General features: G+C 31.0%; 14 protein-coding genes, 1 long non-coding RNA gene and 3 other non-coding genes across 28 annotated transcripts in view; 7 read left to right on the top strand and 11 right to left on the bottom strand.

Moving 5' to 3' along the window:
• Positions 1–57,120, bottom strand: part of LOC114928593 (Kinesin heavy chain 73) — a 66,253-nt gene extending 9,133 nt beyond the window's left edge. The window contains exons 1-29 of one of the 6 annotated variants that reach the window (XM_029299844.2): positions 56,767–57,120; positions 51,293–51,380; positions 20,857–21,020; positions 20,153–20,421; positions 19,262–19,509; positions 19,046–19,166; positions 18,761–18,973; positions 18,385–18,648; positions 18,048–18,297; positions 17,794–17,936; positions 17,375–17,722; positions 16,732–16,908; positions 15,859–16,387; positions 15,487–15,711; positions 15,127–15,393; positions 14,844–15,026; positions 14,555–14,746; positions 14,177–14,470; positions 13,941–14,083; positions 12,369–12,540; positions 8,683–8,700; positions 4,099–4,173; positions 3,048–3,199; positions 2,222–2,555; positions 1,900–2,144; positions 1,393–1,576; positions 1,034–1,234; positions 754–930; positions 1–471 (exon numbers count right to left, since the gene is read on the bottom strand). The exon at positions 1–471 is cut by the window's left edge and continues 9,133 nt beyond it. In XM_029299844.2, the coding sequence (XP_029155677.2) occupies positions 380–471; positions 754–930; positions 1,034–1,234; positions 1,393–1,576; positions 1,900–2,144; positions 2,222–2,555; positions 3,048–3,199; positions 4,099–4,173; positions 8,683–8,700; positions 12,369–12,540; positions 13,941–14,083; positions 14,177–14,470; positions 14,555–14,746; positions 14,844–15,026; positions 15,127–15,393; positions 15,487–15,711; positions 15,859–16,387; positions 16,732–16,908; positions 17,375–17,722; positions 17,794–17,936; positions 18,048–18,297; positions 18,385–18,648; positions 18,761–18,973; positions 19,046–19,166; positions 19,262–19,509; positions 20,153–20,421; positions 20,857–21,020; positions 51,293–51,380; positions 56,767–56,821 (5,823 nt within the window). In that variant the 5' untranslated portion in view covers positions 56,822–57,120 and the 3' untranslated portion in view covers positions 1–379. The remainder of the gene's footprint in view (positions 472–753; positions 931–1,033; positions 1,235–1,392; positions 1,577–1,899; positions 2,145–2,221; positions 2,556–3,047; positions 3,200–4,098; positions 4,174–8,682; positions 8,701–12,368; positions 12,541–13,940; positions 14,084–14,176; positions 14,471–14,554; positions 14,747–14,843; positions 15,027–15,126; positions 15,394–15,486; positions 15,712–15,858; positions 16,388–16,731; positions 16,909–17,374; positions 17,723–17,793; positions 17,937–18,047; positions 18,298–18,384; positions 18,649–18,760; positions 18,974–19,045; positions 19,167–19,261; positions 19,510–20,152; positions 20,422–20,856; positions 21,021–51,292; positions 51,381–56,766) is intronic. The other 5 variants (XM_029299845.2, XM_029299846.2, XM_029299848.2 and 2 more) reach the window with 5 other exon arrangements.
• Positions 57,121–59,583: 2,463 nt separating this feature from the next.
• XRCC1 (DNA repair protein XRCC1) lies at positions 59,584–61,599 on the top strand. The gene is made up of 3 exons (XM_029299829.2): positions 59,584–59,797; positions 59,962–61,297; positions 61,380–61,599. Exons 2-3 carry the CDS (start codon positions 59,976–59,978, stop codon positions 61,504–61,506), a joined length of 1,449 nt encoding a protein of 482 aa, XP_029155662.1. The 5' UTR covers positions 59,584–59,797; positions 59,962–59,975; the 3' UTR covers positions 61,507–61,599.
• Positions 61,600–63,208: 1,609 nt separating this feature from the next.
• On the top strand, positions 63,209–65,113 carry PI31 (Proteasome inhibitor 31 kDa). The gene is made up of 5 exons (XM_029299816.2): positions 63,209–63,437; positions 63,775–63,924; positions 64,031–64,278; positions 64,642–64,788; positions 64,867–65,113. The coding sequence occupies exons 1-5, from the start codon at positions 63,291–63,293 to the stop codon at positions 64,991–64,993; spliced, it is 819 nt and encodes a 272-aa protein (XP_029155649.1). The 5' UTR covers positions 63,209–63,290; the 3' UTR covers positions 64,994–65,113.
• A 776-nt stretch (positions 65,114–65,889) lies between these two features.
• Positions 65,890–94,078, bottom strand: LOC114928569 (PRL-1 phosphatase). Of its 3 annotated transcripts, XM_029299821.2 has the most exons (7): positions 93,928–94,078; positions 71,712–72,049; positions 71,362–71,632; positions 71,140–71,262; positions 70,796–70,927; positions 70,547–70,713; positions 65,890–69,010 (listed from the first exon to the last, which is right to left on the bottom strand). In XM_029299821.2, the coding sequence occupies exons 4-7, from the start codon at positions 71,254–71,256 to the stop codon at positions 68,899–68,901; spliced, it is 528 nt and encodes a 175-aa protein (XP_029155654.1). In that variant the 5' UTR covers positions 71,257–71,262; positions 71,362–71,632; positions 71,712–72,049; positions 93,928–94,078; the 3' UTR covers positions 65,890–68,898. The 3 variants fall into 3 exon arrangements, with proteins under 3 accessions (XP_029155654.1, XP_029155652.1, XP_029155653.1); XM_029299819.2 differs by lacking the exon at positions 93,928–94,078 and adding an exon at positions 76,671–77,235 and having other exon boundaries at positions 71,140–71,632; XM_029299820.2 differs by lacking the exon at positions 93,928–94,078 and adding an exon at positions 76,676–77,235 and having other exon boundaries at positions 71,140–71,632.
• On the top strand, positions 74,559–75,443 carry LOC114928571 (uncharacterized). Its single transcript, XR_003819084.1, has 3 exons — positions 74,559–74,597; positions 74,929–74,962; positions 75,285–75,443. It is a non-coding gene; the product is annotated as an uncharacterized LOC114928571 (long non-coding RNA).
• A 1,912-nt stretch (positions 94,079–95,990) lies between the features above and the next one.
• On the bottom strand, positions 95,991–121,081 carry LOC114928567 (Organic anion transporting polypeptide 30B). Its single transcript, XM_029299817.2, has 14 exons — positions 120,761–121,081; positions 108,565–109,051; positions 105,825–105,878; positions 105,193–105,298; positions 104,636–104,852; positions 104,369–104,515; positions 104,030–104,245; positions 103,844–103,951; positions 103,530–103,763; positions 102,529–103,071; positions 102,262–102,451; positions 102,005–102,193; positions 101,778–101,929; positions 95,991–101,013 (listed from the first exon to the last, which is right to left on the bottom strand). The coding sequence occupies exons 1-14, from the start codon at positions 121,038–121,040 to the stop codon at positions 100,718–100,720; spliced, it is 3,219 nt and encodes a 1,072-aa protein (XP_029155650.1). The 5' UTR covers positions 121,041–121,081; the 3' UTR covers positions 95,991–100,717.
• Positions 121,082–135,041: 13,960 nt separating this feature from the next.
• TRNAP-UGG (transfer RNA proline (anticodon UGG)) lies at positions 135,042–135,113 on the bottom strand. Its single transcript has one exon. It is a non-coding gene; the product is annotated as a tRNA-Pro (tRNA).
• A 2,132-nt stretch (positions 135,114–137,245) lies between these two features.
• Positions 137,246–139,065, top strand: LOC114928580 (MRG/MORF4L binding protein). Its single transcript, XM_029299831.2, is given in 5 exon segments — positions 137,246–137,714; positions 137,813–137,934; positions 138,204–138,558; positions 138,722–138,766; positions 138,769–139,065. Coding segments are annotated over 5 exon segments (747 nt in total). The 5' UTR covers positions 137,246–137,596; the 3' UTR covers positions 138,876–139,065.
• Positions 139,066–139,718: 653 nt separating this feature from the next.
• On the bottom strand, positions 139,719–140,432 carry LOC114928583 (small ribosomal subunit protein eS28). The gene has a single exon (XM_029299832.2). It carries the CDS (start codon positions 140,364–140,366, stop codon positions 140,169–140,171), a length of 198 nt encoding a protein of 65 aa, XP_029155665.1. The 5' UTR covers positions 140,367–140,432; the 3' UTR covers positions 139,719–140,168.
• A 952-nt stretch (positions 140,433–141,384) lies between these two features.
• Positions 141,385–146,026, bottom strand: LOC114928568 (stromal membrane-associated protein 1). The gene is made up of 8 exons (XM_029299818.2): positions 145,784–146,026; positions 144,965–145,098; positions 144,297–144,464; positions 143,798–143,999; positions 143,443–143,703; positions 143,098–143,363; positions 142,746–142,889; positions 141,385–142,391 (listed from the first exon to the last, which is right to left on the bottom strand). The coding sequence occupies exons 1-8, from the start codon at positions 145,899–145,901 to the stop codon at positions 142,272–142,274; spliced, it is 1,413 nt and encodes a 470-aa protein (XP_029155651.1). The 5' UTR covers positions 145,902–146,026; the 3' UTR covers positions 141,385–142,271.
• A 10,133-nt stretch (positions 146,027–156,159) lies between these two features.
• On the bottom strand, positions 156,160–156,278 carry LOC114928597 (5S ribosomal RNA). Its single transcript, XR_003819088.2, has one exon. It is a non-coding gene; the product is annotated as a 5S ribosomal RNA (ribosomal RNA).
• Positions 156,279–157,106: 828 nt separating this feature from the next.
• LOC114928598 (5S ribosomal RNA) lies at positions 157,107–157,225 on the top strand. The gene has a single exon (XR_003819089.1). It is a non-coding gene; the product is annotated as a 5S ribosomal RNA (ribosomal RNA).
• Positions 157,226–157,633: 408 nt separating this feature from the next.
• LOC114928574 (uncharacterized) lies at positions 157,634–159,968 on the top strand. Its single transcript, XM_029299826.2, has 3 exons — positions 157,634–158,012; positions 158,215–158,763; positions 158,849–159,968. Exons 1-3 carry the CDS (start codon positions 157,898–157,900, stop codon positions 159,052–159,054), a joined length of 870 nt encoding a protein of 289 aa, XP_029155659.2. The 5' UTR covers positions 157,634–157,897; the 3' UTR covers positions 159,055–159,968.
• Positions 159,969–161,770: 1,802 nt separating this feature from the next.
• Arpc5 (Actin-related protein 2/3 complex, subunit 5) lies at positions 161,771–163,735 on the top strand. Its single transcript, XM_029299828.2, has 3 exons — positions 161,771–162,036; positions 162,128–162,200; positions 163,317–163,735. The coding sequence occupies exons 1-3, from the start codon at positions 161,876–161,878 to the stop codon at positions 163,554–163,556; spliced, it is 474 nt and encodes a 157-aa protein (XP_029155661.1). The 5' UTR covers positions 161,771–161,875; the 3' UTR covers positions 163,557–163,735.
• Positions 163,736–164,161: 426 nt separating this feature from the next.
• On the bottom strand, positions 164,162–166,765 carry Ccm3 (programmed cell death protein 10 Ccm3). Its single transcript, XM_029299827.2, has 5 exons — positions 166,483–166,765; positions 165,839–166,016; positions 165,587–165,719; positions 165,345–165,509; positions 164,162–164,484 (listed from the first exon to the last, which is right to left on the bottom strand). The coding sequence occupies exons 1-5, from the start codon at positions 166,552–166,554 to the stop codon at positions 164,400–164,402; spliced, it is 633 nt and encodes a 210-aa protein (XP_029155660.1). The 5' UTR covers positions 166,555–166,765; the 3' UTR covers positions 164,162–164,399.
• A 2,969-nt stretch (positions 166,766–169,734) lies between these two features.
• On the bottom strand, positions 169,735–170,061 carry LOC146719816 (histone-lysine N-methyltransferase SETMAR-like). The gene has a single exon (XM_085489475.1). It carries the CDS (start codon positions 170,059–170,061, stop codon positions 169,735–169,737), a length of 327 nt encoding a protein of 108 aa, XP_085345601.1.
• A 1,603-nt stretch (positions 170,062–171,664) lies between these two features.
• Positions 171,665–207,202, bottom strand: LOC114928585 (uncharacterized). Of its 2 annotated transcripts, none has more exons than XM_085489479.1 (3): positions 206,655–207,202; positions 179,631–179,828; positions 171,665–175,357 (listed from the first exon to the last, which is right to left on the bottom strand). In XM_085489479.1, the coding sequence occupies exons 1-3, from the start codon at positions 206,740–206,742 to the stop codon at positions 175,002–175,004; spliced, it is 642 nt and encodes a 213-aa protein (XP_085345605.1). In that variant the 5' UTR covers positions 206,743–207,202; the 3' UTR covers positions 171,665–175,001. The 2 variants fall into 2 exon arrangements, with proteins under 2 accessions (XP_085345605.1, XP_085345606.1); XM_085489480.1 differs by having other exon boundaries at positions 171,665–175,339.
• A 33,323-nt stretch (positions 207,203–240,525) lies between these two features.
• Positions 240,526–280,015, bottom strand: Tsp26A (Tetraspanin 26A). Of its 3 annotated transcripts, none has more exons than XM_085489478.1 (8): positions 279,682–280,004; positions 266,890–266,963; positions 266,425–266,499; positions 263,921–264,019; positions 256,198–256,326; positions 256,033–256,083; positions 253,397–253,507; positions 240,526–241,821 (listed from the first exon to the last, which is right to left on the bottom strand). In XM_085489478.1, the coding sequence occupies exons 1-8, from the start codon at positions 279,782–279,784 to the stop codon at positions 241,753–241,755; spliced, it is 711 nt and encodes a 236-aa protein (XP_085345604.1). In that variant the 5' UTR covers positions 279,785–280,004; the 3' UTR covers positions 240,526–241,752. The 3 variants fall into 3 exon arrangements, with proteins under 3 accessions (XP_085345604.1, XP_029173434.2, XP_085345603.1); XM_029317601.2 differs by lacking the exon at positions 253,397–253,507 and adding an exon at positions 244,230–244,346 and having other exon boundaries at positions 279,682–280,002; XM_085489477.1 differs by lacking the exon at positions 240,526–241,821 and having other exon boundaries at positions 252,140–253,507; positions 279,682–280,015.
• Positions 280,016–288,358: the final 8,343 nt, after the last annotated feature.

The raw sequence follows: 288,358 nt of genomic DNA, 5'->3' as shown, positions 1-288,358 counted from the left end.
AAGAAAAATGCTCGTGGAATGCTCGTCAAATCAATCAAAATCATTTTTTGCTGACTTTCGATACATTGCGACGATTATGTATCGGACCCACTATCTTCGAAAGTAGATATAGATACATATTATTTACGCAGCATGAATTCTGAGTAGAACAACGACCCACACGTTTCGTGTGTGTGTGTGTGAGATGATCATATAACACATTAATGATCTAATATTTTCAAGTATATTACTTTGAGAATAATCAATAGAGCTGCCCCCTAAATGTCTAAAGGACTGAAACATTGCTGCTACACATATCATAGGCATGCAGCAATTAGGATACTTATGTAGTGGCTGTTTTTACCAACACGAAGTAATGTTGAAGCTATGTACGATTCGTTTACTTGCCGCGTGAAAAAGGACGTAGTGTACCTGCTGTAGAGAGGCCTTCACCTCGGCTGCGACTTCGGTGCAAGGAATGTAAGCCTTCTCCTATTTAACAATAAACAATATTTTTCCAATAAACATCGCGATGAATATGCATATTAGAGGACTCACCTCCAATAGTCTTGACCTTGACGTATGTTGTCAAGATTATAACTTTGTCAAGATTATGATCTTGTAAAAATCATAACCTCTTGATATAATCCTAATTAATATCTTAGAGATTTTATGTGACAACATATGTCAAGCTCAAGATGTGATCAAGAATATCAATATCATTTTAACAGTAATGTATATTAATGCAATAAAATAATCAAAGCTAAACCTTACCCTTGCTAACGCTTCTACGCATTAACGAGGATGGTGCTGGTGCAGATTCTTGCTTGCTATAACTTCTAAGCGCTCGTCCCCGTCTATCTTGAATTAGTTTATCCACTTTAACAAATATACCGCATTTTGGTCTACAGGTAAAATATTTATGACCATTAACAGCACCATCATTCTTGCCTGGAACATTATAGGAGACATAGTTTGTTATGATCAATAATTATTAAACCAATAAAATTAATTAATAAAATTATTGTAAGAAAATAGTATTTCGTATTCGCACCAGTTGGAGCATCAAGCTCAACTCCTATCCAAGTTCCAGATGCAAACTCTGTAAAGCCAACATATGCTATGACTCCAGAATAACTGTATGGGCGAACCAAAACTGATTCACCAACGACGACCCAATCTGGTAAAAGAGGTTCCATTCGAGTTAAATCGTGTCTTGAACCAAAAGCTGAACTTTTGTCGCTGATATCATCTGCTGTAAAAAGAATCTTTTTAAATATATGAAATTTTTCATATATATATATATATATACATAAATTACAAGGAGAAAAAGAAATAAGAAGAAACCCACGTGCAATAATGCACAATTTAAAAATTAAAACAACGAAGATAAATTGTTTGAATTAGTAGTACCATCGATTCTCTCTGAAGAACTATTGTCGCCATTTTCATATGGCATATTAGGTTGTAGTGTTTGTTCCAAGCGTGCTGCAGCCTTACTCTCGGAAAGTTGTGGACGGACCATAGGAAACGAAGCTCTATGTTGTGAACTTGTAGGCCTTCCTGTACCGCTAGAAGTCTTTTTTCTTCGCACAACCTAGACGAAATTAAGAAATTATTAAACCCCTTTTTAAGTGGCTATTTAGGTTTCTATTAAGTTTGCCTCTATACTTGTTAATCACTCTCTCTTTCTTTCTTAGGATCATTAATATCATAATATAATACAAGATACAGAGTGCTTTCCAACAACGAAATACAGTCGTGCATAGACATGTTACACAGAGTCCACTTTTAGTTAGAACACTACTTAGCTTATTAATTTCGTTGCTAGAGTGGACACTTCATATAGCTTTCTCACAGTTTAAATTTCTTTAAAAGTTTATCTTTTACCATTAGAATTGAACAGCATAATTTATTCACCTTGCCGGGTAGCAGTTTGGTATGTACGACCGAGGTTCCCTCCGTGGAACTATCATCTCCCGAATTAAATGTCTGACTGATTTCCATCGTGCTTTTCCTCCTATCATCGAAAATCTGATCATGTGTACTTTTTTTTCGAGTCTTGTTGCTATTAGTTTCACCTTCGCTCTTTGTAGAAGAAACTGGACTATCGATGTCAGTATCCACATATGCTCCTGTCTCTTCCAGATCTTTTCTAGTATATTCTAAAAGATAAAATAGAAAAGTTAAAATACATTTATAATGTAGAAAACAATTTGGATGTCTGAAATAAACAACTGACCTTCTGTGCGAGAGCTCTGGGAGATATCAAAATTATCCAATGCAGAGTTTATCTCGCCTAAGTATTCCTCGGGCGTTTCTTCAACGAGGGAACTATCCATTTTCTCGGGTTTCTTGCTATCAACAGGATTACGATACTCGAGATCCGGAGTCTCGTCCACGCTGATAGATTTGATGGAAATGGAATCTTCTGACGTTAGGTTTGTCGTGGAGACAGCCTGAGAACCATAACCGCTACTACTCATACTTGGCGTGTTGATCTTGGTCGATTGTAGCTCGACTAGAGAGTCCAGTGTGCGTGAAGAAGTTAACGGCTTTGTCGGTTTTGGTGGAGCCTGAGCATAATTATACAATTTTGATTGGATAGTATTGTTAGTAGTATTGGATCGTATATTATACCGCAAAATAGCTGATAATCTGCTGGTATATCAACGAATAATAAGTATTATATAACATAATATATGTATATATAATATATGCTACTTAAATGCTATATAAGTATATATTATATATAATATAATATATACAGGATGTAACTAAGAAAGGGTACACGAAGCACATCAGGTGCAGAACAACAAACTAAATCAAAAAGTCAGCCATTTGGCAAAAGTCTGAGCCATTTTTTAATCTAAGCTTTATTTTTGACGCTATAAATTGTTCAAGTTTGCCAATTAGCGCATGGTTACAATGGAAAATAGCGTAGACCCCGTCTTAGTAAACCTTAGTACCGCCTACTTGGCAAATTTTAACAATTTTAGTTTAAGATTTACACTTTATTAATTGTTTTATATTTTAATATTTGATTTATTAGGATATGTATACGTTACCTGATATGCCTCATATTCGGAGTAATCGGCATCGCTTTTCTCCTCGTCATCGTCATTGATAGGAGTAAATGCCTGGTTTCCAATATTTGACGTTTCCTCATGCAACGTGGTCATACGGGGACCCAGTTTGCTACTGACTATATTTGGAGATGCTATAAAACAACACAATTAAAATCGATAAGACATGATTGACAGTAAGAAATATATATGTATAAATTTTTTTAGTACAAGCATGTATTGCTAAACATCAGGGCCGATCTGGCCACTGTATATAACTTTTTAATTTTAATTATATTATTTCTACAAAATAATTAATTTCATATTTACAATACATACGTATATGTTGTATTCTTATTTTTACAAATATTGACGGATACTGATGGGTTTATGAATTACGAAAAAAACGTTATACTAAAGAAGGTGCCAGGTCGGTTCTGATATACATATATAAATACAAAAAATCGTCCATGCACTTCCAAAACATAACAGAAAAACAATCTTACATATTCTACGCTTTTTTATGTTCTTTGACATTAATAATTTATTTATATCAATTACCTAGATACTTTTTTTAAGTTTTGCAGATTTGTTAACTTTTGTTTTAAATAATTTATATTAAGCAATTAAAAAAACGTAGAATATGTAATCTAAAATAAAGAAATAAACCACAAAAGGTAATTCTGTAAACAATAAAAGTTCAAAATATAATACTACACTTTTAGTGCAGTAATAAACGATGATTTAATGGTGACTTCACACAAACCATCTAAAATAAAACACCTAAAATAAACGAAAATTCCAATCATTACTCTTTCTAATGTATTATACTAATATTCAATGATTAAACTCAAAAAATCGACTACACTATAAATACCGACTACACTAAAAATGACCGAGTTCATCCTTTCAAACTTCTATTGCTAGAATATTTTTTTGAGAGAATTGATATTATTTTAATTCAACTTTCTCTCTCAATAAGTACGTTTCTACAATAGAGATCAGTTGTGAAGACATGAGTTTGAAAGGATGATCGACAACGAGTGTCACCTACACTTGGCAGAGGTAGACTGTTGAAGACGTGTCAATGAGTTGAGATTCAGGTTCAGATTCAGGAAAGTTGGTCTCGCTGAAAGGAGACAGATATATACTGATTATCCTCGTTTTTCCTTTCTACCTGAAGTTAGTTAATACTACGTTCCTCTTTAATTCATAATGGCGAGCTTTCATAGACTTTCTTACATGATTTTTTATAGAACATTTTTACAAACTTATATATATATATATATATATATATATATATATATATCACAAATCATGCCTGCAAGACATTGGATAGAGAACCAAGTAGACAGATATAACGTATACATTATCTATATACGGAAGTTCCAGGAAATGGATGCTCATCACAATCCTATTAATTTAATAAACATCAATTTTTATAACGCAACATCTTTCATACCCATTTTTCATTTTTTCCATTTGTGATATGTTCTATTTTAGTAAAAATTTCAACAACTCGCCATTGCATTTGCAAATTCAAGATGCACGTGTTCGAAATATGTCTACATGTATGTATACATACGCTATTTTTATAATAGTAGATAAATAATAAATAAATAAAAAAATATATAAACATCTTACATATACACATACACACATAATTCAATGACGTGCATAATGAATTTAAGATCTAGTTTTCAGAGATGATTAGTTTAAAGTCGAAGAAAATGATGTACTTCTGTTTTTAGTGTTACTGTAACAAATTATATTATTATTTAGAATTTTAATATATTATATATATATATGTACTTTATACTATTTTACATTAGATATAAACTAATTATATATATATACAAAATAACTATATGATTCAATAACACAAACATGCTGCACTATATTTGAATTGTGATACCATGCATAACTAAGGTTTAATCTTTCAGCTTTTTCATTTATTTTTAACTATATACAGTTTATTTCACATTTATAAAAATATATTCCTGACTTTAAACTGAATCTCTTTTCATAAATCAGACAAGAAGGAGATATTTGTCATGTTTGTTATTATATAATATAATATTTCGAAAATAATGAAAATAACTTTTAGACAAATTTTCAATCTCCATATCTTGCTTACATATAAAAGATTTATTCTATCACTTTATTCCGTTCGATCTTTTTGTTTCTATTTTCATATTAAATTAAACTATAAAAATAAACAATACAAAGTGTCGCATTTTAATCAATCACCCCAAAAACTATTTTTTATTGTACAACAAAATTAGTTTCAAATAAGTAAAGGTTGTTTAATTTAAAGGGGTATGGAAGACGGCGCTGCTGATTTCTTTCTAAATGGTGCTTTTCAAGGTAATTTGAAGATTATTTGTTTTTTTAAATGAAACCACTACATTTTTGTAAAATAAATCGATTCTGTATAATTTCCAGCATAAAAATTATGCAGGTAAAAGCCAAAAATAAACAGTTTACAAGATATTTTATATGTATACATTTTGATACTAATTTTACGTAAACTGTAATATATCTCAAAATATTTAATGTTTGACGATCTTACTTCAATATTTTTATTAAAAAAACTTTTTTTTTAAACAACAATGTATTTTCTTTGCATTAATTCCTTTCATTATTTTATGCATAAAAGTTTTATTAAGATAAGATAAAAAAATAAATATTGTGCAACCGACGCGCGGAAAGTCGCCCTTTACGCACATGATGGGATTTTAGAAAGGGCTCCCTTTCCACGCACCGGTCACACAAAATATCGTAGCCAACATGTGCGGGTCGTAAATCAGCCGATCGTGCGAATTGTCACACTCGGCTTCGCCTCGTCCGCCAAACTTCCGGCCGATTTACGATCCCCCGCATTTGTTAGCTAATATACTATTTTACTAGATGTTTCATAGTTTATGTAAGATTATGTTAAACTAAAGTATAATATATCTCGTAAATTATTTACTTTTTGGTCTTCTTACAACTTTTTGTAGTAAATATTGCAAAAAATCGATTTATTTTATAAAAAAATGGTAATTTCCGGTAAATTTTTTTTATATATAATCATATATAATATAAAATTATATAAAAATATATAAAATTATGCATAAGCTATTATATAATTATATATAATTTGATTACTTTGTATATAATTTCATATAATGCTGATTGACACTAATATACAAGGTGTCCGGTAACTAACGGACCAATGATTAAGGGCGGATTCTCTGGCCAATTTGGAGACGATTTTTCCTTAGCAAAAATGTTGAAAAGTCAATAATTTTCGAGTTATAAGCGATTGAAAAAAATGGGTTTTTTTAAAACTAAACGTTTTGGAGTTAAAAGTCTAACATAATTACATTCTTCAGTTAATTTCAGGTAGAGTTTACTATAATAAAATTTTAATTTGAGGCTTAGTTATAAAGATACATAATGACAAATATTGGAAAGTTGTAAACAATGATGACCTTTTTCGACATTTTTGCTGAGAAAAAATCGTTTCCAAATTGACCAAAGAATCCACTTGTAATCGTTGGTCCGTTAGTTACCGGACACCCTGTATATGTATATAATTATGCATATAACGAATAGATATTTCTTTATGTAGTGTTTTATATACAATCTAACATGATTATATATAAACTCTCATAATTTATATCTAAATTTATATAAGTATATATAAAAAGCATTTATGCTAGTTTGTTCGCTTACCGCTATATGACGCATATACATGCCCTATCTCGTATTTAAATTTTATTTTGAATATTATATATATATATATATATATATATATATATATATGTATATATAATATATATGTAGTTTACAAAAAGTGACTAATATTAGCTAACAAGTGCGGGGGATCGTAAATCGTGCGGATTGTCACACTCGGCTTCGCCTCGTGCGCCAAACTTCCGCACTCTCAATCGATTTATGACCCGCACATGTTGGCTACGATATTTTGTGTGACCGGTGCGTGGAAAGGAAGCCCTTTCTAAAATTCCATCATGTGCGGGAAGGGCGACTTTTCGCGCGCTGGTTGCACAAAATATATTAAAGATTTAATTATACCTATTAGTTTGATTTTAATATGAGAAATCAAACTGATAGAAGTTCAAACATTAATAAATATATTCAAATAAGTACAAAAAATGCATAATTAAAATGTTACAGTAATATGCATATGGGATATAATTATATCTAATTATATACAATTGTAACTAATTATATATAGACATATTTCATATATAGTTATGTATAGTTATATATTATATCATTTACATATGATCATATATAAAAAATTTTGTACCGGGTTTCATTTAAAAAAACATAAATGACTGAAATCGAAAGCGCCCTTTAGAAAAAAATCAGCAGCGCCATCTTCTATCTCCTTTTTTAAATCAAAACTTTTATTCTATTTATTTTAAGTTAGAAACATTTTGTGCTACAATCAAAAATAAAAAAGTTTTTGAGGGTGATCGATTAAAATGGGACATCCTGTATATTAATTACATTATAAAAATAAAATGCAAATGATATTGAACAGCATCAATTTGCGTTTAGACACAGAATAATCCTCATTTTTAATATGTATACTAATTATAGAAAATATTTACTTATATATTATATTTTACAATAAACTTTCTTTTCTGTCTAGAGCATTTATTGCTCATATAACAGCATATTCACAAGTTTGTATATATTTTAGATGTATGATATAAAGATTGATACATTGCAGATTTCTTCATACATCTAATGCAACATTTCAATCGTGTTGATTATTTTGAACGTTTTATATAATAAATTAATTTGTTAAATGCAACCAAATTTTGTTCTCAACTAGTACATTTAACAAATTATCAGGGATATCATTATAGAAATCATCTTGATTCATCAAAATGTTTGTAAAAGACAAGAGATTTTCCAGAATCATATCGAATTGTAAATTATGATAATAGATATATATGAAAATATGAAAATGATTTCTATGTGATGACTTTTGATCACAAACGGTGTGATGCATGTGCATATATATATGCGTATACACATATACACACACACATACAGAGCTTGCTTGCTAATATAATTTTACATTTTAACAAACAAAAATGAACAATAGCGTATAAAAAGTGTATCAATAATTCAATCAACCATATAAAATGTAAGAAAAGCAAAAAAAAAAATTCAATAAACAAATTATGTTGATATATGCTGGACTGCACACAAGAAATGCCATTCGCATGCAAACTATAAGCAGGGGAGAAAAGAGCTGAAACAATAATATATCGACGCAATAAAATTGCATTTAATTAAAACAAAAACAAACGTCAAAAGACAATCTCCTCGGTTTACGGTAAAACGCTAAACTCCTTCTTGAGTCAACTAAACAATCGAACAAATGACACTTACGGAAACATGTATACTCAACGTCATAAAAAAATGCATTCTTATTCTGAACATTACTAAATATAGTACAAATATAATGTCTCTGATATATATATTACTATAAAGGCGAACTTTGAAATAAAAATAAGACAGACAGACTCAACCACTCACGAGACATATGTACTAATTGTCATTGCCAATAAATGGCAATCAATTAAATATCAAAATCAAGACTCCATTTTACCTGAGTTGAGAATGGAGCCTTGCGTGGGCCGAAATAGTTGTAGAAGTAGTAGACGTAGAGTTAAACAGAGGAACAGATTAGTTGCATACATTATAAATCAGTTAACATTCATTAATTTTGTTTTGTAGAATTCATTAATCGAAGTTTGTTGGTGTTTTATTTATTGTAATAAGTGGTGGAGCACGCTTAAATGTATAGCTGCTAAAACACTAGGCAAATTTTGGGAGAGTAAATTTTACCAAGCTCAACTATATTTTTGTTATCAAGTAAATATTCTTAAAATTATTTTGATTTTGATACTAATATACAAGATATCCTATTTTAATCGATTACTCCTTAAAACTTTTCATTTTTGACTGTACAATAAAATGTTTTAGACAAAAGTTGTTTAATTTAAAGGAAGATAAAAGATGACGCTACTAATATTTTTCTGAAGGGCGCTTTTCAAGGTCGTTTTCTTAAATGGAACCATTATATTGATGTAATATAAATCGATTTCTCGTAATTTTCGGCATAGAAAGTTATAAGGATAAGATGACCAAAAAATAAATAGTTTACGAGATATTTTATACTTAAGTTTGACATAATTTTACATACACTATGAAATATCTCGTAAAATATTTATTGTTCGACGATCGTACCTCAATACTTTTATGCCTAAAATAATGAAAGAAATATATTGATGAAAAGAAAACACATAATTATGTGTAAGAAAATGTATATGTATATAGCTGCTAGTTACAAATTACATACTTTTTCTTATAAATAACTATATAAAAATCTATATAATTATTTATTTTTTGACCATCTTACTCTTTTATAACTTTATGCCGAAAAAAACGAGGAATCGATTTATATTACAAAAATATGGTGGTTCCATGTAAGTAAACATAAATGACCTTCAAATGATCTTGAAAAGCGTCCACCAGAAAAGAGTTCACCAGCATAAGTAACGCCATCTTCTCCCCCTTCAAATCAAATAACTTTCACTTAAAACATTTTGTTATACAAAAAGTTTTTGGAATAATGATTAAAAAAGGGGACACCCTGTTATATAGTATAATATATATATATATATATAATATAATATAATATAACATTATACATATGTATATATATATATGGGACGTTTCTCGTCAAGTGGGACAAGTGTCTGAGCAACATTTATTAAGTCGAAATAAAATGTTCGAGAGTTTAAAATTTTCACTAAGAAAGATATGATTCGCTGTACGAATCTACCGCAGATGTACGTGCGCAAAGACGACGAAAATTTAATTTTTCGCCGTCATATGCTTATTGAGGGACAATCTCGTATTCGAGATCTGAATATCTGAATTCTTCGGTTTCCTTTACTCCCCTAGAGTGATGTAGACGAGAAAAATTTTTTTGAACCGATATATTTTTCTCGTCTACATCACTCTAGGGGGATAAAGGAAATCGAAAAATTCAGATCTCGAATACGAGATTGTTCCTCAATAAGCATATGACGGCGAAAAATTAAATTTTTGTCCATCTCCGGTAGGCTCAGAAATTTTCTCATTGGATCATCGGTTACATTCCTACATCCGACTGCGACATACGACTTATTGTAGACCAGACTTTATCGCCGTTCTACAATGTAGTGTCGTAGACCGTAATCGTAAGAAATTGACAAACCACAATCGATTATTTCAAAATCAATTGTGATAAGTCAATTTCCTACGACTACCACCTACGATACTCCATTTAGAACGGCCTTTAAAGGCGGTAGTCGTAAGAAATTGACCTATTACAATTGATTATTTTTGAAATAATCGACTGTGGTTTGTCAATTTCTTACGACTATGGCCTACGACACTACATTGTGGAACGGCCATTAAAGGGCCTTCTACAATGGAGTGTCGTAGGCTGTAGTCGTAAGAAATTGACAAACCACAGTCGATTATTTCAAAAATAATCGATTGTGATAGGTCAATTTCTTACGACTACGGCCTACGACACTACATTGTAGAATGGCTATATAAGACAATCTTAAATATAAGATCGAATTATTAATACCGGCCTACGAATTTATAAGCGACATGAAAAACCCCCAAGTACCGATTTTCATGAAAATTGAATGAATTTTGGACCACCTGATCAATAAATTTTCGATCAGTTCTTCATTTAAAAAAAAACTTTAGCCGTTATATTATAGCGATTATTTTCAATTTTTCAAAAGGCCACGTGTTTTCGAACATCTTATTTTGACTTAATAAATTTTACCCAGAAACTTGTCCCATTTAACGTGGAACATCACATATACATATACGTATATAGTATTAAAACTACACTATACATATATATATAGTATATTCTATAATAAAATCGTAAATTACCAAGTTGAGCATAGCAATATGACATAACAATACGACAGAAGCTAGAATTATAATAAAAAAATTCAGCATAGTGTGGTTATATTAATAATGAAATTGAAGTTATATACCAAATATTTTCAAGTGAGCTTAATCAATTATCTTAGATGATAGCAGTAAGCCCTTTAAAGTGTGTCATTAATACTTCATACAATATTTATATTTTGTTTTATATTTTTTTATAAATTACGTTAAAAAACAATTGTTTTTTTTAATTTGTACAAATTTTATAGAATAATTGATAAAAAAAAATTATGCCTTTACAAGCAATTCTTCTATTTAACCAATAGAATAGAAATTCGCAGACACACATATAAAGAGTACACTAATGGTGAATGATATGAATTTCAAAAAAGTAGAATGCTCTTTTTATGATCATGAAATTAACATCCCGAGTGGAGCTTGAGACAATCGAAACTAGTAGTAGGGAAAATATAAACCGTCATAGCCAAAGTGAAATATCGAAAACACTGCATAAGCCACATTTCAGAAACAAATTATTGATTTTTGATTGAATATATCTCATAAAAGCAAATTAATGCAATGGAAAGTGATTTCAACATAAAAAGAAATTTAATCTAAAACTAAAGTTCTTATATAAAAAAAAGGACACGATGCTATTGTAAATTTATTTAAGCATTAAATTAAAAATTTTAATAGTAACTTAAGCGAACTAAATATTGCATTCAATATACGATGAATTTGCATAAATACTTGTGATCTATAGTAAAATTATATGTTGAAACTTATCGATTCTTTGTGTCAGAAGTAATCCATCTCTAAGTTCAACAACATTTTTACCTTAATTAAGAGCATTTTTTTATAAAAATTAATTTTTTTTAATGTTATACTTATATGGATACCCTGAAAATATCTATATCTATATCTTAACATGAAATGGATTACTACGGATGATTATGAATGATGATGCATGAATGAATAAACACATGGATGAACAGAGCTTGTATGTTACGATATCTATATATATGATCTTTCTCTTTCTATGATTTCATAAACGATCCTGCTTTACAAGCACAACATATTATAAAAGCTGTATAAAAAAATACTTTTAATATTTTGCACTTAATAATGACAGCATAAATCTAATAATTCAAGATATAATATATATATATATAATATATATATATATATATATATATATATATATATATATATATAGAAAGAGATATGCATACACAAAATTAAGAAATCATAGAATATGTATCTATCTCTCTAGTCGTTTATGTGACTCTGACAGTAATAATATTGAATGAATAAAAAATATATGCTTACCAATTCCAAACGTCTTTGGTGGTGCAGATATGAAATTATTTTCGTCATTTCTCACGTGACCTATGGACGCGCGTCGCGGATGTGGGAGACCATTTATTTCCGAATTAAGATCTGTTACGCTTTCTGAACGAGTAACATTCAACGAGTCCATCGATGTATCGAATCTCATAATCTGGAAAATCCATGAAAATCTCTCTTTATTAAATAAATATGCTCAATCGTAGCGACTTAAAATTTTAAGGGTGTGTTTGTTATGAAAAGACCTGTCAAATGAGCCCCCAATTTTAAATTAGACCCTTAGTCCAATTTAAAATTTTCAACCCCCCTTTTATCCCTGCGTACCAGGGAGATGATCGGTATCCATGTTAGGATAGCTTTTTTGAAAAATCAAAATACATGTTTTACCGCGTTTTTTGATATTTTCATTTTTACAAAAATTATTTAGGGGTTTCCACACTTTTCACAAACCCTGTGTGTGCATATATATATATATATATATCGCGAATCACCTTTCATGGGCACACTGTAAAAAAATATGTAATATATTACACAAAAATATGTAAAATTACATAAATAATAAGTGTAAAATTACACGATAAATAATAGAAATGATTACCTTTTCATTATTTATCATGTAATTTTACATTTATTATTTATGTAATTTTACATATTTTTAATGTAATTTTACAAAATTTTTTACAGTGCAGATAGAGCGTGTTAAACTGAATAGAAAAGTCCTGTATCATTTTGCGATATTCGCAATAATTATTGAGTTATTAACTAAAATATCTAAACAAATGAGCGGGTAGAAAGCGGTAGGCCGGACTCGGTGTGCACTTATTTGTTATATGCCACTTAGTATCAAAAATATCATCTTACTTTTCGGCGCCACTACATTGGTCGCCGCTCGCTGCATGACGCCGCCTCTCGATCAAATAATGCTTTCTACCTGCTTATTCGTTTAGATATTTTAATAAATAACTCAATAATTATTGCAAATATCGCAAAATGATACATGAATTTTCTATTCAGTTTAACACGCTCTATCTGCCCATAAAAGGTGATTCGCGAATTATGGGACACCCTGTATATGTATATATATATACAGGGTTTGTGAAAAGTGTGGAAACCCCTAAATAATTTTTGTAAAAATATGTATATATATATATGTATATACACATATATATATACATATTTTCACAAAAATTATTTAGGGGTTATATATATATATATATATAGGTTATGTAATTATTTCACATTAAAGAACAAAATATCTCGTAAACTACGTAACTTTTTGACTATCCTACCCATAACTTTTTTTGCCAAATATTGTAAGGAATCGGTTTAAAATTAAGATGATTCCATTTTAAAAATGGTTGACCTTCAAATAACCTTGAAAAATAATCTTAGTTAAAACTCAAGATTGTCAACTTTTTTCCCTCTCAAAACCTTTTTATATATGAAATATTTTCTCGTTACAGATATAGTTCAGCAATATTCGAGTATATTAATTAAAATAAAAAATCCTTGAATGATATAATTTCAACATTCAAGATGTCTAAAAGATAGTACCTGCGAGAAGTTTGGAACACTTGCAGTTTTACGCATCAATGGTTGCCCTTGTGCTTGTAACAGTTCCTTTACAGCGACACTTTGTCGTAATCGGTCCAACGTTAATATACTTTCGACAGCTGAGACACCGCGAGTATATTTTTCTATAGAGGTGCAAGTAATAAATAAAGACAATGATTAATATCTTTAGAATCTTCAAAACACTTGGAATAATTTTGCGAATTTTTAATTCTCACCTATGTAAGTTTCTCCGTCGCATAAACTATTATCTTCTCCGCTAGCCGCGATTTGCGCCAAGCTCTCACGATCTTCTAGCTCTTCGCTCGCTTTTGGTATGTTCGAAACTACCTCATAAGTGACGCCGGTTTGCATTAAGAAGTCAGTTCGTACGATTCTCTTGAAAATTCTATCCGTGATGCTCTGCCTCTTGTATATGTTTAAAGCTAACCTTTTGCGCAGCACAAGGTCCATCGGTGCTGGATGCGACAAGCGAACGGTGGTCTTCAGGATTAGAAACACCCTTTCATTAGCTGAAAAAAGCGAGAAATCGTTGCAAATAGATCGCTAGTTTAATCGCTATAGAATGAAGAATGTGGCAAAAAACTAATAAGTACCATCAGTCACTCTGTTAAGATGCACGTTGTCGTGTATACTAGAATCCCAAGCGGCGATGGCACATACGTCTTTCTCTAAATGTCGAATTATCGGTAAATTATAAAATTTATTTCCGTGTTCTTTAGGTAGAATCGAATTCAATCCTGTCACCGACACTTCCTCTCCCGATTGATGCGTTGAGAGATCATCAGCTGTTTTTTTTTTTTTTTTTTTTTTTTTTTCGAAACAAACATTAGTAAATCAAACAAAGAACATTATATGCTAATGTATAATTTGTTTTTGCAATACCGTTGAGATCGAGGAATAATACGGGGATATGAGGTTCCATTCCTGCAGGAGCAATCCAGTCGGCAGGAGCACCGGGAATACCTGAGCCAGCCGCAGGAACTAGAACGGCATTCCGCTCCTCTGTAAGACTAACCCATTGATCGACTAGACTTTGTTCTCGCTCCATGTCTTGTTCCGTTTTGTCTAGAAAATCGAAAAAAGTGTGTATCAGAAAATAAATAAATGATTAAGTGAAATAAAATATTTGTATCTTAGGTACAATACATTTTGCATATTTCCATACCTTGTTTATTGATGAGTTTCTGAATCTGTTGATCAAGATACTGCCGTCTTCTCATTAAAGCGTCGCTCCATTTCTCTCTCAATATACTCAGATCCTCGTCCTGGTAACTATCTAACGGAATTTGCAATCGGTTTCGTACGGATACACTGCCAACGGCTATATTCAATATCGTTTGACAGATAATTGGCAGGGTTCCGGAATTCTGTACCGGTTTGACTCGAACTTGTATCCGACGTTGTTGACCTTGTCGAAGTTGATAAATGCCACCTAGGAAGAAAAAGGAATAAATATTCAATCATAAATAAGTAGAATGATATTCTCTATATATAACATAAAAATGAATTGTGAACATTTCTTCACCTGTACATGTATCTTGCTTTACTGCGACTTCGACGGGGCAATATTCTCCCTGCTCATTCAGTTCCTGTATTTCCACCCATAATTCGATCTTCCTCGTTAATTCTGACCATCGGTCAGCGAGCGATCTGGCTTTCGCCAATTGTTGCTGTTCCACTTCCCATCCAGGCTTACTACGTGAGAAACCTGCACTGCGATGACCCCATACCTCTATACTCAACGCACCCTCTATAAGCATAATAGAGCAAAACAAGTGTCAATAACTATGAAGCAATCGTCTCTATTTCTGTATTAAAAGAATAACAACGCAAAATTTTGTAAATGCAAGACAAAAAAGAATAACGACAAACACAAGAACTGATGATGAATCTCTACCTGCTGCATGTTCCATAAACTCCTCCGTGATTGGTATAGTGAAATCCTTGGTGTGATCAAATTTAAATGCCAACGAGTCTCTCTGTCCAGTGATGCAGTTCGAATTGGGTAGCTCCGCGTTCACCATCGGTGGTACTACTATCGGTTCCGGGTGACCCCAAAACATATATTGGCAAAATACAAAGTGGCTTAACGAGAGTGGTAGACCGGTGGCCTGTTTTATCGTAACGCGACAGGTGATGTGACTGGATCCCCCGGAATAATCCTCAGTTTCGGAAGACGTCGAGTCCGCGGAGGAAGATTCCGAAGCGGCCTCGCAAATCCGATCCTGAGGAAATTGTCCGGATATGCGACTTATCTCGACCTGCAGTCGACCAGCGACTTCCCCTTGCTGACTAATAATCGGAGTGTGATAATCTAATCGTACATCGTGGAACAGCACTTCTAAGAAAATATTCGCGACGCCAATTAGATTGTGATTCTCCTGAGATTCGTAAAACGGATCTTGCGTTTTTCCCGGCAATTCGTCCTGTAGGGAAGAAAAAGAAAGAGGGAGAGAGAAAGAGAAATTTGTACAAGAACAATTTCAAAAATTCAAGGGTCATTCAATAAGTAAAGAGATAAACGTGACTGCAGTTCGAAATAAGAATACCTTGAAAATCACAAGTTGGCATTTCTGTTCATCAATTTAAAACAACTGTTTGACAACTATTTCAGTCATATATTAATTCTAACATTCATTCAACAATAATATGTCACCCTCAAAAAAAATATACTTTTGAAGAATTGTTTGTCTCTTTACTTTTATTGAATGACCATCGTATTTGAAAGAAAATACTTTAAATAATTTCCATTTTAAACGCATGTAATTACCTTAATCGCTGGTAATCGTTGACAATTGTGAGGATCTTTTCGTTCCTCGTACATATCTCGCATATCGACCAGCTTATTTTCCAGTTTTTCCATAGACCATACTTGACTACCTGTATTCGTTCTTTTCACTAAAATTGCAGGCTCACTGACAAACGCGCCCCGCTGAAAGAATACACTCTACATATCGAAGAGTGTGAAAAAGAAAACAAAAAGAAAATAAATTAACAAAAAAAAATAAAAATAGAGAAATAAAAAGGAAAAGAAAAATCGAAATAAAACAAAGGAAAAGTAACCGTATACAATTAAATAAATCGATAAAAATAGAAACTTATAAAAATAAATAAGTAGTTGTAATTATATAGGATAAATTCTAAATAAATGCGCAAATAGAACTTATTCAAAATTTGAGAAAAGAAATGGAAACCTAATTTTCAGTTTCTTCTTTAGTATAACTCCTCTAAGAGGGATATACGTTTATATGAAAAACCTTTCTTAAATTTCGACAAGAAATCTAAAATTTTCACTTATTTAGAATCATCCTGTATACATTAAAGTAAATATGTTTGTAAATCAGAAAAAATAGCACACGAATGATGAAAAGAAAAGAGGCAAAACATAATTTATTGTTCTCATTATTTTATACCTTTCTATTTGGACTTAGATTATTCGGGGGAATCTGCAGGGTAACGCTGAATTTTGTCTGTTTGCCCATCTCTTCCGCGAGAAAGTTCGCCTCCTGCACCAACGCATTGGCCTTCAAAATGTCTGTCTTCAGTTGACCTAAACTTCGCTTGAACATCTCGTCCCGCTCCTGCGCCCACTTCTCGACACGCATTTGCGTGGTTGGAGTGCAAGCCGGGAGCTTTCCGCTTTGACTACCTCTCAGAGGATCGTACGGCACATAAGGCGAGTACGGCGTGGAGGGAGACAGTATGTTGCGCAGCTGTTGAAACTGCCTTTCGTATTCCAACCGCTGCTTTTCAAGTGCGACCTTCAACGCAGATACAAATATGCTTTGTTAGCCCGATGCTTATTAAAAGCGACGCGATATAAAATATGTACCTGCTTATCTTCCTCGTGTTGCTTCTCCAGCCTCGCGATCGCCCGCTGAATCGGATCGTTCGACAGTTCATTAAGCATAAGTTCCTCTCTGGCGAAGTTATAATCGATATTCTGAGCGGGAGTTTGCGGTTCGCTATTGATTGCTGTAGAATAAAAGATACAGAAATGTACGTGTTATTTGTTTTCGTTTCGTGAACTCGATACTTTTTATCATGAAATTAATATATATGTATATATATAAAGTCGAATCGCACCTGTAGCGCTTCTCGGACAGTTTACTCTGAAGAAGTGATGGTTTCCCCAAACAATTCTATCGCCGTGTTGTAACAGAGTCTTATCTACGACTTGCGTGCCGTTAACAAAGCATCGAGCACCATTCAATGGCGTCATGTACAAAGCTGGTTCTTCTATCGTGATAACGCAATGTTCCGGTAGTATACCCAAACCGTGCAATTGAATATCCTGTTCTGTCTTGGCTGAACGACCGCCTACAAGAGTCCTTTCCTGGAAATTCAAACATATGCGACATGAATCTATTGAAACATAACAAACAACTAGAACACTATGCAATTGATAACATGTCCTACATACCTTGAGGTAATAAACCAATAACTCATTTAAACTTGGATCATCGTTTAAATTAACCAAGTAGTATTTATTCTTCTCTACTTGAATACCAGACGCTTGTACGCTTATTCCCATCTTTTCGAGAGCTTGCTGCCTCTCGTGTTGCAATCTTTCGGTCTTCACTAGTTTCTCCTCCCATGTCTGTGACATTTCCTTCATCAATTTTTCCGATTCCGATAGCTTTTCCGTAATATCTGTGCGCTGTTGACCGACGATTGATCCCTGAGCCTAATTAATCAAGTGCGTACATTATAATTATTTTTAAATTTAGGTAAGAGTTTATATGTACATACAGATGTTAACACCCTGTATATATAATCAAATACAAAAGTTCTCTTACTGTGGCGTGCAACAACATTTCCTTCAAGGTTTCAACTTCTTGTCTGAGTTCACGAATAATTCTGGCATTAGGATCCTCGTTAACCACGGCATGATTGACTATCCTCTTCGCTCTATCGGCATATCGAAGAGTTGATAACGTTTCTTCGTAATTGTCCGCAGCCGGCGATATAGTGGCTACCATAACAGTTTTGCTATTACCACCAAGATTATCCTAAAAAAAATAGTGAGATGTATCCAAGAATCGAAAAGAGACGCAGACAGATAAGGAAAGAGAAAGATATACCTTCAAGAGCCAAGTAAGAACCGAATCTCTGTACGGTACAAAATTATCCTTCTTCTTGTTGTTGTTGATGGAGTTCTGATCCGCCAATTTTGAAATGACTAGACCCAACGTCGTTAGGGACCTATTAATAAATTAATCCCAGTTATACTTTTCACACGTTCTCATGCTGAGGGTGAAAAAATGTTCTCTCCACAAGATTCGAAAAAATGTATTTACTTGTTAATATTGCTTCCTTCTTTAAGCCTATCGCCCACTGCTCCAGTTTTCACAGCCCTTTCGCTCCCAGCTAAATCCACCAAGCTCATCCGCGAGACCTTTTCTCCGCTGACCCCGCTTTTCGAATCCGTTAGAGTCTGCGTAAGGATTACCGAGAATACGGCATGCGAACGAGAGCTCTCAGAATTCATATTCGTCGCAGCCACCGTCCGCGACTTGTTGCCCTCCGCCATGAGATTGTCGATATCCTATTCGCGATTGAACACGGAACGAATGAATAATATATATATATATATATATATATATATATACAGAGTGTTCCAAAATTAGACCGATTTCAAGTAGGTTATAAAGGATCAAACAAGCCAATTTAGTCAATAAACCCATTACTGCAAATAAGCCGTTGGCATTAATGATTTTTTAAGTAAGGTATACTTTCTTCTTTTCCATTATATCTAGCTTCCATATAAATCGAATACATATTATCGGCCATCTCTTCATAAGGAAACTTATCCATTTCGAATATAAATTTCGACTAAATAATAATTAATACTAAGTGTAATGTTGAATGAATACTCAATGCTGTAATACTGAGCTTAGTTAGTCAACAATATCTTATTTAAACAATGATAAATAATGTTAAACAATGCTAAACAATGCTAATCAATGCTCTACATGTTATATCAAACAATATTTTAGTCTCTAGTTCTCTAGTGCCAAAATGGCTCATTTGCAGACATTTATTGACTGGTTTATTTTGATATAACTGGTTTATTTTGATATCCTTTATAACTTCAAAGTTTGTCTGTCTAATTTTACAACATTGTATATATTATTTAAATTTGAAAGACATAATCCAAAAGTGATAATGGTTCAGGACGAGACAGTCACCTGAAAAGAAGTGACCGCCAATTGACTGAGTCCATCCACATAGGGTCCTAGAACATTGTGCTCTCTGACTTTGAGCGATTGCTTATTCGGCTTTGGATCCAAGAGATCATGCACCTTCTCATTGTAGATCTCCATATATGAGACCTCGACCTTGTACGTGAGCTCGGAACTTTGCTGTTTTGCTATCATATCAAAGAGATTGTCGCACAAGCGTGGTATTATCCCTTTGTTGTCGCCACTGCCCATCATCGTATAAGACTTTCCGGAGCCTATAAGGATGTGCGAAATACGAATTAAATCCGATTTGTTGGTTGGGAGTGAGCCTCCAAATGTTCATAAAAAATATAATAATGTTTCAAACGTGCAAAATCCTATATTTTTTGTTATCCTTTCGTGTCTCGCTTACTATAGAGTGCTATATAAAGAACTTATATTATTGTTGTTTGTGACACTTTGTTTTGCCTCATCGTAGGTCAATGCCTCGTCCCAGGGAAAATCAACTGTTTATCGATGAGACGACCCGCTCAATCGGCTAATTGCATTATTTGCCGCATTACTCTCTGCTCATATTTTGTTTCGACTGTCGCACCATTTTTAACGCGCCACAGTTTTTTTTTTTTTTTAATATTTTTAATTTAAAACCCCTAAATTACCGCAAAAGTAACAGCTAAAGTATTGTAATATTTCAACTAGAATATACGTACCGGTTTGTCCATAGGCAAATATACAGGCGTTGTAACCCTGAAATGCATTGTCCAAAATATCACGACCCAGGGCATCGAAAACGACATCTTGACTTGCAAAATTTTCCGTTCCAGGTTCCAAGGAGTAAAAACAGTGGTCGAAAGCGAAAGTTTTCGGCTTGTTTCTGCAATATAAAATAATAAAATAAATATCGTTATATAAAATCTCTCTCGACAAGAATAGATTATACGTCGAAACACGCGGTCATGTGTCATGTCAAGAATGTCATGTTTCATAAAAATCAAAATAGTTTTCCTATGTCAAATATCATTTCCCCTCTGTGCTATCAGCAAAAATAATCGCATAGCAATGGCACATTGTTATTGATTTTCAGTCACATCTCAACTTCAATTAGCTCAGAAAAAAAGAGAAGAAAAAATAAAACTCTACTTTCCCTACATATATATATATATATATATATATATATATATATATATATAAATTGATTGAGAAATGAAAGAAATATATCTTAAGCTTTAATAATATAATATAAGTATATTATATTGTAATAAAATGTTACATTTATAAAATATATTTTATATTTAATTTATATATATATATATATATGTATATATATATGTGTATATATATATATATATATATATATATATATAGAGTGTCCTATTTTTTATCTTAGCCACTTCCCTCTAAAACTTTCATTTTTAAGGGGATCCCGGATGATCTTTTTACCGACCGAATGCGAGAATATTTATTTTTTTCATATAACTTTTTATTGACTATACTGATCAATAAATCCTTTTCCACAATTAAAGTACTTATAAAAACGGACCGCGCTAGCTATGTTTGCATATATAAATCATATAAAAATCAAAAATTACAATTTTGTTATCGGCTGCTTTGTGTCAGTTCGTAATAATACTTACTTAATAAAAAAAGTTCTGCAGTTTGTCTGTGCATGAAATATAGTATGCGCAGTAAGAATAATATGAAGAATTATTAGTAAACGATTAAAAGTGAGATTGCAAGTCTAATAAAAAAGTTATATATTAAAAACATTTTTACGCGTATGTGTTGTATACGTGCATATGTTTAGATATGTGTGGTGCTAACCTATCATGTGTATATGTGTATACGTGCATATGTTTAGATATGTGTGGTGCTAACCCGTCGGAGTTCGGCCAACGCTCCGGCATCACCTTAATTGTAAAACAAAATGCTTCAAACAAAAATTGTTTGATTTGCAGCAGGAAAGATAATGGCGCTACTGACGTTCTTCTGAAGAGCGCTTTTCAAGGTCATTTAAAAATCTTTTTTTTTTAGATGTAACTACCATAATTTTTTATATAAATAAATTTTTCGCAATTTTCGGTATAAAAAATTATAACAGTAAGATGACCAAAAAGTGAATAGTCTATAAGATATTTTATATTTAAATTTAACATAAGTTTACATAAACTATAAAATATTTATTTTTCGATAATCTTTAATATTTTTATGCATAATAATGAAAAAAATCAATTGGTGTAAAAAAACAGTTATTTGAAGAAAAAATATATAGTTGCAAATTACATACTTTTTTCTTCTAAGTATCCGTCTTTTGATCTCCTTCAATCAAATAACTTTTGTCTGAAGCATTTTGTTCTACAATCAAAAATAAAATTTTTTTGGGAGAGGGGAAAGCGGGGGTAAATTAAAACAGGACATACTTTTTGGATTATACATACTTTTTATAATTTATTTACACGAAATATTAAAAAAATCATTTAAGAGTCATTTTTATTGAAAAAGTTATAAAAAAACATCGAAGATTTGATTAGTGGCGTCGTAGTATGCATATTTAAGGATAACTTGGATAATAAATGTCATTTAATAAAAATGTGTGTAGTAATTTATGTATGTGAATAAATAAAACTTTGCATGAAAGCGACACGACCGACAAATAGTGATTCGCATATCGATCGAATTCGCAGTATCGTGTCCGAGTATGAGTCACGCACAGTAAATGTGCGAAGGATTCAAAGTAGGTTGGACACCATTGTACCATGTACAGAATAAGATCTTTGACATAATGCACACACACACACACATACACACATCTGATGTATAACTTATTACACAATTTACACATACATATATTATCTATTAACTATATATTTTAATTATTTATTATATTTTATTATATTCTTCCTTGAATATACTTTAGCATTTTATTTTCGCGCGAATATCGCACAAACTGTCGCAGCAATATGATAAATAATAGAAGATTAATAATGAAAGAAATTAATAATAGAAAAAATAATAATGAATAATAATTGATTAGAGAAGCAATTATGAGACATTCTGTGTAATTGAACGATTTCGCGATTACCAAGAACAACTTTGTTCAGCTTCAGATGCAGTGTATATTGCGATGCGGAAACTTGTGCAAAGAAAATAATGTGGTTGTTGTGGCAATGGCCGGTCTTTCTTAAATGAAGGAAGAAGCAACCGACTGGTCATCCCGTAATGCGACGGTATCCCCTCTTCACCTATTCAAATTACTTCTAGTATACATATATATAATAAATACGGGCACCTTATTTTTAAGTGTGACCTTCGACACGCAAGGCTCTGCGGAGCTCGAATATTAAAAACAGCGTCTGCAGCTGATGTTCGTATCTTGCTTAAACACTGCAAGTGCAAATAAAACCTTAATCATCGCGACCGCAATCTCCGATTTTTAAAGTTGTTTCAGTCTACTTGATCAACTGATAATAATAAACCGAGCAATCTGTTGGAATATCATCCTCCAGCTTTGTATACTCCGATATTGATTTGAAATACTCTTTTTAAGATGCATCTTGTAACATTTTCATATTGCGACAACGTTTATAAGGATTAATTTTGCAATATATCACATAAAATGACCGCTATCAGGTATTGTATGTTAGACGTTCAATAATGTTAGAACCATGAGAACGCAGTTTTAGTGAAATGAAAAAACTCGCTTTTTCATATGCGAAGAGATATAATCTCTTGAAACACTTTTCATTTTAGGAAAAATGCTATTTCCGGGATCTCTCAATTTAATAGGTATTTGAAATTTTTTGCCGAGAAAGAGAATGTCGCAAAAAAACTACAATGCTCTATATAATCAATAGTTTTCGAAATATTGACGTTTCAAAATTTTAATTGTTTTTTAAATATATTAAGATTTCAAAATGTTTAATAAAAGGTTATTTTCACAGAGATTTTTCGTCAAATCCTAACCTTTTAATCTAATCAGAAAGGTTAGAATTTTTTCAAGGTGGAGGAACCTTTATTTCTCCCCCGCTCACACTTCTGTTTCATATGCACACCTAACTAAATTCTTATTATTCTTAATACAGTAAAATATACATATATATATTAGAAATAAACGGGCTATAGGAAAATATACATATATTATCATCAATTGTTATGGCGATAGTATTGCCGTTATTACGACTAAAAATTACGGTTTTATTAAAAATCGATAACTCGACAAATATAGGAATGATAGCACATTGTAATTTACGGTATTTTTTGATAAAAGATTCTATAAAAATGACCTATCAAATATTGAAAAGTTCCAAAGACAACATTCTTGCCGTCATTTTCCTTGCATTTTTATATCATAATTTAATATTAAATAGTGTAGCAATCATTGCAATGTAGTAAACTTAAACAAAGAAAATTTTCTGGATAGCAACCTACATGTATTCGTTCTTGGAAATGTGCAGAAGTTAACCCGTGTAATAGCTGGTGACCTCGTGTTTAAATTCAGTTAAATAAATTTCTCGCAAAAGGTACGCTACGTAAGCTTGTTTCGTATCTTATCGCGAACGATTTATCCTTCATAGTACACACAATCGAGACTTTCCATCAATAGTGGTTCAATGGTACAAAAGTGTCTAGTTATACCTTTTAAAGTATCGTAGTAGTTCTCGCTTAAAATACTCGGAACGATTGTATTTTTAATGATAAAGAAATTTAGTCGAGAAGCTATTTTTAGGTCACAGTAAGTTACATGTTTCGGAAAAAAATGTCAAAAATAATAGCGATAAATTCTATTTAATAGCATGCGGGCTGCAATCTGAGACTTTGACTTTCTTCGATCGCATTCGACTCCGTTTTCACTGAACGGCGATCGATAATAGACGACAAAGTCCACGCACCCAAGTCTACCTGATTATTATAAGGAAAGTATAGTAGGGCAACTGTATGCCCGCATAATATCTAGATTATTGCACGTTACTAAACAATGCAGAAGAATGACGGCGAATGCGCTATTGCGCATCTCTCTCGCGAAACAATTCAAAAATAATATTTCCATATATATTTTTATTGCATTTTGCGGTCATGTTCTTTTTTCTACATCCTTTTGTTAATCTTCTAAAATCCATGAATATTATTATTATTATTATTTACGGAATTATCTATATATGTAATTTCTATCATTTTATCTGTAGCTGTTCAGATCGCAAAGTTTTATGTGAAAAATTGTACAAAATTTTACGATTCCGAGTCCTATAATTCCTAAACTTAAAATTATTTTTAGACGTTCTAAGTTTGACTAAAAAATTTTGGAAGTCCTTCTACCGATATATATGATTTTAAGAAATTTAACTTTAGTCTTTAATCAAGATTCTTTTCATAACACAGTTAATAAATTGTTGACAAATTCTACGAGAATAGAAAAAATTGAAATTTCTTATTGCTTGAACCTCACATATAAACTAGGTCTCGATTATAAATTTCAAAAGTCCATTATTAAATGGACCTGCGCGCACAGTGAGAAAGACAAAATTGTGTAAAAATGTATGAATAAATAAAAGTAATACGTAGAAAAATTCTGTTTCTCTCGTGAATTATTCTACACACATATATTAGAAGGTATCTTTTATCTTTCATTTAATTAAAATCTTTGAGATGCGATTCGTGAATCAGAAGGATTAGATTTAGAAGGATTTCTCTTTATTCAAGCTCAAGCCACGCCCTCAATCTCTTGATAATAAAAGATTATCATAGAAGGATTACCGATAAAAAAAGATACTTGCATTATCGTTTCTCTTCTTCTCTTTCTTTCTCATTTAATTTTAAGCAAATTGTAGAGTCACTGAAAATTAAAATATTTGATTTCCCGTTTATATATTCATGGCAAAAGGATAATCTAAAAAAATGCAATTTATGCATATTAAGATTCGTAGATGATTCTATCACTTTTACCTTAGAACGACATTCATTTTATTTGTGTACTGCATATAGACTCGCTATAAATGTTATAAAATTGTTATATGTAAATATTATATATATATATATAACAATTTGGAAATAATGTTCAATATTTTAAAAACTATTGCAAACACTTGAAAAACTATCAAATAACTTGATGCTAAATATGTTAGGTTACTGTCTGAGAAATAATTTTTGGGGATTAATAATTTTAAAAAGTTATTTTTTCAAAATTTTATTAATATGATTAAATGGAGGTCTTTTTACTATAAAACTTTTGTCTAAAATATTTGTTAATATCTTGAATAGTTTTTGAGATATATCGAAAACAAAAAAGCCATTTTTCTTATGAGGAATGGTTTAATCCCCTTAGATCGTAATTCATCACAAACAAAAAATAGTTTTGTGTTACGGATAAATTACTACTTGTACATAAAATTTCAGAATTTTTTAAATTTTCGGGTTACCTAATTTCCCTTGTCAGTCGTGGTCGGCCAAGACAGTAACATATTCAGTATCAAAAGTTATTCGATACTTTACCAAGCGTTTGCAGTAGTCTTTTAAATACTAAAAATTATTTCCAAATTGTCATCAGATCACAATTTTGAGAAATTTACAATTAAAGTAATAAAAAAAATTTATATCATGGAAAAATTGCAACTCACGGGTTCTATTAAATAATTTTTAATTATATTGCTGCGTGAAAGACTTTCTCTTAGCTTGAGAAAATAAAAATTAACCCAATAGACAAAAATTCATTTAAATAGTTAACATTATCGAAACTGCAACGTATTCAATTCAATATCAAAACTGGGATATGTATTATAATTAGAGTAACATAACACAATCCTAGAGACACGTTACGTATTGATCTGCAGCGAACAATGACTTTTATCTAGACGATTCATAAACGTACATAGATTTCCAATATACGAATTGTAATCATTTTGTTTTGTGTGAATACCTATACCTATATATACATACATACATACATCGGAACAAATCGATTTCAATTATGTCAGTCCTTGATACAAAAGCTGTCGAATCGACTAGTATAAAATTAGACAAGGACATGTTCTTTTTTTTTGCTCCGTCTCATTGGTTAATGTATGAAAGTAGATTGAGCGTAATCGGTCCAATGAAAAGCTCGCACGACGATTTCCACTTTGCGCTCGCGATAATTAGCACACACACACATACGCACACACATACACACGTACACGACACAGCTCGCGTGTGATCGGCCAGCCATTGCGCAATAACCAGGTAACGTATACAAGTTTCCTGACCCATATTCCCACCACGCCGTTTCATCATTCAGTGTCGAGTCTTCACGGTCACTAAAAATCAAGCTTTAATTCCATTTGGGGGTAGATTTCTGAAAAATTACATCGGCATTTACGCGCAATAAAAATGTCTTTTAAATTGCTGAATTTCAGAGCAAAAAAAAAGAGAAGCCAACTTTTTTCCTTGTCATATAACCATTTTACATTTTTTTTATGATTTGCAGCAACGCAACGACGATACGATATAATTATTATCAATGTTACGCATACATGTACACGTGTTCATGGATATCATCTGGCAATCGGATTACACAATCAGGGAGGGGGTGCGAAATCGATCGTGAAACGTATAATTATTCACTACACGCATCTGCGAATTTCCATATATCCACGTTTCATTCAAATCCATTTACCAAAATTTACAGCCATATGGCTCTAAAATACAAAAGTGGCCTGCCTCGATTTCAAGTTAATTTTATCAAGAGGAAAAACAATAGAACCATGCGTAATGTGATATGTCATCATCATCATACATGATATATCACTGTTTTCAAATAAATTAATTAAATACACAGTTAAGGGGATCCTAATTAGCTAACTAAGAATTCATAATTCTGCAACCTAGATATGAGACTATACAGATTGAAAAATATTTTTCTTGTACAAATTATAAAGTATTAATATTAACAAATGTGGAAGCGCTTTAATTTCAGACAAAAAACAATCCGTATAGCTAATAAATAGATTTATAGTTTATCTAACCTAATATTTTGTCGATAAAATAGGACTGAAACTCAAGAACGTTTAGGATCCTCTTAAAAAAACAAAGACTAACCGTTTGCAGTAGTCTTTTAAATATTGAATATTATTTCCAAATTGTTAAATCACGTCACAATTTTGAGAAAGGACTATATATGTCCGGTTTGGGCATTTCCCAAATGAAGTTATATATTAATCGATAGGGGGGCACTCACAAAGTACGAAACAGATCTTAATTGCCTAATTGAAGTTTCATATTCCCCCTCAGAGGCATCGCCGTCACGAGAACAAAATCCGAGTTTCTCTGACATGACAGCATAAATCATGTCCAGGGACTTAATCGGAATAATGAACTGTATCAAATACATTATTCTAGACATTATTATTTCTGTCTTGGTACAATCTGACGCAGAAAATTCGGATAAGCCCTCGGACAAGATAATGGTACATGTAGGTATATGGTTATAATAGCGAATGTCAATGTAATAAACAATATTAATCTTACATCTAAAAAAATTATTTGAGATTATTATTAGTAATTTTATAATAGCGAACTTTTTAGATAGCTCTAGCACTCAAGGGACTTATTACAAGGTTCTGCCCATGGAACTTTTTAATCTTCTTTTGATGCCCTAAAATTCTAGCCATGTCTCATTGCTATTCACCAGGGACCCAATTTTCTCCTATAAAACTGGACATAATCCTTTGCAATTAAAATTGTAACGAAATGAATTTGTAGCATGGAAAAATTACAAGATAGAGGATCTAGCAAACAGTTTTCAATTATATTGTTGCGTGAATGAATCAATCTCGATCGATCTGTCATTCACTAATTAGCACTCGCGTCGGAAATAACAACACTGCTTCAAAAAAGGAATTCATATCAATAACTTTAATAACTTAGGAATACAGAACAGGAAAATATAGCAATAAATAATTGTAATCATCGTAAAATTTTACAAGATGGCGACTTTCCATAAGAGTTCACCCTTGTTGATCAACAACGCAAAAAACGTTCAAGTATAAAGAGGATATCAAATACAAACAAATACAAATACAATGTCAAAACACTTAATCGTTTGCGTATATAGCTATAATGATTTCGCTAACGACATTGATTTTTTTCATGGATCGCTTAACTCTGTCAGACAGCTGTTGTTAATTGATTGTTTAAATCGAGCTCCGTAATATAAAATGTTGTATTTTTTGTTTGTATTATCTGTTTGATTTATTTTTTACTGTATACGTAATTTTATTATTATTTGTTTTGTAAGTACTAAAGGGTTTTTTTACTCGTTAAATAAATAAAAACAAAGGCCTCAGAATTTAAAGAAAAGTAATTCAAACTTGATGAAGTCGTCAGTAGATCAAATCAAAACACAAAGGTTATTTTAAAATCCGACCACACTATGGCAATGCTTTATTCAAATAATCTTTAACACGACGTTTCGACCATGGGTTTTGGTCCTTATCAAGTATACTACATAAACACAATATCGACAATAATTAGTACAATCAATTAAAAATTTTTATAGAAATTAATAAATTAATACAATATAAACAATAGTTAACGCAATCAATTAATATAAAAAAACTGTTAATCTCGGCTCAAATTATTGTGTTAGAATAAAAATAAAATCTCGACGGCAATCGGAGCCTGTGCGGATGACATGCACAAAATTAATAAATTAAAATGAGATCTCAAGTCAAACTCATTTATTAAATTCTAAACGTTTCGACCCACTTCGGGTCTTCTTCAGTAGCTGCAAAATACAAAGAAACAAAAAAAAAATAAAAGATAATCGGTACAATCAGAAAATTATAAAACTCGTATACATACAATCCGCAAATAAATTAAATATCATTCTCCTCCCTATTCGAACCGTCCGGCCGTCGGAGTGTCTCCCTAACGGTGACCATCGTCAGGAAGGAAGCAGAGCAGTGACTCCCTTACCAACACTAATCAACATAGTATAAATTAAACATGTAAGATCCCCAAGAATTATAAATTAAAAACAGGGAAGAACACTCACCCCGACAGCAAAAACAGAGAGAAGACGATGCTACACGTGACACATCACTCTAACGACTGTGCGGTATTCTACCTCGACACAGTCGATACATATATACGCAAAAAAAAAAAAACAAATATAAAAATAAAATATGAAAATAAAAATAAAAACAACTAATACTTATCGGCACTCATGTCAAAGGTCTAACGAAAAAATCCGGTTATGTATAATCACAAAGCTAGATTTTGGTAAATTTTTCAATTAACAGATCAAAATTCTCGTTTAATTTGTCGGTGTCGCTATGTAAATTTAAACTATTCTTCTGACGCTTTATGTGGATCATTTCGGATATCAAACGTTTACCTAAAAAAGGCTCCTCGTCCAAGACTTTTACATCCTCCCAATTAAATTCATGGTTCAATAATCTATGTTCCGATATGACTGATAATTGTGACGCGTTTCTTTTTATGTTGCTGCGATGTTCTTTCATCCTAGTTTTCAACAATCTACCCGTCTGCCCTACATACGACGCATCACAATCCATACAATCAATTTTATAAACTACATTATTATGGAGTTCCCTTGGTAACTTCTCCTTGTGTACTTTGATGAATTTACGGAGACTGTTAATTGCTGTATAGGATGGAATGACATCCAAATCACGTGTAATGTCCTCGATTCTCTTTGATACATTATTAATATACGGAATATTAAAGTACGAAACTTTTTTCTGCGTTGGAATCTTGTCATTGCATATATTTGTTCTATTGTTATGCAACTTATTATTGTACCGGAAGAACAACTTTTTTAACCGCGCTTGTAATGTTTGAAATATCAATTTGAGAGGATAATTATTAGACAAAAGAACTCCAATCATAGACTCAAAATTATCTTTATGGAATTTCGGATGAGATAGCCAAAAAACTCTATCTATGAGGCTGATAATGGTGCCCTTTTTATGGCAGAGAGGATGCTGCGACTCAAAATTTAAATATCTACCTGAATACGTCGGCTTATGAAATAAATCAAACTCAATGCTCCCATTATTTATAATAATAGTGACGTCTAAAAAATTCAATCGGTTGTCAACCCCCTCCTCCATGGTGAACTGCAATCTAGGATGGAAAGAATTGAAAGTGTTTAAAACAATTTTGAGCATGGAGGGAGGGGCCGCCAACGCGATATCGTCAACATATCTAAAATAAAATGGAAATGACATTGGAATCGCAGCAATCGCTCTATTCTCCAAATCTTGCAACGTGATATCCGCAATGATCGGTGAGAGGGGGGAACCCATAGGCGTGCCAAAGGTCTGTTGATAACATACATTATTAAACATAAAATAAGTCGAATTCATAATAAAACGAATTGCCAATAAAAATTCATCCCGTGGAATAATACACTCTTTTTCAATATACCCCCATCTGTTAATTAAACTATCGATAGCCATATCCAATGGTACGTTGGTGAACAATGATGCAACATCTAGTGAAACTAACTTTACATCACTATCCACACATAAACCATTTAATTTGTTCATCATTGTTGTCATCGTGTCATCTAGGAATACACCCCTTTATTACTTGGCAAAATTTTTACATAAGATAATATATAAGGCAATTCCGAAACCTGATTCGGCTATTTCTGATAGTTTCCAATTAGTGAACAAATTAAATGGTTTATGTGTGGATAGTGATGTAAAGTTAGTTTCACTAGATGTTGCATCATTGTTCACCAACGTACCATTGGATATGGCTATCGATAGTTTAATTAACAGATGGGGGTATATTGAAAAAGAGTGTATTATTCCACGGGATGAATTTTTATTGGCAATTCGTTTTATTATGAATTCGACTTATTTTATGTTTAATAATGTATGTTATCAACAGACCTTTGGCACGCCTATGGGTTTCCCCCTCTCACCGATCATTGCGGATATCACGTTGCAAGATTTGGAGAATAGAGCGATTGCTGCGATTCCAATGTCATTTCCATTTTATTTTAGATATGTTGACGATATCGCGTTGGCGGCCCCACCCTCCATGCTTAAAATTGTTTTAAACACTTTCAATTCTTTCCATCCTAGATTGCAGTTCACCATGGAGGAGGGGGTTGACAACCGATTGAATTTTTTAGACGTCACTATTATTATAAATAATGGGAGCATTGAGTTTGATTTATTTCATAAGCCGACGTATTCAGGTAGATATTTAAATTTTGAGTCGCAGCATCCTCTCTGCCATAAAAAGGGCACCATTATCAGCCTCATAGATAGAGTTTTTTGGCTATCTCATCCGAAATTCCATAAAGATAATTTTGAGTCTATGATTGGAGTTCTTTTGTCTAATAATTATCCTCTCAAATTGATATTTCAAACATTACAAGCGCGGTTAAAAAAGTTGTTCTTCCGGTACAATAATAAGTTGCATAACAATAGAACAAATATATGCAATGACAAGATTCCAACGCAGAAAAAAGTTTCGTACTTTAATATTCCGTATATTAATAATGTATCAAAGAGAATCGAGGACATTACACGTGATTTGGATGTCATTCCATCCTATACAGCAATTAACAGTCTCCGTAAATTCATCAAAGTACACAAGGATAAGTTACCAAGGGAACTCCATAATAATGTAGTTTATAAAATTGATTGTATGGATTGTGATGCGTCGTATGTAGGGCAGACGGGTAGATTGTTGAAATCTAGGATGAAAGAACATCGCAGCAACATAAAAAGAAACGCGTCACAATTATCAGTCATATCGGAACATAGATTATTGAACCATGAATTTAATTGGGAGGATGTAAAAGTCTTGGACGAGGAGCCTTTTTTAGGTAAACGTTTGATATCCGAAATGATCCACATAAAGCGTCAGAAGAATAGTTTAAATTTACATAGCGACACCGACAAATTAAACGAGAATTTTGATCTGTTAATTGAAAAATTTACCAAAATCTAGCTTTGTGATTATACATAACCGGATTTTTTCGTTAGACCTTTGACATGAGTGCCGATAAGTATTAGTTGTTTTTATTTTTATTTTCATATTTTATTTTTATATTTGTTTTTTTTTTTTGCGTATATATGTATCGACTGTGTCGAGGTAGAATACCGCACAGTCGTTAGAGTGATGTGTCACGTGTAGCATCGTCTTCTCTCTGTTTTTGCTGTCGGGGTAAGTGTTCTTCCCGGTTTTTAATTTATAATTCTTGGGGATCTTACATGTTTAATTTATACTATGTTGATTAGTGTTGGTAAGGGAGTCACTGCTCTGCTTCCTTCCTGACGATGGTCACCGTTAGGGAGACACTCCGACGGCCGGACGGTTCGAATAGGGAGGAGAATGATATTTAATTTATTTGCGGATTGTATGTATACGAGTTTTATAATTTTCTGATTGTACCGATTATCTTTTATTTTTTTTTTTTGTTTCTTTGTATTTTGCAGCTACTGAAGAAGACCCGAAGTGGGTCGAAACGTTTAGAATTTAATAAATGAGTTTGACTTGAGATCTCATTTTAATTTATTAATTTTGTGCATGTCATCCGCACAGGCTCCGATTGCCGTCGAGATTTTATTTTTATTGTAGCAATCAATTAAGTTTTTCAGAAACAATAATTTATCACTTCTAAAATAAATTACAAAAATTATTAACATTTTACTAAATTTACGGTAATCAATAATTTATCGACTCTACATATACAAAATTATTAACTATTTACCTAAATTCCGTTAGTTGTCAAAAAACGGCTAATACTTTGTAAAACAAGATAAACCAAAAAAACTTTTCTGTTAAACACATCATCATTATACATATAAGAGACTGAGAACAGACTAAGCGACCTTTATTATTTTGTCATAATTATTATTCAAATTTGCAGTGTCCTTATGTAAATTCAGCGTGTTGTCAAACTTTTTAATAAAGAACATTTCAGCAATTTCTCTTTTCCTAACGTTCTTTTCTTTATGTAATACTTGAGGAGCAGACCATTTAAAATCATGTCCGCAATCAAGTTTACATTTGCTAATTATTGAAAGATTGCTGGTATGCATTTTTATATTGTTAAAATGTTCTTTCACGCGGATGCCTAAATGTTTTTTGTCTGACCTATACATATATGAAGCATTACGATTACTGCAATCAATTTTGTACACCACTTCTATTTTGTCATTTATAGGAATTCTATCCTTATTACGCTTAACATAATTAATAAATCCATTTTTTTCGGAATACTATGTACCACATTCAAGCCGATTCTATTAAATTCACGTTGAATATCGTCACTTAGATCAACAACATAAGGCAATGTGATAACATTAGATAAGTCGAAACAATTATTTATAACATTATCTTTATTCACATCAAATTTATTAATCTTTCGTTGTTTTAAAATATTTAATCTTTTTTTAACGTAACGTCTAATGTGTGGTGGAAAACAATTCTTATGAACAATTTCAATGTTAATCTGATGGAACCGGTATCAGATAACAAAATAGCATGATCAACAAGGTTGTAAATAGTATTCATTTTATAATTCATAGGTTGATTAAAGTGATAATTAATATATCTATCAAAACTTGTGGTTTTACGAAATCAATTTGTTACAAGTTTGCCGTCACATCTAATGACTGTGGTGTTCAAAAAATTGAGTACACTTGATAAGGACCAAAACCCACGGTCGAAACGTCGTGTTATGAATTATTTGAATAAAGCATTGCCAGTGTGGTCGGATTTCAAAATAACCTTTGTGTTTAAAAAAAAGCTTTTCCCCTAAAAAAAAAATAAATTCTAGTAGGCTATCTCGCAAAAAATTTAACGGTAGCCTCAAATCTCGAGCAAAATATAGCTCTGAATAAGGTCGCATCAAGGTTGAAGATATGGCAATAAGTATAATAAGCCAATAAGTTGAAATCCATCAAACCTAATCGTAATTTTCCGTAACAAATTTGCTAAATAGTTAATTATTGTCTGATGCTGTCTTTCAATCTATCCTTGGATTGAAACTGTCATTGGATTGAAAATGAAGAGCAGTCGTCCTTGATTTCCTAATTCCGAAAAAACTTCTTAATTCATAAAAAAAATTTATTTCGAAATTTTTTTTATCCGTATATACAATTCGAAAGAAACTTCGTATCTAAAAATCATCTAAAAACACTTCCACTATTTGTTTTCCCTGATATTCTTCAATGAAATAGCCTCTACCCCGTTGTAAAACAACATGTGACGATTAACAAATATTTATTCCCAGATATTGTCTTTGATAAAAACATATATCCTCGATCCTTTCAAAAACAGCTCCAACGTTAAAAATTTGAAAATTTTTTTCTTTTCCTGAAGGATCTTTCTTCATAACACAAATCTTACATATCCTACGTCAATCTTCAATGTTGAATACTAGTGATCCAATAAAATTGTTTGTGAATTTTGCTTAACTTTTTATTAATTCCGAAATGTCTTTTTGAACGAGAATCGTGAGCCTTTTCTATTATTCGTTTTTGAGAAACAATGATCTGAAAGATGGACGACTTTAAATTGAGAACTTCCCATTTCTTGTAACATTATCTTTCAACACGAAGGCATCCCAATACGACCAATACACTTTGGTGTTTTCTTCTTGGCAGCTACTTCTTGCCAAAGAGGTCATCTCCCCTTTTCTTTTCCTTTTAAGAAAATTGTAATATTTGAATCCTGCTCCATTTGATCTTTCTGCTACTTTTTTCAAATTTAACTTTTAAACCTCTTCCAATGTAATTCGTGCGGTTCTTCTTTCTTTTTCTGTCACATCAATCTCACTTTAGTGCAATATTTGCAACCAATTTCTACACAAAGACATTTAAACAATCTATCAGCATTTTTGTAAAATTTGTTTTTTTTTATAGTGAGTCGTAGTTGAGTTCAAAATCATATTGTTAAAACCTTTTTAATCAACATACTAGTTCTAAATTCTTAAAAAAATAAGGTTTTATGTAAAATATGATCGGTTTGAATAAAAAAACTTTCTCCATATAAATGATGAAAAAAATCTCGTTAAAGAAAAAAAACCATTACTACAAGCAATTTCCAATGAATAACAATATAATTATTTCGATATTATTATAATAAATGTGCGACTAATACAATGACTTTTTAAATTTTGTTCGTGAGATAACACTGTATCAATTCCCAAATTAGCATTCATATCGAGAATAAACATTCCATGTTCTTTTGAGAAAGAAACTATACAGATGAATATCAAAGCTTGTTTTAAAATATTAAATGCTTCTTTACATGTACCTTCCATTCAAATTTGAATAAATTTTTAATTAAACTGTGGACAAAGATTTTGCAATTAAAGAAAATCCTTTAACAAATTTCTGAATAGAAACAAAAACCAAGAAACCTGCGAATTTGCTTCTTATTATTGGAAAAAGAAATTGGCTAATTTCATATTGTATCCGTTTTTCACATTCACAATGTTATCTCTTTTTTCGTCACAATATGTTCCAAATATTTTATTTTCCTCCTGAATAAAATACATTTGTATGCTGCCTTCTAAGCCGGGCAATATAGCCAAGGAAACGAAATTAATTTATATGTGGAACTTTGAGATCTCAAATTGAGATACAGTTCCGTTTAATTAATTTTTCGTTTCGTTTCCTTGGCTCTATTGCCCGGCTTAGAAGGCAGCATACTTATATTCTTTATATTGAGAGCCGATAAAAATATTTATTTCTGAAAATACATTTGTATTACACGTGCAGGCAATGTGGCACTTTCGGTGCATGTTTTCTGTGCCGAAAGCGGCCGATTTCCCCCGCCGCCATCTAGCGGCGACACAGTGAGTGAATAAGTCGGTTTCAAAGCCATTATCTACGGCTGAGCCGCGTTAAAAGTCATTGTATACGGCTCAAGCCGTAGGAAATGTATTGAAACCGGCTATTCCCCCACCGTGCCGCGGCAAGATGGCGGCGTGCGATCGGCCGCCTCGCGCACAGAAAACGCGCCGAAACAGCCACTTTGCCTGCACTTGCAATACAAAATAGTATGTGTATCAAGTGCGGATTGACAATTGTTCACTCGTGTGGGGTGGTCGCACTCGCCTTCGGCTCGTGCGTCCATCCCCCGCACTCGTGACCAATTGTCAACTTTCCACACTTGATACACAATATGCTATTCTTTAAATTTATCTTTAAATCAATAGGACATAAACGAAGAGAAACACCTCTCTTTCAATCATGACTTTGAAACTTTTACTGAAGATAATTACATCATCCAAATAGAAGAGGCAAATTCTAGATAATAATTTTTGTAAAATTCGTTCCGTTAATCTTTCAAAAGTGGCAAGAGTTATATTACATAAACCAAATGAAATAACAGTAAATTATAATCCGACTGATAACTAATGAAGAATGTCTAATCTAGATAACGAAAAAGAATCTTTAATAACTGCGTTTAATTTTCGATAATTGACATAAAATTTAATCATTTTCCTCTTTTTTTTTTTACTACCGGAAAATCCAAGAACTTTATTATTCCTCTATGATGCCTTGTAAATTTTATTTCTTCAATAATTTTATTAACTTTCTCTCGAGTGGAAATAGCAACATGTCTGGGCTTATTTAATAGGAGGAAAATCACTCAAATTAATATTAATCCATTCCACTAATCCACAATTTTTTGCAACATATCTTCAGAGAAAACATCTTGAAATTCAGACAGAAAATTGATAAAAATTTCTTTCTGCGAAGTATTCAAATTTATAATTTTCTTTAATAAGTTCGAGTTATATAAGTTTAATAAGTTTAAGAATATGAAGAACTTTATCTTCAAAGTTCGTGATAAGAAACAAAAAATTGCAAAATATAAAATGCTTTAAAATTCCTAGAATATATTTAAAAATATTTTCCGAATTTGTAATTGAGAGAAAGATATATATATATTTTAAAGAAATATCTGTCTTTAATATATATATATATATATATATATATATATATATATATATATATAAATTTCATCATTAATATCCGCGCCATTTTTGAAAAATCTAACAAATATTTATCTAAAATATTTATCAATTATCTTAATTTCATATTCTTCCCCTATAGGATAGTTTAAGTAACAATTTTTAATTGAAATTTGTTGGTTAGATAAAAAAATTAACCTTTTTAATTTAAATTAAAATATGATTAAATTTCAAATAGACATATCAAAAACCCGCATCCAGTTTGAAAATATACTTATTATTAATTGTACATCAAAAAAATTCGTATTTGTTCTATTAATTCTACACTCTTGAATATTTTTAACAACTTTCGAAACTTTTATTTTGCAAATCGAGTTTGCCCCAGTAAATTCGACCTCGCATCTTTTCACTTCGGATGTTTCTAAAAGATATTCCGACCGGAAATGCCTCAAAATCTCGCATTTCCTTCTCCTCCCATATTCTTCTTTGGCTGTTTTAAATCCATTCTTATCATTTTTTTCGAATTCTTTTCAAAGGTCTTTTCTCGTTACACTTATTTTCTATTTTTTCAATATCTTTTAATTCGTCATTATTCTGAATTTTTTTCTTATTAAATTTTAAATTATCTCGTTTTTTCTCATCCTTGAAAAATTATTTTAATACTCATAACTCTTTCGATATAGCAGACTTTAAAAAGAAATATTTTCCGATTTCGTGTTATAAAACTATTCGACAGAGCAGCAATGAATTGAACGAAGTAATCTTATCTAGCACTTCATGAGAACATTCCAGATAATCTAAACGAGACAACCGTTCAATATCAGAATCACTTTTGTCTACGATTCGTAAATTTAGTATAATAGTTTGCGTCTGATGCGTCTTTTTTAAATCGCAATTTCGACTTTAAGGAAACCTAAACGAACTCCTACGAATGCTTTGAGAAGTCTTTTATTTTTTCCTTTTTTGTCGACAAAATATGAAGATAAACTATAAATCTATTTATTGGATCTATATATACGGATTGTTTTGTACCTGAAATTAGAACGCTTCGCCCTTTGTTAATATTATTACTTTAATTTGTACAGGAAAAAGATTTATCAATCTGTATAGTCTCATATTTCTTGATTATAAATTCTTATTCTGTAATCAAGAAATATGAGACTACACAGATTGATAAATTTTTTTCCTGTACAAATTAAAGTATTAATTAATATTAACAAAGGGCGAAGCGTTCTAATCTTAGGTAAAAAAACAATCCGTATAGTCAATAAATAGATTTATAGTTTATCTAACCTCTATTTTATCGATAAAAAAGAAAAAAACAAAAGACTTTTCAAAGCATCCGTCGAAGTTCGGCCAACCGTTTAGGATCCCCTTAACCTTACATCTTTAAAACTAAAATTTTCAGTTTCGATTATTCTGTCTAATACGGAGCGCGCTTTTCCTCTACACAGTAATTTTTAACCGGTGTTCCGCAAAATTATGAAAGCGCGGCGTACCTATGTAGAAAAAAACAACTATAATTTTTTTTAATTTTATGAATATTATTTTTTTTTTATTTAAATTTAAATAAAAATTTTTTTACTGATATATGTATAATCAGTAAAATTTTTCAATTTTTAATAATAAATACGTTCATGCATCTTTTTGTTATTAGTTTTATAAACTTATAAAGATTTTAGTGTTTCGCAAATTTTTCTTATAATCAAAAGTGTTTCATAACTTTAAAAAGAAAAAACCGCTGCTCTAACACAAGACTAACCGCTAAAGGTGCCTTTCACGAGCCGCTGAAACCGATTGTTTGAGCGACAAAATGATCACGTAACAACTTTTGTCGCTGAATTAAACAGCGATCATTTTTGTACATGAAAAGGATAGGCAGCGCGACAGAATTGAAAGTTAAGCGTTTAAGCAGTAAATGCTTTGTAGTTGAACTGATTCAAACTACAAAATTGTTGATGCTGGATTACGAGCGACAAATCTGTCTTCAATCACTTGTTTTAGCGGCACGTGAAATTGCACCTTAATGCTAGTCTTTGACGAATCGCCCCGTCCATTAGCACGCGCTGTTAAATTAAATTACGTTCTAAACTCGCGCAGAGGAACATCATCGAATCATTATCGAACTTATATCCAACTTATATAATTCACTTCTAATAAAATTTTCAACATTTTGATCCCTGTTATTAGGATTTAGCTGTCTAGACGGATCCTCTTCCAGCTAATTCACCTTTTGACGTACTTTCGTCTTGAATTCGGTGTAGCTGCTCCTCACGTAACACCTTGATTTCACACAAGGCCGCTTGACATGACATCGCTTTCGAGAAAATTTCTGCTTCGAAAATAATCCTTCTTGTAGAAGTCATTTCATTATTCGTTGCCGTGAAATCCCCAAAATGTCGCATCCACGAGTCGATCTCAATCGATCTCGTACCGTTCTCACTCACACATAACATTCACGCCGGGAATAATAACAAAATACTATTTTAGAAAAAGAATTCAATAACTTTAATAAGAACTAAGAACACGCAGAACACAAAGTATAGAACAGAGAAATATATATAGCAATAATAATAGTCGTTGGAAAAATGCGTCCGCACAGTATCCAAGCCGTCGCGAGACTCCATAAAATGGTGACTTTCTACAAGATGTCTGCTCTTGTTGATTAACAACCCTCTTAGCAACGTGCTCGAAGATGATTTCTAAAGAAGCAAGTACATCAAATATCAAATGCAATCGCTAAAGACACTTTCATGCAGGGACGAAATATAAGGGGCGCAACAATATTTATCCAAATTTAAGTGTTTTTGGATTGCGGAATTTTATGTCAAAATTGACAAAAAATTGATACAATTGATATAGATATATCTATTACTAAAAAATTAATATAATACCAAAATTGAAAATGTTTGTAAAAATTTACACATATACATATATATGTATACAGTACAAAATGTTACCTACTTTGGCGACTTTGACTAAATCTTAAATATTTTGTATGAATATTTATTCTAACAAAAGTTGCACGTATAGTATCAAGAGGAACATATATATTTTGCAATTTTGCTCTTTTATCGAGATATGAAGATCACTTCGCATTTTTCAAATAAAATCCTGTTTTAAATATATAAATTGATTCCTGACAATATTCGATATATTATTCTTCAATTTGAAAATTTCATAAACTATGAAATATCTGGTGAAATATTCATTTTTTGACGATATTACCATTTATGCTGCACAAATAAATAATGGAAAGAATCATTTAGTGTAAAGAAAATATATAGTTATTTTAAAAAATATATGTAGCTGCAAATTACATATTTTTTAAGAACAATATGTATTTTATATCACTTGATTTCTTTTATTATTTTGTGTATAAAAGTATTAAGGGAGATCATTGAAAAATAAATATTTTATAGTTTATATCTCATAAAGATATTCATAGTTTATGTAAAATTGTAAAAGTATAAAATAAATATGTCGTAAATTATTTAGCCATCCTATCCTTATAACTTTTTATACCGAAAATATTGCAAGAAATCGATTTATAAAAATAGTGTTCCAATTAAAAAATTCAAGGTGACCTAACATATCTCGATAAAAAAGGTAAGTAACAAAAATGACTATTATACTATATGTGCTCCTTTATATTATACTTTTGTTTAAACAATTTTTTCATATAAATTTATAATCAAGTTATTTAAAAATACCACATTCAATAACACTTTACATGTATATATAGAAAATGTATATATTTGATTAATTTCTCATTTTTTACATTAGATTCGTATTCAACAACCTGAAATTTAAATAAATTTAATTGAAAACTATTTGATCCTCAATAATCTAATTTGCAACCTTTCGACATAGAACTTATTGTTAGCATCATATAAATATATTATCACCATAGTCGACACGAAAAAAATTATTTTCAAAGGTTGAAAGTTTTAACAACATATTTAAATTTTTGATTGCAATAAAACTTCTCTAATACGTCGGAACTATAATATCCTAAAATACTATAATATCTTAAAATAATTTTTTTGCAACTTTATTCGCAAATTTCTAGAAATTGACATAATAAAGCAATTCGAAAATAAGATCATATTATAAAACAAATTATGGAAAATAATCTTTTTGTTGCGTTCAAGAAAATATTTTTTTATTAAATTGTAATTAACTGTAAGAATAAAAATTATAGTTGCACAATATTATACTAATTACAGTTGCACGATATTAAACAGCTATAATTTATTTCGAAAAGAATTATTGACAAAAAAGAAAAAAAATCCCGTTAAATATATATAAAAAATTTGAATATTAGATTGCGATATTAAGGACATTTTATACATAATTAACGTCAATGTTGCGATCTAGAAAGCCTATCTTAATTTATTTATGATTAATATATATCAAGTGTTTAATAAATTATGGATATTATACATAAGAATGAAGAAGACAAAACAAAGGCTTTGGCACAATAACGATTCACTGTTCATACATACTAATATGTACTAATAGCTCATATACATGCTGTTACTATAATGCTCATATACATGCTGTTACTATAATGTTCATATAAAGAAGCTTTTAACATTGTTAAACGACTTATTTCTGGAAATGAGATATATTACGAATGTGTATATGATGATCTCGTCGCCTCATCATTAATGATTAATCAATAATTTAATTTAATTTAAAAAAAATTTTTTTTTAAATACGTCATCCATGATATTTAACAAAAGTTGAATATACTTCAATTAGCAAAAAAGAAAATTGTTAAAGATCGTATTTTACATAACTAAATATTCCTAGTCTCTCGAATTATATGTAGAGAGATCCGTTATAAAAAAGGCGATGGTCATTTATTATTCTTCCTATTAAAGTAAAAAAATGTATAGAATAAAGATAAGATCAAGAAGACAATAGTAAAGTATATAAGGACAGGAAAAAAAGAGAAGAGTGACAATGAAGCTGCACGTCGAGATATAGTAGGTATTCCTTTTCTAACTACTATCAAACAGCTTGTTCTACTTTTCAAGTTTCTCTCTCTCTCTCTCTCTCACTCACTCTTCCCCTCCTCCTTTTTCTCTTTCTTGTTACACTTGACACGTGTGCTAAGCGTGCGGCAAACCTGCTGTGGTCTTCTCATGGGCACGAGTCTGTCTTCGGCCCTCGGGATAGAGACTGATCGATCGTGTCTCTCACCTCGTGTCTCTCTCATCACATAAATGAGTCATCGCGCGTCTTATCGACACGACGATCGGAATGGCGGAGATTCAAGTAACAACTAGTAACAAGTATAAAACATGTGATAGACATCGGCGGACATTTCACAGCTGGCGAAAACTTCCCGAAAGAGTGTAGCAATAACAGAACATTATTAGAGATCTTAATAAGAATTTAGCCATAAGACAATCTGAATAATTATCCTTGATTTGTTTTAAATAAATTTACTTATATTAATCTGGATGTGTTCGTTTTATATTTATATTTATTTTTATTTATTTTATCTTTACTTTATAAAATTTAATATATTTACTGTTTTAACCTTCCATAAAAATGTTTATAAGGCCGTTTTGTTTATATACTGTTTCTGTATTATAATTTATGAGATGACTTTCAAATTTCTATATTTTATAATTTTGACTTATTTACGAAAGACTGTCGATGTTATTGTTCAGTGTAAAATTACATGTCTAAATGAACTGTGTGGTTCCTATTTTTACCTTTCAAGATTGTCATTTTTGCTAAGTTACAAATGACAGTTACTTGATTACTTCATTATTTCAACATGTAATTTAATTCAACAGGTATTTATGTATATCTTATATTTTTGAGTTCTTTAGTGTATCGATTATTCACTGATATTTTTATTGTTTTTATTTTATTACCGAAATGTATAACGTAAATTTTGTAGCCTGAAGAGGACCAAATTGATGGTCGAAACGTCGTTTCTTTTTTGAATAAAACAATTCTAACTTTGCCGGTGTTGGTCAATTAATTCTTGCCTAATTTGGTTTTTAAAAATTCAACTGGCGATCAGATCACGTTTTCCGTTAATCTGAATAAAATTCTGCGAGAGAGAAAGATATATATTCAATATTCACTTATCCAGTTATTCTTCTCTTTAATTCCTACCTACCTAATCTCTTCTAACATGCTATTGACACATTCATCGTCCATAATTACGGCAACAAATAATTTTCGTCTTTGTGAGGTAAGATGTTTAACATAAAAAAATTGTAATATTTAAGCTGTTTGCACACACTTTCCGTAAGACGTAACAGTAAGGTTCCGACCAATCGAAATTTCAACATGTTGGAATTCTAATGCTACTGTTACGTTTTACGGAACGTGATTGGTCGAAACCTTACTGTTATGTCTTACGGAAAGTGTGTGCTACTAGCTTTAGTTCTCCTAAACACACTCATTTTTTATTTATGTTATTAAAATGTTATGTATTTATGCTAATAGTAAAAGGTTAATGTGATTCAAATATGAGCGAGAATTGTCCAGATCTAGAGGACGAATCAAAACTGGATAGCATATGGCTTGACTCTTATTATAGGGTCTCTAGACATTATTGGCATATGGTACAATATGTTACGATTATTGCGTTATCTTCAGATCCAGTCACATATGTATATGACGCATGTACATACATGACTTTTTGATGTACATAACCTAAAGAAAGTTATTGGCTTACAGCCAATTAAAAACTCGAGCTCCGCGAATATTATTTGATGTAAATCAGTATTTGTTCAATATTTTGTCTTAAGACCATTACATTTTTTGATCAGCAAGTTAAAAAGCTACAATATATAAAAAAATCAGTTGATTTTACTAGGATTCAATTTCATATAGAATTAGTACGGGATTGTTTGAGAATGGAAAAAACCTTTTTCTCTTAAGAAATTTATCTTTATATGAGAAATAGTTCCCCATTTCCCAATTTCAATGTTTTATAACACGGCTAAAAAGTAAGATATGTTTTTAATGCATTTTATAGAGAATCAAATATATTCATGATATTTGATCCGATTTTTCATAACATTAATCTTTTTTACAAAAAAAATTATTAAATATTGCAAAAAAGCTATTTTTTACATATTAAACATCAATTATGTTAGAAATCTGACGTGTTAGTGAAATTTGATTTATGACATCATTTTTAATACTCAAAAATCTATGAAACACTTTGTCTAGTTTAATATAATTTTTGGTTGTAAACTAGTGTAATTTTTCAACGCAAATAAAAATATTATTTTTTTTAATATCCTAAATAATTCAGTTTCGCAAATAATTCTCTGAATAATTTAATTTTTAACTTCTTAACGTCATTTACTTAGTCAGGGTGTGTTGAAAATAAAAAAAAAAAAAGAAAAATAAATAAATAATTATCTGCATCAAAAATTACTGACGTTATTTAACAATCCAACAAATATCGACATTATTGGACGCTGAATTTTTCGAGGATGATGTGCTCGTACATTGATGTGAGAGAGACAAAGCAGTCTCGTCGCGCAAAAACAAGCGACGTTCGTGCTTTCGGTATCAAGGGATGCACGGTGCAATGACTCACAAAGAGAGTATATATTCGAGAAGTTATCCGTAAAAAGACACTCTCCCCCTCCTCCTCTCTCTCACCCCTCCTCCTCTTCCCCCCTTCTCTCTCTCTCTCTCAAATACGTTGTATAGAAGGCTCTGTGCACTTTAAAATTTAGTTCAATAGTATGCGAGATGCGCAACTTATAAAAGAAAATTATTTTTAAAACGCGGGCTTATTCTAATGCAATTACACACATTAGCAATTAGTATTAGCGATGTAAATTTCAAGATAAATGTCTTATGAAATACAGTTCTGTGAAAACGATGACAACATTTTTGTTAATTTTCCCGCATTTTAAAATGTGATCTTATAATAAAAAAAAACTTAACATACATTACATAACTAACATATACATAGTTTTTCATGTATTTATGTCAACAAAACAATTACGAAAATGATATGCACGTCCATATTTTTATATATTGATATACAATATACATTACCATTCAAAAATATTTGCCCACCTAGGATAACTTGTGTTTAAATAACTATAAATAAATAAAAAAAAAACATTTAAGATAATTAAAAATTTTAACATAAAAATATATGAAAAAATTAAATTTTAATTTATCTATGTGTTCATTTTTGTATTTTATGACGATTTTACAGAAATTCGACAGTCTTATTAATTTTTCTAAAATTTCTATTAATATTTTCTGCCACTATTGTTGTAATATATAGAACAAAACATTTTCGAACCTCTTATCTAATTCATTCTATAACTCTAGAGGATCGATATTTCAGATCGGACGATTGAGAGAGAGTTATAACTATAACTTTCAATAAATGTGTTGATTTTCCATTGTTTCAAAAATATTAAACACAGCTTTGATGTATATTTGGAATTTGGGATCATTGTCATGTTGGAAAATACACTTTTTTCCCCAATTAACCAGGTGTTAGAAAAAACTACATGATTTTCTCGTTAATCTTTTTAAAGAATCCCCTCTATTCTTATCACACATAGTATTTGCTGTTATCTAAATAAAATTATTAATAATTATATGTATTATCTATATCTGCATCTTAGATGAGTCATCGTTATCTTTATTAAATTATCTAGAATATGAAAATAATTTGGTTTAAAGTCATAGCACATAAAAATATTTAAATATTTTAGCAGTAAGCAATAAAAATTTACAAATAAAAATATAAATGTGTTTATATCCTTTATATAATTTACATTTTTTTATAACTGTGTTTACATAACCGGTCTTAAAAATAATATTATCTGAAGTTCATCTAAGCACAACACTGTAATAAAAAAATACTTTGAGAGCTAGGTTTAATCTCATTTTAAAGCTTAAAAGTTAGGATTTCAACCATATACAACATTTTTCATAAAATTTAATATAGTGAATTGCAAACTCTCCAAAATTAGTTTTGATATTACCAACTTATTAGTATGATAATTTCTTTGGGAAAAAATATCAACCTGTTTTACCAGTTCTATATGGTAAAAAACATGGAAAAATTAAAATTTTACCAACTTTAAAATTAAAAATTTTAATTGGAATTGAATTTAAAAATCTGAAAAAATATACATCTTTATTAAGTTGCTTTTTAAATTCTTTTGCAGGAGAAATTTTCAAAATTTATGAAAAAGAGTTCTAAGCATTATGTTTATGAATGGATAAAACTGAAATAATACTTTTTAATGCTCCATATTCTTAATCATAGATATAAATGGAAATAATGGACGTTGTAGATTTAGTAGAAATATTTTCATTAAATCTCTTAAAATCAAAACAAAAGTAAAATTATTAAACAAAAATATTCACATGTATGATTATTGTACTGATAAGTATTGTCTATTAAATTACAAAACCCTTTTAATTTGTTAATTTAATTTATGTATATTTGAGTTAAGTGTTTTTGAATGAGCAGCTTACTTCCCTGTAGAGTGAAACATGAAGAGAGCGGCAGAGACATGTGTCAATATGTTTCAACTGATGAAGGTAAAGACTGACTACCCCTACTACCCATACAATTAAGCTCATGCTTAGGGTCTGAGCAGAATGATTGACTTATAAGATTTGAGACAAAAGACAGTTATTGTGCGTTACTACAAAACAAAGATTTAAAACATAAAACATTGTCTTAAAGTTATAAGTGAGGTATTCGGCTCAAGCCCTTAATCTTCACAAAACAATTAATAAATACAGTGTTTTTAAAAAAAGAGCTCTTATATTTAATATTTACAATTTTATATTATATACAAAATTATTAAAGTAATATCCAAAAAGAACTTGATTTTTATTAGTTTACGAAAATACTGTACTACAAATTTTTCCAATTTTTAAAATTTTTAATTTCAAAATCGGAAGATTTTTAACTTTTTTAAAGTTTGGACAATTTTTTCATTATAAAAAAACTTAAAAAAATAGATTAATATTTTTTCCCTAAAAATACTCATACTAATTGTAAGATATAAAAAAATCAAGTTTATTATTCTTATTTTTCCTAATAAAAAAAATCCCTAATTATGAAAAAAATATACAATTGCCAATTTTTGATAGTTATGCAATTCATTATACATTTTATTTTTAAAAATCATACTCAAAATTTCAATTTTTAAGCTTTAAAATGAGATTAATCATTAGTTCTCCATCTTATTATATAAGTTACAGACATTTAAAAAATAAAAAAAAATTGATACTTTATTACCGCAATACATAAAATTGGCTATAACTAAAAAAACAATTTTTTTTTAATAAAAAATAATCTTTATGTCCTAGAAAGTATATGTTACAAGTACGTAAAAAATTATCAAAATTAAAAATCATGCAATAACTTCCTCTTGTTGATTTGTAAGAAATGACTAATCGGTGTAATTATACAGATATAATTATATGAAAATAATTATATACATGACAAATTGTTTGAATAAAATCTAATAAAACTAGACAATATTCCTTATTGCGTACGTTCTTTTAGTGTATGTACACGATAGGACGATAATTTGTATATCGAAAGAGTTCGTAATGGTCGTATCATTGTAAAAGTTTGCATATAAAAAATGTTTAAAATAATGTGCATATATGCATATTACAAATAATAAGTCCAAAACCACAAATAAATTCTTATTCATTCATCACATCTTACAAGTTCCACTTACACTTCCACATTTAATCTGCGCGCGCGAAATTGACTTGTAGTTGATACATATGTAACATATGTAGAAAAAAATGGAAAAAGAGGAAGTTTTTTATCGATACACGCATTCATGATTACGACTGTGTGTCATAAATATATCGCGGCCTTTCATCGATTTGGTACGCGCATAATTCGCATATATAACATCGTTACATCATCTGCGGTGAATGAATAAAAATCTACGTAGAGAGAATAAAAAAAGTCGCGAGTTTTTCCCTGTATAAGACGATATACATATACAGTCGGCTATCGGCATCGCGAGTCATCGTATCGTAAAAATAGCGTGACATTTCATTGATCGTGTAACGTATTCGTAAAAATATTCGCGGCTGTGTCGCGAGATTACACGTGCAATACATAACGCGAAAAAAACAAATTCACAAAGTCCGAGATATAAATTTCGGATTTTTTATTTTTTTTTTATTTTTATTTTTTTTTTTTATATTTTTTTATATTTTTTATTTATTTTTTTTTTTTAGTCTAATCTCCAGATCAACTGAGCACTGAGGTGGTAACCCTGTCCCTGGATTAATTTCTATTGAACGACGTTTTATTATGTCGCTTATACTCATACTCATTAGTAGTCTCAGTGTTTGTGAGTCCACGTGTTACGTGTTTAAATAATTCTGCGAAAATATTTAACGATAAATGAAAGAATTTTTATGGCGTTTAAAAACGTTATTCGAATTCACACTTTACACCACACCTATCAAGTCGCTGTAGAAGTGACAATATTATCTGAAATATGATAAGAGTAAGGTACTCTAATTATCTGATAAATGGCACAAATATATTTCTGACATCATCAATTGGTATGTGGATATTTAGCATCTCTCAGCGTAATATGATGATACTGTGGAGAATTCAAAACTTATATCCTTCAAAATATTAGTAGTATACTATGGGAAAAAAATTTTAGGTTACTTTGGTTTTTTAGCTATCATTAACATAACATTTAGGCATAACTAACTAAATTTCAAGTATATAATATAACTAAAAGGCTACATAGTAGCTAATACTTTTTTCAGTGATATATATATACAGAATAAGATTTTGATGACTCATCCTAGAAATATTTCTTTTTCTATGTCTTTTACAAAAAATGTATGTCTTTTACACAAAAATTGTTTGACTTTATAGGAAACACAAAAGAGCAATATAAATTTATTTACAGATAGCGTCACTTTCGAAAAATTCATTAATCATTATTTTTCTCAAATAGTTAGACTAAAACTAGAAACCTAAAGAGAAACTCGCCAAAATTCGTCACGTGACCATTAGTAAACTCTGATTGGGGTATGGATCGCACATCTGTGCTCTGTGAAGCATAATATCCGATGGATAAGTGGTTAGTATAAATAATAAAATAATATTTTGAACATCTGTTTGGCCTATTCTGTAACTTTTTAACGCAAGCGTTATAATTATAACGCATGATTACATAGATGTGTGATCCATACTTCAGTCAATCAGAGTTCAACGATCACGTGACGAATTGGCGAGTCTCTCTTTATAGAGCCTCTAACGGGAACAACATAAGCGCGCGCTACGCCAATGTTCAATTTTATATTTACAAAAATATAATTTTAAAAAATAATATAAAATTTGTCAATTTTTGTTAAAGATGTCAAACTGTTAACCCTGCTCGCATTGGCAGTCACCGATGGTAAGGCTCCTTGATTCTTGCCGCGACCATGTTGGATTGTGACGTCAGAAGCGAGAAAATACACGCTGAAAATTTTTGCGTGCCATTTTAGATAAAAAGATATTTCAATGAAACGAAAACATTACAAAATCCTTTGGCACACTTGTAAAATTGTCCGAAAACTTTCCTTTTCCCTTGACAGTTAATCAACAGCCGTAAAATAATTGAAACATCAGACTTTGTCATGCGGAATGATTGCGCATGGGCAAAGACCAAACGGACTAGACCTCATATTACAGTTATTTTACAACTGTTGATTGATTATAAAGAAAAAAGGTTAGTTTTCGGACAATTTTACAAGTGTGCCAAAAAATTTTGTAATATTGTTTCATTGAAATATCTTTTCATCTAAAAATGGCACGCAAAAATTTTCAGCGTGTATTTTCTCACTTCTGACGTTACGATTTTGACATGTCTTGTGTTTCCCTTAAAGTAAAAAAAAAACTTTTATATGAAATATTGTTTATAAAAAGCGTAGGAAAAAAGAGAGGTATAGGATGTTAAAATGCCCACCCTGTATATGCTTCGTTACTTGTTCAAACTACATTCTGTTACCGCATGACAGTTGTTAGCGCATCCGTCGTCTGACAAAGATAAAATGACACACAGAGATCAAAATCTGTAATATACAGACTAATAGATTATTCTATCGTCATATCGCGATAAAAAAAAGTGAGCGAGACAAATAACTAACAATAAGAAGAAAGATTGAAAATTACTCACCGATCGATTTTGTCCATCGTGATAGGATGCTGCAAGATGGTTTGCTGCCCTGTCATTTCGACGACGCATTGTGTACCGAGTTCCAGCTCTGTAACGAAAAGACAATCAGTCAAGATAGTTCAAATCATATTTAGTCTGAGAGTGAATTTTTTCAATCATATTCAAACTGTATATATCGTGAATTGAATTTAAAAACATATAATTCAGATATTAAAATAATTAAAAACAATAAATTGCGCCACACAAGTCAATACATGAGTCAATACAATTTGATTATCGTACGTCATAATCAAGTGTGATAATTAAAGGTGATCGTAAAATGCATGTGTGTGCAAGGTGTTTTATTTTTATTTCCTTAAATTAATATCTAGAAAAATATGGAAGAGAAAAAAATTTTATACAAAAATTGTAAGATTTCGAGAGGAGCGTCTTATTGTACGCATAGTTTTATTTCAAGTGGAGGCATTTTTGAGATTTCAAAATTATCATTACTTTATCAAACGGAACTACCATAATTTTCTTACATAAATTAATTTCTAGTATTTGGTATAAAAATTTGTTAAAATGGAACAATAAAAAAACGAATAATTAAAAAATTTGTTATGCTTTATTCTGACATATTTTGACAAAAAATATAAAATACCTCGTATACTCATTTTACGATTATATATGCACCAATTAACAATAGTTTATACATATAATAAATGACTTATCTTATTTGCAAATATTGCAATTAAAATTTATTTATATTTTTATTCAAAAAGTTACCGTTCTAATTAATTAAAAAAAAATAAATAAAAAAGTACATGCATATATAAAATATATGAATCTAAAAAATTTTTTTTTCACAAAGATGAACATTAATCTGAGAATCCGTCAAATCATTTTGATTAAAAATTGTACATGCAACCGATAATATAAATCTAATGTAGCTAAAAATTGAGATTGAATTTGTAGAGTTCGAAAATTGAGCAATAAAAGCGAAAATTTTCATATAATTATTTTAATGAGACAGGCGAGATTTTCACATAAACTAAGACGTAGAAAAATTTTACTAAAATAATTTTTATATTCATTTCAAACCCATTTTAAACTCTGGATGCTTTATTCAATAAATTTTGCTAATTATGCTTTTGGTTATTGTTACAATGAGATTAATGATACATCATACTTAATCTTCATTATACACAAGAAATAATATCATTTCACAGAAATATCCTGGTATGTAATATTTATTTAAAAAAACTTATTACAATTAAATAAATAATTTTAAACTAAAAAAAGTTTTAAACCAGAAAAGATATATGCGAGAATAGAAATGAATTACACGCTTTGTAATTTCTCTCTTGAAATAATTTAACGGGGTCAGCTTATATTCTAGAAACTGTTTCTATTTCTGCACTTTCTCCAACAAATTTTTTTATGATTGTCATTTTCTGTTCATATGTCATTATCTCGTGTAAAATAAATTATATCGACGATACAGAGAATGGCTTGAATTCTGTTGATCTAAAAAATTTAAAGAATTTTTTTAATTAAAAGAATTAAAAGTGAGAGCAATGTCTTTATGTAACACGCTAATATAAAACTGTTGAAACCACAATAGAAAGGCAAGAATGTAGAGTAACTTTACTCGCATAATAATTCTATGACTCTTGAGAAAGAGATGATTTCTTTCTTTTATCATACATATACATATACATATATATAGATATATATGTACATAAAAAATTATGAAAAGTTATGAACTCAACTACTATATCACTTTGTGACTATATCATCTATTATCAGAGAAAGGAAAGTATAATTGAAAGTGCAATGTATATGTCCTACTTTCTAGAAATAGTGTTATTATATTTTTCACGTATCATATAAACAGAGTTTCTTCAACATTACTATTACTGTCAACATATCAATGTTGTACATTGAAAATTGCAAGTTTTTTAAAATTCGAGAGTTTGTTTTTGTTACACCGATTGATTTATCTCATTAATCTATGTAGAAAATTATTAAGATAAAATATTCGGAAAATGAGTATATTGCGAAATATTTTATATTTTTTGTGAAAATGTGTTAGAATGAAGCCTAAAAATATCGCGTAAACCATTTATTTTTAAACTATTTTACTTTAAGAATTTTTTACGCCAAATATTACGAGGAATCGATTTATGTAATTAAAGTAGTTCCGTTTAATAAAATAATAACAACCTTGAAATTTCAAAAATGTCTACTTGAATTATAACTATGCGGTTATAATCCCTTGAATATGTAAGAGCCCTTCGAAATCCTACTATTTTTGTATAAAACATTTTTTGATAGAAGCTTTAGTTTTCTAAAAATGGCAATTAAAAAAATGCATTATTTCAAATAGAACTCTAATATATAGTACTACAGTACAAGTATATCATATACAATATATATATATATATATATATATATATATATATATATAAAATATACTATATACTGTAAAATAATTATATATATTTATATATCTATAATGATACATCATCATACAATATCATATGCTACAAAGCAAAGACTTTGTGAAAAGTTGAGACATGGCAAATTAAATATAGTAATTTCTACTTAATTTGTTAGATGACGAAAAAGAAAGTATTGGGTAACGAGCTGTTAAATAACGAATACTATGCTAGACAATGTCGCATCGTGTAAATTAAATCTTACAAGTATGAAAGTTTGATGATTAATACGCTAGAAGGAAAGAGAGGGAAAATTACACAATTTTATCATAAGTAGAATCCATTATCCGGTCCCTTCTTTCTCTTCCTTCCTTCTCCTCATGCTGCTGCACCTTGCGGTACGCGTTCATATGCGTTCTAAGTTAAAATCAACGCTAAAAAACTTAACGCGCACGTACACGCAACTGTAATACATATACATACACATAAATATATTCCGAACAGTGTTAATTTAATACAGTTTTATTTTTGTTTTTAGATGTTGGCAGCTATTTAACTAAAGTGAGAAGTGTTCTGAATCCGTCATAACCTATAAAACTACAATGTATAATATAAAACTTAAACAGAAATAAAGCAATATGATATTAAATACATGGTTTTTCTTAATTTGAACATTTTCCAATATTTTTTATTACTAACACATTAATATAATAGTTATATGTATTTACAGGACTTTTTGAATTTTTCGCTAAAAATTTTTATTATATAAATTTATTCTTCTAGAACAATTAGAACGAGTGTAGAACAACCTGGAACGACTATTAGAATTTTTAAATTCCAAAAATGGGGTGCTAACTTTATGCAAGTAAGAATTTATAGATTTGATGATGGTCTCTAATAATAAGTTCAGAACATTTCTCAATTTAGTTAAGTAGTTAACATCTAGAAAAAAATATAAGCCAAAAACTAACACTGTTCGGAATAACCTAATGTATGTCCAATACTAGATATGCTTATTAGCGTATGAGGTTGCGCGATATCTGTGATATATTTTATTATTATTCTGAATTATAAATTCCCAAATGCGGAAAAACGAGCACACACATTTTAATGCATGATGTAAGTAATTTATATTTATTAATAGCATTTATATTTATAATTAAATAGCATATTCTATTCAATATGCTGAAAAGAGAGATATTAGGATATATAGAGAATAGCGAAGGAGGGGATAGTTTGACGACAAAATTCGCATTATCTTTCCACCGATATGTATATATATCGTCAAAGCAGACAATGCACATATCTCAATTTTTTAGCCTTGCGATCGAAGAAAGAAACCTCGATCGAAGATACTCTGCCGATTCATTCGTTTTCCTCGATTGGATCGATATTCCAAGGTCATCGGACTAATGTCATCGAAGCGTGGCGTTTTATGCGTTTACACTCTCTCTCTCCCCCGCGCTACATCACTTTAATCAAATCAAATTTTGCGATGTTATTATTACGTTTTTATTCTATTAAGATAATAGTTTCGCGAATCAAAATTAACAAGAAAAATTTAAAGATTTAGCTATATGTCAATAAATGTGGTGACTACGTATTTATATAATTGATCGTCCCGAACGCGAGATAATCTCTGTCAAAAATTGCGACACTTTTTCTATATATTGCATACACGAAGCGTAAAAAATTCTCGTATTTTGAAGTTTAATTAGAATGAACAAGAAAGTAATGAAAAACAGTTATTGTATAATAAAAAAACACTTTAAGAATATTAAAGAAAAAGAAAACAAAATTATATTGAAAGAACGATGACAGAACTCTCTCTCTCTCTCCCTCTTCCTTTCTCTTTCTCTCTCTTTCTCTCTCTCTCTCTCTCTCTCTCTCTATCCCAAAGCTTTCAGCCTTTAATAATTTCAGGTAGTCAGTGTTTTAACGTTGATTTGGAAAATTTCGTAAACGCGAAACAAGAAAAAAAGACAGAAAATTATAAAATTTTTGATTGTATTGTCGCGAGACAACTACTTTAAATTCGATCACACGGAAAATTGCATTGTATATATATCATGCTGATAAGATTTATATGTACATTGACAATTTTGCACTTGAGAAAGCTTTGAGATAGGAATTGGACTCGGCTAAAATTCCACGAAAGTCATCCCATTCAGTTCGATTTCATGCGAACGTATTGCGCATTCCAAGTCTGTCATTTCAAAATAAAAAGAAAACGTTATTAAACGCGCAAACAGAATCAGATGGTTTGGATTCGCCAAGAAATATCATTCCGTGTATTCAGATATAAAAGTAGTATTTTTTTTACATGTATACATTAGCGCGATAAATAGCGAATTGATTCCAAGTCTTGTCTTTTCATTGTCTAGCTACTGTGAAACAGTAGGGCGGTGTAAAACAGCTATGTTTAGAGACGAAAGTGCAGCTGGGACGCAGACCAAGTGTGAGAGCAACTAGCCTCGATCTAAATTTCATAAATCTTCACTAAGATCATTCGACGACTCGTCAAAAAATGATCATCGATCTCGCCTGACATGACACTGTTAGAACGTATGTCATCGTAATCACGACTGTTTGACACTTAGCGAAACTTGATAAGTGAGGCAACGAGGCGTCTACAGACCAATAAGATCGCGTTACTGTCGCCAGTCATAGCCTATAGTATTCGCGATACAAAAACAATCGAAGGTCAATCCTATATTTTCTCGTGAAGTACTTTTGGGTCTCTTTGATTCCCGAGATGCCACACGTGGCGCAAGGAGGCGAAGAGACAAGAAGACGAGCAAAAGCAAAGAAACGAAGTGGCGATACGAGGGAATGAAGTGAGGCGAGGCTGTGGTGAAGAGAAATGAGGTGAGATAAGATGAGGTGAGGTATGAGATAGATAAGGCGAGGTAAAGAGAAGCGAGATAGACGAGGAGGTGAGGTGAGGTGTATGAAATGAAGTGACGTGAGATGAAGCAAGGCGCGTTGTATGACTGTGTATGACGTAGCCCGCGGCATCATCAGATGATTCAAACGGAAGGATATGCGTACCTCTGCGATTGAATGGCCGAACCCGTACGGCAACCTTTATTTTATCCGTAGCCATGACTTTTGCACACCGGTAACGCGCGCACTTTTGTATCACACAATCACACGAGGAGAAACCGTTAGGCGCAGTTTTACGTGCACGTGATTACGTCGACCCTCGCACGATTCGCACGTATCGCTACATTATTATTATTATCAACCCATATCGTGAACTTGTCATTTTTCGAACGACACACTGCGTTTATACCGAACCCTCCGTGACACACTTCGCCATATTGCTTCAAGCCCGTCGTGCTCCAAACAACATCGGTCGTCTTATCGAAGCTATCGAATGAACATGTTTTCGGGAAACGCCGTTAGGAACGCTCGCGGTTCGATAAATACGTGACGTCATGAATGACATTTGATATATGTATATAGAGGGCGTAACACAAAAATCCATGTACGCCATTCGTCTCAACGAATTGTCCAGTTGAAACCAGGATATATATAATAGCGAATTTGGTTGGATGCACTAGTGCACACTGAATGCATATAAAGGTTTATCACATACAAGTTCACAATTACACAAGTAATTAAAAAAGGGAAATAATAGTAAAAGCTATTATTATCATTATTCATATTGAGCAACAATAATAATAGCTCTTACTATTATTAATTATTTTTCTTTTTTAATTACTTGTGTCATTGACCTAGTTTACACCCGGTCATCCCGAAGTGAACTGGATTTAGGGATCGTTTACACTTGGATTGGTATTCATAGTCCGACCTTAGGCCAAATTCACACCTTAACAAAAAAGCAGAAGCCAATCAAAACTTGCGATGGTTAGTAAATTTGGGTGCTTTCCAGCAACGACAAAATACGACGCAGTGTATCATTCTATCTTCTTTCAATACCTGTGAATGACAAAGAATGATATACTGTGTCGTATTGTGTCGTTGTTGAAAATCACCCTTTATTACTATCAAGTTTACTATCTAGTAAGCTTACTATCAACCCGATTCTAATTGGTTTCTGCTTTTCTGCTTTCTACTTTTCTGTCAAAATGTGAATTCGGCCTTATATTTAAGATTCTCTTAAGCAGGATCTACAATAGGTGTAGTAAACTCTAAGCCTTAAGAAATTCACCAATCACAGTCAAGAATGGGGGGAATAATCGACTGTTATTAATGAATTTTTTGTTAGAGCTTACTACATCTATTGTAGACCCAGCCTTAAGTTTGAGCATAAACAGCCACGTAACCATTTGATTGGTTGACCCGGATCTTAAGTAAATCTCCGACCAGACTGAAGACGATCTTAAATATAAGATCGGCTATGAATATCAGTCTTGGATTCAATTAAGATTATCTTACTAAAGATAATTAGGATTATTTTAATATATTCACTTAAAAAAGTGCGGTTAGGTCTTCTTGCAGTTAATACATATTATATGTTGGTAACACTCGCTATATTTAGATCCAAAGCGTTTATACTACACTTATTTCAATCTTAGTTCGTGCTACTTCGCTGAGAAAAAAGGATTGAAGTAAATCGAAAATCGAAATTAATCCGTTTACACCCTAGAAATTTCACTTCGCTCCAGAGTGAATCAGGATTGGACGGCTGGATGTAAACTAGGTCATAGACTGCGTTCTCTTTGACGCTTTCAGCGCTATAAGGGCGAGTTTCCATTGAGCGTGTATGCGTCGCGTCAACGAATTAACCAATCAATACATCCCATTGTCAGCCATTTTATTATAATGGCTGACGAGACGTGTGACGCGCTCAGTGGAAACTCGCCCTAAGGCGCGTTCTACAATACGTCGTATGTCGCAGTCGGATGTTAGAACGTAAACGATTGTCCAATGCAGAAATTTTGTTTTCGAAAAAGAAATTTCCTCATTGGACATTTGCTTACATTTCGACTGCGACATACGACGTATTGTAGAATCGGCCTAAGCATTTTCTGTCTTCGTTGCACATCAAATATCAAACGAAGGCCTGGTCTACAATAAGTCGTATGTCGCAGTCAAGCACGTACTTTATCATACTTTACAACTTGTAAATTAATATCATTTTATAAATAAATAATACCTATCTAATATATCCTTGTGGTATTCTTGTTATTATATAATTCCTTAAATAATTCTTGTTTGTTAATTTCTTTTATCTTCACTCCTACAATTCACTTTTACAATACACTTCACAACTACAATTAAAAAAACTTGTTAATTAAATTTTGTCAGTTGACGTCATGATGAATAATATATTAAATATATATATTATACTTATTACAAATAAATTAACCGGTCATAAATGTAGAAAATATATTCACATCGCAAACAATTTACAAGAAATATAATTTTTCAATAATAATATGACAGCTGCTTCAACAAATTAATAGAATTTTTGCGATTTTTGCCCATAGAACATAAAACATAGAACACAGAATGCTTCCCGCTAGTGTTCATCAGAAAAGCGAAAGATGATTGGCTGCCGTGTCGACTTCCGTCGCGCGTAATGCGTCGACGCACTTTGATTAAAGCCCTAATACTTTGCGCATGCGCACTAATTATAAAATTATTTATTGCAAATAATAAAGAAATTATTAACTCACAAACAATTATATTGATATATTTGTAAATCACAAACGATTTCCTATCATTTATAATTGTTAATTATTACAAAATCTGTTTATTATATATGATAATAAACAATAATAATAATAAATATAATTATATATATATAATTATAATTATATATATATAAATATATATAATATATTATATTATATACATAACTATAATTATATATTTCTATGCAAAACTGTGTGCTTCCCGCTTTAGTATAGAAAATGCATATGCGTAAAACGGAACGCACCTTAGCTTTACTAGAGAAAACTATGAAAACGAACGTAGCCATATTTTAACTTGTGATACGGGTTATGTTAGATGTGTACGCTATGTAAATTTGGCGGTATCTTAAAACTTCAAGAGTTACAAAACTTATAAATTTATTTATTACTTTTCGATTAGTCGATTAGTATAATGTGTAAGTAGAAAAATGAGTACTATAAAATATAAAGGAATACTATATAGACTGGTTTTGAAAAAAAGAAATATTAACTTCATGTGTATTTATGTGGTTTTATTTATGAAATTAAACAGTGAAATTGGAAATGGTCATGATTTATTTATTTTTCTTTGATATTACAGGAATTTAATAAAAAATGATTGTCAAATTTGAAAAGATAATAAGCTGTTCCTCGGAACATGCTATGTATCCTGCTGCCAATCTTCTACAATGTAATTCAGAAAATTGGAAGGCCACATGGCGGTGCGCCAAACCAGGAGAAATGTTGGCCCATGTGATATTTCAACTTGTTGAACCCTCTTACATCACAGGAGTTGATATTGGCAATTTTCAGAGTTGCGTGGTAATTGTCACTGGATCTACATCATCTGAACCTGACAATTGGATACTTATAGTGAATCACAAGTTTATGACAAATGATGAAGCTGCAAACAATAAGTTTAAGGATCAAGTACAATTATTTACGAAAAGAGAATTGAATCCAGATACTTTGAAAATTAAATTTGATCGAATCAAAGTCACTTGTATGCAATCGGCAAATTTAAAAGTTTTATTTGGACTATCATATATCATTTTAAGATCAGATCCAACAGTTGATTTAGGTTTAGATGTATTTGGCAAATTCAAATTGAAACAACCACATGTCATTAAGACACCGATGGAAATGATGAAAGAGAGAATTCTCAACAAAATGGAAAATAAAAAGACAGATTATAAGGAAGAGATACAAGAACAAATAAAAAAGAACTCGATGGACAATTTTGCTAAATGTCAAGAAAAGCAAAAACCTATGAAGAGACCATTATTAGAAAAGTTAGAGACTGGAAAAGCTGATGAAGTTTTTGGAAAAAATGATAAGACTCAGTTACAAGATTTTAAAACGAATAAAACGCCTATTAAAAATATCAAAAATGTATCAAATGATAAAACAGTTGTTACAACTCCTTTTGGAGACGTTGTACCTATGACGACCATTAATACTGACAAAAATGATACAAAAGATGCTTCTCAGGATTCTCATAAGAAACGTCCTTTAAATAAATTAGAGGACTTATTAAACACACAATATTGCGAAAAGAAAAAACAGAAATGCTCCAATTGTTGCAAGAATTCTCAAGATCAGCTGTGTAAAACTTGTCAACGATTACCTCAGTGTACAACTATTGAAAATACTAATTTGAAACCAACTGTTTTTATAAAACCAAAAAAACGATTTAAAGAATTGTTCAGTGGTACAACATTCTCCCTCAGTGGATATGTTAATCCACAGAGAGATGAAATTAGAAGAAAAGCTCTTAGTATGGGTGCCAGATACATACCTGATCCAAATACAACTAATAAAAAATGTACTTATTTGATCTGTGCTTTTAAAAATACACCAAAATATCAGCAATTCAAAGATCATACAAAAATTGTCTCTCATGTCTTTATCGAGGAGTGTTTTGATAAAAAGATAAGGTATAATATCATCATATTCGTGCATTTTTATTATGATTTTTGTAAAAGTATAAAAAAATTTGATGTATTTTATGCTTTATAGGTTTCCTTGGAGGCGATATGCTTTAGATCAAAAGAATAAATTGCAAGCTGAAAGTGAAGAAGAAATCGATGGTAATCAATCGGAATCTATATATGATATGGATACTGATGCTGATTCCGATTATTAATTTTTTAATTCTACTATATTTGACTTCTTTTTCAACATAGTTATATTTCGATAATTGTTACTAAAGTATTTAATTAAATATATTTTATGTATACATATCTGTATTTTTTATTATTCTCTGTCTTCTTTTCGATATATATAAGTAAAATTTTGTAAATACACTAATCAAATACAAAAATAATTTTATAATTTTATAAAAATTTGATATAACATCAAAACTAATTTAGAATTATATCCAATACTGGTGAGAAACAATTGCCATAAATTTTAATCAACAGTTCAGTTTATTGTGAGATTTTTATCATTGAATTTTTTGTTTTTTTCAACATTGAAAATGTGTTTTTATACTTCAGAAAGTTATGTTAAAAATATGTTCAAAGATGCATGAAATCGAAGAAAAAAATAAGAAATTTTTTTGTCATTAACATTTATGAAAAAAATATATTTGAGATATAGCCTATAATCCATGATGTTAACTATATCTGTTCAAATCAAGTTGTAGTTAACTTTACAATTTAACAATTAAAGACTATATAATCTTCGTAACTTGAAATGCATGTTATAAAAATTGATATAAATATAAAAAAACTTGTTTTATTAGATTTTTACGCAATATTCTTGGTGAGAAGAAATTATCATAAATTATCTTTTAATTCTTATTATTGGACCTTTCGGATGGCGTCAAAATTTGAAAATTTGAACAATGCGATCACATGGCTACATTTTCTTCTATATATAAATATTTAATAAGGAAAAAAAATTTACTTTTTTCTTCGATTTTATATGAACCTTCAGATATATCTTTAACATAATTTCTGAAGTATAAGAAGACATTTCGGGTTGCGTCCGCCATCTTATTGACAGTTTAGCGATATTTGACACCTATATACAGAGTGTCACTTAATTGGCGCTCAATATTTATATAGCGATATTCCTCGTGGAAAACTGAGTCGAAAAGTCGTGTACCATTTTTTTTCTGTAAGGCATAATAAAGTAGTAATTATTCAGTAACGTTAATACGTTACTAATAATAAAGTAGTAATTATTATGCCTTGCAGAAAAAAATGATACAGGACTTTTCGACTCAGTTTTCCACGAGGAATATATCGCTATAAATATTGAGCGCCAATTAACTGACACCCTGTATAGCTATATCTATTGCAGTTAACTTCATGCGTAAAAGTTAAAAAAAAAATTAAAACTATATATAACTGACGGAAAAGTTTTTAATGGCAGATTCCTGATATTATTTGGAGATGATTTTTCCTTATTAGTGAAAAAATGTTGAGGGAGGCCATCATATCTCTGGGACACCAGTAACTATACATATTATAAAATTTAGTATATAAAAAAACTAATTGTTTTAAAATGATATGCGCAATATTCTTAGTAAGAAGAATAAAATTTATATTGTGACAATTTCTTCTTACCAAGAATATTATTGCATATAATTCTAAAATAAATTTTTTTATATTCAATTTTTGTTAACTTTTAATCGCGCGAAGTTAGCTGCAACTTGATTATATATATTGAATCAGTAATTTTCTTCTTACCAAGAATATTATATGTATATAATTCTAAAATAAGTTTTTTATATTATATCAAATTTTATAATATGTACTTAAATAAAGTTACAAAAAATATATATATAATCTTCAATTTTTGTTAACTTTCAATCGCGCGAAGTTATAGCTGCAACTTGAATAGGTGGTTAATAACATCAGTAATGGCGTGTGCTCGTCAAAAATTTGCAAGCTAATGCAATCAATTCGCTGAATTGTCAGGATGGCGGACGCAGCCAACACATTTGGCTTCGAACTTTTGCAAAAAGTGCATCACGATGAAATTCTTAAAAAGGAAGACGTAATAATCTTATTTATACATTGGTATTTAGCAAAGTGTGGATTTCGGTGCATTGGCATCGGAGATGAAGTAAGCCCCATTTAAATAATTTGCAACGTATTGCGTCACGTTTTGCAATAATATAGCGAAACTTTACATACATTTTATGTTTTTTCGTCATCCTTTGTAATATTTCATATTGCGATGTTGTTACAAATTCTAACCTGTAATGAACTCGTATAATATATTTTTTCAATTTGTTTTATATATTTTAATCAAATAAAAAGGAAAAATATATATATGTATACACTATATATCGGAATGTTTCTGTGTATTTATATTTATTAATATTTATTACTTTACAATTAATATTCATTTTTATTAAAATTATTTTAAATATAACATTCACAGATTTATATTTTTTTAGAAAACTTTTAATGCATCAGAGAAAGGATCTGAATTACTCCCAAAAGATTGGAACTCCAGTTTTAATTATACATTACGTTATATTAAGCATGAAAAATTATATATACTACTTGGAATCAAATCGGATATGGATTTACTATTAAATTTGCTGGTAATTTATGCTATTTAAGTTAAATTTCAAAGATAATTAATTATTACAAAAAATGCAACAATTGTAAGAAATTTACCATATTATATTTGATATTATATTTTCATAGAGATATCATGATGATGCTATTTCCAACATTCAGTTTCCTATTGAGGAAACTGTGTCTGCATTACATGGACCTTTAGAAACTGTGATACCATCATATCGCACCATTTTATATAGCGTACAAAAGGATTTTGTAGGCACGCTATATGGAAATACTAAAGAAGAAACAACTCAAACAACTGAAACAAATGAAGCTTCAACACGTAGAGATCCTGATCCACTGCGAGTAGAATCTAATCGACCAGTGCATCGGTAATTAGACATCAATTCAATTGTGTGTGCATATTTGTGCAATTTTTTTTATATCAATATAAAATTCTTAAATTTAAAAAAAAATTGATTATGTTATGCTTAAAGTAGATTTAATATGATTACATTCAGTAATATATTGTACAATATACATATTATCCTTTCTTATGTTTTGCATAGATTTTATTTGATATTAAAGTGTAACTGAAAATAGTTTAAGTATTGAATTTTACATAAGATAATTGTAGCCTCTTTATTTTTTCTATTTATGTATTCTATTTTAATGAGTCTATAATTTTTTTTCTATATGTTTATTGATTATTATATGTAACATTTAACGTGATTTATTTGTCTGTAAATATACAGTTTGCCTGAGCATGATCCTGCAAGAGTAGGAATCCGAGACCTTGATCCGTTTGGACAAGGTGGTGGAATGATATTCGATCCGTTTAGTAGTCGTCCCCCAATTGGACGCTTACCAAGTGGTCTAGGAGTACCTGGAAGATTGCCACCGTATGTCGCATATATTGTATAATACTACGCATTTTCCAGTCGTAAGAATCAATTGTTAATTTAGATATTATATTGCAGAGGTGCGATACCACCCGGCGCAAGATTCGATCCCTTTGGTCCACCTGATTTGGATCCACTGAGACCTCTTCGTCGTAGACCCGATGACGATCACTTTCCCCCTCCAGGATTCGACATGTTTAATTAATTTTACATTTAAACGTGTATATGTATTGTTAAGGAAAACTTTGAACTTGGAAAAAAAAATTAAAAGAGAAACAAGAGAGTACTTCTGTATAATAGAACTAATATAACGTTTGCAATATAATGTTTTTTTTATATTTTTATTTAAGGGGCCTGTGCATCATAGAGAAAATATTAGAAATAGGGATTATTTTAAAATAAAATCGAAGACTTTAATATAAAAAAAATTTAGGTATAGGGACTAGTAAGGACTAATAAATTAGTAGTAAGAGCTCTTTACATTTGTATTTGTATATCAGTTTTTTCGATTTTATTATTTTAAAGTAATTCCTATTCCTAATATTTAATATTTATTCCTCTATTGTGCGCAGGGCTTAAGGCACTTCGCCGCGGCTATCTCAGATTCTGACGTCAGAGGCGAGAAAGCACACGTTGAAAATTCTTAAATGCCATTTTTAAATGAAGATATTTCGAAATTGCATCTAAGAATTTTTAGCGTATTTTTTCTCGCCCCTGACGTCACAATTCCAATATGGTCGGGGTCAGAAGCCTTAAAAACAACACTAAACTTAGGAAACAAAAATTAAAAGATAAATAAGAGAGTTAAACACTTCTCTATGATAGAACTAATACATCGTATTATATTATAATATTACGTCTTTTTTACGATAAATAATATTCTTTTGTATATTGAAAAAGATAGAATCATTTGCCTAGAATAAAGTTAGATCAGAGTTTAAGAGAAATGTGTTCTCTTTCTTTTCACAAAACAATTTTCTTTTTTTTTATTTTATTATTATTGATATTGTTTACAACTTGTAACTTAAACAAAATAATTTTGCTTTGTTTAATTTCATTGAAGGCAACTGTATATAATATGATGGGTAGAGGAAATTGCAATTAGAAATTAAATAGTAATCTTTATTTAAATTGCGCTAACTCGTTATTTTTTATTTTGTTGCTTAATCAATTTGTAGAGGGAGTGATTGTTCTTATTTTATTATGCCGGTTCAAAATAGAGGATTTCTTTCCTATCTAAATTGTTCTTGCTTCAAATATATTCACATTAGACAAATTGTTAAACGCAAGAGGTCTTTATCGATACATAAAATTATTGTATCAATTAGATATTCACATAAAGCTATTTAAAAAAAGTTATTTTAACTATGTAATTGCATTTGTTTCTTCGAATAATATTAATTTTCGCAGCAGGTCGATTCATTTCTTCGAGAAATTTTAAAACATTCCATATTTTATATGTAAGTACGCAGTTATTGCACAGTGGAACGATTTTACATGTAATTGACATGTTACATGTAATTGAACATTTAATTTTAAGCAAAACAACAATATAAGTGACCTTTTACATAGAACTGTAAACTTGTAAAGAGAAAAATCATATCACAGTATACATAAAAAAAACATTTTGTACTATAATAGCAATTTATTTATACATCTGAAGAAGTGAATCGATGTGCAAAAATAAGTAACTAAACAATGAAAATCATATATATTGGTAACTTTTTTCAAGATCATATCTATTTTGTCACAAAGGTTGACGTGTCTTTAGAAAAAAATTTTTTTAAATATATATATATATATGTATGTGTATATATATATATATATATATATATATATATATATATATATATATATATATATATATGTATGTATGTATATGTATATATATATGTGTGTATATATATATGTCCAATTATCTTAATTATTATAATTGAACTAGGATTAAATTATATATAAAAGTAATATACTTTTGCATCTAGGGTTGGATCATTTACTTTTATGAATAAACCCTCGTCCCATCCTCTGATAAAAAATATTGCAGTTTTCAATATTACAAAAAAAGATGCACCAGGTTCAAATTTCAATCCGAGTCTGCGTGAAGTCGTAGTGAATGTATCCTATTGTCGCTCGTTAAATAATTGCGTTTGAGAAATGAAATTATTCTCTCTAGCTAGTTAAATAATAGATTCATCATTAATCGATTGTTGTGTCAACCGTACCTTGTCTTTGGAATAAGAGATACAGCATATATATATGTGGGATCGTCCAAGTATAGCAATTAAGCTTGGATGGATGAAGGTATTTGATACACATTAATCGGACTCGATTCATTGTTCAAAGCAAGTCGGTTTAGAAACAAAGACGGCATAACAAGAAGACAATGAATAAAGACAAGAAAAAAGAAACAGCGTATATACATTGAAAAAACGTACATTCACATGAAATCAGCAGACGCGCGTGAAATGTGTTCTAAGTATATTGTATTTGTTATTATTTTACGAACGAATTTTTTTTCTTCTATCCTTTGAACACAGTTTAGTGTGGCGACGTAGCATCACCGACAATTTTACCAAAATATATATAGAAGACGACAATGACACACTTACATAAAATGCTCGTATCAGATTGAAAAATCTATTTTTCTAACTAAAAAGTTAGATATGCAAGGATGCTTTTGGTGAAATTGCCGTTTGAGCTACGATAAATGTGATATACAGCTCTGAAAAGTGTGATTTACTTCACATTAGTTTTTTTCATTATTCATCTTTCAAGTTAACGCAGATTCCAAGTCCAATAAGAGTTAAGAACATCCATCAGCAAATACGGCATGCCATTGGAAATGCAACGCAATATGTTTTTTCTTTTTATGTTAAAAATGTTCAAATGTTATGTAATTCATGTTTCATATTAAACATTTGTGCGGCAAGTGTATATCAAAATATTCTAATAGTAATTGCAGGCATTAACCGCTTTTATTAATTAGAATTAATATTAGTTATAATTAATATAATTTCGCAATGAGAAAAAAAATGTATATATATCTAAATTCAATACATCGTAATATTATATTTTATAACTGCAATGTTAAAATAGTTTACTCTTTTATCATCGTTATCTTTTACTTTAGTGTTTCCTTCCGATTCATCGCAGAAATTATTCTTATATTTAATATTTCATAATCTTATATATTGCAGAGTTGTGACTAATATATTGTATAAAAAACATCTTTTTATTCTATTTTTGCATTTTGCAGAAAATGTATATAAAATCTTGTTAAAGAACAGTACATTTGCACATAAGGCAGATAGCTTTTTTTAAATATATATTTAGTTTAAAAAGAAATGAAAATTCTAATTTATACACATCTTTAGACTTTATAAAGAAAAGTTTTTACTTTTTTTATAGCACTCTTATTATTTTTATTCTGCAGCTTACAATCACTCAGTGTAGAAATTTTCTAAGTTACATCTGATAAAAATCCAATAAATTGTAAAAGTATTCTATATATTCTCTCGCTCTATATATTTCAGAAACGTAATATAATTTGTCATCTCGATGAAATGCTAACAAATTGATAATGTATTACTATAAATGTTATATTTTTTATCTTTTGTTATATCAAGAAAGTAAGTAAAGACGTATCACACAATAAAATTTCCACACATATATGACTAATAGCTTATAATTTAGAAATCACTAAGGCTGAATGACAATAATGTAGTCGATTTTCAAACGTTTTAAAAAAGTTATTACGATTCGAAGGCTTAATTTTTGTCCCCATTATGTATTTAATATCGATCAAGTATCAAAAATAAGTATACGATTTTTATAAAAGGAACCAGCAACAATTTGAAGCTATATTCACATGTTAATTACTTGCCTCAGGAATTTAAAATTAGAGATTAGTGCGAAAAAAGTGCCTCAAAGTTTATTGACATTTATCACGTTTGCATTTCCATTGATAGGCCATTCAGAACAGATTTGCTACAATATGCCACTTGTCTTCAGGCGCAAAAGCCTATACATTTATATCAATCGGTATGTGAATTAGTGACTTTTTTCTTCCCATCTTTTCTTGTTTTTGTTTTTCTTGAAAAATTCTTTGATCTATTGGATGCAACAGGAATTTTTTTGTCCATTCTTGAGCTTCAATCGAGACTTGGGACGATACTTTTCAAGAAAAGTCAACTGCTTTGCGTTTATGGCGCCTCGTCTTTTCCTAAAACAGAGAAAAGAGAATTACAAATCACAGTTCAATTATTAGGTGGTAAACTTAATTCTTGCCGCTTTTTTTTCGTCTCAAAAATTGATTTGTTTCGAAGGGAATATGAATAAACCTTCAAAGTAATTTCTTCCATTTTCTACTACTTTTTCCCATCTCTCCAGCAACAAGGCAATCCCACGACGGTAGAATGCGATGTTTTTCGAGGCGATCCATTCCTCCACCCATTCTTGGACTTCTTCGTAACTGGAGAAGTGTGTCCGTAAGTGCGTGTTGCATCGATTGGAAGAGATGGTTATCCAACGGTGCCAAGTCTGGAGAGTACGCTGGATGCGGGAGGATTTTCCATTCAAACTCTAGAAGTATCTGGCTCTCGCTTTTCGCAACACGCGGTCGAGCGTTACACGCAAAAGAATGACTTTGCGTCGATTGCTGGCCATGGATAGTCTTTTTTGCATTATCTCGTCATTCAATCGACATAATTGCTGTTGGTTAGCGATCAGTTGTAACGATTTCATTTGGACGCAAGAGCTCGTAATACAGTACACCCTCCTGGTCCTAGCAGATGCAGAGCAAGGTCTTATTGCTTTTCGGCGTTAAAGTGGATGGTTGATCGGGGTCCACCGATGATTTTCTCCGCTTGGGATTATCAAAATAAATCCATTTCTCATCGCCAGTTACGATACGCCGCAAAAATACGCTTTTTCTTTCTTCTTTGTTTGGTGAGCAAAGAAATCGCGATAGACAAACAATTCAAAATGGCATTTTTTGACAACTCACGATGGTAGTCATCCCTTCCTTATGAATTTTTTCCATGGCATGAGACGGCCATCGGAATAACATTTAACGCTTTCGATAACTATAAAAGCGTTTGTGCTGGATTCTTATCGAGCAATTCTTGCATCACATCTTCAAATTTTTCGGCTGTCCGGGACGTTCTTTGTCTCTCACGTTAAAATCATTTTTTCGAAAGCGTTCAAATCAAACTCTATGTTCTTTCTGATGAAGTTTCATCACCATACACTTCGGATAATAAGCGATGCGTTTGAGTTACAATTTTCTTAAGGTCAAAATAGTGAAGAAGCACATGTCGGAAAAACAACTTATCGCGGTTCATTTTCGATCAACTGAAAAATTTCTTTGGCGTTGAGAAATTTAACTTGCAAGGACCGAATCACTTTTAGCAATATTTAAACTACAAAAGACATGCGACTTCACCGTCAAAACTCGCTAGCGTTGAAACCGGCACCCTCTAATAGCGAGCGGCAAGAATTAAGTTTACTACCAATATATATATATATATATATCCTGAAGCCGTCTTATTTTACCGACAAAATGATCATTTTTGTGCACGGTTTTTAACATAAAATCGATAGGTTTCCGCTTGTGTTTATATGTACTTTAATCGTGGAAAAGCATTTATTATTCTATTTAACTAATAAAAAGAAAAGCGTGTACAAAAATGATCGTTTTGTCGGTAAAATAAGACAACTTCGTCTTAAACAAACGAAGACTTATGAAGATCAGACTTACTCTCTAATAAGGGCAACAGCATCTTCAAACTTGAGCCCGAGTTCAATGAGAGCTATTGCAACCAAAACCGGTGCTCTACCGAGACCTGCGACGCAATGTACCGCCACACATGCGTCAGGCGACTCTCGGAATCGGTATTTTAGCAGTTCGAACCATTCATCCACTACCTAGAAATTGTTATAGAGAGAATAGATTTACATTTTTTGTCTCTTCGTTTATAACGTCTAAAGGATGTGAGAGATTCCTTACCTCATTTGGTGGAAATGTACCGTCATCGAATACCAAATCTATCACATTGATCCCTTCCGATTTGAGTTCCTCGACTTTGTACGTTGGTTCGCAAACTCTGACCACCTCCTTTACATTATGCTTTTTCAGTTCCTATTGAAGACATGCACAACAGTTCGCATTAAATAACTAATTGTAAGAGAATAAAATATAAATAAATTGAAAAAATGAAGTATACATACAAATTCAGGTATAAAAAAAATTAAAAAAAAGCGAAACATCTTTTTTTACACTTGAATAAGAGAATGAAGTTAAGAATTCTAAGAGGATCTATTTTTAGGGGAGAGTTTTGCATATATACTAACTTGAATAAAGGTATGGATGGTTTGATCATTGGGCCGATCAGTAATGAGGAACTTCATATTTTTGTATTCAATCTCGGCGGGCGCCGGTCTGATATCCTTCACCCTCATGTTGCTCATTTCCTCCTTAAGATGGAGAGATGGTTGTATTATCTTCTTTCTTTTATTGTTTTTAACTCTCTTAAAAGATCTTATATAACTTGTCTTGTAAAGTCTCTCACATACGTGTGCCACACTATACGAAGCGACAAAGGCTGGATTTGACAACTTAGCCCATTAAATGTCAGTCTTATAAAGTTGTTTCTCATTTAACTAATAGAATATCTTATTTTTTTACAGAGGACAGAACCACGGGTTTACATGTAGATCTTAGGAAGGGTTGTCGGGGTGCGAACTTCGCCGAAAGAGTAAGGGCTACGTTACATTAGGCGGTGTTGATATGCGCTTGATCCTTCCTACTCTTGAGACTTTTCAACTAGAATTCGCGGAAGATTACCTGAAATTTTAGTATGTAAGTTCAAATTTATTTCCGTCATAATGCAAGCGTTGCAGTTCATATTAAAAATTAAGGTTACCTATTTGGCACTGGGTACTCCAGTTGCGCTCAGTATCTACGATGCATCTACTAATGTAAATTAATAATTTCTATTAAATTCTTCTATGTCTTGCGTGATGACTAGTCGATGATTTTTTTTCTGGCTTCCCCGGTGCGTAATTAATTCTTCTACTTTTAATATCCACTCTTTTCCACCCTCCTCAAGATGTTTCTACCCTTCTTTCTTCTCTTTGCTCTAAGAATATCTAATAATTGTCAGGGAGTATGGGGCGTGTCTCTCTATTTGTGTTGAGCCTGGCAATACTCTGCGCTATCCAACTGAAACTCCATGTATGTGAGGATGCACTCACCAGGAAACTGCAACAAAAGAGAGAAAAAGAGATGATCAATTATTTGATTAAATAATATAAAATTACTATCCTTAATGTAACTCATACTCTTGTCGTTCTTGCGCAAATTGACAATTGCACAAACTGTCACGATAATAGCCAAACTACGCCTGGTATATCAACTTTCGAGTATGTTACTTTGACTTAAGAATATTTACTTTGTGCAATGTAGTGTAAAGCGTATGTAGAATGTCCCGTTCCATTTTGACTTTTGCAATTGATATTTCTCGAAAACTAAGGCTTCCATCGAAAAATTTCATACAAAAGTTATAGGATTTCGAAAAGGACGTAAGCATAGTTTTGTTCCAAGTGGAGGCATTTTTTAGATCAGTATTGTTATTTTTGTAAACAAAACCATTATTTCTTACATATATCCTAGATTTCTAGTAATATTTGGCGTAAAAAAATGTTAAAGTGGAATAGTTGAAAAATGAATGGTTTACGAGATTTATCTCAATATTTTATTTATTTATCTCATAATGTGTCCCATTATTTAATGCAGAAAATTATTAAGGTAAGACTATCGAGAAATAATATTATAAGATATTTTTTATCAAAATAGTCAAAATAAAGCATATCTCATAATTCTGTTTAAAAAAGTAAATCTCGTAAAAATCTCAAAAATACCTCCATCTAAAATAAAACTATGCTTACAAGATGTCTCCCTCAAAATTCTACAACTTTTGTATAAAACATTTTTCGACAGAAACCTTATTTTTCGAGAAATCTCAATGCAAAAGTTAAAATGGAACACCCTGTATACAATTTATTAATTTCTCTTTTTATTTCGATAATTATTCGTAAAAAAAAAAATAATTTAGTTTTGTTTCTTGATAAATCGAAGGTTATCGCAATTGAAGAAATCATAGTTGAAGAAATCGAAATTAAAGCGATAAATAATATAATCGACGCACGCACATGTATTATGACAAAAAAGATACCAAAATAGTTTTTAATGGAAAATGCATCGCCACACATACACACACACAACATGCGCACGTGCACATGACATAGATCGCAATTCCTAGTCGTTCTATGCCAAGCTTGCGTGTAAATTGACCTCTCGGTCTTTCGCCGCGATTGATTTGCGAAAGCTCCCCTTTTGCGTAACAAACGGTTGCCATTATGACGTGAGCAACAACTGATTGACGGGAAGAAGAAGCATGATGACCGATCGACATTCAGACATATGCACGAGAATAACCGAAATAATTGGCAGGTGAAAAGAAGGGCGAGGAAAAGGAAGAGAGGGCAGCGAGCTTCGTGAAACGTCGCCAAGGCCAAATCTCTATATCTCTATAATGATGTCGTTACAGACCTGATTTTATTTCTTTAGCATGATATGCCATTTGATTATACCTTATATGTATACTGTGAGAATAGCTGCTTTAATTTCTAAATAATAGGTTGCTTAGAAACGTGTAATTCCATATCAGGTCAGTCAAGTTGAAAGATGCTACAAATGTAGGTTAAAAAAATTAGGATCTCATTAAAAAGCTTCTTTATTTCACCTTGATATCTCCATTCGAAGATCTAACCAATAGCAAATCAATAGCACCATTATTAAGTTTTCAAAATTTTATTAATAAGGTTAATTGGAGATTTCTTATTTTCATTTTGTACTCAATTGATTAGATCATTACGAAATATGACTCAATATGCGATTATTTGCAAATAAAAGTACAAGCAATAGAGAATAAAAGATATTCATTAATAGAAACAATATTTATTGTTATCCATATCTATCTGCTTCTGTTGATGCATGCATATTTTTATTCTCTGTTCTTATTATCTATACTTTTGTATTGTGCATTTTGTATAGGCCTAATATTTAATATTTGTTCCTATTCCCAATATTTTTTCTATTGTGCGCAGAGCCTTAAAAATCCTTAACCAGAGATTAGACAAAGCGTTTTGACTCTCTTCGCCTGGGATATAACCGAAAATGTGAAAAAGGTACATAGCTAACAAAAAGACGTCCTAATCTAAACAGTCTGTCAAAATGACCTTAGTCAAACCAGAGATTAGACAAAGCGTTTTGGCTCTCTTCGCCTGGGATATAACTGGAAATGTGAAAAAGGTACATAGCTAACAAAAAGACGTCCTAATCTAAACAGTCTGTCAAAATGACCTCAGTCAACAATTAAAATAAATCGTTACCAAAAAACATCCGGTTTTATCCTATGAAGGCATATTATCCGATATTTGATTAAGGATCTCTAAAGAATTTGACTGACCTGACAGAGGAATAGGAATATAAAAGGACTATATCGTTAATAATAGTATAGTATTTCCATGTTGTTTTATGTGCTCTCGAATATGCGCTTACGATACGATTGTCATCACAGAAATCTGCTCTTTCTCCTTTCAGCAAATGAAATACAATAGAGACTTTACTTTTTGAAAATTATCGCATAAATCTTTCACCTGACTTGGCAAAAAGTGAGACAACAATAACTGAGAGAGAAAAGAAAACAATCAGCAAAAGTGTTGCCAGATGTTGACCAGATGATCAGGTGAGGCTTTCGAGGCTTTATTCGATCAAGAAATGAAGATGACTCACTGTCATAAAATAAAGCAAAGAAATATTTCAATATTTACGAACGAGATCTCAAAACTCATTCGGCAAACCTACTTAAGCTGTATTATCGTACAGACTTGTTAGGATAGCATTAAAATGTCTAGAAACCCAATTTGTGTGTCTAGAAACGCAATATATGTTTCTACTTTATTAATTATAGACAACATTAATGATCTTTTGAGAATCCATTTTTCGATATGTTTTAATATAATCTAGATGTAAAAATTAGTGTTTCATTAAAAATATGAAATTTATTTTTATTTCAGCTTGACATCCCCACTTGAAGGTCAAATACCAATAGTAAGTATCACTGTACACATCTCCGTTGAAACTTATAACTTTTGTCAGAAATGTTTATTTTGTTTTATTTTTATATATTAATTTTAAATATATTTATTTATTTTTACATTATTTAAACATTTCAATTTAAATGCTGCATCATTTCATATACTTTTTTCCTCCTCTCCTAAGAAAAAAATATAGAGTATTAACACGCAATAAGAGGCGAATGTTCAGATTCTCCACGAATATCATTAAAAGCACATACATTTTAACATTTATATTATTATAATTATAAACGTTAACATTGATATAATTATATCACCAAATGTTTTCGCAATAGATTCACAGCAACACAGGGGATTGCAGAACTATATTTCACTGTAAGATGGCAAGTGTCTTGCGTAATGTTACTGCAATTATTATTATTGCATGATTGCACTACGCGATGTTGTCAAATGTCTCTTCTGAAGGATCGTAATGAAACATCAATTAACTATTGAATGCAAAGTACTTGTACTAATTGTAGAATTGTTGTATAAATATGTAATATAGGAGAAGGGCATATTTCTAATTCTAAGATTTGATGATAAAAAAAAATAAATAAAACAAGATCTATATAACAGTCTAGTTTTTTATGTATGTTTCTTGTATAGCAATGACTAAAGATTTATTGGGATTAATAAAAAAGTAGATACGCGCAATTGGGATTAAATACAATCAATTACTTTTCCATTCTTGTCAATGACCATTATTTTCTTATATATGTATACTATATAAATTATATAAGCACACATGTGTATAAAGATTTTACATATAAAAAGTCAGACCAATATCTTAATATTGAAACATTGTCGCAATCCTATTGGAATTTTGCACTTCCATGTTTATACGTACAATGTTTCTTGTATAGTATAATTTGCAAGATTGTAAGCAAATAACCAATCAATAATATTCTAATGAAGGTGAAAGATTTCTGCACTATATTCAAGAAAATTCACGTGATCGGAACTAATAACTTGAAATACTTGGAACATCCATCATTGCAGAATCATCAGAGTGTCACAAGACTGACGACGCGTGTGGGTTAATGCAGTAAACAAAATTCTATTTACGTTGTAGTTACGTCGCGGACATTTGAGGAACGATCTTCGCGAAGACACGAGGCGACAAAAATCGCTCGCGCCGATCATTCATCTATTAATAGAACGCAATGGAAATTTTCGCGGAGAAGAAAATGAATATACGTTATCTATACATGCTAAGCATGTATTTTTCTTTAATATCTGATTCAATAATTGAATGCGATGTAAAATGTTTGCGGATGATCTATTCTTTAACGTGTGTGTGTGTGTCTCCAGTTACACTATAAAAATATATATATATATATGTGTGTATATGCGGGACAAAGCGAAAAAAATCACGAGTTAGAAATCAGAGCAGATATACAATATGCGAATGATGAGTGTACGACATAAGAATTTGCGCATCCGCTAAAAACAGTTATTTTTGCGCAGAAAAAAGTTTCAAACAATCGACGCTTTTTATCAGTAGTAAAAATTAAATTACGAGTGTCAAATTTTGTATAGACAAGCGAAAACATACAGTGCGTGTTGTGTGATCAGTTTTTTTTTTTTTTAGAATTTTAAATATCATTTTTTATTTATTAAAGAACGGCTATATAAGTGCGCGCATTCGATATTTCTTCGCATTGCTTGATTCACTTTACCTTACATTCATTTGACGAGAAAAGAAATCTGCAAGGTCACGGAAGCGTTCTTCGAGATAATTATAATCTTAAATGTGAAACAATGTCGTCACGCGATCAGAAATTGGTAGCAACGTGACGATATCACCGCACCACATCACCAAGAAAAAGTCACATTTTAATGTTGCGCGTACACTTTTGCGAAAGTTACCACCTCAAAGTTCGCGGTTCAGAATGCAACAAGATGGTTGCGTACACATTCTTCTCTCCGCACCGATGTTCGTCAAAATGCCGCGTGTTTTAAGCTTTCAATAAGTGCGGTTTATAAAGCGCTACAATTGGTCCTTTCGTATCCGGTAAAATTACAAAGCGCATCGATTAATGTCAATATTTCGATATTTCACATAATTGATTAACGCGGACCGTTTCCTCGCTACAGAAATAAAGTCTATCTTTAACTTGCGAAGATTTTCTCGTCCGTTTGTCTCGTAGTAAAGCTATTCGAAATGTGCGCGGGTGTGGGGCCCTGGAGCGCGAGGATGATATCGTGCACTCATCGCGACGGTTGTGTCGAATCTGGGCCAGCCACAGCGTGGCGATCAAAATAGCACGGCGTCGAGACAACTTCCACCCTTCCCATCAGCGTGTAGCGCTCTCGTCATCTGACCTCCTCTCCCCCTCCCCCCTCCAAATACACGCGCACACACACATATTACACATATGCAATGTCATCCGACTCTCTTACGCATTTTCGCAACCAGTGACGTTTCTGCCTTTTGCGGCGTATGGCTGAGAAAAATTGGTTCAAACACGTATAACGTCATGTAACGTGTAAATTTTTTCCACGGGTCGAGACACCTTTGCGAATTTTTATTTTCCTTCGGGAATTATTACTGATTCTTATAAGGCTCTCTGAGCCCAGAAACATGTACGAAATTGTAGGACACATAATGAGAGAATTGAAAATTTATAGGTGCCAATACATCCAAAACATCTGCCGGTCAATATTAGGATGTCATCAATGTTGGTGTATAAAATGTATTCATTTTATTATATCTATATCTACGTTTTCAAAACTGATATTTTTTATTTTATAGTTAAACATGACTATCCAGAATTCGTTTTTCATCCTTTCCTAAAATTTCCTTTTGCGTTTAAGACAACTTCTAGTGGGCGTAAAAATGATGTTCGTACCATAGGCTTATTATTGCCGGTTATTTGGTATCTAGGATATGCTAAATACCTTTTAAAAGATATTCAGGTATCTTCCCAGTACAATAATGACGTTATCTACGACGTTTATCATCTAGGGCAGCTCTGATGGTGAATTATCAAACAAATGAATGACATCATAAGGTCAGAATTACTATTTAAAGATACAAAACTATTTTTTAACACTAGTATTATTATCTACAAAATTATATCTATTTGATGACTGGCCTAAAGGGGCCCAAACTGGCGGGCCACTTGTAGACGTAAAAAAGATGTTCGTACCGTAGGCTTGTTATTGCCGGTTATTTGGTATCTAGGATATGCTAAATACCTTTTAAAAGATATTCAGGTATCTTCCCAGTACAATAATGACGTTATCTACGACGTTTATCATCTAGGACAGCTCTGATGGTGAATTATCAAACAAATATGAATGACATCATAAGATCAGAATTACTATTTAAAGATACAAAACTATTTTTTAATACTAGTATTATTATCTACAAAATTATATCTATTTGATGACTAACTGGACTAAATTCTTTGGTACGAAAGGATATTTTCATATACGATTAGCACAGGATTTTTGAGTCTACCAAGATTCAATTTCATACAGGGGGATTCTTTATTGCGTTTGCTTGTTCATCAACTGGCGCCGGATTTAATTAATCGAATCTCGATATCGATATCGATCACTGTTGTATGCTGTAACGCATGCCGGATTTTTCTAATCTATAATATCTAAAATCAAAGAAACAACAAATTACCGCAATTGACCGATACGATATCAATTTTTCTCACGCCAGAGTGTCTACGCAAATATTTAAAAAAAATTTCTTGAGATTTTCTTAATCTTCCAGGTTTTTTGTTTTAAATTTCGAATAAAATAAGAAAATTTGTAGATACAGCTTTTTAAAATAATTTTCTTATTGTATACGCTTTCGAATATTTTCTATTCATACGATTACAAAGAAAGCGATTATACGATTGCTAATTTAACCAATCAGCGGATTATGAATCGCTTGCAATATAAGAATAAAATTATCAAAGATAATTTTTAAAAAATTTTCTAATTTGCTAATTTGACCAATCAGCGGATTATCAATCGCTTGCAATAGATGCAAAAATAAAATTATCAAAGATAATTTTTTAAAAAATTTTCTAATTCTCAATAAAATTCTTGGATTTCCTTTTGTTTTAGGGCGTAGACAGGCAGGCATATCAATTAATGATTTAATAAAATAATGTACAACTATAATCACGATATAATCACGAATAGCTGAGACGAATCAGGGAAGATGGCCCAGATTGCATATTATTGCACAAGCTTACATGAGTTTTTTATTGTGTTCTATTGCGCAAAATCAAAATCTCTTGATATCAATGTGTTCAAATTTTCTCAACGATATTTTCTTCTTTTACACTACTAGATATAAATTTATAATTTATGCATCTATACCACGATTATCGAAAATACCGATCGACTGATATATAAAAGCGCAATGTTCACAGCCATTTTCGCTAATATGAGAAAAAGAAAACGAAACTTGTTTAAATTGTCAGAATTCATCGACAATTAGGCCGCTTTATAGTAAAATTTTTCCTTTCATACATTTGACTTATAAACTTTAACGTAAGTTGTCGAAGAATTCGCGGATTTCAATAAAAGCATGAAAATTCTTCGAAAAGTCTTCTTGATATATGATGTTGGTACCGCTGTCAATATCATGTCTTCATATACACTGTAATGGTAAAATTATCTATTCTTCGAATATTCGAAATATTTTCTGAGAAACATAATAAAAAATTATCAAATACACAATATAAAGCAAATAATACAATAATACGTATTGTATCATTAAAAAATTTTTAAATCAAATCAATTTTCTGAGAAACATAATACAAAATTATAAAATACACGATATAAAGCAAATAATACAATAATACGTATTACGTATCATTAAAAAATTTTAAAATCAAATAATAATCAAATGGTAGCTAACAGATTGTTAACATGACAGTGAAAATTTCACGTCTCCATTTTTGATTAATGTAATTGCGGAATAAAAATAACACTTGAAAAGGACCACAACGTTGGTCAAAACATAATGTTCATTTACTTTTAATAAAAGAATTAGCCAGTTTTTGGTCGAAGTAATTTGTCTCAGTATTATTTTTCAAATGATAATGTTCAATTACAAATGCGCGTTCGAAAGAAGTATTTTACAAATGAACCAGTGACGTCACCAAAAATCAATACGGTGGATACAGCCAGTAGGAGGCGTTATGACGTCGAACTGTGATGTCACTACTCGTCACACTCTCATGTGGGGATGGACGTATATACATATACAGATATAACAAATAGAGAGCGATCATTACGCATGTTCCGAACTATAGAAATAGAGTATACGTATAGATAGCCATTAATTTTCATTTAATTATTATAAAATTTAACAATAGTGATAAATTTAGACGCACAGATATGTTGCATATTGTGCTCAAACAAGTCTCCACATATAACTCCACATTATATATTATATATCTATATCACCCTCGACATTCGTACGCCCTTTCTCTTCGTTCCCTACTTCCCTGCTATCCAGACTTTCCCAGACAACAATGGGGCGGGATTGAGTGAGCCGTGGGGCGACGAACCGCACATTATTAAGCAACGTTCATAACGGCATTATGTTCGGCACAAATATATTCATCCATTAGATTAAATTTTTTTCATAAAACATTTCTGTTAGAAAAACTAGAAATATAAATAATACTGTTATTGCCTTTAAATTGTACGATTAATTTTTACAGCATGCCATCCATTACATTATCTAAAAACATCCGTTCGGTTTTTGGCAACCACCTCAGATGTATGTAATTTTAGAATTAAATTCGTTCATTCAATTAATGTTAATTTGGTACTAATTATGTTATTGTTTGTAGTGTTTATAACACATTGCTAAAAATGGCTTAATATAGACCGAAATGTCCAATTAATTTAATCAATAAACTTAAAATTATTCGCACGTCCTCCTTGGCTCTTATAGTTAGTCTTTTATTTATCCTTAATAAATAATACATATATATGCTAATAACTTAATACTAATTACTATAATAACTTTACGAAATATGAGAACGATTTAACGAACAAAATATCTTTTCATCACTTCATTCATTTTGGATATTCCTTTAGGTAATATCCGTGAATTTGCAGGTCCATATTATTAAAGCCTTAGGTCATAAACCTCTAGCCAAACCTTCAAGTCAAGCACTCTTGTGAATTTAAATTTTAATCGTGAACATTCCTGTGAATCGTGTTGCTTATTGATTAAGTAATGCTTCTGATATTTATTGATATTCTAAGTGATCACTCATATTTGTTTGCTTATGTTAATATTAATAATTATGTTTGGACTAGCTTAACATATATTTTTTTTTTCGATGCGACAGTAAAATTTCAACTTTTTGATACTCGCGATTCGAGGTTTGATCGATATAATAATTGGTTCATTGGTTCAATTCAATACAATAAACAAACTCAATGGATAAACAAGTGCAAAGGCTATTCAATCTACGCCGATAGCAATAATTTGTGGACACGAATTCGTTATATAGAATATTAGTTGCGGTATGCTGTTGCTATGTTATAAATAAAAAGTCTATAAATAATTTTACGCTGAAGAGATGGTCCAAAAAAGAGATCATATACAGAACATATGCTATTTATATCGATGTAAAGCATATTTTATATTTACAATAATGTTATATAGCCTCATTTTATAATATATGCGTTTTACTTACTGTAAGTTTGCTCTCATTGCCATTTTTTACTCGATTGAATAATTTTAATTTAAATTTAAAGATATAAGATAGGCAATAAGAGCCAACTCGCGGATGACAGTGCGTTATCCTAACGAAACTAAATTTTTCGTTAGGATTAAGTATCTGTGCACAAGGCACCAAATTTTTACTTGGTCACGGCCAAGATTTAAAATATGAAATAATCTCATATATTTGAGATTTAATTTCAATAACCCTTTCACCCTCCTGCGGAAATAAGTAAATACAAGAGAAAAATATAGATCCGAAAATCGCTGAATTTTAATTTAAATTTGACTCTATAAGAGCATTCGCGTTTAATATAGTATCCGCGAGTATTTGTTTAGTATAGTATCTGCGGAATAATAATCTTCTGGCTTATGCAGACGCACTTTTATTAGCTGCGGAAGGCGCGGCGTGGATAATGAAAGCGGTCGCGGCACGAGCACACGTCTCAGGTGCACGTTAAAATCGATATTTCAAGTAGGTCAGTAGGTTACCAGGCAAAGGATGATAAGAGATCACATCGGACGAAGGATCGCTATCGTTAATAATACGAAATAATGTTTTATGAGTTATTCTTCAATATTAATTTACGTATGATATTCATTAAATTTTCAACATGTGATCCTAAATATTTTTTTAATTTTCATTATTACAACAATTAGAAAATAATAAAAAATTGGTGTGTGTATGTGTGTAATAAAACACGCATAAATCTAGAATATGTGCAATGTATAAAGGTCTCCCTTTTTTCTAAAAAAAAAAAAAGGCATGTTATTGATATGTTGTCGCTTTTCTGCGATGCTGATTGGCTGTCTCGATTCGCGTTGTTGTGCGTTATACTCATAGCATGTAACTGTCGCGAGGGTTAACAATTTGGCAATTGTCAAAATAAAATTAAATAAATTACACACACACACACACAATTATTAAAAAGTTAAATCATACACATATCCATTATATAAAATCGGATAATGGCGCGCGCTTGTGCTGTCCAGTACAAGTATAAGAAGGAGAAGTATTCTTTTTTTGCACATCCACACATATGTGAACACAAATGTATGCGTGCAATGTACAATTCTTCTAAAATGACAGCTGGCCCTACCGACAGCGGCCCTACAGACATTGGTGATCGTTATCCAAGGTCAGTGACATCGGTCGTCCACCCTAGCGTCTCGTCTGGAGCGTCGAATTTCTTTTTTTTCCCTCACCAAACGACGTCTATCCTACTACTACATATATAGCATAAGATATAACATTCATCGTCCTTTGAAAACCGGCTCGAGGAACGAGATATTCGATCCATTTAAAACCTCGCCGAAACTCGTCTCCCTTGCGAGATACTATTTTTGAACAGACAATCGACAGACGTCATTCGCGCAACGTTGCTTCGTCTGGCCGCTTACTGCTGAAAATTACCTAAACTTCAAGTTTTGCCATTTCTTATGTTATGATATTAGAAGCTTCCTTTCTCTTTTTCTCTATTATATTTTAAAAATAAACGTAAATGCGTATTTATAGAAACTTGAGATTGTGACTCATCCTTTTTTGCATGAAATTAGTTAATACAATTGGTGAAAAAATTTTCGAGCTTTGATAATGATTGCGTTAGAGCAAAGCACAAAAAATGCATGTATATTGTTCATTTACGAAGCAAAATATTGGTACATTTTGGCATTAAATTTTCGAAAATTTATGAGTTTAAGAACCAATCTTTTGAAATTTATAAATCCTTTTACACAATTACAGTATTAATATTAACAAACGGGGGGCTCAAAGGATTTTTCAATCTGTATAGCCAATAAAAAATTCATGGTCGAATTCAACTTTGCGCTGCTATCGGTATGACAGAGCTTTAGGATCCCTTTAATGTCTAATTTTGTTTTGCAAAATAATGCACCAATTAATTATTAATTATTAACAATTTACTTGAGTTCTTCGTTATGTAAATGTTCTTGTAAGTATACGAAAGCATATAATTTAAAGCTGCAAAATGTACATGCGAATAAAAACGCGGTATTGAACGCCAGACAACTTCTATAAAAATTACTCGACGATGGTGGTCTATTTTCGATGACGACGTTCCTTGTTTTTCTCTTCAAGTGTGTGTTTTGTCTCGTATTCCGAGACGAGTAGCGCGGCGGGGTGAGGAAGCATATATGTACTCTCATAATGCATTCGTGTGCCGAAGGCAATTTAATCTGAGCTCGGTAAGAAGCCCCCCTATCGTCCGCCTGTATCCAAATGCGTAACACAATTTTACATAAATTCCTCCCGGTGCTGTTTTGTATACCGTTGAAGTCATAAAATACAAATTTTTCGCTCCTTATCCTTCGTCTTGCCTTTGCTTTAAGGATTTATCAAAGAGAATGCGAATCAAGATACATTTTGTTAATCTGTTGAAGAGGCTCTAAAAGAACCAAAACGTTCGAATTAAATATAGATTTTCAAACATTTGTTGCCTCCTATTTGAAATTTGTACATAAATTGACTTCACAATTATATAGATGCATTCGTTCGCTTGTATTAGTACGCGACAATTGCAATCATTCAACGTGTGTGGATATATGTTATTTTGTATTACATGTGCAGGCAAAGTGGCACTTTCGGTGTGTGTTTTCTGTGCGGGAAGCGGTCGATTTCCCCCGCCGCCATCTAGCGGCGACGCGGTGAGTGAATAAGCCGCATTCAAAGCCATTATCTACGGCTCAGCCGCGTTAAAAGTCATTGTATACGGCTGAAACCGTAGGCAATGTATTGAACACGGCTATTTTCCCACCGTGCCGCGGCAAGATGGCGGCGTGCGATGGGCCGCCTCGCGCACAGAAAACGTGCAGAAAAAGCCACTTTGCCTGCACTTGTAATACAAAATAGTATGTGTATCACGTGCGGATTGACAATTGTTCACTCGTGTGGGGTGGTCCATCCCCCGCACTCGTGACCAATTGTCAACTTTCTGCACTTGATACACAATATACTATTTAATTCTTTGATATGATGCCATTTTTTCGTCTTTTCGAATTTAAAATGCAAGAGACAAGACGAATATTTTTGCGACAATAAGGGATACTTCGAATCAGCCAAGATGACGAACGCTTTTTTTCTTTCCACTTAATAAGCAATTAGTTAGGCTTAATAATCCGCCATGCGGTTAAATCTGCCAAATAACCAAAAGAGATTAGGCTCCAGGCTTAAAAAAATATTAGCTCAGGCAACAATAACTGGCATCCAGCAAACAAAGAAGCAAAGCCATGTATAGCAGCAGAACACAACAAAGAATAACATTCATAATTTATACTTTAAGACCATGTTTCTTTAGAAAGGCCGTGACCAATGAGATTATATAGGTACCTACATTAAATCGGCGAAAAAAAGGTAGCTTTCTAGGAAGAAGATTTCAGAGTCTTTTACAGAGGACAAAAGCAAGGCTCTCCTAGAACGATAAAAACGACACAACCAAAAAATATGATCGAAGATGGCACTAAGTTACATTTAAAGCGACTAGCATTAAAGCTACAATGATCGTTCCTCTAATTCTACAAACCATGACAATCTCATCCTGATCAAACTTCAATATAAAGCGAGGTATCGTGTAGTAAGTCAAAAAAGGCCAGCTTAAGCTCCTCATCCGGTAAAGTTAAAAAATCCAAATGAGAAAGGGGATTGTCAATTCTTTTTCCACGGACAATAGTTTTTTTAATCAAAAAAATCCGCAGTTTTATTCGCCAGAATCCTGACATGGGATTCATACAATTTTGATTTTATAGTCATTCTCTAGTGCGAATCTCAATTTATCTTTCAATGCTAAAATAACAGAATTCCTAGTACCATATAACTCGGACAAAGGAGTCAACAACGCTTTTCTTTCACTGCATTAAAGAGAGAAACCACGACGAGAAGGCTACTTGAGCCTACATGTTCTTTGAAGATAAAATGTGCTTTTTGTTATATTTCACCAGTTTGATAAATAATTTGCGCGTAAATGTTTCCGATAAATATTAAAAGATAAAAAAGCTATTAAAATCACGGATATTCTTTTTCAGAAAATAAAAAATCGCAAAAATTCGCAAATTTTTTATAAAATCCGCAATATAAAAATATTGAATAAATATGAATAAAACAAAATTTTTTTCAAATGAATTTTTACAAAATCTACTTCTGAGTAATTTATCTCAAGTGTAAAATTGAAGTGTAAAATTGAAATGAGATATTTTACATTAAGCATTTACACTCTTAATGTTAAGAGTAAAAAGAAAAAATATATAAATAACCTTAACTTTAGATGAGTAATGATATAATTTGAGATTTGCATTATTAACGCTGACAGATCTGTCACTCTCAAAAATTTAAAAAATAAAAATTAAAAATCAGATTTTGAAAATCTGAAGATAAACTTTTATTTTGGAGACTATATCTATAAAAAGAAATACTTATATATTGATATAATGTTTGAGAAGAAATTTTGTGCTACATTCTTGTTGAAAGAAAAAAAAAGATTAAACATGTTTTACTGACAATGAGATCATATGTTTGTAGATAGAACAAGAGATGTTTTCCAGCAACGTACACAGACGACAGTGTAACACATGACAATAACACATTTGGTATCATTTTTCTTTTCTATGAAGTGATATTCTGATAAGAGGAAAATTTTTAAAAAAACTTAAAACTTTGAAAAAGTTATGTAAAGTGACTACTCCATCTTGGCGATGAAGTAAAAAAACTAAGCAGCATTCCAGCTATAAGTCAACACTGTGTAATACTATGTCACACTATATGACTGTGTTTTGTTGCTGAAAAGCGCCTTGTAATTTAGAATTTATCAGAATTTATGGCGTTGCGTTATACATATACCATATAACATATTGCGTTGTATATTATATAAGAAAATTATATTTTATTGCCTATTTATACCGAAAAGAATGTGGAAAATATTTGAAAGTTTATAATTTATAATCTTATAAAAATAAAATAAGATATTATTAAATAAAATAATAAAAATAAAATAAGATATTATAAATCATATAATATCAATATATGTATTATTACAAAAAATTAAAATTTTTATAAATTTTTATTAATTACAAATATATTTAGTTAAAATAGTGCAAAAAATTAGAATTTCTGTATTCTAATTAATTGTAAGATATAACAAGTTATGTTCCCGCGATTATAAAAATGTTTTATTTTAAACTTCGTGATTTAAAAATTCAGACATTTTTAAAAGTCAACTTAAAAAAAAAAAAAAAAAAAATTTTTAATAAAAATTTATTTCTTTTAAACTTTAACAGAACTAGTACAGATCTGAACAAAATATCAAATATTAACGATTTTATAATATGTAAACATAAAAAAAAAACAAATACATCATGAAATATTTTTATTTTTAAAGGCGTTTTAATCTTATTTGGGTTATTATTTTGTACTATAGACTACACTTGTAAATCAATATGAAGTAATGCAAAATAATAGGATGTAATACGAAGTTCCAGAAAAAATGTACATGTGTATTGCGAGAGTGAAACACCCTTCGGAATCGTCCTTTACCTTATTAAACCATACCTATCGCTCGCAACAACCGGTCTAGTCAAGATAGTAACTCTATCCAACACGTGGCAAGGCGACAGTGCGGCGAGAAGAAAGACGAACGTCTCGGAATAATCTTGCGGGGAAACGCCTTGGTCGCGACCGCCTAAGGACAGTCGGGGCCTCTGAAAAGATGACACTGACAGAAAAGAGCTGACTAGCGTTGCTAAATGCTTGCTCTTTCGTCGTCGAATTACTGCGTTTGACTCTGCGCGCACGTGCTCCTAGTATCCGGTTCAGACGAAACAAAACATATCTATCATCAATATTTTGACCGCTCAGCTAATATTAAGCAAAATTCTATAACGCTAAGTAAAGAATAATAGTTTTAATCGGAAGAAATTCTTATACGTATATATTATATATATGTATAGTGTACGTAAGGAGTACGTTTGATTTTTAATAATATATATAACTCCTCTGTTTTTTTATGCATCCCTGTTTTTATTTTAATTAAATAATAGCATATGCGAAGTATGTGAAAGAAGAAAATATTAATTAGTTAATTAGTTGATATTCTCGCAATAATATTCTTACGCGCAGTATGCTATTTTTCCCGCCACTCCTATAACTAACTCTTCTTATACACAATGTTCACCGTTATATAATGTAGTGCAATTTACATAACAGGAAATGGAATGCTAGATCTGACTTTATGAATCGTCGTTGTTGTTTATCCATTTTGATGTGTATAAATTTTACTCGCGAGCGATTTTTGTTTTCGAAAACATATTTGTTAAATTTATATATATATATATATATATATATATATATATATTTATTTATTTAACAAATATGTTCTTAGAATATATAATATAAATTGGATGGAAATTATATTTGGAAGAAAAAATTTCATTATTACGATTATTCACGACAATAATTGCAGTAAAGTTGAAATCTTATGCGTAATATGTAAAAACATATTGCAAGCATCATTGTGCACTATATTTGTGCGCGAATTTCAGTTATATCGAACGTTTGAAAATTTACCGATAACAGGTCAACTATGGGATAGATTGAGAGTTAACACACGAGGGATATATACACTTGAATAGCGAGTGTAAGGGAGCAGGACGACTATTTGGAAAATACTCAATTGTACACTGAAAAAAAATTTATTGAATTCGAATAAGTATTTATTTCAATACTGCCAAAGGAATCGTTTATTTGCAACTAATAATATTGATTCAAAAATATGAAAAATATTTATTTGATATAAGAAAATCCTTTTCCAAACAAATAAATATTTATTTATTTCAAATAAATGATTTATTTGGCAGTATTCAAATAAATATTTATTAATTTAGTCATTTTTTTCAGTGTAGAACAATCAATCAATTCTATCGATCGATCGTCGATATTCTAGAATCTATTGGTTTGAAGAGTGACGAGAGATATCATCATAAAATGAAATCAAAATATCAGACATTATCGCGACGTTTCGTTGAAAAGTACCATCTTGGAACAAAGACGCGAATTTTTTAGAAGATCGCTTTAAAAAACCCACCGAACGAGTTATAATGATTTTACGAGTTACAGTCAAATTTTATGTATTACACAGTTGAAATATCATCATTCGTAATTCGATGATCTACGCAAACTAAACACGCACGTGGTCATGTAAGACGAGATGACTCGAAGATAACGATTCTTTTATTCGGAAAAGCTGAGCCAGACAGTTCTTTGAATGCTATATCTATACAACAACAATATTCTAGGTGACAAAGCGGATATATTTATCCGAAATTCTATGCAATATCTATATCAATTCTGTTAATGGTGCATATCTATAATATATACTTATATTAACATATATACTCATGTATGATTTGTGCTTCAATATACTGTAAGAAAAAATATCATTTAACTTGTATTTCAATATACTGTAAGAAAAAATATCGAAGCTTTACTTTGTGATCTGAGATTTTTTTCTCAGATCAATCATTCTTCTATCGACTATGAGCCACTCAACACGCCCTATATTATTATATGTATATAATACTTTCGCTATAACAACTTCTAACATGTTTAATCAACAGACGAGTGTCTCATCCTGATTGTCTACGGACCACTCTAATTGGTTGCTTGATAAAAAATCCTAATCACCGGTTATTATGTTTGTGGACAATAGAGATAACGTAGGCAAACGAGACATTTTCATAACATTTGTATTATTTTATAATTAAATAAAAAATAAAAAATGGAGGAACATTATTAAAACTTTCGTCTTCACTGCAGTCATATTAAATTATGACATTAGAAACTAGAAATCATATTTGTTCTTTGTAGTTGAACTTTCTGCACTAGTGTACACTAAAAATGAGATATATTTAGAAATTGGGCAGAAAGAAAGGAAAGAAATAAAAAGTGCAAAAGGTTTAGCTCAACAAAGAACAAACCTGAGTGTTATGTTCCTGGAAAATATATTGAAATAAATAAGTTTTAAATGCGATCATTCATCGTTTGGTAATACAGATTAGTAAAATTATATTGAAAAAAATTTTTTATTCGCATGAATTAATAACTAAATAACTAAATTTTAATCAATTGTCGCAAGATTCATTCTCGCTGAAAAGTAAATGAATAAATTAGTGCAAAATAGATGCTAAATAATGTGTCCCGTTTGATTTTGCTAATTTGGTTCTGTCAGCTTAATAAAGGTAGTAAATAATCATATTTAAGAAACTTATTTATGTACATGTATTTCGCAAATCATTGAATAAAGTGATTTTTCGCCTTTGACGTTATAATTCAATATAATTTAAGAAGAAACCATTTTAAGAACAAAATTTTAAGAATGAAGAATAAATAAAGAAGAATGCATTTTATAGGGGATAAACACGCACACACAAATACATTCATGACACCTAATCAGAATTTCCAGATAACATTAACTTTTCATTCAAATATCGAAAAAAGCCATTTTTTGCATATTAAACTTCAATTATTTCGAAAACCTAACAGTTGACGAAAATTGACTTGTGACATCGTTTTCAGCATCCAAAAATTTATAAGAAACACCTTGTTTTGCTTAAAATAATGAAAAAAATTTGTGAACTAATGTTTCATACAGGCACAGGTTAAATTAAACTAGGCGCAATACAGTTGCTTGTGATACATTACAATATTTATTTGCGGCAAGATTTTAATATGTATTTAATTTTTGTTAATAAACACATGCTATCAAATAAAAGAAAGGTGAGAAATAATAATTTTTTTAATGTTAATTCTTTGCCGAAAAAAATACAGATGGAATGTTGTTGCAACCCCGAATCAAACACGATCGAAAGACACTCTCTCGCTCACGAATGTCGATAAGGCGTCACGATAATGACTACACGATTTGCACCTATCGGACCGGTTGACGCAAAACGCAGTAATAAAACATGGCCGAAGTTCACAAACGATAATCAACTCGCTCGCAGCGTGCACGCGCGTGCTCGCCCGTTCCACGCCTCTGCGTATGCTTCGCTTCGGGACGGGATGGGACGAGACGGGTACGTCGTAACGTCGGAGAGAGATGACGTCAACTCCGTTTTTCCATTTTTTCAAGAAATCCAGTTAAATAATCGAACAATCGAGCAAAAATATAGTAAAGCAAGAGAAATTAAATTTATCAAACGGCGAAGAGCATTCCCAGTACATAATCCGCCCAACTGCCAATCTGTCTCTTCGAGTTATGAGTTATATAATAATTTTGAATCTGATTATTTTTTTATAAAAATATTTTCTTATACCTATTATATTGTTTTTAGCGTTAAAAGTATTAAATGATTTACAAAATATAAACAAATATTATTTTATTGAAATAACAATTTTAACAGATTTTTAATAAATGACTAAACAATTGTTAAATTAATACTTAGTACTTTTAATTGTAAAACTTTAGTAAAGTTTTTAATGTGAAATATATATGTATTTAAATTTCAACGATTAAGAGTCAAACGCGGATGGCAATGATAATTTCAAGAAAGAATTAATTTTTCGACGAATCTGGTTGTGCACAGGGCACTAATTTTTCTTGATATCAATCTTGGGATCGATCTCAAGAAATGAAATAAAACTAATAATTCGAGATTTTGTTTTTAATAATCTTTCTCGTACCCCCTGAAAAAGCATAGGCGAGAAAAATAGTATGCTTTCCAATTCGAGCATTCTTTTATACTATTTTCGATACAAACTCGATTTATCTACACCATTCCTTATTTTACGCATTTGTATATAAGCACAGAATATGAAACTGGAATATAGAAGAGCAGGATTTTATGTGTGCAATATTCTAAAGTTAGGCCCTGCGCACAATAAAGAAAATATAGGAATAAATATTAAGCATTAGGCCTGTACAATACAAAAGTGCAAGCAAGAAACAGGGAATAGAGGGGTAGAAAATATTCATCAATAAAAGCAGGGAATATTTATTGTTCAGGGTGCTGTTATTTAAATAAAATTATATAGATGATCATCTAGATAAAATGTTGGCGTCATCTTATCTTTATATGTATAAATAGTAAAAATATGTATTATCTATATCTGTATCTTGAACGAAAAAAAATTATTATTTTTATTAAATTATCTAGAATAATGTTCAGATAATTTGCTTAGTCATAGTTAATTAGTTAACTCATTAACTAATTTAATACTTAAGAATTTTTATGAAGTAGCAGAACTTAAGCAGTAAGCGATAAAAACTTACAAATAAGAATATAAATATATTTTTATATCCTTTTTATAATTTACACTTTTATAACTGTGTTTACATAAGTGGTCTTAAAAATAATATTATCTGAAAGTTATCCAGATGAATCGCCATATAATTTTATTTTATCTAGATATATTTAAAACAAAATCATCTTCATCTTATGTAAGATAAATTTACATATTTTTACATCATCTTTATCTAGCTAACTTTCAAATCATCATAAGCACTGAGTTTTTTTCTCTGTTCTTCTTGCTAATAATTTTATATTGTACATAAGGCCTAATGCTTAATATTTATTTCTAATGTTTTCTATTATGTACAGAGCCTTATAAGAATTTCTTTAGTCATAGATGTTTCAACATACTTGGAAAGCTTCCCTTTTAAGATAGATTGTGATGGTCTAATCGGGATCAAACATAAGGCATAGATGATTGTGCTTTTGCTGAACTTTGACCTAACTTACTTTCTTCTCTCATTTTAATACTTCTAATTAAATATATTTTAATTTTATTTTCAGTGTACACTAGTGCAAAAAGTTCAGCTAAAAAGAACAAATCTTTTCACGCGACTACGAAATATCCATTATTGTTGCGCGTTGAATCATGACCGTAATCGGATGGGTTACCCTCTGTGATTCAAAAGTGACATTAAAAATCGGAGTTAAAAATTGCGAATCGATCGAAAAAAGATTCTCATTGACTCCCATCGAGAGCCACAACAATGTGATACGTTTGTTCATTGTAAACTTTATTATTGTGCCATGCATTTATAATACAATGTTTGTTCTTTATAGTTAAACTAGTGTGCACACATTCTTTTCTTTCTTAACAACAATTTAAATATATATCTATTTCATTTTCAGTATAACTAGTGCAGAAAATTCAGCAAAAACGAACAAGCTACGATATTGACTCAAGCACATGATCTTATCTTACTCTATATCCGGTAAAAACACATAACCGCGACCAATGCATGTTGCAACCTGAACCTGAACACGTTGACTCATTGACAAAAAAAAGTACATATTATATATATAGATCGCAACTCAATGTGTACTTATTTATCACTGTTCAAAGTCAGTTTACAAGTCAGCTTGTATAATAATATTAGAGTTAGCATTACTAATCTTAAGAGTTTGATTTCATGAAAATTAATTATTTATTATAGATATAATTATTATATTATATTTATTATGTTATCTTAATTAATGTGAAGAAATTTTAAAATAATTATTTAAATTTATAAAATTTTTAATATTTAATATTTTTTTATTATAGTTTATATTTTTATTTTAATATTTATTTAAGATTTTATTTAATTTTTATTTAAGATTTTTTAAATTTAAGTTCTCATATTTAAATATATATCGATAAAGAGGGTAGAGGAATGGGGGAGAATAAAATAATAAAAATAGCAAAAAAATGTAAAGACCGAGCGTTTGGTGCCAAATCAAATTGAGATCAATTCAATTCGATAAACTTGCATTCCAAATGTGCTTCTCCTCGTAACAAAAGGATCTCTCTCGTTCGCGAGGCTGGAAAAGAGATGTCACTTAGGACGCGATTAGGAGTTACGGGAGTTGGCGATCGTATGCCGTCGAAAGGGTCGCCATCATCATCATCCTGCACCGAAACACCGAAGGAGCATCGAGATCATCTCCGATGGTGGTGGCGGCGGCGGTGGCAGTGGCGATGGCGGCGAAGACGGGACGCCAGAGTTCGTCGGCCGCGCCACGCCGCGCACGTCCATCAAGCGCACGCATACACGCGCAAGCCGAGCGAGCGAGCGAGCGACCAGCGGGCGACATATCCCCAGCCCATAACGTATACGCTCGACGATCGACTTTTTCTCGTTCACACACATACACACGCACACATGTACGCACGTTCGAGCACGTTCTTCACGTTCGAAGAACCTTCGCTGAAACAACGATGCGGGATATACGCGGGCACTCACCTGAATCGCCATACACATTGAATATGGAAGCTACGGTAGGGCGTTCGTTAGCGAAACCGCGACCTCCGTAGGTGACAGGGAACACGCCGAACACTCGCCACTCACGCGACGTACGTCCGCACGCTGGTGAAGCCCGTGAACAACTGACACTTGAGATGGACGGACGGATGAATGGACGAGCTCGGACGGAAACGGGCGAAGATACGCGAATAGGTCGGCGAATCGTCGTGCGAGATGGACGGCGCGAAATTTTGAATCGTGTTGCTGCGCGTGCGCAAAAAGGAAAAATTATAAACATTTTTTGCGTAATAATAACATTATAAATAAATATAATAATCATAAATATTAATTATTGAAAGAGTAGAGAAAAATTATTGAAAGAGTAAAGAAAGGAGATTTTTGAGAGTGAAGGTTATAATAAGTGATGCATCACACTTTTTTCGTATGGTGAATTATTTTTATGTTATCTCGCGAAATATAAGAATATATGTGAATGTATATGGTGTAAGTAAAATAATAAAAGCACATAAAAGTAATAAAAATAATAATACAATGTTAAAAGTTAATTTTAAAAAATCAAATAATAAAGCACTTTATAAATAAAAATATTTTAATTAAATTATGGGATTGTACGGAAAATCAAGAATCTGATAGAAAAAATATTTATTACTTTTATAAATTAAATTAATAATTCAATTCAAAGGATAATAAAATAATAATTTTAATATCTTTTAAATTTTTAATGAATAATTTTTATTTTCAAATTCAATATATCGATCATTACTCTAAAAAATATGGTATCCAATATTCTAATTAAATAAGCCAATTTATTAATTATTTTGTAAACAATTTTTGTACATAATAAATAATTTGTGCATATATTTTTGACAATATATGGTTAATAATTGCATATATGATAAAATAAAAAAGAAAATAAAAAATAAATTTGAAAAAATGTACATTTTACATACGTTAACTATTTGCTTCATTAATTTTTGAAATTGTTTATTAAAATACCTAATATTTTCTAACTAGATTTTAGGTACTAATAAAAAAGTACACTGAAAAAAATGTATTAACTTGACTAAACCTTTCAACTAAATATTATATTTTATTATTTGAACATATAAAAATATTTAAAATATATAAACGCAACATATATATAAATATATATATATATATATATATATATATATATATTAAATCTAACAAAATGTATAATTTGACTTAAATACTAATTCATATGTTCAATTAAGAAAATAATACAATTGATTGATCTTATTATACTGTGCAGAAAAGTATTAAGACATGATTATCGAAAATTGAATTTTTTTCAAGATATTTTACATTTCATGTCAAAAAATTGTTAATTTCAAACTTTTATAACTCAAAGAGTATTCCATGAAAAAATACTTTATTATAGGGTTTTAGAAAGCTGTTGAGATAAATATATGCATTTTGTACTCATATTATACTCATATTTCTTAAAACATGATGACAAAAATAGACACAGATGCAGGCTCATATGCTACTCAAAACACGGACATATTATGATATCTTTAAAAATGTTTGCAAAAAAATGTCATTATGAGTACATAAATATGCGCAAATTAATATCTGAGCTTACATTTTTCATTATATGTATATATGTAACTTGTGCTCATGATATCTATCATCATAATATTACAAGATATACAACACATTATTCAATCAATATCAGAAGATTAGAAGATGACATGATGAAATCTATGATCATTAGACATTTCTATCTGGGTAGGTATTATAGTTCCATTTAAGAAATTGAAATTGACCTTGATGTGAGTTTCAAATGACTTCAAGGTCAAATCAATGGCATTATCTTATATTCCCCTCAAAACCATTCAATTTTTCTCTAAAATGCTTTTGAAAGAAAAGGAGTGTACGGGTGGTCTGGGACACCCAGTATATATACATATATATATATGTGTGTGTATGAATTATCGTAATTTTTTATATGTAGATCCGTGTGTATAGGATAGAGGAGAGGAATGGAGAGAGATAAGAAGAAACAGAGAGAAAGAAAATTATTTTAATCTTTCTATTTTAAGGCAAATCTCAATCTGCGATATTTTCATTTCTATGTTTTAAAGCGAAAAGAAATTTTTTGGATATAAATTTCTAAATGTTTTGCACTGTTTATATTTTTTTTATCTATCCTCGTCACATACTCTATGTGTATTACTTTACAAATCAATATTTAATAAAGATCATATTAATTCACACAATTATAATTATCGAAGATGAATTATCAAAAAGAAGTGTAAATAATATAATATTTATTTTCGTGACCTAGACTTTTCTTGTTCTTCGCTAGCTCAATATCTCGATTAATCGCGTATTGCTTTCACACAAATGACAGAGAATTAATTATTAAATTGTATCATTAATACTAATCATAACATTATATACTTCGCTCATATATATTATGGTCCCTACAAAAAATACATTATCTATATAAGCAGCTTACATTATTGTAATAGTCATATGTACATAACAGTTTTTGAATGTATGTACGTACATTCATTCGCTAAAAATTCTAATAAATACTCGATCATTTACTTGTTAATCATACTAACAATAAGACACAGTCGCGCACATACGCACATTTTATAAAGAAGATATATATATTGTATATGTATATTACGCGTGCGCGAACAGAGCTCTTCTTTATAAAATATGATTTGTTTCATTTATTATCGCTCTAGAATGTTACAAGGAATCTTATTGAGTGTAACAAAAAAAATGGATTAAACTAAACGCGGAAAAACACTTATAAAATTAAAAATACAGTGTGATAGTTATCGTAGCAATAATGGTGATAGTGTGTAATAGATATAGTATTTCCCAAGTAACAAACATACATCATTTTAACATCTAATGTGATGTCAATTTGCTACTTGGATTATAATATTAATGATAATATAATAGAGTAATAATAATATATATAGTAATATAATACAATATAATCGTAAAACTATAACGTTGTTTGTGATGCCCTAAAGAGAAAAAAATAATTACGAAAATTGAAAACTGATGATACAATAAAAAATCCAGTAATCATATATAGGAATTGTTGCATCTGCTTTTTATCTAAAAACATCGATATATAAAGGGGAGAAAAATTCTTACAAAAGTACTTAAGTAACATCGTTATGAATTTATAAATATAAACTATGCGTAAATTATATGTAGATTATACGCGAATAATCGCAATAAATCCTAAAATTGATTACGCCGTGTTACACCTCCTATCTTTTCATTTTATACACATAGAAATACCGCTTCATCATGGCAATGTCACAAATAATTATATATGATGTAATTCCTCTTTTTAAATTTTCTCAATATAAATCATTAACTATTTACAATATAGTTGCTTGTGATAAGATTCGGTGCGCTAATCAGCATCCCTTATTCTTATCAGCATGTTAACTGAATTAAATTTGATTTAATATGTGTATTTTCCGTCTACTCACAGCACTTGGTATTATTCTCTACAGTCTTCTTCAAAAGTTACCGTTCGGAAGAAGTTTATATCACAAAGTAGATATATATATATATATATATATATATATATATATATATATGTAAGTGCTTAATTTTATATAGTATATACGCACACTATTAAAAAAATAGTAAACACTTTTCCTATCTTAAAAATTATGTTATTTTTAAACCGCTAAAACTCGGCAAAAAATCATCGTAGACTAAAAATTAAAAGCTGTGTATTTTAAAGCTTTCAACTTTAACGCAGATATAGAGGTTTACTTTCAAAATATGTAACTCACAATCAGTCAAAAAAAAAAAAAAATAGGAAAATTTTTAAAATATAATTTATGAAATTTTAATTTTTTGAGAGAAATTTTTTTATCGAGATTTAAAGTGTCAAAAATATCTAATTTTAAAGAACAAAACAATATATCCTTTTTTAAAGCATAGAAAGATAAAAAAATTGTTTTAAACTACCGATTTTGCGTTAATGTTGAAACTTCAAGCTTAAAATGCGATTATTTTTCGTCGAATTTTGAATGGTTTAAAAATAGCATAATTTTTAGGATAGAAAGTGTTCCTTATTTTTTTTAATAATGTGTGTATAAAATATATAGTATATAATGTGTACTGTATTATACTATATACTATATTATATTTATACTATATATGTATCATATACATACAGTATAGTAGTATACAGGGTGAGGAAAAAGTATGGGACTGGTAAATTGTTAAATACAAAAGTTGTAGGACTCAAATTGGGGCACTTGATGGTGACTTTGACCTAGAGATCAAAGTCAGTGTCATCATCAAATGCCTCAATTTGAGTCATACAACTTTTTGTATTTAACATTTTTTTCTATATCTCACTTTTTCCAAGATATTTTACATTTTACCGCTCCCATACTTTTTCCTCGGCCTGTATAATATGCATATATGTATATATAGTTATTATGTTATATACTAAACACACATACAGATATACACACACACACACACACACACACACACACGTACGCACAGAGATCATCGCTGTTGCTAAACTAGTGCGAACGGTTAACTTTGATGAAGTTTACATTAAATCTGAAAATTGTTTCTAAAATATAACTTGTATTACTATTTGAAAAATTGACAATGACGAGTCAAGCAAGTAAAACGAGAAAATTACATGAATTGCTATCCTTCTTTAAGAGAAGTACTATTGACTGTATTTATCATCAAAGCGGATAATATATAAAAAATATTCCAATCGGCGAACATATGTGCAAAAAGTGATTTTAATTAAATCGCTTCTACTATAATATATAATTGATTTATTTAGGGCTCAGTATTTGTAATTTTAAGATATTTCACATCTCATATGTGTGTTTCATTAAAAAAGAATCTCGGTGTGTAACACGAAATATTTCTCCTTTATATTATTATTTTATTTTGCATACTTAATATGTATTTCGTATTTAAGAATTCTATATTTTGTTAATTGAATTAAATTAAAAGCGTACCCCTACTCTCTATAGAATTTCATTCCTGAGTAATTTTGTATAATTTCTTTTTTTTCGTGTATATCGAAATTGATTCAAGAGATTGTCAGGTACGAATAAGCAAATAGACTCCCTGAACAGAATAAGACAGAGCAGATAGTGATATTAATTTTTCAATTATAATCTTTGATTTACCGAGCCACAATATGCAAACAATAAAAGAACAATTTTCGTTGCTTGAAAGTATCATTTGTATCATCATTTGTAGGATATATGTGACATATGTGTCCACTTCTCCTCTCTCCTTTTTTCTACGTGGAAAAATATTTTATAAAATTCTACTGAAAGATTATGGAATAAAAAAACTTGATTAAATTGAAAAAGAAGAGTGAGAGAAAAGAAACGGAAGATAAGAGAAGATCACATGCAACCTATTAAAAAAAACGCGATTTTATATATGGAAAAATATAAAATACAAATCAATGTATTTAAGATTTCTGGCTTCTAGCTACGGCCATGTTAGATTGTGACGTCACAGATGAAAAAACGCAAGTTAAAAATTTTTAGATGCCATTTCGAAATAAAAAAATATTTCAATGAAACAACATTTCAGATGACTTTAAGACGTTCTTAAAATACCTCAAAAATTATCCTTTTCCTTTTATAATAAGCATGGTAAATCTGATATATCACGATCATTTTATAGTTGTTATAATTGATTCATTGATTGTCAAGGGAGAAGAATAATTTTCGAGATATTTTAAAAGTGTGCTAAAGTTATTTGAAATAGCGTTTCATCGAATATCTTTTTAATTAAAAATGACATCTAAGAATTTTTAGCGTGTACTTTCTTGCCTTTGACGTCACAATCTAACATGCGAGGATCCAGAGGCCTTCACAGAGATTACTTATAATTCTCATTATGCTAATCTTCGTTATTTATCTCGCTACACTAAATTGACTATTGGTTTCGAGAAACCTAACTTTCTAGTTATAAAATAAATTGTAATTTTTGCTCTGCATCTAATGATATTTATATAGATCGTTAGTTCTGTGTATGGTATTTTAGTTCATTACTTTTAAATATACATTTGTCTATATAGTCTTGTATTTTTTAAGGCAGGAATTTTCGTATGTATTTACAATTATACGTTATTACGTTGGCCTTTTCTTGCAATGATGCAAGGCTTACTTTATATATGATTTCTTACAGACGACAATAGAAATTTATCCGCATTTTTTTTATCTCCGCGTATATCTGTTCTTCGTTAACGATGTAGCAACAATATTAATCTAAATGTGCAATGATTAATACAATTTCGAGATTGTACGTTTTAAAACGCTATGCGTTATACATTATCTACTTATTAACACGCGCATACACCCACATACAATTGTAAAAATTCATCTCCTAGTGATATTATATTTCCTAAAAATAACCAGTTCAGATAGTTAAATTTGTGACAAATTATTTTGAATAAATAATAGCTATATATAAAAAGAAAAATAATATATAATTTAATTCGTTATTGTTACATATTTTTTAGCGTGTTAATACTATAATATACATATAAACTTTTGCTTTCTTCTCGTGAATATTGTTGCATTGCATCCTCTTATATTTTAATATAAGAGATATAAGTATGTGGATATGTAACTCTATATATATTACTTAATTAAAATGCATTAGCTAAAAAAGTAAATATAATTTGTCACAAATTTATACATATCATTAATTTGATATATTTATTTCTATAATTTCTAATGTAAAATAAACATTAAACATCGCAGTTGCGATTTTCCTTCGTACCACTTGAAGGTTTGATGTCAACGTCTGGCTCTTGCATCGCAAATGGCGCTTGCCTCGTATCCGGAACTTTAATTTCCATATTTTTTGAGCGATTATTTGTTGTCTCGGTTGAATCGTGCGTTTGATTCGACGACCCTGTTTCCTCGAGGTTCGTTGACTTTGTAGGTTCCGTAGGCGACGAAATAGAGGATGGTGTTGCAATCTCGGAACTCGGTAGAGTCGCATCGCCATCCCCTAAATTCTGATGCGGTTTCTCTTCAAACACTGCTCGATACATAATATCATACATTATTTTATATTTTTATATTTTTCATAGTACATAAATATTAGAATTGATTTTCGGATTTGAACCGCGTAGACTTTTTGTTTGATTCTAACCAGGTAAAAAATTTTTATATATAATCATATATAAATAATTATATATAATTAGATATAATTATATATAATTAGATATAATTATATCTCATATGCATTACTGTAACTTTTTAATTATGATTTTTTTATTTATTTCAATATTTATCCACTGAATTTTTGAACAATTACTTTAATATTTGAACTTCTATCAGTTTGATTTCTGATATTAATTGTTTTTCATTTACATCAAAACTCAGATAAATCACTTTTTTTAATATGGATGTTGAAGAAAGAAGTGAGATTTATCTGAAGTGAGTTTTAATGAAAATGGAAAACAACTATTGAAATCAAATTGATAGGTATAATTACACCTTTAATATATTTTATTAGTCATTTTGTAAACTATATATAATATTCAAAACCAAACTATGAAATATACAAGATGTTTCAAAAAGCTGGACCTAATTTCAAAACGCTGTATTTCAAAATGGAAACATTAAACAGTAGTTCGCTGGGAGAGGCACCTAGCAATGATTATTTGAAACTCTATACGACCCTCTCTTTCAACCGATTTTATTCATGGGCGGTTCGTGGTTCCATAAATACAGATTTGAAATCACGTCCATCTTTTTGAAACGCCCTGTATTATTCTAATCACTGAGACTCTTACTCACATTTATCTAGACTGATAATTGATCCTACGAACTCATTGACAGTGAAAGATGGCGGTTGATCTTCCATTTGCCTTCTTCTTTTCACGAGCCACCAGTCAATCAAAAATAGGGCCAAAGCTAAAATTTTTATCCCAGCACATAGGCCGACATATCTAAAACCATCAATATACTTCAATGAGTATTGGCAAAAAATAAAAATAAATATTACATATCCGAAGAGATACAACCTGTATCTAAATTGTTCGATATCGTAGAGTAAACATCGACCTCCCTTTTCTCCGCAAGTGCTCTTCCATAGCAAGCACGTGGAGTCAATCAAGTTACCAAATAGTATCGGTGCCGGTATATAGCCAAATAATCGAAAAATTACAAACTGCATACCCAAAGCGAAAGATCTTTCTTCTTCGGAAACGGATCTGTGTAACAGTCAATTTAGTATACGAAAGAACGAGATGCATTTATGTTGTAAAAAAGCACTATTTACCGTAATACTATCATGAGCAAAGGCATTTGAGTTACAGCAACGATGAATGTCATAAAGAATAAAAGAATTAGAAATGGAAATATAGTTCTACAAGGTGAAGTACAAGGACCAGCGGTTGCTACGGGTACAACCGTCACTTCTGCAAATTCGGGGGCAGCTGGTGGTAACATAGTTAGATTACCATGTATACCTAGAAAAAAATTTTAATGCACATTTTAAGATTACCTAAGAATATCGCATATCGATATCGTGATCTGACTTACGTACATGCACAATTTGTAAAATTCGATTTGGAACTAAAGGCAGTGCAACCTGCGTGACATGGACTAAAATATGTTAGACCATTATTTCCGCAAACCGGTTCGACATCCGTCATACGGCATTCACAACCAAAGTTACATGCGGCAGTAAGATTTACTTGAAAGGGTTCAGGACCCTTTGTACTACTGTTAAAGTACGGAATAGTGGTCCCAGCCATTTTTACGTTTTCGCAGCCGAGGAAAAACAGCAGACCGTAACACACCAGGCAAATTATATTTGAGACGAGAACAAATTGCACCGCGCCCTTCGGCCTTAATTCTAAACGTTTGAGCATACATCCGCCGAAAAATATTCCGATACAGGCGCCTGGTATAGCAACGGAACCCGTAAAAATACTGGCTTGACTCTTCCCCAAGCTGAATTGAGTCTCGAGATATTTGGGTAAGAATACCACAAAGCCAGACACAATCACCAATTCCATGCATGCTCCCAAACATGTTACAACATAGACTGGATTGCAAACGAGCCTCCACATACTTCGTGGAATATCTATTTTAAGAAAAAAAACACAAGATTAGAGATCTTTTAATTCTAATTTGCTATATACTGAAATATTAGGTCTATTCTTTTCAATAAAACTAGTTGCACTAGTTCAGAGCTTATCTTTTTTACTTCACATTGGAAGAGCAATTCTGAACCTCTAGTGCAGCCAGTTCAACTAAAAAAAAGCAGACCTATTAATACAAAGAATCCTGCACTTTAATCCTATATATATGAAATTAGATCTTGGTAATAGCTAGTTTTTTCATATATTGTAGCTTATGATCTGCTGAACAAAGAATGTAATATGCTCAAAGTTAAATGAACAGTTATTGGGCTACAGCCAGTTAAACACGAAAACTCTGCGAGTTGTTTGAGAAGACCAGCTCTGCTTTTATAGAGATCCAATTTCAGAATTAGTGCAGGATTTCTCCGAATATTTAAAAAATTCAAATAATATTTTTTACCTTTAACATCCTTGCCATAACCGCTATCGTCTACTTTTTCCTTTTTAGATTCTTTTGATTGCTCTTTTTCTTTTTGTGATAATGCTTTATTTTTTTCTATAATTCGTATTTTTTCCTTCTCTCGCTGCAGAGTTTTAGGAAAACTGAAGAAAGGTATCGCTACTAAAATAAGAAGTAATCCGCAAAGAAGGAATCCACCCCACCACATACCAACCCATCTGTGGTCTCCGGGATCTGTGTGTTTAACATTACATATAATTTCAAGCAGTTATAAAAAATATAAACAATATAGCGAGAAAAAATATTTTTCTTACCGATACTTATAATTGTTCCGGAAAATGAATCCATATGGAAAGACAAGAGATACGCTCCAAGGAGGAAACCTAAAACTGGTCCAAAGGCCGCCATACTATACATACAACCTAAAAGGAAAATTTCGAATGTATCATTTATTGTTTCCATACAGACATTCATGTAATAATGCAACAAATAAGACTTACCAATATATAAAGATGCACTTTCCGGTCTCACGTGATCATCTATATAAGTAGTACCAAGAGTAAATAAGGGAGAACCTCCACATCCTAATAATAACTGAGCAAGTACAAATAGCATAACAGGTCCGGCCGTAGACGGAGATCCCTGTATACAATTATCACCTCTTAAATTATTGTGTGGTGCTAAGGGAGGCGAGGATAATCCTGACGAAAGTCGACCTGTAGACAGATTTCCAAGTAGATACATTTTTAATTAAAAATACGTCTTTCTGTTATTATATAAATACTAATCCTAATTTTTACGAATTCGCAAAAAAACGATTAAAGTGCAAAAATAGTTACCCAAACCCATGTTATCTTGTTCACGCAATGATACGCCGCGACAGATATTATCTGAATTGGAATGGTTTGCGGTTGTCGTCAAGTTGGGTTCCGCTGTGAAATGTGGCACCATAAAAATCATCGATCCCAGTCCCATTATCACTGCACCTAAATCAAACGTGACAAAACCCAGTGTTAGATCATATTGAACCGGTGTATTGTTAGGCTTGTAATTGTAATGAGAAAACTGATAAAAATGGTCTTTTTTTTATAAAAATCAAAAATCACCGATCGCTATCCATACAGGTATGTGTCTGCGACTGCCGAGATAACTGACAAAAATGACAGTAATAACATTGCCGATTTCGTAAGAGCTGGCAATGAGGCCTGAAAGGCTGGACGGGATCTCGAATCTCTTCTCTATGGTTGTTATCACAGAATTGATGTAACCTGAGCTAAGCGCTTGTTGCAACGTAACAAGGAACGACAGGAGAAATACGAACACCTGCAATCATAAATATAAATAAAGCCATACAATTTTCAAAGATGTGTCGTTAAGGTGACAGATCCTTGACTTTTATACATCAAGATCTTTGAGAAGAATTCTTCCTATATACTTATAATATGCGGAATGAGCAGAAAAAAGGAGAAGAGAGAAAAGGAAGAGGAAAGGGATGAAAAGGAGAGAAGAGGAAAGAGAGGGAGTGGGAAAGAAAAAAGAAGGGGACGTGGCGGATGGGAGATCATGTAGCAAAAAAAAGAAATATTTTTATCCATCGTTTCGGGAGAATATATTTCTGTAAACGTATACTTCTTTTTCCAGTAAGAGGTATTTTTAAGCGTACCTTTATTCCGGCAAATCTTTGAATAAAAGCCGGCCTACAACTTAGAATTCCACATTCCTTGGAGTCTGGATTAAATGGTGGAGTTTGAGCCCTCTCCTTCTCCGTCCTGGATTCAAAAAGATTAAAATAATGAACAGGCTAACGTCTTCCCAAGTAGCAGTGACTGACGTCATTAAACGTCAAAATGACGTCATCAACATCAAAATGACGTTATCGATGTCAAACTGACGTCATTCGACATCAAAATGACGTCATTCGACATAAAAATGACGTCAAAATGACGTCATGATACGTTTGCTACTTAGGTTAAGATAAAAATCGATTACGAGCGAAAAAATCAGATTTAGAAACGCGAAATTATATAATTGAGTCATATGTGACGAATAAAATTAAGAGAAAATTATATATAATGTAAATGCATTACATTCGATGCAAAAATAATACATTGCAACACAAAGATAATCATTTTTTTTTTTTTTAATTCAATGTGCATAGCTACTAGAATTTCTTCTCAAACAAGCATTGTCGCGTGCGCTAATATAGCAAGAATAGATAACGACATAATTATACGCAACACAATATGTATTGTATTAAATGCCGTAACTGCGAATACAAAATGACATCAACTTTACCTGTCCACCATAGAAGCACTTGGATTTCTGCTGTGACATTTGATGATAAAATCTCTGAAAAATAGTGGAACAAGGGAAAAATCAAAGCATGAGTACACATTGTGCTGTAATGAAACGGCGTGTAGTAATATCAGAGTTGCGAACGCGGTAGCATATAGATAGGATTAAATTCGTCTGTGCGACAAGTATGAAGTATAAAGCGCGCTACATCTTCATCTAAATTTACAAATAAGCAATAGAATGGACGTTCTATTGCGCGCTTGCAACCTTTTTCGGCGCGGTGAAAGTATGAATATCTCGACGTAATATCGTCGTTCATTGGCTATATTGGACGCGTGACCAAGAGATTTTCGTCATCGTCTCCTGTTTGACAAATTCTTTTAGAGGTTTGCACCCACTGCACACAAAATAAAGTGGAGTAGAGGCAATGAGACATGTTGCGATAGTCAAACAAAGAAAAAAGAAAAAGTGATCTGGCTAAATCTACTTGACGCACGGCGCAAAATATGTCATGGTCATCATGTGCTTTCACTTTTCATTTGAGCTGTTTCTCGTAATCGTGTAATTGCAATTTACGACCGTGCATTGCTAATATATCCTGCATTTCCTAAAAGCTTCATCGAAACCAAAAGTACATTTCGAGTGAATCAAAAACACAATTGTGCGCAAAACAATTCAGTTTCGTATAAGACAGAAAAAATGATACTTTAAAAACTCTTAAGAAATGTATTGTTTGTAAATGTCATATGTTAATATAAATTAATTGGCTTTGTGAACTTGGCACCCGACTTGCAGCAATATCTTCCTTCTTACTTTTTTTCGAAAGATTATCGTATGTAGTTAAATGTAGTAACATTGATTTTGTTTGTAGTAACGCAGAAAAAAAATATGGCGATTTAAAAAAATGTCATCCTCCGACTTTAAAATCAATCAATTTTAACGATTGTCTTTTAAAGAAAATCGTTTGTAGTAAAATTATTTCCGTTTGTAGTTGAACCGTTCGCGAGAAATAATTATTTAAAAAAAAAAAATTTTTTTAATTTTAAAGATATCTGAAATCTGCTTGCGGAAATCAATTCAGAATCGTTTGTAGTTGTTTGTAGTGCTTTTGTTTGTAGTTGAACCGTTCGCGAGAAATAATTGTTTAAACAATTTGTTAAAAATGAATTTGTTTCATTTTGAAAATACCTAAAATCTGCTTGCGGGAATCGATTTAGAATCGTTTGTAGTTGATTGTAGTGCTTTTGTTTTCGTTTGTAGTTGCCCCGTTCGCGAGAAATAATTGTTTAAACAATTTATTAAAAATAAATTTTTTTAATTTTAAAGATATCTCAAATCCGCTTGCGGGAGTCGATTCAGAATCGTTTGTAGTTGATTGTGCTTTTGTTTTCGTTTGTAGTTGAACCGTTCGCGAGAAATAATTGTTTAAACAATTTATTAAAATGAATTTTTTTCCACAATGACACAATAAAAAAATTTGTTTTTTTAAATTATTTCTCGCGAACGGTTCAACTACAAACGGAAATAATTTTACTACAATCCACTACAAACGATTTTCTTTAAAAGACAATCGTTAAAATTGATTGATTTTAAAGTCGGGGGATGACATTTTTTTAAATCGCCATATTTTTTTCTGCGTTACTACAAACAAAATCAATGTTACTACATTCAACTACATACGATAATCTTTCGAAAAAAAGTAAGAAGGAAGATATTGCTGCAAGTTGGGTGCCAAGTTCACAAAGCCAAATTATTAAGAGCAAAAATGAGAGAGATGTTTTTTTCGTTTAATAAATTATTTATTAAGTTCAAAGGTGTCTTTTTTTACTCTTTTGTACGTTTGAAAGAAGATTGGGTTAATAACGGTCACCTCTGATTGGGGATTTGATCCATAAAATTATGGATTAAGTATCTTACAAGTAGGTTCAAATCTATTTGCATGGTTTTTCGAACTCAATTTACTCGGAAAAAACATTTATTAAATAGACTAGAATCTGGACGGGATAGAGGTTCGAACTCTTCCGAAAAACAAGAACAATACTTATCCCATCCCTATTGATAACATTGTTCAACAAAAAATGACTTTTTCGAGCACCGGAATGAGACTAGTCGTTTTTTATAATTTTTGGGGTGATGAATCCAATGTCAAAATTGTCAAAATTGCCAAATTTAAAATGGTAAACTCAATATGGCGAATTTATAAAAAAAATTTTTTTTTTTTAAACTTTAACATCCCTAATATTAATATCATTTTGAACGACAATTTTGACATTGAATTCGTATTCAATGACCTAAAAAATCCTTAAGTTTAAATACACATAATTAAAAGCTATTTAGTAAATCGTCAATAACCTAATCGTCAATGACCTAATTGTAAGTCATAGCTAACTTCCGCAACACAACTCATATTTAACCATGAATATCTTATATATCTTATTAACGAAAACCGACACCAAAAATTTCCTTTGAGGATTGAAAATTCTAACAACATACTTTATTTTGATTGCAATAAAACTTCTCTAGCACGTCACATATTGTAGTTATAATATGACAAAGTTCGTGAAAATAACCCTTTTTGCAATTTTAAAATGGTGATATGATGAAATAATTTGGAAACCAGATTCGTATTAGTATCCAAAAAACTATAAGAAACGACTAGTCCCGTTTCGGGTTAATATTTTTTGTTCAACAGTGTAATCATCGTTGTAAATAATTTGGACAAAGTCGTTTCCCCACTCACCTATGATCCACAAGGCCGGAACTCGGATTTCTACTGTGACACCTTATGACGGTGTCGTGGGTTAATCTGCCGTTGGTCGTCTGCAGCGGATCCGCATTATCGTCGGTACCAGTGCCGGCGCTCTCCGCATAAAGACCCGTCATCGCATACATACTTTCGTTTCGTCGATGACCAGGGTGATAATTGCTGCCGGATTCGGACCTTCTGTGACCGAAGACGCCGCTACTGCTCTCGTTCCTTTTATGGCCACTCTCGGATCGTTTATGGCCAAAGGCACTGGATATACTCTCGGCACGTCTGTGACCGCCCTCGGTTCGCTTGTAACCGACACCGAAACCACCCCCCGATTCGGTGCGTTTGTGCGCAAACATGCTCGAGCTGGAACCGTTTCTCTTGTGCCCGCTGGTGGACGCCATTTTTCTGTCATCTATCTTCTTCCCTCGCGTCCTTTCAATGTTAAATATTACGAGTTTGACATTTTTATTGCCTGTAACAGAAAATTAATATTTACATAATATTAATGTTAATGATCTAATATATTTACATAATTATATGTATTATTATATACACAGAGATTGGCAAAAAGTTCCGGAAAACGGCAAAATATGTATCTCAGAAAACATTGATTTAATAAAAAACTGTTTTAAACAAAAAGAGTAGGGCTTACAAAAAAACTATTTGGTGATGTTATCTTTTTGACCTTGAGATGATATTGAAAAGCCCGGTCAAGGCCAACATGAAAATTTTAAATAGAACCCCCTATTTTTTATTACATATTTTTGTAGCTGATGTCGAAACTTTTCCAAAATACTACATTAAAAATTTTTTTATTAAGCACCCAGATAGCCACAGTAATTATTATGACATCATTTTGATGGCAAATGATGCATTTTGACATCAAAATGATGTCATAATAATTACTGTGGCTATCTAGGCACTTTTGAATTTATAAGACTTGATATTTGTAGTATAAGAAAAAGTATGTAGCTATCTATAGTTGCAAATTATACATATACTTTTTTAAAAAACAACTATGTGTTTTCTTTACATTAATTGATTCCTTTTATTATTTTGTATATAAAAGTATTAAGGTAAGGTAAGATTATTAGAAAATGAATATTTTACGAAATATATATATATATATATATATATATATATATATAATTCCATAGTTTATATAAAATATCTCGTAAATTATTCACTCTTCCATCTTATAACTTTTTACAGTAAATGTTGCGAAGAATCGACTTATATAAAAAAAAGAGGTAATTCTATTTAAAAGAACATAAATGATTTTCAAATGAAAATCGCTCTTTAAAAAAAAGTCAGTAGCGCCAACTTTCTTTTCTCCTCTAAATTCTGAAACTTCTATTTAAACTTTTTTTTCGTATTTCGCTTATTTTCAGAGAGATATTTTCCTGCAGAAATTAAGATAAAACACCCTGCATACATATATGCAAAGTCAATAACGCATCATTGGTTTTGCCCGGTTTTGTCCTTTCTTTTGTTGTGAGTCCGTTCCTGGACCGATGAAGAGATACGTAATAAGAAAGTTGACTCGTTGTTAAGCTGACCATGGCTTATAAAGTCATACGATCAATTGATATCTCAAGATTCAACAGTTCAACGAACTCACTTCCGTAAAGGTCAGGGTTGTTCGTAAACGTAAATGTTGTTTTCCTAGCAAACTCGGTATCATTTACTAGGAAATAACTATAATTACAGTATGATTATATTACTCTGTGTTACATTTGAAAAAAAATTAGCATATCAACTAGATTTTCGTTTGTTTTACCAGATACTATAGGTCTGTTTTTTTTATCCGAACTGGCTGCACTAGTTCAGAGTTTATCTTTTTCCTTTCAATGTGGGGTAAAAAAGATAAACTCTGAACTAGTACAGCCAGTTCAGCAAAAAAATTACTATTGAAGCTTTAATAACTTTACATAGGTAACTCTATGTATATACAAATTATATAATTATTCCCAGATAGCCACAGTAATTATTATGACATCATTTTAATGTCAAAATGCATCATTTGCCATCAAAATAATGCATTTTGACATCAAAATAATGTCATAATAATTACTGTGGCTATCTGGGTTAAAGAATTAAAATTAAACCTGTATTAAAGAAGTAATATTAAAATTAATCCTTAAGAAAAGGATCATATTTTACGTATTACATATATTTCATAACAGAGTTTTGAAATTTAATTATGATGATGAAATTTCTTATCCTTATGATAAATCCTTAAAATAGGCCCAGTAGCATTTTTCACCTTCGATTTATACATATAGAAATGAATCTTTTTAATTGGTTATCTTATATAAAAAAAGTTTTGTATAAAAGAGGGATACCATTGCATAAAAAAATAACTATATATGTATAATAATAGTCCATCGTTGATAACCAGTAAGTTTAAATCGGAAACGGATACATCAAGCGTAGGAGTTATATGCATTTTTGTGAGCCTAATCTTAAAATAAAATTTATTATTTTGATGTTATATTTAGAAATTGATATTAGAAATAATTAATTTTAGCACTCTTGAAAAATGACCTACCAAAATAAAAAGTAACAGCTTATTAAGGAAAATGTTACTTATTTTGTTGACAAATTTTCATCTGAAGAAAATATTAACAGTGTTAAATCATCAATAATTTCACTTTCAAATAAAATAAAATGTATTTGAAACATCGAAAATTATTTTTTCATCATAGAAACTCATGTGTATCCATATACTATCCAAAAATAATACAGTTTCGTATTTGTAAAATACATATTTTTAAAAATATTATAAAACCCTTTAAAAAAAGTAGTGTCTATATAAAGCATTTTTTTCATAATTCTTGAAGTCTAAATCGAAGATCTATATAAACAGATTTTTCTCCAAAATTATTTTTCAAAATGTTATAATTTATATCAAATACAAATTTTTATAAAATTCTCTTCAAAAATTCATAAAAATAATATATTAAATTTTTTCGTTAAATAAGATACAGGATGTATTAATAGAACCTACAAATATGTCTGATAATTCCAAAATTTTTATAATATTTTAAAATTAAATACATACATTGAATCAGCTGATTCAAGAGGTTCATTTATTGGGGTGCCTTAAAATGAATTCATTATTAAAATTGTTAATTATAAATTTATACGCGAGACGTCAAAATATCTAAGGCAATTTTTTTTACATGAAAAAAATGTCATTACGTATACATATAATTCATAATAAGTTTAATTCTCATAATTTCAATTATGTATCAAATATGTATTAAGTATGTACAATAGTAAATAATATTATTCAAACTTTATAAATTTTTTCTATAATATTCCCCTTTTTGCGTTTTTTCAATGAATATTATTCTATGTTTATCCACTTTCTTCCATCTTTTCTGTCTTTTACTTGTATTCTCTATTTATATAGATTATTTTTTTTTACAATAAATATTTTTCGTTAAAAAATGAATAAGTAAATTCCAACATACCTGCTATACTTACATAATTTTCTCTCAATGAAATTTAAAATTTTTTCCTGTGATAATAAAAATACACACATACATCTTGTGATATCCTAGATATATATGTATCTAAAAAGTTTTCTTTGTATTTTAAAACTACGATAATATTATTAGTCATGTTATGAAAGATTGAAGCTGGAAATTATTACTTCTATTAAAGAAAAAAGATTCTAAGGAAAAAATATTTTTTCCACAATTGATTTTACTATTATTTGTCCGTCATTAGATCAAACAACTTTGTCTAGAATATTTTTTCAAAAATGCGTTTATTTCGAAAAATTCAAGATGAGTAATTAAAATGAGACACCCTATATATAAATATACATTTCATAGAATCTCTCATAATAAAGTTACGTTATATATATGTATCGATAGTCTTAAACTCATTATGAGTATAATTATATGACTTCATCACAATCAGGTGGAATATTTGTTATTTCAGTAAAACTTCGTATTTAAATTCTATAACATGAATTCATCTATAACATTAAAAAGTAAAGATATTGAAATGAAACAAAATGCATTTTAATAATAAGAAATGAACAATACATTCATGATATTTGATCAGACCTTCTAGATAACGTTAATCTTTTTTACAAAAAAAACTTTAATATCGTAAAATAAAGCCATTTTTTACATATTAAACCTCAATTATTTTGGAAATCTAGTGCTAGTGAAAAGTTTTGGAACATCGTTTTCAGCATCCAAAAAGAACCAAACTTTGATTTAAAATTATTTTTAGCTGTAAACTAGTGTAATTAAATTACAAGTTTGCATCAGTACCGGTTGATATTCGACAATAACCGCATTCCTACGATCCCATCGCAAAGTAAACTTAAGCGTGCGAACTCCCGCGCGCGCCACTCTCATGTTTTTTTTAGATTATCGATTGCGTGCGTCCTTGATTTCGTTCCAATGAAAAATTGAAGGGAATGTATGGTTGGATAGTATAGATCGACAAGTTCAAAATCAGGGGTACTGTTGATACTGTAAGTTCGCGAGTTACACGTGGATAGCGAGCTGTTTACAGCGAGCGATTTACACTAGATCGATGTCTTATCGTGCTTTTCTATAATACGTGTGAAAATGTTTCTCGTTTGTCAATTAAGTAGGAGAATTAGCAAAGTACTGATGCAAAACAATCGCGAATCCGACAAGAAAATTAAACAAGAAAAAAATTGTGCGTAGCGTATATATTACATAGGTCAAAGCGTCAGAATTTATCAACAAAAGCTCGTCTGCATAAGCGAACAAAAATGCAAATACGCATCGCATACATGTATTAATTAAATATTGAAACATTGTTTAGAACAGCCAGAAATACGATTCAATTTTTTTCAATTTATATATTCAAGTTACATAACTTTTAAAGAATGACATCATAAATTTTTAATTTATAACAGAATTTATTTGTAATTGTTATGTTCATGAGAAAACATAATTATTAGCACAAACCATAGAAAAAACAAATATTATTATCTATACTATAATAATAATTATGTAATATTTTATTAGATGAGAGAGAGAGAAGAGAGAGAGAGAGAGAGAGAAATTATCTTTTAAAGTATATGCCCGTTTAATAGAAATAAATTATTACAACTAAAAATATATTTATCAATTATAAACGAATTATAAATCGTCTTCTTCATTCGTTATCTATTATTCTAATAATTTTATTATAATAATAAAAGATGATTCATAATTTACTTGTAATTGACGAATATATTTTGACTTTATTCTAATAATTATTATTATTAATTCCAATTATTATTCGAATAATTTTATTAGAATAAAAGATGATTCATAATTTATTTGTAATTGACGAATATATTTTTAGTTTAATCTAATTATGACTATTCTTATTAATTCCAATTATTAATCTAATAATTTTATTAGAATAACAAAATCTCTTCATAAAATCTTTTGACATTAATGATATCCACGCGATGATGTAATCTTTAATACACGCGATATAAATACATATATTGCAAAGCGTTTGTCACGCATCGAATGTTCCACCTTCGGAAACAGTTCTATGATAATGTTCCTGATTATTGATCGCAAATGAACATGCAAGGTATGTACTTTATGCAATTTACAAATTATTTTTATATTTCTTTTTGCCCTCAGTCGAGAACACTTGACTCTCATTCAACTCTCTCGATTAGATACAAATCTGAACGTGAAAATTATCTAATAATCCTAACATGCTCACAGAATAACTCATTACAATCACAAATTTCAGCACCAAGAATTGCTAGATACAAGGAGCAATGAACTAGAATATATACCGTTATATACGGAGATTTTCGATCAATTTATTCATTTTGGTTAGCTGGCGTTTTGTCGTCTCTCTGTAAAGCTAGCTCATCGCGTATAGGGTCAATTATCGGAAAATCTTTGATTTTCTAGTAATTTATAATGTGTTCCTGGATATTTTTATTTTACGGTTTAACATGTTAAAACATACTGACAAATTTGCATAAAAATATTTGTAATATAATATTGCGTAAAAATAAATTCTTTATTTTGGCTAATGAAAGGCCGGTATTTACAGTTGATTCTTATATTTAAGATCGTTTTAAGACCTCGTTCAACCAATCAAATGGCCGCATAGCATCTCTTCCTCTTGATTGGTTGAACGAGGTCTTAAGATAATCTTAAATATAAGAACGAGGTCTTAAGATAATCTTAAATATAAGAACGGACTATGAATACCGTCCATAGATAGCTAATATTCGACGATGGTAAATCCTTAAATCAGCAGGGCTTATTTCCGTTGGGGTGCATAGGTGCGGAAATGAATGTTGCGGTGTGCGCGGAGCGCTTCATTCGCACGAATCGATCGGGGAAACTTAAGCTAGGTACTAGATATGACCAAGTCGACTATCCTAGTGGTGATACGGCTTAAACCGTCGAGGAATCCATCTATCCTCACGCACACAGATTAAACAGTCCCTCGCGTGCTGGAAGATCTTGGAGTTCCTCGCGATAGCTCGGCCACTAGGTCAGCCTTTTACCCCTACATTTGTAGAAGCCATATCGCATGATATGGCTGCTAGGCAATATTTTGATCTCTCACCGATACATTGCATTTCCTTTTTCATCGATTTTAAAGCGCTCAACGTGGTTGAGCAAAAGAACAAAAAAAAAGCACTAATTATTCTAAAGAATGTACATTTTTTGGGGTGGGGGGATATAGTTATGCTTATTTGTATTAATAGGATGAGATTTATTGTCAATTTATACTAGAGAGAGCTAGAAGACATCTCCCTCTAATATAGTCGCTTCCATTGCTGAATTGAGATTCGTGCGATCTCTTCGGATCCTGATCAAACATTTCCATCTCGGTTCTTCGAAGAGATGCGCAAAAGGATTCGCTAGCAGTCCTTTGAACTAGGTCGGACCAACATGCTGGTAAACATTCTTTAGGTTTCTAATTCTGTGTGCGTTATCGAAGATTATTAGTCCCTCTAGGGAATACTTTCCTCATGGCGCAATATACCCAAAAAATTGCATGATGCGCTGTAAGTGGATACGCCCAAATGCTATATTGTAGATTGCGGCACGTGAAACTTCAATTCACTATTGCACAACGCCTACCTTCGTGACGGTAGATTATTTGTCGAATGCAAAAGCGAGAATCTAGGTACAGCTCGGCCAGATCAGAGCATAGTATGCCCTACATTTCAGAACCAATGGGTCTTTTTCATGTGCTTGTTCATATTTTATGCTTAAGACTTAATGGCATGTATTGACTGGTAAAACGTAGAACGTTCAGTGGCTAAAGAAAATACGTATAAGTGTGTGCATGTGTTATAATAAATGAAAGATAGTGTTATGAGCTGCTCAGTAATTTGGGCTTTTGCAGTATGTAAAGCAAACATCGATAAACCTTATATAATCTATATAGATGAAAGCACCGTACATTATCGTGTTTCGCTAAAGTTTTGGCGCTGGAATCAGGTAACAATATAAATATGTACTGCAATGCAGAAAAATAGAATGCGACATTATAATTCCACAAGTTATATAAGTCAATGCTACAATAATAACTCTGATACATGCGCATTTGTATGATCTATCTTGCAAACATTTTATTACACTCTGAATAAAAAATTTTATTGCTTCACTGACATATGTCATGATGCAACCGATTTGAATCACTGAAACTCTAGGGAGTTATTTTGTCTTCCGTATGTTATACTGCCTTCAAAATTTGGAACACAAAATTTAATAATACACGACTTTCAAATTGTTTTTTATTATATAATATTTATCTTTTTATATTTGTTATATCAAGACGACATCCAAGAAATTTTTCAATTTCAATATTTTAGGTCATTTGACATTATCCCTGTCTTTTTGTATATATATGTGTTTTATTAAGAAATTTTAATGAAATTGGATGATGTCCAAAAAGTTCTTTGCACGATACCGTTGTAGCGTTAATTTCTGATAGTCGTGATTTAATGGTGCCAGGCAAATCTACGTACGAACCGATACGTCACGTTTATACGAAAGAGTTCGCATGCACTTATTATTAAATTATACAAATATACAGGGTGTTCTGCAACCTTGTCCATACTGAAACTATGTATTCTTGGTGTCATTCTAAGTCAAAAAGTCTTAATACACTTATGCCCTAAAGTTGATTGTTTTAAAGTTATAGAAAAAATGCAAAAATATATAATTATTTATTTACTTATTTATTTATAATTTTTAATTATTATTTACTTATTAATAAATTTTTTTACTATGATAACGCAAGTAATTGTTTTTTGTAATGTTTTTAGTGTGCGGAAAGTGGCTTATTTCTCAATGATTCAATGTATGCCTTACTTTATCGTACTAGTGCGAGAAAAGTACCTTTATGACCTTACCTTACTGCACAATTTATAAAGTAGTTAATTATTATTTAATATTATCGTTCAATAAATAATATTATTATCTTCAATAAATAATACTGTTCTTATTTTATGCAATTTTGTTTTTTCGCTGCAACTTTAAAACAATCTACTTTAGAGCATATGTATATTAACCCTTTGAGTGTCAATAATGTGTGTGTGACGGAAAAATCCGCATATTTCATAACGCCAATATTTTTGCAGTGCAGCAATTGAACTAATACTTTAATGTTTTTGAGGTCGCTGATTATAAGTTTGATGTCGGATTTTAGAAATTGAAGATTGCGGATCCAATATGGTGGATAATAATTCTTCAAAATTAGTATAATTCAAAAGTTATTTTATTTTTCAAATACCGGTTCAATATATATGATAAAACATTTTTTCATACTGAAAATGTAAAATTAAATCGATAATTAGCAATACAGGGAGTTGAAAAAATGTTTGAGATTATAATCCACCATTTTTAATTTTGGAATTCTGATCTTGAATCTCTGATCGGCACCACAAAAAACTCCGGAAAAATGATTTTTTATATTTCTAAGTTTATGTCATTGATAGCATCCTTGGCACACACGCGTTTTTCTTGCCTGACACTCACGGGGTTAAGACTTTTCGACTTAGAATGACACCAAGAATACACAGTTTCAGTATGGACACCACGTTGCCGAACACCCTGTATATACACATGATGATTCGTCTTAATCTTAACAGGCTATTCAAAAATATACGATTTTACAAAAACTCCGAATAAAAGTTGTATGTATAGAGAGAGACGTACAATGTAATCATATTGTTTGATCTTTTGACGTCTCTAGGTTAAAGATAAACTTAATTTTTTAACGTAAAACCACTCTAATTTTTTTATATAAATCGATTCCTTTAAAATTGCTTCTATCTATAAATTAATGTTAATGTAGAAGTAAAATTGCAATTAATAAAAATAACAATCAGGATTATTTCGTTATAATCTCTTTACCAAAATGTCAATTGAGCATATTTTACAGCCAAGACCAAATAAAAATCACGCAATGCGTGGGTTCTCGCGTATAAATTCTACGCACTTCGAAAGGCCTCATGCTGAGAACCGAAAAGAGAATACAAACCTAACAAGAATGAATCTATAACGAGTGGAAAGTTCATTTTTGAAAAGTTTGTACTTTATTTCATGTTATAAAGTGTAAGATTATGAAATGCAAGGGAAAATTACAAATAATAATATTTGATAACGCATCAATTTTACACATATGCGACTTTAGCCTCATCCTTCACCCTAGGACGGAAAAGTTATCAATTATCGCAAACTTGCACTTTCAAATGTACGCGCACCATACCGGAAATCTGAAATGTCGATTCAGCACTGACATAAATATTAATACAGTCAGTTTGTTTGATCGATAAACAAATTTATTTCTACTGATGCTTATAAAACTCAATAGAATACTTCTTGTCGTAAAGCTGGAAAAAATTTCATTTGATTTATGTTAATTAAGTAAGACACGCATTAATATTTTATCTTTATTGCAAATTTTATTTAATTGATACACCTTAGAAATTTCTCCTATTGTTTAAAATGTAATTTTTTAAATAAGATAATTTTTCCTAATGATGTAATCCTAACAGTGTCGTTGGAAAACGTCGGAAAACGATACTATTCTTAACATATCGGTTTAACAAACATGCCAAATTTTTTGATGGTCACATTAAGAAACATGGTTCACATTCGTCTACGAGAAACGCATTACGTAACTGTCACGATTCGCGATAATGAAATGACTACTCAAGAAACACATACACCGATATACGTGACTTTCAGTTTTAATAGTAACGAAACTTTCCAAGACGAGTTACAAAATCAAGAAGGATCTCTCGTCAAGCTAATAATCCTCGCGTATATCATCAACTTTTATAGATATCGGTATTTATACAAAAATGCGGTTGTTCCTAGAAAAAATATATATTATTTATTTAGCTATATATACAGGTTTCCGATAATAATGTTTCTAATTAATTTCTTTCAATTTTCTGGTATAAATAATGGAGTAAAAGAAAACATTTTATTCCTGCTGCACCTTTTAATGAATGCCTAATGTGGACCAATTATGTAAATTGGCATAACAATTAAAGCTTAACAACGATCAGAGCGATTACATCCACTTTGCATATGATTAGAAAAATTGTTATTCAAAAAATAAAGCAATAAAAAATCTTTTTAAAAGAATTAAATAATAATAAAAAAATGTCCTTAAAAAACAAATCCCACCTGCTGCCAATAATAAAAGCACGCGATTAACATATTATTTCATAGATTTTTTTAAAAGTAAATTTTTGATAATTATTCAAGTCTTATCGATTTATTTAGAAAGACTTAAAATGTAATCGTTTTACATTCTTGGAAGACTTAAAATGTAATCGTTTTACATTCTTGGAAGACTTAAAATGTTGAGATAAACAGAATAATAGTTCCTCAAAAGAGAGAAAAGTATTAAAGTATTTAAAAAATTTACATTTTACACCAAATATATCCTATTTACGAAATATTCTTGATTCTATCGACCAAACTGGTATTTTATAATATTTCTATTTTATACTTATAATATTTTTATTTTAGTACACTCGATAAGAACCAAAACCGTATAGTCAAAAATTGCCAGTTTGATCGATTAAATCTTATTGTTAGTCTGTTATTTTATTTACGACATTTATAAGAGTTTCGTGTATCTAAGTTTTTACTTATCGCAACAGCATAACCATATTCAATAGTTCATCAAGGCAGAATAATTTTCAATCAATGAAAAAAAGGAACTCATAAACTAAATTTTGTAGAGTTAAAATATTAACAAAACTACATTCTTCAGTTAATTTCACAGTTTAGATTTATTTTAATAAAATTTTAATTTAGGGCTTATAAAGATGCAAGATGGCAAAAATTGGGAACATGCAAAAAAAATGATAAACCTCCTTCTCAACATTTTCGCTGAGGAAAAATCGTTTCCAAATTGATCCCAGATTCTGATGTACTTCATATATGTTTTTTCAGTTACACCCTGTATATAGAAAGTTATATATGTATATAACTTTCATGTGACATGTATATATGTATATATGTAAGGTATTCGATTTTTTTTTATGATATACGTCTTGTTCTTTACTTTTTATACAGTAAATCCAATATTCGCGAATTATTTTTTATTTATGTTAGTGTACAAAGTTAAACGAATTGCTTTAAGATAATAGTTTAAAAATGCTTTTTATCCCTCCAAATTAAAGAGGAGAAATTAAACATGAAACTTATATTCGCATTTTAACCGAGAGGCGCATATCATATCTCGCGAAACGCATAAAACAAGATAAGCTCCATGAAACAGCGGCGTTTTGTGAGCGGAGCTGTGAAAAACACGAGGTTAAAGGGTAGCCTGTGAGAGAGAACTGATGTTCTTTCACGATCGCATCACGTCGCGCCTGTGTGACGTAAAAAAATTCGATAGACATTTCTCCGGTATAGATTATATCGCGGATGACGTTTTTTTAATCTCTCTTTCTCTCTCTCTCTCTCTCTCTCTCGGAGTTTTCCGATATGACGCATCGCAGCTGCGACGATTTGCTTCACTAAGATCTCGAGGTGCTAGACTCATAAAACGGGATCTTGTGTTACGCGACCTATATCCCATTAGTAGATATATCCAATCGGACGAAAGATTACAGGAAAATCCTCGTTCAAGGACGCGTCTATATAAGGGAAGGAAAGATGGGAAAACTTACGCGGAAAGAACGCGTCGAGACACGGGATATTCTTTTGTTTATCCAAGGCCAAAGGCGAAAAATCCTCGTCCTGATAGCGCGCTGTTCTCCAGGTTACATCGCGTAAACGCACATTCGCACTGTTCACTGCACGTTGATCGCGGTCGACAAATTTTTCTAGATCTCCCGGATTCGCGCTCGTTCGCCGATTTCGGCCAGCTCCCAAAGAGATCGGTAGAAATTCGCGAAAAATCACATTGATAGCCGTTCGACCGTCAGCTCTGCTGGCTTCAAGGATCATAGACCAGCTGTGTTTTTGCTCCGACCATCGAGGAACTCGCGCATGCGTCCTCGGTATGAGTGCCGCTACTTTTCTGTCTTGCGCGAAAGAGAGGCGCCGTTGACGTAAAGGCGCGAAATTCAAATGCAAAAAAATGCAAGGACAAAACGCAAACGTTATTAGGCCCTGCGCAATAGAAAAAATGTTAAAAATAGAAATAAACACAATATATTAAGGCTCCTGCATACTCGCAATTGCTCGAAGTCAGCGTTGACAGTGACGATTTAATTTAAAACGGTGGAAATAAAAATCTCTATATTGTTTTATCGACAAAAAATGTACAATAATAAACGAAAATAATATGATTACTAAATAATACGATTTTGTTTATTAATAATAAGTATAAATCACATTTTAGCAAGCTAAATTATTTTTGCGACTTACAGCATTATTTTTCGTTTTACTGCAATGTTTTTATGTTTAAAATAATTCCCAGTGAGGAATGATGGTCGAATCGATGTCAAATTCGTCGAATCGATGTCGAATCGATGACGATTCGACCAATCATTTCTCATTGGGTTGTCGTGGTGTTAAAATATACCGAAGACTCCCATTTTGACATAATTTAATATGTGAAAGCAAAAATTTATTTCATTTCGATACCTCTGTCAAACATCTGGTTTTCGTCCTTGATTAGGCTCAATTCAATTCGACATATATCATATATATATATATATATGTTATTTATTAATTACCCAAATAAATAGAGTTTTCGGTATATTTTACATGTCTGTTCTATCAATTTCTAACGCTATATTTTATTAAAAAACATTTTTATTTTAACGTAAAAGTTGCGAGAATTTTCATAATATATATTTTCTCATCGCTTATTCTGACATCATCAATCCAAGATGGCTATGCAGTGAGTATATACGAGGAGCGAGAAGCCTTAAAAATGTTAAAAATAGGGATTAAATATAATTTACAATAAAAAAGAAAATATAAATGATATATACATATATAATATTATATATATAATGATGCCGTAATCAAAAATATTTATATTTTAGCTTATTTCAATTTAAATAATATATATGGATATTAATGACATTGCTAATCAAATATACAAGGAAATCTATCTCAGAGCAACATTTTTATTATCATATATTTAGATTTTTAATTAATATTACTAATAAATATTATTAATAACTTTACTTGTATATTTAAAAGAAAAAATATATATAATTTTGAAGAAATAGACGTTGGTGCATGGGTCTGTCTTATCAATTTACAAAGAGATAGTGTATAGATGCTGATCTGCTGATTTTTCAATTTTTGTGATAGATCTTAAGGAGGTTCAGGTGCTTCAAAAAAATGTAGCCAGCTTCATGTAAATTTTAATAATCTTTAAAAACTCACCTTTAAAAAAAGGTAAAAAAAGGCGACCAGTTAAGGGCACGCCATTAACAAAAATTATTTATTGCAAACCCATGTAGAATCCTATCCTATTGCAAACCCATATAGAATCCTATGAAAAATTAACCATTGCAAACCCATGTAGAATCCTATGAAAAATTAACCATTGCAAACCCATGTAGAATTGTATTAAAAATTATCCATTGCAAACTTATGTAGAATCCTACATTGCAAACCCATGTACAATAGAATTGTATGAAAAATTATCGATTATAAACCCATGTACAATCGTAACAAAAGTAATGAAATAAAAAAAAAATTGCGACAAGTGAAAGTAGAAACTTGTACCAGTGGAAAATTAAAGTTGCAGACATATATATAGTCGTATAATGAATCAGTAAAAATTTAAATTTGCAAATGTAGAATCGTACCATAAAAAAACTTATCTTTTAAAAAAAAAAGATAAACAAGATGTGCCAAGTCCATTAATATAAAATAAAAAGAAATAAAAAAATTGTAGTTAAAAAAACTGGGCGCGCTGCTAAATAATATTCTAATGAGATTAGAATTAAATTGTTATTTTTAAACTCATTGCAGTTAAAATATGTTTTGTGTTCAAATTAATTAATGTTACTTTAAGGTGCTAAATAATATTCTAATGATATTAAAATTAAATTGTTATTTTTAAACTCATTGCAGTTAAAATATGTTTTGTGTTTAAATTAATTAATGTTACTTTAAGGTGCATTGTAATTTTGAAACTTAGCAGCGCGCCCAGTTTTTTTAACTACAATTTTTTTATTTCTTTTTATTTTATATTAATGGACTTGGCACATCTTGTTTATCTTTTTTTTTAAAAGATAAGTTTTTTTATGGTACGATTCTACATTTGCAAATTTAAATTTTCACTGATTCATTATACGACTATATATATGTCTGCAACTTTAATTTTCCACTGGTACAAGTTTCTACTTTCACTTGTCGCAATTTTTTTTTTATTTCATTACTTTTGTTACGATTGTACATGGGTTTATAATCGATAATTTTTCATACAATTCTATTGTACATGGGTTTGCAATGTAGGATTCTACATAAGTTTGCAATGGATAATTTTTAATACAATTCTACATGGGTTTGCAATGGTTAATTTTTCATAGGATTCTACATGGGTTTGCAATGATTAATTTTTCATAGGATTCTATATGGGTTTGCAATAGGATAGGATTCTACATGGGTTTGCAATAAATAATTTTTGTTAATGGCGTGCCCTTAACTGGTCGCCTTTTTTTACCTTTTTTTAAAGGTGAGTTTTTAAAGATTATATCATTCATTTTTGTACAATATATGATATAATAACATTACCGCAATGCCATGACTCTGTGTATGTTTTACTGTTTAGACGTTTTGATGCTTTAATCAAAGATACTTGATTCTATATATATGTTTATACATAATTTAAGAAGTATTTTCAATATCTTAAATCATTTCTTTCCTTATTTGCAAACATGTTTCAAATAATATTTGATATCATAGCTTTAAAAGATATGTATTAGAACACGTATTATCATATTAGCACAAATGCGTAATATCATATACGATAAATATAAAATATATTTTATTACTGCATATATTACTTTAATGCAGTTTACTTTATAAAGTATCTCGTTCGAGTACTCGTTATTTGGAATCATATTATTGCTTTATATGATAATATAATTGTGTAAATGATATTTTATTGTACCGTATGATCATATATAATTTTAATTGATCAAGTAAAATATAAAAAATATTTTTCTTATTAAATATATATATATAATTAGACTTAAAAGCTTGATTTGATTTACTAATATTTATCACGAACATCTGTTTAAGAGAGTTATGCCGGAATATAATTCTGTGATATTGATCTATATTAATTTGATCAATTTTTTTTAAATAATATAGTAATAAATATTAATAAATATAATAAATATTAATTAATAAATATTAATAGATATTAATAAATTTATAATTTTATAGTATATAAAACTGAAGATATAAAGAAAATGGAATACAAATAAATATTTTTTTCCGTTAAGCTATCACTACATTTTGCACATGTCTAGTGGATTTTAGTAATTATCTTAATTATTTTATATCATATTAATATAATTATTTTTGTTATTATATTGACTTTTAATTTAATCATCCCTTTTATGAATCAAAATTTTGCAATGTAAAAAGACGAACATAACGTTGAATAGTAAATCGTAAAAAAATTAAATGTGAACTTGTGTGCATGTATGTGTATTGCTATTTTTCATAAATATTAAAGTGATCACAAATTTTGTTTGTAACAGCTCTTTTCTCAAAACTCGACACATAAGCCTGAATAATACCTTTTTTCAACAATAGAAACTATATTATAGTGAATAAAGGAATACGCAAAAATTTTGTATAATGATATGTATTATGTATTATACATAATTATTCAAAAACGTTTGTTACAACATTTTATACTTTTCCGTCTTAAGAGAATATATATATTTATTAAACAAAGTTGTATATTGTACATCCTGTTTCCCTTAAAATATCATAGAGATTAATTTAATAATCTTGTCACATTCTGTTGTAATTAAATATTCGTTATTATTAAGTCAATTACAATCGTGGTCATTTTAATATAATTAATTTTCAATTCTCACTCCTTTACAATTGATGCTGATTTTCGTTGGCCTACTGAAATTCATTTCTAAGTGCAGCCAAAAATTTGCCACATATATGCTAGCATGGTTCGGTGATAGCAGAGTGTATACATATTTACTAGTAAAACCTGTAAGTTTTCCCGCGTATTTATATTTTGTAGCAATCAAGCAAATATGATCAAATTTCTCAGCAGACAAATTATATTCTTTCAACAATCGTTGATTATTTGCAATGCATGACGTGACCTGATCACGCTGAAAAAATATTAGTTATAAAACAGATGTAGTTCCTATTAGTTAATTATGTATTGCAGAATCATGCAAACGCAGCAAGACTAAAGAATATAATATAATAAATTGAATAATATAATTGTTCAATAAAAAAAAGATACCACTGAATTAATGTCAGCAGAAGGCTCTTGATGTAATTGGACTTGTCTGATGATATTACTTAGTGAATAAAGTTTATTATACATATCTACTGTCGCGAGTTCTAATCTATTTAATATAGAATTAAAATCGAGAGCATTATCGTTTAGCTTTTGCATTTGCTTTATTTGCTTATATACATCTTGGCAAAAATTTGAGTCGATTAGTAGAATATCCATTTCTTCCATACGCGTGGATTCTATATAATTACAACTAATATGTAACATGACATTGTAGGGAATGTAACCTACATACATGTTACATGCAAAGAGGTTACATGTCATCAAATCTGACATCTGATCTGACACATATACCTAACATCATGGATCATGGAGCGACATACTATCGCCGTCTGTTGTAAAACGTGCGAAATGGACATTTCCAATACATGCATCATTGCATGTGTTGTGTACGTGTGCGCATGTGTTGTATACGTGTGAATACGTATAGCACGATACTACTATGTTTGCGTGGTCGTTGATGACGGAGACGTTTCTTAAAAGAAATTTTTCATATTTCGACTTTGCATTTATATATCTCTGCTTACAAATCACGTAGAGCAGAAATAAAGACACTTTTATTATATAATTCGAACTCAATCTATCGATTAAGTCTAGTATAAACTCGATTGCTTCAGCCGTTATTGAGGATTCGAAATTTATAATAGACTCAAATGTCCGACTCGCGTTAAGATACACGGTGTCTCGGCTACGCCCTTAACTGTTCGCGAGACACTACCGTGTCTCTTGATATATTGGTCTGCAATGCAACATAGAATTATGTGAATTTTATGGGAATTTTTCACCGTCTCGTTTTGAAAAAAATTGACTAAAAAATTGTGTATTTTTTAGCATAGATTTATATGGAAAATGACATAGTGTATATAACTTCAGAATGAAAAGAATGAAATAATGCAAGAAAAAATGCAAATAATAATAAGAAAAAATATGCACATATAATTTAACAATTTACAAATATGTAAATGAGTAAAACAATGATAGTCCAAGTAGCAAAATGACGGCCAATTTTGGTCACAAAAAGACTAATAGACGTCCCAGTTAGGTTTTATGAGACTGAAAATGACAACGAAATGTCACATCCATGAGACGTCATTTTGACGTCTTATTATTGATGGCATAATATGACGAATATTACTTAAATTTGATGAAATTTTTACAATTAATATATATATAGTATTAGTTATAACCCATAGTAAGAAATCTCATTCAACAAATATATAAATATATATTCGATAATGTAAAATATAAAAATTTGAAGTATACCCAGATAATACGGCAAACTCAAAAAGAATTAATTTGTATATATATTCAACAACGCAGAAAAATGCCTTATAATAAATAAATTTACGCACATTTATGTAAATTTATTTGTTAAAAAATCATTCTTCTGTTGCCGAGTACATTTTATATTAGAAGAATATACTTATATATGATACTTTACTTTTATTAACAGTCTCTTTTTGCTAGCTTTATATAATTATCTGACTAAAACTTACATGTGAGATAGAGGACATATGCGTCGCATAGCGATAAATTAAGGAACTTAGTCTAAAAAATGACGTATTATAAACGACCATTATTAGTCGCTGACGTCATAGACTAAAAATGATTAAAAATAGACGTCATATATGACGTCGTCTGATGTCATATGACGTCTTTGCTACTTGGGAGGTTACCGCACATTTTGCAGAGAAATTAATTATTAAAAATTAAATGCCTGATTTTTCGTCTGTTTAGAAATAAACGCAAATGATGGCAACAGCCATAAAATATATCAATATCGATTATTCGATGTCCTTGTACAATATATGTGCGAGGATTTTTCAATATTTTCTTTAACAATTTTTTTTCTCTTTTTTACCATTTTCAATTCTGATTTTTAGACACTCATATACTTTTTTGCTTACACATTTTTCTTCCCATCTATATATACTGTTCCATTTTTACCAAGGTTAATTAAGTCTGTCAAATTAACGTTTGACAGAAGCAATAACATAATAATAAGCGGAAAGCAATATGCCAACTTCAAATGTTAGTGCGCTGTTGCCAAATTTTCATCTTCCCTTCCCCTGCGAATACCTGAACCTCCCCATATAAAAACATTTTAAAATGGTTTTAGGAATATTTTAAAATAATTTAAAAAATTTTTGTCATAAAATTTTTTAGAATATTTTAAAAAACTTTTAAAAATATTTTTAAAAATATTCTTCTTTATCGCCCAGATAATATTTCCTTAATTATTTGATATATGTATACATATTTTTGAAATATTAGTTTAAATCTATATTCAAATAAAATATTTCTAAAAATACTTTTTAAACATAAAAAAGCGAAAACATAGAAACATTTTAAAAATATTTTTGAGAATTATTTTATCTTTTAAAAAATATTTTTAAAAGATTTTAAAAATATTTTGTGCTGTATGGATCCTTAAAAATGAAGTAAATCTTCCATTTTCTTAAAAACAGATTAGGAAAATTTTTAATTATAAAATAGTAGTTTAATTATGACTCTAGATTAGTGATTTAATTATGACTCTAAGATATATTTTATTTAAATTTTTTAAAATTCATATTATAATAGGCTCTACAAAAAAATATAAATTTTTAGACGTTCAAAATTAAATAATTTCTAAATATGAACTCGAAATAAACGGGCTATGAAAACCACACGCGGATATGTTTGTGCGTTGGATAGCGAAAATTATAATTTTTCATTATGTCTTATAATTGTGCATGGAGCATCAAATTTTTAATATTTTTTTTTTACAATTTTCTCTTGAGAATGTTTTCTGTATTTTTATAAACTATAATATATGTATTTTGCAAAAATCGAATTATTTATAAATAATATATATAATATGTATATAATTTTATAATAAATGATTTTCTTTATTTATTATTCATATATATATATATATATATATATATATATATATATATATATATATATAGTTTTTCTTTATATTAATATTTATAATAAGAATACTTATAAGTCAGCTCTTTTAATTTGTAAAACCACACTCTACACTTCATTCCTCTCGACCAATAGAGCCTAACGCGATGTTATTGCGACAATTAAGAAAGAAAGAAATTTTATAGGGAATTTGAATCCTATGATTGAGATCTCAAAAATTCCCCTTATTATAGGCAAGCGGAAGGTCTCGAGTTCGATTCCCGATTCAGCCGACTTTCGGACCAATATTTTTCTCGCCTATTTTCTTTACAGGGGATGTTAAGAGAAAGAACAAGGGGAATTTTTGAGATCCCAACCATAGGATTCAAATTCCTTAGTTTCTAAAATTTCTTTCTTTCTTAATTGTCGCAATAACATCGCGTTAGGCTCTATTGGTCGAGAGAAAGGAAGATTAATATTTATGTTCTATATATATATATATATATATATATATATATATATACATATATATTATTCACATTCTTAACTTAATATCGAGATACTCATGATCACTATACATGATTATGAATTATAAATTTAACATTTAAAATATTTCGTCATGTTTAAGCGAGAGGTTTTAGTATTTTGAATGGAAAGACTAGATGAGATTGGGAAGGAGAATACACATACGTAGGGGTTAGAGGCAGTACAGTTATAGATTATATATTTGTAAATGAGGATATACAGGATAAAGTTTTAGAATTTAAAGTTGAAGATAGGGTGGATTCAGACCACCACCGCCCAGTAAGCAAAAAATCATTGCTACAACGTTATTTGTTGGCAAGTATATAGTTTTTAACATTGTATGCAACATCATTATGAACAAACTTTGACATCGATTTAGAGGTTTCGGTAATGTTGAAATTAACGTTTTTAAAATATTTTATTAATATTTTGAGCAATATATGTTATTATGTAAATAATATTTTTAAAACATTTATAAAACATCAGTTAAAATATTTTTTTAGAATATTTATTAATAATATTTTAAACATATATTTATATATATATATATATATATATATATATATATATAAAACATTATATCATAACATTTAGAAAATTTATATAAAATCAACATTATAAAATGTTGATTAAATATGTCTTGCTTACTGGGCGTTGGAGATGGTAAAGGAAGCAGAACAGGAAAGAAGCAGTCTCGAAAAGGGATATGAGAACGGGAAAGAAGAACAAGGCGAAAATGAAAAGGAAAAGACTCAAGAGGAAAGACAGATAATATGCTGGGATGAGGAATCCAGGGAGGAATATAGAGAGAACACAGAGGAAAACGGTTGGCATGACTCATTGGAATCATCAGCTATAAAAGAGATTTGGATTTCGCTAAAGGATACGATTCTGAGTTCAATGATGATTCAAAAAAGGGAAGAAGAGGAAAAAGAAAATAGGATACAAGGACTGGTGGAACAGAAGCTGCACGAAGAAAAAAAGGGAAATAAAGAGAGTATACAGTAAATAGAGAAGAGGAAAAAGCTCTAGATTAGAATATATAGAAAAGAAAAAGAAATTTAGGGAATACCTAGAAGAAAGAAGGAAATAACATAGAGACGAACAAGAAAAGGAGTTAAGGAGTTTGAGATTCGAGAAGGATGTTTGGAAATTTATAAATAAGTAAAGAGGTAAGAAAGTACAAGTGGAGAATAACATAAGAAAAGAAGATTGGAGAAAGCACTTTATGATGAATTTATTAGGAGGTGAAGAATTGAAAGAAGGAAACAATAAAGTTGTAAACAAAGAAAATCATATTGATACAGATAACAGAAACGTTGAAAATGAAAAGGAAGAGAAACAGGAAGTGGAACAGGAACTGGAAGAAGAGGAAATTTTAAGGGCAATTAGGAAGATGAAATTAAAAAAAGCGACTGGAATCGACGGGATACCAATGGAAGCCTGGATATACGGAGGTAAAGTAATTGAAAAAGGACTGGTCACCTTGTTAAGAAGAATTTGGAAGGAAGGGGTTATACCAGAGGACTGGAGAAAGGGACTGATTGTACCACTTTATAAGCGAGGGGATACAGAGAGTGTAGAAAACTACGGTGGGATCTCACTTTTATGTACGGCATACAAGATATATACAGAAAGAATAAGAAACAGAATGGATAAGGAGGTAGAAGAAAAAGGCATGTTATCAGAAAGTCAGGTTGGTTTCAGAAAAGGGAGGTCAACCATGGATAACATTTATGTATTGAGTCACATCATACAAAGGAATAAAGAATAAGAAAAGGGAAGAAAAGAGGTATATGCATTGTTTATTGATCTAAAGGCAGCGTTTGACAACGTGGACAGAGAAAGGTTGTGGAATATATTAACGAATAAAGGATTGAACAAGGACTTGATATGGAGAATTAGGAAGATATATGAAGACACTGAAGCGACAGTCAGAACAATGGATGGAGTAACCAAAAGCTTTAACATAGGGAAAGGTGTAAGGCAAGGGTGCGTACTGAGTCCTATTCTCTTCAACTTATATATTGCGGACTAGGATTGTAAACTTAGTAATAGAAGTATAGGCGGGGTAGAATTAAGTAAAGAGAGGATATGGTTGCTTGCATATGCGGATAACATATACAGTTTTACTTGCAAAGAATAAAGAGACATTAGAGGATATGATGTGTACTCTGAAAGGTTTTTTTAAAGGTAAGGAATTTAGTGTTAAACGTAGAAAAGACTAAAATTGTGATATTTAATAAAACAAAAAGGGCTAAATATAAACATAAAAGTAAAGGTAAAAATAAAAGCAAAGATAAAGATAAAGATAAAGACATAGACATAGATAAAGGTAAAGGTAAATGGAAATGGGAAAAGAAAAGTATAGAAGAGGTAAGAAATTTCAAATACCTAGGTTTTACGTTTAGCGAAAAAGGAGACTATAAAGATATCACATTAAAGAGCTAAGTAGGAAAGGTAGGATAGCAGCAAACAGAGTATGGGGATTAGGTGAGAGAATTTGTAGGGATGATTTCTGTAGGAGATGGATGCCATTTAGGTATCTGGTACAGAGTGTAATGGCATATGGATGAGTGGAAATATGGGGATGGGAAGAAAAGAAAGAGTTAGAAAAAATAATGATGGACTACGTAAGATGGTTATTCAGATTAGATTTTTGTACACCGAGATATATAATACAGAGAGAGTTAGGTTTGATAAAATTAAAATACGAATGGGGAATTAGAGCTATGAAGTTTGATCAAAGGGTTAGAGAAAAAGAGGAGAGATACTATGTAAAAAAGTGTTAGTTAGAAAAGGAAAAACTGAATAAAAAAGATTATTATAGTAGAGAAAAGGAAAGGTATTTTAATAATAAAGGCTGGAGTCTAAAAGCAATAGAAGATATGAGACAAGAGGAGATGGATATAGTAAGTAGTATAAGGGAAAGAGAGGTAGACATACAAAGACAAACAGAGGATGAGAGAATTAGAGAGGCAAAGTACAATAAAAGATATAAGGAGATCTTTAGGTGAAGAGAACACAAAGCCCAATTTTCTGAGAAAAGAAATGTTAGATAGGTATAAGTATGGAGATGAGACAAGAGCTCTAGTTAAGTTAAGATGCGGTAATTTCGAAGATTGTAATAAGTATTGGCTAGAAGACAAGAGTAACATATGTAAATTCTGTAACTGCGGATGGGATAAGGTTGAACATTATGTAAAGGAATGTGTGGTAGCGAGAGAATGGGTCAATGATTTAGAGGAAATTAACATATAGGATTACAAGAATGTTTAATGATATTTTAGACGATAAGAAAGCAATAATATTAAAAAGATTATAGAAGAAAAAAGAGGCAATAAAGAAAAGAATCTGTGATAATAATAAAATAGTCAGAGTGTAAGAATACAAGACTGAATATGTAACTTTGGTATTTGTATTGTAATTTATCTATATATTTATGTGATATGTATTTTATGTATTTTGTATCTGTAATTTTTTGTACTTTGGTATTTTGGTACTTGCGACTATCTTGTAAATTATTATGCACTATGAGGGTTCTGCGAGTATAGAAAGGTATGGATGTATGAGTGTGGTAGAAAATTGATGTAATCCAAGTCCCTTCTTGGCTAATAAGCTGATTGAATAAATTATCTATCTATTTCGTCATGTTTATTCCTTAGTTTTAATTCTCAATGTATATTAAAGATTGTATATATATGTTACTCTATTTTATTTTCTTTATTTTGAAATAAAATAATTTCTATTCTTAATATTTAATATTTATTTCTATTATGGCTGTTTTATATTTCCTCTATGCACAGGGCTTTATCTTACAATTAGATATTTTTATTGGCATACTAATAAATAATTAAACAAGATAAAAAATTTGGTTTTTTCAGTAATTTTAAAATTAAACAAATTAAGAGTAAAATAATTAATAAAAACTAGATAATTATAACTATTAGAAAGTGTGTCAATTTTATACATAAATATAAGCAAATTGGCTTTGCAGAGTTATATAGCACGTTGTTTTGCTATATATATTTATTAATAAGATTTTTTAATTTAATATATATAAAATTCAATAAAATATAGATTTAAACTGAAGTAGATATATTTTCCAAAACCATTTTCATTGTGTCACAACATAATAAAAATGAATTAAAATTATATCTTGACATATAAAATATATGAATTCAAAAAATACACAGAAAAGGCTATATTCTATGTGGAATTCCTCTCTTTTATGTCAAGACATAATTTTAATTCATTTTTATTATTATGAGAGATATCCCAAGCAGAACAAAAAGACACAATAATATCAAAATGATATCAAAATGACATCATAATGATTAATAATAGTCATATTTTGATCATTATGATTCCACTTTGATATCATTTTGATATTATTGTGACTTTGTTCTGTTTGGGATATATTAATATATTTTTGTTACGTCGTAACATATATAATAATTGCAGGAATATAAAATTATGTAAAGTATATCATACTAAAATCCAATGAATTAAAATTAAAATTATGTTACGACATAATAAAAATTCACAAATTAAAATTATTTCACGTGACTTAATGGAATTTCGGTGAATGAAAATTATATGCTATGACATAATAAAAATTAAAAATTAGAATTATGTGCTACTATGCTATTTTTAATCTTAGATTTGTTATAAAATTTTTAATCAAAAGAAATTTTTAGGTCAAAACATATATATATATTTAGAATTTTTATTATGTACATACATGATTTTAATTCCCGAATTTCCAATATACATATAATTTTAATTCTCGAATTTATATTTTGTATATAGTTTTTATTCCCGAATTTCCATTATATGTACCTAATTTTAATTCCTGAATTTTTATTATGTACTTATATATAATTTTAATTTCTTAAAGACTAAGAAATATATCAAGGCTCTGTAATATTAAATAATAAATACAAGAAAGGCTTAAAGAGCCATACGCGGATGTTCCTTATTGTGTACATTTCTAACGAAAATTTATTTTTCGTTGGAAATAAACGAAATGTGCACAAGGCACATTAATTTCTTAATTTTTATTATGTACATATAATTTTTCCTAATAGCACAACATATTCAAAAGATATTCAGAGAACATTGAACATCCTCAGGATGTTCTCTAAACGTCTTCGGGATATGTGTGGTGTTAGGGATTAATTCTTGAATTTTTATTGTGTACATAATTTTAATTATTGAATATTCATTATGTACATAATTTTAATTCTTGAATTTTTATTATTATATATAAAATTTTAATTTTTGAGTTTCCTATTATGTACATAATTTTAATTTCCAAATTTTTTATTATGCACATAATTTTAATTCCTGAATTTCTATTATGTACAGAATTTTAATTATATGTGTACATAAAATGGCAAATATGGTAAATTAAAATTATGTATATATAATAAAACTTCGAAAATTAAAATTATGTGTACATAATGAAAATTTGGGAGTCAAAATTATGTACATAAAAAAATTCAAAAGTTAAAATTATGTACATAAAAATTCAGGAATTAAAATTATGTACATAATAAAAATTCAAAAATTAAAGAATGATGTGGCTAGCAAAAATTAAAATTATATACATATATACATATAATTTTTATTCCCGAAAAATTGTTGTTATAACATAAAATAAACTCAAAATTAATATTTTATGCGGGCATAATTTTAATTCTGCATTTTTAATTATATGATAATCTTAATAATAATTCGATGAATTATAAATACGTTTAGACATAATAATTTCTTTTCTTTCAGTTTTCAGTATCAATATAATTTAATAGAATTTTTATGATAATATTAAATAACAGAACGGTGTGCTATACAGAGTTGACTTTATATTATTTATATTAATATACAGGATGTTCCGCGCCCAAAGAGTCGTCTTTAAATGACGTTAAAAATACACTATAAATCAATGATTCACTCGGTACGGAACACTGTATTATATCAATAATTTATATTCTGCATAACTTCCTTTTTAATGAACATAAAAAAAATTACAATTTATTTACAAAAAAGCAGGGCCCCTCCGGGATTTGAACCCGGGACCTCCTGCACCCAAAGCAGGAATCATACCCCTAGACCAAGAGGCCTGATGACCATTCGCAATTATAAAAGATAGATCAGATACATAAGAACAACTTACAAAATTTTAATTGTATTGGAGAAAACATTTAAATACTAAAAATGATATTCAGGCATCAAGCAAGTCAAAAAAGAGAAGGATGATTTATTTTTACAGATGAAAATTTATGATACAACACGTCTAATCATTTGGCTTGCATTATTTTACACTTTCTTGTATATACATAGTAAAGTTTCTTTATACATATATAAATCTATGTATATAGGACTATACATTAAAAATTAAAGAATAATCAGAATAAAAGGAGCTAAATTTTCAATACTTAGTTTGGCTTCAAGGAATATGAAAAGTGTAGAAATTTTTCCAGTGTGTTATTTAGGCCGGGTCCACAATAGGTGATTTAAGTCCTATGCTTTAAAAAATTGACTAATCACAATCGACTATTCTTCTCATACTTGATTGTGATTGGGCAATTTATTAAGGCTTAGAGCTTAAATTACCTATTATGAATCCGGCCTGATCGTTTGCAAGAATATGGCGGTCGCCATGACGTGAGTGTGATCAGTTTATATTGTAAGAAACGTACGAACAGCTGACAGCGCAAGCGCGAGCGACGTCATCCACATCGTCCCTGTTTACTGCTGCCATCAGCATCGAGCAAGCGGTCCGATAAGCGCACATGCGCGCGCACGGAAGAAAGCATGTGGATACTCTGGCACGCGAGCCGAGAGAGCCGGCACTCTCCTTCGAGAAGTGTATCAGATCGGTCGAGCTCTGTACACGGGAGTCATTCCCAATAAACTAGTCCTTTGTGTAACTTAGGGTGCCGTCACATGAGGCGTAAAAGCGTAACCTGCGTATTCTAGTGTAATCTAGTGATTTAATAAAAGATACGCCGTGGTTACGCTATTCTGAAGGATTCACATAGGGCGTATTGCGCGGAACGTGTAACTAATACAACCAATCGTAGATTAGAGTTTCCGTTGTATGCTTTAACAGAAATGCTAAATAGGACTTGTGATTGGTTTTCGTAACCTACGCGTCCCGAATAATACGCTTCATGGGGAACCGATGCTTTGGGTTCCATAAAACGCGCATATTTAAAATGGCTGGCAAAGTGACAAGATAAACGAAATATGTAGAAGACGAGACGTAATCGATGCAGAACAGCTTAGTATTTTGCAGCATTTTTAAGGTAATAATTTATTGTATTTCTAATAATCATATTAAATTTAATCTCCTAGGTCCCATAAAAAAGATTAATGCAGATGTCCTTTTTGTCTAATTTTTGTCTTCTCTTCTCAACGTCTCTTTTGTCCTATTAAATTCTACACCAGACATTTGCACAGAAATAATTTTGGCTTGTGGTGCTCACCTACAGAGAAACCTGATTTAGGCAGCAGCGATTAAATAAATAAATACATTTAATTACTATAATACAATAAAATGATACAACAAAATATATACAAAGAATGTAGTAAACATACTGTTATAACATATTGTCACGACAAAATTTTCATCTATAACGATCCTTATCTTCCACATAATGCTTGAAGCATTCATGCTCGACAAAATTAGTAGAAAATTGGAACAGCCATCCACAATACCCGCATTTGTGCTGAAAAGATTCAAACATGCAATGTAGAAAATAATGCATTATGATGTTCATATTGCTCAAAATTCTCAAAAATTCATGCATGTAAAACAAGAAATCAATATATGTTAAATATTAGAGAAAAAGAAAACAGATTTCAAATGCAAAAAGTACGAAGACCTACTATAGGGAGATTGCAATTATTTTCAATATATTGCCATCTATTGGAAACACTCTCGAGAACTAAATCGATAGGTACGTTAGTAAAAAGTGAAATAACATCAAGAGATAATAATTTGTAGTCATTATGGATGTAAATATCTGAAATTTTGTTAACCATTTCGAAACTATTTTTTATGTGGTTATTAATATAATGTATAACTTATGTTTTATGTATTAATTCTTGCTGTTTCCTTTTGTTTGATACATATATATAAATTCTTCAAATCAGTTTTAATTTATTTCTACCGCATTTTCACTTTTGTCAAGCGGGATCTACAATGGCAGCAGGAATACAGAGTACAAGAGTAAGCAGTAAGCAGTACAAAATGGGATTAGCTCATTCCGTTACTCCCGACGAAATGAGCGAATCCCATTTCGTACTGCTTACTGCTTACTCTTGCACTCTGTATTCCTGCTGCCATTGTAGACCCCGCTTCAATATACCTAAGTCAAATATAAAATCAAATTATTTCATTGGCTCCGCCATATTCTTGGAAAGTCAGCTATTAACCAATCCCGACGTTATAACCAGTTCACATGTCTCTTAAACTAACTTTTCATGATGACGCTGAAAATAAGCGTCGAGCGTCACCATGAAAACTCAGCTTTTAAGGCCTGAGCACAAATTGCTAAACAAGTTGTTTTATTCGAGTGTGCAACATAGTTAGAAATTTATGTATAAAATGGCTGTAAAAGAAAAACAAACGGATCCCTCTTCGTTCGAGGAGATAGAATGGAACGTAGAAAATGAAATTCAGCTTTTCTTCTCCATGAATGGCCACAAACCAGTCGGTAAGACGCGAAAGCCGGCGATTTCAGGTTATATTTACTATTATTATTTACCACTCACATGCAGATTCTCAATTGCAATTTAATGAATTGTTCTCAAGGTGTCAACAAATATTTTCACATGGTGTGCATATGGGAGAAATTTCGCGCTGCCATTCACAAGGATGTGCCATTAAAAATGATTTGGGATCATTTGGAATCTATGTACGATCTTATGGCTTTGGTAAGCATTGATTTATACATATAGAAATGAAAAAGTTTAAATGAATAAAATGTTTAGAGCAGTGTATTATATTTAAATTAATTTAAATTATATAACAGTAGAAAAATTTAAATTAAATATTTTTACTGTTATATAATTTGTACTGTATAATTTTTAATAAAAAGTATATTTTATATATATATATATATTTTGTACTGTATAATTTTTAATAAAAAGTATATTTTATATATATATATATATATGTATGTATATGTAAATTTTTTTTATAGGATGACATGGAAGATTTACCTTTTCCAAGTCAAGAGATGGATTTTTCTCTACCAGAGACCGAATTTGTAGGAAAGCCTCGAAAAAAGGAGGAATTAGAGATAAAACTGAAGGATCAGAGAGATAAATACAAAGAGATTAAGAAGGAAAAGGATATTAAGGAAAGTTTGAAAAAGGAAGGTGTACTGCGTGATTTTAAAGGAAGCAAAGACATGGAGAAAAAGAAGGAAGAAATAAAGAAGTATGTGAAAGAAATGGAGATCAAGAAAGATAAATTTAAGGATGCAAAAGATACAAGAAAAGAGCATAAATCCTCAAAAGGTCGCTCAAAGGGCAAAGACGATTCGGAAGAAAGTGGTAAAGGATATTTTTTAATTTCACTTATTTAGCGATCTATCCTAAGTAATGAATATATTATATATTATATTTTAATATATATAAATTTAATATAAAATATATTAATATAATTTAATAAATAAATAATTAATTTAATATTTTTAATAATTATATTTTTTTTAAGCATCAAATGGAAAGAAAGAACGCAAGGATTCAGAGTCCGGTCGTGAGCTCTTAAAAGAATCCCTAAGAGGCCAACCAGGCAAAGTGTAGACAGTTCTTCTAAAGCTTCTTCCAGTCCATGCGATACACCTCCACCGAAACGAAGAAGGATATAACAGTTATCGTAAATGTCGACACTCACATTTATGTTTCATGTTAAGCCCGAGTTGTGTAATTTTCATATGTAGCTATTATACTATGTTGTATTTTAACAATATGGACATGTATGTATATATATAAGGAACCGTTTAAAATTTTTATAAGATTGTATAGGCACTATTTCTTAAATAGATCATATTTTCTAAACATCTTTGTCTTTTAAATGTTTCATACTCAAATGAAGGAAGAGAGAATAGAAAATTTACTTTTAATATATAATATAAATAATGTAAAATATATAATATAAAGAGAAATAATGATTAATTCAGAAAAGTATGTAAAGAACTCTAAATTTTATATAATTTTTCTACTTCCCGATATATCAAAAATTTGTTGAACACATCTTTTGTAATTCTTATTTGTTCTAGAAAATATATATTTTTTATATTAAATATAGAAACTAATTCATGAGTTATATCATTATTTGAAAAGAAATTTAAAATAAAACATGACAAATTACATTTATATAAATAGTATAATAAATATATAATATAATAATATATAACATAAAAAGGAATGATTGAAAAGTAAAACATTGAATTTTATATAATTTTGTCCTATTTCATATCATTTTTCCACTTCCCGACACATCAAATTTATTGAACACACTTTCTGTAATTCTTACTTGTTCTAGAAAATATATTTTTTATATTAAATGTAGAAACTAATTGAGTTATATCGTTATTTTAAGAAGAAATTAAATAAAACACAACAAATTACATTTTTAGTGATTCATTCACCACTGATTTTACAAATTAAAATTGTGACAAGGAAAAACGCAAGGACAACATCAAATAAAATTTGTGGTTACCAGCCAAGATTTATTGAAAAAATCGTGGAATTTTCATTGTTAGGAATGTTTGTCAAGAGCAGAATATACGATCTCGTTTCAACAGGCAGTTTTCGTGAGACACGTGACAGAGGTGCTCAGCATCATCTTCAGCATCATCTTCAGCATTATCTTCAGCATCATCATCATCATCATCAGCATCAGCATCATCATCATCATCATCATCAACATCATCATCAACATCAACATCATCAGCACCAACATCGATGGCGACGGAGATCCATGCGTCGAGGGAAGTCCTTCAGTATCATTTTCAGCATGACTCTTCAGTATCATCATCGATGATGACGGAGATTCATGCGTCGAGGGAAGTTCTTCACGCAGAAAAATCCTGATGCTGAAGTCCTGTAGGCGATGGCTGGCGACCGTTTTTTTTTCAATAATATCAGTTAAAGGTGAATTATCGAAGCCTTCTGGCCTCGCGTTCGGACTCGAGCAAGGTTAAGAGATCGCCTTCTCGCACCGGTCCCTTCACGTTCCTGATGATCTGTCGATTCTGCTCGCCCAGGAACTCCACCTTCACCTGGGTGCACTGTCCCTGCGAGCCGGTGCGGCCCAGGACCTTGATTACGCGCGCCAGAACGACTGGTTTATCCATATTTGATATTTTACTTCTCTCACGTGGCTCGCGAACGAAGTGTCTAAATGCAAGTGGAAGAGATTGCGCGTTAAATGCGCAGAGCTGCGGAAACTCTCCGTTCACTTCCGGTGAGTCACTACTGTTCAATAGGAGATATAGCTGCGTTATTTCGAAATTCAATTGTAAGCACTGGAAATCTTATAATATAGTGCTGATTTTATATTTTTTGCCCCTGTAGATTTATTTTATTTTTATTTTCAGTGACTACAGATTTTTAGATTTTTATTTTCTTTTACAGGGTGTCCAATTTTAATAGATCACTCCCAAAAGTTTGTTATTTATTTTTAATTGCACAGCAAACTCAAATAGCAAAATGACAATAAATAACGTCATTTTGACGTTTAATGACGTCAGTTTATTGTTACTTGGGAAATGTTTTAAACAAAAGTTGTGCAACACTTGTTTGAAATATTTTGTTGTACAATCAAAAATAAGTTTTTAGGGATGGTCGATTAAAATTGGATATTCTGCATATTATTTATTATATATATATATAATCGTATTATGTAGGTATATAATATATTTTGAAATATTATTTATTATATATTAATATTTTATTTTTATATTAAGTATAAAAAAGTGATGAAATTTTGATTTCTTATACCTCATACATACATAAGAAAGAATTCAATGTTGATGCATAATCAGATTTAATTTAATTTTGCATTTATATATCTCTTTTTTTACATTCTTAAATAGAACTTACACATTTTGTAGCATTCTGAAAAATCACATTTGAATTTTCTTACAAAATTTAAGGATTTGTAATTAAAAATATACAGTAATTGCTTTGTGAGAAATTTCGAAAAATTATTTTTTTCGAACTCTAACAATTTTTAATTAGAAATCAATCAAAACATCTCAGAATTATTAGTATTAATGTATGTACCTCTATGTGAATTTTTTAAATAAAATATCGTAAATATTACAGTAATAATTAATTATCGAGAAAAAATTGTTTCAATCATTGTCATAATAATAGTCCTATTCTATGCTTTATTCAACTAAAATACATGTGTGATATCATGTATTTATATTATCTTGCATTTATATATTTATCAATAATACAGAATAAATGTGGACACATATTGCACACGTGTCGATTATATCTTAAAAATACAATGAAGATTCAAGTCTTTTTACATCTCTGATAAAACTTGTGTATGCATATACATATATATATATATATATATATATATGTATATATATCTCTATTTGAATCAGAACTTGAGATTTGATATAATTTTAACAAATTATAAATTATTGATGCTATTCGATGCGAGAATACATATACTTTATGTCAATTTCTCCCTCTCAATGTTTCTATTTTTGTGAATAAATTCACGAACACACTTTTGCATAGCACGAATAGCAACGAAATCTTAGCTAAAATTATATCATTTTCCATCACCGATTTGAATTAATACTAAGTTGTGATGAAAATGGACCCTGACATATACTTCAATCGCAATTACAAAAAGCTCTTATTTTAGTAGCATAATTTTGTACCATATAAGGTACATATATAGTGTCGCTACTAACTAAATAACTTCTCTTACAATCAGTCAAAGATCTATTTTATTCCAATCATTTTCATCCAACAATAACATTAAAAGCTAGCACAGGCTTCCGAAGAAATATTTATCAACTCAAAGCACTATACACGTTCACGAATCATGAAACAGTATTCGAGTAATTTTCTCTTTCTTTTTTTTTGTTCCCATTTCTATGCTTTCATCGGTTCTATCACTATCTAAAGCAACATCCGATGAAGAAACATGGAAATGTTATGATGGATAATAGACTGTCGACATTACAACACTGAACAAGATAACAAAGGTTCACAATATTTGCAATAAATTTTTACTGCCACAAATTAGTGGAAAGAGTCTGTCCGGGTAACGCAGTGGCATTGGCAGGTTTGCCTGTCGTAGAGGAAAAATTCATATCACCCATAGACATTTGCGACATTTGTTGCGGCAACTGAAATGTCATTACAAATTATTTAAAAAGTAACACATTGACATTTTATCTAATACAGATATTACAACATAGTATATACATATTAATATTATAATATATAATATTTAATATATATTATATTATATTTAATATATATTATATAATATATAATATTTAATATATATCATATTATATTTTAATTAAATATACATATATATATATATATGTATATTTTAATATATTATATTATAAAATATTTATATATATACATATATATTAATATATAACATATATTTATATTTGGATATTCATTTTCAATGCACACATATGCAATCATGTAACACAGAGCGTCTCAAAATATTTGTTATTACATACTTGAGCATTGAATGCAGCAGTTTGTTGTTGCTGTGCTGTTAAATTAAAGAAAGGATTGCTGCCAGGAGCTGGCTGAAGATTTTGCGTCAACATACCGCTCCATCCATTATTACTAGTAATACTAGTTTGTCCTAATTGCATCATCTATAAAATATAAGAAAAAGTTGAAAATTTTCTAAATTTTACATTAAAAGTTAGAATAATTACACATAGTCAGCGCAATAAAATATAAAAAATATACAGGGTGAGGAAAAAGTATGAGACTAGTAAAACATCATTCTTTCCGATATTTATCAGTCTCATACTTTTTCTTCACCTTGTATAATATATAAACACACAAAGCTTTATTTACCATTTGAGGTGGCATCGTCATAGCAGCATTTGGTACACCATTTAGTTGATTTATTTGCCCTAGATGTAAGCCTAAAGGATTGGCTGCTACCGCACCTATCGAACTAGGATTCGTTATAATTTGATTTTGATTAACAAGCATCTGATTTGTGACCGGCATTTGTGTAGAAAGTTGGCCGATTTGACCTAAAGAACTTTGTTGTCCAAACGTATTCACATTTGACATTTGCTGTTTATATGGTATAGAATGTTGAGAATACACTCCTCCTGAAATATATGTAAAGAAAAACGCAGTGCGTATTAATTTTTGAAATTTATCAATATTTCTTCGTCGCACGCGCATTACCTGAAACACCATAAATCGATGATTGATGACTTGGTGTACCATATAATGCTAAAATACTGTCCTTTGTCATTTTGCTTTTTTCTTGAGATAGCGGCGCTGTTTGTTCAAAGAAACTTTCCTCTTCGGTTTTAGCGGTTGCTTTACTTCCATTAGAAACGTCATTTCCAGTTGTGGCTGTCGAAGCAGGTGGCGCAGACAAGAAGGAAGAAAACACGTCGTCTCCAGAACCATTTACATTTATTTGGTTGGTTGCTGGCGCATCTATTAAGGTATTGATGTAAATAAGATATTTATATTCCAAAAATTATATAATTATATAGTAAATTATATATACATAAAAAATGAAAAAACACACCAAGACCTAGGAGATCCAGAATTGCAGAACTTTCTTTTGTTCTACCAAGTTTAGGACTGACGGAACTGCGAGGTTTTGGCAATTGAGGCACTACTTCAGGTTTTTTTACAAGTGGGAGTACAGTTGTCGCAGCTTCGGAACTCTCCTTTTTTCGCCTGCGTTGTCTCTCAGCTTCTTCATCAAGTTCTTTATCCCAATTGACCTAGCAATTGATGGCAATATTTCCAATTTAAACTCACAAATACACCCTGATATAGTTTTGCAGATATAAAATCAATATTGCATACAAATATTTATATGATATAATTTATATACAGCAAATAAATAATGTCACTATTTACAAAGCAAAACATTACAAAGTTTTCTTTATACATATTACATATTTTTATATATATATATACATATTTAATACATAACTTATACATATTTAATACTTATATTTTAATCAAAATTATATGTTGAGAAGCAAATAAGATTAAAGTAGATATGACAATCATACCTTCGGTAAAGGAGGTGGCACCCATTCTCTGGCTATGTACTTTTTGTGTTCATACTTTGCTCGAATAAAACTTTCAAGACTACAATCCGTTTGCGGTCTTCGGAAACTGTCTGGAAGATTTGCCTCATAGACTGCTCTGGCTCGGGAATTACCCATTTGCTGTAAGCTCTAGAAATTAAAAGCACAAAGATTCATAAATAAAAACAGAATAAAATATTTAAAAGCTTCAATAGTTTTTATTTATTTTGTAGAAAATACACATAATTGTCTATTTAAGAAAATATATAAAATATAAATATTTAAAAGAATACTAATTAATATTATATATATATATATATATATATAATTTTATAAATAATATTATAACAATAAAATTAAAATTCTTAAAATATAAATGTTATTAAAAACTGACTAACTTTTCTGTAAAAACAATTAGAACTTTATAACATGATAAATATATAATTTATAAAATTATATATTTTAGATACTTTTCAATACAAAACTTTAATAAATAATAAAAATATTATTCTTTTAAAAATGTTACCTATTATCTTTAAAAAAACTAAAATGTATATATAATATACATATATATATATATATATATATATATATATATATATATATATATATATATATATATATATATATATATAATATAGTATACATACTACTACTTGTTCTGGTGTCCATGTGTCTAAATTAACAGACTTCACTTTGCTTATATGCACGCCAAGATTTCTGTGTATACCAGCACATCGAATACACAAGAAAATTCCCAAGTTCCAGCTGGCCCATCTTGGTCCTGTAAAATATAATAATACATATCTAGGATATAAAAAAATATTTTACCTCTCATCTAAATTTGGAATTTAATTAAAGACTTGATGTATAAAAGAAGCAAAAAGATAAATAACTATAGATTTTTATTAATAGCTATCAATACAAGTGTTCTGTCAACCAATTGAGCCATTTATTTACACATATGTAACAAAATACATACACACATTTGCGACTGTATTATGAGCTTTAAATCATGATAACATAAATGACAGATCTTATTAAAAATGACTATATATTTTTATCAAAATTTAATTATCTATCAAGAAAAGAGAGAGGGAGGGAGAGGGGAGAGAAAAAGAAAAAGAGGCATGTTCTCATTTTTTGAGCCAAAATTCGAGCAATAAGTAAACCTGGAAGACGTTTCGACGACGTTAAAGACGAGCTTAAAAACAGTGCACTGACAGCACGGAAATTAAAAATCCATAACGCGTTGACGTTTCGTGGCCTACGTCATTCCACGATTTACGCTGATAAATGTCGATTTTAAGAGATACACAAATACACATACAAATGCGATAAAAATTATACACACAGTACAAAGCACTGAATATTTCCTGAAGATTTGAGAATAACGACTCTGACGTGAGTCAGAAATAAGCGTAAGAAGGTACAGGATAAGCGATAATGTTACTTCTTGTCAGACGAACCTTTCGCGTCACAGTCGACGCAGTACTTGTTATCCTCGTCGCGGAGCATCTGTGTCAGCAGGTTTTGACACTTTTCCTGAATCTGCTTAGCGCGCTCCTTCTCGTGACGGGATGTCATTTTTGCCGAGAGCGTCTTCGCGAAATCACAGTGTCACAGTCACGGAAGACCACGCGCGATCGCGAGAGCCTTCAGCAGCTCCGGTGTCGCCTCCCCGCGATAAACGCTCGACCCCGCTAGAGATTCTATTAGTTTCAGCTGCGGCGCGGCGATCGCGCGATCATCGAAGAGGGAGCACATACTTTTCCATAAAGGTGCCTTTTCACGAGCCGCTAAAACCGATTGTTTGAGCGACAAAATGATCACGTAACAACTTTTGTCGCTGAATTAAGGGTCGGCAGGCGACATGGTGGAGACGCCTATCGGCCGGCCGGGAATTAGAGATTCTTATATTCCAGATATTAGCGAAACTACTGAATGAATCTTATTAAATTTATGATATTCTTAATCAGTAAGCTCAAATGCAGTCCGCCAAAGAGTTATTTATTGAAAAAAAGATGAAAATAAAATTTATAATATAACTTGGGGGAATGCGCAGCTAGTAACGGGTAAGGTTGGGTTAGCCAGGAGTCCGTATTTTATTTATTATAAATTTTTCAGAGCAAAAATGCAAAATCCGACTCTTTGGCGGACTACTTTATTATATCAAGAATATATTAAAAAAAAAAAACCAAAGTTATGTCACTTATTTTATGAAATATCTGGACTATAAGATTCTCACTAGATTCATAAGGAGCAGGGGAAATTTCCGTGGTAACATACTGACAGCTAACAGCTTGACAAGGAGAGACTATCATTCTGTCCTTGTCTCTCTTACATCGCATATGTGGTAACATCCATGTAGACACAAACACTAATGCGTTGAACGAATGCGATTATTGGGAGATATCAGCAAGAACCGGTTTTCGTATTATCATTGTTTCTCTGTATATGTATATTATATGTAAAAGAACAATAAGAATAGCAATAATTCTTGCCTAACATTATCTTCCAATTATCGTTTCGTGTACGCAATATATATTTCACATTATGCATCTGTAACAAATAATCGAATGATTTATTTAAATATTTGCATATAATCTATATAAATCTATATAATAAATAAAATGTGTAATAAATTATCGAATGATTTATTTAAATATTTGCATATAATCTATGTAAATAAAATATGTACAAATAAAATAATATTTATGCAAATATTATTTTATTTGTGTACATATTTTATTTATATACCCAAACAACACCAAGTCCAAAATTGGCGCGTAAGATATCTTTAAGATGTCTTTTTGATATCATATCATAAAATAGCTGTCTTAAAGATTTCTTAATGCTATCTTATGCGTCAATTTTAGACTTGGTGCTGTCTGGGTAGATAATATGCAAATTAATATGCAAATAATAAATCATTCGATATAATTTGTTACAGATGCATAATGTGAAATATATATTGCGTACACGAAACGATAATTGAAAGATAATGTTAGGCAAGAATTATTGCTATTCTTGTTCTTTTACATATGTGTGTGTGGGTGTGTGTGTGTGTTTACAAAAATGTAGATTATTTCACATTATGTGTTTCAAATTATTATGATTTATATATTTGTAAATAAATCTATATAAATAATTAAATATTTATGTACAAATAAAATAATATTTATAAATATTTTATCTATCGAACCTCTAAAGACTTTGTATTAGTAGTATAAGGAAACGTGCAAAAAATATTTTCAATTTTTTAATTTAGTTTTTTCAATAAACTGTTTATAGGTTCGACCTTTTATATATTTTTTATATAAACTACAAGAAGTTTTATTTTGAGCCGTCGTAGCACTTTTTATCACATCCCAATTTAAAGCTATATATTTTACGGAAAAGTATCTAAAATGCCCTTTTTTGCATCTTTAGATCAAGATATCTAAAAAACGTGACGTGATACGCAATTTTTGCGGCCGAATTTGTAATCGGCATGAAAAAAATCTACAAAAATACGCTTTGGAAATCTTCGAACCTGAAAAAAGTCATTTTTTGTCGACCAGTGTTATTGATTGAAGCATAGCACAAACTGAACATTTTATATTGTATACATTGTCTGCATAATATTTTACTTATTTATAAAATATATAATATATAAGTTTATATATATGCACACACATAGATATGACAATAGCGTTATCGTGATTTTTTTTCGATTATTGAAGTTGTATTGTATAATCTCTCTCTTATCTCTTTCTCTCTGCTACATAAATACTATTATAACGTAAAAGAACTTACGAGTAACGTATGATGGCTCAATGCAATAATATTCAATCACGTAAAAAACTTGAGTTCAAATATATCAATATCAATTTTTTTACAATATATTAGAATATAGAAAAATTATAGAAATATAAGGCGATAAACTTGAAAATTTTTAAATATTGAAAATATTTTAATCATTTTTACAATTACATACACTATATATATATATATAAATGCAAAATAAGTCCGTAAATAAATTTATCAAGTAATAAATCCGTTGCATGCTTGCAGCTACATATGCATACACAAATAGCTGGTATGTTGATTTTTATTAAAAATTTATTTTCTGTATTATTTTGCATTTATATAGTGTGTATGTGAGTGTGTGTGTGTGTGTGTGTGCGCGCGCGCGCGCGCGTGTAGTAAAAATATTTTCAATATATTTATAAAATTTTTATTGCCGAAATATATTTTTTTATCATTTCTCTGTATTCCAATATATTATTAAAAAATTGATATTGATATATTTGAACTCTAATAATTTACTGGGTGATATACATACTGAACATCCTTTGCATTGATCAATATTACTCGACATAAGTTCTTTTATGTTATAAGTATTTATGGAGCAAATTATACAATAACATCAATAATAGAAAAAAAATCAAGAATAACCATGCATATTCGTCAATCTATGATTGCTATACAAGCTAATAATAATTTATATTCGTTCTCTTATTCTTGTCTCTCGAAAAAGTATAAGCAATAAATTATCAAATCTAACAAGTACCCGTGTCTAACATTGTAGACTAATTTACTTTCAATTATGCTACTGTTATTATTTATCATTAGACAATTATAAAACATATATATATATAGCACTACAAATTATATATGTATATGTTTTATAATTTATTTTATATTTTATTATTTGACAAGTTAAATCTCTCCGAATCATAATTTGCGCTTACATCTTAAAGACGAAATGCTGTAACTCTCTGATATTCCAATCTGTATTTTTGAAAAGGACCACATCCCGTATGGTCGAAACGTTAAAATAAATATATATACAACTTTAATTTGAGGCCAGTGTAGTCAGACCAAATCTATAACCTCTGTTTTGTAATTGTCTAATGATAAATAATAACAGTAGCATATATAATTGAGAGTAAATTAGTATATTTTATATATATATATATTTATATATAAATAATATATCCACATATGTGCATAAGCATATATAAAATTTACAAAAATAGGTGCTTATTAGTCTTGCTACGTTACTGCTTTCTGCTACGGAAGGCCAGAAAGCATTTTCAGGCGGCATCTCGCGTATACCGGCACGGTAGTGGAACAAGGAGAACACGTGATTATCGGTCCTTGTCTCTCTTACGTGCGTCCGCGTGAGCGATGCAGTGGTGTATGTACGTGTACAGACATACACCACTACATAAAACCCGAGAATTGGTTTCTCGGCGTTGGCAACACTGAAACCGGAGTTTCGCGTTGTCACCGCACGAGGTCTCCAATATCAATTCAAAGTTTGCCTGGGTGTACTGCCGACCCTTAAGGGTTGACAGCTTAGAACATATAGATATGGAAGGGGAATAGGAGCGCAAAACTGTGTCCAAGTAGAGTGCGAGAGAGAACCACGTTTTTAAGGAAAGAGAAGGGTAGATTGTTACTTCCGTTTGCAATGCGCAAACGCGAATTAGCGAAAGCACCAATTACATTTCCAGTTTCAAACGGCGCGGTGAGCGTGACGTCACCGTGACGTCATCTACGTTTGCGCATTGCGGATAAAGGTTAAAAAAACTATCTTTCTTTCTCGCACCCAACTTGGACACAGATTTTTATCACGGAGGACAAAGCAATTCTTTTTCCAGGTATATATGCTCTAAGGTTGACAGGTCGTCCAGCCAGACTCCGAATTGATGTTGGAAACCTCGCGCGGTGTCAACGCGAAACTTCGGTTTCAGTGTTGCCAACGCTGAGAAACCAATTCTCGGGCTTTATGTAGTGGTGCATGTCTATACACGTACATACACCATTGCATTGCTTACGCGGACGCACCGTAGAGAGACAAGGACCGATAATGACGTGTTCTCCTTGTTCCTCTACCGTGCCGGTATATGCGAGATGCGGCCTGAAAATGCTTTCTGGGTATCGATTCTGTAACTTTTTTTAAAGTGAAAACGTGAAAAATGAAAAATTTCCGCCAATCGCACATCGATTTCATTTTAAAATCAATGCGTGATTGGCGAGAATTTTTCACTTTTCACATTTTCACTTTAAAAAACGTTACAGAATTGATACCCTGGCCTTCCGTAGCAGAAGGCAGTAGCGTAGCAAGGCTAATAAGCACCCACTTTTTGGAAATTGTATATATGCTTATGCACATATGTGTGTATATATAGGTTGAGGATTAACCAATCAACTAACAAGTTGCTTTACTTTCATTGGTCAATCGGCACTTGTCAACTAGCAACGAGGATATTTGCAACCTATTGTAGAATGGCTCTTATGCATATGCTTATGCGCTTATGCAAGAGTGTGTGCTCCCCGCTTAAAAATCTTGATTGGTCTATAAACGTATGCATAAGAAATTCAATCAATCGAATTTTTTATGCATACGCATATGGGTTTATGCAAAAGTGTGCGCTCCCCGCTAAAGCGAGGGAAGGGGGGAGGGAATCCGTAATTCCAGGCCGGCCGATAGGCGTTTCCACCGGGCCTCCTGCCGACTCTTAATGCATCAACAAAATATTACTTTAATAAAAGGATGGCATCAAGCCGCAATCACAGATTAATAGACAGATCGCCAAAGGCCTGCCTAAAGAAGAGACCGCCATCTTCGTGCGATAGACTTTGCCCCTTACCGACACACTTTGCCCCTGGTTCGAGTCCGTGCTAAATTTCGTAGACTTGAACCAAAAGACTTTGCCCCTGGTTCGAGTCCGTGCTAAATTTCGTAGACTCGACCAAAAGACTTTGCCCCTGGTGCAAGTCTAGGCTAAATTTGTTTGACATTACCAACAGACTTTGCCCCTGGTGCGAATCCAGGCTAATTGATCATGAGACCAATTTGAAAGATTTGGCCCCCGTTGTGTGTGTGTGTGTGTGAGAGAGAGAGAGAGAGAGAGAGAGAGAGAGAGAGAGAGAGAGAGAGAGAATATTTTACATATGCATATATATATATATAAAATTTATTAAATATAAAAAATATATTTTTTACACATAAAATGTTTTTTTATTGAAATAATCACGATTTTAAATGTGATTTAACACAGTGTTCAAAAATTTTTTAATTAAATTTTTTAATTAAATTTTATTAAAGAAAATTACTTGAAATTTTTACATTAAGAATTTAAAGGCTCCTTATTCTCTTGTAGAAATTTATCACTACGCCAATTAATCACTTATTTCGAGTATTTAAAATACTATAATATACAGTAATTTAAGTATTCGAAATAAAAGTGATTAATTACTCGAAATAAGTGATAAATTGGCGTTACTAGTAATAAATTTCTATAAGGGTTGAAATAAAGTATAAGAGATAAATAGGCTATATGTGAGCCGTATGCGAAATGTGAGATGTAAGACGCATATTAAAATTTAATTTTTCGATATAACTTTCAAAAATGTACACGAGGTACAAAAAATTAGCTTGGACATTTGTAAGACTTAAAATTGGGATTAATTCTCAATTCTATTAATTAAATTTCGATATAACACACCTTACATCCGCGCACGGCTCACATATAGCCCATTTATTAGTGCAATTTTTAAGTTCCTTATTTTTCAAAGTTCACCTTTTTACGTTATCAAATATTTTTGGTACGTTTTCAAGAATTTTATATTTTTACTTACCGCAGTTTCTTATCCAAATGTAAAATCTTTTATCGCAGTCTATAAAAAATTGAAACAATTTACAATTTTATGATATAATATTATTATTATTACAATTTCTATATATATGCACATCTGTCAAATATCGTGATTTATTTCACATTATTATTATCTATTTTAATAAAAAAAAAAAAAACACTTGCAACAATCAAAAATAAACCGCCTGCCGCGAACGGAAAATGCCAAGAAAGCACGCAATTTCCGCGAATCTCGTAATTTTTTTGAAAAATCAACAATTTCAACGAAATTGTAAATTCTTCATATCATTGCACAAGTATAATTCACAATAATAATTTTCAGTAACTACGATAAAAAATCGTATACTGAAAACCGCAAACGAAAGTGCAATGGGAGTAAGAGTAAAGTCTGTGATAAAATTAATTGGCAATAGAAAATTAATAATTTTCAAATAGAAAAATTTTGAAATTACCGAGGATTTACAAATAATAAAGTAAAAATATTAAATAATTTATGTTTTCGAATTTTGCTCGTGGAGAGGATCTTTAAAACAAGATTTTTAGAAGAGAGGACCTTTAAAATATAAACAGGCAAAAACGTTGGAAAAATTAAAGCGCGCGTTTAAACAGATAAACGCAATGAAATAGATACGCAATTGTTTTTACTTATCGCTGTAAGCTCACAAGCTTCTGACGTGCTATACACTTTTATATAATACAGGGTAGGCCATTTTAATCTTTCCACTAAAATTTCTCAAAATCCAAAAATTTAAGACAAAAATGTTTCAGATAAAAGTTGTATGGTTTCAAGGGGGACATGAGATGGTGTCATTGATTTGACCTTGAATAGCCATTTGAAGGTTACGTAAAGGTCAACTTCAATTTCTTAAATGGAACACTATATTTTTTCTTGCATACTTTTGTAGCTGACTTCGAGATCTTTCCAAAACACTACAATAAAATATTTTTTCATGAAGTATTTTTCGAGTTATTAAGGCTGCAAATTTGCAGTATTTTGACATAAAATACAAAATATCTTGGGAAATATTCATTTTTCGATTATCATACCTTAATATTTTTATGCACAGAATAATGAGACGAATCAATTGGTGTAAAGAAAACACATAGTTGTCTTAAAGAAAAATTATCTAACTGCTTATTGCAATTTTCATATTTTTTTTTAAAGGTAACTATGTGTTTTCTTTACATCAACTGATTTATTCTGTGCATAAAAGTATTAAGGTATGATAATCGAAAAATGAATATTTCCCAAGATATTTTGTATTTTATGTCAAAATACTGCAAATTTGCAGCCTTAATAACTCGAAAAATACTTCATGAAAAAATATTTTATTGTAGTGTTTTGGAAAGATCTCGAAGTCAGCTACAAAAGTATGCAAGAAAAAATATAGTGTTCCATTTAAGAAATTGAAGTTGACCTTCACGTAACCTTCAAATGGCTATTCAAGGTCAAATCAATGACACCATCTCATGTCCCTCTTGAAACCATACAACTTTTATCTGAAACATTTTTGTCTTAAATTTTTGGATTTTGAGAAATTTTAGTGGAAAGATTAAAATGGCCTACCCTGTATATACAGGGTGTCCGGTAACTAACGGACCAATGATTAAGGGCGGATTCTCTGGCCAATTTGGAGACGATTTTTCCTTAGCAAAAATGTTGAGAAGTCAATAATTTTCGAGTTATAAGCGATTGAAAAAAATAGGTTTTTTGAAAACTAAACGTTTTGGAGTTAAAAGTCTAACATAATTACATTCTTCAGTTAATTTCAGGTAGAGTTTACTATAATAAAATTTTAATTTAAGGCTTAGTTATAAAGATATATACATAATGACAAAGATTGGAAAGTTGTAAAAAATGATGACCTTTTTCGACATTTTCGCTGAGAAAAAATCGTTCCCAAATTGACCAAAGAATCCATTTGTAATCATTAGTCTGTTAGTTACCGGACACCCTGTATATTGGACACGAGTTTCGTTTGTTTCAGATTCTCGAGAGTTGAAGTAGGAACATACGAGTATCATATATCGTTTGTGACTTGCCGAATGAAAGCAAGACAGAGAGCGAACGAGATGATGAGCTTAATAGCTCATAATGTTATAAATAAATAAATAAAAAATTATAACCTGACCTACTAGTTATTGAATCTTTTTTTAATAAAATGTTTCATTATTATTATCATCTAAGTCTAAGTCGTTTAATTATACTTTTTAGTTTTTTAATAATTAATTTAATTTATTCTAGTCATTTTTATATGAGAAAAATAATATCACGTATACGTTTTATAATGAATTAATATATTTCGGGAACCGAATTATATATTCTTAATAATATAAAAATGTTAAAAAATTATATTTGACTTTTAATTTTAATTATTTTTTAGCAAAGAGTTCCGAAATCTCTTACACACATAATGGGGATTTTTTTCATCCATATAATTCGCAATTAAGTATATATGTTAATTATTAATTTTAATAAAATAAAAATTAAAATTAAAGGTCAAATATAATTTTTAAACACAAATATATTAAATTAATTATAAAACGTATACCCATGATAGTATTTTTCTCGTACAAAAATAATTAGAGTAAATTAAATTAATCATAAAAGATTAAAAATTAATTAAAGAATTTAAACTTATATTTTATATAATAATAATAAAACATTTTATTACGTCAAACCGTCGTGAAATAATTAAATAAAATTTGCTAGTTACGTCAAAGTCAAGTTTTCTAAGCTTATAAAACATTTTATTAAAAAATAGATTCAATAAATATAAGTACATGTTATATATATACTTATATTTATTGAATCTGTTTTTTTTATAAAATGTTTTATTATTATCATATATAATATAAATTATTTAATTATTTTTTTATTTTTTTATGAGTAATTTAATTTATTCTAGTTATTTTTGTACGAGAAAAATACTATCACGGGTATACGTTTTATAACGAATTAAATATATTTATGTTCAAAAATTACATTTGACCTTTAATTTTAATTTTGTATTTTATTAAAATTAATAATTAACATATATACTTAATTGCGAATTATATGGATGAACAAAATCCCTATTATGTGTGTAAGAGATTTCGGAACTCTTTGCTAAAATAATTAAAATTAAAAGTCAAATATAATTTTTGAACACTTTTATATTATTAAAAATATATAATTCGACTCTCGAAATATATTAATTCATTATAAAACGTATACGTATTAGTATTTTTTACATATTAAAATGATTAGAATAAATTAAATTAATTATTAAAAAACTAAAAATTAATTAAACGACTTAGACTTAGATGATAATAATAATGAAACATTTATTAAAAAATAATTATAATAGGTCAGGTTAATATTTTAATTATTTATAACATCATAAAATTCTGTCCTTTCCGAAATACGCGAACGCTACGAAAAGATAAATTTCGTACATGCCGCCGGACGAGTTCATGAGCATGAGACGCTCTTATCTTGGGAACGTATTAATAGTTACTGCATTGACCACTACTACGATATGGCGCTGAAATCAGTGAGAAATGCTGGTCTCTCCTTCATCCAGACCTTTGGCGATCTGTCTATTAATCTGTGCCGCAATGAATAATGATTTCCCGTTATTTGATTCAAGCAAGAATATGATTGTTCAATATATAAATATATATATATATAATATAATATAAATATATAAATATAAATATATAAATATAAATATATAAATATAAATATATAAATATATAAATATTTACATAAATATATATATATATATATATATATATTTGTACACAAAATGCGTACAAATATACACATCCATTCGGAAACACTTTACACCCGAGAACACACTGTATCCCCTTCACTTCTCCATTGAAATCACGAAACCACACCGAGTGTGTATAGTTTCCGAACGCAGCCTATATATATAAATATATATATATATATATATATATATATATATATATGGATTAGATTCCCTAGAAGTAAGAGTCTGGGGAATGTTCTAATTTCTAGTTCAAAAGAAAATGGCATCTATAGTGAATTCAAAAAACTGAACAATAATGGAAATTGTTTTATCTTTTAGTAAACAAAAATTTTTATAATATATAAAATTAATATATGACAAATAATATATAAAAAAATGTTTTATGTTTCTTTTAAGATTTTGAATTAGCAAAAAAAAGAAGAAAAAAACAGGTGCCAACGATACATGGTGTTCCCAAGCGGTCACCCATCTAAGTACTAACCATGCCCAACGTTGCTTAACTTCAGTGATCAGACGAGAACTGGTGTGTTCAACGGGGTATGACTGTTGACGATGGTAAGATCTTTAATTATTGAAGAAATAGTCACTTGAAAATTTTAAGAGTATTGTAAATAAATTAGTTTCTTTATTGTCATTATAATTTAAGTATACATACATTTGAAACAAAAAATAAATATTATTATTGGTAATAAGGAGATCTTAAAGCCGTCTGTTTTACCAATAAAACGCGAAATTAAGATTTTGACTATATATTAATCATTTTACTAACTATACATACCCCAGACAGCACAGAATTTTATGATAAAAATTCATAAATATTTATAAATATATATTTTTTAAAAATATTATATAAATATTTTGAAAATGTTTTATAAAAACCTTTTTGTTAGTTTTTTTATTTATCGCTATGTGATGTATATCTTTCTCATATTTGATTTTTATTGTAAGAATTATATAAGGCTGACAAAAACGGAAATTAATAAAATTAAAAGTTATAAAATTATTTATTTTATTTACATGAACTGTCTATTTTATTGATTTAATTAATATTGAATATTAAGAATTAAATATTAAATATTATTATTTAAAATATTAAAAATAATATATTAAATATTAATATTGAGAGAATATTAAAAATAAATATTAAATATTAATATTAAAAATATTAAATATAAATATTATTAATATTGAATATTAAGAATAAATAGTAATTAATCCTATAAGAATAAGTATATTATATTTAAGTTAGTTTTAGTAAGTAATATTTTTTTAAATATTATTAGTACATATATATTTATTCTCAATATTTATTCTTAATATTCTAATATAGTCCAATATTCTTAATATATCTTAATATTTATTCTTAAGATTTTACCATCGTCAACAGTCATACCCCGTTGAACACACCAGTTCTCGTCTGATCACTGAAGTTAAGCAACGTTGGGCATAGTTAGTACTTAGATGGGTGACCGCTTGGGAACACCATGTACCGTTGGCACCTTCTTTTTTCTTCTTTTTTTTGCTAATTCAAAATCTTAAAAAAAACAAAACATTTTTTTATATATTATTTGTGATATATCAATTTTATATATTATAAAAATTTTTGTTTACTAAAAGATAAGACAATTTCCATTATTGTTCACTGTTTTTTGAATTCAACAAACATGATCAATAAAAGACCAACTATTGATTCCAATTATTGAAACTTCGAAAATCTAATTTTGGTAGGCTAACTTCACAGAACTAGAATTGAAAAAGTTAAATGCTTTGTAGTTGAACTGATTCAAACTACAAAATTGTTGATGCTGGATTACGAGCGACAAATCTGTCGCTTCAATCACTTGTTTTAGCGGCACGTGAAATTGCACCTTTATTCCGTTTCTGGGCTGCGTTCGTAAACGTTACCCGCAGGGTATAAATGTCTCTGAACTCGTTCAGAAAGTCGAAAAATACATTATGGTGGAAAAGTTACCTTTACCCACATGCGTTTAGAAAGTTCTTGAGGAATTACCCAGGGTGCTCCTTATGTACCCTGCTCGCGACTGAGGTAGAGTTTACCCGTCATGCGCAGAAACGCACTTTTCACATTTTACACAAGAATTCCGTACCAGGGGAAAGAAACCTCTCTGTCCGTACGTGAAATAAGTGAAATTACAATAGTGTACCAAATATGTCTAATTGTAAGATATCACAATCCCAAGCTTTGTATAAAGTTATAGAAGGTGCCGATAGAAATCTAATTTTCAACGCAGAAATGTCGGAAGTTTATTTACGTGACAATAAAAGTAAGTTACAAAATATATGTTTAGAAATTTGGTACATTTATTTCGCCTTTTGTTGTGTCTTAATAGACACGACAAAGAACGAATTATGCTTAATAAATGCTTAATATCTAGTTCCTTTGTAAAAATTGCTTTGTATAATTCTCAAGTTAATTGTTAAAAAACGTTTACAAATAACATAACCTCTTTTAATTATATTTTACAGCAGGCAGAATGGCTTATATTCCTTTAACGGAATATATTATTGAAACTTTGCTCAAACCGTATGGAATAGAAATTATGTTACCCGAAAAAAATGTTGATACAGAAAATTCATCTCGCTGTTCGACATCTATCTTAGAAGAAACTGAGAACATAATATTGATACCCTTAGAAGAGAGCAATGAAAAAGTTCTGGATAAAGGAATGAAAAACTTATGGACAGATAAAAGTAGAGCAATGCTGCTACATTTGTACAAAAAGTATCAAAATGATTTTAGTTCCAATTGCATTAAAAAGGACGATATCTGGACTAAAATTGCCTGTGGTATGAAATGCGAAGGCTATAATTTTGTTGCAGCACAATGTAAAGAAAAAATGAAATACATGAAGAAAAAGTATTTTAAAAAAATAGATAATATGGGTCCTAAAAGTACTGGTGCAGCACCAGTAAAATGTGATAACTTTGAGGAACTCGATGAATTGTTTGGAAATAAACCCAATGTTATTCCTGTTGCAATAGCAAGTTCATCGAATGACAATATTAAGTTTGAAGGTATGATAAATATTATTATTTTATATAAATGTATTTGGTTAAGAATTTGTTTACATTTATTATAAGTTACATTATTATTTTACAGTTACACAGAAAGATCTTGATGATGCGAAAGATAATAAAAAAAAACAACGAAAGAGAGCGAGTACAATAACTCTCAGTGATTTACAAGTTATACTTGAAGATAAAGAAAACGCAAAGAAGGCCAGGCACGAAGAAAAACAAGAACTTCTTCGACAAAGTATAAGTTCTTATGAACGCATGATGGAAAAATTAATGGAAAAGCTATAAAGCTGTGATAAGATTATTTAATATTGTTCCGTCCGGCTCTGCAATACATTTTATATAATGATAAGTATATCAGTATTAATTTAAATTATAAGAAGATTTGCATCCAAGAAAAATGAGATTGAATAGTTAATGATTAAAAAATTGTTTGAATTAATACGTTTTTCTTTTAGCGACACAAGTTGACACAAGCTGACACAAGTATCATTCTATCTTTTATTAAAGCCTGAATGTTTAAAAAAGACAGAATGATGATTGTGTCAACTTGTGTCGCTAAAAGGAAAGCACCCTTAATAAATTATTTTTCTTGAATGCGAAAAAAAAATTGATTTTCAATTTCTTTAAATCTGTGCCAAAGACGTGGTTACTGTATTAACTCTAAAAAATATCGCCTCAAAGTATCTAAATGAAAAAGTTTATTTTAAATTGATATTATTATATAGTATATTATTTTAAAAGTATATTTTTTATTTTAACTGTATTAGGGCGATCCTATTTTTGAATATCCTATTTATGTTATATTATAAAATATAGTTATAAAATATATTATAGAATATATGTTATATTACAGAATATAGCACTGAGAACATATTACATTTGTCGACGATTTTGATTTAATGCTTTGCATAGTGCATCGCGACGTTCATTTCCAAGTCGTTTTTCATTTTCATTTTCATATATAATTTGTTCCTGTGGTTTTTCCATTATTGCCTCCATACCTTCTTGTACATATTCGCATATCAAATCATCGCTAAAATCTAGACATATATTATGCAAAACACAGCATGCAAGTATCGTTTTGGGTATTAAATCGACTCTGTTCATGTCCAAATATTTTAAGCGTCTAAATCGACCAAATAAAAGAGCAAATGCTCTTTCAATTGTTTGTCTTGTCTGTGAAACTCGTGTATTAAAAATTCCCTGCTGTCTTGTCAAATTTCCTCGATTTATATATGGAGTAATACACCACTTTAAAGTAGGATAAGCTTTATCGGCTAAAATAAATTCATCATTTGGAAAATACTTTTCTGGATTTTGACGTATCAAATTATAAATGTCAGAATTTCTAAAAATCCTAGCATCGTGTACTGAACTAGGATATCCTGAATAACTATCTATGAATTTTAAATTAGCATCGCAAATTGCTTGCAGCGTTATGGCGTACTGCATTTTACGATTTCGATATGTTTCTGGATCCTTTGATGGTGCTTTAATTGGTACATATGTCCCATCGAGAGCACCTATAACACCATCAATTCCAGCCATAGCTTTAAATTTTTCTTTTACCAATGGAAGTTCCTGTTCTGTTGGCCAATGAATCACTTGAGGTGCTAAATCATTTAAAGCTGTCGTAATTCGAACAAAGCAGGAAAATAATGTAGATTTGCTTAAATCAAATCTTTCTCCAACTGATCTGTTGTTACATAAAAGAACATCATTTTTAAATTAAATTTAGACATAATAAATATATATTTAATGATAGTTTAAAAATAAATATACAATTGATTTTGGTATTGTCTGAATTTTTAGAGTAAAATTTTCTTTTCATCATAATGTTATTTACTTTTAGATTACAGAAAGAGCAAACATTTACATACTTCTAATAAAAATCAGCGTTACATATATATAAAAATGTCAGGATACCTATAAGAATCTGGCGTCGCTAATAGCCATATTGTTGCTAATAACTGTTTTTCAACTGGGACCATTGGTCTCCCAGTTCCAGTAGTATTAGTATTTTCTATTTGTGGACCAACAATAATAAGTAAACTTTGGAAAGTTTCACGTGTTATTCTAAAATTTGACTGAAATTGTTTGTCAGTGAAATGATGAATGGTTTCTTCCACATATCTTTCAATGCGTTTAGCCTTGTTTCTCTTTTTTTTTGAGCAAATAAGTGTCAATAAAATTTCAGTTTCACTATCAGATAATGATGAATCGGAATCAAATTCGTAATTGGACAAAAGTTTTTTTCCTATTGATATTGCCGTGCCAATAATTGCTTTTTCTCTGTCACTACTCATGCTTTCTTTCGTGTATAATATAGTTTGCTAAAAAAAAATTAAAATATTTTATTTTATATTTTCAAAAATACTTATTTATTTAAAATATGCAATATTTATAGTGAATAGTTCGAATATTGAATAATGAATGGTAAATATATAGTAATATTAGAAGTCGATAAGATTATTAATACTAATTGTTAATTTGTATGATTTTTTCATTTATTTTTAAATATTATATATTACTTCTTTAACGCAAATTAATTTCAATTTTATTGGTTTAACTTACTTTTTATCTTATTCTAATTCTACAAATTAAAAAAATTAAAAGTAAATTAAACTAAGATTAAATTTCATCTACATTAGAATTCTACAAATAAACATAGTGATGAAGATAATTATTCAAAATAATATGATGATAATTATATTTGTCAAATTTATATTACGCGATCGTTTTACCTCAAGATCGTTCATAAACTTTAGGTAGTCCTTGAAGATTGATGTGTCCCTACACGTTCACTGACTAGTCCCCGTCAAGTTAACCTATACCTCAGCGGGTAAGGTTTACGAACGCACCCCTGAGCATCATACTGATCTTGCATCTGATTGGTTACACCCAAAAACATGGAGGATCGACGCAAACCAGAAAAAAGAGTGGAGTGCACATATTGGTTCTACTGTGATTACGTGTCGGGGGACAACTTCTGTATGTAGTTATACTATCTATCTTCTGTGCATGATTCAAGGCGCCGTTCGATTTTGATAAGCCGGGCGTGAACGCGAACGTGAACGTAGAGACGTTCAAGCGCACAAACGCCGAGATGTCGAGGAACGACGGCAAGAAGGACACTTCGGCGACCGCGTTCCGCAAGATCGATGTGGACCAGTACAGCGACAACAATTTCAAAGAGGAGGACGCCGACGCTGGCGTAGGCGCGCCCACCGGTCCGGATGAGAACGAAATTCTGACACTTCTCAGCCAATATCCTTTGCAAAGCTCTTTCGTGTTCGATGGAAGTGATCTTTTTTCTTTCTTTCAGCGATCTAGTTTTTCCTTAACTCCATTTTATTAAGGGTAAGAACGCGGAGGCGTTGATTTCGGTGTTAAAGTCCGCGCCGCTGGAGTGTAAAAACCAACAAGTTAAGGTAACCTAACTTCAAAACACGCATTCTCTGACTGACAATGAGTGCGATGACTGTTCGTTTCTTTCGTGCTTTCGCTAGGGTTGGGTAATAACTAGTTAATTAGTTAAGTTTTGAAAAGAGTTAAAAAGTTGATAACTTTTAACTTAGCTTAGTTAATTTAAAATGTATTGATTTTTAATTTCAATTAGTTATTTTTGACCAGTCAATTTTTTTTATCTCTGAATGCTATTATTGTTTTTTATAAGTTATAAACGTAATGTTTTTAAATCAAAGTATTATTAATTTTTATGTTCATTTGTTATCAATTGTTATTACAAAAAATATATTTTTATATAAAAGTCATAATTTCTTTGTTTTAAGTTTTAAAAGAATGAACAAACACAAAATTTAATATAAATGTTTTTAAAATTAACTTTAGTTAATTTAATCTTAACTTTAACAGAGTTCATTTTTTATTCATGCAAGTTTTAACTTAATTTTATAAGCAACTAATTTTAACTTAACTTGGTTTAAAAAATCATTAACTTACCCAATCTTGGTTCTTGTAAAATGATATACTTTTTTATAATTTTTTAAATGTCAAATGAGGGGGTGTTATATATCAAAAATGTGTATATAAATTGGATAATTGTGAAGGAGAGGGGCTTCTTCATCAATTTAGCTGAAACTTCATAATTTTGTGTTTGATACGTAAAATATGAATCTATAAGTTAAAATTGTTGCTCTCAATTAGAAGAAAATATATATATATATATATATATATATATATATATATATATATATATATATATATATATATTTCTTTTTACACTGGTTATTGATTTTTCTTTATTCTTTAATTAATGTTTATATTCAGAGTTTCTTGTTAATATTTGATTTTTTATTTTACTTTAATAGTTTTATTTTAGATGAATTTATATAGTGCTTAAATTCTCGAGAATTTGCTTTATTTTTTTAACAGTTATATAATTTTTTTAATAAATTGTTTTAAAATCATCTGCTAACTTTTGTATTTATATGGAAATTAATATATATATATAATTTACAAAACTTATAGAAAGTACGCAAATAAATTTTTATGTACAAAAATATGTGAAATAATATGTCTGTTTGCAGGACAGTGCTCGGAATTTGACACAGAAGGTGCTTCTAAGTATAAAGTCGAATCAAATGGACGATTGCTTAGCACAATTAGATCGTGACTTAGTGGATGTTCTAATGAAGTACATTTATCGAGGTTTCGAAATTCCGACAGAAGGTAGCAGTAGTCACTTGTTAATTTGGCATGAAAAAGTATTTAATATAAGCGGCGTTGGTTGCATTGTTCGTGTATTCTCCGACAGCAAGCGGGCTTGAAGTTTTGTACATTTTGCAGTAATGCTCATTACGGTAATTACCATTAATTCTTACTGTTATTCATCATCATTGTTAATATGAAGATGTAGATAGGAAAGCCATTCACACAATTTTCCGTATAGGAAATATAACAAATTTGTGTACATTTGTTATCAATAAAGTAATTTTTATTTCTTGTACATTTGAAGAAATAATCCCTCTACATTTTCCATTTGTTATCTTTATTTTGCTCTAAGGAGTATAAATGAAAATAATCACAATTATTTAAATGCAAAGAACTTACAGATATATTTTGCTGTTTTAATACTCAAATATTTGTAATAAACGCAATTTCATTATCATAATATCTCAAAATCTTTGTAAATCCTGATGTCTTTCACTTTTATATTTTATACTCTTTAGAGCTATAAGAAACTAAAAGAGTGTATATATATATATATATATATATATATATATTTATACATATGACATTATTTTCATATAACAACAATAAAGTCATTCTCATATTTGAACATTTTTCATTGTATATATACTATTATTGACCATTACAATGAGAATTGACGACTAATGACATTTGAATTGGCACAAAATAAAAGTATAAATAATTTGGAATAATATACCAACATTTTATTATTTCATATATAATATTTATATATATGTAACAAAAACTATGGTTCAATTAGTTAACATGGAAACACAATGATGTTAATTCCTCTATATCAGATGTTTTTAGGTTCTATTGTTATAGAATATGCAAGATTAGCAGGTTGTAATATCTATGGATTATCTGACTCTTGTGATATTATCACATTCCACACTGGGAATTTATTGCAAAATTGTGATTTACTCACATTTATCTTTTACTGTAAGCATAATCATATTTGTTTGGTGTATCAGATATAGTGCACTCACAAATACTGCATTTGCTCTGAAAAAATATATATTATATTACATTATGATGAATATGAATAAGACATGTCATTGATTTTTTAATTAATTAATTTGCATATTTAATTTTCAATTTTTATATTTGCAAATCTTAATTTATTACTTTAAAAATTAATTGTTATCATTTATTATTATCAAGGTTGCCACAGAAATAAATTTTGAAATTCCCTGACTTTTCCATATTTTCCAGATGACAATGGATAAATATCTTATATTGGGTTTGTAATTCATTGATGCACTGGTGAATTAGTGCAATAAGTTAAAGTGAGATAAATATATTTTGTTTCACTCCAACTTATTGCACCAGTGTACATTAGTTCACCAATGCAGCAGTAAAGAACAAACCCATTATCACGAACAATATAAATTTGGAAGTTTAATAATCCTGAATGCAAATACATAAATGTTCGTCGCAAATTACATACTTTTTCTTGCAAACAACTATTTATTTTTTTATCATCGATTGATTTCTTTTATTATTTTATGCATAAAAATACTGAAAATCGATGAAAAATGAATATTTTATGAGATATTTCATAGCTTATGTAAAATTATGTTAAAATAAACTATAAAAATCTCGTAAACTATTCATTTTTGGCCACCTTACCCTTATAACTTTTTATAGTAAATACTGCGAGAAATCGATTTATATAAAAAAATTAAGGTAACTCCGTTTAAAAAAATATAAATGACCTTTAAATGATCTTGAAAAGAGGGAAAAGTCAGTAACACCAATTTTTTTTTCTCCCTTGAAATCCTACAACTTTCGTATAAAATATTCTTTTGTAATAAGCTTAGGAAAAAAGAATTGATGAAGTTGTCATTAATTTATGTACTTACTGTCCTTCTTTGAAGTACTCCTTCAATGTATTGCTGAACCTTTTACTATATTTTACAAACTCTCTTTTGCGTTGATCTAATGCTTGTTTACCAGCTGAGCCAGGTATAAATCCAGTGACTTCATTCACAGCATCTAAAAGTTTCTTGATCGCGCTTGCAATTTCTCTGAAAAAGAAAATATAGCCAATACAAAATATCCTACGAATTTAGTTTGTGTATACATATGCAAATGTTATACGAACTTGATTGTCTCAAGAAAGGTTTTTCTATCTGTGATTTCATCAGGAATTCTGCTAAGTATTCTTTTCAAGGAAGTAGATTTACGATTCAGTTCTTGAAATGCATCTTCTGAACGCGCTGAACGGTATTCCACAACTTATGAGCAAAAATAAAATAAATCAATTTATTTCTCAATAATGAAAAAAAATCATACATATAAAACTCGCAATAGCAGATTATAATAATAAATAACATTTTCTACATATTTATCTTACCGTCATAGTCAGAAGCAGCACCTTGCAATCGTAAAACACTCTCATTCATATCAAGATTGAGTTCTGCTCTGCGTATTATACCCATAATTAAATCGTGTGTAATCCCAGGATGGGAGCTCTCTGCTTTAGAGAGAGCTGTGCGCAGAGTTTGCGCTGCCATGACATTTTGTCTTTCGAGCTGTAAAAAATTTGCACTATTACAATCAGTTTTAACAAGAAATCCTTAACCACATCCATCAAGAAATTCTTGTTTACTAAAAAAAATGCAAAGTATAATAAAAAGTATAAGTAATTTAAGTATCAAATTAGTTATATTAGACTAAAAAAATAAACAAATATTAAATAAAAATAATTTAATTTATAAAATGAAAAATTAATATATGTATAAAATTGTTAATATATAAATCATAAAATAAAATAATAAAATAAATATAAAAAGGAAATAATTAATATATAAAATATATAAAAAAATATATAAAATTAATACATTAAATCGCCAAAAACACTCAACTTCTTTCATATCCATTTGTTCCTCTACATTGTTTGGAAAGTATGCATCACCGATATATGTATATGAATCATTGAGTGCAAAAATGATCGTGATTGAACGATAACATATTTATAAACAATACGAGATAATATACCTTGGTTAATATTGGTCTTAATATTACGGGAAGAACCAGTGATGTAACTGGGATCTCATCGCCCATTGTCATCCTTCACAGTGTGTGTTGTCGTTCGAAACGTCAAAAATACAGTGAGTCGAGAGGAAAGACGAAGTCGAGGCTGTTTCAGGACGAACGAACGACGATATTGTTTACACGCGACTGTCTTCCTTACACCAGCCGAAGACTCTCTATGACAGCTGTCACAATTCACAATAGGAGCTAGTTACGCGGAAATGAGGTTATTCAGCGCTACCAACATTAGCCGATAACGAGTCTAAAATAGAATGAATGGATTAGAGTCCCTAGAAATAAAAAATACATATATATAAAAAATATAAATATATTACATAAATATAAATTAAAAGTATAAATATAAATATCATGTAAATTAAATCAAAATATAAATAATAAAATAAAATAAATAAAATAGATAATAAAAATAAAATAAAATAAATAACAATAAAATATAAATAATATATAATATAAATATTATTTTTCTAGGGACGTCTTTTTGACGTTATTTGACGTCAAAGTGACGTCTTTTGACGTTTAATAACGTTTTTTGATTAATGACATCTTTTGACGTTTATAATGACGTCTTTTTGACGTTAGATTGCTATTATTTGGGCTATTATTATATTCGCAAACCCGAAAAATTTTGATCTTGAAACTTAATTATACACGTGTCCCAAGTAAAACAGATAAAAATCAAAATAATCATTTTGACGTCATATATTGATCAAATTTGGTCAATATATATATATGACATCAAATTGACATTATTTTAACTTTTCTGTTCTACTTGGGGTAAGAGGATATACCTATATATACACAGATGACGAATTTAAGTTTTCAGTTATTGCCCAGAGTTCTAAATTTTTCGATATATCAAAAAGCATATTGGAGATAAAATAAAATTTCAGGTAAAAGTTTGAAAAAATAATATATTAATACTTTTTTTTTATTTTAGAAAAAAACATTATTTTTATAAAATTTTATGAATGGGATTAAATAATTTTTGTATTACACGTGCAGGCAATGTGGCACTTTCGGTGCATGTTTTCTGTGCCGAAAGCGGCCGATTTCCCCCGCCGCCATCTAGCGGCGACACGGTGAGTGAATAAGTCGGTTTCAAAGCCATTATCTACGGCTGAGCCGCGTTAAAAGTCATTGTATATGGCTCAAGCCGTAGGAAATGTATTGAAACCGGCTATTCCCCCACCGTACCGCGGCAAGATGGCGGCGTGCGATCGGCCGCCTCGCGCACAGAAAACGCGCCGAAACAGCTACTTTGCCTGCACTTGCAATACAAAATAGTATGTGTATCAAGTGCGGATTGACAATTGTTCACTCGTGTGGGGTGGTCGCACTCGCCTTCGGCTCGTGCGTCCATCCCCCGCACTCGTGAATTGTCAACTTTCCGCACTTGATACACAATATACTATTATCACGAAACTTTTGTGTAAAACTTTTTAATATCGAATATGTTTTTCGAGATATATCGAGGAAAGCAAAAATCCAGTCTATCGCCGGTATTATTCATATATAGTCAGGTCTTATATTTAAGATCGTCTTAAGGGGATGCCGGATGATGTTTTTACCGATCGAATGCGAGAATATTTAGTTTTTTTTTATATAACTTTTTATTGACTATACTGATCAATAAATCCTTTTCCACGATTAAAGTACTTATAAAAACAGATCGCGCTAGCTATGTTTGCATATATAAATCATATAAAAATCAAAAATTACAGTTTTGTTATCGGCTGCTTTGTGTCAGTTCGTAATAATACTTATTTAATAAAAAAAGTTCTGCGATTTGTCTGTGCATGAAATATAGTATGCGCGGTAAGGATAATATGAAGAATTATTAGTAAACGATTAAAAGTGAGATTGCAAGTCTAATAAAAAAGTTATATATTAAAAACATTTTTACGCGTATGTGTTGTATACGTGCATATGTTTAGATATGTGTGGTGCTAACCTATCATGTGTATATGTGTATACGTGCATATGTTTAGATATGTGTGGTGCTAACCCGTCGGAGTTCGGCCAACGCTCCGGCAACCCCTTAAGCGGGGTCTACAATGGCAGCATAGGAGTACAGAGTACAAGAGTAAGCAATACGAACTGGGATTTGTTCATGTCGTTATTCCCCGACGAAATGAGCAAATCCCATTTTGTACTGCTTATAAAAAGTATAGTTTCACTATTTATCCTTTTTATATGTGTGTAAAAAGTTTCATCTTATTAGAATTTTTTGGTTCGCAAGTACGTTTATTTTATTTATTTAAATATGGAAAATGTACAAGATCTATATTTTACCGATATATAACTTAAAAGAATGAGGAATCTATAATTTCAAATATGTTATTTCTGCATTATTGGTGAAATCTGTAATATCTAATAAATATGTTTTCTCGCACAAGACTATATATATATATATATATATATATATAGGTTGTTCAAAAAGTTATTGCGTTTTTTTATTTGATTTTCAGGTGCGTTTATTTAATATACGTAATGAACATTAATCAATAATATATTGGCCGTTTTGTTCAATGACCTTTTGCCATCTCTCGGGCAATTTCATAATACCGCGTTCATAAAACTTCCTATCTTTCTCTGCGAGAAACTTGTCAAGATGCTGTTTGATGAGATCTTCAGAAGCAAACGTTTTACCATTCAAGCAGTTTTGCAAGGAGCGAAATAAATGGAAGTCTGATGGCGCAAGGTCTGGGCTATATGGTGGATGTGGCAACACATCCCAACCAAGCTGCAACAATTTTTGCCGAGTGACCAAACTTGTGTGTGGTTTCGCATTGTCGTGGTGAAACACCACACCCTTACGATTGATCAGCTCGGGACGTTTTTGTGCGATGGCATCACTTAATTTCTGTAGCTGCTCACAGTAGACATCGAAATTAATCGTTTTATTCTTTGGAAGCAGCTCATAGAAGACTGGTCCCTTCCCATCCCACCAGATTGACAGCATCATCTTCTTTTGGTGGATGTCCGCCTTTGCTTGCCTTTCCGGTGCTTCATCTCGCCTACTCCAACTCCTTTTTCGGCTCACATTGTTGTAGACAATCCATTTTTCGTCGCCCGTGATCATACGCTTCAAGAACGGATCGTTTTCTTCGCGTTTGGTGAGTTAATCGCAGACGTTCATACGCTTTGTCAGATGAATTTCTTTCAACTCATGCGGTACTCAAACATCGAGCTTCTTCACGAAAGCGATTTCAAATGCCCATGAACACTTCCAATGGACACTTTTAGAGCGGTAGCAAGCTCCCGAACCGTTGAATGCTTATTTGCTTGCACCAATGCTTTGATTTTATCGTCGTCAATCTCGGAAGGCCTACCGGAGCAATGAGCGTCTTTAACTGAAAAATTACCACCACGGAATCGGGCGAACCAGTTCTGGCACTGACGTTTTTCGATGACATTTCTGCCGTAAACTTGACGCAACTCTTCCCTTGCTTCAGTTGCTTTCTTCCCTTTTTTGAAGTAATGAAGCAAAATATGGCGAATATGCTCTTCAAAATTCTCCATGTTTAAACCACAATTGCAAGCACAAAACTCGACTAAATTGCGTCAACTTTTTTTTTGGTTTTTAGGTTAAGTGTCAACAACAAAATGCGCGTAAATTTGACATTCATGGCACGCTCAGATACAAATAAATGTGGACAGCGCTATCTATTGGAAAAAAACGCAATGACTTTTTGAACAATTATATATACTCTTGTATATATTGTGTTGCTATAAATTTTCTCTCGATCAGTAGTTATAATTAATATATATTACAAATTTAAAAAAGTCTTATTTTTATGCAAGTATACAGCCGGATTATATATTATATTTTATTAATATATGTATATATATAGTTATTATATATTTCAATCCGTTCTCATTCATCGTTCTATATATTTTATATGTATATCTGCGTTTTTCGCACGATTTTTCTTGAATATAATTGGCAATGAAATTTATGTTGCAAATTGTTGCTAATAGAGAAAAAAATGATTATGCAATTTATGCATGTGCGTGTACTACAAATAACATAAATACATGGATGTATATACTTTTTATATAAAGACTGAAATTTATTTTCTCATCGTTGGTAATACCAACTGACGAGGTACTGTTACCTCGTTGGTGGTAATACTGAAACCCAAGTTTCATATTATGTTTTCACCACGCGAGGTTTGCAATATCAGTTCGGTTCGAAGTTTGAGTTTATAAAGACTCTACTCGAAATTTTTTGCCTATTATTTATTTTGCATGTCGATCCTTAATTAAAATAAATTAGGATGTAAAAACAAATTAATTAGTACCTAAGAACAATAAATCAGTTTCAATGAAAAATTATTTTTTTCTTAAAACTGACGTGTATTTGGCTCTTACTTGACCTGTTTTTAAATACATATACAGGGTGTCCCATTAAAAAAAAATATGCTCAAATATATCAGAAACATCGCGTTTCAAAAGTTACAAATAAAAGTTGTTCGATTTTGAAGGAGAAAAAATTGCTGCGTTACTGATTTTTTCCTAAAGGGTGATTTTCAAAGTCATTTGAAGATTATTTTTGTTTTTTATAGAATGTTCTATAGAATGCATTAATTTGCAACTATAGTAGCTATACATAATACATATTTTTTTTACAAACAATTATGCATTTTTTACACTAATTAATACCTCCTTATTTTTTGTGCATAAAAGTATTGAGATACGATCGAGGAAAATGAAATATTTTATAAGATATTTATTCATATAGTTTATATAAAATTATATGTCAAACTAAAGTATAAAATATTTCGTAACGTATAAAATATTCGTAAACTATATTTACTTTTTGGCTATCGTACCCTCATTTTTATAGTGAATATTATGAGGAATCAATATTTATATAAAAAATTAAGGTGATTCTATTTAGAAAAACAAATAACCTTGAAAATCACCCTTTAGGAAAAGCTCAACAGCGTCAATTTCTTTCCCAAAATCAAGTTACTTTTATTCGAAACATTTTTTTCTCTGCAACGTGACGTTTTTGATATATTTGAGTATATTTTTTTAAATGGGACATTCTGTATAAAAAATATAATCATAAAAAAATGTAATTATTATATATGGTAATCAATGTAAGTAATACAATTGCTTTTTATATGAGAAAAGAAATTTTATTGATAACGTATATAGGGACATCGAAATACGTATATAAACAGCGTGTGTATAAAAGTATAAAAAATAAATATTAGCAGCGCGCGCGCGCCGTCATTTTGCGAGTCTCATGGATATGAGTCGGTCGCGATGCGTCTTTGACAATACGGGAATGTGTTGCAAGCACAGGCGAGAGTAAAAATTACATATAATAATAATAATGATATTTGAATTGTGTAACAGTAATACGGGAAAATAGGCAAATTGTTCACTTTAAAAGGACAACACACTACTGAGAACGAGATCGCATTCATAATCTATTTAATTGATAATTTCTAGCTATCTGTATTTGTTACGGGTGAATCACAGTGTTTGCAAATATATTTTTACAGTTTTATTTGATATTATTAAAAAAATTAAAACTGGAAAAATATAAAAACCATTTTTACGGATTTTTCATAATCAGATACAGATATATAAATCGAAATATTTTCAAATAAAAAAAATGAATATTTTTTTTATTTAGAATTTGTACAATATATATCTATAGTATATCATTTTCATAATAATTGGGTGATTTATAGTAATTGTAATATAATCGTAATTATACTACTATAATTGACATTGTATTAAAGTGTTACAAGTTAAAGTTAAATTTCACAATTTGCTAAAAGTATTTTAATACTTATGCCTTTTTTCACATAAGTACAAGTTTTATACTTGCTAATTACTTTGCATTTCACGTACTTTACATTTGAAAAACTAAATTGAAAGATTATTGCAAATGTTGCACATTTTAGAATTTTTCTTTGTCTAATTCTAATAGTTAGTTAATCGTTTCATATTTTCTTTCTCAATATAATATAAACAGTTTAGCCTTCAGATTATACACACACACGCACACGCACACGCACACGCGCACGCACACACACACACCATATATACAGGGTGTCCGGTGTAACTAACGGACCAATGATTAAGAGCGGATTCTTTGGCCAATTTGGAGACGATTTTTCCTTAGCAAAAATGTTGAGAAGTCAATAATTTTCGAGTTATAAGCGATTGAAAAAAATGGGTTTTTTGAAAACTAAACGTTTTGGAGTTAAAAGTCTAACATAATTACATTCTTCAGTTAATTTCAGGTAGAGTTTATAATGAAATTTTAATTTGAGGCTTAGTTATAAAGATACATAATGACAAATATTGGAAAGTTGTAAAAAATGATGACCTTTTTCGACATTTTCGCTGAGGAAAAATCGTTCCCAAATTGACCAAAGAATCCATTTGTAATCGTTGGTCTGTTAGTTACCGGACACCTTGTATATATATATTTTGTAGTTTTATATAAATATATAAATTAACTTTAGATAGATTTTGGGAAAAAATTCTCATCTTTCAATTTTTTATCCTTAGCGCATAAATAAACTTTCATTTACAACGATTTACACGGCTTTTTTTTGTTGTATACGATAAGATTATTTATCTCAATATTAATATATAGCTTTAATATCGATATTTTCAAGCGCGCGCGCGCACACACACACGCACACAACACAAACATACACATACACACACGATTAAGTTAAATAAAATATAAATCCTCTAGTCCGAAGAGAGAAAATTACATGGCACATTCGATATTGGATTTCGTCATAATGGAATTTTTTTAGAACGAACACTCATACTGATATTTATCGACTTTTTTGCGTGTTTTCGGAATCCAGTTGCGTCAGAAGCCATATTCTGGCCATGAAAGGTCGCACCGAGACCCTGCTCATGATTACTCGCGAGCGTGAACGTTAATTAGCGCGTCGTAATTGATTGCTCGCATTTTGCTGTACACGCGATGGCGCCTATACCCTTATCGCAAACATTGTCGCAGTTGTCCCTCGCGGCAATAAATACACACATCCTCGCGCTATTTATCTTAAATTATTTTTGCCGCTTTATTTGCGAGGAGACGCTTCTCTCATGGCAGTCGATTTATATATATAATCTCCACTAATCGTTTTTAATTGATGGAGTCAGTAGGCGATTGGGGCCAATCGCCATGCGACAATATCACGTATAAGTCTACAAGTTCTCACAATTCACTTATAATAACACGTCTTGTTCAATTTGCTAACGATAGTCGATAAATCAATGACAATATATATTGTCGATTGTCGGGGATTTTTCAAAATCGTTGTATACGACACATGGAGATTTATAAATCTCTAGAAATCAATATTAATATGGTAAAAAAGAAACCTTGCAGTATACTAAATTTAAATTTTATATCTGAACCTTGATTATTCTACTTCGAATGGCAGTGATTGATTTGAATATAATTTATTTTATTTATTTATAATATATATAAATAAGTGTTCTTAAATATTCGTACATCCTGCCATTAATCTTGCTTTCTAAAATACGTCGTACATGTGAAAAGTTCAACATTTCCACGCAACGATTTTTGGTCGCATTTTCGAATCGACTTGTCACTGTTTTTTATAGGCCGATTAAAAATTATTACTTTACAATTTAACAATATTTTTTAAAATGTGTATTATTCTTTAATTCAAAGAACTCACACGAAAATGTATTTTCCATTAAAAACTATTCTATTTTTTATCAATTTTTTATAATTTATCTTGGACAAGATTCTTCGACTTTGATCATACATCGAGTGTATCATCTAATCTTCAATAGTCTTCAATATATCACGTTACGATAAATAATTCTTCTTTGCAAGCATTGATTCAGAACATTATCCATTAATGTTAGTTATGTCATTCTTCTTTTTGCTGATTCCAAGAAAATAGTTTTCACTATGATAAAGCTATAGAATCTCCTCGTGTAATTAATGAAAAATTAATTTCCCGATGTATATAATATATCGTTCCATCTAAAACTATCAAAGCTTTCTTCGATGAATTTAATCTTTTTCATCGTCGTCATTGCGATCTTTCCTAAGATCGACACGTATAGAATGACAATTTTTCTTTCTCGCGATTCGGCAAACTTGGCACTTTTCAGAGAAACGTGGAAAAGGATTCGTAAAATCTGTAATGGTAACGCTTCGGTGTTACCATTTCTGCGTTATTTTTAATAACACCTTTTAGTTATGTCACACAGCGAAGACACACATAATAGTCACTTTTTCGTTATACCATTGTAACGATAGCGTCCAAAATGGCTTCCTTTTCGAACGATCACTTTCGAACGTCTGTTAACTGTCCGGGAACTTGAACAAATAGATCCGCGAGACTGTTTCTTCGCGATCGATCGGTCCGATCGTTGGATTAGATTGAGCCCGATGATCCTCGCCAAGAGGATGATCCGTTCAAGATCTTCTACGCAGGCGCCTGCATCATTGGTCTGTGAATCGGCACCGAGATCACGTAGATGTCCAGCTTCTCGCCGGTCGTCTTGTCGACGATTTCGCCGTAGTTGACGGAATCGTAAGAGGGCGGCGCGAACAGATGATAGGGTGGCGGCGGGGTTTCCGTAACTCCGGGGGTATTTATCGTTTCGGCACGTTGGGCGTAAGGTACCGCTAGGGGGCGCCCGCCTCGACGACAGCACCACTCGGAACAGCTGACGATTAGGAAGAACGCCACCAGCCCGCCGAATGAGCCGATGTACCAAACTATCGACCATGGATCCAGTGGACTCTGCAGGTCGCCGTTGACTACAACAAAACGGGGACCTGTGAGCGGGTAGCTCTCGTTAATGATCGGAAATGTGTTAATTATTTCAAGCTATATACAAGCTTATGCAAGGAGATTAATAAAAAAGCGTAACAACAGAATAGAGGAGAGTGCTTAACAAAAATAGCAGTGCCAGTCATTTGGTGCTAAAAAAGGAGATTACCTGAAAAGTTTTTCGGAAGTTTTGATATTTAATATTTTGAGATGCTCTTTTCGAATTTTCACTTTGCCGCACCTCGTATCTTTGCTGCTTGTAAACTTTGTGACGCTTGTACGCCGAAACTATTTGTTTTACAAAAAAATTATAAAGACATAAATTATAGAAAATTTCCTTTAGTTTGATTTCTTACATAACTATTCATATTGTAAAATCAGCCGGAAAAGAGATGTCGAAAAATCGCTTTTGAGTGCCATTTTTCAAATATGGCGGTGCAAGCGGCAAAGATACAAGGTGGCAAAGTGAAAATTCGAAAAGGGCACCTCAAAATCTATCAAAATGTTAAATATCAAAACTCCCGGAGAACTTTCCGGGTAAAACTACTAAATGACTGTACTAATACAATCGGAAACAAAAGCTAGCAACAAGCTATTGTTCACACATGCTGTGGATTTTATAGGAAGTTGTTATACTATAGTTTTATTTCCTAGTCCTCACAATGTGCTACCGAATGATAACATTGGTCAACCACTTTTGTTTAGTTGCCAAAGATGTTTTAGTTGCCAAAGATGATATTTAGGATACTAGACGACGCGCGCTTCGCGCGCGCCATTATCCGTTTTTTTGTAATGTATGTGTGTGAGATTTAACTTTTTAATAATTGTAATTTTATTTAATTTTATTTTGACAACTGTCAAACTGTTAACCCTCTCAACAGCTGCTCTATGTTTTGAATATAACACATAACAACCGTGAATTGAGCCAGCCAATCAGCATCGCGGAAAAACGACGACAATGTCAATAACATGTCTTTTTTAGAAAGGAGATTTGGGAATGTTGAATCTAAAAATAACAGTTTTGCTAAATTGGCTCTAGTTTTTTGAGATAATTGATGAAATTATGATTTTACTCCAATACGACTTGTAGCTGCTGATATGTGCAACAGGGTCTGTCTTTTTATTCTTTAACATTGTTTTCACCTCCAACGTCATCCTGATGATCCACATAAAAGAAAATCGCATACAAACAGCATTTTCCTATGCAGCACTAATTGTGATTATCTGAATCAGCTTACTTCGTTTTTATGTTATTTTACTGAATACAATATGCCATTAAATATTATATATTTTTGTACGATTTGAGAATGAGCTACGCCCATAAATATATTATGTAATATATAATATATCTATGGCTACGCCTGATCATTACATTTTTTTGTTTTTCATGAAACACTCATTATCTCAAAAATTAGAGCCAATCTAGGAAAACCAATGTCAATATTCGGAATCAGTGACACAAAGTTACCCTAAAATCGAACATATATAATTAATGTAATATAATTGACAGCAAAATTAGTGTTGGTTAATGTAACCTGAGAAAAAGTCAAAGTTTTTCAATAAATTATTATTATTCCCTTTTAAACAGTGTAGTGCATGTTAATGTAATTTTGCAACATGGTTCCTTAAAATTTCAATTATACATATATGTAAAAAATTTGAATTTAGTACAATTTTTTCGATATTTTTAACGTAGTACAATCTGCATAGTAATGAATCTTCGTGATGATTATGTATAAAACTATAGTGAAAATTTAAATTGAAATAATTTTTGAATGAATTAGTGAATTAAATTGATAGTAGCTTTAAATATAAAAATGGAAACAGTTTACATAATTTCTATAAATTTTATATCATTTTTGGATATTTTCCTTATATATGTATATTCTTAAAAAGTTCAGAAAATTCTTACCCATGTGAATCAGTTCCGTTAGAATCAAAGAATTGTCTTATAGAGTCAAAGATTATGAGGAACCATAGCCATTTATGTTATGTCGGAAATTTTTCAGCAAAATTATGCTATATATGGCGAATATTTAGGAGACTCGTAGATTTGAACAAAAAATATCTTAAAAAATATTAAATATATAAACCGACGCGTTTTCATTTATTATTCACAATGATTTATTCTTTTGGATGTTTGTGTTAAAATGGAAACCCGAGACAAGCGTCGAATTTAAAAATACATCGCTTGTTTATTGCTAAAGTACCGACAAAAAAATATTCAGAAATATTACTTATTTAAACATATAAATGCCAAAATTTGCATATTATATTTGCCAATATTTCATTTGTTTGTGATCTTACGCAGCCGTATTTTTACACTTTAGGTGCGTGAAAAAAATCGGTAAATTATACGAAAAAATGAAAACAATAAATAATTTCGTACAAGCAATATGTTCGTAATTTTGACACGGTTACAGAATAAATATTAAGCGAAAAGTTTTCACAATCACACCTCTTTTTCCGATCAATGATATTCTGCGCGTGGAAACGACATTCTCAATTGCTGTTAATGCATGACGTACACCAGGCGAAACTCGGAAAGACGATGTAAATGAAGATGAAACGACCACTAATTTGCATAAATCCTTGGCACGAAGTAGCACGGATTATTCTCTGCAATCGTGATTTTAGCGGAACGTTTATACTTGCGACTTCAGATCTCGTTTGTCTACGAATTTATTAGGCGATAAACTCGAGTCTTTATAGTGTAATGATTTCAATGCAACATGTCGTAAATTCTTTACAAATATATATTATCCCTTTATTTTTAATATTATGTGCGAGAGATATAATTTTTTTATTATAATAATCAATTGATAATTATTTAATTTTGGCATGTAAATTACATAAAATTTGTTACTATTTTTAACAAAAATTTATTGTGTTATCTATTTTAGTTTCTATATTTAAAATATTCTAGATTTATTAATATTTAATATATAGTTTCGATTGGTGAAATTATTATATATGTATATATACAGGATATCCCATTTTAATTAATGTAGCCGAATATTATTGTAACTGTGTAATGAGAAAATATTTTATATAAAAGTGAAAAGATTTTGATAGGGCAAAATATTGATAAACTTAAACTTTAAATAGGATTATTTTAAAATATTTTAATTTGAAGATTAATTCAATTTTTTAAAAATAAAGAACTATTCTAATTTATTTTTATATAAATTGATTTTCGTAATATTTAGTATAAAAAATCATAAAGATAACAGAACCAAAAAGTGAATAATTTACAAGATATTTTTATACTTTAGTAGGACATAATTTTAAATAAATTATAAAATATCTCATAAAATATTTATTTTCAATGATTTTACCTTAATATTTTTTGCACAAAATAACAAAAGAAATTAATTGATGCAAAAAAACAATTATTTTTAAGAAAAAGTATATAATTTGTAACAAGTAGCTACATTCTTTTGGCTATATATTTAAATTGTTTACAAAGAATTACGTTAACACCGAATCATAAAAATGGAAATGTCGCGTTTCACATTCGAATTTGACAATAATAGAGAAAAATATTAGAAAAAGAAAAATGAAAATACGATATAGAACCGTAGTACGACGGTATATAATTATTATTATGTAAATATTTAGCGAAATGTTGAAAATTCCATAAAGAGTTTCGTTTTTAGCGTTTTGCTGACTTCTTGAAAGCTTGATGTTAGCGCAAATATAAAAAAATTGTACACAAGCATGAGTGCGAAAAGAGGCATGTATCAGCGAAAAACACTGAAAAAAATATCGCTGAGTGATGATACAAACGTGTTTGTTGATTGCAGCAGGAAGTGCGATGATTTGCGATAGTGAGAATGTTGTGATACTCTGTTTATTACATGAAGTCACCCTCTCGTTTACATACACGCACACGCACACGCACACACGCACACACACACACACGCACGCACGCACGCACGCACGCACACACACACACACACACACACACACACACACACACACGCGCGCGCGCGCGCGCGCGCGCACATTCTCACACACTCACCCACTCACTCTCACACACACACACTCTCACACTTACACACACTCTCACACTTACACACACACACACACACACACACACACGCACGCACGCACGCACGCACGCACACACATTCTCACACACTCACCCACCCACTCTCACACTTACACACACACTTACACCACACACACACATACATACACACACACACGCACGCACGCACCACACACACACACACACACACACACACACGAATAAAAATGATTCATGTTTCTTACCGATCTCTTCCGTGTCTCTCTCCTTTTCCTCTCTCGCGTTCTCCTCTTTCCTTCCGAATTCGATCACGTAGACCGTCTCCTCATTATCATCGTCGGATTTCGAGTCGCCCGAGTGACGATTCTCGTTTACGCTGTGAACGGCTTTATTGCTCTCCATTCGTCTGTCAGCACCGATGCTGTAACTTGACACCGCGTGAGCTGCGACACAAATTGCAATCAATTAATTAATTGCACATTTAACTTTATGCATGAATGTTTAGATTAGTCTCTCTGTATGTATGTGAAGTGTCTATGCACTTTATGCTTATATATTGTACTATTAAAAGGATTCATATACATTTGGGAATATATAATGCAATAACTTGATTATTTTTTTTATATTAATACATATATAATATATTTATACTATATATTTTATATATTATATTAATAGTAATTTGATTATATATTGCTTGATTATTTTTTTTATATTTAAAATTGTTATGTTTTTAATATTTAATATATATATTTCTAAATATTTTTTCTCGAACATAATCTCATTAAAATATGATTATTACAATTCGATATCGAAAAGATTTTCTTTCCTTCACATTACGTATATATTAATTACTTATTATACGTATATAATATGTTATATTTTTATACCTCCAAGCAAATATCTCTGAAATTAAGCAAAATACGAAAAAAGATTTAAATAGTAGTTGTATTTTGAGGAAGAAAGAAGTTGGCGCTACTAATTTTTTTCTAGAGAATAATTTTCAAGGTCATTTGAAGGTTAGGTCACACACATTTATGTTTTTTTTTAAATGAAATTATCTTAATTATTTTAAATGTAAATCGATCCTTCGCAATATTTGCATAACAAGTTATTAGGGTAGGATGACAAAAAATGAATAGTTTACGACGACCTTTGCGAGCTATATTTTATATTTCAATATAACATATAATTTTACATAAATTATAATATATATCTCGTAAAATATTCATTTTTCGATGATCTGACCTCAATACTTTTATGTACAGAATGGTATAAAGTGTAAAGAAAACACATAGTTGTTGTAAGAAAAAGTATGTAGCTGCTAATTGTAAATTACATATTTCTACAAACAACTATGTGTTTTTTCACACTAATTGTAAGTGATTTCTCTCATTATTTTAAAGTATTGAGGTAACATCATCGGAAAATGAATATTTTATGAGATATTTCATAGTTCATGTAATATTAAGATATAAAATATCTCGCAATTTATTCACTTTTTGACTATCTTACTTCTACAACTTTTTGTAAATATTGCGATGAATCGAATAATATAAAAAAATTAAAGTAATTCGATTTAAAAAAACAAATGACCTTGAAAATTGCTATGTAAGAAAAAGTCAATAGCGCCACTTTCTTTCCATCTTGAAAAATTTTACTTTTATTTAAACATTTTTTCTGCTTAATTTCAGACATTTGGCTTGGAGAAATTAAAATAAAACATTCTGCACATTGATGCATATATATATATATATCTATATATATGCATCAATGTGCAGAATGTTTTATTTTAATTTCCCCAAGCCAAATGTCTGAAATTAAGCAGAAAAAATGTTTAAATAAAAGTAAAATTTTTTAAGATGGAAAGAAAGTGACGCTATTGACTTTTATATATATATATATATATATATATATATATATATATATATCACTTTTTTCTTTTCCTTAGGAAATTTTTCGAATATTATGCAATTTATTTATGCCGTTCAATCGCATTCCCAAACAAGACGCAAGTATATATACGCGTGTATGATTATGTCGTGCGAAATCTCAGGGCTAAAGATGTCGCAACGCCGAACAAACAACTCCGCCTGTCACTCGTACTAACCTGCATCGCAGTGTTAGAAACTTCATGTGCTATTTATTAGGCCAAGTCGATCAGCCTCGCCGTCAGTTTTGCTCCGATTTCTTGATACGCTGCGCGTATCTTTGAGCATAAATAAGATAATAAAAAAATTAGCTTGAAACAGACATTCGTAATTATTAACAGATCAACCGTGTCGAGAGCGATAAGTTATTACCCAAGTGTTCTGAAAAACTTGTCTTTGAATTGTGCAAACGAAGTTTTAGTATTAACGAAGAAAAAAATAATACATAGTTAATAAAATATTAACTGAATACTAATGTTACACAATAATAATATTAATAATAATAACTTTGAAATTAATAATAATAATAATAATTATATCATTATTAATATATTAAATAATTATTAATATTTTATTAATTATAATTATTAACATATTTATAAACAAAAATTTCTCATGATTATTTATTTAGAATTGATTGAATATATACGATATGTAAGAAAAAACTTAATTGATAAAGTAAAGATTTTCGATTTCCAAGCAATTTCCACAAATGCTTTTTTAGTAACAATAAGAACGTGTAGCATGTTTGAAAGCTATTTTTACCTATTGCGGTATTGATAACTTCGCTCTCAAAGTTAAATTTATTCTTAGGGAATCATGTTGGTGTTAAGTAGCGCGAAGTAGTTTCAATTATGAACAGCCTGGAAGAGAAGTTTCACGAGTTCATAAAAGTCAAAGATCGCGTTACGGTCCTTAAACTTTTATCTATGCGTAACAGCATCCGTTTTTATACGAAATAAAAAGAGTATACATATAAGAAAATAATTCAATAATAAATAGTCGAGAAAAATATAATCGAGAATATATGAGAAAATAATCGATGAATCGATTATAATAATTACAAAAGTTGGATATATTTTACGGTTCAGAAACAAAAAATATTAACTTATCGTAATCCTATAATTAAAAAAATATATTTATTTTATCGAATTATATACATATATATATATATATATATATAGATGAAATTTCTCATAATTTTTAATTAATCGTGTCTAATCAAAGTCATATTATAAATGATCTCAGCCCCATTATTTCGATCAAGAAATAAATCATTCGGATGTTTAAGTATGTATTACCTTTTATTCATGTTAACATTTCTTAAATAACACAAATATATATGTGAAGACATAACAAAAAAATTTATTAACGTAAACCTAGCCTAATCTAATCTAACCTAATAAAGCCTAAATGACTAACTTCATAACCTAAATATGTACATAAAATTTAAAATGCAACCATTTGCATCCCGCGCGACTAATTAAGGATTAATGCAAAATACATATTCTTTTTCTTCTATTGAATTATACGTATGATAAATATCTTGCTGTTCTATTTTCAGCCCATTATGTTAGACATTGCAAAGTGACGAAGCGTAAAAATCGATCGAGAAGCACGAAGAAGCTTTCCTTTTTAAAAGTAACACCGATATTGCTATTACATTTTCTTATAAAGCAAGATATGTGTAGCCGATTGTCTTTCAATTCTCACCAGAAACTCGCGTCTCCACCCTGACACGATTACCTACTACTTACCGTTGTCTGACCAGATTTGGCTTTATGGTCAGAGTTACTTACATGTATAGGTAAGAACACCTTACGATTCGTGCTTTTGCGTTAAATGCAAATCCGGTCTAATACACGTTAAATGCGGTATAATTTGCTGATACACTATAATTTACTAATATATGTTATGAATATATTATAATATATTGCTATATAGCACACACAAGTTGGAATATCTTTATCTGAGCCTTTTTGATATTGAACTTATACGTATAAAACGTTCGTAATTTTTACTGTTATTTAATTTATTTAATTTTTATTATTTAATATTGAAAAATTGCAATTACAATCAATATGTTTTCTTTTTTCTTATAATATAATAAATGTTATATTGTACTGAAAGGAACACGGAGAAATAAAAAATTGTATTACAATATTGGAGTATATATTATGTTAACGCATTAAATGATAAATAATTTTATAAAAGAGCTATATAAACGCGCTTCTCGATCAATTTTATTTTTACGTATAAATTAGTAAATAATTTTGAAATCACGGGAAATGCTCAATTTATGTGTTGCCGTCAGGATAATGATTCTGTGTAAACACGACCGTTTTTCGTTTGTTGATCCATCGTATCATTGAAGGTTGTGTGTAATTAAAGACAAGGCAGAGAGAAAGAGAGAAAGAAAGCAAGAGAGGAAAGAGGAATTTGAGAGAAGAGGAATGAAGAGAAATAGAAAGAGACACATACACTGTATACGAGAGATGTTCATTATATTTCTTGCCAGTTACGACCTCATCGTCAGAATTATAGCGTTCTACATTTTACGAATCACGTACGCCTTTTGTTAAACAAAAAACGATTATGAAAGGAGGGAATTTTTCAACGGTAAGGATAGATAATTTAAGTCTCAGTAAATGAAAACTTTTTTTAGTGAGTTTTATATAACGACATGTGCGGTTGACATACATAAGTACAAATTTGTCATGTAATAAAATGAGATGCGAGAGGAGACGATTCTGAACTTCATCATCATTGCTTTGTTCAGAATTTTTTACATTGATATATGATACACAACGATGATAATATCTCGCTATATACGTCACAGACGTGTTCAGATTTACTAGGTGTATGCATAAGTCTTTTCCGGTTTAATTAAGAGATGGCCCCAGCGAAAAGTACGCAGCGTATTAATTTAACACATACGTCATTTTGTTCGTCTGACATAAAACTACAAACACACATAAGTTGAGTCCGCCAAAAACTAGCGTTTTTGTTTTATCGTTCAGTGATCATGTCGCGTTTTGTGCCTGAAAACGAGCATTTGCGGCACGCATTGCTTTTCTTTATTTAATCAAAAGAAAAAGGCTTTGTAAAGTTATCGTTTGTTGGTAGAAACATATGGTGAACACGCTTCATCGATTAGAACATGTAAGACATGGTTTTGACAATTTAAAAGTGGTGATTTCAATGTGAAAGACAGTGAGCGCTCTGGTAGACCACAAAAATGCGAAAACGAGCAATTGCGGGAGTTATTGGATGATGACTCAACTCAAACTCAACGGCAATTAGCAGAAGCATTACATGTATCACAAGAAACAATCAGCAGACGTTTAGGAGCAATGGGAAAGATCGAAAAACGACCGGAATGGACCAGAAGACATGGCAAAGTGATTTTGTTACACGACAATGCGCCGTCTTACACAGCAAAACCAGTGAAAGACACCTTGAAATCGCTTGGATGGGACATCTTTCCGCACCCGCCGTACTCCCCAGACCTGGTGCCATCTGACTATCACCTTTTCACATCAATGGGGCACGCGCTCGCAGAGCAGCACTTCAGCAATTTCGAGGAAGTTAAAAAATGGCTCGACAAATGGTTTGCCGCAAAAGACAAGCAGTTTTTCTGGCATGGTATTCATAAATTACCTGAAAGATGGGCGAAATATGTAGAAGCCGATGGCCAATATTTTGAAGAAAAAAAAATTAATTTCCCTTGAAAATTACGTGTTTTTTTTTTACCAAAAAACCGGAAAAGACTTATGCATACACCTGGTATTATTAGACTTTGAAACAACATTTTTACTGTTTTAATAAGTTATTTGAGGGAGCGACCTTAATTATAACAGAATATATACTCAAAATTATATTTCAATGTTTAATAAACAAATCATTTTCTTCCCCATAATTTTAAAATTTTGACGATTGTTCAAAAATACTGGCAAAAGCAATTAAAAGATAAATTATTATTGTTTATAGTGTACACAACTATTCAGATTGTACAAAAATAACAATATAAAAACCAAGATCAGCGATAATATGATACAAACATCATGGGCAAACAATATGCAGTGACAGAATATTTTTGAACGATTGTTAAAATTTTAAGGTCATGGAGAGGAAAAAAAATATGATTTGTTTACTAAATATTAAAATATAATTTTAAATATTCTGTATATTATATATAATTAAGATAACTTTCTGAAATATTAAATAAAATTAAAATTAAAAACGTGTTTGAATCAAATAAAATCTGAATGCATTTATATAAAATAATAATAAGATGTTTTCGTGTATACAACAATACCACACTATAATAACAATGTTGTTAGAACGTGCATCAATTTGCGTATAAATGATCAAAATAGAAAGAGATACCGGCGAACCAATATTTTGGAAACCTGCTGGTGTCATTCATTGTAAGCACTGACAAGTTAAATAAGTGAAGGGAAAGACATGATGGGCAAAAATTTGCCCGAAACGGACAAACGTCCGATCCGTATACGTTCTCTTGTTGAACAGAGTATAGTGGAATTCGGCGGTCGCTTGCTGTTAAATTGTTATTTACATGTCGCGCGGTCATCTCGTCATCTTTGCGCGGCAAGACTTGAAGGGAAAGGAATGCGGCGCGAATTGCTCCATATTAAATTGCGAATAAAGTAACAGAGAATTCAGAATCATTTCTTCTAGCATTTTATCTTACTATTATAATATATTTATTCTGTTGCGATTTAAATTACACTAGTTAACTCTGACTTTATTGTCAATTATATTAGATCAATTTTAGAGTATCTTTAAGGTCCCTGATTCCAAATATGACATACGTTTTTCTAGATTAGCTCTAATTTTTGATATACAATATATATGTATAAACCATATATATATTTATTTTAGGACCCAGACAGCACACAATATTTATGATAAAGAATCATGAATATTTATGAATACATATTTTTTCTCAAATATATAAATATTTTGAAAATCTTTTATAAAAACCTTTATTTAACATATTGTATTATTAAAACATAGATTAAATATTTCATATAATATTTATGGTATGTAAAGATAAATATTTATTATTATTAATTATTTTGTAAATATTTTTTAACTAAATTGTTAGTTTTGTCATTTAGCGCTGTGACGTATTTTTCTCGTATTTGATTTTCGTCGTGAGAATTATATAAGGGTGGCAAAAATGGAAATTAATAAAATTAAAAATGTCAAAACTATTTCTATTTTTGAGCTAAATTCTGCAACAGAATGTCTTTTAACAAATAAATTTACGTATATATCAATGTGTACGTAAATTTATTTGTTAAACTACTCTAAATATATTCAGTGTATCTTATAATTTTATATTCTATTTTAAAATAAATGTCTAATAAGTTACTTATAAACATTTTTAACTCATTATAAATGACTAATAAAGTTTGAAAAACACAAAAACATCTAATCGATCAAATTTTAGATTAGACTATATCAATCGATTGTTTTGATTAAAAAATCGTTGATTATGTTTTTTTAACTCATGATTTCTTACTGAGTATATTTATTATATAAAGAAAATATAAATTAAAAAAAATTTGTATCAAAATGATTTAATAAATATATTTATAATATTTACCATAATATTTATCGTAAATATTTTCTGATATTTATGATAAATATTTATGATCTACTGAATCTAAGACTGCAAAAACATTTATAAAATATTTAAAATAAATATTTTTAAAATATTAAAATAATTATTATAAATATTCTATAAATATTTTATAAATATTCTGTGCTGTCTGGGAAAATACATTTAATGTTCGAAACAGATTCAAATTTAATCCGTTTAGTTCTTAAAATGAACACTTTTCGATTGTCCAGAAAAGTAACACTGGATATTTTTAAAATCTCCTAAAGATGTCTAAGACTTTATAATATGGATTTAAATACGTACAAAACGTCGAATATGTAGATTTTTAACAGATTTTTAAAACCTGTCATTGTGCTGCCTGGGATGAATGTTCATGAAAAATATAAAAAATACAAAAAGTAATGGTTAGGCGTAGCCTATTCCCAAATTTTAAGGAAATTGTCTTAAATCATATACAAGGTGTTTCGCAACGTGATGTCCATACGGAAACAATGCGTATTCTTTGTTTCATTCTAAGTCAAAAAGTCTTAATACACATACCTTAAAGTTGAGTGTTTTAAAATTATAGCATATATAAAGTTATAGGCCCGTATTCATAGTTTGTCCATCTTATATTTAAGATCGTTTTAAGTCGCCACGCAGCCATTTGATTGGTTGAACGGGATCTTAATTAAGTCAACCTCCGACCAGACTTAAGACGATTTTAAATATAAGATAGGACTATGAATACGGGCCATAGACAGTCAATCAACAACTGTAAAATGATCGTGATATCAGACTTTGTCATATGGAATGACTGCAGATGTGCAAAGATCAAGTACAGTCATTTTACAGTTGTTAATTGATTATAAAAGGAAAAAGATAATTTTTGGACTATTTTAAAAGTGTGCCAAAGCTATCTGAAGTAATGTTTCATAAATATCTTTCTTCAGAAATATCTTTGTATAGCAAAAATGGCACGCAAGAATTTTTAGCATGTTTTCTCGTTTCTGACGTCACAATTCCAACATGGTCGGCGAGGAGCCAGGAGCCTTAATGTATAGAAAAATACTGTTTGTACGATTTTCTTTTATGTGGATTATCAGGATCACGTTGGAGATAAAAACAATATTAAAGAATAAGGACCTTCGCACACACTTTCCGTAACCGTAAACATAACCGTAACATAAGGATTCGATCAATCACGTTGCTTGATTCGGCTGTCTGTAACCGTAGCCATAAGACTCGAGCAACGCAATTGGTCAAATCCTTCCCAAGTAGAACAGAAAAGTCAAAATAATGTCAATTTGAACTCCAAATTTGATCAATATGACGTCAAAATGATATTATTTTGATTTTCTGTTTTACTTGGGTCACGTTACGGTTATGGAAATTCGTCTGCAAAGGCCTTAAAAAGACAGACCAAACCCTACTGTATATGTTAGCAGCTACAGGTCGTACTTGGGGTAAAATCTGTAACTTGAATATTCCATTATCTCAAAAGCTAGAGCCAATTCGGCAAAACTGTTATCATTTTTGGAATCAGCATCCTCAAAACATCCTATATTCGCTCAAACATTCTTGGCAACCAAACAAAAGTTTTGTTTTGTTGATCAGTGTTATTATCAGGTGGCAATCCCTTTCGTAATCGATTCTATTTCGCGTTTATAATCATCGATGCGTTGTGCGTTCGCATACACGTATGGAAAACGGTTAATATCAACGCTGTTACGATATTATATTATGCGATGAGCAGCGTTTACGTAACGACTCTTAAGCGCGATTGTGAGTCACGTTTCAGCAATCGGCGGTCCAAGTGTTCGAACGTAAAGTTGGCTGCGCCTAAAATGTTAATTTTTCACTGATGACCAATGACCGGCAAAACTCACAAGGTTGCACTTTACATACACACACTTGGTCACGTGACGCTTATTTACGTGAGGAACTTGATCTTTCTCTTAATACTTATAAGCATTGTCGTCTCGATAAGCTTTGTCTTTATATGCTAATTTGCTATTCGTGATTCGAAGTTTCTCGCGACTCGAAAGAAACATAATCCAATAAAAAATGATTACAATATCTTTTACATAATTATATATAACATTTTCAACAAGATGCTAAAAAATTAGTTAACTTTCTTTATATCTTTTATTTTCATTATATTCTTTGTTTCTTATTTTCAAGATCAAAGAAGCGGTGTATTCCTGGCTGAAGGCATAACTAAAAACATTTTTTTCTAATAGAATAAAGAAGTTGGTGTATCGGTGTGAGAAGTGTATTGAAAAGGAGTGTGATTATGTAGAAAAATGACATCATTTGTTTCTCTAATTGAATTTTATATCTCAAAATATTTAATTTACTATCACATTTTAAACATCCTTGTAAATATTAAATATCTTAGAGCTGGTTGTTCCATCTTCAGATAAATCTTAGCTTTCTTGACAGATTACTATCTGTAGAGTAAATTTGACCAAACAATTTATCAGCTAGTTGTACATAAGCATTGTTCCGTGGTTATTTTGCTATCGGTAGTTATCTGCAGTGTAAAACAAATATATCGCGATAATTACTTCCGAAAATGTGTATTAGCAACATCAAGTGAATTCATGTGACACTATAATAACCTTTTCACTGGATTTATTACTCATTTGTACACATTTTTATAATAAAAGTTATAGAATGTTATAGAATCTGATTTCTTTATTATATTTTTAAATTGCTTTCTGATGGGAATTAATATTTCAATTTCTTTATTAGAAAAATTAGAACCCCTTTCTCTCCTGGCTATCTATTTAATATAAATTATTAAAATACATAAGATATATATATTCAAATAGGAAAAAAATTCAAATAAGATATAACAATTATGTACATACGTATGATAAATATAATATATATTATAGGTGATATATGTATATATATGTATATATCAATCAATCAATCAATACTTTATTTGCCCCCTCAGGGATTAAAGGCGCTTTTGAGGAGCGTACCCAAACCTTACAAATTTCTTACAATCTTCACTTATAGACTACTCTTACATTCTACTCTTACATCTATCTTACAATTATCTTATCTCTAACTTAATCTACCTATTTACTAATTAAGAGAGAGAAAGAGCTGTCCCTAACCTATTTCTCGCTTCGCCTCGGCTTCCAGTTCCCCATACATTCCCCAACACCTCATTCATACTTTCACACATTCTCCTCATACCTCCTTCCTCCTCTTCCCCTTCCACCCTCCCCTCTATCCTCTTTTTCTCTAATTCCCTCATCCATCCTTCTCCCTCTCCTCCTTCTTGCAGTATTTCCCTCATTTTTTCCCACCAGTTTCCCTTATTCCCCTCTCCCCCACATTCTCCTATTACATGTTCCCAAGTTTCGTCTTCCATCCCACATAGTCTGCATCTTCTTTTCCCCTCCTCTTCCCAGTATCTCGCCCCCCTCATTTCATTGTTCATTCTATACCTCACTATCCTTCTCCATCTGCTTTCCCCCCATCCCTTTCTCAAGTATTCCGGTAAACCCTCCTCCTTCCATTCTCCATACCATCTATTGTATCTCGACTCTCTTATCTTCTCCCATCTTTCCTCCTTTTGCCTTTCTCTGTCCTTCTGCTCCCATCCCTCATATACTTCCTCCCCCCTTTCTCTTTTTTCCTCCTTTCCTTCCTTTACCCTCTCCTTCATCTCCTCATAGCATTTCCTCGCTAAACTTCCTCCCATTCCTTCCTCTAATTTTTTCTCATACCCTATCGCTCTTCTTCCTGCTCTTATCCTGAATTTATCCTTTCCTATCTCTTCTCTTACCATATACCCCGGCGTACACCAATCTACTCCTAGCGTCCACCTAATCCATCTTTCCTGCATTGCCTCTACTTCTCTCCTCTCCTTCCACCCCCATATTTCCGCCCCATACTCCATCACCGTTCCCACCAACCTTTCCATTAACCATACTCTTTTCATCCAGTCTCCTGCAAATCTTCTCTTTCCCATACCCCATACTTGTCTCATCACCGCTCCTGCTTTCCTCACTCTGTCCCTCACCTGCGCCTCCTGTCCTCCATTCCTTTGTAACTTATATCCTAGATACTTGAACTCTTTCACTTCCTCTAATTTTTTCCCTTTCCATCTCCACTCCATTTTCCTCATTCTTCCTCCTCCCTTTCTAAACCTCATTATTTTTGTCTTATCCACATTTACCTCTAGCCTTTTTTTATCCATGTAATTTTCCATTTTCCCCAACATATGTATCATCCCCTCCTCCTCCTCCGCCAACAACACCATGTCATCAGCATATGCCAAGCAGTGCACTTTTTTCCCTCCCAACTTTACTCCTCCCCAGCCTCCTTTTTTCAGCACTTCCTCTATATCCGCTATCAACAAATTGAACAAGTGTGGGCTCATTGGACAACCTTGCCTCACACCCCTTGCCGTCCAGAAGTTTTCTCCTTCCTCCTTCCCCGCTCTTACTTTACTCCTCGTTTCCTTGTATACCTCTTCTATCCTACTACTTAACCCTTCTCTTACCCCCCTCTTCCTCATCGCCTCCATTAACACCTCCCTATCCACTGAGTCAAACGCCGCCTTCAGATCTATGAAGGCCGCTACTACCTTACCTCCCTTCTTCTTCACTTTTTTATTGATCAGGTAGTTTAGCACATATATACTGTCAATCACCCCCATTCCCTTCCTAAAGCCTGTTTGACTCTCCGGCAACATATTCCCCCTCTCTATTTCCTCCTTTAACCTTTCTGTTAGAATCCCCACATACACCTTATATAACGTTGGCATCAAAGTCACCCTTCTGTAGTTTTCCACCCTATTCCCCGTTCCCTTTTTTAACAGTGGTACTATTATCCCCTCTTTCCACCTCTCCGGCCATCCTTCCCCTCTCCAGACTCTGTTGCACATTTCCCATACCCACTCTTCTACCCTCTCTCCTCCATATTTCCATACCTCACTCGGTATCCCATCCTCCCCCGCTGCTTTTCCTTTCTTCAATTTTCCCAATATCCTCTTTACTTCCCCCCTGCTTATCTCCTGCTCCTCATCCCTCTCCCTTTTCTCTTTTCCTCCTCTTACAACTTTAACCTCTACCCCTCCCAATAAGTCCATGAAATATTCCTTCCACTCTTCCGCTTTTATCTCCTCATTCACTCCTTCTCTCTTCTTCCTTTCCCTGTTTATAATTTTCCATACCTCTCCTTCCGTTCTTGCCTCTATCGCTTCCTTGTACCATCTTATCCTCTCCTCCTCCCTTTTTCCTTTACACATTAGCTTATATTCTGCCCTTTCTTTTCTGTATCCTTCTCCTCCTCCTCCTTTCTTCCTCCATTCCCTTAGCTTTCTCCTCACTTCTTTCCTCTTCTCCTCACATTCCTCATCCCACCACCCTTTCTTTTTTCCTTCTCCACTCTCTTTTTCTCCTTCTCTCAATTCCTCTTCTATCCTTCCTATTTTTTCCTCTAGCTCCTCTTTTATTCCCTCTTTCCACCCCTCTCCCCATTCTATTTCTTCTCTTATTCTTTCTCCTCCCCTCTTCGTCCATCTCCCCTTTTTTCTTATTCCTTTTCCTTCCTTCCTTTTCCCCTTTTCAGCACCTCCTCTTCTTTCTAACGTTACAATCAAAGGGTGATGGTCCGACTCTATGTTATCTCCCACCTCCATTCTCTTTATCTTTTCCTTTACTCTATCCTCTCCCACCACATAGTCTATCACCGATTCCCCTCTTCCTCCTGTATATGTGTACTCCCCCTCCCTATCCCCTCTAATCCCTCCGTTAAAAATTCCCCATCCCACTTCTTCTAGCTCTTTTATCAACTTCCTCCCATCCTCATTTACCTTCTTGTCCTTCGATCTTCTTTCCTCTTCCTCCTCTCCTCCTATCACTCCCCCCCTTCTACCTGTCCTTGCGTTGAAATCTCCTCCTAAAATCGTCCATTTGTCTTCTTCTTTCTCTTCCATCCATTCCTTCATTTCCTCCATTTTCCTTTCCATGTCCCCGTTAATGTATATACCTATTACCCTCCACTTCTCTCTTCCTACCTCTAACTCCGCCATCATTATTCCCTCCGTCTTTTCTCCCATTCCTGATACTTTTATCCTTCCCCTCTCCTCCTTTACCCCCATGATCATTCCCCCCATCGGTCTTCCTTTCTTCTTTCTCTTTTTTGCTGCTTGCTTCTCCCATCTATATCCTTTCGGTAGCCTCTTTTTAATCGCCTCCCACCCCTTTTCCTCTATCCATGTTTCCATCATCACCACTACCTCCCAATCCTCTATTTCCTTCCAGAATTTTTCTTCCTTGTTTTTCAACCCTGCCACATTCCAAAAACCTATCTTCCATTCCTCTCTTACTTCTCCTTTTTCCTTTCTCTCTTGCTCCTTTCTTCTTTCTATCTCCGTCTCCCTTTCTCCCTCCTCCTTTCTCTTCTTACTACTCTTCTTCCCTTCTCATTTCCTTCCTTCTTCTCTTCTCCCCTCTTCTATCCCTTTTTTTCCTCCATTCTTGTCTTCATGCCCCCCTCTTCCACCTCCATTTTCTCCATTCCTTCTCTAATTTCTCCTTTCCAGTTCTTGAGCACTCTTTCTTCCTCTTCCCATTTCCACCAAACATCATTGATTTTTATCCTACCGTAGTTTGTCCACACCTTGTTCCCTTTCCTCTTTTCTTCCTCCGCAATTTCCATTATTCTCCATTTCATCTTTCTTTCCTCCCATGTTAGGTCGTCCTCTATCCTCACCCTCTTTCCTCTTAACAGACTCTTTTTTTCCATTACCTGTCTCTTTTGTTCTCTGCTGCCTAGTCTTACAACCACCATTTCTCCTTCCTTTCCCTCCTTTCCTTTCAACCTTCTTATCCATTCTATTTCCGTTTTCGCTCCTATTTCTTTCATTATTTTCTCCACTCTTTCTTTTACATCTTCCTTCCCTTCTATTCTTCTTATCACGATGTTATTCCTTCTTTCTTCTCTCTCTTTCCACTCTAACTTCTTTCCTATGTCTCTCATTTTCCCCATTATTGACTCACCTAACCCCTTACTCCCTCCTTCTCCCCCCTCTCTTTCTCTTTCTTCCTTTTTACTTCTCTTCTCTATTCTTGCCTCCAACTCTCATCACCTTTTCCTCCAGTCTTTCTATCTTTTTTCCCATTTCTTTTCTTTCTTCTCTCCATTCCCCCTCCTTTTTCCATATTTCAATCTTCAATTTTCTTATTTCCTCACCTAACTTCTCTGTAATCTTCTCTCCTATCTCCTCCATCATCCTCTTTAACTCCTCCTTTTCTATCCCCCCTACTTCTCTGTTCAGCCTTTCTGTTTTTTTTGCTCCTTCTCAGACTTCTTTCCTCTTCATCCTTATCCTCCTCTCCCCCTTCTTCCCTTTTCCTTTTCAAGAAATCCTCTATACACCCCATACTGCTCCTCCTCTCTTTCGCTAACTCATCTACTCTTCTCGGCCTCCCTGCCTTCTTTTTTACTTCCTCCTCATCTCCCCTCTTTCCCCCTTCCTCAACCATCCTATCTCTAGTAGTCTCTATCCTCCTATCTCTACTATTCTCTTCACTAACATTCTTTTCCTCCTTATTCATTTTTCTCTTATCGCTTTCTTTCTTTGATTCCCTTACTCTATGTTCTAATTCGCTCCAACTCGCTAGTGAATTCCCTAGTGAATTCCCTATTGAATTCCCTATCTTTCTATCTGCACCTGCTCTCTACACCTACTCTCTTTCTTCCACGTGTCTACGTGTCCACGTGTCTCACCTTTTCCTGCTTTCTATTTACTAACTCCTTACCCCTTTTCCTTCTCCTATCCTTTCAATCTATCCTCCTCTTTTTCCTACGCCCTCTCACCTCCTATCTCCTATTCTCCTCACCCCTTTTCTCACTCTTTCCTCACAAATACCTGCCACGCTTTCACACACCTGTCACTCACACTCTCACCGGAACCGCAAGCCATATATATATATAATATATATATATATATATATATATATATACATATATACATATATCACCTATAATATATATTATATTTATCATACGTATGTACATAATTGTTATATCTTATTTGAATTTTTTTCCTATTTGAATATATATATCTTATGTATTTTAATAATTTATATTAAATAGATAGCCAAACAAAAAAAAAAAAAAAGAAAGAAAGGGATTCTAATTTTTCTAATAAAGAAATTGAAATATTAATTCCCATCAGAAAGCAATTTAAAAATATAATGCAAGAAATCAGATTCTATAACATGGCGAGATAAAGATGCTTCAGATTTAAAAAAACATTCGAAACTAAATATGAAGATATGAAAAAGTGTCTCAAAAAGCAATTGGCCCATAATAAAATGGAACAAATTTAAGACTGGTGGAGGCAAACCAGAAATTCAACCTTTAACTGATATTGAAGAAAATATTTTTTCAATATGCTATCATAAACTTTTTAAACTTTTAAAATAACCACTTTGAACGTCATATAAAATAACTTTAACAAAATATTTAATATTTAATATTCTTTCAATGCTACCATAAACTTTAAAAACTTGTTAAATAACTACTCTGTACGTCATATAAAATAATTTTAACAAAATATTTAATATTCATCTGTGAATCTTGCTTCTTATCCTCTTTTCAATAAGAGTTAAAATGATTTTCACAGTGCGTTTGCGAAACCAAAACCGTCTTAAAAATTTTATATTACGATCATATTCATTTAACAAATCTGGATTGGACGCGGGTGAATTGTTATATTTTAGCGTAACGATAAATATAAAAGAAAATGTATTTTTATGTAATTTTTACTATACAATTTTTTTCTATGCATAATATATTTATATTTATATTAGATAATTTATATGAAAATTTAAAAGATTTATACGTTATATATAATTGTTAATGTGTCATCATATGTATAATATATAGCATATTTATCAATGTATCGTGGTATATTTATTTTATCATTGTTAAAAAGTGTTACATATCCATTTTTTGGGTTGCTCTATGTTGATAAACTTCCTTCTTTCACATAAACTTTTAAACTAAAAAAAAAAAAAAAAAAAAAAAAAAAAAATAAAAATCTCTTTAAAGTTTTCGTGTTCAAGCATTTTCTCGTGAAGATGACTTCTTCTGTCTCGTACGAACGTTGTTTGTAAAGTTTTACCTGACGCACGCGAGAACGGCTGAAATACATCGTTGTTAGGGAGACACCGGGTTGATCGAAATATTTGCAAAACTTTGGTCAGCAACTAAATCAAGATAAATCGTTGATGCAGTATAGCGAGGAGTAATATTTCGTAACATACAGAAAAATCTGAAAGATTATATAGGGTGGGTCATAAAAAATTATCGACCTTATATGTATAATCTTCGTTATTTTTAATGTCCCTCTCAAATATTTTTTTTCTATGCCTTTTACAAGAAAATATAGTGATATCAATTTATTTCTAGATGGCACTATACTTTCGAGAAATTCACTAATTATTATTATTAATTTACTTTTTTGTTTTTAGATAAAAACCGATTTTTTAAAACAAAAGTAGGTTTCGTCGAATAAATATCATTACCGAAAAAGACAAAATAAAAACTAAGAACAGAAATGATATCTCGACATGTTTGCGGAATATTAATATTCCAAAATTAAAATTGTGTAACTTATTGAAAAATCAAGAAAATAACTAATAACACAACTAAAACATACTTTGTAAAAAAGTTTCCATTTAAAGTGATGATTAGCGAATTTTTCAAGAGTGGCGCTATCTGTAAACAAATTAACATTGCTATCTTTGTGTCCTTCTTAAAGTCAAATATTTTTATGCGAATTTTGTAATAAAAGACGTAGGAAAAAAGAGATTTAGAGTAAAACATTAAAATGGCTTACCGTATATATAAGAGTATAAAATGTGATCGGAAAAAAGTTCATAGAAATTTCATAAGGTTTTATTAGTTCCAAGAGATGTGCCCAAAATTTTGAAATCTACTTTTTTTATAATATTATTTGTACTCTTGATCAACTTTTTTTTATTTTAACCTTACCGTAGAGTATCCTCTCTCTGTTGCAATATTTGATTTAAAAAACCTTTTGCTTTAATTTTTTGCAGTGTGCTTCGTTATAAGATTACAAGTATTGCAATTAAATATGTGATTAGATGTCACATTAGAGTAATAAATATAAATAAGAGCCGATTATCGTAAAAATCGAGTATCTTTCATATCTTTCTTTATTTCTCATAAAGAACGCATCACGCGATAAGATACTCATCCTTATGCATCCACACGCGCGCGTTATCGGAAAGTAGAAAAATACACACACATCTGTGTACCTCAAGCGGGATTCAACGTGAGACATTTTAATGATCGCGTATATCCGAGTTGGTAGATAGGTTGATAGATCAATGATTTACAAAATTATATAGCTCGATACGCGATACGAAGAACTTTTGTACACCTTCGTTCATCTATCATTATGCATTCTCCATTGAATATGTATCCGTCTTTTAAAGTCATTATTTATTTATTTACTATTTTAGTCGTTTTCACAGCGATGTAAATTCAGCTGTAAAATATCCATGAATTCAATTATTTATATTATTAAAAAACTACACTGATGAAGACTGTAGTACAGTAGAAACGTTTGTACAACTTCAAATTATGTGAATTTTTAACATTAAAATTGTTTTATACATTAATTTAATTTGTTTTTCAATGTTTACTCGACAGTTGGCCTTAATTCACCACTTTAATTTGTTATTCAAATACAGAGCGGGTTTGTTCATTTATTTTATTTATATTTTTTATTAAATTAAAAAACTAATTATCAATTTATATTATTAAAAATTATTAAATATAATTTTAATATAATATAAATCATTAAATAAAAATAAAAATTATTAACATTATTAAAAAAAATAGTGGCATCGGTCCTATAAGATTTTTCGAATTGCTTTTGAAGTTGGGTTATAAATAATATTCATAGATAATATAGATTGCTGCATAAAAGTTTTATCTGCTTATTTGTGCGAAGGCAAGATATAAGAAATTAATTTTTAAAAATATTTTGTATCCCAAATAGTCGAATCATTATCTATATGATAGTTAGTTTTTTTTATTATTGTACCAAGATTTGTGGCATATTTACAAATCAAAATATACAGTGTTTCATAAATATCGGCGACTTCTAAATGCTTATATACAATATGTTTTGAATATCTAATTTATCTCGTCGATAAAGTAACAAAAATATAATATTTTGCTCAACTTTCTTTATAGATAATGATCATATTAAAAAAATCATAGAAAAGATAAGATTGTTGTATTTATTTATATATTAAACGTATGTCGGAAAATTTTATATTCTATTCTAACAATAAGATATATCATATAGCATTCTAACAATATAGGAGGTAAGGCAAACTCTTATTATTGCAATAAATCTCTCATATACAATATATTTCGATTATATACATATACATATGTATATAACAAAATTAAAATTATATTTTCAAATCTTTCGAGTGAATATCGTGTGTCAATTTATGTATCGCGCGATCGTCAAAAAGTGATTATTTATTTAAAAATCGCGTTCTGCAATCGTGTTATTTACGCTTGTCTGCCCGCTAAAAGCGAAAGAGAAAGGTATGTGTGAAAAAGGAAAGTATCGGGAGTGCCGATTGAAATATCGGGAGATTGTGTTATCACGTTAATTGGAATACGGCTATAATTACAGCAAATTGTTTTTAGTTAATTTGTGCTTTTAGTTAAGTATGTGCTACGAAGGATTATTATTATCAATTGGAAGCTATTACCGATGAAGTCAGCGAAATAGAACGACATCTCTCTTTTTTCTATTTCTCAGCAGATCTCGGTGAATCAAATTAATTATGCATCATAAATTGTTTGTTAATTGGGAATGATATTGCTGCAAAGATTTGCATTCTTCCATTTGCAATATTATTAGCAGTCTGTACTCTAATAATATAATACAAATATAGATATAAATATTTTAATATAAAATTTGATTGAATATTTTGTCATTATACATATATTGTGTGCAGATTAAAAATATTTGTTATTAATTAATTAGTAATCTCATAATTCGATAAATTAATTATTATAGAAATATATTTTAATCAAGCACTTTATTAAACGCTAAAAGTAAATAGCGTGTTGATCGATGAACTGTACGTGCATGTGTAATCATTTTATGCGATTCTCAAAGCTACCTTAGTTTTGATAGCAGCATCCTGATAACATTATTTGCTCCATCAACAATTATAATCGGTGCTTTTACGTAATCACTGAATAATTGAGATCAGTTTTAACAATCAGCCATTTGTGTGCAGCAATTGACATATCAAAATGTAATACACGATTAGTACTTTTACATAATCATAGTATATAATTGAGATAGGATTTAACAATCGATCATTTGCGCAGTTACTGACGTATCAAAATACGATATATTGTTAGCACATTAGTAAGAGAAGTATAAGAAAAGGGGAAATGAGCCCGCGATTACAGATGATGCGACCGCGCGCAATTGTTCACTAATAGGTAATTAAATTAGCCGGCAATGGTAAACAAGTGATGCAATCATCGAGATATGGCGGAAAGCAAGGTAATTTGTGCTTACGAAATCCTGATGCGAGCAAAAAATTCGACATTCAAAGTCCCGATATTTGAAGTTCCGTCTACAGCGACCTTCGAATTGTTCGATTTGAATCACGGCTGTCAAGTCGTATTAAAATATACAGGGTGTCCGATAATTCATGCCTCACTCGTCAGGTGCAGGTAGAGCAAGTTAAACCTAGGAAAGGTTCTGTACTATTTGACGATCTTTGCAATAATTAATGAGAAATTAAATTAAAAAGATTGGCCAATTCGCGCATCTATAATGGTAAACAAGTGCATGACACAATTATAATATATATACATATGTATACATAAATAAATAGAAGGAGAATTACCGAAGCTATATCCAACAGTAATATCGTCATTGTTATAGTTTTTTTACGGTCACCGTGGGATTGTTACGTCAACTCTTGTCCTTCTTCTTTTGTCAAATTAATAGCACATAACCTAATCATGGCGATGATACTGTGCATGCGCATTGCGGGCGATTAGGAGTCACTATCTTTCTCTCTTGCACCAGTGTTAAATACAGCCTCGATGAGAGCAGAAACAAAAGAATATATACAATAAACGTAGCATTAGCTTCATATAAGAACAAGGGAGAGTAATAGAGTAAGAGAGTAGAAGAATAAGGAGAGTATTAGAGATGTAAAGGGATTAAGACACACGCATAAGTATGTATAAGGATAGGACACTGATTTCAGTAAATCTCGATTGCATTCGGCTCATATATGCACATGTTTGTTCATGTTTGTGTATGTAGATAATTTACTGAAGTCAATGAATGTACTGTCCCTTATCCATATTATCATTTTTCTGCTATCATTATCCGTTATTATCATTTTTATTTGATTCACAATAGGTGATTTAAGCTAAAAGCTTTAAGAAATTGACTAATCACAGTCAAATAATCTCCTCATCCTCATACTTGACTGTAATATCAGTCAATTTCTTAAGGCTTACGGCTCAAATTATCTATTGTAGGCCAATGATTATCTCATATCGATGCTGGACACTTGTTCTACTATAGGTAATTCTTCTTTTATTTATATACGTTCTAAACTTCAAATAGTTAGTACTTTCTTCAGACTTATCTCATTTATTTCGCTATGACGTGCTTTATTTGTTCTTCCACTTCCAAACAGTTCGTATCATTGTCTCATTAAGAGGCTGAGTCTAGTTACAATCGAATACATATATAAAAGTATATATAAAATTAATCGATTAATATTAACCTTTCTGTCAACAAACAGGTACCCAGACATCTCTAAAGCCTTTGTATTTAGAAAGCTTCTAAAATATAACAGAAAAAAATGTTCGACACCTAGTTGCTATAAAGAAATTGTTACATTGCAATGCTGGTACCCAGATATCGATGTCTTTATATGGATTTTATTAGTTTATACTTTTTCATCGGAGAAATTAATTTGAAGAGGAAATATGTAAGTATAGAACTTTGTTATCTATTATCTTATTTTTTACGCTTTACTTGTCATTGGTAGAAATTAAATTAGATTCATGGAGCCTAATGGTGCCTCTCCCTTCCCCCCAGTCACGTTCCATAAGCAAGAAAGTCTCCAGTCAAAGTGGAGTAGGCAGTGAAAAGCGAATTCCGTTTCGCAATTCTACTTCACGATCCGATCGCATAAATTCCTAAAATACACGTAGAAACGCGCCTAATTGTACTCGAAGAGACCGCGATTGTACTCGAAGAATTGTGAATTATCCGGAACTTTATCCGACCATAAAGTTTTCGTATAATTGTACTTTGTGACCAAGTCCAGCGTGTTCTCTTGGCATAGCTCCAAGTTTCGTGATCACCGTGTATTATTATCGGAAGTATTATTGTTAGTTGGTTTAAGAGAGTATCTATATGGAGTCCATTGTCGGTGAACACGTACAGGGGCGAGTGTTGCCGTCTCCTCTAAGGAAGAAAAAGTATTGGAGATTCTGTTCCTCTTTCCCTCGTCTACGTACAGATCAAAAGCGAAGCTCTTCTCGCCTATATATTTCAAAGTCAAGTGTGTATAAGATTCTGACGTCTTTCGTGCGACACACGTAACTTTAGCGGATATTCTATAATATAAATCCACGATATCAAGACTTGGTTTTTTAAAAAATCTGGCCCCCTTCCCTTCTAATACTAATATAATAGATATACAGGGTATCCATAAACTCTGTCATCTTATATTTTCAGAACGGCTTAAAATTATGAAAACCCGTGAAATATGTGTTCGATCATTTTGAGGCGCTGCTCTTTTAAGGGAGTTATGGAGATTGTTCTCCCAAAACGGTGTCCCCATGGATCAAATTAAAGTAATAAATTTATTAATTTTAGTGTGACACATAATTCATTTTTTATTTTAATTTACACGATATTATAGTGACATTAATTTTAATAATAAATTTGTAATTTTGTAATAAAATAAATTTCTTAGTAAGAGTTTAGAATTTTTATTTCGACACAAAAAAAATTACGAGAAGATTCGTGTTTTTAAGTCTTTAAACATAGGAAGTTTCATGTTTCATCATAATTGTATGCTAAGAATTTGCAGGATACATTCGAGGCTAGAGATGTATATAACGGTTTTCAGTTGCTTTTGTACTTCTATATTTAGCAACGTGAACACATTATGTGTACGATTATAGGTTTGTACATCCGTTAACTGGCGTTTAGACTGATTACTTGGTTGGATAGAAATTTTAAAAATACAGATTCGGTAAAAGAAACACCAATATAATAAATTCTGTTAGAGTGTGAAAGTTTGAATTGGCCCTTAATCACATATAGCATAGTCTCTACTTAGTTTTAATAAGCATTATTTTCACGATAATAATTATAAATATAATTAATAAATAATTATTTACAATTTAATTTTAATTATTATTTATAAATAATTATTTTATATAATAATTATATTTTACACACACACACAATAATAAATAATTATTTAGCTAAACTTAAATAATCATCGTATATTGACGCATTTCTCTAATTCTCTTTTAACATTAATAATAAATGACATGTAATTTATTAGCGTGCTTGAGAATTTTCGATAAAGTTCTCTCTCGTAAAAATTATGTCACGACAGAAATAATCGCATTCTTTGGGTAGGTACTTGTATTTGGATTATTTAATAACTGGATATGGAAAAAGCTACTATAGTTCGACATTGCTCAGACACCACTAAATTATTACGATATACTCTCGTTAATAAAACAACGTTCGCGGCGCGTGGCTCTTCTTGACACTTGGTTCACAGAATTAATAAATTTTCGCGAAGAAGAATTTAGTTTCCACGAAATGAGATCCCGCGAAGGTTAAATAAATTTCTTCGATTCTTCTGTTTATATTACACTCTGTGTTCTGACAAAATGTTCCTTTGAAGAAGTTATTCTAGTCAAGCAAAATGACTCAAAAGAACAGTTTAATAATACTCACACCTCAGCAATTAGAAGATTACTAATTAATAAATATAATTTTTTGCTTATGTAGTATCACATTTTGATTGCCGATTAGGTTGTTCAGACAAAAAAGATGTAAAGTAAGAAAGCGTAGGAGGTCAAGTGTCTTGTTAACCGCTTTATAGTGCACTTATTGATTACATGACATATTTTTCGTACCAAAGAACACGCGCGGAGATGAAAGAGGTGGGAATTGATGGGGAGAGTGGGAAGACGATCGAAACTTTTGTATACCGATCGGTTTCCTAAAATGGCCCACCTCACACTCCGATGGCGACAGTTTAAGCGAAATTCTGGTCGATTACGGGAGAAAGAGAGAGAGAGAGCGCGCGCGAGATAAATCTGTCATTCACAGACGTGGTATGCAAAATGCATACGCGATAGAACACAGTGCAATCTCGGAATTAACCGCGAGCGCGTCGCACTCTTTGATGCGAGTTCTTTCGAGTAACTGTTCGTGCTATTAGTGTTTCCTGTCGCGTTTATACAATCTTCGCGAATTCTAAACAAGCTGTTCCGATAACAATGTCACGTAAAAGCGAGACTTCAGCTGCATCAATTGAGACATCGATTTGAAATATAGCATTATGTATGCAGTCTTTACTTCCTGAGATATTCAGTCATTGAATGTTATACTAGTTTATGCCAAAAATTATTTTAAATGTCATCAAAGATTTGAATTTTTTAAAGCTGCGAGAATTTTTTTATATGATCTTTCTGAGGAACAAATTTTTTGACAAAAATTATTTTTTCCAAAATTAATTTTACCATTATTTATTGTCCCTCTTTAGATCAAACAACTTTTGTGTAGAACTTTTTTCGAAAATGCATTTGTTTCGAAAAATTCAAGGTGGCAATTAAACTGATCGTGAGACACCATATATAAATATATATATATATGTGTGTGTGTGTGTGTGTGAAATCTATTATTCTAAGTTACACTATGTACGTGTATCGATAATCCTAAATTAGAAATTATTAATTAATAATAATGACTTTATTATTATAGGAGGAATATTTGTTTTCTTAGCAAAATTCTGTATTTAAATCTTTTTTAACATAATGATTAAAAAGTAAGAAAGCGAAATAAAAAAGCACTTTATAGAGGATAAACAATATATCTGATGAGAACTTCGAGAGATAACATTAATATTTTTTATAAAAAATCTCAAATATCGCAAAAAAGTCATTTTTGTATATTAAACCTCAATTATTTTAAAAATCTGACGTGCTGGTGAAAATTGGCTTGCAACATTATTTTCAATAATAAAGTATATAAAAATATATATATTTTATAAATTAAACTTCGGCTCGTATACAATTAAAAATATGTGATATAATAAAAGGCCAACTTAACGAGCTTATATGCTATTAATTGAAAAATTTATTCATTAATTTACTTCATACTATACAAAAGTTCAGATAAACGTTTCGACTGTACGACAGTCTTTCTCAATATCCTAATAATATGTTAAAAAATTTAATTTAGTCATTTCGACATCATAAATAAATACAACAATTATAAGATTATATGACGAACGCAGTACAAATTCATGTATGTTGGCATGAGTTAGAGCGTCAGATGCTGTTATATTATGTAACCACTGTGAATTATATAAAAATCTTTAAGAAACACCTTATTTTTTTAGTTTTAAATAATGAAAAAAGTTTTTTGTAAACTAGTGTTATTGTACATTTAAGTCATATTTAAAACTTCCTTGAAAATTTTGAAATCAGCGCGACTTGTTTTTATTGTAATGCACACAGTATAATAACTTAGAAACAGATGTCACATATATATACTAGCGGCGTTAACCCTCCCTCCTTGTAAATTAAAAGAAATTAGTTTTGCTGACTCCATTTAAAAAAGGTAAGTAAAAGAAAAAAACAAAAGCAGGTCTATCGACGCGAAGACATTTAAGTAATAAAGGAAATATAAATAAGTATATGAAAAATAAAAAAAGCATGTAAAAAAATAAAAAATGTTAAAATTTAAAAAAACTTCTTAAATTTTAAAAAATTTAAAAATTAAAAAAAAAATAAAAATGGAATCAGAAGTTTTATTACATCCTTGTCGCTGATCCTGGAGTAAAAGCTAAGCATAAAACAAAAAAATATTAATTAAATAATTTTGCAGAAACACTACATCGACATATTCGCTAGTGCACATATATATTTTATATAGTATTTGAATAATTTTCATAACTAAGAATTTTAGACCCAACTGAATTAAAATTAATAAAAGAATTTCATATAAAATTTGATATTGAAACTATCCATGCTATGATTAAGTGTCTTTTAATCAAACAGTCCTTAATTTTGATTGATGATTTTTTTATTGTTGTATTAATGCATGAGTCGAATCAATATTGTGTAAGGTTGAATAATTTGAGACAATATTCTTGGAAAATCGAATATATCTAAAATATAAATAATTATATTCAACATTGTTCATGTTCCTCGAGTTTCATAGAATCTACTTCAAAGCCTGTCTGATATGATACAATAACTGATTATGAAGTCCGACGTTAGACATATTAAATTAATTTATCTGGGAAAACTTGCAAAACTAAAGAGACTAATCGAATCATCGAAATCTATCTCATAATCGTATATGTAGATTACCGTGTGTGCTTTAAATAATGCAACGTTATCTATATTCGGAGCTCTGGATCGATCGAAACACACGGTCCAATAAACCAGAGTCTCCTCCTCAAGCATGTTTATAAAATCTCCGACGAGACGTGCTCGTCTCTTTTTTTTTTTTAATCTTTACAGTGTTTTGGCGCATACGGATTACTTTAGGTTACTAGAGGTTATATTTCCTCATACTTTGGTGATGTAGTACAAACATAATATTTGTAGCATCATCATAGAACGGAAATAACGGCAGATTTATCGCTAAATAGTTTAAGCAAGGTCTATACGAAATTACTATCACGATTGATATTTCATATATATATATATATATATATATATATATATATATATATAAAATATCTCTCGTTCATTCTCTCTTTATATTTATTTATATTAGTAACAATAGAGAAATAAAATCTCTGTATTTTTAAATCTCTATTTTTGAAATCTATGATTGATTTATGGATTCGTTAAATAATATTATAAAAAATATATTTTTGTTAGTAGAGTTATATGCTTTTATCATCTTATTTTTAAATAAAATACTTCGATATTATTTAGATAATTAGTTTCGAGCATTTTGACGCGAAGTCATCTTTCCAATCACAAAATCAAACGATAAACGGATCATCATCAAATGCAAAGTGTCGACATCGAAAATGAGCCACTGCTCGAAACGTTATTCGAAACAGTCGATGCACGACCTTCGCTTTTGTCGGTACGCCAGCAAGTCAGAAACAAAGTAGATATTTATCATTTAATCATTTTAAGTCTTATCACACTTAACGCGTGATAAATTCCTTGCAGTAGTAGTTCATTGAAAGTAAAATAAAAACTTCTCCGTGCGAGAGGGAAAAAACTTGCACGACGATCAATCACGAGATCTCGCCTTTGTTCTTCGCAAAATACTCGTAACTCGAGAATAAACGTGCCGTGTGTTCATCGGTGTGAAACCTTTGCCTAGAACCTACCTGGTATCGGCGCGTTGAGGAAGGCCTGGTTTCTTGCCACGAGAAACGACGAGATGATAACGAACACGCACCACGCGAGGACGATCATCCTGGCTCGCTGATCGGATACAGACGCGACCCGTTCGATCAGCTGATCGAACGGCTACTCGGTCGATGCGGCGCGACACTATACGTGACTTTCACGCGTCTCATAAATAACCTCAGTGTATATACAATCGCGCGGAAGTACTAGTCACACGGCGACATTTATTTCGCTTACGTGTCGAGAAGGAAAAAGAAAAACAATTTGTTTTCTCTCGTCGATGCACACACGTGATCAACTCTCTCGCACACCGCACACTCCGGTGTGGCGCCGCGCAGAGACTAACTCTCTCCCTCTCGGCTTTTTGTCGACTTCTCTCCGACCGGTTAGCCAGCAGTGAACTGCTCGTGTTCCTACCTCGGGTATCGTAATATACATAAAGTCGCCAGATAAGCCACGGCTGACACCCCACCACACAGACGCGCCTCGTCGTGGGACGGCCCGTTCCTGCTCGCTCTCTGGTGCGCGTCACCGAAGAGCTCTTGGAAATCCTCTTTCGCCTCCCGGCGGTGCGCGAGGCGCAACGTGGTCCCCTTGTGGCTCGTGGCCTCCCCGTTTGCCCTCCTTCCGCCGCCACGGGACTCGCGATACTTGCGATCTTATAACTCTTCGTTGCATTGTCATGGAAATCGATGCCTCGCTTTACGCCGACTCCTCAATTGATCAATTCTGATCAATGACCTCTGATTACTCCTAAATGAATAATTTATGTGTATTACGTATATTGTGTATACAGTGTTTTGTGCTTGATGATTTAAAAATTAACCAGATAAAGATGAAATAAAAATGTGTAAATTTATCTTAAGATAAGATGATGATTTTGTTTTGAATGTATGTGAATAAAATTATATGGCGATTTATTTAGATAATTTCCAGATAATATTTTTAGGACTTATTCCTAAATGGAATGGCTCTCGAAAGCTTTTCAAAATACTATAATAAAGTATTTTTCTTTACGAACTTTTTTAAATTATGAGACTAACTTTTCAGTATTTTGACATAAATTCAAAATATCTGTTGAAACATTCAAACAGTTTTCGATAATCTTAACTCAATACTTTTATGCACAGAATAATGAGACCAATTAATTGATGTAAAGAAAATACATAGTTGATTTGAAAAAGTATGTAACTTGTAACATAAGCTACAAAAATATAAATGCATTAAAAATAGAGATATTTCTATTTAACAAATTAAAAGTAACCTTTATGTGATCTTCAAACGACTATTCAAGGTCAAACCAATGACACCATTTTATGTGCTTCTCAAAGTCAAAAAACTTTTGTATGAAACATTTTTCTGTATCTTTCACATTTTTTTAAATATTCGCCTAGATCATTTAAAATGGGACATGTATATGTACACGTGTTTTCATATTAGATTCAAACAACATTTTTACTATTATATTTGTCTCATCGCTGATATCGTTTAATTGTTTTGTGTATGGTGTTGTTTTTATACAAATCTGAGTAATTTTGTATACTATATAGAATACTTTTATACACTATGACTATTGTTATAATAATTTATCTTATTTTAATTGAATTACAACTTTTTTTGACAACAGTATTTTTTGATCAAAATTTTGAGGTTATGGGTAAAAAAATTATTCTTTATCTTTATATCAATTGATTGCTTTCATTATTTTGTGCACGAAAGTATTAAGATAAGACTATCGAAAAATTAATATTTTATGAGATATTCTATTTATGCATAAGATTATATGTTAAACTAAAGGACACTAAAATAAAAAATATCTCATAAACTATTTATATTCACTTTTTGACTATCTTACCCTTTATAACTTTTTATTATATTACTTTTATAATAATTCCATTTAAAAAACATAAATGGTCTTCAAATGACCTTGAAAATAGTCCTTTAGGAAAAAGTCAGTAACGCCAACTTCTTTTCCCTCGAAATCCTATAATTTCTGTTTAAACCTTTTTTTCGTATTTTGCTTAATTTTAAAAGATATTTACTTGGGGAAATTAAAATGAAATACTCTGTATAAAATGTGAGGTGTTTTTTGAACATTTAGATTGTTTTAGAACGTTCTTTTCTTATGCTTCCTTTTTCGATAAAGAAGGAATAATATTTAGTGATAATGATCATACAATAGGTTTTCAAATATGACAATGATATAAAACATACATATATTAATAAAATTAGCGAGTAATGACAAGTCGATTATGATGAAACGATAAAAAGCTTACACCACTAAAACCTGATTGTACGATAAAACATTACACAATTTTTCTCTTCAAATAAATTGTTACAGTTATGAAACACAAGTCTGGTGTGAAGTCCACTTTTAAGGTCACTTATTATTTATTGGATCATTGTCGAAATTATTTCGTCATCGCGTTTAACATGATTATGATATACTTCTGCGCTCGTTGATCCCATCGAAATTATGCGCGAGTTGTTTTTTTCTTTTTGGAGAAACGTGATTCAATTTTTTAAGGCATCGAATATGTGCGAGGAGTCATTTGAAATCTTCTTCCTCGACGTTTTTACAGGCCTTCTCGTTCAGCATTTACATATGTGCCAGCTTCACGAACCGTGGAGAGTAAATATTATATTTCTTCTGGTATATCACTGTATGATTGAAAAAAATTCGTCGACTATAGTCGCACATTTAGAGTCATATTTCCAACTTATCAGACTGTACCTTTATGCAGTTTGCATGTAAAATGGTAGAGAGGGAGAGAGAGAGACCAGAGACAACGGATATTTATAACTTCATAAAGTTGCCAGAATTATGAAATTTGCTTTTCTCTCTTGTGGCATCTCGTACAGAAATAATAGAAAGATATAATATATATATATATATATATATATATATATATATATATATGTATGTATTTTATATGTATATACAGAGAAGCTTGGGGGTAATTATAATGATTTTAACAAAAGTTTCGTATACATTATGTGCAAGAGTATTATAAAAAAATATTAAAAATGTAAAAAAAAAATATATAAAAGATATAAATACGCATATGTTATATAGTTGGGCAAGAGGGCGAAGAGTCATCGATCTTCGCCAATGATATCGGTGGAAACAGGTGTATGCGTTTTCGATAAAGAGAAACGGAGACACCAGATGTATGACGCGCAAATTGTTTAGTTTTCTTGATAAGATTTGACGCGCGCGCGCACGTGCATCTCACCGCGATACGCACGTTCGAGAGGTTATGATTAATAGGAATCACGCGAATGATGTTTTCCGCCGATAGTCGTGTTGATAGTCATTCAGTCACGATGATGAAAAGACGTTATTTTCGATGAAATGTTACATGAGAAGCAAGACTTGCGAAAATTCCATTGCGTCAGGAGGCAAACAATCTTGTAACTGTCTATTGTGTTTTACGTTGTCCACGTGCAAATGAATGTCGGCTAACTTCAAGCGCAGTTCAGGTTTGAATTAATAAATTATAAATTTTTAATCCTTCATAATTCTGCAATCTAGATGTATGAGACTATATATACAAGATTGATAAATCTTTTTCCTCTACAAATTAATAAAGTATTAATATTAACAAATGTGAAAGCGCTCTTATTTCAGAGGTAAAAAACAATCCGTATAGCCAATAAATAGATTTCCAGGCAGCACCAAGCCAAAATTGGCGCATAAGATATCATTAAGAAATCTTTAAGACAGCTTTAAGAAATCTTATGATATGATATCCGAAAGACATCTTAAATATATTTTAAAGATATCTTATGCGCCGATTTTAGATTTGGTGATGTCTGGGTTTATAGTTTATCTAACCTCACATTTTGTTGATAAAATAGGACTGAAACTCAAAGACGTTTAGGATCCCCATAATACTATTATAGGTTTGAATGTAAATATATATTGCTGTTTTTCGCTCTATTATACACCTACAACGCACGCACACATATACGTTCGAATCGTAATACAAATTATATATATTTTTATGCTAGACTTTTAATCTAGATTTGAAGGATAATAGTGCTTTCTTTTGTGTATCTTAATCCCAGGGATCTTGTATTTTTATTCATACAAAATGTATATTTTTTATATAAAGCACATAATATCTCGTCTGCCATTCGAGACGTCATAAAGACAAAAGTATAGATAGATAAGGAAAACTGTGATTTCGTAATTATTTATCGTTTTTCACGTAAAATCGAACTTCCTGGGATTATTGATGTACATATGTATTCCCTAACAGCGCAACATACCATTGCTCCGAAAAATGTTCAGAGGATATCCTGCTGAAGATATCCAGAAGACATTCGAATATCCTCTGCATTCCTCTGAACGTTTTCGAATGTGTGCTGTTAGGGTGGAAATTGTAGAGAAGCATTTTTAATTCTGTCAAATTAATGCAACAAAAGACTAGAAGTATGAAAATAATAATTAGTCGATAAAACAAAATCGTGAAGGATTCCCTTAATACTCGCCCTGCGTCGGTAAATCCGGTCCGGTAATCCGGTCACGAACGATCGCGATGACGTCGAGAAAAAAATACCAATATGCGATATTGATATACGCGTCGCAATTCCTTATGTCGTCATCCATCCATCGCGGCGATAATATAAATCGTCAACAATTATTTATATTACAACGTCCTTAAAATGGAAACAATGTATTGTGTGTATCTTTGATATGATTTTATCTGTCATTATATTCTTCGAACTAATCATCGTTGAAATCATCGTTCTGCTGTAAAGAGAAATAGTCTGAAGACACAAGGAAATATGAGAATATAAAATATGCGGAAGAAGAAACATAAATACATATAATTAATATATAAAAATCTAACTCTCCTTATGAATAATGGATTATTTTAATACATATTTATTCATGCTTTAATATCAATTTATATTCTTTGAAAACGCTGATTAATGATAATTTTTATTGTCTCAAGTTTTCTCTTATATCTTTATAGAAAGACGTCGATTGGAAATGCTTGCAATTTCCCATCAAATAGACCTTGACGGATAAATGCACGTCTTTATTTTTGCAGCTTTTATGTCATTGTTGTATCACTTATTATTGTGATGTCATCTCGCTGATCTAATGCCACGGTCGAGACTTGATGAGAATAAGGAAGATTGTTAGGACGTGCGTGTTTAGGAATGCATAGAAAGGATGAAAGATGCGAAAAGAAGAAAAACAAACTGTGGACTTCGAAGCTATCTAGCTAATATAAGTAGCGAGCGGAAATAAAAACGTACGCATAAATAAAGACATAATTAGCTTTTCAGCTAATAACGACGTAGATACATTATTCGCAATATACAAATACGGAGAAAATATAATATTAAAAATTATACAACTGCGAACTGGCTCGATACATTATAATGTCATTAATATGTCGCTGCGACCTGGTCATTTCTCTTCAAACGTTGTGAGCGAATGATATATGGAAACATTTCACGTGATATCTCCATTAAGTTTTCAATCGTAACACTTTTATATATGGCAATGTACTCAATGGGGACAGACGTTAAAAAAGTAGAATTCATGTATTTAATATTATTGCTGCCAGACGTGCTTTGCTTTTTTCATCTGCGCATAGATTTTTTTTTATAATTTATAGTTTTCATGATTTTTTAAATTTGAGTTAATTTTCTACTGCATAAAAATTACACAAGATTTCTTTGTCACTGAATATAATATGTTAATTTTTTTTACTGCTTCATAAATACTTTGTCTCAAACAATAAAAGATTATAAGCGACTTTGATGCGATCTTTATAGCTTATTAATTCTTGAATAAATTTTTGAATTAATTCTCAATTTGTCTTGATAATAAATAAATTTTGTAGTCAACTTTTCTCGCGTAGTGCTTCCATGATATATTTTCGGAATAAGTGATGATAATTAAGTAACTTGAATGAGGTATAAATAACAGCATGTAATATAATAGAATAAATAATAGAATATTTAATATTTATAACTAAGACTTTAGTTACGCTGTCGATTGAAAAATCATGTTTAAATTTTACGAGCAGGTAAAAGTTAGATGCTGATGTCAATTTCAAGGAAAAATTAATTTTTTTTTTCATTGAAACTGATTCATTGTGCACAGAGCACTAATTTTTCTTTGGTATACGATACAAGAAATTAAATAAATTTTTTTATAATTCGAGATTTTCTTTTTAATAAAAAATCTTTCTCTCTCTTTTAATAAACTTCTATAAAAAAAGGATATAAATAACATTTAAAAAATATATAGTTACAAATGGGATTTTTTCATTATAAATACAGAAGAATTAAGTTATAGAAATAATCGTTGCACAATTTATGGGGACTTTGATCCAGCAAACATATCGTGTGAAAATTTTCGTTTCTCCGAGTCGCGCGTTTAGCCATCTGTAAATCCAAATGACACCACACACGTTGGCAAATCACTGCTACTGAATTAGCATAATCTCCTCGTCTGCGTGTTACGTGCTCGTTGTACGCGTGTTAATTCCTAGTCAAATGTTCCCGTAACAAGTAAAGCCGTCCGAGGTTTAACTTGGTTTTCGTACACTTTATCGTACATTAGAAACGCGCAATTATTTCGCTATTTATATAAAAGCGGTTGCGCATAAAACGTTGTATAAATAGTATACGTAGTATGTCATGAAAATAAATGGAAGGAATTAAAAATGGTGTGCGTCGAACGTTCAAACGCATTATCGATACAATTCCACGTGCATCGATATTTTCAGTTTATGGTATGCCACTTACTTAGTTGCTATTCTTAATAGGCGACTGACGGATTAACATCGTATTATTGTCTAAGCATATACGACACGAAGCACATGCATTGCTAAATTGATCCTTCTAAGCTTTATCGACTTGTTGACGCACGCAGAACCTGCGCTAAACTCGTCGCATATATTGAAATAAATGAGATCATAGTAAAGAATGAAATGTTATCTTCGAATACATTAAAAAAATTGTATTTTCGAAGTATCAGAGAACTGTGCATTATAAAATAAAAAAATATAAAATCTCTTAATATTACGTAAAATTAATGTAAGAAAATTATGGTGATTTCTTTTAAAAAAGTATATAATGATTTCTAAAAAGAATAATCTCGAAATATCAAAAATATATCTTCATCTGGAATAAGACACTATATGTACACGTATATGCTACGACAAGCGACGTTTCTCTCGAAATCTTACAATTTTTGTATGAAACATTTTTCGAAAAATAGCAATGCATTATTTAAAATGAGACACCCTGTATATGGTTATGTATATATGTTGCACAATTTACAATACAAAATGTTTGTCACTGAATAGTTTTTTAGTTTATTAGAAGAATGAGTGAAGTCAATAAGTAACTCGAAAAAGAAGATTTTAGCAACTCAAAAGAAGTGTTCACGAGTAAACATAATCTAATGTAAACATAATAGAATCCAGGCTTCTCATGTCTGGTTTATATGTATATATACACTATGTCTATGTTTTCTTTGCGATCTATTTTTGTCTGTTGTAAAATAATATACCTTTGGTTAATGTAAATAAACTAAAATTTCATTATGCCTTTTTTATAAATCAGAAATATCTGCTACTAATTTTTAGAGGATTCCCCTCTTAAGCTAAAAGGATCCTTTTGGCGTCTATTTTAGAGCAGGGTATTTTAAAATAAATAAGTGGGAAATATTTAAAATGAGATAATACAATTTCTCTAATAGTACAATTTCTCTCTCCTGTTGAAAAATGAGATTGATCAACTATGAGAGATTGAAAAATTTTTAACACGTGAACGAGGAGGAGTGATTTAAAGCCGTGAACTAAGTGAATTTTATTCATAGGGACTCGATGCACCGGAAATACATCAGACAACGTCGTATAATGGGCACGTGATCGACATTTCGTTCTCGACAGAGCTCGCGACTCTTTTTTTTCTTCTCTTTTTTCCTCTATCCTTTCATAATTCTTCCCTCCTTCACGCGGCATTACGCGAGTGTCACGCGCGTTGAGGCTAACTTATGCGATACTTGACACAGAGCTACTGGCGGTAACGAGCCACCTGGAACGAGACTAACGAGCATCTCACATTTCGTGTGATGCATCCCGGTGAGTGATACGCGTTCGCGATGACTCATGACGGTTTTTCGGTTATCGTTCGACGTTATACGGGGGAATTTCACAAGCCAGGTATATTGAAAGACTCATCTTCGCCTAAAGTGAACCGTATCACGATCAATAATACTGTCAAGACTGAAAAATATTGATAGTGTTACTGACCAGCATGTGTGAACTGGAATAAGAGAAAACAATGAAGATTTTATTTTTTTTACATTCAATCATCAGTATTGGTATAATAACATTATTAATCAGTATTGGTATATAGTATTACTGATCATATATGAAGTTGCGCATTATTATTTCAATCGGTATATTACTAACCAAATGGCTTGAAAAGCTTTCATGTCTTGCAACCGGATAGCACAATGAATTATTTTATCATTTTATTGAAATATACGAATCTATTCGAACTGTGAGATTCCAGGTAACAAACGTACGTCATTTTGATGTCGATTGATGTCATTAGATGTCAAAATGACGTCATTTATGTTACTTCCCAGGTAGCGCAATCTGACGTTATTAAACGTTAAAATGGCATTATTTTGACGTTTAATGACGTCAGTTTGCTACCTAGGTTAGGATACATCCCGTATCTCACATATATGAACAAAGTAAAAAAATGCAGTATTTTATAAATTTTTAATAATTAAAAAAAACATCAATTTCAGCAACATGACCTAACTTCTTATTTTATAGCTTTTATCTTCGTATATATCTTTTAAAACATATACTATATAGTATATGTTTAATAAAAAGTAGGGGTTCTTATTTAAGATTTCAAAGTTATTCCCAGTCTCACCTCCCATGAGGGCGGAAGGGGGTCAATTTTTGCGAAATATATAGAATTGCACCCTCGAAACTATTGAAAGTTTATTTGGAACATTTTTTTGTACAATGCTTAAGCTTTCAAGATATTTTGCAGTCTCAAGTTAAAAACTTACCCTGTATATACTAATGCATGGTATGTTTTTACAACTGTCTCGTAGCAGATGGTGACATTATGGCAGAAAACTTTAAATCTTAGAAATTTCTTCCAATTGCAAGATATCTTCAAATCATAGCTCTAGTCTTTCTTCTACTGTTCTACGTTCACGCATATTTGTCTTAATAAAAAAAAACCTCACCATTTGTAATAATCCACTAAAATTGCTGTCATTCATACGTAAAAAAGATTTGTTTAATCTATCGTATCCGTATCCAGCAAATTAAGATGGATAAGTACTTCTCATTTTTTAGAGAGATTCTCAGTAACCCACCAACTTCTACGTCTCAGATTTCGGTTTGAGATTGTAAGTGCTAATATTATTCCAAAACATGCTTTTTTTCGAAATCCACAACAAGATCTTTGCTGAACAAACAGCTAGAGAACAGAAAAAAATTGATCGTGTACTCAAAAAATATTGATATTGCATAATGCCACTATTGATTTAATAATAATCAGTTATTACTAATTGTGTACGGTTCACACTTAATCTCGGTTATTAAAGTTGTCAGATGTAGTTTGCAAACGTAAAAATGTATTGACGTACTTGCGTACCATCAACGATGCATGTGGATTGCATAACGATTCATTGGCAAAACGAACAAACGAACGGCGTTGAAGTGTGATTAATCTGTTATTTCTTTTATTTTTTTTCTATGTATTGTCATTTTTTTCTGGCATATCCTTTTGAGTCAGAAACAACAGTATGTATGTTAAAGGAGATTTAGGGACAAAAGTAATACTGATGTTTGCAACAACTGTCAAAATTTATTATTATCGCGTTGTATACAAAGTGCTCAGATGGAAGGCGGAAAAAAACATTTTTTTATATCGCAGTTAATATCATATTCGCGTGTAAGAGGATGAAAAAAATTTTCTTTTTTTTACTCTTCTCGGAAATGACGCAAGTATTGACGGGACCAAAGTGCAGGTTAGGTTCTACAACATATAATATGTCTGTCTGGTAGATTCTCTTGAACAAACTTTGGTGATACGTGGAGGAGGAATTTAATTCAAATATATCACGAAGTTTCTCTCTCGTCGGGCTTACATTTCATGGTTTCCTTGTCGCGAATCGACTTACGCTCGTCGGACCATGCGCTTCAGCTCTGCATTTACTGTTGTCTTATGCTAATCTGAACATTAGACATTTTCGCGTTACGCAATGCACGGTATTCTCTCCCTCACGCGATGTATATTATCCTGTCCACACATCCGATCGCACCTGTCAAATATACCTGTCAAATAGACCTATCAAATATGTCAGGCAATCCGTTGTGCTATCAGTATCACGCTATTGTTGAGAGATTCGGAAAGATATGATGAGTTTTATTTCCATATTTTAAATAGAAAGAAACGAGATTCTCAGTATATCTTGCTTTAATTATTATTGCCCGATCTTGATTGATATCACGATGTAATATTCGTAGCAACTTCTCGTATCGTTCAATTGCTTTGCTGTGTCTCACAGTGGCAGAACAGTGTACATTTATACGATAAGGTAGTATTTTTTTCTTCCATGTGGTCTTCGCGGCTTGATCGTTAAGCGATGTTTACGGAATCGATACCAACTGAGGTCACAACGAGGACTATCGCCATTAATTGCGCGAAGATGGTGTGCATTAGCATATATACCTGACACGCCATTCTTCGCAGTTCAAAATAAGAGTCTCATGCTCGGTATTTTTTTCTCTCTTCATTGTCTATAAAAATCTCATTATAATTCTTGCGAAATTATATGCGTGCTATGCATCAGACGTTATCTCGTGGTGGAAATAAATATGTTGTGTGGAAATATTATATACATATATATGTATATGTGTATCTCACAGCATTTATAAAATTTGTTATATTTGAGTAAATAGATTAAAATGAGTCAACCCGTATATCATGGCGTATTAAGATAATTATAAAATATTATTTAAAATAATTACACCAACTACGCACAAGCATGATTAGTGTGTTCTTAAAATGTTTGAATCAATCTGGTGTGTGCGTATATACAGAGTGATTTTAAATATAAGCGCGAAAAATTTTCAGAGATGTTTCTTTATCGAAAACTAAGGAGGGTCTTTGATATAATTATATATCCTCCCTGAGATATAATTCCTTCAAAAGGGAAGTAAGATTTTTTTTTCAAATTCTGGACAAGTTAAAAAAATAAAATTGGACATTGTCCACTAGTAAAAAGAATATTTTTAATATTTTTTAAATTCTCCTAATTTTAATTCTCCTGTTATAAAGGAATGAAACTAGCAACTCTCTTATACAATTTTTTATTAGAACTTTTTTATGGGCCAGATTGTGATCATTTAAAAATATGTTAAAAAGCTTGTGTTAAAAAGCTTGATTCTTTTAGAACTTTTTTGATTTGTTTTATTTTTTAAATAAAATCAAGTTTTCAAGAAAAAATTACATTATCCACAGCACAATTACATATAGGTTTCAATTTATTAGAAATTAAATTTAAAAATAAAAAAGCAAGCAAAACAAAATTATAGTAAATGTTGAAAAATGAAACATTTTCTTCAACTTGTCAAAATTAGAGGAAAATAGTAAGAACCTTATTTTCATCTTCTTTTATTCTATATGATGTACCTTTTTTGTATATTTTTGACAAAGAATTATTTACTATTTTTTTCATTTATTTAGAATCATTCTATATATACATATACATATTATATAAGTTTATTATTCATGCAACCTTTGGAGTCTATTTTGTTAGCAAAAATATCTCATATTAAAATGTATTACTATTTTATGTGACGATTTTTATAATGAAAATATCGATCGATATGACGTAGTTTAAAATATTTTATAGACATCAATAATTATCCAAATTTATCCAAAGGTATAGATTACAGAGTTAATATTTAAATCAATATAAAAAATGAGTGAAAAAAGATATTCATAATTCATTACATCACGCGCAGAATAGAAACCAGATATAAAAATAATCTTCGAAATATATTTTACAATGTCGCATATATACTTTTCAATTTATGTGATTAATCAGAAATATTTTAAATTCGCAACATTTATACATGGCATTAATGTTAAAAGCGATTTATAGCCGATCTTCATCGTTAAACGAACAAGAAACATAAAAATCCATTTTTAGCTACATTCAAATATACGATTTTTTTGCGATAAAATGAATGGCTGCTCTTGCATCCCAAAAGATTAATGAATACCAGTTTCTGTTTATTTAAGGAATTTCTATTAATTCTTATTTAGATATACACATTAATGTGAATTTTATAAACAATAATAATAAGACATATTTTCATTTGAAGGATAAACGTTAAAATCATTTTAGACACACTTTTCAATTCTTATTTTAAATCGTGGAATAATAAAAATAAAATTTCTATTTCTATTTTAAGTTCAATTTTCAATAATTTAATAATTTAAATTTTGAAAAAGTATATATATATATGTATATCAAATTTATTTAAAATTTTATTAAATTTATTTAATTTTAGTTAAATTTACTTATTTTAATTAAATTTATTTTAAAAATTTGTTAATAGAGAATTTATAATATTATTTGCAAAGTGTAAAAAAACAGATGTGAGTATTCAACAAAGTTTAATTCAATATTTAATAAAGAGTAGATATATATCTCACAGGTTGTTTCTGTATTTTTAGCATTTGATACGATAAAGACAGTATCGCAAATAGGAACCGGTTAATCCGGAAATACTGCGCGAGATAAGACTACATTCAGATACTATCAGTCATTCATTCTTCATATTTTGATATAACGATATTATTGTAAAGGCTTCGCGATATCAATGCTGTTACCTTGCTGCAATTGAATTGCGTTCTTGTAAGTATGACTTGTATAAGGTCAACAGGAAAATTGTTTACATATTAAAAATATTTTTGCTCAGCATTAATTAAAATACAAGTTTCATGAATCGCGTTGACACTCTTTATATTTATTTATCGTTATTATTATCATCTGCGGTAAGCCTTCATATTTTTTGCGAGTTGTTATATCATTTGATAATCTTTTTTTGTTACTGCGATATATAACAGGATGTATTTTGAGCAATGTTTTTGATTTTATTTCGAATTCCATGTTCGAGTGAAATAATGAACCACTTTGATAATTAATTATTTTGAAAAACGTTTTAACAGTCGTTGAACTTTAATTGGTAAGACGTGTTTTTCAAAATATACGATTGCGTACACATATTTGCCTTCATTGCTTGTACAACGATAAATTCACTCGATTTAAATGTTTATAACTAGCAATCGATATTTCAGGTCAATATTGATCCAACTTTCCTGAATATTTAACTATATATATATATATCTTAATTATGTGTTATATTATTTTATGTACACTATATATATATATATATATATTATTATATATCAGGATTGGGAAGTAATGAGTAACTTGTAACGAAGTTACAGTTACAGTTACTTTTTTTCGGTAACTATAACTTAACTTCGTTACTTTTCTCCATCTGTAATTGTAACTGTAACTTAGTTACATTTTTTTAGTAACTATTTTAACAGTTATTTTTTTAGTAACTATTTTAACAGTTATTTTATTAGTTACTTTTTTTTGGAAACATGCGCTAAAAGTATCGTTCAAGTATGGTAGCCGTTATATTGTTATTAAATTCTGATAACAGTAACATATGGATCTTCATATGATTTAATCTTTTACCTACAATTCTCATATATATTTAGTGTACATAAAATAATATAACACATAATTAAGATCGACCAATCACAGTCAAGTATTTAAAAAAATTCTTAAAATAATAAATCTGTAATAATTGGTCGATTTGCTTGCGACTTTGCGATTACTATTTAGTAAGTTACTAACTATTGTTACTGTTGTATATAAAGGTCATTTACCATATACATTGATGGTAATCGCAAAGTCGCAAGCAAATCGATCAATTATTACATTCAAAAATTTTTTTAAATACTTGACTGTGATTGTGCATAAAATGTAAGCTCCTTATATTTAAAATAATGTATAATTATTTTTAAAAAGTAACTGAAAAGTAACGACTCGTTACTTTTTGAGTAACTGTAACTGTAACAAGTTATTTTTTAAAATCAGTAACTTATAACTTATAACTGTAACTAGTTACTTTTTCAATGAAATAACTGTAACTGTAACTAGTTACTTTTACAAAGTAACTTTTCCAACCCTGATATATATATATGTGTGTATATATATATATATATATACATGTGTTTGTGTGTGTGTGTATTTGCGATACAATAGTCGCAAGTAGACAAATTAGCGTTTTATATATAATAATCTCGTATAGATCTTCGGTTAAGTATAGACCTCGTTATAGATCTTTAGTTAAGTAATATCTAACCATTGTTTCGATGAGCTTATCGGCGCATCTGTTACAACATATAAGTGCGTTCTCTATTTTTAACATCGCCTAACCTTACTAACGATAAGCCACACCTACGGAAGTCGATAACAGACAGTATCGTCTGAATAAAACGCAAATTTCATAATTAATTAATTTAAAACGCGTTTTAATTAAATTTTAATTGGCAAGATTTGTAAAGCGAGATGTGTGTGAGATTTTCTCTCAAATTTCTTCCATATTTTCTAGATTTTTATCATTATGAATATATAATTACTTATTAGTTTAATTACGTATTTATTAATTAAAATACTTATTGTTAGATTAATTGTGTTAATTGTATATTTTTTAAAAATTAATAATAAGAAAAAATAATTTAAAAAATATAAATAAAAAACTTATTAAAATACTTATACTAATTATTTTTATTTATTATATAATTAATTATATTGTTTACTTATAACAATTTCGAGGAGCACAATAGAAAAAAGGCATTGCATTAAAATTGCTACATCTATTTATTTCTTATACACAAACAAGAACCAGGAGACAGGTTTAAGCTCTGGTGTCTAACAGGAGACTCCACATAGCTTGTTTTAAAAATTAATAAAGGCACTATTTTCGTTTCATAAAAGTATATGTTTTGCACAAAAAAGAAAAAGGGGCAAAAATAACGATTCATCTTCCGTGAATAAGAACGCTTACATTATTGAAGCGGTAGATGAACTTGGAAATGGAAGTAATTCATCGATTTGTCCGCGATAGAGATGGATAGAACGGATATTCGCGTTTATTGGAAAATAATTGAATTATCCAATAGGGGGAGAGCATTTGCGTCAGATTATCATGAACGTGTGTATACATCATCGGCGCGAATTTTCTTTTTATATACTCGTATAATATAAAAGTTCGTTCTACATAGCACGTTACATCGTGCTATTTATGAACGTATATATTCGCAGACTTAGCTTGGCCCAGAGACCGTAGAGTGAAAAATATACTTGATACCGTGACATAAAGTGCAATATCATGTAGTAGAACGCAATGAAGGTATCTAAAAGCTGTGTAAGTTGTCGTTAACGATCGGCACAGTTGCAATCGGTAAAAATTTTATACTTTCCGATAGATGTAAGTTTAGATTAGTTCAAATTGGATTAAATTAGGAAGGAGGAATAGAGAGAAAAAACGCATTTTATTATGTCAATATATGTTCATTTACAGTCTTTCTAAAAACAGATTTTAGATCTCTTATAAATATGTAAAATTTATTCGACACTGATTGATGTGAGAGTAAAAGCCCGTTTTTAGTCGCGTTTCGGTGAATGCTCCCATTTCGCTCTTTATCAGTCAAGAATTGTGCAATAATTACAGGTCACGCAATACTGCAATTATTCCGAGTGTGCTGTAACACTATGCTAAAGTATACATGTATATCGATGCTTAATCTCAAAACATAAATATGTATACAATGTAAAAACGCGATACTTTACGATGTTTTTGCCTTCTGTGATATTTTTATCGCAAGTCATACCTGCCAGAAATCAACATTTTTCTTCGGATGATGATGCTGTTTGTAAAATCAAGGGAATCCCTCAGCGAATGACAAACAAAATACTAACGCTCTTATTTTGGAATTAAAAATATTGGTAATTATACCTACTGATTTTCGAAGAATAATTACTGATATTTTGAATTTTACATTATAAATCAACTAGATCAAACATGGAGTCACTTCCCAATGAGCAATATGTTATCAAAAGAAATTCATAAAGTACTCAAGTTTAACCCTTAGTCCCGACGGTTCTTTTCGGCACCTTTAATCCCAACTCATGGGTCGTTTGCGTCTTTGCGTTATTTGGATCAGTAAAAACGCTTTAAAAAATCTGAAGAAATTCATGGAGCTTCTTGCAACCTTCAACTTGAAGTCCCAATCATAATATTTCGATAAAAATTATTTTTTTATATAGTTTGTTATTAAGAAATGGAGGTACTTAAGGAAAACTCACTTGTTCACTTAAAATATCATAACTTTAAGCCAAATGAAGATATCGACAAAAATAAAAGAAATTAAAGGTGAGGAACACCTTTCATAAAAACAATAGTACAAAAAATTGTATTAAAAAAAATGCTTAATTTTTGAACCTCAAAATGGCGAAAATTTGGGTACTAAAATTGCGTGTAAAAATGACTAAAATCGCGTGTAAAAATGATTTTAATGAATAAATTTATTGTAAAGTGGGTAAAAATTAATAACAGAACAATGTTTTAGTGTGTGATGATACGTTTAATTGTGATAACAAGATATACAGCATGAAATGCGGTGTTCGTCACAAGTGTTCAAAAATTACAGCACTTTGAAATTTCGTTTGGGTCGCAAACGACCCATGAGTCGGGACTAAGGGTTAAGAGTCTGACTTCCGATAATACCATCAAAATGATAATATTATGATATCAATAAGTCCTCCAATGAGTCGATTTTAGAGGAAAGAGACATCACATAAATGACATTTAAAAGAATTCTACAATCTGATTTCTTTTAAATATCAAAAAATGGTTATCGTTAAGAATTGTTATTTGTAGTATATTTTTACATATTTTTATATTAAAAAAACATAGCTTTAACAAGTAACTTGTAAGTATATATTTCTTTTGTAACATTTTATTAGAATTTTGCAAAATACAAAAAAAATTAATTATTTTTGAATAAAAAAATACTTTACGATTTTGCAACGTACGTGTGCTTTTTGAAGACATAACCCAACTTCTTCGGTTATAGATATATAGAAATAAAAATATGAAATTATTTATCTCTATATTTTATGCTCAAATATATTTAATAATATTTATAATTTAAGAAGGAAAGATTACCTTAAAAACGTTAATATCGAAGAACGTAAATGCTATCTCTTTAATTGAAATCCAATTCACAAGCACGTGGTTCACACGTATGTTGCTAAAATAACTTAAATAGCACGCTTGCTAGAGACTCTACAGATATCATATAAAGAGACATCATAAAGAGCTCTTCTGAAATATATCTTACAAAAAGATTACTTACTGATATTATTTCTAAAAAAAATTAATTAAGTCTCTAAAAAATTTTCTTAAAAAGTTCATTCTTTCAATAATGCTCACTGGATTATATTGCTACGTTTAATATTATTATAGGTTCGAATGTAAATATGTATTGCTGTTTTTCGCTCTATTATACCTACAACTTTCTCTTGTGTATCTTAATCTCAAGAATTTTGTATTTATATTCATACAAAATGTATATTTTTTTATATAAAGCATATAATATAATGAGTTGACAGCTCGTCTGTCATTTGAGACGTCATATAAAGACAAAAGATAAAGAAAATTGCGATTTCGTAATTATTTCTCGTTTTTCATGTGAAATCGAACTTCTCTGGGATCATTGATGTATGTATTGCAATCGTAGAGAAGCATTTTTAATTCTGTCAAATTAATGCGACAAAAGAGAGACTAGAAGTATGAAAATAAAATAATTAATCGGTTTATAAAACAGACAATCGTAAAGGATCATCTTAATGGACCGTCTTATTTGCGATTAGAAAAGAAAAAACTCACGCGAATCTAGTGATCTCAAATATATATATAACTTCAGTGATTGGACGAGAACTGGTGCTTGAACAACGTGATATGACCGTTATATACACACAAATACACACACACACACCCACACACACACATATATATATATATAGTTAAAAATATAGTCGGTAATTTCTTTTCTCCTTTTCTTTTATAGGTCACGCGGTCTAGATAAGAGAAGGCGAAAGTAGACCGAAAGGATTTCGCGATACCGCCGTCGCATATTTGTTTTAGTCGATTTTTATGTGAAGATCCGTTTGACATTTATGCCACTGCTGCATCGACAGTTTACCACTTGGATTCCGAGATAAGCTTACATATATAAAATCTCTCAGTGAGATCGTTATTCGAAGATCAAAAATAGCTCCATATATCATTTTTTCCATATATGTTAACAATAAGTATTATATTATTTTAAATATTAATCTTAAGACTTTTGCTTTTTTCTTATCAATAAGATTTAGAATATTTCTCTTTCTAAAAAAAGTTGTGTTACTCGATATACAAAATCGATGCTCTTTAAAAATATCAAAAGTTGTCAAAAAAAGAATATTTCTTCAAAAGATGTCGAATGCATGTTCTATATAGTATTAATAATATAGTATTATAGTATTATTAATATAGTAATATAGTATATAGTATTAATTTGCAAATATGTTCAATTTTTACTGTTTTAATAAATTATTTGAGAAAGAGTAATTTTAATTATATATATAACATATACACTAAATGTTCAAAATTATATTTTAATATTTAGTATACAAATTAATACTTTTCTTAACCTCAAAATTTTGACGATTGTTTAGAAATAGTCTGTACTGTCAGAAGACAATTGTAATTTAATTACAATTAGATAAATTATTGTTTTGGTAGTATATAAAAATTATTTAGGTTTGTATAAAAATAACTTTATATCAAAACCAATCAAGCGATATCAGCGATAATGTGACACAAATATCATGAACAAACGACTCGCAGTATACAGTGACCGAATTTTTGACTAATCAAAATTTTAAGGTTATAGGGAAGAAAAATGATTTATTTACTAAATATTAAAAATATTAAATATTGAATGTTATAATATAATTTTTAGTATTCTGTATGTTATAATTAAGATTACTTCCTCAAATAGTTTATTAAAACAATAAAAAATGTTGTTTGAGTCTAATAATGTGAACACGTCGTAAATTATATATCGATTTTATAGATCGAGTCTTAAACATTTTTTCCGCGAACTAGTCCTTTTTGGGTAAACATTCAATATTTTCAGCGCAGTAACGCTTGCTGATCAATATTGGGTTTCCATTACTAAAAAAGGTGTTTGCGAATAATAATCTCTAGGTAAAAAAAATTATAAAGAAATCTTCAAGTTTATAAAAAAAATTGAATAAATGTGATTATTAAAGAAACGCAAAAGCATATATTTGGAAAGTAATTTTAACATAAAAATGTGTTCAAGTCTAATAATAATCGAACACGTCGGTATTTGACAGAAATATCGAAGTAAATATTAGGTAGCTCTACGTGAGAGAAGAAAGGCAAAGAAAAACAAATGATAACCCTGAATCCACCTCCCATTCGACTTGAAGGACAATAATCACAGTGATTGCTGTATAATAATGACTGTTCACCATGATCTACGTCGCGACGTTCACGTAGCCTCTCTCTTGTAAGTAAAGTCTCGGTTAGGTGCATTTAAGGAAATTTCTCGGAAAACAGGAAAATGGGTCGGTCATGGACTATAACAGCATAATAATTGTGAAATTAATATATACGCATATACGCAATTGAACACACATTATGCCTGTACTTACTTGCGTAGTCAGAGATAGACCGTTTCTGTCCCAGATTGGACTAGTTTCCTATTGTACGATATGATCGCACAATCTTGACTTTCGAGCAATTCTAGGTCGTGGGAAAACATCGGGTTTTGACAATGAAGAGCCACAAGAATAATCCTTTGGTGATGATCTTATTATGTCAAAATTTCATGTCTTGATGACATATGATTTCTCGAGGGGGAGATAGATCAGAATCAATGAAAAATTGCTCGAAAAAAAGGACTTATTCGATTTTGATAGACAGATGTAAACGTATGATAAAAGAGAAGTAAGAAAAAACAAGGAAAAAATATGATAAAAGAGCAAAGAAGATATACGATATAATTTTTTAATATATATGTATAAATAATACATTTTTTTGCTCTATACAAAAAATGATTTATTTTTGGAGGCATTATTTTTAATATAAATATCCCTTGTAGAAATTTATCACTAGTAACGCCAATTAATCACTTATTTCGAGTACTTAAATTACTCTATATCAGTATTTTAAGTACTCGAAATAAGTGATTAAGTATTCGAAATAAGTGATAAATTGGCGTTACTAGTGATAAATTTCTATAAGGGCTAAGAAGAATTTATTTAGTAATTACTGCGCATGTATTTTTTTATAATTTATAAGTTTAGTAAAAAAATATGTGTAGTCATCTAGTGATTATGAAATGAACGCTTACCTGAAAAGAGCCGGTATTACTAGTTAGTTCTGCGTTTGTCCAGTTACCATTCGATGTTATAGCTGACTAAAACTGCTTTTTTCTGTTTTTTTTTCCTCGATTAATGAACAACAAAGGATTATTTAACAATGTACGCGATGTAAGATAACATGATAAAATATAAAAAATATAATCTGAATGACAATTATATAATACAAAAAAAGATTGGTTCGAATAATAATAATATATATAATCGAAATAATTGAACAAAGCCTTTTTTTCGAGCAAATTTTTTGACAATTAATTTATTATTGAAATATCATACACTGCAGAACGTTTCGAACATTTATTTATGTCATCTTCAGCCTCTAATCCTTACAAAATACTTTAAAAATAACATGAAAATGTGTGTAATAACTCCATAAATACGTACATAACTCAACAAAAATTAATTATTAGTCATGACAATTAAAAACACAATTGGTGTACATGTCGTTCGATATATAAAAATATTATTCACTTATGTCAAAGCATGGGTATAACGACCCTATCGAGGTATTACTTAAAATGTTTTTAAGTAATTTTAAGTAATACCTCGATAGGGTCGTTATACCCATGCTTTGACTTTGATATAAGTGAATAATATTTTTATATATCGAACGACATGTACACCAATTGTGTTTTTAATTGTCATGACTAATAATTGATTTGTTGAGTTACGTACGTATTTATGAAGTTATTACACACATTTTCATGTTGTTTTTAAAGTATTTCGTAAGGATTAGCGGCTGAAGATGATACGAGTATAAGTAAATGTTCGAAACGTTCTGCAGTGTATGATATTTCAATAATAAATTAATTGTCGAAAAATTTGCTCGAAAAAGGCCTTTGTTCAATTATTTCGATTATATATAATATAATCTGAATATCCAGAGTGGGTCATCTTAATCAATCCAAGTGAATATCTTGAAAAGAAGAATTTTTTCAAAAAAATTGTTTTAGATAAAAGTTTTATGGCTTCGAGGGGGACATAAGATGGTACCATTGGACGACCTTGGATAGTCATTTGAAGGTTACGTAAAAGTCATCTTCAATTTTTTAAATGGAAATCGCTATTTTTCATTTTTCATGTTCTTATAGCTTATCCCGAAAGCTTTTCAGAACACTAAAATAAAATATTTTTTCATTAAGTATTTTTTTTCAAGTTATAATCCAGCGAGAAATGACTTATCGAATTGATGTCGAATCAATGTCGAAAACATATTAAAAACTAAATGATATATCATCGATTTCGATTGATTTATGTCACAACTTTCGATGAATTATCGACTCATTGTCACAATAAGTCGATGTTGACTCAATATTGATTATTTTCTTCTCACTACAATAATAATTATATAAACAATGATAAATTATTAAATTAAGGCCATGTGTAACGAGCAATACGATATTATTTTATTATTGAGAAGAAAATTCTTAATTTGAAATAATAATTATACAAACGTTTCGAGCTCTACTTGCTCCTCTTCAGTGCGCAAAAAAATAGTGATAATAAATAACGATAATAAATAAATACATAAAATTCTAATAAAAAATCCGCAATACATAGTCAATATAAGTTATATAGTTGAGTCATAGTTAAAACGCAAAATATATTTACAATGAATTGAGACCATTAAAATAGTTCAACAAAGTAAGAACCCAATTAGAAGCAGAATGATTCGTCCGGTTATTCATAAAATATATTAGAATTATTAATAAAAACTTGGAGTGACACTTATACATTACTCCAAATGAACCACTTATCGTTATTTGACGAAAGTCCCTCGATCTGGCAATGATTATGTTCATCCTCTCCAAATTATTTGATATTTGTTAACTGAATTTAAAGAATTTATTCAATTGTAAAATAATTATATATTTAATTAAGAAGTAAGAAAATATAAATTTTTTTCTTGTATTATATATATTAAGATAAATTAATTTATTTACATTTTACTGTGTTCAATACCACTGACGAGTGTCAATACTATTCGTAAAATATATTAAAAATTGTCGTTTTGTTAGATAAATGCAATTCAACCAACAGTTGTATATATTGATTTATAATACAACTCGCATAATACGAATAACAAAAGATATATCAAGTATAATAATATATAAAATTCACTTTTCATTCTTAATATTTATAAAACATGAAAAGTAGGCCAAATATACGAGCCGAAATGATTTAGATGTAAGAATAATTAAAAATTTTTATTCATAATATAAAAGTAGACGTTTCGACCTTACTAGGTCTTTATCAATACAATCAACCGCAAATATAAAATTATAAAATATAATAAAGAAATTTAAACATAATCTCGCAAGCTATGTAAAGACGAAACTTTGATTATCATTCGATTTAATTACAATGGTTGAAACAATTATTCTTAGCTGTCTTATGTTTAAGACCATCTCTCAATTAAATGCACGGAGTCCAAATTGGTCGTTGGACAGCGCGAACGGTCTGTTCCGGCATCTTCACGAGATGAGTTCCATTAATTCAAGCCCTTTTTTCCCCACAAAATAGATATATTAAAAAGATTCCAATGAAGAACACTCCGAAAAATATAAATTAGTAATAACTTACATATTGATGTTATGTGTTGGTTGTTGCGACTCAGCAATATCAAGGAATAATATGTGTCATTATTATGTCGTAGCCTGTTTATATAGTCAATAGTGTTGTCAATAGTTAAAGGTTAATTTGTTTATTTTTTATTAAAAAGGTGTGTCAGATAATTCTTCTAAAATGTCAAAATAACAGCTTTCAAGAGATTCGATGTCTTTCTTTAAATTTATACTGTTTTTAAGTTCTTTTATGTATAACATTTCAGAAATAAGTCTTTTATTATAGTTGATTTCATGATCTATATTTTTCTTTATTCACAAGAGTCGATAAAGGGAACGTTATGGTAGCAATGGAGGAAAAATATTACATAAATAAGTTAGAAAATTTGCTAAATAATACTAATACTTACATAAAAATTAATAGTAACCCAGCATTAAAAATAGAAAGAGATTTAAATATCATTATAAAAAAATGGCTAAAAAAGGATTTTATTACCAAAACGGAATACTATTATATTTGCATTCGAGTGATAGCCTCTTGCCCAAAGCATACGGTTTGCCTAAAATCCTCTAGCTCTTATTTTTAATGAAATAAATCGCAGGATTGAGAATCTTATCTTAAAAAGGGTCTTCATGATAGTAAAGATAAAAATAACAAATTTGTTGCAATTCCATATGTGGAATCCATCTCCGAAGAAATATCAGCTAATATTAAAAAATCGGATGTAAATGTAGGATATCGTGTCTTGAAAAATCTAAACATTTGGATTAAAACACATAAAGACAAGAATGATGACTCCAGCAATTCAAATATTGTATATAAAATCAATTGCAGAGACTGTGACGCAACTTATATTGGACAAACAAAAAGACAATTACGTACCAGACTTAACAAACATAAAAACAATTTTAAATTAGACTCTGCAAGACATTCGGTGATTTCTGAACATATTTTAAATAATAAGCACACTTTTGACTGGGAAGGGACTGAAATATTAGATCATGAAATCAACTATAATAAAAGACTTATTTCTGAAATGTTATACATAAAAGAACATAAAAACAGTATAAATTTAAAGAAAGACATCGAATCTCTTGAAAGCTGTTATTTTGACATTTTAGAAGAATTATCTGACACACCTTTTTAATAAAAAATAAACAAATTAACCTTTAACTATTGACAACACTATTGACTATATAAACAGGCTATGACATAATAATGACACATATTATTCCTTGATATTGCTGAGTCGCAACAACCAACACATAACATCAATATGTAAGTTATTACTAATTTATATTTTTCGGAGTGTTCTTTATTGGAATCTTTTTAATATATCTATTTTGTGGGAAAAAAAGGGCTTGAATTAATGGAACTCATCTCGTGAAGATGCCGGAACAGACCGTTCGCGCTGTCCAACGACCAATTTGGACTCCGTGCATTTAATTGAGAGATGGTCTTAAACATAAGACAGCTAAGAATAATTGTTTCAACCATTGTTATTAAATCGAATGATAATCCATAAAGTTTTGTCTTTACATAGCGAGATTATGTTTAAATTTCTTTATTACATTTTATAATTTTATACTTGCGGTTGATTGTATTGATAAAGACCTAGTAAGGTCGAAACGTCTACTTTTATATTATAAATAAAAATTTTTAATTATTCTTACATCTAAATCATTTCGGCTCGTATATTTGGCCTACTTTTCATGTTTTATTAATTTTAAATTTTACGCGAGCGTTGATTTGTATTTTTATTATCTTAATAATTATTTTTTTATAGTCAAATATTTATTTATATTAATAAATAAAGATAATTTTATAATTTAATAATAATTACGAGTTGCAACATAAACTTTTTATAATCCCTAGAATAGACATTTTACTATTATACAAATTTTTTTTTGAGTTAGTCAAAATGAGAGACTATAAAAAGTTCATGTTGCAACGTGCAATTATTATTAAATTATAAAATTATCTTTACATTATTTAAGTCTGCGGTGATATAGAACGTAATTTTTTATTTACATTTGCATTTTCTAACAATAGTTTAAAAAAAATAATTTAAAAAATGTTATAGAGCACAGACTTTAAAATAAGCATCAAATTTCGAGCATTATTTCGTAAGCATCAAATTTCGAGTATTATTTCGATATGATGTAATGTCGATGATTTTGACGTCAATTAGACATCGATTTGATGCGTCATTTCTCGCTAGGAAAATGCTTGCATTTTACAATATTTTGATATAAAGTTCAAAATATCTTGTAAAATATTAAATTTTCGGTAATCTTATCTTAATATTTTCATGTGTGGAATAATGAGACCAATCAATTAGTATAAAGAAAATACATAGTTGTTTTTAAAAAAATCTACGCAGCTGCATGTTGCAAATTATATACTTTTTTAAAAAATAATTCGGGAAAAGCTATAAGAATATATAATGAAAAATAGTAATTTCCATTTAAGAAATTGAAAATGACCTTTACGTGATCTTCAAATGACTATTTAAAATCAAACCAATAGTATCATTTTATGTCCTCTTGGAAACCATAAAAAATTGTTATATGAAATATTTTTTGAAAAAATTCCTTTTTGAGATAATTCATCGCGTGATTGTTCGAAATGGCTTATTCTGTATATTTCGCATATAATATAGAAAACAGGACATAAAAAAAGATAATGTAAAAAACATTTATATAAATATTATATAAATGAGCATAAATGTTTTTAACGAAATTGTGCAAAAGTACCAATTATTGTAATTTTTATTGACTCTTTCACATATGTCCGTGGGTATAAATATCCATTTTTCTGTCCATAAAAACATTACAGTAATCTCTTAGCCGTTACAAGAAAAGTAGTGTGGCTGTATATTTACATTAGTTCAATTACAATGTTGATTACACTTAGGAGTGCTATTATATTTATCTATATTACATATGTATAATCGCACCGATATAATATATAGATCGCAAATTATCAAAAGGTCAAACACATGGCAGTGTCGTCGTAATTATATTTCACAGAGACATACGGCTCTCGAAAATACGAGTTGGCAATCGTACATCTCATAAGATTATTAAATCGAGAGGCTATAGTAAAATAAGGCAGTACGCAAACCGTATATAATTATAATTAATATAAATTTTATCCACATAGCAAAGACTTTTGTACAACTGACGGATTTATTAAATTCCGTAAATCTTTCCGAGCAATATTACATTATTGAACGCATTTGTGGCACACGAAGAGAAAGTTTCATTTTGTAATTCGATCTTGGAAATAACCAAGTTTTTCGTGTCAGTTTTACTCTGAATTTTTCGCTACAATTTGATGCGCAGTGATGATCAAAACGTATTAAAAACATTGATTTGCTTGGTAAATTATAGTCTTTACACTCGGACGTGTTTCGCTCTTATTTACATTAGATATTATCGTATATAGATCACGTCATACACAAAAAAATGCAAAATATAATTGTGCAGTATATATAATTGTAGTACAACCGGACGTCATGGAATTTTTAGCCGTCACTTATAGTCCAAGTAGCAAACTAACGTTATTAAACATTAAAACAACATCATTTTGATGTTTAATGACGCTTAATCAGTTTACTATCTGGGAGGTTATACCTCGATGTTCTTTTAAATCAGTAATACAACTTGTACACCAAACTTACATTGAAGAGTTTATTTCCCCAAATTGCTTTAAATATGTTTATCAAAAGAAACGGAGAAAGTATGTAAACTTAACTCTTTTATCATCATGCATATTTTTTTAAATTTTTTATCAATGTATAAATATACCAATATTGCATTATGACAATTTTAACAGCTACGGGGCATCGAACATTCTTTCTCGTTATATTTTAAGAGATTTTCGAATATAAAGGCTCTTTGTATTTTGTTTCGGACGGAAAAATAGTTCTGACATATTTTTAACATTTGAAGTTGTTTTAGGTACCTGTTTATTGGCAGGTTTTAACATTGGAAATTAGACATATAAAATTATTACAGAATATTTCCTAAGTATAATATAACAAATTTAAGAATATATTCCTTAACTTATTTTATAAAGAAATTTGTTTTCAAAATATAAAATATCAAATATATCTGATATATCGAGATAGAACGCCATTTTTAAATTGTAAAAGATAACATTCTGCAACTTCTAGGTTTTTAGTATAGGGCTAAAATTTAGCTGTTAAAAATGTAAAGAGATCGGTTTGCAATAAAGGTGGTTCACTTCACATGGAATGCTGCATATAATATATATGATAGTTTATGGAGAAATAAGCTCTTGCGAGAATTGTACATTTATACAATTGTTTTCACGATTACTTTTTCAAATTCATCGATAATATACCGAAATGTGATTGCAAGCTTTTGGCACGATAACTGATTTATTCCGATTTATGTATCGATACGATGGCATATGCGGTTACATATTTACAAGATTCGGAATACGCTGGTTGGACAAAGAATCTCGTTTTTCATTCTACATAAAAAGAACATTATATTACATTATTTTTTCACCGTAATGGTGTTGGTCAAGCGATTAAACTATCCCTTAGTTCTTTTTTTACAAGTAAATATACAGTATTTACAGGAATTTGAAAGAAGGAATGTAACGATATAATCGCTCGTAAGAAATATAGATGGATCGGATATAAGATATAAATTATTATTTTGGTTACGTTTAGCTGTCGAATCACTATAGATTACTTTATGATGAGACAATTGTAATTAGTAATTATTTATCAGTAATACTTAAGATTACAAAAATTGTCATTGATTATGGTAAGAAATATTTAAATACGACTAAAAATTGTTAAGACTTTTTCCTAATATTTATAATATTAAAAAAATTGTGATTCTTTTTATAAACTAAAAAAATAATTGTAAAAATAAAACATATTCGATTTATAATAACAACTTGAAATATATAAAATCGGCTATTAGAGCTCAACTTCGTAAGCTCCCTTTATCCCCCTGGAGTAATCTTATATCTCAAATACGAGATTCTTTCTAAACAAGTTAATTGCTAAGCAAAATTTCGTGCCTCGCGCACATGTATAAGGCAGCAAAAATAAAATCTCGCTGTCTTCGCGCACAAACGTCCGCGTTGGATTCTAATAGTCGATCTTATATTTCAAGTTGTTATTTTAATATAGGAGAGCCATACAGTATCGTTGTTAATATTAGATTATAGTTGAGAGAAATGATACACGAATGTATTAAAATATTATATAAACGATAAACCTATATAAAAGAAGAAAAAATTGACAATAAAAGCAGAAGTGTGTAAATCATATAACTTTATTAGGATAAAAAGTTAATAAAAAAGAATATGCAAACGATATTGCGCTAAAAGATGGAATATGCAGTTTTGCAACATTTATGAGATTACAAATATATGATGAGCATACGTACACAGAAAATCAGTAATTCATTCAAATACAAGCTAACAGATTATTAATTATAGGTAAGTCTGATTTATGAAATAATAAAAGCGCGACGCGAGGTATGGCAGACTATATAATATCGCATTTTAAAAATAAAATTGATCTTAAATTGAATTTTGCATACAAAGGACGGTTGCGGAATAGATTTCTTGCGAATAATTAAATTAAATTAGCTTAATTAGAGATTATTGGCTCTTATGATAAAATTTGACATCTTATGAATCTAATAAAATTGATATTTCAACGATTATGATGCGAAACGGAGAATTATACGATGATTGACATACTTGTTCATTACTTGAATAAACTTAAGAAGAAAAATTGAAAATCTAAAAATAAAAAATAAAACGAGTTAACTTGCGCATTAATTTAACGTGCTTAACGTATTATTGCGATATTTTAATTTGTGTTACGTGATCCATATATTCTTTAACGAGATTGTTCGCAATCTCGATGAGAATATCGGATCAGGTTGACAAATCAAGTTAATGGGACGATTCACGGACCGGAAATGTCGAGTTTAGCAAATTATTTCGACGATTTTGTACTAGATGTAACGTAGACATGCTATCTGTGCGTGTCGCGCACTTATTAATAAAATATAGAAATTATGACATATAGACTTCACGTGCACATATGTGTTACATTATTATTGGAACGTATTTTTCTAAAACAGTCATTCTTATTTTACTAGGAAATGTGTGATATATACATATACATACATATATGTATATACATACATATGTATATTATACGCGGAATGTCCAGTAATAATTAGCCTTTCGTGTGCAGGTAGAGTGGGTTAAACCAAATAAAAAAGTCCTTTACCATTTTACGATCTTTGTAATATTTAATGAGAAATTAATTGAAAAAGATCGACCAATCCGCGCGACGTTGGGAGGAGCGTTCTACAAATAGCCAATAGCGAACGAAGTGTAACGCTGGAGTCACGCGTGCCTAGAAACTGCGTAAAAATGGGATTGGTCGATTTTTTAAAATTAATTTCTCAATAACACTACTTTACAAAAAAATAATTTTTTTCATGATTTTAAATCAGATATAAAGTGTTTCTACATTTTTGGATGCTGAAACCATGCCACAAGCTAATTTTCACTAGCACAAGTTTTCTGAAATAATTGAGGTTTAATATGAAAAAAATGGCTTTTTCAGTACCCAAAAATCTATAAAAAACACTTTGTCCGGTTTAAAATAATCTTTGGCTATAAACTAGTGTAATTATTGCAAAGATCGCAAAACAGTAAAGGATTTTTCTAAGTTAAACACGCTCTCTTACACGAAAAGTGCGGCGATTATTACCGCGGATACCCTGTATACATATATATATATATTTTTAAATATGTTTTAATCTTCATTAGTAGATTATTACAGATTTTGTATATACATACAACTGTTGCGCGCATTATGTAGGCATTCGCCGCTCATGCCATCGTCATAGAACACATGAGGGGTGGAGGGGTACATAGATATAAAGGGACAACATTAGAAACGACTATCTGTGAAAAGAATATTATTCATCTTAAATAGCACAGCCGCTTTGCTAAACCCGCGTTTTTCACATTCGCGTCAGTGGCTCGTGAGAAATTACAGTATCGTCGTCAGTTAACTTAACTTCCTTTATATACAGCGGAACAAAGTATGACTAATCAACATCACGAGTCAACATCGTGTACTTATGATAGGGGTGTGTTCCTCGGCTGAGTCGACAATAAATTCGTACAGCGAACTTTGTATGTAAAATAACAACGGCATTCCTTCTTAACGGATGTATTTCTCGTTAATTGTACCGGTATATTCGACTATCTAACGTGATGAGATTTACAGGGAATTCCGTAGAAATGTCTTAAGAGAAGAATATCTGTACGACGTATATATTTCGTATTCATGCTCGAACCGTGTAGCAACAGGTTACATCATGTAATCGATTGGCACGTATAGATCGATCGGAGCAAATTTTGTGGCATTTATAGACTCTCGTTTTTTGAGTTAAATGCACTTGCAAAATTTAAAGAATTGAGCAATTTTTTGTCGTATCATCTATCAGTATTTTTATTCAAGATATAATTATATTTTTTAATAAGAGACGTGTAAAACTTATATTTCATACTCGTGAGAATCGATGTTTTAAATCTCGTACACGGACCAGCCGTGTTAAAATTAATCATTTAATGTAATTGTGAATTTTTAGAAAAAATTAATTTTTTCTTCTTTTGTTCATAACAATGAAATAAATTTCCGTAGATTTCGGGAAAAGTCTCACGATATTTTCTCAGCCGTTCTCGCAAATTTTTTTATTCCGTTGTTGCTAACATAAGTTCGAGCATAAATTAATACGCGTAGGGAATTTCTCGTCGTGTATATCCTAGCACACAAGATTTATAAATATTAACAGCCCAAGTTAGCACGTTACGTCATCCACGTCTACTCGCACGTAATCCACGTAAAGCACATATCGTGCAATTTAATATATATGATATAATTTGCGTTTCTGCTCGTATTTACCATCGATCCTTCATCAGCGGTATATGTCAAAATCACTTTGATATTATTTTTCTCGTGAAATATTCCAGGTCAACAGATAAATACATTAAATAATTATCACAATTTATGATTGCATTTATTTGCATCAATAAATTTGTCATGTAAAAAAATTCGTTATATAATGTTTAGCAAAGAAAGCATAAATGTGACATTACGATTAAATTTTGTTTCCTTTTTTTGTTTGATTTAAAAATAAATATAAAATAAAACGTAAGCGCGCATGGAATCTAGTATGTTGAAACTTACTATGTGTTTATTTTCAGTTACTAGGGATAGAATCAAGTTGAATATATAGAATGTCCCAGACTTACCGGATTAACTGTTAATGAAAGATTCCTGGGATCATGATTCTTTCTAGTAAAAATGTCGAGACACCAATAATTTTTGAGTTATAAGCAATTGAAAATAAAGGGTTTCACTCAAACTAAGCTTTAGGGAAATAAAATATTAACAAAACCACATTCTTCAGTTAATTTCAGATAGAATTTACGTTAATAGAATTTAGTTATAAAGGTACATGATAGTAAAAATTGGGAACATCCATAAAATGATGGTCTTTCTCTCGACATTTTCGATCAGGTAAAATTATTTCCACATGATCCCAGGAATCATTAACGGGTGATCCAGAAAGTCTAGGACGTCCTGTATCCTTAAAAATCTAATAATCAATTTCATTTTTCAGGATTCAATTAATACTCATAAGAAACAGATGCAAACAAATTTGAACTTGTTCGAAACAGATTCACATACAATTAATTGTTCGAAACAGATGCAAACAAATTCAAACTTGTAAGATATTTGCGATTTGTTCTCTATTGCTGCACTAATGAACTAGTGTAGACTAGATGCAATAAATTAAAGTGAGACAAGTATATTTTGTTTCACTCTAACTTACTGCACCAGTTGTGCACTAGTTCACCAGTGCGGCAATAAAGAACAAACACTTGATTCCATCAGTTACCATAGTGACAAATAACAGCGATTATAGGGTAGATCGAAGGATCGAGGAAGGTCTTTCGAATGACGTGTTTTCCGACGTGTTTCCTGACGTGCGTGCGATATAGACACAGGTGTACGACGGACACCTGGCCCGTCGATGATGGAGGGATGGAATGTGCCAGTTTATAGGATCAATATGCTTCATCAAGTTGGTACGATAGATCCATTTCCATCGTTTTAACGAGAGCGATTGGAACAAGGGAAAGATTATTGTTATACTCTTGCGTGTATGGCTGCCGCTCATTCCCCCGTTACGGCGAAAGGTTGTTGGGTTGTTCAAGGTTTTGTGCGGTGAAGTCGAATTTCTCTCTCGTTCACCGCGCCCCCACGACGATGTTACGTCGATCGACTTTAATGGCTTCGACATATTGTAACTTTGCGGACCTGGCGAGGGTGTTTGCCCTGTCTTTTCTCATATATAAACGCGCGAAACGTATCGACTTCTTCCGTCTCCGAGCGAAATTCCGCAGTCGACCGTGTCCCTCGAATTCTACCACGGTCGAACGATCTCGCGAGTTACATTTAAGGGTCGATTGCATCTATCGGTTAACCCCGGGTGTTCGTTTTCTTGTGTATATATACTTAGTAGGATCGAGTTTCGCTGGAAAATAATTGATTAATAGCAAATAGTGATGATTGATATTGATGTAACCAATTTGACGATTAACTATATATATCGATAGAGGTTCAATTAACAAACTCTGATTAAACAAAACTTTCTCTGGTTTCCTTATTTTAACTCTCTACGATCCTCAACTTTATAAGTTGTTATGGATGGAAAGCGAAAATGTAGTTAACCGCGATTAAACGACGATACTCGATGTTGATGTAATCGGCCCCGAGGCGTTTCGAGAGAGATCGAATTGCAAGTACCAGGCGTAGGATGACGATCTTATTGTTTGTTCTAGGAGTATCGATTCTCGGTGGAATCGAGTCAGCGTTGCTTTTAAGTGTCACTTGTGATTGCTTGTTGACTCGGGTTGAGAGGTGCGGATACTCCAGAACAAGTCGTTTTTCGATTCGAGAATATCCATTTTGTACAATCAAATAATTCAGTCATACTTATCATTTAAGACACTTATATATTAAATTTATATAAGAATACAATGTAGTGTTTGCTATATTTTTAACAATTTGGAATTAATTAAAAATATATATTTTAAAATTTTAAATTATTATATGTATACAGGTGTTTTTAAATAAATGCAAAAAACTTTAGGAAATTATTTTTTGTCAAAAATTAAAGAAAGTTTTTCATATAAGAAAGTATATGTATTTCTCCCTATATTCATCTTTGAGGAGTTATTTTTCTTTCAAAGGGAGAAATAAAAATTAAGTTTTTAATTTTTTTTCTCAAATTTTTTGAACAAATTGAAAAAATTAAATTTGGTGGATATTTTCTAATAGAAAAAGAATATTAATATTTTTATAATCTTCCTGTATTGTTATAAGAGGATGAGATTAACAATCTCTATCAATTTTTTATTAGAATTTTTATACTGGAACATGATAATCTAAAAATATACATTAGAAAGCTTGATTCTTTTAGAAATTTTTTTCCTTTTTTTTCGTAAAATCAAGTTTTCCAAAAAAAATAAAAATTTAATTTTTATTTTTCCTTTGAAGAAATAAGATCACAATTCCTCCAGGGAAGGATAAAAGAGCATGAAAAATCTCCTAAAATTTATCGCACTTATTTAGAAACATCCTGTATATTTAATATTTTAATTTTTTAAAATACAGCAAAAACTACATATTTTATCGAAAATTTTGTACGAGAAAATTTGAAAAGTTTTTGGAGTGTTTTACAAATTAGAGAATTGTTCGATATGAGAGACCAAATCACCTCATCTAAATGTATTAGAAAAGTGCTAGTTTGTGTAAGTTTTGAAAACGAAGATGCCTATCCTTTTCGCAATTCTTGCGCGAAATATTTTAGTAGACGATTTCTCGGAAAGAAGTAGATACGTTTCGCAGACAGCGAAAAGTCGAGATGAAATATCGAGATGTTCCGCTTCGATGATGAAGACAAACGTTACTTCGGACGTTTCGTGACGATATCATGCTGTCGAAAAACCTCGCGACGGCCAGCGTCCTCTCGTCGATGTTGTCTGATTTAACGAGAGAAATTGATTTTAATTAATAAAAATGCGTATACGGCAAGCTATTATAAATTCTACTCAGATTAATATAATTCATTAAAGTTTTAAGCAATGTAACTTTTGAATCACATATATGTATATAGAAATTATTTCTTAAGATAATAAAATTCTATAAACAAAATTCAATAAAATGTTATAAATAACCGCACCCGGGAGTATATTTATAAAATTTATTTACAAAACTCGTCATTACTTTTGAAGACTACTCTAACTTTATTTACGATAAGAAGTCTATCTAACAAAATTAATTAACGCGCGGCGGATAAGAATGAACTTCGAAAACAATCAATTTCTCTCATTATCCGACATATAATCAAGACGTTAATCGATTGGACGGTACCGAAGGAGTTAGGACGAGAATCGTCGCGTGCAATTGCGAAGTTTCTCGGATGTTTACAAGTCGAAGGATGATTTGAGCAGTACGAAGGTAACGTTATCAGCGAATTTGATTATTGTCGAAGAATCGTAATGATAACGAGCGCATCGAGGTATTTTTCTTGTTTTGCCTCGATCGTGAAAATTCTTCGGAGAAATCCAATGTTTTCTCTTCATCAGAAGGTAGGTCCAATTGGTCCGCTCGCCCAAGCTTCCAGTCCGCTCTCAATCGAGAACCTTTTATAATTCGATCAACGTAACCGGTTAGCATCTATAAAGACAAGATGCTAGACTGCCGTGGGGGCACGCGATTGTCAATGCCACTTTGCTTTTTGCGCGAATATATCCGCGCGCAAATTTTGCGCGAAGCAGATCCCCAGAATCTGAAAAAAGCAAGAATACTTCGTTCATTTCTTATAGCTACGGAAACAAAATTGTTCTTAGCACTTTCACAGAATATTCAATGTTTTAAACATGTGTTTTTTTATGTTTTTTTTTCGATTTACTTTTCTATAATAGAACAAAATATGTTTCTCTTATCATATATATTGGCGAAGAAAATGTCCACCGCGGTAAGAGAGGCGCTACTGAAGCAAAACAAATATGGTCGCTGTGAATATACAATAACAATAGTTTAAAGTGTATTTAAATAATAAAAAAAATTTTTTAACGAAAAAGAGATGTTATTGCGGCTAGATACACTCTATGATTATATAAAAGCTACGCCTTCATCAAGGAATATAATCGAAAACCAGAATGTTATATGTATAAATTCCGGCATGATTATTATATGTACGGTGTAACTATGAAAAGTAAAAAAAAAATAGATTTATATTCTTTATATGTGTATTTAGGTTAGATCTACAAATAAGTGCCTTGACATCAGAACTTCAAAATGTGATCACTGGCACATTATTAATTAATTTTTCAAATAATAATAAGATATAATATTAGATGTACATTCGCGGCGGCCATTTATGATAGATCATGCGACTACCACTATATTGTCGTATTGAATTTTTAAGCCCTGAATACATAGAATAAGTCATAAGTATGTTTTTTATAAGCGCGTGTTTCTAGATAAAAGGTGTGAACAAATGTTCCTATGAACTTATGAACATTAGATCGAAAATGCTTTATTATCGAAATAACGAGCACAAATAAATATTAATAAGTAATGACTTTAGTTGAAAGTTTCAGATGAGTATATTTTCCTTTTTTCAAATAAAAATATATTTTCTACACGTTGCAGTAAATTTATAAATCAATACTAATAAAATGCTCGATTGAATTGCCTCGAGCAATTGACTTGATTGTAGGTTAGGTTAGATTTTGTCTCTTATTGTACAGTATCTACATTAAAACTCAAATCTTTTTCGTTTTTTTGGATCGTAATAAAAAATGTGTGTTAATGAATAAATATTATTCCAAAATCAAAATACTAAAGACATCGCGAAAAGAAAGAATCCAAACATTTTTGGTCTCATAGAAATACTCATAGAATATTTGTTCATACTTTATATTCAGGAACACGAAGTTTTAAAAAATATTTTTGACTTACTTTGTATATAATCTTGGAAATCTTATAAATAATAAAATATTCTTCTATAAATTTTCGTGGAATAGAAAATAAAATGTTTCAATTATCTATTTTATTTATAAAATTATACTATTTTCATATGTTCGATGAAAAAAGCCATTGACATAAATGAATATAAAGCATTGAATTATATCTGTGAAAATGATAAATGTGTAGTATCTACATATTTAGCTACAGTTTACATAAAAAATATATATGTAAAAGAATTGATATATTTTTTAATTGAAAGTAAGTTGCTCAATTTACATACATTTAGTTGCTATTATTTAGTACTTGTAGTTATTATTCGTGCTTATATAATATAATTAGATACATATATACATACACACATATATAATTAAGAATATCTGAATAATTAGATAACATACATTATACTGACAATGAGAGATAAAATTAATTAAATCTATCGTAATATACAACGAACGATATCAACATGCTTTGGTATTTACTCGGCACATACACAATAATAACGAGAATTTTGCATCGTAAATAAGCAGTAATTTAAAATCCTTTAATGAAATTTTAGAAGGTTCAATATATTACGTTGAGAAATGCACTCTCCTAGCTACGTATTACTGTGTATCTCGCATCTACTTTACGTCTTCTCGCGTGTAACGCGTTACGAACGAGATAGGTAACAGTCAACGTCGCAAGCTAGAGATAAAGTCTCACCTTATTTCCTCTAGGGCATGCAACGGCTCTAATAATGCTCTTCATAGCAGGCCGCATCGGCGAATATACTACGAGAAACGTGCTAAAATGTGATTTTAACACTTTGAATCAATGAGGACAATCTCTCTCTCGACCGACATAGAATATGCATCCGAATCGCAAATTGAATATTAAGCAAGTTGTAAAATTTAAGTTTTCCATTATTGAGCAGAAATTCAAAAGAATCTCGATTATTTTCGAATATTCTAAAGAAATATATTTAAATAGAAAAAAATTTTTCAAGACAATATTCTATGACCCGGAATTGTCATTTTTTTCTTAACATCCCAATATTTTGTCAAAATTTTTATGTCACTGTTTAGTTGAGTCGAGTGTAAAATGGATTCAAAGTGTTAATTATTCGCGGAGCGAGCCGACGGATTTTGGTACGTACTCTCGTTGAAAGTTCACCGATGCGTGTCGAAGGTTAGCTTGAAGTTTGTACTTATATTAATATATATTTTACCGGCTTATGTGTACCTGAGCAAATGCAGTACCAACCACACCGCTGGCAATCGCGAGGAGATTACGCTCCATCCACTCTTCGCCGGCCTGTATGCAACCTTTTTCGTAAATCACTTTGGCGACCTCAAAGTTCTGAAAAAAGAAAAGAGAAACGGCTACTTGGCTTACCGTTGCTTACTGTTGCCCCCCCGGTATGCTATTATTATTGGTTGGTTAGGTCCAGGACAATTCGATGACGTTATAGTTTCCGTGAAGGTTTCCGTAGAGAAAGTGAAAGGATAACTTCGCCGTGTTCTTTATGTAACTCCCAACGTTTTTATCGTCCATCGTGTCAATCGGTTTGCTATTTTAATGCGCGTGTGTCGCAATATGGTCTGTCGCGACGTATGTTGCATCATTTAAGCAAATTGCAGTAATAATCAACGCTGGATTTGACTAACGAGTTAAAGTTGTAGCATAAATGCTCTTTACTTAAAGAGCATACTCCATGTTTGATATATTTCGAATTATTATATCAATTCGGTATGTTTCTCTCTATTTTTCTCTCTTCTCTATAGATTTCTTTCTATGAATACGTTTCTGTTTGTTTATGTAATATTTATAAATATGCTGAATTTAAAAACACAATATACACCTCCTTTATCTCGGCCAATAGAGCCAAACGCGATGTTATTGCGACAATTAAGAAAGAAGCCAGGCAAGCGGAAGGTCTCGGGTTCGATTCCCGATTCAGCCGACTTTCGGACCAATATTTTTCTCGCCTATTTCTTTACAGGGGAAGTTAAGAGAGGAATAAAGGGAGTTTCTGAGATCCCAACCATAGGATACAAATTCCTTAGTTTCCAAATTTTTTTTCTCAATTGTCGCAATAACATCGAATATGCTAAATGTTTACTAATATTTTAATACTTAATGTTATACCTAGAATTATTTTACTGATAACAAATTAAACAGTTAAAATGTGTTTTCTTTCTTTTCCACATTATTGTTTTTAAAATATTCCGTGTGCTCAATCACTGATTGGTTACACTGATTGGCTGCCATTTCGTATCAGCCGATACAAAATTAGACGACATATGTCAGACTCTTTTACTTTTAGAGACTGTAGGAAAGTGCTTTTCAGGAGATTTTATATTTGCTTACTTCATAGATATAATATGTAACAGTTTTGAAACTCGAATTTATTAGTAAATTTTAGCTGTAAATCGGTTTGGCAATACGCGTTTTAACTGAAATAGATTATTTAAAATTATCATAATGTTTTCGGACACCCCGTATATAATAATGTTGAAAAATTACGATTGAAATATCACACGCGGATGCCAAAGCCGCTTACAGACCCGAGTGAAGATAAAATCTGCGACATCATTAACTCTCAGTCGCATCGCACCCGAGCGAAAATCTGCGAGAACGCTGAAAAGGTCAGACCATCCTCTCTTTACATCCCGGGCTCCGCTCCGTTAAGTGAAAACTCAATAAGATACTTGGTCCGGCCGGCATTTTCTCTTCGTTTTCCACGATTCCGTCGCGAAAATTACATCATCCGGAGAAGAATATTACGGAGTGAGCTTTAGCGAAGAACAGTTGGTAACATTACAAGAGTGATGCTCTTAAAGAAGAAGCGTCTCTCTCCCTCTCCCTCCCTCTCCCCCCCCCTTTCTCCCCCCCTCTCTCTCTCAGTCGAACAATAAATTCTACCGCTCAAATCTTCTAGCGAGTTTTCGACTGATAACTTCAATTTCCAATCATATAAAGGTAACAATCTAATTTATTAGAATTTGATTGACGGGAGGTTATGTTGGAAGTGCATAGATCGAGCACCAAGACCGTAAAATGGTTCCTAAGGAAAGAGGAGAGAAGAATGGAAGAAAGATTCCAACGTGGGAGGAAAGAGGGAGAGGAGGGTGAAGACACGTATGTGCGCGAGAAAATATATATACGGGTATGGCGGCGCGCGAGTGGAAGGCGGAAAAGGGGGACCGGAAAACGGGGGTCTAAGTAACAAACCTACTCTGTTACGTCGTGCCTCGTGCGTTTTACTCTTAAGGAACCGGGGAGTAACTACTCGAGGCTTTCAAGCTGCTACTTCATTTACACCTTATTCCTCTTCGCGCTCTATAACTTTTCCTAACCTCATCCCCGCTTTTCCGTCTTTCGCTGATGTCGAGATATACGCGACGATATTGTGCGACTTCGTCATTAGCGGGGCGTTAGATGTCCCAACTTAACCTAACCTAATCTAGTCTAGTCTAGTCTATTAATTACTCAAGAGTCTCCATCCTTTGTTCGAGCAAGTTTGAGCGAGAAATGTTAATTTATTCCAGTTCGTCGCGTGCGTCAAAGCGGCCGATGATGTCAATGACAGTAACGAGAGATTGGAGAGATGAAAAATAGATGACAAGGGTCTCTGGTGTGTACGCAACGTGACTTTGGTTAAGCGCAAAGTTAATTGAGACTCTCTGACAGGAGAGGACTCTGTATAAGGTAAGCGAGTGTGACGAGGAAGATTTTTGCGAGTTACAAGGGAAGATTAATTCGACGGTGAAAAAGATCTCCAGAAAAAGACAGAGATCCACTCGTTTTTATTCATTTCTACCGTTCATTGTCGAGCTACTCGCTAAATTTCTCGCTCCTTGACGAAGTCCTCCTTCAAGCTCGTTTTTTTATTTTCTTTCTTTTTTTGGATAGGCACGAGGGCGCGATGGCAGCCTCCCTATTTTAGCGTACTATAATCTGCCGTATTAGCATAGATAACAGATCGCAATTCTAGCACGGTACAATCACGTGCGCTAGCATAGATAAGCGAGCGATTATAGCGCAGCATAATCCCGGGCTCTAGCGTAGTAGTATAATCTCGTAATTTTAGCGTAATATGATTCTGCGCCGACCGTACGTAATTCTGACATTATATAATTGCACGCGAGCGACTTTATGGTTGCGATGTACCTCACAATGATTTTCCTCGAATCGACATAAACCTAAGGACGTTTGTTTCTTTTCTGGAGATTTTGAATTCATCGATCTATAATATTGTTCAACAAAAAAATTAACCAAAATAAATTTAGTCGTTATAGTTTTTTGGATGCTGAGTGCGAATCTGGTTCCCAAATTATTCCATCACGTCACAATTGTGAAAAATTTTTAATTAAAAAAGGGCGTTTTTTATGAACTTTGTTATAATATAACAAAATTGTTATATTACAAGTATCTTATGAACCATAATCAACATCGAAAATTCCTATTGAAAGTCCTAACAATATATATTTTATTTTGATAGCAAAAAAAAACTTCTTTAGCACGTCATACATTGTAACTATAATATGACAAAGTTCGTGAAAATAGCTCTTTTTTGCAACTTTAATTGCATGTTTCTTAAAATTGTAACGTGATGGAGCAATTTTGAAGACATATTAATTCCTAAGTTCCCCTTTTACTCCCCTGAAGATCATTTCAGTATGCGAGAAAAATATATCGATCTGAAAAAGTCGACTGAATCGGGAATCGAACCCGAGTCTTTTAGACCAATATATTTTTCTCGCATACATCATTTCAGAAGGTAAAAGGGGAACTTAGGAATTAATATCTGAAGTAAAAGATTTATTCTAAATAAGTCTTAGCAATTGCTAAGCAAAATTTCGTGTCTCATGCACAATTATAAAAACAGCGAAAAATTAAATTTTTCACGGTCTTCACGCACATATATACATCCGCGTTCGGCTCTCATAACCTTTTTATATTTTCAATGTTATTGACTAATATAGGGAGCCTTATTTTAGTACTTTAATATTATTACTTTATTTTGATTGCAATAAAAATTCTTCAGCACGTAATATATTGTAGTTATAATATGATTAAGTTCGTGTAAATAGCCCTTTTTGCAACTTTAATTAAAAATTTCTCAAAATTGTGACGTGATAGAGCAATTTGGAAACCGGATTCGTATTCAGTGTCCAAAAAACTATAAGAAACGATTAGTCTCATTCCGGTGTTCGCAAAAAGTCGTTTTGTGGAACAATGTATAATCAACTGTAAAATTCCCATTTCAAATTTACAGAGTGTATACATCGACTGGCGTGCCAATTGTGATTTTTCTTTACTAAATAAATTTATCGTCCCATTGAATCATTCGTTAATTTTGAAGATACATATTGACAAACCAACAACGGTTAAGTTAATCGTATTTTGATAACAAATTTAATTATGAATTTCTCGATAATTTTCGATTAAACGTGTCAATTAATGTAATATTAATTCGCGCCAGTTTACCGGTCGATACGTCAATATGCAATCTTGTTGCGACGTAATTGGATGCGAACATCGAAATAATAATAAAACTCGTCGGCCGCGAAATTGAAATTTGAATAATTAGCATTTAGAATTAATATAGTTGCGCTAACAGAAAGAGAAACACACACAGTGAGAGAGAGAGAGGGGAGGTTCGCATTTATGACATGTGCAAACTAGTTCTTCGGACGTTTGTTATGCTTATTGGAGAGAGGGTAGTATAATAGTTCTGGCCGTCAAGATTATGCAGCGAGCTGGCAGTAATTTACTGTACTGATTATGAGACAGGCAAAAACTCGTATTATTGCATCGCGTGCCCGGTTCGTATAAGCTCTTTTATAGAATAGTTGTACGGTGTATGTGCGCTCATGACTTACGCTCCTATCTTCATTAAAGAGTATAATGTGTCTAACTACGCGAAAAGTGGCGTTTCGAGAAGAAAAGAAAAAACGAACGAAGCGTCTATCGCTTGAAATTACGATATTTTCTGACACGCTATGAACAATTATTCTGGAGAAAATTTCTAGAAAAATCACGCGACAATTATAACATTTTCCTAGAAAAAAATATATATCATGTCATATATAGGACGAATGTTTTTAAACATTATCGTTATATTTATTATAAATTTTAAGTATTTCGGCAAATATTTTAGTCGTCTATTCGATTTCAATTTTTGCAAACTAAATCCAAAAAACCTCTCCTCAAAGTTAAAAGTCGACCAGACTGGCAATCATTTATTATAAATAATTAGTTTAAATACAACGTTTCGGCTGTCATTGCAGCCCTTTTCAAGTAAATCAAATTAATACAGCTAATCAATTTCACTGCAAACCACCGACAATATTAAACATTGTTTTGATGAACAATGCAAAACTGACAGAAGTAAGCACGAAATAAATAGATGTTAACAGTTAGCAAGAATCTTAGTCACAAATAAAAAAAAATTCACATACACGCACACGCATACGCACACGCACACACACACGACACGCAATCGCACGGGCACATATATACAAAGTGACCGATAATAATCACTTCACCTCTAGTGTGCGGATTAAATCGAATAGGAAAGTCCTTTAGCGTTTTTTTCTGAGATCTTTACAATAATTAATGAGAAATTAATTAAAAAAGATCAGTCAATCTATGCAAGTATAAAAGTGCGGCGAGAAAAGACAATTTTGTATTGTTAAGTGTGCGAGGCTCCAGAATTATAGAATCAAGGAAGAGTTAAGCTATTTAATGTTCCTTTTGCTGATTGGCTCTGCCATTACTCGATCAGCGCTTCTAGTTCTTCCAAGACAGTTATTGCCATATTAGTAATATATATATATATATATTGCTGAATATTGTATATAAAATATTGTCAACAATCTCAACTCTGTTTATGATAAGGTCATTAGAATAATTTAGCGTCTTGTATCAGTAGTTGACAGAATGTCTTAGAATTGTTTTAAGTAAGTACATTGTTGTCTCCCCTTGCACAAATTGACTTGTATTTAGTTTTAGTTTTACGCTAACTATTGATTTTTTATAATTTTAGCACTTGAAAAGGACCTAAATTTAAGGTCGAAATGTAGTGTACTTCATATCTAATAAAAACGAATTATTAATAAGAGCCAGTATGGTCGAACTAATCATAAATTTCTTATTATTTTTTAAATTCTCTCTGGCGAAGAATACAAATCTATTATATAAAATATTGTATCTTGCTGAATATTGTATATAAAATATTCAGCAAGGTACAAGATACAAAAACTTTCCCATTTGGTTTAATCCGTTCTACCCTGACACCAAAGGTAAGGCGATTATTACCGGACACCCTGTGTTTATAAATATATAAAATTTCTAAATTAAAATAACATTTCTAAACTAAAGATATATATTTCTAGCGTATGATATATTTTGTAAATAAATCAATCATATGAGCTACGTTCTTTATAGTTCGTTATGCAGAACATAAAATCTGTTGTGTTGGTTTCCCTTCGCTATTGTACTATATTTTGTGTTTATATATATACGTGACGTTTTTGTTTAAAAGCGAGTATATATACATGTAGTACTTACCGTATCGATTCTCCTGCCGTCACATATCGATATAAAATTTATTGACAAGAATACGATATATACGTCGAACGTTGTTGTGAGTATACTTACTTGCAATTTGACCCATATAGCGATGAAATACATTTAAATTTTATACTATATCAAAAGTCTTAGATATCTTTAAATTTAACAGTATAAGAGAACGAACATACATCATGGAATAGTACAACATAAGCAAAAGGAGAGAAATGAAAACGGTGTCACATGTACACAGAATGTTCCAAAACTATGGGGATAGAGAAGACACTGATTCACAAGTCATTTTTTTTCACGACAGATTTTTTGGTTTTCGGTTTGAAATCAATTTTTTTTCTCAATATAGAGATTGCGAAATTATACAGTAGTAGAATGAAAGGACATTCTCGATGATTACGAGACATTCTGTGCACAGAAAGTTTTATTTCTTACATGTTTACATTTAATGTACATATATAACATACATATACATGCGACCACGTTCGTAAATACTGACAGTCTTTACTGAAGGCATCGAGAAGCTGGGAAATTGCAACTTTCTCAAACTCTCGGCGCGGCATATTTAGAATTAGTCGACGACTTGCCGCGTGCAAAATATCGCTTAATGGAATTAAAGTTTCAACAGTAAACCGCTTTGCATGTGGCGTACACGCGCTTGCGCTCTCGGTCGATCGCTCCTCTCTCTCCCTTTCTCTCGCCCTGACTCTCTTCCTCGCCAAAGTTTACTTCTTTCGGTCTTTGCACCGTGCGATGTGTATAAAAGCGGATCGATCGGCGGCAACAAACTGTAAGCGCGCATATTCTAGCATATTCATTATACGTATATGTACGCTTTTAGAAAAGGTAAGTAAGTCAACGCTCGATCGAAGATCGTCATTTGATGGCGGAAATACGCGCTCTCTCTCTCTTGCAGATGTCACCGTCGAGTGCAACGAACGATAGTTGGTACTTTCCTTTCCGTGACGACGATCGCGACTATCAATCTCCCGCGTTCGCGAGCGCTTTATTGTCCCGGTATTTCTCTCTCTTTCTCTCTGTGTTTCGCTGCGCGAAACTTATATACGCGGTTAGGTTAGGTTTGTCTGAAAATCCGCTTCTTGCTCAAGATACTTTATTTCTATGCTGCGCGGTGCAATTTCGCCCGAATAAAAATAGAAACTTTCATTCGCGGAAATAGAAATATCACTCGGATTTCTGTTTACGTAGATAAATGTATTATAAAATAATTGAAATAGTAGTTTTTAAATGCGTGTTTGCTCCATTTTGAAAAAAAAATGTTTATATTATACATATAAGATTTTTATATAATATTGTGATATATATATATATATATGTATATAGAGTGAGCTATTTTTAATGTCCTACCCTAAATATTTTTTTTCCTACGCCGATTACAAGAAAAGTTTTGTATAAAAGTGGTTTAACTTTAAGAGGAACATATACCATATATATATATATATATATAAAAGACATCGATATTAATTTGTTTATAGATTTACTTTCGAAAAATTCTTTAATTTTCGTTAATCTTTACTTTTTTTTAAAATGCAAATCAATTTTTGTTAGAAGTTTAATAGAAATTGTAAGTTTCATTAAGATAAAACCATGTTTATTAGTTCAAAGTTTTCTTGATTTTTCCATAAGTTATTTTTAAATTTTGGAATGGTTATTATTCCACAAACATGTCGAAAGGCATTTTCTGTTCGAATTAAATTTTATTTTGTTTTTAATAGTAATATTCTGGTTCTACAATTGCATAATAGTATTAAATTTCATAATAGTATTAAATCACTTTCAATGAGATCAAACTGAATTACCCACCGCGAGAGATAGTAGATATGATCAAAGTGGTGGCGTTGTATGGAAATAATTTCAGTTATTAAAAGGGAATATGTATCTAGGAAAGTATTTCTAGGGACACATTTGTTTGATAAGTACTTTTTGACATGTTTTATGGAACACTAATATTCCAAAATTAAAAAAAATTATAATTCATAGAAAAATCAAGAAAATTCTTAATACTAATTAAGAATATATAAATTTATCACTATTGTAGATGTGATCTACAATTTTTATAAAAAAAACCAGTTTTTAAAAAAGTGATATGTGATCAAAAGTAGTGTTATCTGTAAACAAATTGATAATGTTGTCTAGTATTCCCTTAGGCCCGTTCTACATTACGTCGTATGTTGCAGTCGGATGTCGGAACGTAAGCGATTGTCCAATGAGGTGTTTTCGAAAAAGAAATTTTCTTATTGGATTATCATTTTGACATCCGACTGCGACATACGACGTGTATTGTAGAACGAGCCTTAAAGTTAAACAACTTTTGCGTGTAACATTTTTTTGAAAGATAAGAAAAAAGATATTTAGATTAAATTAAATAAGGTTAAATTAGGGTGTAAAAATGGCTATCAAAATCAACATTATTTTACTGCCAAAATGAGATTGTATGAGTGATAAATGAGTACTGTCGCTATATGATCCAGCGGATCCATTTTCTAATTTTTTTACCAAGATCCACTCATTTAGCTATTCGATTTTGATTAGATTTCTTCATATTTTACCTCATACTATGTCTATTACGTCAAGTTTTATGCCGATTGGTTTTGTAGCACAAAATTTTCCCAATTCAGTATACTCTTTTCCAGATTATATTTAAGCAGATTATATTTAAGCAGAAAAAATATTTCGATTTTGATTTTGTCGAGCGATCGATCGACGCGCAGTTGAATAGATCGATTGGTCGATTGACGAGCAGAGAAAGTTTCGGAGTTCCCAGCTTGATGGACGACAGTTTTCTGGGGAAAGAGTACCTGCAGAACCATAGTGCTGACCACGGTGCCAGCGACGGGTACGAGGTTCAATTCTAGCCACTCTTCGCCCGCTCTTAGACAACCCCGTTCGAATATACTTCTCTCTCCCGTCTGCATCGGTCCGAAGGGAGCAAATGGAAATGATTTAAAAAGTCAGCAGACACATTAAGACTCTCGTTTAAGAGCTTAAAGAAATTAGATCGCCGTTTTATGCCGAGAGTAAACATCGCCTCGCTCTCGTCGGCATCGAAAGAGAATAAATGAAAAAAAAGGTTATTTTTCCTCTTAAGGGAATTCTAAGCTAACCTAAGTTTCAGTCCTGTTTTATGACAAAATGTGAGATTAGATTCAGCTATAAATCTATTTATTGACTATACGGGTTGTTTTTATCTGAAATTAGAGCGCTTCCTTCTTTGTTAATATTAATACTTTAATTTCTATAAAAAACAGATTTATCAATCTGTATAGTCTTATATATCTAGGTTACAGAATTATGAGTTTAAGAATTCAAGAATTTTGTAACCTAAATATATGAGACAATATACAGATTAATAAATCTTTTTCCTGTACAAATTAAGATATTAATATTAACAAAGGGCGAAGTGCTCTAATTTCAGGTAAAAAACAATCCGTATAGCCAATAAACAAATTTATAGTTTATCTAATCTCACATTTTGTCGATAAAACAGGACTGAAACTCAAGGACGTTTAGGATTACTTTAATCGCGATTCTCGTGCACACAGATACGTCTTTTACGCTTTACCGCGAGAATCTACAAAGCTCACGACGCCCATCTAGGGAAAAGGGAGAACTTAAGAGAGTTTATCGACTGACGCGCGAGCATAATTTAGCGGTCTAAACCACAGGGGGAAAGTAAGAGAAATGTAATAAGGTGTTCGTGATGTGTTCGCTGTTGCGTGAAGTGGTCTAGTGCAAGTGTGTTGCAACGAAATGGTGAACACGTAACATCATCAATTCTCTTCCGCGTAGTAGATTTTTGCGAAATCCGCCCATTGCGGTATACCTTATCCGAAATTATTTTTATTTGTAAAATTAGTTGGATAGATAATATCTGTCTTGGATTTAATTTCAATCGATCTAATTTTAATTTCTATTAAATTTTTTATTTACGTGATGCACACACCAACACACACGCACACATGTACATGTTCAAAGTGAATACGTAATAGCGGCGATGCTTTAATGTATACCGGTTCGGAAAAAGCTCTTTATCGTTATTTATTTATTTATTTATTCGCGTTTTATCGGCACGTAACGCATCGCGGCGCATTAACGATCGGCCGACAAAAAATTATAATTAAGCAATGAGGGAGGGATGAGGGGGGACGGGTTCTCGATGAAAGCGTAATTAGCGAGGGCGGGTTTCAAGAGCCATTACATCGGGGATGATATATCTACTCTTAAAATAGGAGCCGGCACAGAAGTTCTTATATCTCCTCCGCGCTTTCACTCGTCCCTTGGACTCGAGAGAGCATTTTCTCTCTAATTAAGTTCCACGGTTTCTTGACCCGTGCGTTGGGTCGTTTTTTACCGGTGAATGTGTATAGATACTGTGTAATCTTGCGCGCGGGCGGCCTATGCAGAACTAACTATCCCTTGCGCGAACTACCACCTTCCTTCCCTCCCTTATCTCAAATCTGAGCTTCGCGCGATAGAACGCAATTCCAAAGACAAATTATTCGGTGCCCCTTCGAGGCACGTTTCCCCACTTGGTTTGCCGTATCTTTTGCGAAGTAACGCAAGTTTCGGAATTGGAAACAAAGCGAAATTAGAAGTGGCCGAAATACTAGGATATCATTCGGAATACTAGGATGTAATGTAAGTGTGATGTGTAATTTGCGGTTGTTAATAATGAAATAAATAAAAGAATTCTGTTGTAGAATCTCTTATACGATGAAAGATTTTTGACAAGATAAACTCATAGTTAAGAAGAACATAGAAAAAAGTTTAAACAAAAATGATAAATCAATAAAAAAATAGCTATTATAGTTGAGTTAATATTTATAACTGCCAACTTTTTTTATATCTGCAAATTCTTGTTTTTTTTTTTTTCGTTAGTCATTACTCTTACCATATGATGAAAGAAGGGAAGAGAGTAAGGAAGCAAAAATGTAAATTAAAAATGTTTAAGGATGTATAGAAGATACAAGAGACACAAAAGTATCAATGCTATTCATTTTATAGAAAATCTGTACATCTTATAGAAAATCGCTATAGTTTCTAATTATTTTCAATCCGTTTCCAGCGTTGATACAACCGAATGCTCAGTAATCGGTAAAAAAGCCAGAATTAAAAAAAAATATTTTCTTCTAAACGGTTTAATGAATGTTAATGTAATTTTGCAACACTGTTCCTTAAAAAGTTGAAATACATGGTACTATTTTTTGATATTTTTAATGTAATATAATCGATCATATTTCAACGAATTTTCACAAGATTATATGTAAAACTAGCGGAATATTAAATTGCAATAATTTTTAAATGAGTGAACTAAATTCAAATTTTAACAGTAGCTTTAGTAAAGTGGAAACGATCTGTATAATTTTTATGAATTTTAAATGTCTCCCATACATCCTTAAGTGATATTAAAGTGATAAAATTAAGATATACTCACATAACTAGGCTTTCTAACATCGTAGCCACATTGTTTATTTTTAATAATTTCCTGAAACAGACAAATAAGAAAATTGACTTTCAACAGAGCAATTAATAATTTTATAGAGAAAATATTTTTCAATAGTATTGAAGATTGCATATACTAATCAGAATATAGAGTTACATTAGGTTTTCGCTTGCAACAGCTAAAAGGCACGCCGCACGCTTCCCTCGAGCCGATATCGCTCGACGAACAATTGAAATAATTGTTGCGGTCCCAATCCTTTGGGCCCTCGATGCCGCAACATTGTAACTGAAATCAGATAAAAGACGATAAATTTTATAATATTATACAATAATACATTATAATTTTTCAAGAAAAATATAGGTACATATAGCAATATTATATAGTATTGATTCATTAATTTAGTATAACATTTTAGAGAATGTTTTTATTTTAAGAAATAAAAAGATACACTTTTTCAACAAAAGTCATTATTTCAAACGAAGCATTTTTGATCTAATTGTTCATAGGAATATTTGTTCATATTTATTATCCAGGAATATGCTCACAAATTTTTAAAACATACTTATGATTCATCTTGTATAGTCAATTAGATAACAGAAAATAACAATAAGAATCGAGCGCAATAATTAAGGTATATATTTTATTATAAATAAAATATTATTGCAAATGTAAAGTCATAAAAATTGTAGATAGATATTTTAACTGCCGTGGAGGGAATTATTAATCTGTACGAGTCAGGAATTAAAATAATGAGAGGCATTAATTACATGTAACTGAGAGTATATTCACTGTGAAAGCAAAGTCCTTAAAAGTCCGTACATGAATATCAGATCGCTCGTATTTACAATGTACGTCCGTACGCGGTGACAGTCGATAACCGAATCTCTCGAACGCAAAATCGCTCTTCATATCTTTCGCCTCAAAAATCGACCTTCGAGAGGCTTCGAGAATTTTATGTTCGTTTATTTCCTTTGTCTCTTAACGTCTCGATATTTGTCTCTGTGCTTCTCGTCTTTCGTCTCTCTCTGTCTCGTCTGTTATGTTTTTATTTATATTTACCTGTGTCTCGGTACTTTTTCGCATGTGTGTGGCCGTATTCGTATAAGTGTTTTTGATCGCTAATTTTTGGGGTGTATGTGACGATGTAATCGCCACAATATAAAGATGGACACACACAGGTATATACACTTTTATAAAATTTTAGATTGACATTTTACATTCTCACTGATCCATTATATCTGCAGAGAACGCTAGAACTCGTTTTCTAGACTAGTTTTTTGTACGTAATAGTAGAGTGAAAAATTTCCTGCTTTAAAAACGTTCATACAGTCCAGAATGAAATGTTATCTATATGTATGTGAGAGCGAAGTTAAAGAATCGCGCTCACAAAGCGCATCAAGGGGATATTTTGCATTATTGGCGATATGCAGTGTCGATGTGATCAATCGTGATCGAATTTGCGATGAATACCATGGATGAAAATATGAATTTCAAACGCCGTCGTATAAATAATTCCGGCCGCGCCGGGAATTGAGGAGTGATGCAATATTAAATACGCGATTTATATAGAGATCCCAGTCGCGCGCAATAAGAAAAGAGAGAGAAAACGAATTGGCGCGTATTATCCACAGGTAATAAGAGTGCGAAAGGAAAGAGGGAATCCCCATCGCAAGCAGCCGAGTATTAAAGGAATGAGAAAAAGACCGGAGGACGCGACGTGGATCGTTGGATTCGGTCGGTGACGCTTGGTGGTCCAAGTTTCGAGACCTTCATTAAACCTCTAATATCTCTATCTTTCCTGCGAGAGAGCTCGAGGCGACTTATTCCTTCTCGGATGTGTCGCCATTGGTCAATTGAGCATTTCAATTAATTTCTCAATAATTATTGCGAATATCGAAAAATGGTAGAAGACTTTTCTATTCAGTTTCACCTCCTACTCTACCTGCATCTGTCGGGTGGAGCACGAGTTACCGCATACCCTGTATATATTTGTAAAAAAATATTACTTATGTGAACAATAAGTGTAATTTTTAAAATATTTTTTTACAGTGTATGTTATACAGGGTGTCCCACAACGTGATGTCCATATTGGAACTGTGTATTCTTGGTGTTAGTTTAATTGTAAGTCAAAAGTCTTAAGTCGAGGTGACCCGTATGTATATAGCGCGTTTACGAAATAGGTATTTGGACAAACTTCTCTTACATATTCCTCACGTCAAAATAAAGAAAAAAGTTTACATATAATATATATCCGTAGTTAAAAAAGTGTGCAAATTGGGAACTTGCACATTGCTTTCTCACCATTCTATTTCGCTTGTTAAGTTTCCTTTATGAGCGAGGTTTTTTAATTTTGACTTCCTTATAGAGAAAGCTGAATGAGTTGAGAAATAGAATGGTGAGAAAGCAATGCAAGTTTCCAATTTGCACACTTCTTTCACATAAAATAACATTTTGTCACGTATACGTATATATATACTTTTATACATACGTGTGTGCCTTTTATATATTCCTTTTGTACAATACTTGTGTTTCTTTTATAAATTTGAAAATTTTTGAAAGATTCAAAATTTCATAAAAAATGAATCTTTTTACCGATTCTCGCCAAATTCAGTATTAAGTATCTTTTAATATTCCATTTGTAAAAAAAATTTAATCCGATATGTGTTTTTTTAGACATGTGTTTGTGACGTTTTGGAACATTTCGAACACATTAATATAGAAAATCTGAAAAAAATTTTGATGAAAATAAAGCTTCCTTTATGTGTAAGATTTTTCAATTTCCTCATAAAGAAAGGTTATTAATGAGTAAAATAGAATAATAAACAAGCAATGTGCAAGTTTCTAATTTGCACTTTTTTTATGTAAAATGATATTTTGTCATGTATATATGTATGTGTAAGTGTTTATATACGTATGTATGTATTTTTTATATGTTCCTTTCATAAAATTCGTATGTTTCTTTCATAAAATTCGAAAATTTACATTTTTTTTTAAATTCAAAATTTCATAAAAAATCAATCCTTCCACCAACCCTCGCCAAATTCAATATTAAATATCCTTTAATGATACTCTATTTGTGTAAAAAGAAATTAAGTCTGATATGTTTTTTCGATGTTTTGGAATATTCTAAACACATTGGTATAGAAATCTGAAAAAATTTTGTTGATGGAAACAAAGTAATTGTAACGTTATAATAAGACAAAATTTATTTAACTGTGTACATACAAACATGTGGAAAAAATGACATATTTTGTAGTAATAGTTAAGTTATAGAGTTAGATGATAGATTATTTTTTGAAGGACAATTCGTTCAGTTATTTTGCAAGCATTAATTCGTTTGGGACAATCAATTACGTTTACGAGATAGGATAGATAATACGTTGTACCGCCAATTAATATTATTATTATACGTTGGACGTATTAATTAATCAACCGCGCGTGTCTTGCGAGTTTATCGTATAATTAATTAACCACGAGAATATTCGTATTTCTCGGTGCAACGCGACAGTGGTGTGAATAAAGTCGAAAAAATTAAATTTTACGTTTAATTAGAGATTTAAAAATAAATTACTCAGCACGTAAAGTATTATATTTTATATCGGTATTAAAAATAGACACAACCGCGTTATTGGGAATATTTGCTAATTCAATTATTATTAATAATGACGGGATTACATGTGCGAGAACGGCTCTTTTGTCATCTTGCACGTGCTTTAATACGATTCAATTACAGACGATTCGTTATGTATACCGCGATATAAGAAATGACCATCACGCAAAGCCGATATATCGAGAGTATAAGGAAGAAAGAAAAAGCTCTCCATGTTGAGGACGGAAAAGTAATATCAAGCGGATATCTCCGACCAACTGCGTAATTTAGCTGATTTGTTTTTAGCATCGTTTTATTTCAATCATTCATGTGGCAACGTTTCAATTCGTTCCAATCAAATATTCATAATAACGAAACACGAGCGCGCGGAATATTCATACGAGATGCGAATGAGAGTATATTGAGATACGGAATACGAGTTTCCGATTCTAGCTGGATTTAATTATTCGCTCGACACTGTACAGACGATATCAAGAGAAATCGACTATAGACTTCACGCAATTCGCGTGATCGATTTTTTGTCTTGGCCAAAAATTTTCCTATAATCTAAAAAAATTTCGATCAAAATAAGTATTCGTATACAGACACAAATGATATAGATAGACAATTAATAACATATATTCTCAGGTTTTAATTCATTTAATGCTTAGATTGTCATCAAATGAGTGAAGTTAATTTGCACTCTCTTTGATTAGGACGCTCAATGTCCTGATAAATCGGAATCACACGGGAGATATTCCCTGTCAAAGAAAAATCTTTGCTAGACACGCAGAAAGTATATATACACATCTCTCTTGATACGTCCTGTATATTGATCGTGCGAGCCGGGACCGACTGAGTGAGCCAATTGATAAGCGAGATGGTGATACGGTAAATACGCTCCTCGCCGCATCGCACGAAGTCGAAGTACTAAGCATTTCATTAACCGCCTATAAATGGTACCGAGTGAATCCCCGACGAGGTCAGACAATACAGTATATAGCAACTCGGCGGTATCTCGGTTTCCCCGAGGTTGATAGGATTGCCGGAATTGCACGTCGGCATACCGGGCGTCTCTATTGAAATCTCGCGAACCACACAATTGGTCGGTTGATCGTCGATTAACGAGTTCTACGAGTTCCGCGCTCCCGATAGCTCACGGGCCGAATCGCGGCTATCATATATATGTACATACAATTAGATGAGATTATTCCTGAATCTTTCGAAATATCGCTGCTATATTTTTTATCTTTCGTCTACCGAAAAAAGTATTCTCAGAAAACTATTAATAGATATATATTATTGTGGTTATAACTATGGTTATAAATTTGAACTGACAAACACTGGCTTCAATTTAGAGTTGTTAATATATGTTTATTTTAACGTTTCGACCATACGGGTTGTGGTCCTTATCAAAAATACAATTGTGATATTCTAAAAAAACCGATATTGTTACATCAGCCACGCTAATTGAACGAAACATGAATTACAATTTAAAGACTTACTCGGAGTTACAGCATTTCGTCTTTTAGATGTGAGAATAAATTATGATTCGGAGAGATTTAACTTATGTCAAAATAATCAAATTATATCGAGTTATGTTTATGTCATCATGCCTTGACATAACGAAACAGTACTAAAGTCGATAATAACGCCAATTAAGTATGTTAGAGGTTACATATATATTATTATTAGATATTTTTAAGTTTCTAGGAAATATTCTCTAAAACTAAGAATATATTTTTTGTTAGTAACAAATGATATTTTTTATGCCAACTGATCATTTGGTGTTATATGTGATCATGTTGTTATTGCAACGTGTATGATGGTTATATAGTATTGCAATTTACATTGCAGTGCAATATTTGTCATTGTGTAAATAGTTTTAGTTTATTAAGAGAATAGATAAAGTTATTAAATTCAAAAAAGAAGACTTAAGCGATTTAAGAGAAATGTTCACAAGTAAGCAACGTGTAACATAACCTAATTTAATCATTCGAAGACTCAGGTCTCATGCTCGGTCTATATATGTACTATGTTTATATTTTTTTATGGATTTTCTTCGTCTGTATGCTGTAATGTAAAATAATGTACATTTTTATTAATATAAAAATAGATCTCATTTTGTTTACATATCTTTATAAACTAGAAATATTTATTATTAATCGTTAGAGAATTCCTCTCTAAAAACAAATGGATTTTTTATTGTCTATTTTAGAACAGATTTTGTAAAAATAAGTAAGAAATTCTTAAAATAAAAATACAATTTTTTCCTATGTTTATTATACACATGCCACCTTTGGATATTTAAGATTAATTCTACAGAATCTGTCAGAAAACTATGATAGAGTCCCCATAAGCATCTTTCAGCTCTCAATTAGATTGATAAAATATATGCGCGATACATATATATTTTTTCTCCTTAGTTTTATTCTTTTATCCAAATTGTTAAAATGTCAACCGCTTTATTAATCATCGGCGACATAAGAATAGTCCACTGGGACTATTAAACGCAATGGTGAGACTGATGATGGAATTTAGTGGTCGTAATTCGATGTTTGTGGACTCATCAGCGGTCTCTGAGGCCCGCTGCCTGCGTGTTCCGACATTAACTGAATCAGTTCGCAAATGTTTTCATACGTATCCGGAATGCGCGATAATTTATGCGCGTACCTGACTCGATCGATAGATGGATCCAACGGAATATAAAATAAAAATGCATAAGCTTATTAAATAGCATATTTTGATCGAAAACATTGCAAAAATGTCATTTCTGGGATTTCTTGATTTGACAGATCATTTCCACACATAGGATTTTTTATTAAAAGATGCCGCAAACCAACAATGCTTTACGATTAGTTTTTGAGATATATTAATTTAAGTTTTCGCAATAATAACAATAATATAGCAATACCACTCTTTCGCCACAATAATTGATGGTACTATATGTACATTTAAAAAAGAACATATTTGGTGGAATAATTTAGTGTTATGTGTGTATTATAAGCGAAAGGGAGGCAGAAGAGAAGCTCTTTCTGCATCTCCACTCAGAAAAAATTCTAACTTAACCTAACCTAACTTAAACTCATTTTTTATTAAACCAAAATTAAAATTATATTAACAAAAATGAAAAATCTTTAAAATCTCTAAATCACAAAAACTTCTTGCCAAATTTTTAAATCTCAATATATAATTAAAGAAAGTTCGAGGTTAATTTTAAATATATGGAATTTAGTAATAATCTCAAACCAAGAGATACAGTTCCGAAAAATTAATTTTCGCGCTTGGTTCTATTGGCCGATTTAATTATCATAATTATATTATTATTAATACTAAGAGCTGATAAAATTATTTCTTATTTAATTAAAGAAAATTAAAACATCGATATCTCGAAGACTATTGATCGCATCAATATAGTTAGTATCGTTAGTCATCGTAGTTTGCGATATTTTTTTCTTCGGTAAAAGAATTTATCAAACACATCTATCAAATTGAGGGTGTCCCAGAAATAACATTCTCCCCAAAGTCACATTTATCGTATCTTTCTCTCTCTCTCTCTCTCTCTCTCTCTCTCTCTCTTGTGGGGTTCGTTTTCTAGTTAAACCCGTGTTCCATTGAACGCGCACCACGAATCCATCGGTTGAATTAATTCTCGCGGTTCCACCGGATACTTGGGCGAAACGTAAATCACACCCTGTCGTGTCCCGTGCTCGCTAAAGTATGGCGAATTGGATGAAATTTTCGTCAGATCTAGTAACGTGTGGAGCGCGACGCGCGCGAGAGCGACGTGTGCGGTTTACCGTCGACTAGCTTCTACTGATAGGATTACCGAAATTGCGGCAGCGTACCACCCGAGTGGTTCTATTGAAATCTCATAAACCACAATTGGATGACCAGATATCGATTGTCGAATTCTACTACTATATTACGCGCCATTTAGACGGTCGCGGAAGCTGATCTGATCCCGGCCAGATTTTCGTGCTGCGGACTCGAAGTTCGCGCAAGCTTGCGTATCGGCAAAACCGTCTAACCGCACAATTTCCTGTGCTACTTATTGTTAGGAATGCGCGAGAACGGCCGCTTCCGCTTTTCCCTCCTACCTGCTTTACGTATGCCATATATTAAGGCCGTAGCCATTTGGTTCGAGTTTGATTATTCGATACTCTTTGGCGAAGGATAGCCGTATGTGAGGGGAATGTGTGTTTCGAAATTATATTATTGAATCCACGGTGGAGGAAATGCATGCAGTATATGTCAATGTAATTGAATATATAATTTTAATTAACTCACCCAGTCTTCTTGGATCCAGTCGATGAGATTTTGTTGATCAGGATCCTCCCGATAGTGGATGATGAACGCTTGGAAGCCCCCCGTAGCTTGTGACTTTATCTGCATAATAAATAAAATATCACTCTAATTAATGTAAATTGTCTGCACTTTATACAGGATTATTTGAAATGATTTACTCGATTTCTAATGGCTTTATTTTTGAAGTTTACAAAAACATTATGATTGGTAACACATTAATCAAAAGAAAAACTTTCAAATTTAGTCTCTCACCTCATAAGTGTTCGATGACTTCTATTACAATTAATCACACCAGCAACGTCAATATGTTGTCAAATCTAATATATCCGTTATTACTGACTCTATACAGTTGATAATAATGCGACTCTCAATGTATCCCCAAAAGGAAAAATAATATCCAATGATTTAGTGCTCTACAGTTGGCTTCTTAGGTCATTGGATATTACATTCACTTAGAGATTTCAATATTACATGTATATTAAAGAAAACCTGAGATGAGTTCAAAAATTGTATTGTTATAGAGTCAGTATGAAAGGAATTTGACTATCGTCTCTCGATGTGTAACTCTAAAGGAAGTCACTTATAAGATAAAAGACAAAATTCGGGCAATTTTTCTTTTAATTGATACATCATTAATCATTACATATTACTATCACTCTATGTATTTGTTAAACTTCAAAATATAGGCATTCGAAATAGGATGAATCATTTTGAATAATATAGATATTATTATAGATATTCTAGCTATGTATTAATTATGCAATTTTTAGATTTTTAAACGAGAATGTCTATTTTAATTTATATTAATACATTAATTGACATTAATAAGAGATCCATATCTCCAACAATCTGGCCGACAAAAATAAAATAAGCAGAAATATCGAAGATGGGAATATCGTGTAAAAAGTTTCACAATCTTTCTCCGTGATGTTTTGTTACAATCGGTAATTTCTGACTCGGAATATTCCTTGCTCCCTCGACGATTGACGGCAGTTACAGGTACGCTGCAGGTGCGAATGCTCAAGGACGAAACTTAACTTTTCCGCCTGTCGTAAAGCAAAACGGCGCGCATTAAAACAGCGAGCTACGCGCGATACGATAGCGCCGTTTGTTGGTCGTTCAAATTTTCCGTCGGCGGAAGAGAAAATTCTCGTCATGTTTAAAGGATACGGTTAATGGAATTAATTAGTAACCCGGGAACTTGCTGCATAATTATACGCAAACTTCGTCGGCGCACGGCCTAGACTACTGTTCTACGTGTTCGTCTTGCTTTTGTACGAGCGCGCGCGTGCATGTATTCTTGGGCGAATGAGATTGTGAAATATGCACCGGCGAATATTGTACAATGCATTCGGCTTATTCGCTTTGATAATTTAACCAAGGCTCCCTGTAGTTACTGTATTAATAAACGCTGTAAGAAGAAACGATTACGGTGAACGAACGCGGCGAAATTGTTTTGAGAGAGAAACGAGTACACTTATATTTTACAAATATTCAATTCTGTAGAAATCTTCAGAATTTTAGCAAAGCTGTTGCAAATTTCATTTGCGTGAATAATTAAACTTCTACTACGTTATGTAAGATAAAAAAGTGATACTGAATTATAGTTGTAGTACGATATTATTTATAATATTTTACTTTAATTATTTGTTATATATATATATATATATATATATATATATATATATATATAATGGATACGGTTAATGGAATTAATTAGTAATTCTTTAAATTTAATATATAAAATGGAACATCCTATATATAGGTGTATATATATATATATATACCTATATATAGGATGTTCCATTTTAAATAACATGAAAGATCTTGAACATTAAATATACAAATCTTGTTATTTAAAAAAAAAACAAATTTTATACAAAAGTAGGATTTCGAGAGAGACGTCTTGTTGTAAACATAATCTTATTCCAGGTGAAGGCATTTTTTAAATTTCGAGGTCATCATTACTTTTTTAAACGAAATTATTATAATTTTTTTACATAAATCGAATCCTTGTAATATTTGGCGTAAAAAATGTTAGAATGAAATAGTCGAAAAATGAATGATTTACAAGATATTTTATGGTTTATTCTGACAGTTTTTGACAAAAAATATGAAATATATATCTCGTAATGTACTCATTCTTTAAATCTTAATTTTTTTGCATAGAATAATGGATAAGGAATATATACTCTTGTGATTTAAAAAAAGTGATTTGCAGGCTACAACTACATAATTAAAAAAATATAATTACACGTTTTTTATACTATTTAAAATAAGATACTCTATATACATGCATATATGTTTAATATTCAAGATTTGTATATTTAATGTTCAAGATCTTTCATGTTATTTTTCTTGCTATTTTATCATCATTATTATTATTATTATTATTATTATTATTATTATTATTATAAATTCTTAAAATGTAATATAAGACTTCAAATTAAATAAAATAAAGCATGTAGATGCTATAAAATATTTACCCAATCTTTGAAGATGAATCCTAAGACACCGGCAGTCATTTCCATTAGCAGTAGTAGCGCCAGAAATATCGCGTACTGTAACAGGATAATGCGAAATTAACTCCGAACGAAAATCCTTGGTAGGAGATCCCTGAGAAGAAATTAATTACTAGCTATTGTAATGTCGTTTTCTGTCCTTTTAAAAAACAAGATCTTTTCGACTGTCACGATCGATTGTTATTTTTTTTGTTATATAGGAACTCTAATCTCCAAAGAAAGCTGAGTCTTTTCGATCCTTAAATACTTTTAAACGTTCCATTTTTCAAAGGACGAACTTTTGTTCGATTGCACGTAGGAGAGCGATAGACCATGGATATCACGTAACGAACCGGAAGCTCGATCGAAACTTCTGAAAGTTTCGAAAGATATTGAACAATTAAAGTAATCCAACGCGAAAGCTTAATTAAATCCCATAGAGGTGCTTACCGCGGCGAGGAGGCATGTGTTCTCCCGTAAAGCGCCGACGCATCCTGTGAAACCGATGATAAATGTCACCGTACCTGCAACAGAATAAATAATATCGATTATACTTCATCACATAAATAGCGCGCGCGAAATATATAACGTGCGGAACATGTGCATTTATCAATGTATTGTATATAATCATGAGTTATGAGAGTGAGTCTCCCATCGGTGTGAATTCATTCCTGCATCGACATTCCCGCGCGCAAAATTTCAAACGCATTTATACAGACTTTGGGCCGTAAAGTGTATGAAAAATCATAAAAATCTACATAAAATCGGATATATTTATATAAAAAAGTGTGCAAATTGGAAATTTGCACATTGCTTCTTCAGCCTCCATTTCATTTATTAAGCTTTCTCTATGAGCAAGTTGGTTTTTCAATTTTGGCTTCTTCTTTAAGTTTCCAATTTGCACACTTTTTTCACATAAAATAACATTTCTTGTCATGTTTATATGTATGTGTGTATGTATGTACCTACTTTTGTATGTTTTTTTCGTAAAATTCAAAAATTATATTTTTTGAAAAATTAAAAATTTCATAAAAAAAACCCTTTTGCCGATTTTCGCCAAATTCAATATCAATTATTTTTAATAATATTTTATTCAAGCAAAAAATTTAATTCAATATTTCAAAATTTATGAAAGTTTAAAAGTGTACAAAAAAATTCTTAAAAATTCAAAGTTTTATAAAAAGTAAATTCTTTCATCAATCTGCACCAAATTTAATACAAATCTTTAATGATACTTTATTTATGTAAAAAAATTTAGTCCAATATTTTAAAATTTACAGAAGTTAGAGTAACCACAAAAATTTAAAAAATTTTTAATTTTATAAAAAATGAACCTCAGACATTTTTTGAAAAATAAAATTGCATTAAAATTTAAAATACTGTATACATTTTTATAAAAATTATAGTAAATAAAAGTGTTATTTCTATTTTATTTGTATGCCAAATTGAAGCGCTGTAACTTAAACAATTCTTGAAACATTGAAATTTTCAGAAAAGTGGGACACATATATACACACATGATTTCTCGATGTTTTTGAACACTCTGAATACATTGGCATAGAAAACTGAAAACAATTTTCTCATGAAAATAAAGTTTCCTCTATGAGGAAGCAAAAAAGAATAAACAAGAAAATATGATGATAAAATATACTCTCGAATTATTTTTTTTCTTTATTTTATATTTGCTGTTTACTTAATTTTTACATTTTTAATTTTTGATTCGCGAGAGATCGCGGGGTTTATTAGTCACAGCGAAATCGTAGCGAAATTCGTAGAGTTCTAGGGAAAATTTCATATCTGTGTAGCAACTTTGATTTATGTAGCATAAGTTGCATATCCACGTTGCTATACGCGGATTTACGCGAACGCTCGTAGTTACACACAAGTAATTATATTAAAATTCCTATGCAAGATCTCTCTCTCCGGTTGAATTTCATGAGAGTGCGTCATCAGTGGTGCCGCGCGACGGTAATGCGGGGAATATTTATAAAATTATCTACTACACACATTCGTAAAACGAACGTAATGAGCGCGCTGGATCAATTCCGCGTGTGCAAAAAGTTTTGGCGAAAGCGCAAATACTCGAAATTCCCTGTTTTATCGCGATTAATCTGAACGCAGCTTTTTTTTGCCCTAAAATTTAATATCGTTGCAACGCGAAAAACGCAAATATTAATTTTCAAATGGTATAAATAGATGAAACATTTGCGCAAAAATGTTATAAAAAAATGTTGATGGAGTTTGCGTGTTGAAGAAATAATTTTTCAAGCCAAAATTCACTTGAAGACTAAATTTGATTTGTGTACATTAGATTGCAAAAAATATGTAGTCGTTTATTATAATTATTGATAAAGGTTTTGCGAAGAAATTTAGATAACAATTTTTTATGTATAGAATTTACGGTGGCTCAATATGTGATTTAAAACAATTTAAAATAGATTTCATCATACGTTAGCATTGATGAAAATTGTTCCGGGCTGTTAAAAATTAATAGCTGCATCGAGGAAACGATTATAAGCTAAACTCAGCGAGCGCGGGCTGTCGGACTTAATGAATTTTATCTATCATCGAAAGTTATAAGATTTTAGGACGTATTCTGGAAATGGAGGTAACTTTTAATCCGAGTGGTAAAGTGGGTGCGGTATAGCGTAGAACGAAGCTTTCAAGTAACTGAATAATTAGTCCGGAGTTACTTTCGAAACTTTTGTTAAGCCTTGCCGCGAAACTGGAAGAAAATGGCAACGACGGAATGCTTTGCGCCCGTCAGACGAAAAACTTGACCGAAGAAAAAACGAAGATCGCGAGCGCGCAAAAATGCGTATTTACTTGAAAGTGCAGTTGGAAAATTTTTGTAGAGAGCGCTGTGAAGCTATTTAGACGGGGGCACTCTATGCAATCTATGTACTCTATGTCTCGAGAAAGCGTAGAATTTATTTGAATTCACATGAATATAATTAAAAGGATTTTTTTACGACTGTCTGTTTTAGCAACTATTATTTTCGTACTTCTAGTTTTTTGTTGCATTAAGAGGATGCTGATCAAATCTGTTTTATCGATCAAAAAAGTGAGGTTAGATTTTTCGACTATCTTGAAATTATGAGTTCCCCCATTTGTTAAAATTAATACTTTAATTGTGTAAAAGGATTTATCAATCTGTATAGTAAATCAAAATATAGGTACTTGAGCTCATAATTTTATGAGATTTTATAAGTTCAAGTATCTATATTTTGATTGACTATACAGATTGATAAATCCTTTCGCACAATTAAAGTATTAATATTAACAAATCGGGGGGAAGGGGGGTTCATATAATTTCAAGTAATAAACAACCCGTATATAGCCAATAAATAGATTTATAGTCAAATTTAATTTCATTTTTTTCATCGATAAAATATATTTGGTCAGCATCTCCTTACTTTAACAGAATTAAAAATGCTTCTCTATGATTGCAATATATACATCAATGATCCTAGGAAAGTTCGATTTCACATGAAAAACGAGAAATAATTACGAAATCATAGTTTTCCTTATCTACTTTTGTCTCTATATGATGTCTCGAATGACAGACGAGTTGCCAACTCATCATATTATGTGCTTTATATAAAAAACATTTTGTATGAATATAAACACAAGATCCCTGGGATTAAGATACACGAAAGAAAGCACTATTATCCTCTAAATCTAGATTAGAAATCTAGTATAAAAGTATAGTTTGTATTACGATTCGTACGTATGTGTGTGTGCGTTGTAAATATAATGGAGCGGAAAACAGCAATATATATTACTAATAAACCTATAATAGTATTATATATATATATATATATATATATATATATATATATTAAATATATATTAAACCTATAATAGTATTAAACGTAGCAAAAAGTGTTTCCATGTGTGCCATGTATACAAGAATTTCTAATACATATTTGGTCTGGATGATTTATAATGTAAAATGCAAAATATCAGTAATTATTCTTCGAAAATCAGCTAATTACTGATATTTTTAATTCCAAAATGAGAACGTTATACTATTTTGGCGGAGTTCGTCGTTTCCTAAGGAATCCTCTTAGAGGGGTTTTTGTGGTTTCTCGCTAAGTTTGCATCTTGGTTTGATGCATTCGTGTTAATATTCGGCACATGCTCAATGTTTCATAAAAGGGACAAGGTAGGTGTGAGCCAATAGTATAGCCGAAAGGGCTTTGCCGTCTCTGCAATATCGCGACGTTGCTTTATGTCATATGCTAATAAAATTGCATGAAAGAGAGACACGTCCGTTTGATCTCGGTTTGCAACACGCGAATATAACGGGAAATGTGGACCGACGATATTCGTCTCGATTTTAGATTTTTCCTGACAAAAAAATATTCAACAGAGAAAGAGAGAAAATATATACTAAATAATCCAAGTCTCTCATCTCATCTTTCTTTTTTACCGATTGGATTTTGTAAACAATTTAAAATCGATTTTTCATAGCGCCACTTTAATTGCGAACGTCATCTTTCTGTAATTATTTCATATTTAACTTGCGATATAATAACGAATATTTAATATTTAAAATCTCTCGTATGAAGTAGTATCCGATTAGAATTGGGACATATGTGTGTACACACAGATGAAAATCAAAATGTCGCATTTAATCGCGCGCGCGCGCGCGGAATCGCATTTATTTAAATACGAAAAACAAACGTAATCCGGGATTCAATGTTTCTCTTTGCGCGAGTTGCGATTTATTCGAAACGTTGCACAGTTTTAGCGGGTACGGCAATGCTAATAACTTTAGTCGGATTTTCGAACGGATGTTTCCCGCATTAGGATTGATGAACTTCGAAGTTTATACGGATTAATTTTGAGAAATGTGTATTTACGTTGTATATCAGAAACTTTTAGAGTATAATTTTGAATTGAGAGAATAATTTTATTAAATAGGACAAAAAGTAATGTTACTTTAATTCAGACGTTATTTCCGGGATTTATCAATTTAATAGATGTATTTAATAGATTTTATACCGAGAAAAAAATACATCGCAAAAACGACGATGTGGTTGCGTATTGATCATAGGATCAATAGTTTTCGAGATATCCATGTTTCAAAATTTTAATTTTATTTTTCAAATATATTGAGATTAAAAAATTTTTGGCAAGAACTTTCTTATTTTTGTAAACACTGTTTATTAAATTTTTTAATATAACAAATCTAATTTTAAAAATGGTAGTAATTTAATCAACCAAATCTAATTTTAATAAGAAATAAATTTGAGTCAGATTTTTTTGGATTGGGAATGCAGAGGGAGAGATTTTATCCCTCCCCCGCGCACACTTTTACTTTATACACATGTACACACATAATTATTCCATTAAATATATTCCTAAATGTACGTACTATTAATTGTTGTGGCAAATGTATTGTTATTATTCTGACATTTTAAAATTGATACCTCGAAAACTATGAATTATGGCGCATTGTAGTTTGCGGCATTCTTCTTTTAATAAAAAATCCTATAAAAATGACCTATCAAATTGAGGAAATAACATCTCCGAAATAACATTTTTGTTTCCCTTAACTCTTCTATCAATGCATAATTTTTCATCTTTTCTTTAATGTATGTACACGGTTATCATAAATAGCATTAGATAGAAGTATACTTATATAGATGGGTTACAGTTTCCAGGAAGAAGTGATGGTCAAATCGAACCGACGTCGAATTGATGTCAAATTGATCGAATCGACGTCGAATCGAAGTCGATTCGACCATCATTTCTCGCTGGGTGAGTGCTTATAGGAGTGGGCCTAAATTTATTATTTAATTTTAAAAACATTATTAATATTATTTTTCCTTTGTGGATGTTCTGTAATTTTAGAGTGGGTTAAAGAGTGGATCAGAGTATTTTTAAATGAGTCAGAGCTCTATCAAGCTCTATCAAGCTCATCCTTGGTTTCATTGCGTACTTTCGACACATTACACTGTGTGCAAATTTCTTTATTTTTATTCGCCGCTGCTAGGCGTCGAATAATTTTTCTCATTATATTTTAAGATTTTCAAATACAAAGTCTTTGTATTTCAAAGAGAAAAAATTTGACACATTTTTAACATTCGGATACCTAAAATTGCTTTGGAGTATTCGGGTATCCATTTGTTGACAGAAAGGTTAAATAATTTGTAATATCTGCAATATAATATCTTTATTTTTCTTTTAATCGACGGATTAACGGTAACACTGTATATTATTTTTAAAGCCGTTATAAGTTTTAGATGTATCTAAGTCTAAATTGTTATCTGGCAATTGTTACACTAAATTAAGCGCAAGCCAGAAGAGGTAGAGTTACTCGTCAAAGTAAATGGAAGTAATTGGAGCATGGGATAATCGAAAGCCTGGCTCAGGTCGATGGAGCACGCTACGCAAGTACGAAATAATTAACAAGCGCGTTGCTTTCCTAAGTATACGAGATATGTATAATGAGGAGACGTCGATTACTTAAAAAATTGCCGCCTTGAATTGCGGCTGATACCTGAACCATATTTTTCCCGAGAAAATTTTATATTATATGCAGAGTTATATCGAGATCATATTAAAAGGTAGTTTCTGTTAATATTTGGTCAACTATAGAACGAAGATTCGTAATATCAAATACTGTTGCACTGAACAAACTCTTAATGACTCAAAGTCAAACAACGAGCGTGAGTTCGCTGCGCACTTTAACTGTACGAATTAAATATTCACGCCAACTGCATATATCCACCCCTCGCTTCGAACTGCAAATATTAAACTAATAATACTTAGCTTGCACTCCAGTAGCGTAATGAATAACGAAATTAATCGAGTATATCTATTTTAAGGGTGGAAAAATACGTAAAATAAGTTCCACGGCGAATAAATTCCATTATTGCGTAACAGCAGTATCGGATATACATTACATTGGTCAACAAAAATAAACTTTTGTTTAGTTGTCAAGGATGTTTGAACAAATTTAGGGCATTTTGGGAATGCTGAATTAAAAAATGACAACATTTTTGCCTTCTTTAGACAATGGTTACTCAATTTACCTTAATACGGCTTATAGCTGCTGACATATTCAGCAGGATTAGTCTGCCTTTTTATTCCTTAACATTAGTTTTATCTTTAACATGTATCTGATGCACAGCATTTTTCTATGCATTAATTGTGATTATCTGAATCAGCTTATTTTGTTTTTATGTTATTTTACTGAATACAACACCATTAGGTGTATATACACTTTTGATTTGAACAGTTTTTATATGATTTGGGGATAGGCTACGCCTGACCATTACATTTTTTTATGTATCCATTATCTTAAAAATTAGGACCAATCTAGGAAAACCAGTGTCATATTCGGAATCAGCGACGCACATTTATCCTAAAATTAATTTAATACAATTGGCAATAAAATTAGTGTTGACCAGTGTTATTAGGGTTTTCTCTTCTTTGTATCTTTTTATATAATATTATTTACGTTTAAACTTAAGAATGTTTTTAAATGCTGTTAAAGTAAATAGAAATAATAATAATTATTATTATTACTATTATTATTATTATCGGATCCGATTAAAACAATGACGGAGAAGCGCGCTCACTCCGTCGCTCCTTCGCAATCTCCTTCAAACTTCGAAGGAGATTGTTTTCCCGATCTCGGGACAAACAAATAGATGAGCTTCCACAAATCGCTCCTTTCGCGTACCGTTCTTTCGGCGCACTACACTACCGGATCACGTGCAAATTCGATTTGGGCCGCACGACATCCCGCAGAGAACGTCTCGTATCTCGGGGGTCGGCTGTCTCCAGAACCAGTTTGGATTCGGTCGCCGAGAACATTCCCGGAAGCATTCTCGCCATTACGGCTCGGTGAAACCACGAGCGGCAGACCGCTCCGCGAGTGCGAGCGGCTTTCCGGAGCGCAGAATCTCTCGGAATCCACGTGTACACCCGGTGGTAATCCGACTTACAGCATTGCACTCTGCAACGACTGGAGCTCTGGGAAGTTCTCTCTCTCTCTCTCTCTCTCTCTCTCTTTCTCGTTGGTCGAAAACGTGACGTTAGCAACCTCGACGCAACCCAGAGGACCGGTGAAATAAATCGGACGCAAACCCCGTCCTAATTTTATGTCTGACACCTCGCTGTCGGCTCGTATCCAATTAAAACTTTGGCATCGTGTTAAAGAGATAGACAAAAAACGAGAGAAAGAGACAGAGAAATAGGAACGGAACAAGATGCGCAATCTGCGCCTATTTGCCAGATGTGTGTATTAGTTGACGGGATTACATTTATGTTGCTGAAACAAAGAGAACGAGAGTCATAGAGAGAGAAAATGTCTATGATGGTTAATGAAAATGTATCGAGGATGACGGTGCTTTCTGCGCGCACCCTTAACCCTTCGCATCTGCTGTATATTTTAATTAGCGTTCCGCTGGCCCTTCATAACTTTCGCAGGTTTTTTCCTGTGTTACGTTTGTTTTTTTTCTATATGAATCGAGTTTTTCTTGTCAATTTTTTTGTAAAGAGTTTCAATTTAAAGGGGATGTTGACTAGTTCTGTTTGATTGACAAATATTATTTTCATTTAACTTTTTATTTGCTATATAGAATGAAAAATCCTTTACTAGAATTAAAGTGCTTATAATAACAAATCTGGGCTACTATAAATGTATATTAAAAAAAAGCAAGAAAGCTAAATACATAATTACAGTTTTTCTATCAATTTTTTGCATTGGGTCAATCTAACCTAAAAGAATTCATTTGTATGTCACCAATTTTGAGTCTCTTTTCAAATACGTATATTTCATTTTACAAAATGAATTCTATATGTGTTTGAAAAGGGACTCAAAATTGGTGACATACAAATGAATTCTTTTCGAATAACTTGTGTGCTATCTGCGAGATCGTGACTCAGGATTGCCTCTGCGTGGCGTTTTTCAATTTCATTTAGAGATCATCATATTTTTCTTTGGAACCACCATATTTTTTTATATAAATCTATCCGTCGCAATATTCTGCATAAAAAGTTATAAGAGTAGGTTGGCAAAAAAGTGAATATAGTTTATGAGATATTTTAGACTTTAGTTTGACATAATTTCACATAAATTATGAAATATCTTGTAAAATATTCATCTCCGACGATTTTACCTTAGTACTTTTATGTATGATGTATAATCATAAAATAATGAGTCAATTAGTGTGAAGAAAATACATATAGTTATTTTTAAGAAACAATATGTAATTTGTAACTAGTAGCTACATATTTTTTTCATTTAGAAGGAAATACTTGTATATGCTGTTTATTTTTTAAAAATGATATAAGTCTATTTTTCTTGTTTATCGGAAGATTTCTTTTACATAAACAAAAACTCTTAACCTCAATTTGTAATCTCATAATAATATCGGTTTTCTCGTAAATTTTCTCGTATCATATGAAAATTGCCTCGACATTGAAATAGTATTGCATACCGTATTTGTCGAGAAAAATTGATTCGAATTTTCTATACCTGAGAAATATATCTATATCCTCTTTATACCGATCTTTATACATACTAATGGCCGCGAGCATCATGCAGTCGATTCACAGTAGTGTTGTGAAAATAGGTCGTTGCGATCGTGACCATCGACAAAAAGCGGGAGGGGGGAGGGAGGGGGGGGGAGCTATTCCACCTCGCCTGCGTCGACACAAAACGCACCCTTTAACGACCGGTAATGTCGCGTGCACACAGCTTATCTTCCGCCTTCATGGCAAGGAAATTGTGTCGTTACATTTGGGACTCTGATTCATAGGACCGCATTCGGCGCGCCGAGGCCGCGAGTATCATTTATACATTACCCGTTATACGGCCCCAACATTATTTTTCATCCCGTCATTCCGCCTAATTTACTCGACGTTTTATGAGCAAGCGATTCGCCGAGGGAAAACCGATCATTTCTTTTCCCTCTTTCTTCTTTTTCCACTCTTTCATGCTCTCTGTTTTTCACTTTTGCTTGATACACTTGTGTTAATTGAAAAAGGTTTATTATACTGTAAACATGTTCCGGAAAGCTTTGATAAATGTTTATTTAGCAAATAAAAATTTATTCATTTCTGTAGCAAGAAAAAGCTTGGCAATTATGTTTATTTGTTTCGGAACAATTTTAAATTAAATGATAATGTATAATGTTAATCAATTTGCGGAATGCAAAAATCTATTTTTTATATCATAAACAGCGTGGAAAACCAATAATTATCAGAGAAAATATAATTGGTAGTGGGATTAAATATCTTACAGTATTCGCAACTAGTTGATTCTAATTATTATTATTATATTATTATATTATAGTTAAATAATGGATTTTAAGAATAAAATAGATTATTATGAGAATATAAAAGCAAAAATCATAATTTTAATCTTGAAATGATAACAGAACAAAGAATGAAAAAGTACCTTTAGAGTTCGAGCAACTAACCTAATTTAACCTAACTTAATTCTAATTATACCTAACTTTGAGGGTATATACATAGAAAAACTTAAGACTTAAGAATTTTATTTATATGGAATTTGTAAAATTGCTGCTAAAGTTTCGAAATGGTTGCTTTACTGCTCGACCGTGATAGGTCGATTCACTTTAAGTCTTACTGCTTACGTTTTTCTATGTGCCTAATCTATGGTCTTAACCTTAAATCTAATTCTAACCAAGCTTAACCTACTTGTAAAAGATTTTTTACAATAGAAAGTATAATACTTACAAGTACTATTTCGAACCTTGCAGATGTACTCAATGTAAAATTTGAATATATATATATATATATATATATATATATATATATGTATAATTGTTCTAGATTTGATTACTATCTATATCTGAAATATTATTTTCTTATAATATATAAATATTACATGAATCCTAGAAAATAAAATTTGATTATTGGATTTGATTCGGATTTTAAAGTTTATGTTGAAGATTTTCAGTATATATTGAAATTTAATTTTATCTCTAATAATTACTATTTTTCTTGAAAATTTCTTGACAGAATATTACATTCGTTTTTCCAATTATTTTAAACTTAAAATAGTAGCCAGCATGGATAATATTTTCCACCGTTTTTATTACATTAATTTTCTACTATTAATCCTCCAGTGCATTAGTAAACAGAAGAGCTGTATACAAATCAGACTAGTGGAATGAGAGTTTCCCGATCTCAAACATACGCGGAAGTTGTACTCTGAAGAGCGAATTGCAAAGCGCGTGGCCGAATAATAATCAGAGATTGAATTTCAGCATCAGAGGCCAGACTTCAAAGTATCACGACTGTATCTGCTTTGTAACGATGAGTCGAATAATTATAAAAAATAGAAATACGGTAAACGAGTCTGCATTTCTATTCGATGTTACATCGATCTTAAATCTTTCTTCTCGAAAAGGAAATTATGGAATAGAATATTCCATAATTCGTGATCTCAGCTTTATAATGACAGAGAAGATGTACTTTGCCGGATCTAAAGGCGAAGAGAAATAAAAAAATATATGGGGTTATTTCAAGCGAGAAAAAGCGTTTCTCTCTCGAAAGATTTAAACTATCCGGAAAATTCACGACTATTCGGACATCTTAATTTCCGGCTTGCGTCGTGCTTCGTTTCTCGGAGATATATGTAGGTATAGTTTTCCCGGGCGTTATCCAAATTACAAATCCGTGCTATTGTTAGTCGCATATTACGACGCGAGAGAGAAACGTGCGAAATTTTCGTGAACGAATTAGAACAAATGTCGTCGTTCTCGGACTTTATAAGGTCAGCGCATCCTCCAACGACGTTAATACAGAAATTAAGTTACGGCGAAAATAGCGACGGCGCGGTCGTGCGAAATGTTTTCGTCGACGGAAGCGATAGCACTTCGCAGGCAGTTCCGAGGAAAAATTGCAATTGCTCCGAGAACGCACTAAATGTCCGGGGGTAGAGGTAGATGGAGGAGGAAGGGGCGAAACTGGTGCGATTTTGAAATCAGGCGGCGCATTATTGAAGTCGTTTTCCTCCTTTATTACGACTTGTTCTCGCCCTCGTCGCAAAAAATCTATGTACAATATTTTTCCGTAATCTCCTCTTTTTAGATATTTAACAATTACATATAATAATGTAAAAATATATATGTATAATTTTAAAATGTTATATTTAAATAATTATAGGGTTTCTTTATTATAATTATATTCACATTTGCAGAAATATATCAACAAATTCGTAGCGGTTACTCTATATATATATTCAATTACTGAATATATCGATCAATCTAAGATAGCAAAAAAGGCATTTTAGAAACATCAAGTACAAAATTCGATCCCAATAATATCTATGGATGTTGGGATCAAATTTTGTTATGTAATTATAATTCTAAGGATATTCACTTTTGGATCTTTTACAGATATCTCATAAGATGACATAAAGGTATCGTCAGTGCATCCTAAATACATCCCCAGGATTTATACGGATGTATTTTGGATATCTGAAAAACCCTTGAGAGATATCCGATGAACATACCTCGGATTAACTTTTGCTATGTGGGTTAATACAAACAGATATTGTTTCAAACTTTTCAAAGCTAATTTTTTTATTTAAGATTTTTATTTTATTTTTTCATAAATTTTTTGAGTTTTTATTTTTCTATTTTTTTATCTTTTAGTTTATTTTATTTTAAGTTTTTATTTGTTAATTCTTTTATTATTTAAATTTTTATTTCTCTAGATTATTAAACGTAAATATTTTTCTAAAATATTTATTAAAAACAACTAAGATATTTAGATAGTGAAAATCTACGATAACATTTTTCTCTTCTCTTTTTATTTTTTTAAATAAAAAAAAATTTTAAACATAAATGTATTTCTGAAATATTCAAATAAGAAATAAGAATAATAAGAACTATATATTTAAAGATTTAACGAAATAATATATAAATTGCGTGTATGTACAACGCGCGCATTTTGACAATTTAACCCCCAATTTAACACCTTCACGTTATTCTAGTATTATTTTAACAAGTTAAAATAAGTTACATTACATCTGATAATATTGTTAAATAGGGAATATAAGTGGAAATTATTCTGCGCACGAGGGTAATTAAAATCTTTAGCTGTCTCAAGCTCTAATGAAGTTACGCGTTGTATATATATAATTAGGATTTACCGCTCTTCATAAAGTTGAGCTCGTCAACGCTTGAAATCGTTATAACTCTTCATACGAGTCGCGGAGTGAACAAGAGAGAAAGAAGTACTCACCGACTAGAATGAGGATAAATGCTGGATCGAGTGCGACGTTCGTGAGGCGGGACAGGTTGTTGAAGGTGTCCTTTTCGGTCCATGCCCAGACGCCCACCGCCATGATGCCCAGACCGAGCCACTACGACATAGAAAGAGAGAAAGAAGATGAGCGTCAGAGATTGACTTAAGTGAAGATGAATATTGGCGGCAGAAGTTTCAACTGGAACTTCTCCCTAATTGTTTTCGCTCTGTCCGTCATATATTTGCGTAAACAGAGTTTTTTAATTATCTCGATGTAAAGCGAATTTTAGTAGTAATCTATTAGACTAGGGTGCGAAAGGATTTGTCATATATTTATACACGAGATCGAAAAGGAAATATATTTATGGTATTATTTTACACGAAAGAAAGATACGTAACACTGATCAAAACATTAATTTTATTGTGAATTATGTTAGATCAATTTTAGGGTAACTTTGTGTCATCGATTCCGAATGTGACATTGGTTTTCCTAGATTGGCTCTAATTTTTGAGATAATGGGTGTTTCATGAAAAATGAAAAATGCAAAAAATGTAATGGTCAGGCGTAGTCTATCCCCAAATCATAAATTGTCTCAAATCATACAAAAGTATATTATATGAAATACTTAATGGCGTTGTATTCAGCAAAGTAAAACATAATATAAAAACAAAATAAACTCCCTAACAACACACATATCCCGAAGACGTTCAGAGAACATCCTGAGGATGATCGAATGTCCTCTGGATATCCTTTGAATGTCTTTCAGATGTTAGGGCTATTAGGATTGACTCAAATAATCACAATGCATAGAAATTAATGCATAGAAAAATGCTCTTTGTACGATTCTTTTCTATGTGGATTATCAGGATCGCGTTAGAAATAAAAACAATGTTAAAGAATAAAAAGACAGAAACCAAACTACATGTCAGCAGTTATAGGTCGTATTTGGAGTAAAATGATAAGTATCTATTATATAAAAAATTAGAGCCAATTCAACAAAATTGTTGTCACTTTTGGATTCAGTATTCCCAAAATATCTAAAATCTTTCGTGATTGTCTGTTTTATCGATTAATTATTATTTTCGTATTTCTAGTCTTTTTCTACTTTTATTTCGATGTGACGTTTCGAATGACAGACGAGCTGTCAATTCATCATATTATGTGTTTCATATAAAAAAAAAATTATAACTGACTGAGTTTCATATAAATTTTGTACTATAAATACAAGATCCCTGGGATTAAGGTACACGAGAAAAGCTGTTACCCTCTAAATCTAGATTAGAAATCCAATATAAAAGTAGTTTGTATAGTGGAGCAAAAAACAGCAATACATATTTACGTTCAAACCTACAATAGTATTAAATGTAGTAAAAAGTGATTCCATGTGTGTCATCTATACATAAATTTCTACATATTTGATCTGGATAATTTATAATAAAGAATTTAAAATACCAGTAATTATTCTGTGAAAATCAATCGGTAATTACCAATATTTTTAATTCCAAAATGAGCTACTATTTTTCCAGAGTTCGTCGTTTGGTGAGGGATCCCCTTAGCAATTAAACAAAAGTTTTGTTTTGTTTAATTTATTAACTAAAATGTTTAAAACTTGTCTTAATTGATTTGGTATAATGTATCAATCCGCCAGTATAAATGTAGTAATCACCACAATTAAGTATGTAATCATAAAAAAACGACCAATACTGGACAAAGATAATTTCTTTATTGAAATCCAATTCATATGACGTTTCGACCTTTGGTTTAGATCATTTTCAAATGCACTGGAAAAATAATTACATACAACCTTAATATTAATGCAATAAAATAAGATTAAACCACGAACATATCAAAAAATATACATGCAAAAAATTCCTTACGTAATAATTGAGCTGACATACCAAGTACAGCGATGAACAAACTTATAACATGTCATAAATATAAAAATATATTAAATTAAAACGTTGTGTCTAAACAATCTCGTCAATACAGAACGTGTTCAAATAATAATACTAATTTAAACTAATCTAATAACCTTGTCATAAATAATATTTAAGTTGTAAAATGTTTAATTATAATTAAGATGTAATATATTAATCAAAATATAGATTTGTTTCATTTATAGATACAACTGTAAAACTTCAATATTTTTTTTATCTAAAAACGGGTAAAAAAACGAAAAATAAGATTATTTGTTGAATCTTTAATCAGTGGATCAACGTAATTGCTTGCGAATGAAGGAAAAGATAGCACGCACATTTATGCACGGTTTGTGCACTTCTCGGGAGACAGCTACTCGGCTAAATTGCGAGTCTCAGGGTTTCGGAGTGCGCGATTGCACCGTGGTGGATACGATTACCCGCGGATAATGAGAAAAGCGTCGGATAAGAGCGAGAAAAAGAAAGGAAATCGAAGTAGAGGGTTTAACGGCTTTCGGCTGTTAACGCTCGCTTTTGCGGCAATCCTTGTACGCGTGGTTACGTCTCAAATAATTCGTAAATGAACGTAAGTGCTCTCCTTTATAACCGGATTGTTTCCTCGATGATTCTTTTCGCTCAACGTTTTTTCATCACCAAACAATATGGAGCTTTGAAATTGTGATTTTGATATAGACTAGCGAAGAGATATATCAAATATATTGCATATATATATATATAGATTCCTTGTTTGCACAGTTTCCAATTCTGATTACTTAAAAAAAAGACAATATTTCCAAGTAGACTCGAACGAGATAGGACCCTCAGAAGAATGAATTTGAACTCTATAATTACCTTAAAAACAAGAGCAGCTTCTTTAAGTACATTTAAATCTTCATCAAGTATGTTCGAATTGTTTGAGTACTTATGAGAAATTGTAAGCCTAAGTGAATGTGCGTGATGAGGAGGAGTGTGCGTGTGTGTATAGATGTGCTTTAAGCAAGTGTTTTAAATATATTAAATTTCTTTTATCTTATAATTTAGAATTAGTTACTTACAAAATTCGATTCTTTATAAATACTATTTCAAATTTTCAAGTATAAATTTACTCGAATTCAAGTATAACTGTTCTAGACCACTTCGCAAGTATCAAGTTCAATAATACATAAAAACCTGAGTCGAATGCAATAATCAGTTTTATTTTTGGAAGATTCGAATACTCATAAAAAATAATTTTTCATATATTGTACTTGCGAAGTACTTGAATCTAGAACAATTATATTCGAATTTTAGATTGAGTGTCTGCAAGGTTCGAAATTATGTATAAGTACTTTCTGTCGTAAAAAATCGAATTTTCTGCCATTAATTACTCAAACTACAAGAAAAAAAATCCATTTATACTTGTACATCTATACATATACATATATAACGTAAAATTTTTCATAAAAAATTTAAACATACTTGATTCAAGTTCGTGAATTTGATAGTCTACTCTTGTTTCTCGAGGTACTTATGGAAAGTTTGAAACCATGCAAACAAATTCGAACATGATTGTAAGATATTTAATCCTATCGTTATACGAATATGTAGAGACTCTTTAATCAGAGTTCTGAAATAACATCCCCGATTTTGATTGGTGCCGCCATGATTTGTCTAATTGGTTTATATTATATATGATTGTATATGACCACAGAATAATGTGAATAATAAATAATGCCTGGTTGTGCGCCAAATTGTAATAATTCAAACGTAAAAGGCTATATTATGAAAGTATTCTTCGCGATGTTGAACAAAGAGCAAAATGGACAGCTAATATGGTAAGAACAGACTGGAACCTAATAACCTAATCTAACCAATAATTCATTTCTCTGTAAGATTATTTGTTGATATCGAGTTTTATATATTTTTTAAATAAAATTATATATACATATATATTAACTTCTTTATATTATATATTATATTATATTTATTTATTTATTATTATATATAGGTCCATTTTGAATCAAGCATGCGGGTAAAAACAATTGATGGTCGTCGAAAATTAAAATGTAATGCTTATGATTTTTGAATAATTTTTTAATTTTTTTTTCAATAGCAATGCATAGTAATAAATTAAAGTTTATTATTTGATTATCTATGTAATTTATTTCTTTTATTCCAAATACCAAGCTTTAGAAATTAAATTCTCCTTTGACTGCTTCCGGTTTTTGATAAGATATGCCACCCATATCTTATCAATAATGATGATTTAACTTAGGCGTTATTTCAGGACTCCGATTAAAGGGTCTCTAGTTATATGGAATGTTTCTAATCGTTTATTTTTAATAATTAAATCTTAATCGTCTTTATAATTACCCCGATTTTTTAATAAAACTGATAGATGAGAAAGAGCTGTCTCTGCTCGCGTTTGTGCATGTAAATTTAAAGTTTGCACAACATTTAATTCCGTTAATCAAGAGAGTGCGGCGCAATGTAAGCTTCAATATTATTCGGACCGACGTGGCGACCGCATTTGCGGAGAGATTGATATTCAACGTCGCGCATTTGCCGACGTTAAATCCACGCAATTACCGATGACACACGTAGAGCGCATTCACAAGACCGACTTAACTTGAAGTAGCTGCAACACCTGAGGCTGCGCCCGATAACACGCTCCTCTTCTCCCTCTCTCTCATGGGGTAATCGGCTTTAATCTCCCGGGGGCTCAGTTTATGACAGCGCGCGTAACTATTCTCCGTTTGCTTTGCGTTCAATAATTTCCACTCGCGCGCCACCCGAGATGGAATAAATGGGTCATGGCCTCGTGCAGCGCATCATATAAAATTAGTCTGCGTGTATGTGTGTGACGATACATGTACTATAATTGCATACATTGTCGGATATAAATCAGATCGTTCCATTCTATGAACTTGTATAACAAAGATCGATACATATATCTCTCTGTCTCTCTCGTGATTTAATTCGCGCATAGCAACCATCCAATTTTACTTTGTTACACGGCGGGTTTCATGGGTATGTATTCATTCGTCGAGGCGAATGTTATTTCCGGGACACCTCAATTTGATAGGTGTGTTTGATAGATTTTTTATCGAGAAAATATTGCATACTACGATGTGCTACGATCAATATAGTTTTCGAGATATTGAGATTTCAAAATTTTAATTTTTAAAAAAATATATATTGAGATTTCAAAACTTTTCGCAAGAGATTTTTTATCAAATTTTGTAACATAACAAATCTAAAAAATTATAATTTAGATTATAGAATCTTTTGGGATGAATTAAATTAGGTTAGGTTAAGTTATTAAGTTAGGTTTGATTATCTAGATCTGCATCCTCTTTCACTCATTCTTTTACTTTATAATACACACATACACATATAATACTAACACAATAAGTTATTCTACCAAATATATTATCTGTCTTAAAGGGATCTTTCACGATTGCTTGTTTTATCGATTAATTATTACTTTCGTACTTCTAGTCTTTTGTCGCAATAATTTGGCAGAATTAAAAATGCTTCTCTACGATTGCAATACATCTATGATCCCAGGAAAGTTCGATTTCACATAAAAAACGAGAAATAATTACGAAATCACAGTTTTCCTTATCTACTTTTGTCTCAATATGACGCCTCAAATGGCAGATGAGGTGTCAACTCATCATATTATATGCTTTATATAAATACATTTTGTAATATACATTTTGTATGAATATAAACACAAGATCCCTGGGATTAAGATACACGAAAGAAAGCACTATTAGTCTCTAAATCTAGATTAGATGTCTAGTATAAGGCCGGTTCTACAATATACGTCGTATGTCGCAGTCGGATGTCGAACGTAAGCGATTGTCCAATGAGGAAATTTCTTTTTCAAAAACAAAATTTCCGCATTGGACAATCGTTTACGTTCCGACATCCGACTGCGACATATGACGTATTGTAGAACGGACCTAAAAGTATCATACGGAATATACAATAGCAGTCGTAGAGTCGTAAGTCGTAGAAATTGACCAATCACAGTTGAAGTTCAGAAGAATAATCGACTGTGATTGGTTTCTACGACTGCTGTTGTAGACCCCGCATTATAGTTTGTATTACGTACCTATGTGTGCGTGCGTTATAGGTATAATATGGAGTGAAAAACAGCAATACATATTTACGTTCAAACCTATAATAATATTAAACGTAGTAAAAAGTGACTTCATATGTGCCATGTATACGTGGATTTTTAATATATGTTTGATCTGGATGATTTATAATGTGAAATTCAAAATCAGTATTATTCTTCGAAAATCAGTCGGTAATTACCAATATTTTTAACTCCAAAATGTGGGCGCTACTAATTCGTCGTTTGCTGAGGGATTCTCTCAAATACATACAGTACCATCAATGTGTGGCAAAATTATTATTACTTTTAAAAATCGGTATCTCGAAAACTATATATATGAATCGTAGTGCATTATGTTTTGCATTATTTATCTTCTGATAAAAAGACTATGAAAATAATGTACCAAATTGAAAAGTTTTGGAAATAACATTCTTCCTGGAAATAACAATCTGGTGTTTATCTGTCATTAAAATTAGATCGTAAGTATAAATTTAAAGTGTAAGACAGGCATAAGAGCCAATCGCGGAAGACGGTGCGTTATTCCAACGAAACTAAATTTTTTCGTTAGAATTGAATATCTGTGCACAAGGCACCAAATTTTACTTGGTCACTGCCACTCTTGCATTTATTTATTTCTGTAGGGGGGTTAAAGGATTATTGAAATTAAATCTCAAATATATATGAGATTATTTCATATTTTAAAAATCTTGGCAGTGACCAAGTAAAATTTGGTGCCTTGTGCACAGATATTCAATTCTAACGAAAAAATTTAGTTACGTTGGAATAACGCACCGTCTTCCGCGATTGGCTCTTATTGCCTGTCTTACCTTTAAATTTAAATTTATATTTATATGACCAAAGCTTGTTAAAAGTCTTAACTTAGATCGTGGAAGCTTTTTTAAAAATGGAATGAAATTAAACTAAGCCGCCGCGTTACACACAGCCGTGAGAATATCTCACAAACGAACTGACAACTGTGACCTCCTTTTTTCCGGGCCTACTGTGACGCGGATTTGGACGGAAGTTGCAAAAAGGGCTGGAAAGAATTGTGGGAGCCACGGCGTTTGAATTGTTTGCCGACCTATTCGCAGTAAATCATCGAAGTCGATACGTAGCATACCGAAAAAAATTAACGATTCCATTGTATAAATATAACCCGTGAAATGTAACGACGTTTGCACTTTTTTTACAACTAGACTAACCAATTACGTTAGTGTGGCGAAATCATTGAAAGAACGACCATTGTGTGATAGTGTGGTCACTTTATTTATAACTACATACATATGTATATTAAATATGCGTAATCTGTCTACATTTTTCGCATTTTTGAAAATATAATTCTATGTGAATTTATTTATTTATTGATGCATTTATTTTGAGCGTTAGTAAAAACATTTGCGAACATTTTCCATCGGATGACGCAATCAATTATTGGCCGATCGATGTGTATCGACAAACAAAAAACGGGAAAAAAAGAGAAGAGACTAGGACTCGCGCGTCAAATGAATCTTCCGTTGATTCTGCATGCATCGCTTTTTTTTTTTTTGAAAAATATATGAATAACTTTGTTCCCATTTCAACGACGGAGGTTTGTCGGTTATTTTAGTTTACGTCGATGACCAACCGTTAATAAAAAAGCGTCGCTCGAGACGATGTTTCGGCTCTCATCGCCTCCTGTATATTCGTTAACATACATCGCCGTCAATTGCAATTGCGCGATCGATGCAACTTGATGCTATAAGGTCGCTTTGATGCACGAGACGGAGAGAGACGGAGAGATCCGAGAAGTGAGAGAGGAGGCAGGCGCCAAGTAGCGCGTTCCCCCGCGCGGAGGGTTCTCGGGGACCAAGCCGAATCCCAACCCATTCTGGGGAAGGAGGGAGCCCGGTCCCCGAAGGAGAAACACCAACGGGAGAGGCGGAACGGAGGGGACGCGATCCCACCCTTAGGGTGGGCTCAAGCGTCCCCTCCCTTCCGCTGAGGGAGACTGCCTCCAAGGAGGGGAGTCTCCCGAGAGAGGGTGTCTGGCGCCGGGTCCTAACCCCCTTCGGAGGCGGAAGGGGCGCCAACACCCGAGACAGGAGAGCCGCAGAACTCAAAGGGCGGGGGCACTTCGAGTTCATTGCACGCGACTCTCCACGGAGGGGAGAGGAGTGGTGGTGGTCCCCACTCCTCTCCGCCTGGCGGGCTTGCCCGCCAAACGGGAGGGGCGCACCCGAAAGGGGGTGCGTCACGGCGCTTCGGAAACCCCGGTTGCATGCAAAAGCGATTCCCCGGGGTTTCCGAGTAGCGCCAGGAGGACCACCGACTGGCTTAGCGGGTCGGGAGTTGAGCCCTCAGCCCTCTCCCATCCCCGCATAACCCAAAGCTTCCCCCAAGGCGGCGGGTATGTGTATACACATTCCAGTCGTAAAAAAAAAAAAAAAAAGGTGTAGGGAGTAGGTGCAGTAGAGTTAAAGATAGGGAATTCACTAGCGAGTTGGAGCGAGTTGGAGCATAGAGTAGGTGAATCGAAGAAAGAAAGCAATAAAAGAAAAATAATTAAGAAAAAGAATATTAGAGATAGGAGGATAGAGACCAATAGAGATAGGATGTTAGAGGAAGGGGGAAAAAAGGGAGATGAGGAAGAAATAAAAAAGAAGGCAGGGA

Source organism: Nylanderia fulva, unplaced genomic scaffold, assembly GCF_048542155.1.
Source record: "Nylanderia fulva isolate GAGA-0341 unplaced genomic scaffold, ASM4854215v1 Scaffold85, whole genome shotgun sequence".
Taxonomy (NCBI): domain Eukaryota; kingdom Metazoa; phylum Arthropoda; class Insecta; order Hymenoptera; family Formicidae; genus Nylanderia; species Nylanderia fulva.
Note: the sequence above shows the minus strand (reverse complement) of the source record. Positions and strands in the feature narration are given on the sequence as shown.

Excerpts from the sequence above, each read along its gene's own strand:
- XRCC1 (XM_029299829.2), top strand. The coding sequence starts at position 59,976 with ATGATTGTCAAATTTGAAAAGATAATAAGCTGTTCCTCGGAACATGCT. Across the intron at positions 61,298-61,379 it reads TGTTTTGATAAAAAGATAAG|GTTTCCTTGGAGGCGATATG; the intron begins GTATAATATCAT and ends TATGCTTTATAG.
- PI31 (XM_029299816.2), top strand. The coding sequence starts at position 63,291 with ATGGCGGACGCAGCCAACACATTTGGCTTCGAACTTTTGCAAAAAGTG. Across the intron at positions 63,438-63,774 it reads GCATTGGCATCGGAGATGAA|AAAACTTTTAATGCATCAGA; the intron begins GTAAGCCCCATT and ends ATATTTTTTTAG. Across the intron at positions 63,925-64,030 it reads ATTTACTATTAAATTTGCTG|AGATATCATGATGATGCTAT; the intron begins GTAATTTATGCT and ends ATATTTTCATAG.
- LOC114928569 (XM_029299821.2), bottom strand. The coding sequence starts at position 71,256 with ATGAGCAACATGAGGGTGAAGGATATCAGACCGGCGCCCGCCGAGATT. Across the intron at positions 70,714-70,795 it reads GTACATTTCCACCAAATGAG|GTAGTGGATGAATGGTTCGA; the intron begins GTAAGGAATCTC and ends AACAATTTCTAG. Across the intron at positions 69,011-70,546 it reads GCTGTTGCCCTTATTAGAGA|GAAAAGACGAGGCGCCATAA; the intron begins GTAAGTCTGATC and ends TCTCTGTTTTAG.
- LOC114928567 (XM_029299817.2), bottom strand. The coding sequence starts at position 121,040 with ATGATCCTTGAAGCCAGCAGAGCTGACGGTCGAACGGCTATCAATGTG. Across the intron at positions 105,879-108,564 it reads TCCGGCCTTGTGGATCATAG|AGATTTTATCATCAAATGTC; the intron begins GTGAGTGGGGAA and ends ACTATTTTTCAG. Across the intron at positions 105,299-105,824 it reads AGTGCTTCTATGGTGGACAG|GACGGAGAAGGAGAGGGCTC; the intron begins GTAAAGTTGATG and ends TTTTGAATCCAG.
- LOC114928583 (XM_029299832.2), bottom strand. The coding sequence starts at position 140,366 with ATGGATAAACCAGTCGTTCTGGCGCGCGTAATCAAGGTCCTGGGCCGC.
- LOC114928568 (XM_029299818.2), bottom strand. The coding sequence starts at position 145,901 with ATGACATCCCGTCACGAGAAGGAGCGCGCTAAGCAGATTCAGGAAAAG. Across the intron at positions 145,099-145,783 it reads CGTCGACTGTGACGCGAAAG|GACCAAGATGGGCCAGCTGG; the intron begins GTTCGTCTGACA and ends TATATTTTACAG. Across the intron at positions 144,000-144,296 it reads TGCCACCTCCTTTACCGAAG|GTCAATTGGGATAAAGAACT; the intron begins GTATGATTGTCA and ends ATCAATTGCTAG.
- LOC114928574 (XM_029299826.2), top strand. The coding sequence starts at position 157,898 with ATGTCTAATTGTAAGATATCACAATCCCAAGCTTTGTATAAAGTTATA. Across the intron at positions 158,013-158,214 it reads TTATTTACGTGACAATAAAA|CAGGCAGAATGGCTTATATT; the intron begins GTAAGTTACAAA and ends TATATTTTACAG. Across the intron at positions 158,764-158,848 it reads TGACAATATTAAGTTTGAAG|TTACACAGAAAGATCTTGAT; the intron begins GTATGATAAATA and ends ATTATTTTACAG.
- Arpc5 (XM_029299828.2), top strand. The coding sequence starts at position 161,876 with ATGTCGAGGAACGACGGCAAGAAGGACACTTCGGCGACCGCGTTCCGC. Across the intron at positions 162,037-162,127 it reads ATTCTGACACTTCTCAGCCA|GGGTAAGAACGCGGAGGCGT; the intron begins ATATCCTTTGCA and ends CCATTTTATTAA. Across the intron at positions 162,201-163,316 it reads GTAAAAACCAACAAGTTAAG|GACAGTGCTCGGAATTTGAC; the intron begins GTAACCTAACTT and ends GTCTGTTTGCAG.
- Ccm3 (XM_029299827.2), bottom strand. The coding sequence starts at position 166,554 with ATGACAATGGGCGATGAGATCCCAGTTACATCACTGGTTCTTCCCGTA. Across the intron at positions 166,017-166,482 it reads TAAGACCAATATTAACCAAG|CTCGAAAGACAAAATGTCAT; the intron begins GTATATTATCTC and ends AATTTTTTACAG. Across the intron at positions 164,485-165,344 it reads GAGTACTTCAAAGAAGGACA|AGCAAATGCAGTATTTGTGA; the intron begins GTAAGTACATAA and ends ATATTTTTTCAG.
- LOC146719816 (XM_085489475.1), bottom strand. The coding sequence starts at position 170,061 with ATGGAGAATTTTGAAGAGCATATTCGCCATATTTTGCTTCATTACTTC.
- LOC114928585 (XM_085489479.1), bottom strand. The coding sequence starts at position 206,742 with ATGATCGTCCTCGCGTGGTGCGTGTTCGTTATCATCTCGTCGTTTCTC. Across the intron at positions 179,829-206,654 it reads CCTCAACGCGCCGATACCAG|CTCACGCGGTGTCAAGTTAC; the intron begins GTAGGTTCTAGG and ends TTTGTGTCGCAG. Across the intron at positions 175,358-179,630 it reads GAGAGACACGGAAGAGATCG|GTCCCCGTTTTGTTGTAGTC; the intron begins GTAAGAAACATG and ends ACCCGCTCACAG.
- Tsp26A (XM_085489477.1), bottom strand. The coding sequence starts at position 279,784 with ATGGCGGTGGGCGTCTGGGCATGGACCGAAAAGGACACCTTCAACAAC. Across the intron at positions 266,500-266,889 it reads ACACATGCCTCCTCGCCGCG|TACGCGATATTTCTGGCGCT; the intron begins GTAAGCACCTCT and ends ATCCTGTTACAG. Across the intron at positions 256,327-263,920 it reads ACTGGATCCAAGAAGACTGG|TTACAATGTTGCGGCATCGA; the intron begins GTGAGTTAATTA and ends ATCTGATTTCAG.